The 288,358-nt window shown below is 37.5% G+C and overlaps 6 protein-coding genes and 4 pseudogenes across 12 annotated transcripts; 8 read left to right on the top strand and 2 right to left on the bottom strand.

Moving 5' to 3' along the window:
• The first annotated feature begins 19,845 nt into the window (after positions 1 to 19,845).
• LOC118841542 lies at positions 19,846 to 25,780 on the top strand (annotated as a pseudogene).
• Positions 25,781 to 58,628: 32,848 nt separating this feature from the next.
• LOC118842299 (minor allergen Can f 2-like) lies at positions 58,629 to 62,121 on the top strand. Its single transcript, XM_036749875.1, has 3 exons — positions 58,629 to 58,771; positions 60,168 to 60,301; positions 62,037 to 62,121. The coding sequence occupies exons 1-3, from the start codon at positions 58,688 to 58,690 to the stop codon at positions 62,119 to 62,121; spliced, it is 303 nt and encodes a 100-aa protein (XP_036605770.1). The 5' UTR covers positions 58,629 to 58,687.
• Positions 62,122 to 62,688: 567 nt separating this feature from the next.
• Positions 62,689 to 177,870, top strand: LOC118844008 (trichosurin-like). Of its 3 annotated transcripts, XM_036751817.1 has the most exons (6): positions 118,690 to 118,773; positions 120,170 to 120,303; positions 122,056 to 122,126; positions 122,716 to 122,823; positions 124,303 to 124,404; positions 124,610 to 124,632. In XM_036751817.1, exons 1-6 carry the CDS (start codon positions 118,690 to 118,692, stop codon positions 124,630 to 124,632), a joined length of 522 nt encoding a protein of 173 aa, XP_036607712.1. The 3 variants fall into 3 exon arrangements, 1 of the variants encoding a protein (XP_036607712.1); XR_005009948.1 differs by lacking the exons at positions 118,690 to 118,773; positions 120,170 to 120,303; positions 122,056 to 122,126; positions 122,716 to 122,823; positions 124,303 to 124,404 and adding exons at positions 62,689 to 62,793; positions 64,238 to 64,339; positions 177,816 to 177,870 and having other exon boundaries at positions 124,610 to 124,628; XR_005009947.1 differs by lacking the exons at positions 118,690 to 118,773; positions 120,170 to 120,303; positions 122,056 to 122,126; positions 122,716 to 122,823; positions 124,303 to 124,404 and adding exons at positions 62,689 to 62,793; positions 64,238 to 64,339; positions 125,491 to 125,576 and having other exon boundaries at positions 124,610 to 124,628.
• Positions 77,472 to 83,512, top strand: LOC118844011 (major urinary protein-like). The gene is made up of 6 exons (XM_036751819.1): positions 77,472 to 77,555; positions 78,883 to 79,016; positions 80,832 to 80,902; positions 81,489 to 81,596; positions 83,183 to 83,284; positions 83,490 to 83,512. The coding sequence occupies exons 1-6, from the start codon at positions 77,472 to 77,474 to the stop codon at positions 83,510 to 83,512; spliced, it is 522 nt and encodes a 173-aa protein (XP_036607714.1).
• LOC118844007 lies at positions 166,677 to 168,020 on the bottom strand (annotated as a pseudogene).
• On the top strand, positions 171,060 to 177,007 carry LOC118844010 (trichosurin-like). Its single transcript, XM_036751818.1, has 6 exons — positions 171,060 to 171,215; positions 172,614 to 172,747; positions 174,485 to 174,555; positions 175,145 to 175,252; positions 176,676 to 176,777; positions 176,985 to 177,007. Exons 1-6 carry the CDS (start codon positions 171,132 to 171,134, stop codon positions 177,005 to 177,007), a joined length of 522 nt encoding a protein of 173 aa, XP_036607713.1. The 5' UTR covers positions 171,060 to 171,131.
• A 14,350-nt stretch (positions 177,871 to 192,220) lies between the features above and the next one.
• On the bottom strand, positions 192,221 to 202,863 carry LOC118842298 (trichosurin-like). Its single transcript, XM_036749874.1, has 8 exons — positions 202,636 to 202,863; positions 202,472 to 202,529; positions 201,418 to 201,539; positions 198,753 to 198,823; positions 198,041 to 198,148; positions 195,938 to 196,039; positions 195,692 to 195,710; positions 192,221 to 194,839 (listed from the first exon to the last, which is right to left on the bottom strand). The coding sequence occupies exons 1-8, from the start codon at positions 202,779 to 202,781 to the stop codon at positions 194,830 to 194,832; spliced, it is 636 nt and encodes a 211-aa protein (XP_036605769.1). The 5' UTR covers positions 202,782 to 202,863; the 3' UTR covers positions 192,221 to 194,829.
• A 34,993-nt stretch (positions 202,864 to 237,856) lies between these two features.
• LOC118843263 (major urinary protein 5-like) lies at positions 237,857 to 244,669 on the top strand. 5 transcript variants are annotated; one of them, XR_005009905.1, is made up of 7 exons: positions 237,857 to 238,054; positions 239,202 to 239,335; positions 241,090 to 241,197; positions 242,156 to 242,226; positions 243,297 to 243,398; positions 243,626 to 243,644; positions 244,496 to 244,663. XR_005009905.1 is itself a non-coding variant. In XM_036750803.1 (6 exons), exons 2-6 carry the CDS (start codon positions 239,239 to 239,241, stop codon positions 244,503 to 244,505), a joined length of 336 nt encoding a protein of 111 aa, XP_036606698.1. In that variant the 5' UTR covers positions 237,860 to 238,054; positions 239,202 to 239,238; the 3' UTR covers positions 244,506 to 244,666. The 5 variants fall into 5 exon arrangements, 3 of the variants coding, with proteins under 3 accessions (XP_036606698.1, XP_036606697.1, XP_036606699.1); XM_036750803.1 differs by lacking the exon at positions 242,156 to 242,226 and having other exon boundaries at positions 237,860 to 238,054; positions 244,496 to 244,666; XM_036750804.1 differs by lacking the exons at positions 237,857 to 238,054; positions 239,202 to 239,335; positions 242,156 to 242,226 and adding an exon at positions 240,450 to 240,488 and having other exon boundaries at positions 244,496 to 244,669.
• Positions 244,670 to 265,073: 20,404 nt separating this feature from the next.
• LOC118842297 lies at positions 265,074 to 265,888 on the top strand (annotated as a pseudogene).
• Positions 265,889 to 271,544: 5,656 nt separating this feature from the next.
• On the top strand, positions 271,545 to 272,141 carry LOC118845059 (annotated as a pseudogene).
• The last annotated feature ends 16,217 nt before the right edge of the window (positions 272,142 to 288,358 follow it).

Genomic DNA, 288,358 nt, shown 5'->3' with positions numbered 1-288,358 from the left:
CTTTATCAAAAGTCTTCGTAAAATCCAGTAGAACTATATATCCACAGCATCCCTTCATCTACTAGTTTGGGAATCCTGTGAAAAATGGAAATGAGCTAAGTCTGACATGGCTTGTTCTTTAGGAAGCCATGCAGGCTTTGTGAAATCGCTGCTTCCCTTTCAAGATAGCCAACAACCATCTTTTTAATCATATGTCTTTCAGTCTTCCCAGGAATAAAAAGTCAAGCTAACAGGTCTACAATTTCACACTCTATTCTTCCCCATTTTAGAATTCAGGACATATACCCTTCTCCCGAAGTATCATGGTATCATGTGACATTGCTGGCATTTTCCATAGTTTTTCAAACACCACTCTCAGTGACTCACCAATCACAACTGCCTATTCTTTTCAGAACCTGAGGATGTAGTTAATTTAGGGTGGATGACTTGGGCACATCACAGATAGCTAAGTGTCTTCTTACTAAACTCACCCTTTATTATCTTCGGTACTAATTGCCTAGACAGTAGGTGGCACGGTAGATAGACTGAGCAAGCCTGGAGTCAGGAACTCTTGAGTCCAAATCCAGCCTCAGATACTTACTTGCTATGTGGCTCTGGGCCAGTCACTTACCCTTTGTCTGCCTCAGTTTCCACGCCAAATAAATAGGGATAATAATAACACGTGCCTTGCCGGGATGTTGGAATATAATAGGATCTACATAGGCTTATTACCTTCCCTGTTCATTATTTTTATACTATAACTTCAATTTTAATAGTCAGTTAAGAACTGCATTTCAGAAAGAAAAGAAGCATTGTGAGTTTTTGCTTTGTTTCTTTAACCAGTTTTGATTAACCCATCTATCCTAAATAAAAACCCTATCACTTCTTTGTTTTTCCTTTCGCTTTCCCTCCTCATGTTAGTTTTTAAAATACTATTTTATTTTCCAATTACAAGTTATCTCACGTAAAACAGGAATGAAAGAACTTTTACTGGGGAGTGACAATGGGGCAAATTGGTGGGGGGCAGGGCTCTTGAACCTCACTCTCATCCTAATTAGCTCAATGAAGGAATAACAAAGACAGTAGTTGTGTATTGAAATCTATCTTACCATACAAGAAAGTTGGAGGGGAGGGGGGAAACAGAGGAGGGAGGAAATGATTGAAGGAATGGTGGATTAAAGGAGGCAGTAGGCAGAAGCAATATACTTTTAAGGATGGACAGAGTGAAAGGAAGAGAGAGCAGGATAGAAAGGGAAAAACAGGATGGAGAGACACATACATTTGCTTATCCTCCTGATGAGCAGTTAATCTATTCCCAATTATTTGCATTTGTCACTATTTTATAAAGATTTATCTTTCACCGCTGGGTTTTGTTAGTAAGATACATATATGCTAATGATTTTATATAGGTCTCATTTCTTAAATATATAGAGAACAGAGCCAAAGGTGTAAGAAATCAACCCATTCTCCGATTGACAAGTAATCAAAGTATATGAACAGTCAGTTTTCAGATGAAGTAATCAAAGCAATCAATAATCATATGAAAAAAATGCTCTACATCAGTATTAATTAGAGAATGCAAACTAAAATAACTCTGAGACACTACCCATCATATATGTCTAATATGACATAAAAAGGAAATGAGAAATATTAGAGGGATGTGGGGAAATTGAAACACTAATGCACTGTTGGTAGAGTTGTGAACTGATTCCACGATTTTGGAGACCAATTGGATCTATGCCCAAAGGGTATAAAACTGTCCATACCGTTTGATCCAGCAATACCCCTACTAACTTGTATCCCAAAGAGATCAAAGAAAGGGAAAAGGATTTGTTTGTATGAAAATATCTTTTGTGGTGGCAAAGAATTGGAAATTGAGGGGATGCTCATTAGTTTGGGAATGGCTAAATAAGTTGTGGCATATGATTGTGATGGAATATTATTGTGCTACATAAATGCTTATCTTCTTCCCTGTTGGTCATTTTTATACTATAATTTCCATTTTAAAAGTCAGTGTAAAAAAAGCTTCCTTATAGGAACCAAACAAGAATTGTGTATTCGGTTTTGTCTCTATTGTCAGTCATGACCTGCCCATCTTTCCCAAGCTAAAACCTTATCTCTTCTTTGTTTCTCCTTTTTTCCCTATATAGTTTTTTGAGGGGGAAGGCAACACCACTAGGGTTAAGGGGCTTGCCCAAGGTCACACAGCTAGCAAGTGTCTCAGGTGTCTGAGGCCAGATTTGAACTCAGGTCCTTTTTGACTCCAGGGCTGGTGCTATACCCACTGTGCGACCTCAATGCCCCTGTCTCATACTTTTTAAAACAATTGTTTTTGTCATTAGGGAATGGGAGTCAAGGAAATATGTATTTATTAAGAGTCTCCTGTATGCCAGACACTGCAAAGTACTTTCATAAAATGCCATTTGATTCTCACAACAACCTTATAAAGCAGTTATCCTCATTTTATGGATAAGGAAGCTAAGGCATACAAAGTTTACATGACTTCTTCAAGATGACATAGCTAACAACGTCCCAGGCTTTATTTGAATTCAGGTATTCCTCACTCCAAGTCCAGAGATCTATCTTCTGCACAACCGATCTAGGTGAATTAGCTTACCTTTCTTCATCAGCCTCAGCTCATTCTAAACTCTACAATTCTTGAAAATATTTTGGAGGACTATACTACATTTTTGCATTTATCTAATGTTGCTGAGCTTTGTCTCCATCTTCTGTCCATTTATTTTTAAGTATAAATTACTTGATGAGTCTATGCATCCATACTAGTCACTTCAGACAAATCCTATTGTCCCCTCTCATTGGAAATGTTTCCCTCTGTGTGTTCAGAACTGTGCTTGCTGACTTTCCCTAAAGACTTTGTTCCATTAGATCCTTCTTGCCTTTTTTCTTAATAATTGGAAATCAACTTGTTTCGATTTAGAGTGCATATCAGACTACGCCCAGATTTTGTCTCCTCTGTTAAAACCTTTGGCATAGAGTGATCACTTCCCCCAAAAGGTTTGCATCATTTCCCCCAGCAAAAAGTTCCTCCCTGTTGTTGAGAAAAAAGATCCAGAATGGAATTAACCTTCTGAAATATCGCATTGGGAAAAACAACTGGTTTGAAAAATAGATTCAGGAGGGATCATTTAGGAATTATTGGATTATCTGAAAGCCATGATCACAAAAAAGAGATTAGACATCACCTTTCAAGAAACTTTCAAGATGAACTACCCTGATTTTTTGAAACCAGAGAATTCAGCTGAGGTAATCACATCTAGCTATAGTCAAATGAGAACATGTTCTAAGTCACTATTGATTATAGAAATTCAAATTAAAAAAACTCTAAAGTACTACAATACACTTATTAGAATGGCTAATATGACAAATAAGAAAAATGACAAGTATTGGAGGGGATTTGGGAAAATCAAAACACTGATGCCCTGTTGGTGATGTTCTAAAGCAATTCAACAGCTTCTGGAGAGAAATTTGGATTCATTCCCAAAAGGCTATAAATCTATAAATCCATACCATTGGATCTAGCAATACCACTACTATGTATGTATCACAAAGGGATCTTAGAGAAAAGGATAAAGGACCTATGTCCCCAGAAATATTTATAGCAGCTATTTTGTGGTGGCAAAGAATGCGAAATTGAGGGGATACCCATCATTTGGGGAATGGCTGAACAAGTTACAGTATACTGACTGTGAAGAATCACTATTGTGCTACAAGAAATAAGGAACAGGATACTTTCAGAAAAACCTGGAAATACTTACATGAACTGATATAAATTGAAATGAGCTGACCCTGGGGAGCATTGTACCTAGTAACAACAATATTGTTTGAGGATCAGGAATGAATGACTTAGGTAACCCCAGCAGCAGAAGAATCCAAGACGATTCTGAAGAACCTATGATGAAAAATGTTTATCCATATCTGGAGGAAAAAACTGATGGAGTCTAATGTAGACTGAAACACATTTTTGTAAAACTTCCTCTTTCTTTTTTTTGGTTCGTGCTTTTTTTCACATCCTGACTAATACGCAATTGTGTTTTGCATGACTACACATGTATCTCAAAAGGGTTAGAAAATGGGGAAAGGAGAGAATGTGGTATTTAAGCATTTTTAAAATGGATGTTAAAAGTTGCTTTTACATGTAATTATGGAAAATAAAAGGTCAAGAAAGATAAAGATTTAAAAAGGGCATTAGACTTTTGCCAGTCAATAGATTTTTGGCAACTTTGGAGAGAGCTGTTTCTGTTGAACAATGTGGGTGGAATTGGGAATGCAAATGGTTTAGAAGAGAGCAAGAGGAGAAGAAATGAAAACACTGAGTATAGATGACTTTCTCAAGGAGATTAGCCATGAGGGGGAGGAGAGCTACAGGAAAAGAAGATGATTAAAGCCAATGAAATTTGTTTAAAGATGACAGAGACATTAATATGTTTATATGTAGCAGGGTTGTAACCAGTAAGTCAGAAGAGGTTGAAGATAAGAAAGAGAATGGCAATGTTAGTGGAAGCAAACTGCTGGAGAAGTCTAGAGATGATGGGATCATAGATGCATGTTACATGACTGGCTTTGGCAAGGAGAAGAACTATTTTTTTATCTAACTCTAGATTAAATTAGCAGAAAATGAGGAAAGATGGGATGGTATGATACAGTATGGTGTGAGACGTGGAGGTGGGGAAGAGAAAGAGATAAGCTGAAATGAAGAAGTTGTGGAGAACCTCAAGAGCTGAACCAGAAAGAATGTGTGGCAGAAGGGTGATAGGCAAAAATCAAAAGTATCTATAGCAATCAAGAGAGATGGAGAAAGGCCAGGCAACTTGGAATAGAAGACCTGAGACAAAGGTGCTAGTTATACCTTGAGGAATGTGGGAGGTTCCAAGAAAAGAGCAGGCGAGGCTCTGCTCTTGCCTCAATTTCCCTTTCTAGTTTCTGTCCTTTAACAGACAATGAAACATACTTGGCTCATTTCTAAACCCCAACAGTTCCACTAAGCTGCATGTTTGCCTCAAATGGCTACCATTTGAAGTAAATGGCTAGCTTGAGGTCCTTTTGACCTTTTTGTGCTCTAAATCCCCTACAACAATGAAAACCACAAGATTGTATGCATAGTTTGCTGGCTCTGAGGCCTTTGCTACAAAATGGCTTATTAAAATGGTACACTAAAATGGTCAATTAATAGCATTACCAACTGCGCATTAATAAGCCTGTTTTCTTTTTGCTATTTTCCTTTTTTTGTCATTCTTGAGAATCTGATGGATAGAGATAACACGTCAAAGGATGCTATAATTTGGACTTCTACAATTATTTGTGATTTGGGATCTTTTTTCAACATATGCTTATTCAATACTTGGATTTCTTCAATTGAAAATTGTTTATTCATCTACTCAGACCATTTATTGATTGTAGATGTTTTGTCAGAGAAACTCGGTATTAATATTCTTTACCTGTTAACTGCTTCCCTTCTAATTTTAAGTATGTTGTTTTATTTATGAAAAAGCTTTGAGTAATAGTTAATGAGAACAGTCTATTTAATTTTGGGTGATCTTTATCCCTTGTTTGGCATAACAGTTAAACCCTTCCCTTATGCATACCCCTTGCCTTGTACAGCCTCCTCAATTCTCTAATTTGTTTATCATGTTACCTTCTATATCTAAGTTATGTATCTGTCTTAAACTTCTATTGATAAATAGTAGATGTTGGTCTATACCTAATTTCTGCCTGACTCCTTTCCAGTTTAGCTATTGGTTTTTATTGAATAATGAGGCCTTGCCTCCGTATTTGGGAAATTTTGATTTATTGAATAAAACGCTATGTTTATTCTATTCTGCAAGTTGAATAACAAAAGTGTTGCACTTCTTAACCTCTTTTTGCTTTCCCTATGAACAAACTTTCTTGATAGTTACTGATTTGTAATTTAGTTTTAGATTTTTTATCATTAGGTTTCTTCTATTTTCAAAATTTCCCTTGAGATTATTGTCATTTAATCCCCCCAAATGAATTCATTTTATAGATTTTTAAGGCAATTTTTTCTTCATTTATTGGAAGAACACTTTATACATAAATATACTTATATAGTACTTCATTTTTCTTAACTTTATTCAGCCTTCTGATGACAAGTTAAATCTTTTCCAATTATTTACATTTGTCTTTATTTTTATAAAAATGTTTGTCATTATTTTAATAAGATTTATCTTTCACTGCTGGGTTTTTTGGGAAAATACATATATGCTAATGATTTTTGAAAATTTCTTTTATTCCCTGGAACTTGGCTGAAGGTATAACATTTCATCATTTTCTTTAGTTGATGATCAAGTGTTCTCTGTGTAAGCCATCATATCAAGGGCAAAAAGTGATCATTTTGTTTCCTTTTTGGCTATTCTTATTCCTTCAATTTCTTTTCTTGCATTCTTGCTATAGCTGACACTTCTAGAATGATATAAAAAATTATGATGTTAAAGGATATCCTTGATTTATCTTTTATCTTATTTGGAAGGCCTCTAGTGTATATCCTCAGCACATATAAAGCTAGATTTAGTGTTAGATACCTACTACTTATTTTTTAAAGTGATTCACTATTTCATATGCTTTTAGTGAATTTTAAAATACAGATACAGAGAGTTCTGTTTTTAAAGATTTTCGCATCTATTGATATAAACTTATGATTTTCATTTTCTTGTTATTAATATGGCCTATTGTTTTCATAGTTTTCTTTTAATAAAACCAAACCTAAATTCCTAGTATAAATACATAATTGCCATATTGTACAATCCTTTTGATTTTAGGCAATAGCCTATTTCTTAATATTTTATTTTAAACTTTTAAAATACTTATATTCATTAAAGATATTGTTCTATAATTTTCTTTCTTTCTTTCTTTTTCTTTCTCTGTTTTAGAAATTAAATAAAGACTCTGAATACTACACTATTTGAGGTATGGAATATAAATAAATATATTCCCTGCTATCAAGAATAAGAGTGCTTCATGAACGCTGATGTTTATAAGTCATTTTAAGGTTTTGATCATTTAGACAATATGTGGAAACTTTCTTTGAGCCAGAGGACTAATTTTAACCAATTTATTTCATGTCAGTTCTGTATAACCTAGAGTTCACTGTTGTTTCATTGATCAACTTTTTTTATAAAAATTATCCAGTGCTTTAGTGACTACTGCTTCACAATATAATTTTGGAGCTGGAAGTAGTGTATCTCTTTCATTCCTTCCTTATTCATTTTTTTTTCTTTTGATGTTCAGTCTATTTTTGTTCCTCCAAACAAATTTTGTTAGCATTTTATCTACATCTGTAAAATGCTCCTTTGGCAATTTGATTGTTAGCACACTAACTCTCTATACTGAGAGAGTATGTTTACCTTTTTTACCTTGGGATAGCCTATCTTTGAATATTGAATATCCCTGCAGTTTTTTGAGTTTTCTAAATTTTTTTTAAGGGCAGCTTGGGGTCATGGTGGATAGAGTGCCAGACCTGGAATCAGAATGACTCATCTTCTTGAGGTCAAATCTGGCCTCAGACACGTAGGTTCAAATTTCACTTGCTTCCTAGCTGTTTGACCCTGGGCAAGTATAACCACAATGGGGCAAAGATCTGGAATTGAAAGAGTGTATATGAATACAAGGCTTTGCCCAATTGAACAATGGTCAAAGAGTATGAGTAGGCAATTTTCTGATGAAGAAACGAAGCCTTTTATAGTCACGTGAAAAAATGCTGTAAATGCTATTAATTAGAGAAATGCAAATTAAACAACACAGAGGTATCACTTCACACCTATAGTATTGGTTAATATGACAGAAAAGGAAAATGATGAGTGTTAGAGGATGTGGGGAAATTGGGACACTAATGCACTGTTGGTAGATTTGTGAATTGGTCCAGCCATTCTGGAGAATAATTTGGAACTACACCCATAGGGAAATCAAACTGTGCATACCTTTTTTAAAGTTATCTCACAGAATTTGTGAGAGAGCTCCTGTGAGACACTGTTTTTACATGGCCATCTGAGCAGTTTTGAGAGAGTTAGAAGACACTAGTAGACTGAATGTGGCCAATTCCCAATCCAGGAGAGTCCACAGGTCAACAGGATGGATCTGTAGGCTGGGAGAGTGCCCAGCATGCAGAGCTGCACCAGACCACACCAAAACTGAAAGCAGCTACAGAACTCAGCAAGTGATCTGGGCTGGGAGAACACTGGGTGAGCGATACTGGTGGTGATTCCCAGGCTTCCCAGCCAGGATACGAGTCTATTGGAGCTACAGGAGGAAGTGGGGCAACATCTAAAGCCATGACAGCAACTACTCCTGAGGCTTGCAGCCAACAACCTAATGGGTCAAACTAGCCTTCTTGAACTTCCATCAGCCATAATGTCCAGCTCTCATTCCTCCCTACCTACCCCAGAGAATACTCCCTCAGGAGAAATCTTGAAATAGAGGAGCCAGAAGTGGGGCTTCAGCAGGCTTTTAGCTTGTGATGTTGGGGAGAGGGCCCTTCTTGTGGTGGTGGAAGGAGACTAGTGCAAGAAGAGAGGTGTCATAGCAGGCCCTACCTCAGCAGAACAGCGGGAACTCCTGAGCCTCAGGGGGCAGAGCCAGCAATCATCAACAATAGGACTGCAGATGTCCCTTCTCACAGCCAGGGTGTACCACAGCACTAAGGGGAGAAGAGACTTCCAGCAGTCAGACTACCCCTCCCCCACACCTCACTAAACCGGAGGCCATAACACAAAAAGCCAGTAACTATGTCTATAGTTCCCAGAACAAGAAGCCTGGGACAGAGCTCCTGAGCCCCAGAAGTAGAAATCCACTTTAAAGCCAGGAAAAAGTTAACCCACTTGAAGAACTCTACAAAACCAAGGACTATTGATTCTTTTTATGGAAACAGGGAAGATCAAAATACCAATTCACAAGAGGACAGAATTGAAAATATACCCACATTTGAAACCTCAAAAGGAAATGTAAACTGGTCTCAAGCCCAAAAAGCATTCTTGCAAGAGTTCAATGAGGATTTTAAAAAGCAAATTAGAGAAGTAAAAGAAAAAAATTGAAAAAAAATACACTGATGAGAACAAATCTTTAAAAAGTAAAATTAGTGAAATGGCTAAGGAAAGATAGAATCTAGTTAGAGAAAATGACACTCAGAAAAGTAAAATTAGCCAAATGGAAAAGGAGGCTCAGAAGCAAAATGAAGACAACAATTTATTAACAATTAGAATTGAGCAAGTAGGAGCTAATGACTCTATGAGGCATCAAGAGTCAGTCAAATAAAATCTAAAGAATGAAAAAATAGAAGAAAACATGAAAAATCTGATTGGAAAAACAACTGACCTATGAAATAGATACCGGAGAGACAATCTAAGACTTATTGGTCTACCAGAAAGCCATGATGAAAAAAGAGCCTAGACGGTATCTTCCAAGAAATCAGGACGGATAACTGCCATGAGGCCCAAGAAGAAGAGGGTAAAATGGTCATCAAAACAAACCTTCCACCACCCCCTGAAAGAGACCCCAAATTAACTGCAAGAGATAGTATAGACAAATTCCAGAATTATCAGGTCAAGGAGAAAATACTGCAAGCAGCCAGAAAGAAATAATTTAAATAATGCAGAACTAGAGTAAGGATCACCCAAGATCTTGCAGCTTCTACCTTAAAGGAAAGGAGAAACTGGGATATGATATTCCAACACGCAAAGGAGCTTGAACTACAACCAAAGATGAGTTACCCAGCAAAATTAAGCATAATTTTTCAGGCAACAAGATGGACATTCAATGAAATAAGAGAATTCCAGAATTTCCTGAAGGAAAGGCCAGAACTCAATGGAAAATTTGATCTCCATATACAAAACTCAAGAGACACATAAAAAGGTAAACAGGGGAAAAACCCCCACAAACTTTGTTAATAAATATGGGAAAATTATTTACATCCCTATATAGGATTATATTGTTTTATATAGACATATATATATAATACATATGTAGATATGTCAATCATGAGAATAATACAGTTACTATGACATTTGAAAGGGATAAACAGAGACTGTGAATGTCTGTATAAAATAACTGATATCATGATAAAAACATAATTAAGAGATGTAAAGAGAGGTTTACGGGAGAAGAAGTAAGGAGGTAGTAGAAAAGGGTAAATTACATCACATGAAGAGGCACAAAAACATATTATAGTAGAGGGAAAGAAGGGAGGGAGGGAGAAGAGTAGTATATGAACTTTACTCTCATTGGATTTGGTTCAAGAAGACAATTATATACTCTGGTAAGTATAGGAATCGAACTTGTTCTACCGGCAGTAGGAGGGGAAATGGGAAAGAAAAGGGGGGTGGTGGTCAGAAGGGAGGGAAGAAGTAGAAAGGGGAAAATGGTAAGATGAGGGAGGGAAATCAAGAAGGAGGATAAATTGAGGAAGGCGATAGTCAAAAGCAAAACCGTTTTGAGGAGTGGAAGAGAGAGGGGAGAAATAAAAGCATAAAGAGGGGGAAAATAGGCTGGAGAAAAAAACACAGCTTGTAATCATAACTTTGACTGTGAATGGGATGACCTCTCTATAAAACAGAGGCTAATAGCAGAATGGATTAAAAATCATAATCATACAATATGTTGTTTACAAGAAACACATTTGAAACAGGGGGATACACACAGGGTAAAGGTAAAAGGATGGAGTAGAATATATTGCACTTCAGCTAAAACAACAAAAAAAGCAGTAGTAGCAATCCTCATCTCAAACAAAGCAAAAGCAAAGATAGATCTAATTAAAAGAGATAAGGAAGGACACTATATGCTGCTAAAAGGCTCCATAGACAATGAAACAATATCATTATTTAACATATATACACCAAGTGGTATACCATCCAAAATCTTAGAGGAGAAGTTAAGGGAGTTACAGGAAGCAATAGACAGCAAAATCATACTAGTGGGGGACCTCAACCTCTCCCTCTCTGAACTTGATAAATCTAACCTCAAAATAAACAAGAAAGAAGTTAAGGAGGTGAGCAGAATTTTAGAAGAGGCAGATATGATAGATCTCTGGAGAAAACTGAATGGGAACAAAAAGCAATATGCTTTTTTCTCAGAGGTACATGGTGCATATTCAAAAACTGACCATGTACTAGGGCATAAAAACTACACAATCCAGTGCAGAAATGTAGAAATAGTCAATGCATCCCTTTCAGATCATAATGTAATAAATATTATTTGTAATAAAGGATCAGGGAAAGACAAACTAAAAATTAATTGGAGACTAAATAATCTAATCGTAAAGAATGTGTAGGCTAAAAACAAACTGTGCATACCCTTTCATTCAGCAATACTATTATTAGGTCTATATGCCAAAGAGATCATTAAAAAGGGGAAAATAATCACATGCAGAAAAATATTTATTGTCACGCTTTTTTGTGGTGGCAAAGAACTGGACATCAAAGAGATGCCCAATAATTGGGGAATGGTTGAACATGTTGTAATATGAATGTAATGGAATACTATCGGGCTATAAACATGCTGAGCAGGCAGATTTCAGAAAAATAGTTTGGAAAGACTTACATGAACTGATGCAAAATGAAGTGAGAAGAGTTAGGAGAACATTGTAAACAGTGTCAGCAACATGTGTGATGTATTCTATGTAATACAATGATTTAGGACAATCACAAAGGACTCTTGATGGAAAATTGTGTCCACATCCAGAGAAAGGACTGATGGAGTCTGAATGCAGGTGAAGCATATTTCTTTTTTTTTCTAATTTTTTTCTTTTGGGCAGTAATTTGTTTTACAACATGACTAATAGGGAAATTTATTTTACATTATTGCACACCCATACTGAAGACCTTACTGTATTAAGGAGGGTATAGATGAAAGAGGGAGAGAGAATAGTTGGAACTCAATCATTTTTTAAAATGAATGTTAAAAATTGTCTTCATGTGTAATTGGAAAAGAATGAAATACAATTAAAAAAGCAAAAAGGAAGCAGGAGTTTGTGGGAAAATTGTATGAAATCTATGTATTAAATATTGTTGAAAATGATCTGATATCCAAGGAACTAAAAAAAACCTGTAGATATTATTCCCCAATACCTAAGCACTTAAATAACGTGAGTTAAATAGGATCCCAAGAGAAAAATTGTAAACATCAACAAACACGAAGCAATACTCCACATCACCAATATAACCAGCAGGTGTCATTGTAGAGGGCAAAGTTTAGTTGAAGATTGCTTTCCCTCTTCTGAACTGGAAAGAGAAAGTTGTAGTTTCTCCCCGAACCAGATCATGCCTTTTTCTTTCCCCTGGGTTGACTCAGGACTGTAACTTTGCCTTTAGTCACAGTTCTCTCCAAAACTCTTCTCTCTTTAGTGAAGGATGATGATCTTCCTAGTTCTCTTATATTCAAGGTGACCAGACTCTGACAAAGAGCCTACATGATTTTGCATCTTCTTGCAGTGGCACAGATCCACCTACTTTGGTGGATCTTTGGAACCACAAAAAGAGCTGTTACAAATATTTTTGTACATACAGGTCCCTTTCCCACTTGTGTGATCTCTTTGGGATATAGCCCTAGGAGTGGCATTGCTGGGTCAAAGGGTATGCACATTTTTGTAGCCCTTTGGGCATAGTTCCAAATTGCTCTCCAGAATATCTGGATTTGTTCACAATTCTCCCAACAATGTATTAATGTTCCAATTTTCCCACATCCCCTCCAGCATTAATCATTTTCTTGGTTTTTCATGTTAACCGATTTGACGGGAGAGATGTGGTACCTAAGAGTAGCTTTGATTTGCCTTTCTCTAATCAATAGTGATTTAGAGCATTTTTTCATATGCCTATAGATATCTTTAATTTCTTCCTCAGAAAACTGGCTGTTCATATCCTTTGACCATTTCTCAATTAGGGAATGGCTTTTATTCCTATAAATTTGACTCAGTTCCCTGTATATTTTAGAAATGAGGCCTTTATCAGAGACATTGGTTGTGAAGATTTTCTCCCAATTTTCTTCTTCCCTCCTAATCTTTGTTGCATTGGCTTTGTTTATACAAAAACTTTTCAGTTTAATATAATGAAAATTATCCATTTTGCATTTTTTAAGGCTCTCTGTCTCTTGTTGGGTCATGAATTCTTCCTTTTCCCATAGATCTGATAGTTAAACTATTCCGTGGTCTCCCAAACTGCTTCTAGTATCAGCCATTATTCCTAAATCATGAACCCATTTTGACTTTATTTGGTTATATGGTGTAAGATATTGGTCTATGTCCAGTTTCTGTCTACCATTTCCCAAGTTTCCAGCAGTTTTTGTGGAATATTAAATTCTTAGCACAGAAGCTGGATTATTTGGGTTTATCAAAGAGTAGATTGCTATAGTCATTGACTTCTGCGTCTTATGTACCTAACCTGTACCCCTAATCTACCCCTCTGTTTCTTAGCCAGTAGCAGGTAGGTTTGATGACTGCTGCTCTATAGTATAGTTTGATATCTGGTATGGTTAGGCCACTTTCCCTACCATTTCATTCCATTAATTCCCTTGATATTCTGGACTTTTTGTTCTTCCACATGAATATTGTTATTATTTTATCCAGCACTGTAAAATAATTTTTTGGTAGTTCGATTGGTATGGCAGTGAATAAGTAAATTAATTTGGGTAAAATTGTCATTTGCATTATATTAGCTCAGCCTAACCATGAGCAACTGATGTTATTCCATTTATTTAGATCTGACTTTATTTGTGTGAGAAGGGTTTCCTAATTGTGTTCGTATAGGCCCTGGGTTTGTCTTGGCAGGTAGACTCCCAAATATTTTATAGTGTCTACAGTAACTTTAAACGGAATTTTTCTTTCTATCTCTTGCTGTTGGGCTTTGTTAGTAATATATAGGAATGCCAAGGATTTATGTGGGTTTATTTTATATACTGCAACTTTGCAAAAGTTGTTTATTCTTTCAAGTAGTTTTTTACTTGAATCTCTAGAATTCTCTAAGCAAATCATCATATCATCTGCAAAAAGTGACAATTTACTTTCTTCTTTGCCTATTCTAATTCCTTTAATTTCTTTTTCTTCTCTTAATGCTAAAGCTAACATTTCTAGTACCAAACTGAATAACTGGGGTGATAATGGACATCTTTGTTTCACTCCTATCTTATTGGGAATGCATCTAGCTTATTCCTATTACATATGATGTTTGCTGATGGCTTGTTCAATTTCTTTTTTTTCAGATGAGGTTATTTAGGTAATTTCCTTCCTCTTTTGTTAACCTGGGCAATTTGTATTTTTGTAAACAATCATCCATTTCCCTAAGGTTATCAAATTTATGGGCATACAATTGTGCGCAATAATTCCTAATTATTGTTTTAATTTCCTCTTCATTGGAGGTGAATTCACGCTTTTAATATTTGATATTGGTAATTTGGTTTTCTTCTTTCTTTTTTTAATCAAATTGACCAAGAGTTTATCAATTTTATTGGTTTTTTCATAAAACCAGCTCTTAATTTTATTTATTAGTTCAAAAGTTTTCTTGATTTAAATTTTACTAATCTCTACTTTGATTTTCAGTATTTCTAATGCGGTATCTATTTGGGGATTTTCAATTTGTTCTTTTTCTAGCTTTTTCAGTTGCATGCCCATTTAATTGATCTCCTTTTTATGTATTTTACTCATGTAAGCATTTAGAGATATAAACTTTCCCCTCAGAACTGCTTTTGCTGCATCCCATAAGTTTTGGGATGTCTCATTATTGTTAATTGTTTCTATGATTTGTTCTTTGGCCAATTCATTGTTTAGGATTAGATCATTTAGTCTCCAATTAATTTTTAGTTTGTCTTTCCCTTGACCTTTATTACAAATAATTTTTATTGCATCATGATCTGAGAAGGATGTATTGACTATTTGTACATTTCTGCACTGGATTTTGAGTTTTTTAATGCCCTAGTACATGGTCAGTTTTTGAATATGTGCCATGTACCTTTGAGAAAAAAGCATATTGCTTTTTGTTCCCATTCAGTTTTCTCCAGAGCTCTATCATATCTGCCTCTTCTAAAATTCTGCTCACCTCCTTAACTTCTTTCATGTTTATTTTGAGGTTAGATTTATCAAGTTTAGAGAGGGAGAGGTTGAGGTCCCTCACTAGTATGGTTTTGCTGTCTATTGCTTCCTATAACTCCCTTAACTTCTCCTCTAAGAATCTGCATCCTATACCACTTGGTGTATATGTGTTAAATAATGATATTGCTTCATTGTCTAGGGTGCCTTTTAGCAGGATATACTGTCCTTCATTATCTCTTTTAACTAGATCTATCTTTGCTTTTGCTTTGTCTGAGATTAGGATTGCTACTACTTTTTTTAATTTGCTTTAGCTGAAGCACCATGTATTCTACTCCATCCTTTTACCTTTACCCTATGTGTATTCCCCTGTTTGAAATGTGTTTCTTGTAAACAACATATTTTAGGATTATGGTTTTTAATCCATTCTGCTATCCACCTCTGCTTTATGGGAAAGTTCATCCCATTCACAGTCACAGTTATGATTACAAGCTGTGGCTTTTTCTCCATCTTGTTGCCCTCCCACTATTTATGCTTTCATTTCACCCTCCTCCCTTCCACTCCTCAAAAGAGTTTTGTTTCTGACTACCACCTTCCTCTGTTTACCCTCCCTCTTGATTCCCCTCCTTTATCTTATCCTTTTCCTCTTGCTACTTCTTCCCTCCCTTCTGACCACCACCCCCATTTCCTTTCCCATTTCTCTACCTACTGCTTGTAGGACAAGTTTCATTTCTATACTTATCAGAGTATGTAATTCTCTTCTTGAACCAAATCCAATGAGAGTAAAGCTAATATACTACTCTTCTCCCTCCCTTCTTTCCCTCTACTATAATATGTTTTTGTGCCTCTTCATGTGATATAATTCACCCTTTTCTACTACCTCCTTACCTCTTCTCCTAGAACCTCTCTTTACATCTCAATTATATTTTTATCATTATAACAGTTATTTTATACCGACAACCACAGTCTCTGTGTATCCCTTTCATTGTCATAGTAACTGTATTATTCTCAAGATTGACATATATACATATGTATTATATATATGTATACATATATAACCATATAACCCTATATAAGGATGTAAACAATTTTCGCATATTGATTAATTACGTTTGTGGGGGGATTTTCCCCCTGTTTACCTTTCTCTGTGTCTCTTGAATTTTGCATATGGAGATCAAATTTTCCATTCAGTTCTGGCCTTTTCATCAGGAAGGTCTGGAATTCTCTTATTTCATTAAATGTCTATCTCCTTGCCTGAAAAATTATGCTTAATTTTGCTGGGTAGTTGATCCTTGGTTGTAGTCACATCTCCTTTGCCCTTTGGAATATCATATTCTTATTTCTCCTGTCATTTAATGTGGAAGCTGAAAGATCCTGTGTGATCCTGACTGTAGTCCCATGGTATTTGAAATGTTTCTTTTTTGGTTGCTTGCAGTATTTTCTCCTTGACTTGATAATTCTGAAATTTGGCTATAGTATTACTTGGAGTTTTCAATTTGGAATCTCTTTCAGGCAGTGATTGGCAGATTCTTTTGATGACTCATTTCCCTCTGGTTCCAGGACCTCCTGGCAGTTATCTTTGATAATTTCTTTGAAGATACTCTCCAGACTCTTTTATCACAGCTTCCAGGTAGACCGATAATTCTCAAATTGTCTCTCCTGGATCTATTTTCTAGGTCACTTGTTTTCCAGTAAGATATTTCACGTTTTCTTTGATTTTTTTTCATTCTTTACATTTGGTTTGACTACTTCTTGATGCCTCATAGAGTAATTAGTTTCCACTTGCTCAATTCTAATTTATAATGAATTACTGTCTTCAGTTTGCTTTTGAGTCTCCTTTCCGATTGGTTGATTTTACCTTTCAGAGTATCATTTTTTCTGTTTAGATTCTGAATCTCCTTAGCCATTTTGCCAGTTGTACTTTTTAAACATTTGCTTTCATCAGTGTTTTTTTTTTTTACATTTTTTATTTTATCTGCCTAACTTGGTTTTAAAAATGCTCATTTTTGGGTTTTGGAGCAGTTCACATTCCCTTTCGAGGTATCAGATGTGGGTATAGTGTCAATGCGGTCATCTTCCAAATTGGAATTTTGATCTTCCCTGTTGTCATAAAAAGTATCAATGATCCTCAGTTTTTTCATGTCCTTCTCCATGTTGGTTAGCTTTTTCCTGACTTTACAATGGATTTCTGCTTTCAGGGCTCAGGGAGCTCTGTCCCAGGTTTCTTCTGGGAATTGTTAGCCTAGTTACTGACTTTGTGTTGTAGCCTGTGGGTTCCTGAGGTGTGGGGTAGGGGTAGTCTGGCTGCCAGAAGTCTCCTCTTCCCCAGGGACTGCTCTCCAGCAGGAGTGGTCTCAGCCATTGTTTGTGCTGGTGTCTGCCACTTCCCCTGGCTGTGCAAAGGAGTGTCTGGGTTCCTGGTGTTGACCCTTGCTGGCTCCACCCTTTTGGGACTCAGAAACTCCAACTGTTTGGCTACTGAAGCCACACTTCTGGCTACACTATTCCAGGGTTTTTCCTGAGTTATTCTCTCTGGGTCAGGGAGGGAGGGGTGAGAGCTGTTTACCTGGCCATTATGTCTCCCAGAAATTCAAGAAGGCAGGATTCAAACCTTTGGGCTGCAAGCCTGAGGAGTAGATGTGCCGTGACGGCAGGCGCTGCCCTGCTGCTTTCCATCACTTCGATAGACTGCCGTCATGTGTTGGAAGACCTGAGGACCTCTGCCACTTTCTGACATCCAGTTTCCTTCAGGACTCATGACATAATCTTTTTAAAGAGATAATGTAGTCCATGTTTTATTTTCTTCTCTTCTTGGTTTCTCTGTCCCAGGAGAAAACTACTACTCTCTTCTACTACTGCTATTTCTCTGCTAATCTATAGTTACTGAACTAATATTAAATTCTTTTAGTAAAGCAGCCATGTGTAGTCTGTCACTCAAACAGAAGTCCTAAGCCTGGAGTTTGTAGCTTTTTAGGTCTAATCCCTTGGATGGGTGCTGAACCAATCTAAACCACTCCTGTGACAACCTTTCCAATAAGTCAGAGAAATTTGAAGTTCCTCAGATATCTTAATGTTCTGAAGCCTTTCCCCCCTTTAGTCATGGACAGACATAGAAGGCAATGCTTCAAGCCCCTGAGGGATTTCCCCTCTCAGGTTGTAGATAACACTAAAACCATTCTAGCCCATCACAACAGAAACAGGATTCTGATTGCCTTTAGATAGCTCCCTCAATACCTACAGGGTTTTACTTGCCTTATAGAATTCTCCAGGTCCAGATGGAAATAAAACACAGCAAGATTAGCTAACTCTTTACACAGTATAATGGTTCTGCATGCCTCAGTGGGCTCCCAGCCTCTAGAAAACTTTCTGAGCTTTAGTCTCTGGGCAGTGAGCAATTCCCTGGTCCCATGATGTCAGTGACTGGTAGGTTTTGGGAAAGTTTCTCCATGATGATCCTGAAGCAGTGATACAGTGACCCATTGTCCTCTGCAGCTGCTCTTTAGATCTCTCCACAACTTGTAGGGATATTTTAATTATAATATTCCTCTTCACACACTCTCCATTCTAGTCAAACTGGACTGCTAGTAATTCACTAGGTAGGCCACTCAGTGATTTTGACACCATGCCTTTGAGAAAGTGGTTTCTCTCCCTCCTCAACTCATCCTTGTGGTTCCTTCTAAGCATAAATCATCCTTCCTGAGGCATGATCTGTATTGTAATAACTAGTGGCACTCTTTCACTCTCTAGAAATTACTTCATATAAGTTTGTAAATATATGATTTATTTATGTTCTTATATACAAGTTGTAAACTTCACCCAGTGAAATGAATGTTCCCCGGAAGCAAGTATTGTTTTCTTGATGTCTTTGTTTTTCTACCATCTACTATAATGTATTGAACATAACTGAATGTTAATAAAAATATGTTAAATTGAATCAAATTTTATTTTAGGGCAAATTGAAATTAGGTTCCAGATTATGGCCTCTGAAAAATACTAGCACAGTGACCTTGGGCAAGTCTTTTAACCTCTCAGTACACACATATAACTCATTAAGATGATGAATTCTCAAGGAGATGATGAGGTATACTGGTAAAATGAGTTTCATCTTTGGGAGTACTCTAAATCCCTAAATTTAATGATGGATACCAGAAAAAGAATGTCTTTAGAGTATTTTATTGTCTACTAGATTGTAAGCACCACAAAGGAGATCAAGTCCAAAACTTTTCGGTTTGACCAATGACTAGAATATGCTTTGCAAACAGTAGGCACTTAACAAATGTTTATTGAATTTCGACAACTAGAAAGAAAGTTCCCAGATTGAGAGGAGAGATATTTCTTTATTTGGGCACTCTTCTCACATTACCTAAGAGAAGATTGCCTATACTTCAGGTGCTTTGCAGGCAAGTTTCAATACTTTTTAAAATGGTGACCTCAGTGTAATCCTTTCTGTGAAGTTTATCACAAGGACAAAAAAACCCAGGAACTGTATTTTCTGGATCTCCGGACAGACAGAGAGTTGATCTGAAGAAGCTGGCCAAACCTAACACTGGCTGTTGATCTTGGAAATTTCTATTTCAGAATTGTTAATTTTCTGTTGTCAAAAAGTACTTTACTAATCTGTCCTTGGGATCTTTGGCTAGCAGTTACTCACTGTCTAGTGACTTTGCATAAAGTATATTTTGAAGGAGTAGTATGCCTTTACTGCCACATCATCAGGGACCCTGCCCCAGAACGAGGTATAAAGGCAGCTGACCAGAGTGCTAGACAATTCAGCGGAATCCTCACACATTCAGGTGCTGCTGAAGCATCAAAGAGGAACCCTTCAGAAGATGAAGTTTCTAATGCTGACTGTGGGGCTGGCCCTGGTGTGTGGCCTTCAGGCTCTCAATAACAATGCAGAAGACTCACCAAAGTAAGTGAGCAAGAATGGGAACAGGTTGATAGAGTTGTCTGGCAAAGGTGTGAAGATAACTAGTAGGGAAAACAGAACATCTTTGGGTAAAACAAAGCAAAAACAGGACTCACAGCTGAAAAGAAAAGACATACATTTTGTTATTCTCACTCAAAACTGTCCTTCCCAACAGTTGTATTGTGTACCACCAATTAAAGTCAGCAGAAAATATGAAATTACACAAGAGCGTGTGCCTGTGCCCTATTTCTTTTAAATGACAAAACAAAAATCCATAGAACACATGCTGCACCTGTCAAATGAAGGGTTGCCCTAGATGATCTATAATTTTTTTTGTTCAAAGATGCTGAAACCCTGAGATTCCATTCTTTCAAAAAAAACTCATTTGTAATTGAAATCTATGCTCTCTGAGTCTGATTACAATAGCAAATGAAATGATAAATTCCAGCAAGTCTCCTTTTCTGTGACTTACCATTTAAACCAATTTTTCTGATCATATTCAGATGGTAGCTTGAGGGATTTTCTTCTGCACACCTGCTGGGATTACATGCCATATGAATTCTGTGTTGTGGTATTATCTCACATCTAAGTAGAATAGAGAGAAAGAACATCCCCCAGGACTATGAATGATTAGAGTCAGAGAATGAACACAAGTCTTTTCTGGGTAATCAAGGAGAACTATTTTTAAACCCCAGTAGAGATCTTCCATGTTCTTGTGACAAAATCACTCCTTAATTCTCAAAAAATTGAAGAAAGAACCATTCATATCTAAGTTCATGATACATAGTACGAGGAGTGGGAAATAATGTTATTAGTAAACTAATGCCATGAAACACACAGTGCAAACATAATTAGACCCATGGAGAGGGGGATTTGAGGAGAAGGAGTTGGGGGAACCTGAGGAATCAAGGCAACAGCTGGCCCTCTAGGCGCTCTAGGATAGCTCTTTGACTGAATCCAAACTTCATAGAACATATCCTCTTAATAAAAGGACTGTTTTGTAAAACTTGGACTCAATCAAAAGGTCACACCCAAGGACTTAGAAGGCCACAAGTGGTCTCAAGGCCTCAGGTTTGCCACCCTGGCATTGGACAAATTAGCAAACTAGGACAATGAAAGGTCAAATAACTTAACAAAAGTCACAGAGTGAGTTAGTATCAGAGCCAGGCCAGAACTCAAATTTACTAACTCCTGGTCTCTTGAGTTTATTGCTTTACTATGAAGATAATGTGTGAACCAGGTAGGATTGGGGTAAAGATAGACTTCATTTTTGAGGTTTCAGTTTCCTCACTTGTATATGTAGAGGGATTACGTCTATGGTCCTTCCCAGATTAAAAATACTATGCCTATGTGACCAGGGATGACTTTTTCAGTTCTCATCTAAACACATTTCCACAGCTTACTGGGAAGTGGTTCACAGTTGCATTGGCCTCAAATGTGACATCTAAGATTGAGGAAGGAGGTAGGTTGCAGATATTTCTCAAAAGTCTCTGGGAACATGACAGTCTTCTTAGTGCAGTCTTCTTTAAAAGGTAGGTGCTACCTGGGTTAATTGTTGGCTATGGAAGTGGGGACAAAAACCTGGGTAATAGTGCAGGCATCCTTTAAACCACAAAGGCTGAGCCAAGAGTCACATAATTGAAGCTTATATACAGTGGTGAAGGATAATGCTAATTAAAAGTGTTTTTATATGAAGTTAGGATATTTTGAATCATGCTCTGGGAAAACTACGATTTCCTTTCTGTTCTAAACCTCCCTGAGTCACCAGTCTCCATTTTGTAGTAGAGGTGGGATACTTGTGGCCCCTCTGCTAAGAAGGCAGGAAGCAGAATGAGAGAGGGAAGAAAGATACACACTTAACTCACACATTTGCAGTACCTTAATTTACCCATTCCTCAAATGAAGAGCATTAACTTTGCTTACAATTCTTCTACAATTCTAATCAAGTCATTTCACCTCTATTTGCCTCAGTTTCCTTATCTGTAAATGGGAATGATAAAAACACCTATTTCTCATGGTTGTTTTGGTGATCGAGCAAGGTGATATATGTAAAGTGCTCAGCACAGTATTTGGCACCTAATAAATGCTTTATAAATGTAATGATATTCTTCAACTATTTCTCTATCAGGAAAAGACTTTGAGTCATATATTATTAATAGTACCCTATATAGTTTGAGCATTTTATTTAAACTTAGATGTTTATGATTCAAAGGCTTTCTTTCTTCCCAGTAGAATGCTTCCTTTCTCATCCTAGTTATTTTATTTTGTTCAAACAAAATCTTTTCAATTTCATTTAGCATGAAATGTCTCCTAGGTGTGTTTGTGAAAGGTGCTTGATATGATTTTCTGCTTATTTTTATGACCATTAACATTGAACCATATATCCCTTTGAGGTAGGGTGTAAATTTACAATGTAACAGTGTCTTAAGCCTAATCTCTGCCAAACCACTTTCCTGTTATCTGAGAAATTCTTGTCAAATAAAAACTTGTTTTCTGGGTAAGTTATGTTTTCATGTGTAGTAAACTCTGATTCTTCCTTATCCTGTCTTTTTTTGATCTACTTTTCTATCTTTTTAAAAATTGAATATGAAATAGTTTATCTCATTTCAGTTACCTTGATCAAAATGGAACAATTTTTGTTTGCTTTTCTCTTGAGATATTGTGAGTATAAAATACAATAAAAAGTTCATTTTATATATCCTTCTTTAAGTTTAAGGAAGTTTTAAGTTTTCTCCACAATGAGCTTATGAGGAAAGGCAGAACATTAATATCCCTATTTGGAAATGAGAAATATAACTCTCTGAAAGGCAAAAAGTCTTGCGTGTCCATGGTCATGCAGTTGGAAAGTGGAAGAACTGGATTTGAATGTACTTCCAAATTCAGTTGATTTATGGAAGGGCCAGTAGTTATCCCAAAATATATTTTTCATGCAGCACTAATAAAGAGAGAGCTCTTCTATCTATTCAAGTATTTCCTTAATTTTCCTTCATTTAGGAAAAGAATTTTCCTAAATTTCCTTAACCACCATTATTCCCCACACCAAGGATTCCAGATTTTCAAACAATTAAATTGAATTAAAAATATGCAATAATTTCAAAATGGTGAACTCAATTTAATACTTTCTAAGATGTTAGAAGTCACCTTAGATTCAGCATTGTTTATAATATTCTTGCAAGAAATGAAAAAGTATACATTTTTGCAGATAATATTAAAATTAAACAATTCAATGCATCAGGGTATTTCTTAGTGAAATTTGCTTTGCCAGAATGAAGTACTCTTTTAATCCTAATCTTTATTTCTAGGCAAAATGGCAAATGCATTCAATTTTCTCTGACTGCTTCCCCAGGAGAAGGTGGTCAAATGCACGTACCATGTAAGTATAAATGAGACTTTCGATGCCTTTCAGTAGTATTCTGAAATGAATTTATGGACTCAGGTATTAACAAAGAAGTGGAAAATAATCAGGAACTACACCAAAAGCTGCCTTTTTGCAGATATCCCTCTACCACCCTGTCTTAATTCCATTATGACTGCACTGTGCAAAGCCTAGATGAGATCCTTTGATCTTCTCTTCTTCCTTACAGAGCTCTAGACATCTGATTAGCCCTTATGTGATTGAGATGGAAACTAACTCACTGTAGCCTTGCACAACTGTTTTGCCCTCCCTTGGTCTCAGTTTCCTCATCTATAAAGTGAGGTGTTTGGACTAGATCGTTTCCAAAGTTCCTTCCATTTCTTACATTTTGTGACTCTAGAGGCAGATAAGAAGAATGTTGAAAAAATAGAAGTCAACAAAATTACAGTTTGATCAGAATGGCAGAGCTTATGATGGAATTGAGTTTTCCAGAAAGCCCTGGAAAATGCCTTTGCCTGATGTTTAACGTCTAATAAGTCTCAAGTCTTCACTTTTGTTTCTGTAGTATCAAATTTCTGACCTGAGCTTTTGAATGCTTCACAGATGATGGAGAAAATGCTTTCTCCCTAGAAAGTGGAGACTCTGAACATTTGATATATATCATATATAATACCAAAGATGGGGAGGTGACCGTTTTGGGAGAACTCTTTGGTATGTATCCTATGATCCTGCACTAACACTCTTGCTCTTCTCTTCTCTTTTTCATGATAAGAGTACTAAAGAAAAACAAGTGGTAGCATTGTAGCTTTGGGGGTGGCCCAAACTGTGTCTGACTATAATTTACATGCCAGAGAGCACCGGGGAGCCAGACACAGAGACAGACACACACACACAGATAGATAGAGAAAGAGAGAGAGAGAGAGAGAGAGAGAGAGAGAGAGAGAGGGAGACAGACAGAGGGACAGAAAGACAGAAAGATAGAGAAAGGGACAAAAAGAGAGAAAGAGACAGAGACAGAAAGACAACCAGAGAGACAGAGACAGAGAGAAAGAGACAGAAAGAGACAAAGAACAAGAGACAGTGAGAGACAGAGAGAGACAAAGAATGAGAGACAGTGAGAGACAGAGAGAGGTTCCAGTGTAACTGTTTCTTCCTCTCTGCTCTGAAAAATGGTGAATTTGGGATGAATTATTATCCCTTGTTCACCCCAAGCCTCTAGCTAGTAAAGGAAATGTGAGTGCGGAGGCCTCTGGCCTAATATTGAGCCATTACACCTATTTCTCTTCCTGGGGTGCTCCATTCTTCTCATTTTAGGATGTACTCACTGAATGATGAATATAGGTGGACAATGGAATGGTTAATCACATTTACCCTAAAATCAGATTTTAAAGTCAGGTAAGCAAGAAAGAGCAAATCCCAAGAGACAGAAATACATTTTCGCAAGGATGCACTCCTCCTTGGGAGAGATTGAGGGAATGTGGAGAAGGCAGATGAGTAATCAGCAGTTCAAGTCCAGGAATCTTAATGGTTTCAGCAATGTGATGCTATCGTATATTTCTCTTCATTGTATCACATGACCTTGACACCCCAGATTTGCTCCTCATATCTTCCAATCTCTCAGTCACTGATATGACTGTTGGTAGCCCATGCGGGGTTCCCCTACATTCTCATCTCCACCCCCTGGAAATTGTAGTTCCCTTCTCCCCATAAAAATTTACTTTTTATTTACCTTTCATATTTCTTATGTAGTAGATGTTTAGATCTTATAAACCCATTGGGTCACACTTGCATTTTCTTTTTTCTAAACAGGTTTCTTTCCAGCAGATTATAAACCCCTTGAGAAAAAAGCTAGATCTCCATTGTCTTTGCATCACTAATGCCTCACATAGTACTTGGCACTTAGTAGGTGCTTAATAGATGCTTATGAATTGATTAGTGATAATCAACAGAGATTTCATTTTCCTCTGTTAGTAATAGGTGCAACAAGTCCTGGGTCATATTACAATTTCAATTTCCAAAGTGATTAGCTCAGTCACCCAGATCAAGGGTAGAGGCCCCTTCCCCTGTACACTGTACCCCACATTCATCTAGCTACACCTTTTCTATGTATTGTTGAAAGTGATCAGTGAGACAAACTCAGCAGCCATTCTCACTTTCACCCTAACTATAGGCCACACTCCAAATCTGTCTGATGAAATAAAGAAGAAATTTGAGGAAGTATGTGAAACATTTGGAATTAGGAAGGATCAAATTAGAGGCCTGTCCAAAGATGGTAAGCTCTACTCATCTCTGTCTCTAATTCCTTATTTTCTGGGTTAGACTGGGAGGAGAGAATTCCATAGAATGAAACATGCCCAGTCTGACTCCCCTTGCCCTCACCCAGACAATCTTATTGACTCTTCCTTTGGGATAGTGACAAAAAGCTCTGAAAAGGATTCATATGTGAGAATCATTTGTATCCTGTTTTGTCTCCACAGATCGATGTCAGGAGCTTAGGTAAGGAAGTTCACTCTGGTATGCAGGTTTGTTATCTTAGACTATGAGATTCTTGTCTGAGAGTCATATGTCTTTAGAAAACCAGAGAAGGTTCCTCTGGTGTTCAACTGCATAAATTTGGATAGATATGGACCCTACTTGACTTTGGGTGCTGTTAGTATCCTCAGCAGTACCTGACTTCTCCTTGGTCATCCTGACATTTTCTGGTAAAGTAAGTGCTTAAGGTGGGGGGAGTGAGGGTGATTCATATCTCTTTTTCCTAAAGATTATTTTAATTCTGTCCCTTCCCTCTTTCTCTGTCTTCCAAAAGTTGATGTATATGAGATTAATATGAGTATGTGGATTGGTCAGAGGGATGGGGCTTGGAGGTAAAATAAAGGAAGGGATCAAACCAAGGAATTGGGATAAGGATGTGGAGGCGTTCCAGTGGAAGGAAATAGGGTGAAGATGCAGGCATGGTGACTGGAGTGATAATCTGGATTTATAATCCATTCAATTTAATCCATTAAATTCATCCATCTAATTCAAGAAGGATTTTAGTTCTTTTCAACGTCCTAAAGAACCTCTTAAAGTTGTCTGTCTCTGTTTCCCAGCCTGAGGGTTATAGGAATAAAGATTTTTGTCTGGCTGCTTTTCATCCTCATCAAATTCCATTCTCAATGGGTTTCCCACAAACCTCAGATAATATTACTGAATATCTTGAAGTCTATGGTTCCCTAGCTACTCTTTTATGGGTCAAAATTACCTCCAGAATGTGAATTTTTCATCTTTGTTCCAAGCTCTACCTCTTACTTCCAATTCCTAAGTCACTTTGTGATATTATATAACCAGGATTCTTTCACTGTCTCACAGGAATTCCTAAGATGAAACATCCCTGTGATTCTGCAAACCAGCCCTACTTCCATGAAAGAATTGTTAATATGGATGATGAAAATTTCCACTTCCTTTCTGCTCTCTCCTCCAAACTCAAGGGGGATCCTATTCCCCTTCATGCTCTGCCTGCAAATAACTAATAAATGATTAATCCAGCACACCATGTCTCAAATATATTTGGGAATATGGGGGAGGTGGACTTGTAGGGGATTGTAGAGCAGTAGGAGGAGGAAGTATTGTCAGGTTTATGGGAATTCACCAAGGCACCTACACTGACAGAATTTTATCTGTACATGCTATTAATCCCTTTAGTTTTTACATGAGAGTTATTAATGTTTACACAGCAACAATTTATCCTGTGAGTCTTTTTAAATAACTTATACCCCTTCTAGGCTAGCCTCTCTCACCACATCCCCATACACCCATCACCAGCTTGGTTATTAAAGGAATTCAGATGGGATGCTCAGAGAGGTGATTAATCTTTTTTTAAAATTTATTTATTTCTAGTTTACAACATTCAGTTCCACAAGCATTGTGTTCCCAATTTTCTCACCCTCCATCCCTTCCTCTTGTCCCCTCCCCAAGATAGCATGCAATCCAATATATGCTCTATGTATACATTCACATAAAACATATTTTCTTTTTTTTGAGATTCTTTATTTTTAGTTTACAGCACTCAGTTCTCCATAATTTTGAGTTCCAGATTTTCTTCCCCCCCACCTCTCTCCCTATGACTGCATGGAATCTGATGTAACTTATCATTGAACTCATTTACACACTAGCCAAGTTGTGCACAATTATGACCAATGGAGTAAATCATGAGAAAGAGGAAACAGAACCAAAAAAAAAAAACCAGAAACAAAAAGAAAAGAGAAAAAAAGGGGAAAAAGGGGGAGCATAAAGTGTGCCTCAATCTGCATTCAGACTCCATAGTTCTTTCTCTGAATGTAGATAGTATTCTCCATCATGAGTCCTTTGGAGTTGTCTTTGTACCTTGTGTTGCTGAGAACAGCAAAGTCTATCAGGGTTAGTCATCACAGAATCCATATATCTGTGGTTGTGTATAATGTTTTCCTGGTTCTGCTCCGCTCACTCAGCATTATATTGTGTAGGTTTTTCCAGGTTGTTATGAAGTCCATATCATCCCCACTTCTTATAGCACTATAGTATTCCATTACCTTCATATAGCACAACTTGTTCAGCCATTCCCCAATTGATGGGTATCCCCTAGATTTCCAATTCTTAGCTACTACAAAAAGAGCTGCTATAAATATTTTTGCACATATGGGTCCTTTTCCCATTTGTGTGATCTCTTTGGGATACAACCCTAGAAGTGATATTGCTGCAACTGGGGCGGTGGCTGAACCTCGAACTCCTTTCACTCTGTCCCAGCAGCTTTTCTCACTAGTCTTTGGTGTTTGTGGGTTGAGAAGTCTGGTAACTGCCACAACTTGCTAATTCAGGGTTCTAGGGCCTGTTCCACCTGGCTCCCAGGTTGGTACAGGCATGGCTCACACTGGACTCTGCTCCTCTCTGCTCCCAGTTCCATGTGATAGACAATACTCTGAGACCATCCAGGCTGTCCTGCCCTGGAGCCCTATTTCCCTCTGCTATTTTGTGGATTCTGCAGTTCTAGAATTTGTTCAGAGCCATTTTTATAGGTGTTTGGAGGGACCTGGGTAGGGGAGGAGCTCACGCAAGTTCCTGCTTTCCAGCCACCATCTTGTCTCTGCCCACCTTTTTCCATTGTCATTCTCTTGAATGAAGTTATTAATTGTTTCTCTGATTTTTTCTTTGGCCCACTCATTTTTTAGAATTAGATTATTTAGTTTCCAATTAATTTTTAGCTTATTTTTCCATGGTTCTTTATTACAAATAATTTTATTGCATCATGATCTGAAAAGAATGCTTTGACTACTTCTGCCTTTCTGCACTGGATTGTGAGGTTTTTATGCTCTAGTACATGGTCAATTGTTGAGCATGTGCCATGTACAGCTGAGAGGAAAGTATATTCCTTTTTATCCCCATTCAGTTTTCTGCAGAGGTCTATCATTTCTGCCTTAACTTCTTTCTTATTTATTTTGAGCTTACATATATCAAGTTGAGAGTGGGGGACATTGAGGTCCCCCATTATTATAGTTTTGCTGTCTATTTCTTTCTGTAACTCCCTTAACCTCTCCTCTAAGAATTTGTATGCAATACCACCTGGTGAATATATGTTAAATGATGATATTGCTTCATTGTTTATGGTGCCTTTTAGCAGGATGTAGTGTCCTTACTTACCTTTTTCAGTTAAATTTATCTTTTGCTTTGTCTGAGATTAGGATTGCGTTTTTCACTTTAATTGAAGCACAATATATTTTAATCCAGCCTTTTACCTTTACCATTTGTGTATCCCCCTGTTTCAAATGTGTTTCTTGTGAACAGAATATCGTAGGATTATGGTGTTTAATCCATTCTGCTGTCTTCTTCTGTTTTATGGGAGAGTTCATCCCATTCAGATTCACAGTTATGATTTCTGTGTCTCTCTTTTTCTCCATCCTATTTCTCCCATTTATGCTTTTATTTCTCCCTTTCCCCTTCCACTCCCGAACAGTTTTGCCTTTGACTGCTGCCTTCCTCAGTTTACACTCCCTGTTGATTCCCCTCCCTTTTCTTCCTGTTTTCATTTACTACTTCTTCCCTCCCTTCTGAACACCACCCCCCCTTTTTGCCCTTTCCCCTCCTACTTCCTGTAGGTCAAGTTAGATTTCTATACATATCAGGGTTTGTTATTCCCTTCTTGAACCAGATCCGATGAGAGTAAAGCTCAAATACTGCTCTTCTCCCTCCCTTCTTTCCCTCTATTATTTTTTTCTTTTTTAAAATTTTTTAAAATTAAATTAAGTTTATTTATTTAACATATTTAGTTTTCAGCATTGGTTTTCACAAGAGTTTGAATTACAAATTTTCTCCCCATTTCTACCCTCCCCTCCCACTCCGAGGTGGCGTATATTCTGGTTGCCCTGTTCCCCAGTCAGCCCTCCCTTCTGTCACTCCACTCCCCTCCCATCCCCTTTTCCCTTCCCCTCTTGTAGGGCAAACTAAATTTCTACTCCCCATTGCCTGTGTATCTTATTTTCTAGTTGCATGCAAAAAACTTTTATTTTTGTTTTTGAACGTCTGTTTTTAAAAACTTTGAGTTCCAAATTCCCCCTCCTTCTCCCTTCCCACCCACCCTCCCCAAGATGTCAAGTCATTCAACATAGGCCACATGTGTATCATTATGTATAACCATTCCACAATACTCATGTTGTGAAAAACTAACTATATTTTGCTCCTTCCCAACCCATCCCCCTTTATTGAATTTTCTCACTTGCTCCTGTCCCCTTTTGAAAGTGTTTGTTTTTGATTACCTCCACCCGATCTGCCCTCCCCTCCATCATCACCCCCTTTTTTATCTTCTTCCCTCTTCTTTCCTGTGGGGTAAGATACCCAATTGGGTATGTATAGTATTCTCTCCTCAGGCCGAATCTGAAGAGAGCAAGATTCACTCATTCCCCTCTCACCTGCCCTCTCCCCTCCTCCCACAGAACTGCTTCCTCTTGACACCTTTATGCGAGATAATCCACCCAATTCTGTCTCTCTCTATCTCCCTCTCTCAATATGTTCCTTTCTCATTCCTTAATTTGATTTTATTTCTTTTAGATATCTTCCCTTCATCTTCAACTCACCCTGTGTCTGCTCTCCTCTCTCTCTCTCTCTCTCTCTCTCTCTCTCTCTCTCTCTCTCTCTTTCTCTCTCTCTCTCTCTCTCTCTCTCTCTCTCTCTCTCTCTCAATATATATATACATATATATGTATATATATATATATATATTTATGTGTATATATATACACACACATAGATATATACATACATACACATTCAGTTATATATATATATACATATATATATATATATATGCATATTCCCTTCAACTACCCTAAAACTGAGGTCTCATGAATCATACATATCATCTTTCCATGTAGGAATGTAAACAAAACAGTTCAATTTTAGTAAGTCCCTTGCAAATTCTTTTTCTTGTTCTTTTTCTTGATTACCTTTTCATGTTTCTCTTGATTCTTGTGTTTGAAAATCAAATTTTCTATTCAGTTCTGGTTTTTTCACTGAGAAATCTTGAAAGTCCTCCGTTTTATATGAAAATCCATATTTTGCCACGATATTCCAGAGGTCAATGGAGCTAGGATTAAAACCTAGAATCACCTACCCAGCAAAACTTAGTATCATGCTCCAAGGCAAAATATGGACTTTCAATAAAACAGAGGACTTTCAAGGTTTCTCAGTGAAAAGACCAGAGCTGAATAGAAAATTTCACTTTCAAACATAAGAATCAAGAGAAGCATGAAAAGGTAATCGAGAACAAGAAAAAGAAATTGCAAGGGACTTACTAAAGTTGAACTGTTTTGTTTACATTCCTACATGGAATGATGCCGTGTATGATTCATGAGACCTCAGTATTAGGGTAGCTGAAGGGAATATGCATATATATATATATATATATGTTTATGTATATATATATAAAAAGAGATTGTGTTTGTATGTATATATGTATGTGTGTGTATATATATATATATATATATATATATATATATATATATAGAGAGAGAGAGAGAGAGAGAGAGAGAGAGAGAGAGCAGACACCGGGTGAGTTGAAGATGAAGGGAAGATATCTAAAAGAAATAAAATCAAATTAAGGAATGAGAGAGGAATATATTGAGAGAGGGAGATAGGGAGAGATACAACAGAGTAAATTATCTCACATAAAAGTGGCAAGAGGAAGCAGTTCTGTGGGAGGAGGGGAGAGGAAGGTGAGGGGGCTATGAGTGAATCTTGCTCTCATCAGATTTGGCCTTAGGAGGGAATATCATACATACTCAATTGGGTATCTTACCCCACCGGACAGAAGAGGGAAGAAGATAAAAAGGGGGGGAATGATGGAGGGGAAGGCAGATGGGGGTGGAGGTAATCAAAATAAATCACTTTCAAAAGGGGACAGGGTGAAGTGAGAAAATTAAATAAAGGGGGATGGGTTGGGAAGGAGCAAAATATAGTTAGTCTTTCACAACATGAGTATTGTGGAAGGGTTATATATAATGATACACATGTGGCCTATGTTCAATTGCTTGACTTCTTAGGGAAAATCGGTGGGAAGGGAAGAGGGGAGAGAATTTGGAACTCAAAGTTTTAAAAACAGATGTTCAAAAACAAAAAAAAGTTTTTGCATGCAACTAGAAAATAAGATACACAGGCAATGGGGCGTAGAAATTTATCTTGCCCTACAAGAAAGGAAGGGAAAAGGGGATGGAAGGCGAGTGGGGTGACAGAAGGGAGGGCTGACTGGGGAACAGTGCAACCAGAATATATGCCATCTTGGAGTGGGGGGGGAGGGTAGAAATGGGGAGAAAATTTGTAATTCAAACTCTTGTGAAAATCAATGCTGAAAATTGAAGATGTTAAATAAATAAATTTATTAAAAAAATTAAAAAGACAAGTTATATTCCTATACTTATCAGGCTATGTTATTCCCTTCTTGAACCAGATATGATGAGAGTAAAGCTCAAATACTGCTCTTCTCCCTCCCTTCTTTCCCTCTACTATAATGTGTTTTTGTATCTCTTCATTTGATGTAATTTACCCTTTTCTACTACCTCCTTACCTCTTCTCCCATAACCCTCCCTTTACATCTTTTAATTATGTTTTTTATCATTATTTCAGTTATTTTATACTCACACCCACAGTCTCTGTGTATTGCTTTCAAGTATCATAGTAACTGTTATTCTCAAGATTGACATATATACATGTAAATATATATATATATATGTTACATATTATATATATGTATATATAACATACATATGATGATATAATCTTATATAAAGATGTAAATAATTTGTCCTTATTGATTAATAATGTTTGGGGATTGTTCCCCCCATTTACTGTTTTATTTCTCTCTTGCATTTTATATTAGAAGATAAAATTTTCCATTGAGTTCTGGCCTTTTCATTCAGGAAGGTCTGGAATCTCCTTATTTCGTTGAATGTCCATCTCCTTACCTGAAAAATTATGCTTAATTTGCTGGGTAGTTGATCCTTGGCTGTAGTCCCAGATCCTTTGCCCTTTGGAATATTATATTCTAATTTCTCCTGTCATTTAATGTAGAAGCTTAAAGATCTTGCGTGATCCTTACTATAGTTGCACAATATTTGAATTGTTTGTTTTTGGCTGCTTGCAGTATTTTCTCCTTGGCTTTGTAATTCTGAAATTTGGCTATAATATTTCTTGGTGTTTTCAATTTGGGATCTCTTTCAGGGGGTGATTGGTGGATTCTTTCAATGACTATTTTACCCTTTGGTTCTAGGACCTCTGGGCAGTTATCTTTGATAATTTCTTTGAAGATACTGTCAAGGCTCTTTTTTTCATCGTGCATTTCCTGTAGATCAATAATTCTTAAATTGTCTCTCCTAGATCTGTTTTCCAGGTCACTTGCTTTTCCAATCTAATATGTTATATTTTTTTCTATTTTTTTATTCTTTATATTTTGCCTGACTACTTCTTGATGCCTCATGGAGTCATTAGCAGACTCTCCTGGCTTGGAAATTTGCTCCACCTAGATGGATAACACTTTCTAACTCTCTCACATCTGCTCAGATTCACTTTTTTATAGGTATCTGACAGAGCTTGTGAGAGAGTTCCTGCAAGATGCTGTTTTTACGTGGCCATCTTGGCTCCGTCCCTGTGTTAAACATATTTTCACATTAGTCATGTTGCAAAGAAGAATTATAACTAATGAAATGAACCATGAGAAAGAAGAAACAACACAAAACAAAATAAAAAAGAGAGAGAACAAATAGTATGCTTCAGTCTGCATTCAGAATCTGTAATTCTTTCTCTCTATGTGGAATGCATTTTCCATCATGAGCCTTTAGGAGTTGTCTTAGAACCTTGCATGGCTGAGAAGAGCCAAGTCTATCAAAGTTAGTCATTGTACAATGTTTTACTGTTTACAGCTCGCCTCACTCACCATCAGTTCATATAAGTCTTTCCAGGTTTTTTTAAATCTGCTTCCTCATCATTTCTTACAACACAATAGTATTCCATTACATTCATCTACCACAATTTGTTCAGCCATTCCCCAGGGAATGGGCATTCTCTCAATTTCCAGTTCTTTGCCACTATAAAAAGAATTGCTATAAATATTTTTGTACCTTTGGGTTCTTTTCCCATTTGTATGATCTCTTTGGAATACAGTCCTAGAAGTGGTATTGCAGGGTCAAAGGGTGTGCACATTTTTATAGCTCTTGGGGCATAGTTCCTAATTTCTCTCCAAAGTGGATGGATTAGCTCAGAACTCTGAGGCGATTACTCTTAAGTTGTTAAAAGATGTTCTGTGGAACCATTCTCCTAAAATGAGCTCTCAAGTCTCAAAAAGTTTCCTTACCCTTAATACTTCGCCAGTAGATACAATGAACAGAATGAAAAGGCATATGTTAAGCTGGCCAGAGTAAGAACACCTAGAATAACACAGTAAGACACTTGAAGTAAGATGAAGAAATTCTTATTTATTTTTCTTTCCATCTTTAGGAGGCTAATTGCTGGTTAATCTATTAAGAATTTATATATATCTTATATTCAACTTTCTTCTTTCTTGATGTTTTGTTTTTTGTTTTTGAGCCTCTTCCATTCTCACCACCCATTCCTAATGATTTGTCTGAAATAGTCTTCTTCATAATTTCAAACCTACTAGTTCTATTGTCATGATGTTCATACACATCTTGAGACTGACCAATCTCATCCTTCTTGAATGGGCAACTGTGAAAGCCTCCTTACTTCCCTGCCTTCAATCAAAACTGACCACCACTTAATAGGGATTTCTATCAAGCATGGAATCCTCCTCTTCTTTAGCCAGATCTGCGCTGCACCAACTTATCTCCACCACTGAATTACACTCCCTTTTTTAATAATATGGTTGACTTGGAAGAGTGTTTTCTACCTGTTAGAGTTTGTGTTGTGAAAAGAACAGAGGTCAGTCTGAGATACTGTCATGCAATTACTAAGTGGAGGACATGACAGCCAGAGCTCGAAACCTGAATCAGTCAGATTATTTGTATTGGCTGTCCTTGCCACACAGGAGGAGGATAGAGATTGGATGGTTAGGATAAATGGCAGAAAACACAAGGTAATTTGACTGCCTGGTATTATTACCAAATGGTTTATAGTTTGGTGTATTGCTGTCTACCCCCATCTTGATGCAGATTTAGTTACTTTAGATTTGCTTATTTTTTGTTTTTAGAGTTATTTTATAACAGATAACTTTTCATCTTTTTTAGAAGATAGCATGACATCCTTTATCAAAAGTCTTCATAAAATCCAGTAGAACTATATATCCACAGCATTCCCTTCATCTACTAGTTTGGGAATCCTGTGAAAAAAGGAAATGAGCTAAGTCTGACATGGCTTGTTCTTTAGGAAGCCATGCAGGTTTTGTGCTATCGCTGCTTCCCTTTCTAGACAGCCAACAACCATCTTTTTAATCATATGTCTTTCAATATTCCCAGGAATAAAACTCAAGCTCACAGGTCTGCAATTTCACACTCTATTCTTTCCCCATTTTAGAAATTCAGGACATATACCCTTCCCCAAGGTATCATGGTATCATGTGATATTGCTGGCATTTTCCATAGTTTTTCAAACACCACTCTCAGTGGCTCAGCAATCACAACTGCCTATTCTTTCAGAACCTGAGGATGTAGTTAATTTAGGGTGGATGACTTGGGCACATCATGGATAGCTAGGTGTCTTCTTACTAAACTCACCTTTTATTTATCTTCGGTACTAATTCCATAGACAGTAGGTGGCACAGTAGATAGGCCGAGTAAGCCTGGAGTCAGGAAATCTTGAGTCCAAATCCAGCCTCAGATACTTACTTGCTATGTGGCTCTGGGCCAGTCACTTACCCTTTGTCTGCCTCAGTTTCCACACTGACTAAATAGGGATAATAATAACATGGGCCTTGCTGGGATGTTGGAATATAATAGGATCTACATAGACGCTTAATACCTTCCCTGTTCGTTATTTTTATACTATAACTTCAATTTTAATAGTCAGTTTAGAACTGCATTTCAGAAAGAAAAGAAGCATTGTGAGTTTTTGCTTTGTTTCTATTACCAGTTTTGATTAACCCATCTATCCTAAATAAAATCCCTATCACTTCTTTGTTTTTCGCTTTTCCCTCCTCATGTAGTTTTTTTAAAATACTATTTTATTTTTCCAATTACAAGTTATCTCACATAAAACAGGAATGAAAGAACTTTTACTGGCGAGTGAAAATGTGGCAAATTGGTGGGGGGCAGGGTTCTTGAACCTCACTCTCATCATAATTAGCTCAATGAAGGAATAACAAAAACAGTAGTTGTGTATTGAAATCTATCTTACCATACAGGAAAGTTGGAGGGGAGGGGGAAAAGAGAAGGGAGGAAATGATTGAAGGAATGGTGGATTAAAGGAGGCAGTAGGCAGAAGCAATATACTTTTAAGGATGGACAGAGTGAAAGGAAAGAGAGGGCAGGATAAAAAGGGAAAAACAGGATCGAGGGAATTATACATTTGCTTATCCTCCTGATGAGCAGTTAATCTATTCCCAATTATTTGCATTTGTCACTATTTTTATAAAGATTTATCTTTCACCGCTGGGTTTTGTTAGTAAGATACATATATGCTAATGATTTTATATAGGTCTCATTTCATAAATATATAGAGAACAGAGCCAAAGGTGTAAGAAATCAACCCATTCTCCGATTGACAAGTAATCAAAGTATATGAACAGTCAGTTTTCAGATGAAGTAATCAAAGCTATCAATAATCATATGAAAAAATGCTCTACATCAGTATTACTTAGAGAAATGCAAACTAAAATAACTCTGAGACACTACCCATCATATATGTCTAATATGACAGAAAAAGGAAATGAGAAATATTAGACGGATGTGGGGAAATTGAAACGCTAATGCATTGTTGATAGAGTTGTGAACTGATTTCACGATTTTGGAGAACAATTGGATCTATGCCCAAAGGGTACAAAACTGTGCATACCGTTTGATCCAGCAATACCCCTACTAACTTGTGTCCCAAAGAGATCAAAGAAAGGGAAAAGGATCTATTTGTATGAAATATCTTTTGTGGGGGCAAAGAATTGGAAATTGAGGGGATGCTCATTAATTTGGGAATGGCTAAATAAGTTGTGGCATATGATTGTGATGGAATATTATTGTGCTACATAAATGCTTATCTTCTTCCCTGTTGGTCATTTTTATACTATAATTTCCATTTTAAAAGTCAGTGTAAAAAAAGCTTCCTTATAGGAACCAAACAAGAATTGTGTATTTCGGTTTTGTCTCTATTGTCAGTCATGACCTGCCTATCTTTCCCAAGCAAAAACCTTATCTCTTCTTTGTTTCTCCTTTTTTCCCTATATACTATTTTTTGAGGGGGAAGGCAACACCACTAGGGTTAAGTGGCTTGCCTAAGATCACACAGCTAGCAAGTGTCTCAGGTGTCTGAGGCCAGATTTGAACTCAGGTCCTTTTTGACTCCAGGGCAGGTGTTGTACCCACTGTGCAACCTCAATGTCCCTGTCTCATACTTTTTAAAACAATTGTTTTTGTCATTAGGGAATGGGAGTCAAGGAAATATGTATTTATTAAGAGTCTCCTGTATGCCAGACACTGCAAAGTACTTTCATAAAATGCCATTTGATTCTCACAACAACCTTATAAAGCAATTATCCTCATTTTATGGATAAGGAAGCTAAGGCATACAAAGTTTACATGACTTCTTCAAGATGACATAGCTAACAATGTCTCAGGCATTATTTGAACTCAGGTATTCCTCACTCCAAATCCAGAGCTCTATCTTCTGCACAACCGATCTAGGTGAATTAGCTTACCTTTCTTCATCAGCCTCAGCTCATTCTAAACTCTACAATTCTTGAAAATATTTTGGAGGACTATACTACATTTTTGCATTTATCTAATGTTGCTGAGCTTTGTCTCCATCTTCTGTCCATTTATTTTTAAGTATAAATTACTTGATGAGCCTATGCATCCATACTAGTCACTTCAGACAAATCCTATTGTCCCCTCTCATTGGAAATGTTTCCCTCTGTGTGTTCAGAACTGTGCTTGCTGACTTTCCCTAAATATTTTGTTCCATTAGATCCTTCTTGCCTTTCTTCTTAATAATTTGAAATCAACTTGTTTCGATTTAGAGTGCATATCAGACTACGCCCAGATTTTGTCTCCTCTGTTAAAACCTTTAACATAGAGTGATCACTTCCCCCAAAAGATTTGCATCATTTCCCCCCAGCAAACAGTTCCTCCCTGTTGTTGAGAAAAAGATCCAGAATGGAATTAACCTTCTGAAATATCGCATTGGGAAAGCAACTGATTTGAAAAATAGATTCAGGAGGGATCATTTAGGAATTATTGGATTATCTGAAAGCCATGATCACAAAAAAGAGATTAGACATCACCTTTCAAGGAACTTTCAAGATGAACTACCCTGATTTTCCGAAACCAGAGAATTCAGCTGAGGTAATCACATCTAGCCATAGTCAAATGAGAACATGCTCTAAGTCACTATTGATTATAGAAATCCAAATTAAAAAAACTCTAAAGTACCACAATACACTTATTAGATTGGCTAAGATGACAAATAAGAAAAATGACAATTATTGGAGGAGATTTGGGAAAACTAAAACACTGATGCCCTGTTGGTGATGTTCTAAACCAATTCAACAGCTCCTGGAGAGAAATTTGGATTCATTCCCAAAAGGCTATAAATCTATAAATTCATACCAATTGGATCTAGCAATACCACTACTATGTATGTATCACAAAGGGATCTTAGAGAAAAGGATAAAGGAACTATGTCCCCAGAAATATTTATAGCAGCTATTTCGTGGTGGCAAAGAATGGGAAACTGAGGGGATACCCATCATTTCCGGAATGGCTGAACAAGTTATAGCATACTGACTGTGAAGAAATACTATTGTGCTACAAGAAATAATGAACAGGATACTTTCGGAAAAACCTGGAAATACTTACATGAACGGATATAAATTGAAATGAGCAGACCCTGGGGAACATTGTACCTAGTAACAAAAACAATATTGTTTGAGGATCAGGAATGAATGACTTAGGTAACCCCAGCAAAAGAAGAATCCAAGACAATTCTGAAGAACCTATAATGAAAAGTGGTATCCATATCTGGAGGAAAAAACTGATGGAGTCTAATGTAGACTGAAACATACTTTTTAAACTTCTTCTTTTTTATTTTTTGGTTTGTGCTTTGTTTCACAACCTGACTAATACGTAATTGTGTTTTGCATGACTACACATGTACAACCTATTTCAAACTCCATGCATTCTCAAAAGGGTTAGAAAATGGGGGAAGGAGAGAATTTGGTATTCAAGCATTTTAAAAATGGATGTTAAGGGGGCGGAGCCAAGATGGCGGCTGGTAAGCAGGGAATAGCGTGAGCTCCCTACTGAGTCCCTCCAAAAACTTATAAAAACTGGCTCTAAACCAATTCTAGAACGGCAGAACCCACAAAACAGCAGAGGGAAGCAGGGCTACAGCCCAGGACAGCCTGGATGGTCTCTGGGTGAGGTCTATCCCACATGGAGCTGTGAGCTGGGAGCTGGGAACGGAGTGGAGCAGAGCCCAGCCTGAGCAGCGTGGACCAACAAGACCAGCAACCGGGCAGAGCATGCCCTAGCGCCCTGAATCAGTAAGCTGTGGCAGTTAAGAGACTTCTCAACCCACAAACACCAAAGACTGCTGAGAAGTTTAGTGGGAAAAGCTGCCGGAGTGGAAGGAGTTCCGGTTCAGCTTCCAGCCCCGGGGGCAGCGGAGGCGGGGCAGCGAAGGCTGTTGCTGCTTCCAGCTCCAGGCCCACCTGGTGGGAGGAATTAAGTGGCGGATCAGAGCAGGGGTGCACAGCCTGCCAAAGTTCTAAGCCCAGTTCGGGTTGGGGGTTCTTGGGGAAGGAGCAGTGCTGGTGTGGCAGAGCTGGCACTTCCCCCCCAAACATGGAACATATAACTGTGTAGTCTACAAGCAGTCATACCCAACTGAAAAACTCAAAGGTCAAGTTAGTTGGCTGGGAATATGGCCAGGCAGTGAAAACGCACCGAGATTCAGTCTCAGACTTTGCATTCTTTCTTTGCTGACAAAGAAGACCAAAACATACAGACAGAAGAAATTAATAAAGTCAAAGAGCCTACAACAGAAACCTCCAAGAAAAACATGAACTGGTCCCAGGCCATGGAAGAGCTCAAAAAGGATTTGGAAAAGCAAGTTAGAGAAGTAGAGGAAAAATTGGGAAGAGAAATGAGAAGGATGCGAGAAAACCATGAAAAACAAGTCAATGACTTGCTAAAGGAGACTTAAAAAAAATACTGAAAAATACACTGAAGAAAACGACACCTTAAAAAACAGACTAACTCAAATGGCAAAAGAGCTCCAAAAAGCCAATGAGGAGAAGAATGCCTTGAAAGGCAGAATTAGCCAAATGGAAAAGGAGGTCCAAAAGACCACTGAAGAAAATACTACTTTAAAAATTAGATTGGAGCAAGTGGAAGCTAGTGACTTTATGAGAAATCAAGATATTATAAAGATATTATAAAGGAATTAAAAAATGGAAGACAATGTCAAATATCTCATTGGAAAAACCACTGACCTGGAAAATAGATTCAGGAGAGATAATTTAAAAATTATTGGACTGCCTGAAAGCCATGATCAAAACAAGAGCCTAGATATCATCTTTCAAGAAATTATCAAGGAGAACTGCCCTGATATTCTAGAGCCACAGGGCAAAATAGAAATTGAAAGAATCCATCGATCACCTCCTCAAACAGATCCCAAAAAGAAATCTCCCAGGAATATTGTCGCCAAATTCCAGATCTCCAAGATCAAGGAGAAAATACTGCAAGCAGCCAGAAAGAAACAATTTGAGTATTGTGGAAACCCAATAAGAATAACCCAAGATCTGGCAGCTTCTACATTAAGAGATTGAATGGCTTGGAATACGATATTCTGGAGGTCAATGGAGCTAGGATTAAAACCTAGAATCACCTACCCAGCAAAACTGAGTATCATGTTCCAAGGCAAAATATGGATTTTGAATAAAATAGAGGACTTTCAAGCTTTCTCAGTGAAAAGACCAGAACTGAATAGAAAATTTGATATTAAAACACAAGAATCAAGAGAAGCATGAAAAGGTAATCAAGAAAAAGAACAAGAAAAGAAATTTCAAGGGACTTACTAAAGTTGAACTGTTTTGTTTACATTCCTACATGGAAAGATGACGAGTATGATTCATGAGACCTCAGTATTAGGGTAGCTGAAGGGAATATGCATACATATATGTTTATGTATATATATGGGTGAATGTGTATGTATGTATATATCTATGAATATATATATATATATATATATATACAGAGAGAGAGAGAGAGAGAGAGAGAGAGAGAGAGAGAGAGAGAGGACACAAGGTGAGTTGAAGATGAAGGGAAGATATCTAAAAGAAAAAAAATCAATTTAAGGGATGAGAGAGGAACACACTTAGACAGGGAGATAGGGAGAGATAGAATGGGGTGAATTATCTTGCATAAAGGTGTGATATAAAAAATTATGATGTTAAAGGATATCCTTGATTTATCTTTTATCTTATTTGGAAGGCCTCTAGTGTATATCCTCAGTACATATAAAGCTAGATTTAGTTTTAGATACCTACTACTTATTTTTTAAAGTGATTCACTATATCCTATGCTTTTAATGAATTTTAAAATACAGATACAGAGAGTTCTGTTTTTAAAGATTTTCGCATCTATTGATATAAACTTATGATTTTCATTTTCTTGTTATTAATATGGCCTATTGTTTTCATAGTTTTCTTTTAATAAAACCAAACCTGAATTCCTAGTATAAATACATAATTGCCATATTGTACAATCCTTTTGATTTTAGGCAATAGCCTATTTCTTAATATTTCATTTTAAACTTTTAAAATACTTATATTCATTTAAGATATTGTTCTATAATTTTCTTTCTTTCTTTTTCTTTCTCTGTTTTAGAAATTAAATAAAGACTCTGAATACTACACTATGTGAGGTATAGAATATAAATAAATATATCCCCAGCTATCAAGAATAAGAGTGCTTCATGAACGCTGATGTTTATAATAGTGACTGCGAGTCATTTTAAGGTCTTGATCATGTAGACCATATGCAGAAACTTTCTTTGAGCCAGAGGATGAATTTTAACCCATTTATTTCATGTCAGTTCTGTATAACCTAGAGTTCACTGTTGTTTCATTGATCAACTTTTTTATAAAAATTGTCCAGTGCTTTAGTGACTATTGCTTTACAATATAATTTTGGGGCTGGAAGTACTGTATCTCTTTCATTCCTTCTTTATTCATTTTTTTTCTATTGATGTTCAATCTATTTTTGTTCCTCCAAACAAATTTTGTTAGCATTTTACTTACATCTGTAAAATGCTCCTTTGGGAATTTGATTGTTAGCACACTAACTCTCTAAACTGAGAGATTATGTTCATCTTTGTTATATTGGGATAGCCTATCTTTGAATATTGAATATCCCTGTAGTTTTTTGAGTTCTCTAAATTTTTTTAAGGGCAGCTTGGGGTCATGGTGGATAGAGTGCCAGACCTGGAATCAGAATGACTCATCTTCTTGAGGTCAAATCTGGCCTCAGACACATAGGTTCAAATTTCATATGCTTACTAGCTGTTTGACCCTGGACAAGTATAACCACAACGGGGCAAAGATCTGGAATTGAAAGAGTGTCCATCCATTGGGGAATGGTTGAATACGTTGTGGTATACGATAACGATGGAATACTACCATGCTATAAGAGATTATGAGATCAGTGATTTTAGAAAAAGTGGAAAGGCTGGTATGAAATAAAAAGAGCAAAATAAGCAGAATAAGAGAACATCATATACAGCAATAGAAATACTATTTCAAGAAAGATGTTCAGCAAAATAGTTATTTTGTCTATTATAAACACCCAAATTAACTATAAGGGTCATATGAAGAAAGATGCTCTCTGGAACCAGAGAAAGAACTGAAAATTAGAAGTATGTATAGAATTGTTTTGTGTTTGTATATATATATATATATATATATATATATATATATATATATATATATATATATATGTATATATGTATATATATATATATATATACACACACACACACACACACATATGTGTATATGTATGTATGTATACAGATACGTATATGTATATACACACATTATGCACTTTGTACTGCACATGCCTTCATGTCATGCTATGCAAGGACAATGAAAGCTACCTGAAACACCTCTGCTCAGATCCAAGACTATTTATTTTATGTTATGAATTGCTCTCTTTTATTTTACTGTACATACAAAGATGTCTGTTCTTATAGAAATATAATGGTTTAATTATGGAAATAAAGACTTTTTATATCTTCTCATCATCAATCATCAGTATGTAAGTATCGAATTAATGAATCTTTGGAATGTATTGTGTCAGAATGTTTGATTTTTAAAATTTCTATTATCTACTTGTTTTATTGAAACATTAGTGTTTAATTGCAGCAAATAAAGACAAAAGTCCTTTAGTAATACCTTTCTACCATCAACACTGTATGTGTATACAAGTGTGAATATGAAAATTTTAAATTACGCACAAATGTAATTTCATAAACTAAAGCTAGTATTAATTCGAGAAAATATTAGCAATATTTGTATTTTAGAACAAAAATATTTTTGGTTATGAATAAGCAGCTAAATTTAGACAGAAGAGGTAAAAATACCAATGACAACAGCGCAGAGTTTTCACTCCCAACGTGTGGTACATTTAAATTGACAAGAAGAAGAAAATATATCGAATCATTTTTGGAATATGGATTTAGTTCAATAATGATGATTTGTGGAAACACCTGTTTTCTTAATTTGTGATGGAAGACAATGTGAAATATCTCCTTGGAAAAACCACTGACCTGGAAAATAGATCCAGGAGAGATAATTTAAAAATTATTGGACTACCTGAAAGCCATGATCAAAAAAAGAGCCTAGATACCATCTTTCAAGAAATTATCAAGGGGAACTGCCCTGATATTCTAGAGCCACAGGGCAAAATAGAAATTGAAAGAATCCATCGATCACCTCCTCAAATAGATCCCAAAAAGAAATCTCCAAGGAATAGTGTTGCCAAATTCCAGAGCTCCCAAATCAAGGAGAAAATACTGCAAGCAGCCAGAAAGAAACAATTTGATTATTGTGGAAACCCAATCAGAATAACCCAAGATCTGGCAGCTTCTACATTAAGAGATCGAAGGGCTTGGAATGCGATATTCCGGAGGTCAATGGAGCTAGGATTAAAACCTAGAATCACCTACCCAGCAAAACTGAGTATCATGTTCCAAGGCAAAATATGGACTTTCAATAAAATAGAGGACTTTCAAGCTTTCTCAGTGAAAAGACCAGAACTGAATAGAAAATTTGACTTTCAAACACAAGAATCAAAGAAGCATGAAAAGGTAATCAAGAAACGGAAATTGCAAGGGATTTACTAAAGTTGAACTGTTCTGTTTACATTCCTACATGGAAAGATGATGTGTATGATTCATGAGACCTCAGTATTAGGGTAGTTGAAGGGAATATGCATATATATATATATATATATGTTTATGTATATTTGTAGGTGAATGTGTATGTATCTATGTGTATATGTATGCATGTGTATGTATTTATGTATATATATATATGTGTGTGTTTTATATATATGTGTGTATATATATATATGTAAAAGAGAGAGAGCAGACACAGGGTGAGTTGAAGATGAAGGGAAGATATCTAAAAGAAATAAAACGAAATTAAGGGATGAGAGAGCAACATACTGAGAGAGGGAGATAGGGAGAGATAGAATGGGGTGAATTATCTTGCATAAAGGTGGCAAGAGGAAGCAGTTCTGTGGGAGGAGGGGAGAGGGCAGGTGAGGGAGGAATGAGTGAACCTTGCTCTCATCAGATTTGGCCTGAGGAGGGAATACCATACATACTCATTTGGGTATCTTACCCCACAGGAAAGAAGAGGGAGGAAGATAAAAAAAAATAAAAGGGGGGGGATGATGGAGGGGAGGGCAGATGGGGGTGGAGGTAATCAAAACAAACACTTTGGAAAGCAGACAGGGTCAAGGCAGAAAATTCAATGAAGCTGGATGGGTTGGGAAGGAGCAAAATATAGTTAGCCTTTCACAACATGAGAATTGTGGAAGGGTTATACATAATGATACATGCGTGGCCTAGGTTGAAGTGCTCGACTTCTTAGGGAGGGTGGGTGGGAAGGGAAGAGGGGAGAGAATTTGGAACTCAAAGTTTTAAAAACAGATGTTCAAAAACAAAAAAAAATGTTTTTGCATGCAACTAAAAAATAAGATACACAGGCAATGGGGCGTAGAAATTTATCTTGCCCTACAAGAAAGGAAGGGAAAAGGGGATGAGAGGGGAGGGGGGTGATAGAGGGGAGGGCTGACTGGGTAACAGTGCAACCAGAATATATGCCATCTTGGAGTGGGGGGGAGGGCAGAAATGGGGAGAAAATTTGTAATTCAAACTCTTGTGAAAATCAATGCTGAAAACCAAATATGTTAAATAAATAAATTTAAATAAAAAAAATGAAAAAAAATCATTAATTCATTAAAAGTCATGCCCTTAACAGTCATTTTCCAACCTTTTGAAATACATGGACATCAATTATAAAAGCTTATTACTGCATGCAGAGGCAAAGTGGCTCTCAAGAGGGCACAGTTGAACCAGATTATTAAAATTGAATAGAACCAGAGGGCAAAATAGAAGTTGAAAGAATCCATTGATCCCCTCTTGAAAAAGATCCGAAAATGAAAACTCTTAAGAATACTTTAGTCAAATTCCAGAGTTCCCAGGTCAAGGAGAAGATATTGAAAGCAGCCAGAAAAAAAAATTGATTATTGTGGAAAGAGAACCAGGATAACAGAAAACCTAGCAGCTTCTACATTAAGGGATCAAAGAGTTTGGAATATGATATTCTGGAGGTCAAAGGAGCTATGATTAAAACCAAGAATCACCTACCCAGCAATAGACTTTCAATAAAATAGAGGACTTTCAAGCATTCTCGAAGAAAAGACCAGAGTTGAATAGAAAATTTGACTTTCACGTACAAGAATCAAGAGAAATCTGAAATGGTAAACATTAAGAGAAAACCTAAGGGACTTACTGAAGTTGAACCGTTTGGTTTACATTATTATATGGAAAGATAATATTTGTAACTCATAGATCTTTCTCAGTATTAGGGTAGTTGAAGAGAATATACTTATATAGAGATAGAGGGCACAGTGTGAGTTGAATATGAAGGGATGATATCTAAAAAAATAAGATTAACTGGTAAGAGAGGAATATATAGGGAGAAGGAGAAAGGCAGAGATAGAATGGGGTAAATTATCTCAAACAAAAGTGGCAAGAAAAAGCAATTATAATGGAAGGGAAGAGGGGGCAGGTGAACGGGAGTGAGTCAATCTTGCTCTCATCAGATTTGGCTTAAGTAGTGAATAACATACACACTCAATTGAGTATCTTACTTAGATCGGTAATTAAGGTGGGACTTTTTGCTGTTCTTCTCCATTGCCTTTAATGGGTTTGTCCTTTGTTTCAATGGGGCAGGTAAAATGAGATCTTTTTTTCTTGGAGCGTTTCTCAGCACTAAGACAATTAGGAATTATTGACTTGCATATGGTGGTACTAGGGATGAACTTTTCCACACTCTAAATGGGATTTTTCACTGTTCTTTGAGTGCTTCTCAGTACTGAGGTAATCAATTTCCCCGGGGCCCTGAGAAGGATATATAAGATCCGACCTTGGTGTTTGACTTTTGAGGCTCTCACTCACTGAAAGAGTGGTGTGTGACTCTGGGCAAGCCATTGTAACTGCCCCTGGCTTGTAAACCCAGATGTTGGAGCTTTGTTATACCCTGATAGCTATGAATTGAGATTTGAATCTGACAAGGTCTGTCTGTTGATGTTTGCAATTTATTTATATTTACTCTGAAGTTCAGGGTGCTGGCTTTTCCTCCTGAACTAAGTGAATGATACTTTATGTTGGATTAAAGTGAGATTGTTAACCCCTTAAAGTTACTTTCCTTAGTAAAGGAGATCAAATAACTTGTGCTGGCAGTTCTTGTTGCTGTTCTTGTTGGGTCTTACACCCCACAACAGCTGCTAGCCAAATTGTGGTTATATTACCCTACAGGAAAGTAGGGGGGAAGCAGATAAAAGGGGGAATGATAGAAGGGAGGGCCAATTGGAGGAGGAAGTAGTAAAAAGTAAACACTTTTGGAAAGGGACAGGGACAAGGGAGAAAAGTGAATAAAAGGGGACTGAATAGGATCTGGGGAAATATACTTAGTCTTTCACATCATTATTATTATGGGAGTGTTTTGCATAACAATACATGTGTGGCCTATGCTGAATTGCTTGCCTTCCCAAGGAGGGTGGGTGGGGAGGGAAGAAGGAAGAGAATTTGGAACTCAACGTTCTAAAAAAAATGTTTACAGAAAACGTTATTTTTATGTGCAACTGGGAAATAAGGTACAGAGGCAATGGGTATTGAAAGCTATCTTGCCCTACAAGAAAGTAAAGGGAAAAGGAGTGGGGTGATAGAAGGGAAGGCAGATTGGGGGAAGGGGCAAACAGAGTTTGTGCTATTTTAAGGTGGGGGGGAGAGTAGAAATGGAAAATTTGTAACTCAGAATCTTGTGGAAATCAATGTTGAAAACTAAAATATTAAATAAAAAAATACAATACTGTACTCAAAATTGTAGGTATAGCAATAAAAGAAGAAAAAGAATTTGAAGGAATTAGAATGAAGAAACAAAACTATCTTTCTTTGCAGATGATATGATGATATACATAAAGAATCTTAAAGAATTAACTAAAAATCTGTTTGAAATAATTAACATTTTTAACAAAGTTGCAGGATATAAAGTAAACCCGCATAACTCTTCAATATTTCTAAATATCATTAACAAATTCCAGCAGAAAGGGATAGGAAGAGAAATTCTATTTAAAATACCTGTAGGCAATATAAAATACTTGGGAGTCTACTTGCCAAGAAAAACCCAGGAACTATGAACACAATTGCAAAATGCTTTTAATGCAAAGTCTAACCAAAAGAACTGGAAAAATAACAATTGTGTATGGATAGGCTGACACAAAAATAATAAAAATGACAATTCTACCTAAATTAACGTACTTATTCAGTGCCATAGAAATCTAGCTACCCAATATTCATTTTATAAAATTGGAAAAAATAAGAAAATTATAAAATAAAGAAAATGATGGAAATTAATAACAATGCCATAACAGATCTGAAACTATATTATAAAGTGGAAATCTTCAAAACTATCTGTTCTTGGCTAAAAAATAGAGTGGTGGATCAGTGGAATAGATTAGGTAAACAAGACACAGTAGTAAATGATCATAATAACCTGGTGTTTTTTAAACCCAAAGCACTCTACTTCTGGGATAAGAATTTACTGTTTGACAAAACCTGCTGGGAAAACCAAAAAATAGTATGGCAGAAACAAGGTATAGACCAATATTTCACACAGTGTCCCAAGGTCAGATCAAAATGGGTACATGGTTTAGACATAAAGGGTGATAACCTAAACAAATCAGGAGATAAAGGAAAAGGTTACTTGTTACATCTATGGAGAAAGGAAGAATTCATTATCAAACAAGAGAGAGAGAGAGAGAGAGAGAGAGAGCATTATGAGATATGAAAAAGAAAATTTTGATTATATTAAGTTAAAAAAGTTTTTGCACAAGCAAAACCAATGCAACCAAATTTAGATAGTGTGCTCGGAAACAATGTTTATAACGAGGGTCTCTGATAAAGGTTCCATTTCTCAAATATATAGAGAACTGAATCAAATGTATATGAATACAAGGCTTTGCCCAATTGAACAATGGTCAAAGAGTATGAGTAGGCAATTTTCTGATGAAGAAACGAAGCCTTTTATAGTCACGTGAAAAAAATGCTGTAAATGCTATTAATTAGAAAAATGAAATTAAACAACACAGAGGTATCACTTCACACCTATAGTATTGGTTAATATGACAGAAAAGGAAAATGATGAGTGTTAGAGGATGTGGGTAAATTGGGACACTAATGCACTGTTGGTAGATTTGTGAATTGGTCCAACCATTCTGGAGAATAATTTGGAACTACACCCATAGGGAAATCAAACTGTGCGTACCTTTTTTAAAGTTATCTCACAGAATTTGTGAGAGAGCTCCTGTGAGACACTGTTTTTACATGGCCATCTGAGCAGTTTTGAGAGAGTTAGAAGACACTAGTAGACTGAACGTGGCCAATTCCCAATCCAGGAGAGTCCACAGGTCAACAGGATGGATCTGTAGGCTGGGAGAGTGCCCAGCATGCAGAGCTGCACCAGACCACACCAAAACTGAAAGCAGCTACAGAACTCAGCCAGTGATCCGAGCTGGGAGAACACCGGGTGAGCAATACTGGTGGTGATCGCCAGGCTTCCCAGCCAGGATACGAGTCTGTTGGAGCTACAGGAGGAAGTGGTGCATCATCTGAAGCCATGACAGCATCTACTCCTGAGGCTTGCAGCCAACAACCTAATGGTTTAAACTAGACTTCTTGAACTTCCATCAGCCATAATGTCCAGCTCTCATTCCTCCCTACCTACCCCAGAGAATACTCCCTCAGGAGAAATCTTGAAATAGAGGAACCAGAAGTGGGGCTTCAGCAGGCTTTTAGCTTGAGACGTTGGGGAGAGGGCCCTTCTTGTGGTGGTGGAAGGAGACTAGTGCAAGAAGAGAGGTGTCCCAGCAGGCCCTACCTCAGCAGAACAGCGGGAACTCCTGAGCCTCAGGGGGGCAGAGCCAGCAATCATCAACAATAGGACTGCAGATGTCCCTTCTCACAGGCAGGGTGTACCACATCACTAAGAGGAGAAGAGACTTCCAGCAGCCAGACTACCCCTCCCCCACACCTCACTAAACCAGACGCCATAACACAAAAAGCCAGTAACTATGTCTACAGTTCCCAGAACAAGAAGCCTGGTCCAGAGCCCCCTGAGCCCCAGAAGTAGAAAACCACTTTAAAGGAATTTGCTTTTTTCTCAGAGGTACATGGTGCATATTCAAAAATTGACCATGTACTAGGGCATAAAAACTACACAATCCAGTGCAGAAATGTAGAAATAGTCAATGCATCCCTTTCAGATCATAATGCAATAAATATTATTTGTAATAAAGGATCAGGGAAAGACAAACTAAAAATTAATTGGAGACTAAATAATCTAATCCTAAAGAATGTGTAGGCTAAAAAACAAACTGCGCATACCCTTTCATTCAGCAACACTATTATTAGGTCTATAAGCCAAAGAGATCATTACAAAGGGTAAAGGAATCACATGCAGAAAAATATTTATTGTCACTCTTTTTTGTGGTGGCAAAGAACTGGACATCAAAGAAATGCCCAATAATTGGGGAATGGTTGAACATGTTGTAATATGAATGCAATGGAATACTATTGGGCTATAAAAATGCTGAGCAGGCAGATTTCAGAAAAATGGTTTGGAAAGACTTACATGAACTGATGCAAAATGAACTGAGAAGAGTTAGAAGGACATTGTAAACAGTGTCAGCAACAAGTGTGATATATTCTATGTAATACAATGATCTAGGACAATCACAAAGGACTCTTGATGGAAAATTGTGTCCACATCTAGAGAAAGAACTGATGGAGTCTGGATCCAGGTCAAGCATATTTCTTTAAGTTTTTTTTCTAATTTTTTTCTTTTGGGCAGTAATTTGTTTTACAACATGACTAATAGGGAAATTTATTTTACATTATTGCACAACCATACTGAAGACCTTACTGTATTAAGGAGGGTATAGATGAAAGAGGGAGAGAGAATAGTTGGAACTCAATCATTTTTTAAAATGAATGTTAAAAATTGTCTTCATTTGTAATTGGAAAAGACTGAAATACAATTAAAAAAGCAAAAAGGAAGCAGGAGTTTGTGGGAAAATTGTATGAAATCTATGTATTAAATATTGTTGAAAATGATCTGATATCCAAGGAACTAAAAAAAAACCTGTAAAGTCGATATTATTCCCCAACACATAAGCACTTAAATAACGTGAGTTAAAAAGGTTCCCAAGAGAAAAATTGTAAACATCAACAAATATGAAGCAATGCTCCACATCACGAATGTAACCAGCAGGTGTCATTGTAGAGAGCAAAGTTTAGTTGAAGACTGCTTTCCCTCTTCTGAACTGGAAAGAGAAAGTTATAGTTTCTCCCCGAACCAGATCATGCCTTTTTCTTTCCCCTGGGTTGACTCAGGACTGTAACTTTGCCTTTAGTCACAGTTCTCTCCAAAACTCTTCTCTCTTTAGTGAAGGATGATGATCTTCCTAGTTCTCTTATATTCAAGGTGACCAGACTCTGACAAAGAGCCTACATGATTTTGCATCTTCTTGCAGTGGCACAGATCCACCTACATTGGTGGATCTTTGGTACCACAAAAAGAGCTGTTACAAATATTTTTGTACATACAGGTCCCTTTCCCACTTGTGTGATCTCTTTGGGATATAGCCCTAGGAGTGGCATTGCTGGGTCAAAGGGTATGCACATTTTTGTAGCCCTTTGGGCATAGTTCCAAATTGCTCTCCAGAATATCTGGATTTGTTCACAATTCTCCCAACAATGTATTAATGTTCCAATTTTCCACATCCCCTCCAGCATTAATCATTTTCTTGGTTTTTCATGTTAACCGATTTGACGGGAGAGATGTGGTACCTAAGAGTAGCTTTGATTTGCCTTTCTCTAATCAATATTGATTTAGAGCATTTTTTCATATGCCTATAGATATCTTTAATTTCTTCCTCAGAAAACTGCCTGTTCATATCCTTTGACCATTTCTCAATTAGGGAATGGCTTTTATTCCTATAAATTTTTTTTTTCCTTTATTTATTTTTAGTTTACCACACATGGTTCTACATAGTTTTGAGTTCCAGTTTTTCTCCCCTCCCTCTCCCCTCCCTCCCCAAGACGGCATGAAGTCTCATATAACTGTCATGTATAACTTCGCATTGAATTAATTTATGCTCTAGTCAAGTCGTGGAGAAGAATTTTGACCAATGGAATGAATCATGAGGAAGAAGAAACAGAACCAAAAAAAAAACAAAAAAAAAAACCCCAAAACCAAAAACAAAAGAGAAGCAGAAAAGGCGAGCATGTAGTGTGCCTCAGTCTGTATTCAAACTTCGCAGTTCTTTCTCTGAATGAAGATAGCATTCTCCATCGTGAGTCCCCTGGAGTTGTCCTTGCCCCTTTAGGTTGCTGAGAGAAGCGCAGTATGTCAGGGTTGGTCCTCACGGAATCCACATATCTGTGGCTGTGCACAACGTTCTCCTGGCTCTGCTCCGCTCACTCAGCATTATGTCGTGTAGGTTTTTCCAGGTTGTTATGAAGTCTGCATCATCTCCATTTCTTGAGCTTTACTATTCCTATAAATTTGACTCAGTTCCCTGTATATTTTAGAAATGAGGCCTTTATCAGAGACATTGGTTGTGAAGATTTTCTCCCAATTTTCTGCTTCCCTCCTAATCTTTGTTGCATTGGCTTTGTTTATACAAAAACTTTTCAGTTTCATATAATCAAAACTATCCATTTTGCATTTTTTAAGGCGCTCTGTCTCTTGTTGGGTCATGAATTCTTCCCTTTCCCATAGATCTGATAGGTAAACTATTCCTTGGTCTCCCAAACTGCTTCTAGTATCAGCCATTATTCCTAAATCATGAACCCATTTTGACTTTATTTGGTTATATGGTGTAAGATACTGGTCTATGTCCAGTTTATGCCTACCATTTTCCAATTTTCCCAGCAGTTTTTGTGGAATAGTAAATTCTTAGCACAGAAGCTGGATTATTTGGGTTTATCAAAGACTAGATAGCTATAGTTATTGACTTCTGCATCTTATGTACCTAAGCTATACCCCGTTCTACCCCTCTGTTTCTTAGCCAGTAGCAGGTAGGTTTGATGACTGCTGTTCTATAGTATAGTTTGATATCTGGTATGGTTAGGCCACTTTCCCTACCATTTCATTTCATTAATTCCCTTGATATTCTGGACTTTTTGTTCTTCCACATGAATATTGTTATTATTTTATCCAGAACTGTAAAATAATTTTTTGGTAGTTCGATGGGTATGGCAGTGAATAAGTAATTAAATTTGGGTAAAATTGTCATTTGCATTATATTAGCTGAGCCTAACCATGAGCAACTGATGTTATTCCATTTATTTAGATCTGACTTTATTTGCATGAGAAGGGTTTCCTAATTGTGTACGTATAGGCCCTGGGTTTGTCTTGGCACGTAGACTCCCAAATATTTTATAGTATCTACAGTAACTTTAAATGGAATTTCTCTTTCTAACTTTTGCTGTTGGGCTTTGTTAGTAATACATAGGAATGCCGAGGGTTTATATGCGTTTATTTTATATCCTGCAACTTTGCAAAAGTTGTTTATTATTTCAAGTAGTTTTTTACTTGAATCTCTAGAATTCTCTAAGCAAATCATCATATCATCTGCAAAAAGTGACAATTTACTTTCTTCTTTGCCTATTCTAATTCATTTAATTTCTTTTTCTTCTCTTAATTCTAAAGCTAACATTTCTAGTACCAAACTGAATAACTGGGGTGATAATGGACATCCTTGTTTCACCCCGATCTTATTGGGAATGCATCTAGCTTATTCCTATTACATATAATGCTTGCTGATGTCTTGTTCAATTTCTTTTTTTTCAGATGGGGTTATTTAGGTAATTTCCTTCCTCTTCTGTTAACCTGGGCAATTTGTATTTTTGTAAACAATCATCCATTTCCCTAAGGTTATCAAATTTATGGGCATACAATTGGGCACAATAATTCCTAATTATTGTTTTAATTTCCTCTTCGTTGGAGGTGAATTCATGCTTTTCATCCTTGATATTGGTAATTTGGTTTTCTTCTTTTTTTAATCAAATTGACCAAGAGTTTATTAATTTTATTGGTTTTTTCATAAAACCAGCTCTTAGTTTTATTTATTAGTTCAAAGGTTTTCTTGATTTAAATTTTACTAATCTCTACTTTGATTTTCAGTATTTCTAATTTGGTATCTATTTGGGGATTTTCAATTTGTTCTTTTTCTAGCTTTTTCAGTTGCATGCCCATTTAATTGATCTCCTTTTTCTCTATTTTACTCATGTAAACATTTAGAGATATAAACTTTCCCCTCAGAACTGCTTTTGCTGCATCACATAAGTTTTGGGATGTCTCATTATTGTTAATTGTTTCTATGATTTGTTCTTTGGACAACTCATTGTTTAGGATTAGATTATTTAGTCTCCAATTAATTTTTAGTTTGTCTTTCCCTTGACCTTTATTACAAATAATTTTTATTGCATCATGATCTGAGAAGAACGCATTGACTATTTCGACACTTCTGCACTGGATTTGGAGTTTTTTAATGTCCTAGTACATGGTCAATTTTTGAATATGTGCCATGTACCTCTGAAAAAAAGCATATTCCTTTTTATCCCCATTCAGTTTTCTCCAGAGGTCTGTTATATCTGCCTCATCTAAAATTCTATTCACCTCCTTAACTTCTTTCATGTTTATTTTCAGGTTAGATTTATCAAGTTCAGGGAGGAAGAGGTTGAGGTCCACCACTAGTATGGTTTTGCTGTCTATTGCTTCCTATAACTCCCTTAACTTCTCCTCTAAGAATCTGCATGCTATACCACTTGGTGTATATATGTCAAATAACAATATTGCTTCATTGTCTATGGTACCTTTTAGCAGGATATAGTGTCCTTCATTATCTCTTTTAACTAGATCTATCTTTGCTTTTGCTTTATCTGAGATTAGGATTGCTACTACTTTTTTTTTTGCTTTAGCTGAAGCACAACATATTCTACTCCATCCTTTTACCTTTACCCCGTGTGTATTCCCCTGTTTGAAATGTGTTTCTTGTAAACAACATATTTTAGGATTATGGTTTTTAATCCATTCTGCTATCCACCTCTGCTTTATTGGAAAGTTCATCCCATTCACAGTCACAGTTATGATTACAAGCTGTGGCTTTTTCTCCATCTTGTTGCCCTCCCACTTTTTATGCTTTCATTTCATCCTCCTCCCTTCCACTCCTCAAAAGAGTTTTGCTTCTGACTACCACCTTCCTCTGTTTACCCTCCCTCTTGATTCCCCTCCCTTATCTTACCCTTTTCCTCTTGCTACTTCTTCCCTCCCTTCTGACCACCACCCCCATTTCCTTTCCCATTTCTCTACCTATTGCTTGTAGGACATGTTTCGTTTCTATACTTATCAGAGTATGTAATTCTCTTATTGAACCAAATCCAATGAGAGTAAAGCTCATATACTACTCTTCTCCCTCCCTTCTTTCCCTCTACTACAATATGGTTTTGTGCCTCTTCATGTGATATAATTTACCCTTTTCTACTACCTCCTTACCTCTTCTCCCAGAACCTCTCTTTACATCTCTTAATTATATTTTTATCATTTTAACTGTTATTTTATACTGACACCCACAGTCTCTGTGTATCCCTTTCATTGTCATAGTAACTGTATTATTCTCAAGATTGGCATATATACATATGTATTACATATATGTATACATATATAACCATATAATCCTATATAAGGATGTAAACAATTTTCGCATATTGATTAATGAAGGTTGTGGGGGGATTTTCCCCCTGTTTACCTTTCTCTGTGTCTCTTGAGTTTTGCATATGGAGATCAAATTTTCCATTCAGTTCTGGACTTTTCATCAGGAAGGTCTGGAATTCTCTTATTTCATTGAATGTCTATCTCCTTGCCTGAAAAATTATGCTTAACTTTGCTGGGTAGTTGATCCTTGGTTGTAGTACCAACTCCTTTGCCCTTTGGAATATCATATTCTAATTTCTCCTGTCATTTAATGTGGAAGCTGAAAGATCCTGTGTTATCCTGACTGTAGTCCCATGATATTTGAATTGTTTCTTTGTTGGCTGCTTGCAGTATTTTCTCCTTGACTTGATAATTCTGAAATTTGGCTATAATATTACTTGGAGTTTTCAATTTGGAATCTCTTTCAGGCAGTGATTGGCAGATTCTTTTGATGACTCATTTCCCCTCTGGTTCTAGGACCTCCTGGCAGTTATCTTTGATAATTTCTTTGAAGATACTCTCTTTAATCACGGCTTCCAAGTAGACTGATAATTCTCAAATTGTCTTTCCTGGATCTATTTTCTAGGTCGCTTGTTTTTCCAGTCAGATATTTCACGTTTCCTTTGATTTTTTTCATTCTTTACATTTTGTTTGACTACTTCTTGATGCCTCAGAGAGTAATTAGTTTTGACTTGCTCAATTCTAATTTATAATGAATTACTGTCTTCATTTTGCTTTTGAGTCTCCTTCCCGATTGGTTGATTTTACCTTTCAGAGTATCATTTTTTCTGTTTAGATTCTGAATCACCTTAGCCATTTTGCCAGTTTTACATGAAGGGTGAGAGCTGTTTACCTGGCCATTATGTCTCCAAGAAATTCATGAAGGCAGGATTCAAACCTTTGGGCTGCAAGCCTGTGGAGTAGATGTCTCATGACTGCAGGCACTGCACTGCTGCTTTCCATCACTTCGATAGACTGCCGTCATGTGTTGGAAGGCCTGAGGACCTCTGCCGCTTTCTGACATCCAGTTTCCTTCAGGCATCATGACATAATCTTTTTAAAGAAATAGTGTAGTCCATGTTTTATTTTCTTCTCTTCTTGGTTTCTCTGTCCCAGGAGGAAACTACTAGTATCTTCTGCTACTGCTATTTCTCTGCTAATCTATAGTTACTGAACTAATGTTAAATTCTTTTAGTAAAGCAGCCATTTGTAGTCTGTCACTGAAACAGAAGTCCTAAGCCTGGAATCTGTAGCTTTTTAGGTCTAATCCCTTGGATGGGTGCTGAACCAGTCTAAACCACTCCTGTGACAACCTTTCCAATAAGTCAGAGAAATTTGACGTTCCTCAGCTATCTTGATGTTCTGAAGCCTTTCCCCCTCTTTAGTCATGGACAGACATAGAAAGCAATGCTTCAAGCCCCTGAGGGATTTCCCCTCTCTGGTTGTAGACAGCACTAAAATCATTCTAGCCCATCACAACAGCAACAGGATTCTGATTGCCTTCAAAAACTCCCCCAACACCTACAGGGCTTTACTTGCCTTATAGAATTCTCCAGGTCCAGATGGAAATAAAACACAGCAAGATTAGCTAACTCTTTACACAGTAGAAAGGGTCTACATGACTCATTGGGCTCCCAGCCTCTAGAAAACCTTCTGAGCTTTAGTCTCTGGGCAGTGAGCAATTTCCTGACACCCTGGTCCCATGATGTGACTGACTGGTAGGTTTTGGGAAAGTTTCTCCATGATGATCCTGAAGCAGTGATACAGGACAAAATACGCATTGTCCTCTGCAGCTGCTCTTTAGATCTCTCCACAACTTGTAGGGATATTTTAATTATAATATTCCTCTTCACACACTCTCCATTCTAGTCAAACTGGCCTGCTAGTGATTCACTAGGTAGGCCACTCAGTGATTTTGACACCATGCCTTTGAGAAAGTGGTTTCTCTCCCTCCTCAACTCATCCTTATGGTTCCTTCTAAGCATAAATCATCCTTCCTGTGGCATGATCTGTATTGTAATAACTAGTGGCACTCTTTCACTCTCTCTAGAAATTACTTCATATGTTTGTAAATATATAATTTATTTGCGTTCTTATACACAGGTTGTAAACTTCACCCAGTGAAATGAATGTTCCCTGGAAACAAGTACTGTTTTCTTGATGTCTTTATTTTTCTACCATCTACTACAATGTCTTGAACATAACTGAATGTTAATAAAAATATGTTAAATTGAATCAGATTTTGTTTTAGGGCAAATTGAAATTAGGTTCCAGATCACGGCCTCTGAAAAATACTAGCACAGTGACCTTGTGCAAGTCTTTTAAACTCTCAGTGCACTCATATAACTCATTAAGATGATGAATTCTCAAGGAGGTGATGAGCTATACTGGTACAATGAGTTTCATCTTTGGGAGTACTCTAAATCCCTAAATTTAAAGATGAACACCAGAAAAAGAATGCCTTTAGAGTATTTTATTGTCTACTAGATTGTAAGCACCACAAAGGAGATCAAGTCCAAAACATTTCAGTTTGAACAATGACTAGAATATGCTTTGCAAACAGTAGGCACTTAACAAATGTTTATTGAATTTCGACAACTAGAAAGAAAGTTCCCAGATTGAGAGGAGAGATAATTCTTTATTTGGGCACTCTTCTCACATTACCTAAGAGAAGATTGCCTGTACTTCAGGTGCTTTGCAGGCAAGTTTCAATACTTTTTAAAATGGTGACGTCAGTGTAATCCTTTCTGAGAAGTTAATGGCCTGACTGTCACAAGGACAAAAAAACACAGGAACTATATTTTCTGGATCTCCGGACAGACAGAGAGTTGATCTGAAGAAGCTGGCCAAACCTAACACTGTCTGTTGATCTTGGAAATTTCTATATCAGAATTGTTAATTTTCTGTTGTCAAAAAGTACTTTACTAATCTGTCCTTGGGATCTTTGGCTAGCAGTTACTCACTGGCTAGTGACTTTGCATAAAGCATACTTTGAAGGAGTAGTATGCCTTTAGTGCCACATCATCAGGGTCCCTGCCCCAGAACGAAGTATAAAGGCAGCTGATCAGAGAGCTAGACAATTCAGCAGAATCCTCACACATTCAGGTGCTGCTGAAGCATCAAAGAGGAACCCTTCAGAAGATGAAGCTTCTAATGCTGACCGTGGGGCTGGCCCTGGTGTGTGGCCTACAGGCTCTCAATAACAATGCAGAAGACTCACCAAAGGTAAGTGAGCAAGAATGGGAACAGGTTGATAGAGTTGTCTAGCAAAGGTGTGAAGATAACTAGTAGGGAAAACAGAACATCTTTGGGTAGAACAAAGCAAAAACAGGACTCGCAGCTGAAAAGAAAAGACATGCATTTTGTTATTCTCACTCAGAATTGTCCTTCCCAATAGTTGTATTGTGTACCAGCAATTAAAGTCAGCAGAAAATAAGAAATTACACAGGAGTGTGTGCCTGTGCCCTATTTCTTTTAAATGACAAAACAAAAATCCATAGAACACATGCTGCACCTGTCAAATGAAGGGTTGCCCTAGATGATCTATAATTTTTTTTTGTTCAAAGATGCTGAAACCCTGAGATTCCATTCTTTCAAAAGAAACTCATCTGTAATTGAAATCTATGCTCTCTGAGTCTGATTACAATAGCAAATGAAATGATAAATTCCAGCATGTCTCCTTTTCTGTGACTTACCATTTAAGCCAATTTTTCTGATTATATTCAGGTGGTAGCTTGAGGGATTTTGTTCTGCACACATGCTGGGATTAGATGCCATATGAATTCTGGGTTGGGGCATTATCTCACATCTAAGTAGAATAGAGAGAAAGAACATCCCCCAGGACTATGAACGATTAGAGTCAGAGAATGAACTCAAGTCTTTTGTAGGTAATCAAGGAGAACTATTTTTAAACCCCAGTAGAGATCTTCCATGTTCTTGTGGCAAAATCACTCCTTAATTCTCAAAAAATTAAAGAAAGAACCATTCATATCTAAGTTCATGATACATAGTACGAGGAGTGGGAAATAATGTTATCAGTAAAATAATGCCATGAAGCACACAGGGCAAACATAATTAGACCCATGGAGAGGGGGATTTGAGGAGAAGGAGTTGGGGGAACCTGAGGAATCAAGGCAACAGCTGGCCCTCTAGGTGCTCTAGGATAGCTCTTTGACTGAATCCAAACTTCATAGAACGTATCCTCTTAATAAAAGGACTGTTTTGTAAAACTTGGACTCAATCAAAAGGCCACACCCAAGGACTTAGAAGGCCACAGGTGGTCTCAAGGCCTCAGGTTTCCCACCTTGGCATTGGACAAATTAGCAAACTAAGACACTGAAAGGTTAAATAACTTACCAAAAGTCACAGAGTGATTTAGTATCAGAGGCAGGCCAGAACTCAAATTTACTAACTCCTGGTCTCTTGAGTTTATTGCTTTACTATGAAGATAACATGTGAACCAGGTAGGATTGGGGTAAAGATAGACTTCATTTTTGAGGTTTCAGTTTCCTCACTTGTATATGTAGAGGCATTAGGTCTATGGTCCTTCCCAGATTAAAAATACTATGCCTATGTGACCAGGGATGACTTTTTCAATTCTCATCTAAACACATTTCCACAGCTTACTGGGAAGTGGTTCACAGTTGCATTGGCCTCAAATGTGACATCTAAGATTGAGGAAGGAGGTAGCTTGCAGATATTTGTCAAAAGTCTCTGGGAACATGATGGTCTTCTTAGTGCAGTCTTCTTTAAAAGGTAGGTGCTACCTGTGTTAATTGTTGGCTATGGAAGAGGGGATAAAAACTTGGGTAATACTGCAGGGATCCTTTAAACCACAAAGGCTGAGCCAAGAGTCACATAATTGAAGCTTACACACAGTGGTGAAGGATAATGCTAATTAAAAGTATTTTTTTATGATGTTAGGATATTTTGAACCATGCTCTGTGTAAACTACGATTTCCTTTCTGTTCTAAACCTCCCTGAGTCACCAGTCTCCATTTTGTATTAGAGGTGGGATACTTGAGGCCCCTCTGCTAAGAAGGCAGAAAGCAGAAGTACAGAGGGAAGAAAGATACTCACTTAACTCACACATTTGCAGTACCTTAATTTACCCATTCCCCAAATGAAGAGCATTAACTTTGCTTACAATTCTTCTACAATTCTAATCAAGTCATTTCACCTCTATTTGCCACAGTTTCCTTATCTGTAAAATGGGAATGATAATAACACCTATTTCTCATGGTTGTTTTGGTGATCAAGCGAGGTGATATATGTAAAGTGCTCAGCACAGTATTTGGCACTTAAAAAATGCTTTATAAATGTTATGATATTCTTCAACTATTTCTCTATCCGGAAAAGGCTTTGAGTCATATATTACTATTAGTACCCTATATAGTTTGAACATTTTATTTAAACTTAGATGTTTATGATTCAAAGGTTTTCTTTCTTCCCAGTGGACTGCTTCCTTTCTCATCCTAGTTATTTTATTTTGTTGAAACAAAAGCTTTTCCATTTCATTTAGCATGAAATGTCTCCCAGGTGTGTTTGTGAAAGGTGCTTGATATAATTTTCTGCTTATTTTTATGACCAATAAAATTGAACCATATATCCCTTTGAGGTATGGTATGAATTTACAATGTAACAGTGTCTTAAGCCTAATCTCTGCCAAACCACTTTATTGTTAGCCAAGAAATTCTTTTCAAATAAAAAGTTGTTTTCTAGGTAAGTTATGTTTTCATGTGTAGTAAACTCTGATTCTTCTTCGTCCTGTCTTTTTTCCGATCTACTTTTCTATCCTTTTAAAAATTGAATGTGAAATAGTTTATCTCATTTCAGTTACCTTGATCATAATGAGACAATTTTTGTTTGCTTTTCTCTTGAAATATTGTGAGTATAAAATAAAATAAAAAGTTCATTTTATATATACTTCTTTAAGTTTAAGGAAGTTTTAAGTTTTCTCCACAATGAGCTTATGAGGAAAGGCAGAACATTAATATCCCTATTTGGAAATGAGAAATATAACACTCTGAAAGGTAAAAAGTCTTGTGTGCCCATGGTCACGCAGTTGGAAAGTGGAAGAACTAGATTTGAATGTACTTCCAAATTCAGTTGATTTATGGAAGGGCCAGTAGTTATCCCAAAATATATTTTATGCAGAACTACTAAAGAGAGAGCTCTTCTATTTGTTCAAGTATTTTCCTTAATTAAATATCACCATTATTCCCCACACCAAGGATTCCAGATTTTCAAACAATTAAATTGAATTAAAATATGCAATAATTTTTAAATGGTGAACTCAATTTAATACTTTCTAAGAAGTTAGAAGTCACCTTAGATTCAGCATTGTTTATAATATTCTTGTAAGAAATGAAAAAGTATACATTTTTGGAGATAATATTAAAATTAAACAAATCAATGCATCAGGGTATTTCTTAGTGAAATTTTCTTTGCCATAATGAGGTACTCTTTTAATCCTAATCTTTATTTCTAGGCAAAATGGCAAATGCATTCAATTTTCTGTGACTTCTTTCCCAGGAGAAGATGGTCAAATGCATGGATTATGTAAGTATAAATGAGACTTTCGATGTCTTTCAGCATTATTCTGAAATGAATTTATGGACTCAGTTATTAACAAAGAAGTGAAAAATAATCAGGAACTATACCAAAAGCTGCCTTTTTGCAGATGTCCCTCCACCACCCTGTGTTAAGTCCATTATGACTGCACTGTGCAAAGCCTAGATGAGATCCTTTGATCTTCTCTTCTTCCTTACAGAGCTCTAGACACCTGATTAGCCCTTATGTGATTGAGATGGAAACTAACTCACTGTAGCCTTGCACAACTGTTTTGCCCTCCCTTGGTCTCAGTTTCCTCATCTATAAAGTGAGGTGTTTGGACTAGATAGTTTCCAAAGTTCCTTCCATTTCTTACATTTTGTGACTCTAGAGGCAGAAAAGATGAATGTTGAAAAAATAGAAGTCTGTCAACAAAATTACAGTTTGATTGGAATGGCAGAGCTTATGATGGAATTGAGTTTTCCAGAAAGCCCTTTGCCTGATGTTTAACCTCTAATAAGTCTCAAGTCTTTACTTTTGTTTCTGTAGCTTCAAAATTCTGACCTGAGCTTTTGAATGCTTCACAGATGATGGACGAAATGCTTTCTCCCTTGAAAGTGGAGACTCTGAACATTTGATATTTATCGTGTATAATACCAAAGATGGGGAGGTGACCGTTTGGGCACATCTCTTTGGTATGTATCCTATGATCCTGCACTAACACTCTTGCTCTTCTCTTCTCTTTTTCATGATAAGAGTACTAAAGAAAAACAAGTGGTAGCATTGTAGCTTTGGGGGTGGCCCAAACTGTGCTTGACTATAATTTAAATGCTGGAGAGCACCACAGAGCCAGACACAGAGACAGACAGACAGAAAAATAGACAGATAGACACACACAGAGATAGATAGATAGAGAGAGAGAGAGAGAAAGAGAGAGAGAGAGAGAGAGAGAGAGAGAGAGAGAGAGAGAGAGAGAGAGAGCAGACAGAGAGACATAAAGACAGATAAAGGGACAAAAAGTGAGAAAGAGACAGAGACAGAGAGAAAGACACAGAGAGACACAAAGGAGACAAAGAATGAGAGACAGTGAGAGAGAGAGACAGAGAGAGGTTCCAGTGTAAATTTTTCTTTCTCTCTGCTCTGAAAAATGGTAAATTTGGGATGAATTATTATCCCTTGTTCACCCCAAGCCTCTAGCTAGTAAAGGAAATGTGAGTGGGGAGGCCTCTGGCCTAATATTGAGCCATTACACCTATTTCTCTTCCTGGGGTGCTCCATTCTTCTCATTTTAGGCTGTACTCACTGAATGATGAATATAGGTGGACAATTGAATGGTAAATCCAATTTACCCTAAATTGAGATTTTAAAGTCAGGTAAGCGAGAAAGAGCAAATCCTAAGATAGAAATACATTTTGGGAAGTATGCACTCCACCTTGGGAGAGATTGAGGGAATGTGTAGAAGGCAGATGAGTAATCAGCAGTTCAAGTCCAGGAATCTTAATGGTTTCAGCAATGTGATGCTATCCTATATTTCTCTTCATTGTTGTATCACATGACCTTGACACCCCAGATTTACTCCTCATTCCTTCCAATCTCACAGTCACTGATATGACTGTTGGTAGCCCATGCTGGGTTCCCCTACATTCTCATCTCCAACCCCTGGATCTTCTAGCTCCCTTCTCCCCATAGAAATTTACTTATTATTTATCTTTCATATTTCTTATGTAGTAGATGTTTAGATCTTATAAACCCATGGGGTCACACTTGCATTTTTTTTCTAAACAGGTTTCTTTCCAGCAGATTCTAAACTCCTTGAGAAAAAGTCTAGCTCTCCATTCTTTGCCTCACTAATGCCTCACATAGTACTTGGCACTTAGTAGGTGCTTAATGAATGCTTCTTAATTGATTAGTGATAATCAACTGGGAATCATCTTTCCTCCTCTATTAATAAGTGGAACAAACCCTGGATTATATAACAGTTCTGATTCCCAAAGTTATTAGCTCAGTCACCCAGATCAAAGCCCCCTTCTCCTGTCCCCTGCACCCCACATTCATCTAGCTACCTCCTTTTCTATTTACTATTGAATGTAATCAGTGAAAAAGACTCAGCAGCCATTCTCACTTTCACCCTAACTACAGGCCAGACTCCAGATGTGTCTGATGAAATAAAGAAGAAATTTGAGGAAATATGTGAGACATTTGGAATTAGGAAGGATCAAATTAGAGATCTGTCCAAAGATGGTAAGCTCTGCTCATCTCTGTCTCTAATTCTCTATTTTCTGGGTTAGACTGGGCGGAGAGAATTCCATAGAATGAAACATGCCCAGTCTGACTTCCCTTGCCCTCACCCAGACAATCTTATTTACTATTCCTCTGGGATAGTGAACAAACGCTCTGAAAAGAATTCATATTAGAGAATCATTTGTATCCTGTTTTGTCTCCACAGATCGATGTCAGGAGCTTAGGTAAGGAAGTTCACTCTGGTATGCAGGTTTGTTATCTTAGACTATGAGATTCTTGTCTGAGAGTCATATTTCTTTAGAAAACCAGAGAAGGTTGCTCTGGTGTTCAACTGCATAAATTTGGATAGATATGGACCCTACTGGACTTTGGGTGCTATTAGTATCCTCAACAGTACTTGACTTCTCCTTGGTCGTCCTGACATTTTCTGGTAAAGTAAGTGCTTAAGGTGGGGGAAGTGAGGGTGATTCGTATCTCTTTTTCCTAAAGATTATTTTAATTCTGTCCCTTCCCTCTTTCTCTATCTTCCAAAAGTTGATGTATATGAGATTAATATGAGTATATGGAATGGTCAAAGGGATGGGGCTTGGAGGTAAAATAAAGGAAGAGATCAAACCAAGGAATTGGGATAAGGATGTGGAGGTGTTTCAGTGGAAGGAAATAGGGTGAACTTGCAGGCAGGATTTTGGCATGGTGACTGGAGTGATAAACTGGATTTGTAATCCATTCAATTTAATCCATTAAATTCATCCATCTAATTCAAGAAGGATTTTAGTTCTTTTCAACCACCTTAAGAACCTCTTAAAGTTGTCTGTCTCTGTCTCCCAGCCTGCGGGTTATAGGCATAAAGATTTTTGTCTGGCTGCTTTTCATCCTCATCAAATTCCATTCTCAATGGGTTTCCTACTCACCTCAGATAATATTACTGAATCTCTTGAAGTTGACGCTTTCCTAGATACTTTTTTATGGGTCAAAATTACCTCCAGAATGTGAATTTTTCATCTTTGTTCCAAGCTCTACCTCTCACTTCCAATTCCTAAGTCACTTTGTGATATTATATAACCAGGATTCTTTCACTGTCTCACAGGAATTCCTAGGATGAAACATCCCTGTGATCCAGCCCTACTTCCTCCAAAGAATTGTTAATATGGATGATGAAAATTTCCACTGGCTTTCTGCTCTCTCCTCCAAACTCAAGGGGGATCCTATTCCCCTTCATGCTCTGCCTGCAAATATCTAATAAATGATTAATCCAGCATATCATGTCTCAAATATATTTGGGAATCTGGGGGTGGTGCACTTGTAGGGGATTGTAGAGCAGTAGCAGGAGGAGGTATTGTCAGGTTTATGGGAATTCACCAAGGCACGTACACTGACAGAATTTTATCTGTACATGCTATTAATCCCTTTAGTTTTTACATGAGAGCTATTAATGTTTACACAGCACCAATTTATCCTGTGAGTCTTTCCTTATAACTTAGTACCCCTTCTAGGCTAGCCTCTCTTACCACACCCCCATGCACACATCACCAGCTTGGTACTTAAAGGACTTCATATTGGAGGCTCAGAGAGGTGATTAGTCTTTTTAAAAATTTATTTAATTATTTTTAGTTTACAACATTCTGTTCCACAAGCTTTTGTGTTCCCAATTTTCTCACCCTCTGTCCCTTCCTCCTGTCACCTCCCCAAGATAGCATGCAATCCTATGTAGCCTCTACGTATACATTCACAATAAACATATTTTTTTGAGATTCTTTATTTTTAGTTTACAACACTTGGTTGTCCATAATTTTGAGTTCCAGATTTTCTCCCCTCTCAAAGACTGCATGGAATCCGATATAACTTCTCATTGAACTTATTTACACACTAGCCAACTTGTGCACAATTATGACCAATGGAGCGAATCATGAGAAAGAGGAAACAGAACAAAAAAAAAAACACAAAAACAAAAGAGTAAAAAAAAAAGAAAAAAAAAGGCAAGCATAAAGAGTGTCTCAATCTGCATTCAGACTCCATAGTTCTTTCTCTGCATGTAGATAGTATTCTCTATCATGAGTCCTTTGGAGTTGTCTTTGCACCTTGTGTTGCTGAGAAGAGCAAAGTCTATCAGGGTTAGTTATCACAGAATCCATACATCTGTGGTTGTGTATTATGTTCTCCTGGTTCTGCTCCGCTCACTCAGCATTATATCGTGTAGGTGTTTCCAGGTTGTTATGAAGTCCGTATCATCCCCACTTCTTATTGCAGTATAGTATTCCATTACCTTCATATACCACAGCTTGTCCAGCCATTCCCCAATGGATGGACATCCCATTGATTTCCAATTCTTAGATACTACAGAAAGAGCTGCTATACATATTTTTGTACATATGGGTCCTTTTCCCACTTGTGTAATCTCTTTAGGATACAACCCTAGAAGTGGTATTGCTGCACCTGGGGCAGTGGCCAAACCTCGAACTCCTTGTCTCTGTCCCAGCAAATTTTCCCACTAACCTTCTCTGTTGTCTTTGGTGTTTGTGGGTTGAGAAGTCTGGTAACTGCCACAGCTCACTAATTCAGGGCAGTAGGGCCTGGCTCTAAGTCTGGTTTGTCCAGGAACTGCTCAAACTGGACTCTGCTCCTCTCCGCTCCCAGTTCTATGCAATAGACCTTACCCCGCAACCATTCAGGCTGTCCTGGATTGGAGCGCTGCTTCCCTCTGCTACTTCGTGGGTTCTGCACTTCTAGAATTTGTCCAGAGACATTTTTTATAGGTGTTTGGAGGGGCCTGGGTGGGGAGGGGGGGTGAGCTCATGCAAGCCTGCTTTCCAGCCACCATCTTGGCTCTGCCCACCTTTTTCTATTGTCATTCTCTTGAATGAAGTTATTAATTGTTTCTCTGATTTGTTCTTTGGCCCACTCATTCTTTAGAATTAGATTATTTAGTATCCAATTAATTTTTAGCTTATTTTTCCAGACACAGAAAGCCAGGCAGAGAGAGAGACAGAAACAGAGATAGAAAGACAAGCAAAGACACAGATAGACAGAGACAGAGAAAGAGAAAGACAGAGACAGAGAGAGATAAAGAGATACAGCGAGAGACAGACAGAGGTCCCAGGGCAAACCTTTCTTTCTCTCTGCTCTGAAAAATGGTAAATTTGCAATTAATTATTATTTGTTGTTCATCCCAAGACTCTATCTAGTAAAGGGAATGTGAGTGGAGAGGTCTCTGGCCTAATATTGAGCCATTAAATCTATTTCTCTTCCTTCCTGGATGCCCCATTTTTGTCATTTTGGGCTGTACTCACTGAATGATGAATATAGGTTGACAATAGAATGGTTAACCATGTTTATCCTAAAATCAGATTTTAAAGTCAGGTAAGCAGAAAGAGCAAATCTCCTAAGATATAGAAATACATTTTGGGAAGGATGCACTCCTCCTCGGGAGAGATTGAGGGAATGTGGAGAAGGCAGATGAGTAATCAACAATTCAATCTCAGCAATATTAATGGTTTCAGCAATCTGATCCTATCCTATATTTCTCTTCATTCTTGTATCATATGGCCCTGACATCTCAGATTTGCTCCTCATAACTTTCCATCTCTCAGTCTCTGAGATGACTGTTGATAGCCCATGCTGGTTCCCCTACATTCTCATCTCCACCCCCTGGATTCTCTAGGTCCCTTCTCCACCTTAAATTTAATTTACATTTATTTTTCATATATCTTATGTAATGGATGTTTAGATCTTATAACTCCAGGGGTTCACACTTGCACTGTCTCATTTCTGAAGATGTTTCTTTCCAGTAGATTGTAAACTCATTGAGAAAATGGGCTAGTTCTCCTTTGTCTCTGCATCACTAATGCCTCACATAGTACTTGGTGCTTAGTAGGTGCTTAATAAATGCTTGTTAATTGATTAGGAATAAGCAACAGAGAATCCTCTTTCCTCCTCTATTAATAGGTGTAACAAATCCTGGGGCATAAGATTGTTCCAGTTCCCAATGTTATTATCTCAGTCACCTAGATCAAAGGTAGAGGCCCCTTCCCCTGTACCCTGCACCCCACATTCATCTAACTAACTCCTTTTCTAGGTAGTGTTGAAAGTGATCAGTAAGGGACATTCAGTAGCCATTCTCATATTCACCCTAAATACAGGCCGGACTCCAGATCTGCCAGATGAAATAAAGAAGAAATTTGAGGAAATATCTGAAAGATTTGGAATTAGGAAGAATCAAATTAGAGGCCCAATGATGGTAAGTTCTGCTCATCTCTGTCTCTAATTCCCCATTTTCCTTGTGAGACCCAGAGGAGAGAATTCCATAGAATGAAAACATGCCCAGTCTTATTCCCCTTGCCCTCACCAAGACAATCTTATTTCCCTTTCCTCTGGGATAGTGACAAAAAACCTCTGAGAAAGATTCATGTCCAAGAATCATTGGTATCCCGTTTTGTCTCCACAGATCAATGTGAGGAGCTTAGGTAAGGAAGTTCACCCTGGCATGCAGGTTTGTCAACTCTGACCACAGAATTGTTCCCTGAGGGTCATATTTCTTTAGAAAACCACATCAGGTTGTTCTAGTCTTCAACTGCATATACAGATAAATACATGTATGATATAGATCAGCTCATAATACCCTACTGGATTTTGGGTGCTCTTTGAGTTTTCAGCAGTGCTTGACCTCTCCTAGGTGACCCTGACATTTTCTGGTAAAGCACATGCTGAAGGTGGGGGAGCGAGGGTGATTCACATTCTTTTTCCTAAAGGCTATTTTAATTCTGTCCCGTTCCTCCTTTTCTATCTTCCAAAAGTTGATGTATATGAAATTAACATGAGGTTGTGGAATGGTCAGAAAATGGGGCTTGGAAGGAAGGTACGGAAAGGGATCAAACCAAGGAACTGGGATAACGATGTGGAGGGGTTTTAGTGTTGGGAAGTGGGGTAACTATCCAAATGAGGTTTTGGAATGATGATTGGAATGACCATCTGGATTTGTAATCCATTCAGTCTAATCCATCAAATGCATCCATCTAGTTTAAGAAAGATTGTTATTCTTCTCAATAGACTAAAGTTGTCTGTCTCTGTTTCCTAGCCAGACTATTACAGGAATAAGTATTTTTATCCAACTGCTTTTCATCTTCATCAAATTCCATTCACAATGGGTTTCCCACTCAGCTCAGAAAATATTACGGAGTCTCCCGAAGTCTATGCTTCCCTAGCTACCTTCTTACGGGTCAAAATTATCTTTAGGATGTGAATTTTTCATCTTTGTTCCAAGCTTTACCTCTTATTCCAGCTCCTAAGTCACTTTGTGATATTGTATAACCAGGATTCTTTCACTGTCTCACAGGAATTCCTAGTATGAAACATCCCTGTCCTTCTGGGAACCAGTCCTACTTCCTCCAAAGAATTGTTAATATGGATGGTGAAAATTTCTACTGCCTTTCCTTTCTCTCCTCCAAACTCAAGGGGGATGCTATTTCCCTCCTTGCTCTGCCTGCTCAGGACCTTGCCTGCAAATGTCTAGTAAATGATTAATCCAGTACATTACGTCTCAAATATGCTTGGGAATCTGGGAGAGGCGGGCAGGGATTGCAGAGCAGTATCAGGATGAGGTATTCTCAGGTATATGGGAATTCACCAAGGAACCTAAAATAACAGAATTTATCTCTACATGCTACTAATTATTTTATTTTTTGGGTTTTTTTTTGTTTTTACATTTTTTAATTTAATATATTTACTTTTCAGCATTGATTTTCACAAGAGTTTGAATTACAAATTTTCTCCCCATTTCTACTCTTCCCCCCACTCCAAGATGGCGTATATTCTGGTTGTCCTATTCCCCAGTCAGCCCTCCCTTCTGTCACCCCACTCCCCTCCCATCCCTTTTTCCCTTCCTTTCTTGTAGCTCAAGATAAATTTCTGTGCCCCATTGCTTGTGCATCTTATTTTCTAGTTGCATGGAAAAACTTTTTTTTTGTTTTTGAATATCTGTTTTTAAAACATTCAGTTCCAAATTCTCTCCCCTCTTCCCTTCCCACCCACACTCTCTAAGAAGTCAAACAATTCAACATAGGCCACATGCGTATCGTTATGTATAACCCTTCCACAATACTCATGTTGTGAAAGACTCACTATATTTTGCTCCTTCCTAACCTGTCCCCATTTATTGAATTGTCTCCCTTGACCCTGTCCCCTTTCAAAAGTGATTGTTTTTGATTACCTCCACCCCCATCTGCCGTCCCTTCTCTAATCCCCCCTTTTTATCTTCTTCCTCCTTTTTTCCTGTGGGGTAAGATACCCAATTGAGTATGTATGGTATTCCCTCCTCAGGTCAAACCTGATGAGAGCAAGATTCACTCATTCCACCTAACCTGCCTTCTCTTCTCTTCCTACAGAACTGCTTTTTCTTGCCACTTTTGTGCGAGATAATTTACCCCATTCTATCTCTCCCTATCTCCCTCTCTCAACATATTCCTCTCTCATCCCTTAATTTGATTTTATTTCTTTTAGATATCTTCCCTTCATCTTCAACTCACCCTGTGCACTCTCTCTCTCTCTCTCTCTCTCTCTCTCTCTCTCTATATATATATATATATATATATATATACATATATATACATATATATGCATATATATATACATACACACATACATATATACATACATACACACTCACATATACATATATATATATAAACATATATATATATATATATATATGTGCATATTCCCTTCAACTACCCTAATACTGAGGTCTCATGAATCATACACCTCATCTTTCCATGTAGGAATGTAAATAAAACAGTTGAACTTTAGTAAGTCCGTTGCAATTTCTTTTTCTTGTTCTTTATCTTGATTACCTTTTCGTGCTTCTCTCGATTCTTGTGTTTGAAAGTCAAATTTTCTATTCAGCTCTGGTCTTTTCACTGAGAAAACTTGAAAGTCCTTTATTTTATTGAAAATCCATATTTTGCCTTGGAACATGATGCTAAGTTTTGCTGGGTAGGTGATTCTTGGGTTTAATCCCAGCTCCATTGACCTCCAGAATATTGTATTCCACGCCCTTCACACTCTTAATGTAGAAGCTGCTAGATCTTGGATTATTCTGATTGTGTTTCCACAATATTCAAATTGTTTCTTTCTGGCTGCTTGCAGTATTTTCTCCTTGATCGGGGATATCTGGAATTTGGCAACAATATTCCTAGGAGATTTCTTTTTGGGATCTATTTGAGGAGGCGATCTGTGGATTCTTTCAACTTCTTCTTTGCCCTGTGGCTCTAGAGTATAAAGGCAGTTCTCCTTGACAGTTTCTTGAAAGATGATATCTATGCTCTTTTTTTGATCATGGCTTTCAGGTAGTCCATTAATTTTTACATTCTCTTTCCTGGATTTATTTTCCTGGTCAGTGGTTTTTCCAATGAGATATTTCACGTTGCGTTCCACTTTTTCCTTCCTTTCGTTCTGTTTTATAATATCTTGATTTCTCATCAAGTCACTAACTTCCACTTGCTCCAATCTAATTATTAAGGTAGTATTTTCTTCAGTGGTCCATTGGACCTCCTTTTCCATTTGGTTAATTCTGCCTTTCAAGGCCTTCTTCTCCTCATTTTCTTTTTGGAGCTCTTTTGCCATTTGAGTTAGTCTATTTTTTAAGGTGTTGTTTTCTTCAGTATCATTTTGGTTCCCCTTTAGCAAGTCATTGACTTGTTTTTCATGGTTTTCTCACATGTCTCACATTTTTTTTCCTAATTTTTCCTCTACTTCTCTAACTCGCTTTTCCAAATCCTTTTTGAGCTCTTCCATGGCCTGAGACCAGTTCATGTTTTTCTTGGAGGCTTTTGATGTTGGCTCTTTGATTTTGTTGACTTCTTCTGGCTGTATGTTTTGTTATTATTTGTCACCAAAGAAAGATTCCAAATTCTGGGACTGAATCCGAGTCTGTTTTTGCTGCCTGGGCATGTTCCCAGCCAACTACTTGACTCTTGAGTTTTTCATCAGAGTATTACTGCTTGTAGTAAAAAGTACTTTGTTCCAAGCTTGAGGGCATGCACTGTTATTTTCAGAGCTGTTTCTATACAGCCAGCTCTGCCACACCAGCACTCCTCTTCCCCCATGAACCACCAACCTGGACCTGACTCAGATCTTAAGCAGGCTCTGCACTCCTGCTCTGATCTGCCACTTAATTCCTGCTACTAGGTAGGCCTGGGGCCAGAAGCAACTGCAGCTGTAGTTCTATAGCTGCACCACCTCCACTGTCCCGGGGGCAGTGGCCGAACTGTGAACTCCTTTCATTCTGTCCCCCACTGCTTTTTCCACTAACCTTCTCTGTTGTCTTTGGTGTTTGTGGGTTGAGAAGTCTGGTATTTGCCACAGCTCACTGATTCAGGGCGCTAGGGCCATTGCCCACGCTGGACTCTGCTCCCCTTCACTCCCAGCTCTGTGCATGATAGACCTCACCCAGCGACCATCAAGGCTGTCCTGGGCTGGAGCCTGCTTCCTTCTGCTATTTAGTGGGTTCTGCAGCTCTAGAATTTGTTCAGAGACATTTTATAAGTTTTTGGAGGGAACTGGGGTGGGGGGGAGCTCACTCAAGTCCCTGCTTTCCAGCCACCATCTTGAGTCCGTCCCCTAAAATACAAATTCTTTAAGAAGGAATTAAGTGTGTTATAGGAGGAAATAGTAAAACTATACTTTAAACTATATTACACCTCAACTTTACATGACAGAGCTCTGGAGAAAATTGTATGAGGATAGAAAAAAAAATATGCTTTTTTGTCAGTGGTACTTAGCATCCAAACAAAAACTGACCATGTTTTATGGCATAAAACCTCAAAATAAAATTTAAAAATTAGAAGAAGGAAATTACAGCAATCTATAACAAGGATCATAAGCTATGATCAGGTGGGATTTATACCAGGAATGCAGTGCTGGTTCAATATTAGGAAAAATGTCAATAAAATTGATCATAAAAATAACAAAATCCACAGAAATCATAAGATTATCTTACTAGATGTAGAAAAAAGCTTTTGACAAAATACAACACCCATAGCTACTAAGAATACTAGACGATATATCTTTAAAGATGAGCGAGTAAAAGTAGGGACTTGCTTGGGCTCTTCCCCAAATAACTCCAAATACCTCCAAAAATGCCTCTAAACAAATTCTAGAGCTACAGAACCATGAAATGACAGAGTGAAACAAATCTCCAGGCCAAGAAGGCCTTGATGGTTACTGGGAAAGGTCTATTGCCCTGTGCTGGGAACAGAGCACAGTCCAGTGTGGGCCACACCGGCAGAGACCAGGCTGGAGCAGACCTGGCAGAACATGCCTTAGGGCACTTAATCACTGAGCTGTGTCAGTTCCTACACTTTTCATCCCACAAACTCCAAGACAACTTAGAAGTCAAGGTTTGTTGGACCTGGGTGAGGAAGGGTGCAGTCCTGGCCCAGCCCTGTGGGGGTGATGGTGGGTGGTGGTGGCAGGGGATTCTGCTGCAGCAGGAGCAGCTGCTTCCAGAGCTCCAAGCCCACAGACTGGAGAGGGGAGTCCAGCAGCTGATCAGAGCAGGAGTGCAGGGATCTCTTTGCTGGCCCTGAGGCAGGATTCTCTTGCTTAGCCCTGCTTTGATCTGGGTCTCAGTCCTTGTTGGTGGTTCTGAGGTGAGGAGGAGGGATGGTATGGCAGAGCTTATGATGATCATGGAGAGGAAGTCCTTCTAGAAGTTCCAAGGCAGAAAAGAGTGCTTGAGGTTACTCACAGATGAGAGCATAGGCCAGCAGATGAGCAAACACTTCTTGTTGAGTGGCATGAAGGCAGCCCTCCACTCTTGTTCCAAGGCTCCATTGCAAGCTCTTGCCTCTCTGGCCTGGCTTCCAAATACAAAATGCTTTCAGAGAATTCACCCTTCCCCCACAGTCATGAGCTGGGCTAATCCATTGGAGCCCTAGCTCTGGCCATCTCCACCTCTCCCATGACTCTGCTTGTTTTCCTTCCACAGTTGCTGCTCCAGTCTGTCTCTTCCAGAGTACTAGTGAGGTAGGGAGGGGGAAGGAGAGGTAATCTCCTAAGGCCCCTGGTCTAGGCACCTGGGAAACTGGCACTGCTACTTGCCTGTTTTCCCTCAGGCTGCTGCTGCTTCTGGGGCTCCAGAGAATCAAAGCCACCGCAAGTATAAAGAGCAATCCAATAACTTGGAAACATCTAACTACTATCCCAGTCCCCCAAAACCCCATACTTTCCTTTCAATGTGCAGATCCTGTCCAACTACACGATTTTATAACACCAATGTTACTAGTAGCTGCTGTGGACGTGTAAGACCAACAACACCAGCACACAGGAGGGCTGCTAGCACAGGTTCTTTGATCTGCTTTGCTAAGCAAAACAACTTTAAGGGATATACAATCTCAATTTAATTAAACATACATATATCATTCACTTAGTTCAAGGGAAAAAGTCAGCACCCCAAACTGCAGAGAAAGCACAAACAGAAATTACAAGCAGAAATTATATAAAAAGAGCAAATAACACAGATTAGCAGGCAGGGCTTCTAACTGTCTCTCCATAGCAACACATACATACTTATCAGAGAGAAAAGCACCAACATCTGGGTTTTCAAGCCAGGGAGATCCTTAATGGCTACCCAGAGTGTCATCCTTTCAAATCACATGAACACTCTTCCAGTGAGTGAGCCCCAAAGCAAAATGCTAACCTCAGAGTATATACACACTTCTTCAGGGTCGGAGGGCTTCACCACTGTGACTCAAACTCATGTGACTTAGGCTTTCTTTCATCAAAGACTCTTGATTTAATCAAAAGCAAGGTTCAATCAAAGGGACGTGATTGCCTTAGTACTGAGAAGCACTCTAAAAGAGAAAACACTTAAAAGTTCTACTTTGCTTGCCATTAGACCACCCATAAATCTGGTTGAAAGTCACCAGAACTCTTAATGTCCCTGGAGCAGAGTGAGCATACACTTACAGTAACCCAGTAGTTAAACACATGAATAAGAAAATCCTGGTACCCAAGGGACCTCATGGCTCTTTATTGCAGTCCTCAATGACATCATCTTTTTAAAGAAATAGTGTAGACCATGCTTTGTCTGCCTCTCTCTTTGACTCTCTGTTCCAGGATGAAACTACTACTCTCTTCCACTACTGCTATTTCTGTCCTACTCTATAGCTACTGAACTAATGTTAAATTCTTTAGTAAGGCAGCCATTTGTGGTCCCTCACTGATGCAGAAACCCTATGCCTGGGGTCTGTAGCTTTCTAGGCCTAATCCCTTGGATAGTTGTTGCACCAGTCCAAACCACTCCTGTGACAACCTTTCCAGTTAAGTCAGAGAACTTTGAGGTTCCTCAGCTCTCTTGGTGCTCTGAAGCCTTTCCCCCTCTTTAGTCAGGAAGTAAGCTAGAGGACAATGCTTCAAGTCCCTGAGATATTTCCCCTCTCAGGTTGTAGATAGCACTAAGACCATTCTAGCCCATTCACAACAGCAGTAAGATTCTGATTGGCTTCAAATATCTCCCTCAACACTTGCAGGGCTTTACTTACCTTAAAGAATTCTCCAGCCCTAGATGGACATAAAACACATCAAGAGCAGCTAACACTTTATACAGTAGAATGGCTCTGCCTTCCTCAGTGGGCTCCCAGCCTCTAGAGAACCTTCTGGGCTTCAATCTCTGGGCAGTGAGCAGTTCCTTGATACCCCAGTCCCATGATGTCAGTGACTGGTGGGTTTTGGGAAAGTGTCTCCATGATGATTCAGAAGCAGTGTTACAGGAGAAAACACACATTCACCTCTGCAGCTGCTCTTTAGATCTCTCCACAGCTTGTAAGGATTTTTTAATCATAATATTCCTCTTCCCACCCTCTCCATTGTAGTCAAACTGGACTGCTAGTTATTCACTAGGTGGGACACTAAGGTTTTTCAGACACCATGCCTTTGAGAAAGTGGTTTCTCTCCCTCAACTCTTCCTTATGGTTTCTTCTAAGCACAGGTCATCCTTCCTGAGGCGTGATCTCTATACTAATAACTAGAGGCACTCTCTCACTCTCTAGAAATTACTTCATCTAAGTTTGTAAATATATGATTTACTTACTTTCTTATATACAAGTTGTAAACTTCACCCAGTGAAATGAATGTTCCCTGGAAGCAAGTATTGTTTTCTTGATGTCTTTGTTTTGCTACCATCTACTACAGTGTCTTGAACATAACAGCGTGTTTAAAAATGCATGTAAAAGTGAATAAAATTTAATTTTAGAGCAAATTGAAATTAGGTACTAGATCAAGGCCTCTGATATATACTAGCACAGTGACGTTGGCCAAGTCTTTTAACCTCTCACTACCCTAGTATAACTCTATCAGATGATAAATTCTCAAGGAGTTGGTGAGTTATACTGGTAGAATGAGTTTCATCTCTGGGAGCACTCTATACCCTTAAATTCAAAGATAAAGACCAGAAAAAAGAATGTCCTTAGAATGTTTTATTGTGTACTAGACTGTAAGGACCACAAAGGAGATCAAGCACAAACATTTCAGTTTGGCTAATGCCTAGAATTGTGTGCTCTACAAACAGTAGCCAGTTAAGAAATGTTTATTGAAATTCTACAAATAGAGAGCTCCCAGACAGTGATGAAAAATGTTCCTTTATTTGGGCACTCTTCCCACATTACCTAAGACAAGACTGCGTGTACTTTAGGTGCCTTGTAGGCAAGTTTCAACACTTTTCTAAAATGGTGACCTCAGTGTAATCTTTTCTGAGAAGTTAATGGCATGACTGTCACAAGGGCAAAAAAACATAGAAACTGTATTTTCTGGTCTCAGGACAGACAGATAATTGATCTGAAGATGCTGGCCAAACCTAACACTAGCTGATGATCTTGAAAATTTCTATATCAGAATTGTTAATTTTCTGTTGTCAAAAAGTACTTTACTAATCTGTTCCTGGGACCTTTGGCTAGCAGTTACTCACTGGCCAGTGACTCTACATAAAGTGTATTTGAGGGATTAGTATCCCTTTAGTGCCACATCATCAGGGACCCTGCCCCAGAATGAGGTATAAAGGGAACTGATCAGAGAGCCAGAGAATTCAGCAGAATCCTCACGCATTCAGGTGCTGCTGAAGCATCAAAGAGAAATCCTTCAGAAGATGAAGATTCTACTGCTAGCAGTGGGACTGACCCTGGTCTGTGGCCTTCAGGCTGTCAATAACAATGCAGAAGACTCACCAAAGGTAAGTGAGCAAGAATGGAAACAGGTTGATAGAGTTGTCTGGCAAAGGTGTGAGGGTAACTAGTAGGGAAAACAGAACCTCTTTGGGCAGAACAAAGCAAAAACAGGACTCGAAGCTGAAAAGCAAAGACATGTCTTTTGGTATTCTCACCCAAAACTGTCCTTCCCAATAGTGGTGTCTTGTACCAACAATTAAAATCAGCCAAAAATATGAAATCACACATGAGTGTGTGCTCATGCCTTATTTCTTTTAAATAACAAAGTAAAAAGCCATAGAACAGATTCTGCATTCGACAAATGAAGAGTTGCACTGGATGATCTATACAAATGTTTTTGTTCAAAGATGCTGAAACCCTGAGATTCCATTCTTTCAAAAAAAAACTGAGTTGTAATAGAAATCTATGCTCTCTGAGTCTGATTACAATAGCAAATGAAATTGTAATTTCCAGCAAGTCTCCTTTTCTGTGATCTACCATTTAAACCAATTTTGCTGATAGTATTCAGATGGAGGCATGAGGGCTTTTGTTCTTCACATGTGCTGGGATTAAATGCCATGAGAATTCAGTAATGAGGAGCTATCTCATATCCAGGTAGAGTAGAGGGAAAGAGAATCCCCCAGGACCATGAGTGATTAGAGTCAGAGAATGAAGAAAAATCTTTTCTAAGTAATAAAGGAGAATTACTTTTAGGACCCCAGTAGAGATCTCCCTTGTTCTTGTGGCAAAATCTCTTCCTAATCCTCAAATAACTGAAGAAATTACATCATATCTAAGTCCAAGATACATAGTAAGAAGAGGGGCAAATAACGTTATCAGTGGAATAATGCCATGAAATGCACAGTACAAATATAATTAGAACCATCAAGGTGAGGGGGCTTGGGGGGAAGCAGGTGGGGCAACCTGCAGACCTCGAGGTCCTCAAGTGTGGCGCTGTGACTGAATCCAAACTTCACAGAACAAATCTTCTAAAATAAAAGGATTTGTTCTGCAAACCTTGGACTCAGTAAAGAGGTTACGCCCAAGCACTTAGAAGACTAGGGCACTGAAAGATTAAATAACTTGCCAAAAGTCACAGAATGAGTTAGTATCAGAGCCATTCCAGAACTCAAATTTCCTAACTCCTAGTCTCATGAGTATATTGCTTTACTATGAAGATAATGTGTGAACCAGGTAGGGCTGGGGTAAAGGTATACTTCATGTTTGAGGTTTCAGTTTCTCCACTTCTATCTAGAGGTATTAGGTCTACGGTCCTTCCCAGGTTAAAAATCCTATGTGCCTATGTGACCAGGGATGACTTTTTTCAATTCTTACCTACACACATTTCCACAGGTTACTGGGAAGTGGTTCACTGTTGCATTGGCATCAAATGTGACATCTAAGATTGAGGAAGGAGGCAGCTTACAGATATTTGTTGAAAGTATCAGTGAAAATGATGGTATTATTTATGGATACTTCTTTAAAAGGTAAGTTCTGCCTGTGTTAATTGTTGGATATGGAAGTGGGGACAAAAACCTGGGTAATAGTTCAGGTATCTTTAACCCACAAAGGCTAAGCCAAGAGTCAATTAGTGATGGAGTTCCAAGGATGTGGTTGGTTTTATGAGCATTAAGGGTAACCATTTAAGGAAAAAGAAATGAATATGCTACACACATACTTGAAGCTTGTGTGCAGTGGTGAAACACAATGCTACTTCAAAGTATTTTATTTGAAGTTTGGATCTTTTCAATCACCCCCTGGGGGAACTGCCATTTCCCTTCTGTTCCAAACCTCCCTGAGTCACCAGTCTCCATTTAGTAGTACAGATGGGATACCTGAGTCCCTCTGCTAAGAAGACAGAAAACAGAATGAGAGGGAAGAAAGACACTCACTTAACTCACATATTTGCAGAACCTTATTTAGCCATTCCCCAATTGAAGAGCATTAACTTTGCTTACAATTCTTCTACAATTCTAGTCAAGTCATTTCACCTCTATTTACCTCAGTTTCATTATCTGTCAAATGGGAATAATAGTAATACCTATTTCTCATGGTTGTTATGGCGCTCAAATGAGGTGATACATGTAAAGTGCTCAGCACAGTATTTGGAACCTAATAAAGGCTTTATAAATGTTATTATATCCTTCAACTATTTCTCTATTGGGAAAAGGCTTTGAGTTTTATATATTACTATTAGTTCCCTATATAGTTTGAGTATTTTAAACTTAGATGTATTTGCCTCAAATTTTTTTCTTCCCAGCTGACTGCTTCCTTTCTCCTCCTAGTTATTTTATTTCATTCAAACAAAAGCTTTTCAATTTCATTTAGTATGAAATGTCCTCCTAGGTGTATCTGTGAAAAGTGCTTAATATGATTTTCTGTTTACTTTTGTGATCATTAATATTCAACCATATATCTCTTTGAGGTATGGTATAAATTTACTGTATAACAGTGTCTTAAGCCTAATCTCCGCCAGAGCACTTTCCTGTTTTCCAAGAAATTTCTTGTCAAACACAAAGTTGTTTTCCAGGTAATGTCTGTTTTCATGTGGACCAAACTCTGATTCTTTCTTGTCCCATCTTATTTCCTAACCTACTTTTCTATCTTTCTTTAAAATGAGTGTGAAAATAGTTTAGGTCATTTCAGTTATGTTGACTAAATTGGGACAGTTTTTGTTTGCTCTTCTCCTGAGATGTTGTGAGTGTAAAATATGATAAAAAGTTCATATTTATATATGGTTCTTTCAGTTTAAAGAAGTGATAGGTTTTCTCCACTATAAGCTTATGAGGAAAGCCAAAACATTAATATCCCTATTGGGGAATGAGAAATATAACTCTCTGAAAGGTGAAAAGCCTTGCTTGTCCAAGGTCATACAGTTAGAATGGGGAAGAACAAGGATTTGAACTGAGATCTAACTTCAGTTGATTTATGGGAAGCCCAGTGGTTATCCCCAAATATTTTTTTTTTTTTGCGGAACAACCAAAGAGAGAGCTCTTCAGTCTATTCAAGTATTTTCCTTAATACAATATCATCATTATTCACCACACCAGGGATTCGAGATTTTTACAGAATTAAACTGAATTAAAAATATTTAAAATTTGTAAATGGTGAACTCAATCCTTTCTAAGAAGTTTGAAGTCACCTTAGACTCAGCATTGTTTATGAAATTATTGTAAGAAATGAAAAAAGCATACATTTTGCAGATAATATTAAAACTAAACAAATTAATGCATCAGAGTATTTCTTAGTAAATTCCCTTTGCCAAAATGAGGTGCCCTTGTAATTCTAATCTTTATTTCCAGGGGAAATGGCAAATGCACTCCATTTTCTGTGACTGTTTTCACAGTAGAAGGTGGTCAAATGTTCGTACAATGTAAGTATAAATGAACCTCTCGATGTCTTTCAGTATTATTCTGAAATGAATTAATAGACTCAGTGATTAACAAAGAAGTGGAAAATGATCAGGAACCATATCAAAAAAATGCCCTTTTGCATATGTCCCTCTGCTACCCTGTCTTAATCTCATCATGATTGCACTGTGCAAAACTAGATGAGACCCTTTGATCTTCTCTTCCCCTTACAGAGTTCTAGAGGTCTGATTAGCCCTTATGAGATTGAAATGGAAACTAACTCACAGTGCAGCCCTAACAAGGGTTTTGCCCTTCCTTGACCTCAGTTTCTCTCTATATAAAGTGAGATTGTTTGACTAGATGATATCCCAAGTTCCTTCCATTTCTAACATTTTGTGACTTTAGAGGCAGATAAGAAGAATGTTGAAGAAGGTATAGGTCTGTCAACAAAATTACGGTTTGAAATGGCAGAGCTGATGATGGCATTGCATTTTCCATAAAACCCTGGGAAAGGCCCTTGCATGGAGTTTAACTACTAATAAGTCTCAAGACTTTGCCATTGTTCCAGTAGTTTCAAAATTCTGACCTGATCTTTTGAATGTTTCACAGACGATGGAGACAATTATTTCACCATTCAAAGTATAGACTATGAACATTTGATACTTATTTTGTATAATACCAAAGATGGGGAGGTGACCGTTTGGGGAGAACTCTTCGGTATGTATCTTATGATCCTGCACTAACACTCTGGCTCTTCTTTTTTTCATGATAAGAGTACTAAAGAAAAATAAGTGGTAGCTTTGTAGCTTTGGAGGTGACCCAAACTGTGTTTGACTATAATTTAAATGCGAGAGATCAAGAGGAAAATAAAAGCTTTTCTGTCCATGTTGAGCTTCCTTCAGTAACTTCTGAAGGCAGTTCTGAGGTGTCAGTAGAATTTAAGTTTTTGAAGAGCCAGGTGAGGGAGAGAGAGAGAGAGAGAGAGAGAGAGAGAGAGAGAGAGAGAGAGAGAGAGAGAGGTGGGCATGGGGGAGAGGGAGGGAGGGAAGGGGAGAAGGAGGGAGAGAGGGAGGGAGAGAAATAGAGAAAGACAGACAGCCAGAGATAAAGACAGAGACAGAGAAAGACAGAGACAGAGACAGACAGAGACAGAGAGATATGGACAGAAAGAGACCGAGAAAGAGACAGACAGATAGAGAGAGACAGAGAGAGACAAAGAGAGAGACAGACAATGAGAGACAGAAAGAGTGAGAGAAGTCCTAGAGTAAAACTTTCTCCCTGCTCTGAAAAGCGGTAAATTTGGAATTAATTATTATCTGTTGTTCACCCCAAGACTCTAGCTAGAAAAGGAAACACGAATGGAGAGGTCACTGGCCTAATATTGAATCATTAAATCTATTTCTCTTCCCTCCTGGATGCTCCATTTTTGTCATTTTGGGCTGTACTCACTGAATGACAAACACAGGTTGACAATGGAATGGTTAATCATGTTTATCCTAAAATCAGATTTTAAAGTCAGGTAAGCAGAAAGAGCAAATCTCCCGAGACAGAAATACATTTTGGGAAGGATGCACTCCTCCTTGGGAGAGATTGAGGGAAAGTGGAGAAGGCAGACGACTAGTCAGCAGTCCAAGTCTCAGGAATCTTAATGGTTTCAACAATGCAATCCTGCCTATGTTTCTCTTCATTGTTGTATCATATGACACTGACATCCCAGATTTGCTCCTCATACTTCCCAGTCTCTCTGTCTCTGAGATGACTGTTGGTTCCCTGGGCTGATTCCCCTACATTCTCATCTCCACTCCCTGGATTCTCTCATTTCCTTCTCCCCATAAAAATTAACTTTTTATGTATCTTTTATATTATAGAATAGATGTTTAGAACTTACAACCCCAGGGGTTATTTATAAAGTTACACCTTATAACCCCAGGATATTTGTGAAGATGCTTCTTTCCAGTAGATTATAAACTCCTTGAGAGAAAGGGCTAGCTCTCCACTGTCTTTGCATCACTAATGCCTCACATAGTACTTGGCACTTAGTAGGTGCTTAACAAATGCTTGTTAATTGATTAGTGATAATTCAACTGGGAATCCTCTTTCCTCCTCTATCAATAGGTAGAACAAACCCTGGGGTATATAATAGTTCTGATTCCCAAAGTTATTAGCTCAGTCACCCAGATCAAAGTCCCCTTCCCCTGTCCCCTGCACCCCACATTCATCTAGCTACCTCCTTTTCTATTTACTATTGAATGTAATCAGTGAAAAAGACTCAGCAGCCATTCTCACTTTCACCCTAACTACAGGCCGGACTGCAGATCTGTCTGATGAAATAAAGAAAAAATTTGAGGAAATATGTGAAAGATTTGGAATTAGGAAGGATCAAATTAGAGACCTGTCCAAAGATGGTAAGCTCTGCTCATCTCTGTCTCTAATTCTCAATTTTCTGGGTTAGAATGGGAGGAGAGAATTCCATAGAATGAAACATGCTCAGTCTGACTCCCCTTGCCCTCACCCAGACAATCTTATTGACTCTTCCTCTGGGATAGTGACCAAAGGCTCTGAAAAGGATTCATATTTGAGAATCATTTGTATCTTGTTTTGTCTCCACAGATCGATGTCAGGAGCTTAGGTAAGGAAGTTCACTCTGGCATGCAGGTTTGTTATCTTAGACTATGAGATTCTTGTCTGAGAGTCATATTTCTTTAGAAAACCAGAGAAGGTTGCTCTGGTGTTCAACTGCATAAATTTGGATAGATATGGACCCTACTGGACTTTGGGTGCTATTAGTATCCTCAGCAGTACTTGACTTCTCCTTGGTCATCCTGACATTTTCTGGTAAAGTAAGTGCTTAAGATGGGTGGAGTGAGGGTGATTCGTATCTCTTTTTCCTAAAGATTATTTTAATTCTGTCCCTTCCCTCTTTCTCTGTCTTCCAAAAGTTGATGTATATGAGATTAATATGAGTATATGGAATGGTCAGAGGGATGGGGCTTGGAGGTAAAATAAAGGAAGGGATCAAACCAAGGAATTGGGATAAGGATGTGGAGGTGTTTCAGTGGTAGGAAATAGGGTGAACTTGCAGGCAGGATTTTGGCATGGTGACTGGAGTGATAATCTGGATTTGTAATCCATTCAATTTAATCCATTAAATTCATCCATCTAATTCAAGAAGGATTTTAGTTCTTTTCAACCACCTTAAGAACCTCTTAAAGTTGTCTGTCTCTGTCTCCCAGCCTGCGGGTTATAGGCATAAAGATTTTTGTCTGGCTGCTTTTCATCCTCATCAAATTCCATTCTCAATGGGTTTCCTACTCACCTCAGATAATATTACTGAATCTCTTGAAGTCTATGGTTCCCTAGCTACTCTTTTATGGGTCAAAATTACCTCCAGAATGTGAATTTTTCATCTTTGTTCCAAGCTCTACCTCTTACTTCCAATTCCTAAGTCACTTTGTGATACTATATAACCAGGATTCTTTCACTGTTTCACAGGAATTCCTAGGATGAAACATCCCTGTGATTCTGCAAACCAGTCCTTCTTCCTCCAAAGAATTGTTAATATGGATGATGAAAATTTCCACTTCCTTTCTGCTCTCTCCTCCAAACTCAAGGGGGATCCTATTCCCCTCCAGGCTCTTCCTGCAAATAACTAATAAATGATTAATCCAGCACACTATGTCTCAAACATATTTGGGAATATGGGGGAGGTGGACTTGTAGGGGATTGTAGAGTAGTAGTAGGAGGAAGTATTGTCAGGTTTATGGAAATCCACCAAGACATGTACACTGACAGAATTTTATCTATACCTGTAATTAATCCCTTTAGTTTTTACATGAGAGTTATAAATGTTTACACAGCACCAATTTATCCTGTGAGTCTTTCCTTATAACTTAGTAACCCTTCTAAGCTAGCCTCTCTCACCTCACCCCCATACGCCCATCACCAGCTTGGTACTTAAAGGACTTCATATTGGATGCTCAGAGAGGTGATTAATCTTTTTAAAAATTTATTTATTTATTTTTAGTTTACAACATTCAGTTCCACAAACTTTTGTGATCCCAATTTTCTCACCCTCCCTCCCTTCCTCCTGTACCCTCCCCAAGATAAGATGCAATCCAATACAGGTTCTAGGTATACATTCACATTAAACATATTTTCTTTTTTTTTGAGATTCTTTTTTGGTTTACAGCACTCGGTTCTCCATAATTTTGAGTTCCAGATTTTCTACCCCCTGCACCCGCAAGACTTCATGGAATCCGATATAACTTCTCATTGAAATTATTTACACATTAGCCAAGTTGTGAAGAATTATGACCACTGGAGTGAATCATGAGAAAGAGGGAACAGAACCAAAAAAAAAACCCCAAAAACAAAAAAGAGGAAAAAAAAGGGAAAAAAAAGGCGAGCATAAAGTGTGCCTCAATCTGCATTCAGACTCCACAGTTCGTTCTCTGGATGTAGATAGTATTCTCCATCATGAGTCCTTTGAAGTTGTCTTTGCACCTTCTGTTGCTGAGAAGAGCAAAGTCTATCAGGATTAGTCATCACAGAATCCATATATCTGTGGTTGTGTATAATGTTCCCCTGGTTCTGCTCCACTCACTCAGCATTATATCATGTAGGATTTTCCAGGTTGTTATGAAGTCCGTATCATCCCCACTTCTTATAGCACTATAGTATTCCATTACCTTCATATACCACAACTTGTTCAGCCATTCCCCAATGGATGGGCATCCCCTCGATTTCCAATTCTTAGCTACTACAAAAAGAGCTGGTATAAATATTTTTGTACATATGGGTCCTTTTCCCATTTGTGAGATCTCTTTGGGATACAACCCTAGAAGTGGTATTGCTGCACCTGGGGTGGTGGCCGAACCTCAAACTCATTTCACTCTGTCCCAGCAGCTTTTCCCACTAGTCTTTGGTGTTTGTGGGTTGAGAAGTCTAGTAACTGCCACAGCTCACTAATTCAGGGCACTAGGGCCTGTTCCGCCTGGCTCTTGGTCTGGTTGGTCTAGGCACAGCTCATGCTGGACTCTGCTCCTCTCTGCTCCCAGTTCCGTGTGATAGATCTTACCCCATGACAATCCAGGCTGTCCTGGACTGGAGCCCTGCTTCCCTCTGCTATTTTGTGGGTTCTGCAGTTCTAGAATTTGTTCAGAGCCATTTTTATAGGTGTTTGGAGGGACCTGGGAGGGGAGCTCACACAAGTCCCTGCTTTCCAGCCACCATCTTGGCTCTGCCCACCTTTTTCTATTGTCATTCTCTTGAATGAAGTTATTAATTGTTTCTCTGATTTTTTCTTTGGCCCACTCATTTTTTAGAATTAGATTATTTAGTTTCCAATTAATTTTTAGCTTATTTTTCCATGGTTCTTTATTTCAAATAATTTTATTGCATCGCGATCTGAAAAGAATGCTTTGACTACTTTTGCCTTTCTGCACTGGATTGTGAGGTTTTTATGCCCTAGTACATGGTCATTTTTTGAGTATATGCCATGTACCGCTGAGAAGAAAGTATATTCCTTTATATCCCCATTCAGTTTTATGCAGAGGTCTATCATTTCTGCCTTAATTTCTTTCTTATTTATTTTGAGGTTACATATATCAAGTTGAGAGTGGGGTCATTGACGTCTCCCATTATTATAGTTTTGCTGTCTATTTCTTCCTGTAACTCCCTTAACTTTTCCTCTAAGAATTTGCATGCAATACCACCTGGCGCATATATGTTAAACAATGATATTGCTTCATTGTTTATGGTGCCTTTTAGCAGGATGTAGTGTCCTTACTTATCTTTTTTAATTGAATCTATCTTTTGCTTTGTCTGAGATAAGGACTGCTTTTTTCACTTTAGCTGAAGCACAATATATTTTACTCCAGCCTTTTACCTTTACCCTGTGTGTATCCGCCTGTTTCAAATGTGTTTGTTGTAAACAGAATATCGTAGGATTATGGTTTTTAATCCATTCTGCTATCTGCTTCTGTTTTATGGGAGAGATCATCCCATTCACATTCACAGTTATGATTTCTGTCTGTCTCTTTTTCTCCATCCTATTTCCCCCATTTTATGCTTTTATTTCTCCCTTTCCCCTTCCACTCCTCAACAGTTTTGCTTTTGACTGCTGCCCTCTTGATTCCCCTCCCTTTTCTTACTGTTTTCCACTTTCTATTTCTTCCCTCCCTTCTGACCAACCCCCTCCCTTTTTTCCCCCTTTCCTTTCCTACTGCCTATAGGACAACTTATATTCTTTTTTTTTTTCTCATTTGCGGTTTCAGATTTAATTGGAGCCATTTTCAAACTTTACAGTAGCCTGTATAATTTCTTTAATTAACTAATTAATTAATTAATTTTTAAAAAATTTTTGGACCACTGAATGTACCACTGAAGAAAATACTACCTTAAAAATTAGATTGGAGCAAGTGGAAGCTAGTGACTTTATGAGAAATCAAGATATTATAAAACAGAACCAAAAGAATGAAAAAAATGGAAGCCAATGTGAAATACCTCATTGCAAAAACCACTGACCTGGAAAAAAGATCCAGGAGAGATTATGTAAAAATTATTGGACTACCAGAAAGCCATGATCAAAAAAGAGCCTATATATCATCTTTCAAGAAATTATCAAGGAGAATTGCCCTGATATTCTAGAGCCACAGGGAAAAGAAGAAATTGAAAGAATCCACAGATTGCCACCTCAAATAGATCCCAAAAACAAATCTCCTAGGAATATTGTCACCGTATTCCAGAGCTCCCAAATCAAGAAGAAAATACTGCAAACAGCCACAAAGAAAAAATTAGAGTTTTGTCAAAACACAATCAGGATAACACAAGATCAAGCAGCTTCTACATTAAGAGGTCAAAGGGCTTGGAATACGATATTCCAGAGGTCAATGGAGCTAGGATTAAAACCAAGAATCACCTACCCAGCAAAACTGAGTATCATGCTCCAAGGCAAAATATGGACTTTCAATAAAACAGAGGACTTTCAAGCTTTCTCATTGAAAAGACCAGAGCTGAATAGAAAATTTGACTTTCAAACATAAGAATCAAGAGAAGCATGAAAAGGTAATCAAGAACAAGAAAAAGAAATTGCAAAGGACTTACTAAAGTTGAACTGTTTTGTTTACATTTCTACATGGAATGATGCCATGTATAATTCATGAGACCTCAGAATTAGGGTAGCTGAAGGGAATATGCATATATATATATATATATATATATATATATATATATATATATATGTGTGTGTGTGTGTGTGTGTGTGTGTGTGTGTGTGTGTGTGTGTTTATGTATATACATATACATATAAGTGAATGTGTATGTATATATGTATGTGTGTGTGTGTATATATATATATATATATATATATATATATATATATACAGAGAGAGAGAGAGAGAGACAGAGACAGAGACAGAGAGCAGACACAGGGTGAGTTGAAGATGAAGGGAAGATATATAAAAGAAATAAAATCACATTAAGGAATGAGAGAGGAATATATTCAGAGAGGGAGATAGGGAGAGATAGAACGGGGTAAATTATCTTGCATAAAAGTGGCAAAAGGAAGCAGTTCTGTGGGAGGAGGGGAGAGGAAGGTGAGGGGGGAATGAGTGAATCTTGCTCTCATCAGATTTGGCCGGAGGAGGGAGTACCATACATACACAATTGGGTATCTTACCCCACGGACAGAACAGGGAAGAAGATAAAAAGGGGGGAAATGATGGAGGGGAAGGCAGATGGGGGTAGAGGCAATCAAAAACAAACACTTTCAAAAGGGGACAGTGTCAAGGGAGAAAATTCAATAAAGGGGGATGGGTTGGGAAGGAGCAAAATATAGTTAGTCTTTCACAACATGAGTATTGTTGAAGGGTTATACATAATGATACACATGTGGCCTATGTTCAATTGCTTGACTTCTTAGGGAAAATGGGTGGGAAGGGAAGAGGGGAGAGAATTTAGAGCTGAAAGTTTTAAAAACAGATGTTCAAAAAAAAAAAGTTTTTGCATGCAACTAGAAAATAAGATACACAGGCAATGGGGCGAAGAAATTTATCTTGCCCTACAAGAAAGGAAGGGAAAAGGGGATGGGAGGGGAGTGGGGTGACAGAAGGGAGGGCTGATGGGGGAACAGGGCAACCAGAATATATGCCATCTTGGAGTGGGGGGAGAGGGTAGAAATGGGGAGAAAATTTGTAATTCAAACTCTTGTGAAAATCAATGCTGAAAATTGAAGATGTTAAATAAATACATTTATTAAAAAATAAAAAAAATATTAAAAAGACAAGTTATATTCCTATACTTATCAGGCTATGTTATTCCCTTCTTGAACCAGATCTGATGAGAGTAAAGCTCAAATACTGCTCTTCTCTCTCCCTTCTTTCCCTCTACTATAATGTGTTTTTGTACCTCTTCATTTGATGTAATTTATCCTTTTCTACTACCTCCTTACCTCTTCTCCCATAACCCTCCCTTTACATCTTTTAATTATGTTTTTATCATTATCTCAGTTATTTTACACTCAAACCCACAGTCTCTGTGTATTGCTTTCAAGTATCATAGTAACTGTTATTCTCAAGATTTACATATATACATGGAAATTTATATAATATGTGTTACATATTATATATATGTATATATAACATACATATGATGATATAATCTTATATAAAGATGTAAATAATTTGCCCTTATTGATTAATAATGTTTGGGGATTGTTCCCCCCATTTACTTTTTTATTTCTGTCTTGCATTTTATACTAGAAGATAAAATTTTCCATTGAGTTCTGGCCTTTTCATTCAGGAAGGTCTGAAATCTCCTTATTTCGTTGAATGTCCATCTCCTTACCTGAAAAATTATGCTTAATTTGCTGGGTAGTTGATCCTTGGTTGTAGTCCCAGATCTTTTGCCCTTCAGAATATTATATTCTAATTTCTCCTGTCATTTAATGTAGAAGCTTAAAGATCTTGCATGATCCTTACTATAGTTGCACAATATTTGAATTGTTTGTTTTTGGCTGCTTGCAGTATTTTCTCCTTGACTTTGTAATTCTGAAATTTGGCTATAATATTTCTTGGTGTTTTCAATTGGGGATCTCTTTCAGGGGGTGATTGGTGGATTCTTTCAATGACTATTTTACCCTTTGATTCTAGGACCTCTGGGCAGTTATCTTTGATAATTTCTTTGAAGATACTGTCAAGGCTCTTTTTTTCATTGTGCATTTCCTGTAGATTAATAATTCTTAAATTGTCTCTCCTGGATCTATTTTCCGGGTCACTTGCTTTTCCAATCTAATATTTTATATTTTTTTCTATTTTTTCATTCTGTACATTTTGCTTAACTACTTCTTGATGCCTCATTGAGTCATTAGCTTCCACTTGCTCAATTCTAATTTTTAATGAGTTGCTGTCTTCATTTTGCTTTTGAGTCTCCTTTTCCAGTTGGTTGATTTTATGTCTTAGGGTGTCATTTTCTCAATTTAGATTCTGAATCTATGTAGCCATTTCACCAGTCATATTTTTAAGGACTTGATTTCCTTAGTGTTTATTTTTCCATTTTTTTCTTTTACCTCCCTGATTTGGTTTTTAAAAATTCTCCTTTAGCTCTTCCAGTAATGTTTTTTGGGTTTGAGACTAGTTCACATTCCCTTTTGAGGTATCAGATGTGGCTATAGCATCATTTCTACCCTCTTCCTAATTGGTATTTTGATCATGCCTGTCTCCATAAAAGGAATCAATGGTCCTTGGGTTTTTTGGTGTTCTTCTTCATATTGGTTAGCTTTTTCTTGGCTTTATAGTAAATTTCTGTTTTGGGGGCTCAGGGCTCTCTGTCCCAGGTTTTTTTGTTCTGGGGATTATGATTCTCATTACTGGCTTTGTGTATTATATTCTTCAGTTTCCTGAGGTATGGGGGAGGGTTCAGGCTGCCTGAAGTCTCTTTTTCCCATAAGGCTGCTCTCCAGCACTGTTGCTCTTCAGCAATGGTCTCAGGTGTTTGTTGTTTGTGCTGATGTCTCCCACTTCCCCTATGGGCTCTGTTGATGATGTTCTAAACCAATTCAACAACTCCTGGAGAGAAATTTGGATTCATTCCCAAAAGGCTATAAATCTATAAATCCATACCATTGCATCTAGCAATACCACTACTATGTATGTATCACAAAGGGATCTTAGAGAAAAGAATAAAGGACCTATGTCCCCAGAAATATTTATAGCAGCTATTTTGTGGTGCCAAAGAATGGGATATTGAGGGGATACCCATCATTTGGGGAATGGCTGAACAAGTTATAGTATACTGGCTGTGAAGAAATACTATTGTGCTACAAGAAATAATGAACAGGATACTTTCAGAAAAACCTGGAAATACCTACATGAACGGATATAAATTGAAATGAGCAGACCCTGGGGAACATTGTACCTAGTAACAACAATATTGTTTGAGGATCAGGAATGAATGACTTAGGTAACCCCAGCAACAGAAGAATCCAATACAATTCTGAAGAACCTATGATGAAAAGTGCTATCCATATCTGGAGGAAAAAACTGATGGAGTCTAATGTAGACTGAAACATACTTTTTAAAACTTTCTCTTTTTTATTTTTTGGTTTGTGCTTTGTCTCACAACCAGACTAATATGCAATTGTGTTTTGCATGACTACACATGTATAACCTATTTCAAACTCCATGCATTCTCAAAAGGGTTAGAAAATGGGGAAAGGAGAGAATTTGGTATACAACCATTTTAAAAATGGATATTAAAAGTTGCTTTTCCATGTAATTGTGGAAAATAAAAGGTCAAGAAAGATAAAGATTTAAAAGGAACGTTAGACTTTTGCCAGTCAAAAGATTTTTGGCAACTTTGGAGAGGGCTGTTTCAGTTGAACAATGTGGGTGGAATTCAGACTGCAAATGGTTTAGAAGAGAGCAAGAGGAGAAGAAATGAAAACACTGAGTATAGATGACTTTCTCAAAGAGATTTGCCATGAGGGGGAGGAGAGCTACAGGAAAAGAAGATGATTAAAGCCAATGAAATTTGTTTAAGGATGACAGAGACATGTATATGTTTATATGTAGCAGGGTTGTAACCAGTAAGTCAGAAGAGGTTGAAGATAAGAAACAGAATGGCAATGTTAGTGGAAGCAAACTGCTGGAGAAGTCTAGAGATGATTGGATCATAGATGCATGTTACATGACTGGCTTTGGCAAGGAGAAGAACTATTTTTTATCTAACACTAGATTAAAGTAACAGAAAATGAGGAAAGATGGGATGGTATGATACAGTATGGGATGAGATGTGGAGGTGGGGAAGACAAAGAGAAAAACTGCCGTGAAGAAGTTGTGGAGAACCTCAAGAGCTGAAGCAGAAAGAATGTGTGGCAGAAGGGTGATAGGCAAAAATCAAAAGTATCTACAGCAATACAGAGAGATGGAGAAAGGCCAGGCAACTTGGAATAGAAGACCTGTGACAAAGGTGCTAGTTATACCTGGAGGAATGAGGGAGGTTCCAAGAAAAGAGTAGGGGAGGCTCTGCTCTTGCCTCAATTTCCCTTTCTAGTTTCTGTCCTTTAACAGACAATGAAACATACTTGGCTCATTTCTAAACCCCAACAGTTCCACTAAGCTGCATGTTTGCCTCAAATGGCTACCATTTGAAGTAAATGGCTAACTTGAGGTCCTTTTGACCTTTTTGTGCTCTAAATCCCCTACAACAATGAAAAGCACAGGATTCTATGCATAGTTTGCTGGCTCTGATGCCTTTGCTACAAAACGGCTTATTAAAATGGTACACGAAAATGGCCAATTAATAGCATTACCAACTGTACATTAATAAGCCTGTTTTCCTTTTGCTATTTTCCTTTTTTTGTCATTTTTGAGAATCTGATGGACAGAGATAACACTTCAGAGGATGCTATAATTTGGACTTCTACAATTATTTGTGATTTTGGATCTTTTTTCCCATATGCCTATTCAATACTTGGATTTCTTCAATTGAAAATTGTCTATCCATCTCCTCGGACCATTTATTGATTGTATAGTGTTTCTTGTTCTTATAAATTCTCATCAGTTCCAAATATATTTTTGAAATGATACTTTGTCAGAGAAACTTGCTATTAAGATTCTTTACCTGTTAACTGCTTCTCTTCTAATTTTATGTATGTTCTTTTATTTATGCAAAAGCTTTGAGTAATAGTTAATTAAGACAGTCAATTTAATTTTGGGTGATCTTTATCCCTTGTTTGGTATAACAGTTAAACTCTTCCCTTATGTATACACCTTGCCTTGTAAAGCCTCCTCAATTCTCTAATTTGTTTATCATGTTACCTTCTATATCTAAGTTACGTATCTATCTTAAACTTCTATTGATAAATAGTAGATGTTGGTCTATACCTAATTTCTGCCTGACTCCTTTCCAGTTTAGCTATTGGTTTTTATTGAATAATGAGGCCTTGCCTCTGTATTTGAGAAATTTTGATTTATTGAACAAAATGCTATGTTTATTCTATTCTGCAAGTTGAATAACAAAAGTGTTGCACTTCTTAACCTCTTTTGGCTTTCCCTATGAACAAACTTTCTTGATAGTTACTGATTTGTAATTTAGTTTTAGATTTATTATTATTAGATTTCTTCTATTTTCAAAATTTCCCTTGAGATTATTGTCATTGAATTCCCTCAAATGAATTCTTTTTTATAATTTTTTAAGGTAATTCTTTCTTCATTTATTGGAAGAACACTTTATACATAAATATACTTAGATAGTGCTTCATTTTTCTTAAATTTGTTCAGCCTTCTGATGACAAGTTAAATCTTTTTCCAATTATTTACATTTGTCTTTATTTTTATAAAAATATCTGTCATTATTTTTAATAAGGTTTATCTTTCACTGCTGGGTTTTGTTGGGAAAATGCATATATGCTAATGATTTTTGAAAATTTCTTTTATACCCTGCAACTTGGCTGAAGGTATAACATTTCATTATTTTCTTTTAGTTGATGATCAAGTGTTCTCTGCAGAAACCATCATATCAAATGCAAAAAGTGATCATTTTGTTTCCTTTTTGGCTATTCTTATTCCTTCAATTTATTTTCTTGTATTCTTGCTATAGCTGACACTTCTAGAGTGATATAAAAAATTATTATGTTAAAGAATATCCTTGATTTATCTTTTATCTTATTTGGAAGGCCTCTAGTGTATATCCTCAGTACATATAAAGTTAGATTTAGTTTTAGATACCTACTACTTATTTTTTAAAGTGATTCACTATTTCATATGCTTTTAGTGAATTTTAAAATACAGATACAGAGAGTTCTGTTTGTAAAGATTTTCGCATCTATTGATGTAAACTTATGATTTTCATTTTCTTGTTATTAATATGGCCTATTGTTTTCATAGTTTTCTTTTAATAAAATCAAACCTAAATTCCTAGTATAAATACATAATTGCCATATTGTACAATCCTTTTGATTTTAGGCAATAGCCTATTTCTTAATATTTTATTTTAAACTTTTAAAATACTTATATTCATTAAAAATATTGTTCTATAATTTTTTTCTTTCTCTGTTTTAGAAATTAAATAAAGACTCTGAATACTACACTATGTGAGGTATAGAATATAAATAAATATATTCCCTGCTATCAAGAATAAGAGTGGTTCATGAACACTGATGTTTATAATAGTGACTGCGAGTCATTTTAAGGTCTTGATCATGTAGACCATATGCAGAAACTTTCTTTGAGCCAGAGGATGAATTTTAACCCATTTATTTCATGTCAGTTCTGTATAACCTAGAGTTCATTGTTGTTTCACTGATCAACTTTTTTATAAAAATTGTCCAGTGCTTTAGTGACTATTGCTTCACAATATAATTTTGGGGCTGGAAGTACTGTATCTCTTTCATTCCTTCTTTATTCATTTTTTTTCTATTGATGTTCAATCTATTTTTGTTCCTCCAAACAAATTTTGTTAGTATTTTACTTACATCTGTAAAATGTTCCTTTGGGAATTTGATTGTTAGCACACTAACTCTCTAAACTGAGAGATTATGTTCACCTTTGTTATATTGGGATAGCCTATGTTTGAATATTGAATATCCCTGCAGTTTTTTGAGTTTTCTAAATTTTTTTTGAGGGCAGCTTGGGGTCATGGTGGATAGAGTGCCAGACTTGGAATCAGAATGACTCATCTTCTTGAGGTCAAATCTGGCCTCAGACACATAGGTTCAAATTTCACATGTTTACTAGCTGCTTGACCCTGGACAAGTATAACCACAATGGGTCAAAGATCTGGAATCAAAAGTGTCCATCAATTGGGGGATGGTTGAATACGTTGTGGTATACGATAACGATGGAATACTACCATGAAAAGTGGAAAGGCTGGTATGAAATAACAAAGAGCAAAATAAGCAGAATAATAGAACATCATATACAGCAATAGAAATATTATTTTAAGAAAGACTTTGAGCAAAATAGTTATTTTGTCTATTATAAACACCCAAATTAACTATAAGGGGCATGTGAAGAAAGATGCTCTCTGGATCCAGAGAAAGAACTGAGAAATAGAGGTATGTATAGAATTGTTTTGTGTTTGTGTGTGTGTGTATATACACACATATGTGTATATATGTGTGTATGTATACAGATACGTATATGTATATACACACATTATGCACTTTGTACTGCACATGCCTTCATGTCATGCTATGCAAGGCCAATGAAAGCTGCCAGAAACGCCTCTGCTCAGATCCAAGACTATTTATTTTATGTTATTAATTGCTCTCTTTTATTTTACTGTACACACAAAGATTTCTGCTCTTATAGAATTATAATGGTTTAATTATGGAAATATAGACTTTTTATATCTTCTCATCATCAATCATCAGCATGTAAGTATCAAATTAATGAATCTTTGGAATGTATTGTGTCAGAATGTTCGATTTTTAAAATTTCTGTTATCTACTTGTTTTATTGAAACATAAGTGTTTAATTGCAGCAAATAAAGACAAAAGCCCTATAGTAATACCTTTCTACCATCAACACTGTATGTGTATACAAGTGTGAATATGAAAATTTTAAATTACACACAAATGTAATTTCATAAACTAAAGCTAGTATTTATTTGAGAAATTATTAGCAATATTTATATTTTAGAACAAAAATATTTTTGGTTATGGATAAGCAGCTAAATTTAGACAGAAGAGATAAAAATACCAATGACAACAGCACAGAGTTTTCACTCCCATCGTGTGGTACATTTAAATTGACAAAAAGAAGAAAATATGTTGAATCATTTTTTGAATATGGATTTAGTTCAATAATGATGATCTGTGGAAGCACCTGTTTTCTTAATTTGTGATGACGTTTTCATTGCAGAGAGCATGAAAGCAGCCAAACTACAATGACGTTTTAACACCAGGCATACAGCAGACTGCAATAAATCAAAAGACTATGTTGAATGACTTTTAAAATCTTGAAATAACGAAAAACAATGTTTTGAGAAATTTGTTACTGTCAACAAAAAGAATTTTCTTGCATCTTATGAAACTTCTTTAATTATAAAAACCTAAAAGTTCTACATTATAGGAGATCTGTGTTACTGTTATTAAAATGTCAGAAACAGTTCATGGAGAAAAGTATTGGGATGAAATTCATAAACTTTCTTTATCAAAGCATAGCTTCCAAAAGAGTTTCTGAAATTAGTAATGTCCAATTCTAGCAGCTAATTACCAGGTTTAAGGGCAGCCCAAAGTTTGAAATTCTGTTAGTTGAATCACCTGATGCCATGGCACAGTAGTTACTGTATTTAAGATATGTTTATGAAGGAAGCACAAATGAAGAATTATTGTGTTGTCACTCTTTGGTAGGGCACTCAATCAGGGCACACATATCCTAAAGTCGATGAATTTTTCACAAACCAAGATTTACAGTGGAAAATTTGCATTGGAGTCTGAACAGTTGGAGCTAGAGCAATGATGGGCAAGGACATTGGATTTGCAGCAAAAGTTAAAGCTGGTGGTAATGAACAGAGCAATTTTAGACATTGCATGATCCGTTGGGAGGCACTCATTGCAAAAGAAAAAAATCACCAGAGTAAGATGTTTTGCTTTGTGTTGCTATTAAAATCATTAATTCATTAAAAGTTATGCCCTTAACAGTCATTTTCAAACCTTTTGAAATACATGGACACCAATTACAAAAGCTTATTACTGCATGCAGAGGCAAAGTGGCTCTCAAGAGGGCAAAGTTTAACCAGATTATTAAAATTGAAAGATGAAGTTATGTTTTTGAATGAGCAGAAATCTGATTTTGTTAATTTTTGTCATAATTACTTGGGATTTTAAAAACTGTGTTAAACATGTTGCTTTGAGGAAAAAATTGTAACATTTATGTTGAAAGATAAAATTGAAAATTTTGCTAAAAATTAACATATGGAAGAACAGGGTGGAAAAGTGGTTCTTTAGAAGTTTTTACAGCTACAGGTGACTGTATAATTGAAAATGACTTTATCCAAATATTTAATTTTAGGAGTTAGAACTGACCATCTGAAGTGCCTAGAGACACAGTTTCAGAAATAATTCCCTTCAAATTTTGACTCTTAAAAACAAAGTTGGATTCATAAACCATATTCAATTAAAAATTTAAAAAATCATCATTTAACTGCCATTGAAAATTCAAGAAGAATTTTCCAAGTTATCAAGCAATGCCAGTTTAAAACTGGAGATTCCTAAAAAATTATTAAATGAATTTTGGCTTGGGATTGGCACAGAATTCCCAACAATTTCTGAAATGGCCCTAAACATACTTCTGCCATTTTGTACTACATATTTATGTGAACTGGTGTTCTCAACATTGATGATTATAAAATCAAAATATCAATCAAATCTGAAAAACCTTGAAGATGGATTACATCCATCAGTCTCAAATATTGAGCCAATATTTAATTCTTTATGTAAAAATAAATAAGCACATCCATCTCACTAACATGCAAATTTACCTTTGTCTTTAATAAATGGTAAAATTACACATATGTGTGCATATATATAATAAAGAATTATTGTAAAATAAATTTCTCTGTGATTTATCATCAGTAAATGTTTGATTTGTATACCTGTGGACTGTGCCAGGACAGACCAGACTGGCCTGAGTAGACCAGGTGGAGGGTGGAGCAGGTGGAGCAGGCCTCAGGATGCTGAATGAATGAATTGTGGCAGTTACCAGACTTCTAAACCCATAAACACCAAAGACAATGGAGCAGTTCAGTGGGAAAACTGCTGGATCTGGATGAGGGCCTTGTACAGTCCAGCTGCAGCCCAGGGGCCACATAGTAGGGGGAATCAAGTGCCTGATAAGAACAGAAGTGCAGAGATCACTTTGTTGGTGCTGAGGCAAGGTTCTCTTGCTTTGCCCTGCTTGGATCTAGGTCACAGTCCTGCTCAGTGGTTCTTGAGGTAGGAGGAGCACTGGTATGGCAGAGCTTTGTGGTGGCTGTTGAGAGGGAGCCCCTCTGGTGATTGTAAGCAGAAAGGAGTGGCTGTACTCATAGATCAGAGCACAGGCCAGGAGAGGAGCATCATACCACCTCAGAAAAGAAATAGCTCTAAGAACAGCAGTGCAAAACCCCTGAAACTTGGGACAAAGCACTCTCCAATCTGAATGCAAACATTTACTGACAAAAGCTCAAAAGTCAGGTAATTGGCTAGGAAAATGAGCAAGCAGCATAAAAGGACTCAGACTATAGAATCTTTCTTTGGTGAAAAAGAAGATCAAAACACACAGCCAGAAGAAGTCAACAAAGTCAAAGAGCCTACATCCAAAGCCTCCAAGATAAATAGGAATTGGTCTCAGGCCATGGAAGGGCTCAAAAAGTATTTGGAAAAGCAAGTAAAAGAAATAGAGGAAAAATTGGGAAGAGAAATGAGAGTAGTGCAAGAAAATCATGAAAAACAAGTCAACAACTTCCTAAAGGAGACCCCCCAAATAGTGAAGAAAATAACACCTTAAAAATAGACTAACCCAAATGGTAAAAGAGCTCCAAAAGGACAATGAGTAAAAGAAAGCCTTAAAAGGCAGAATGCCAAGTGGAAAAGGAGGTCAAAAAGACCACTGAAGAAAATACCACCTTAAATATTAGAATGGAGCAAATGGAAGCTAGTGACTTTATGAGAATTCAAGAAATTTTTAAAAAGAACCAAAAGAATGAAAAAATGGAATGCAATGTGAAACTACTCATTGGAAAAACCACTGATCTGGAGAATTGAGGAGAGATAATTTAAAAATGATTGGACTACCTGAAAGCCATCATCAAAAAGAGAGCCCAGACATCATCTTTCAAGAAATTATCAAGCAAAACTGCCCTGATATTCTAGAACCAGACGGCAAAATGGAAGTTGAAAGAATCCACTGATCCACTCTTGAAAAAGATCCGAAAATGAAAGCTCTTAAGAATACTTTAGCCAAATTCCAGAGTTCCCAGGTCAAGGAGAAGATATTGAAAGCAGCCAGAAAAAAAATTGAGTATTGTGGAAAGAGAACCAGGATAACAGAAAACCTAGCAGCTTCTACATTAAGGGATCAAAGAGTTTGGAATATAATATTCTGGAGGTCAAAGGAGCTATGATTAAAACCAAGAATCACCTACCCAGCAATAGACTTTCAATAAAATAGAGGACTTTCAAGCATTCTAGAAGAAAAGACCAGAGTTGAATAGAAAATTTGACTTTCACTTACAAGAATCAAGAGAAACCTGAAATGGTAAACAGAAAGAGAAAACCTAAGGGACTTACTGAAGTTGAACCGTTTGGTTTATATTATTATATGGAAAGATAATATTTGTAACTCATAGATCTTTCTCAGTATTAGGGTAGTTGAAGAGAATATACATATATAGAGATAGAGGGCACAGTGTGAGTTGAATATGAAGGGATGATATCTAAAAAAATAAGATTAACTGGTAAGAGAGGAATATATAGGGAGAAGGAGAAAGGCAGAGATAGAATGGGGTAAATTATCTCAAACAAAAGTGGCAAGAAAAAGCAATTATAATGGAAGGGAAGAGGGGGCAGGTGAACAGGAGTGAGTCAATCTTGCTCTCATCAGATTTGGCTTAAGTAGTGAATAACATACACACTCAATTGAGTATCTTACTTAGATCGGTAATTAAGGTGGGACTTTTTGCTGTTCTTCTCCATTGCCTTTAATGGTTTTGTCCTTTGTTTCAATGGGGCAGGTAAAATGAGATCTTTTTTTCTTGGAGCGTTTCTCAGCACTAAGACAATTAGGAATTATTGACTTGCATATGGTGGTACTAGGGATGAACTTTTCCACACTCTAAATGGGATTTTTCACTGTTCTTTGAGTGCTTCTCAGTACTGAGGTAATCAATTTCCCCGGGGCCCTGAGAAGGATATATAAGATCCGACCTTGGTGTTTGACTTTTGAGGCTCTCACTCACTGAAAGAGTGGTGTGTGACTCTGGGCAAGCCATTGTAACTGCCCCTGGCTTGTAAACCCAGATGTTGGAGCTTTGTTATACCCTGATAGCTATGAATTGAGATTTGAATCTGACAAGGTCTGTCTGTTGATGTTTGCAATTTATTTATATTTACTCTGAAGTTCAGGGTGCTGGCTTTTCCTCCTGAACTAAGTGAATGATACTTTATGTTGGATTAAAGTGAGATTGTTAACCCCTTAAAGTTACTTTCCTTAGTAAAGGAGATCAAATAACTTGTGCTGGCAGTTCTTGTTGCTGTTCTTGTTGGGTCTTACACCCCACAACAGCTGCTAGCCAAATTGTGGTTATATTACCCTACAGGAAAGTAGGGGGGAAGCAGATAAAAGGGGGAATGATAGAAGGGAGGGCCAATTGGAGGAGGAAGTAGTAAAAAGTAAATACTTTTGGAAAGGGACAGGGACAAGGGAGAAAAGTGAATAAAGGATCTAGGGAAATATACTTAGTCTTTCACATCATTATTATTATGGGAGTGTTTTGCATAACAATGCATGTGTGGCCTATGCTGAATTGCTTGCCTTCCCAAGGAGGGTGGGTGGGGAGGGAAGAAGGAAGAGAATTTGGAACTCAAAGTTCTAAAAAAAATGTTTACAAAAAAAGTTATTTTTACGTGCAACTGGGAAATAAGGTACAGAGGCAATGGGTATGGAAAGCTATCTTGCCCTACAAGAAAGTAAAGGGAAAAGGAGTGGGGTGATAGAAGGGAAGGCAGATTGGGGGAAGGGGCAAACAGAGTTTATGCTATTTTAAGGTGGGGGGGAGAGTAGAAATGGAAAATTTGTAACTCAGAATCTTGCGGAAATCAATGTTGAAAACTAAAGTATTAAATAAAAAAAATACAATACTGTACTCAAAATTGTAGGTATAGCAATAAAAGAAGAAAAAGAATTTGAAGGAATTAGAATGAGGAAACAAAACTATCATACTTTGAAGATGATATGATGATATACATAAAGAATCTTAAAGAATCAACTAAAATCTACTTGAAATAATTAACATTTTTAACAAAGTTGCAGGATATAAAATAAACACGCATAACTCTTCAATATTTCTAAATATCATTAACAAATTCCAGCAGAAAGGGATAGGAAGAGAAATTCTATTCAAAATACCTGTAGGCAATATAAAATACTTGGGAGTTTACTTGCCAAGAAAAACCCAGGAACTATGAACACAATAGCAAAATGCTTTTAACGCAAAGTCTAACCAAAAGAACTGGAAAAATATCAATTGTGTGTGGATAGGCTGACACAAAATAATAAAAATGAGAATTCTACCTAAATTAACTTACTTATTCAGTGCCAGAGAAATCTAGCTACCCAAAATTCATTTTATAAAATTGGAAAAAATAAGAAAATTCACGTGGAAGAATATAAAATAAAGAAAATTAAGGAAATTAATAACAATGCCATAACAGATCTGAAACTATATTATAAAGTGGAAATCTTCAAAACTATCTGTTCTTGGCTAAAAAATAGAGTGGTGGATCAGTGGAATAGATTAGGTAAACAAGACACAGTAGTAAATGATCATAATAACCTGGTGTTTGATAAACCCAAAGGACTCTACTTCTGGGATAAGAATTTACTGTTTGACAAAACCTGCTGGGAAAACCAAAAAACAGTATGGCAAAAACAAGGTAAAGACCAATATTTCACACAGTGTCCCAAGGTCAGATCAAAATGGGTACATGGTTTAGACATAAAGGGTGATAACATAAACAAATCAGGAGATAAAGGAAAAGGTTACTTGTTACATCTATGGAGAAAGGAAGAATTCATTACCAAACAAGAGAGAGAGAGAGAGAGTGAGAGAGAGAGAGAGAGAGAGAGAGCATTATGAGATATGAAAAAGAAAATTTTGATTATATTAAGTTAAAAAAGTTTTTTTGCACAAGCAAAACCAATGCAACCAAATTTAGATAGTGTGCTCAGAAAGAATGTTTATAACAAGGGTCTCTGATAAAGGTCCCATTTCTCAAATATATAGAGAACTGAATCAAATGTATATGAATACAAGGCATTGCCCAATTGAACAAAGGTCAAAGAGTATGAGTAGGCAATTTTCTGATGAAGAAGCAAAGCCTTTTATACTCACATGAAAAAAATGCTGTAAATGCTATTAATTAGAGAAATGCAAATTAAACAACACAGAGGTATCACTTCAGACCTATAGTATTGGTTAATATGACAGAAAAGGAAAATGATAAGTGTTAGAGGATGTGGGTAAATTGGGACACTAATGCACTGTTGGTAGATTTGTGAATTGGTCCAACCATTCTGGAGAATAATTTGGAACTATACCCATAGGGAAATCAAACTGTGCATACCTTTTTTAAAGTTATCTGACAGAATTTGTGAGAGAGCTCCTGTGAGACACTGTTTTTACATGGCCATCTAAGCAGTTTTGAGAGAGTTAGAAGACACTAGTAGACTGAATGTGGCCAATTCCCAATCCAGGCCAACAGAATGGATCTGTAGGCTGGGAGAGTGCCCAGCATGCAGAGCTGCACCAGACCACACCAAAACTGAAAGCAGCCACAGAACTCAGCCAGTGATCCAGGCTGGGAGAACACTGGGTGAGTGATACTGGTGGTGATCCCCAGGCTTCCCAGCCAGGATACGAGTCTGTTGGAGCTATAGGAGGAAGTGGTGCAGCATCTGAAGCCATGACAGCAACTACTCCTGAGGCTTGCAGCCAACAACCTAATGGTTTAAACTAGCCTTCTTGAACTTCCATCAACCATAATGTCCAGCTCTCATTCCTCCCTACCTACCCCAGAGAATACTCCCTCAGGAGAAACCCTGAAATAGAGGAGCCAGGAGTGGGGCTTCAGCAGGCTTTTAGCTTAAGACGTTGCGGAGAGGGCCCTTCTTGTGGTGGTGGAAGGAGACTAGTGCAAGAAGAGAGGTGTCCCAGCAGGCCCTACCTCAGCAGAACAGCGGGAACTCCTGAGCCTCGGGGGGCAGAGCCAGCAATCATCAACAATAGGATTGCAGATGTCCCTTCTCACAGCCAGGGTGTACCACAACACTAAGGGGAGAAGAGACTTCCAGCAGCCAGACTACCCCGCCCCCATACCTCACTAAACCAGAGGCCATAGCACAAAAAGCCAGTAACTATGTCTACAATTCCCAGAACAGGAAGCCTGGTTCAGAGCCCCCTGAGCCCCAGCAGTAGAAATCCACTTTAAAGCCAGAAAAAAGTTAACCCACTTGAAAAACTCTACAAAACCAAGGACTATTGATTCTTTTTATGGAAACAGGGAAGATCAAAATGCCAATTCACAAGAGGACAGAATTGAAAATATACCCACATCTGAAACCTCAAAAGGGAATGTAAACTGGTCTCAAGCCCAAAAAGCATTCCTGGAAGAGTTCAAAGAGGATTTTAAAAAGCAAATTAGAGAGGTAAAAGAAAAAAAAATTGAAAAAAAAATTCACTGATGAAAACAAATCTTTAAAAAGTAAAATTAGTGAAATGGCTAAGGAAAGTTAGAATCTAGTTAGAGAAAATGACACTCAGAAAAGTAAAATTAACCAAATGGAAAAGGAGGCTCAGAAGCAAAATGAAGACAACAATTCATTAAAAATTAGGATTGAGCAAGTAGGAGCTAATGACTCTATGAGGCATCAAGAGTCAGTCAAATAAAACCTAAAAAATGAAAAAAATAGAAGAAAACATGAAAAATCTGATTGGAAAAACAACTGACCTATGAAATAGATACAGGAGAGACAATCTAAGAATTATTGGTCTACCAGAAAGCCATGATGAAAAAAGAGCCTAGATGGTATCTTCCAAGAAATCAGGAAGGATAACTGCCATCAGGCCCAAGAAGCAGAGGGTGAAATGGTCATCAAAACAATCCTTCCACCACCCCCTGAAAGAGACCCCAAATTAACTGCAAGAGATTTTATAGACAAATTCCAGAATTATCAGGTCAAGGAGAAAATACTGCAAGCAGCCAGAAAGAAACAATTTAAATAATGCAGAACTAGAGTAAGGATCACCCAAGATCTTGCAGCTTCTACCTTAAAGTAAAGGAGAAATTGGAATATGATATTCCAACAAGCAAAGGAGCTTGGACTACAACCAAAGATCAGTTACCCAGCAAAATTAAGCATAATTTTTCAGGCAACAAGATGGACATTCAATGAAATAAGAGAATTCCAGACCTTCCTGATGAAAAGGCCAGAACTCAATGGAAAATTTGACCTCCATATACAAATCTCAAGAGACACATTAAAAGGTAAACAGGGCAAAAACCCCCACAAACCTTGTCAATCAATATGGGAAAATTATTTACATCCCTATATAGGATTATATTGTTTTATATATACACGTATATAATACATATGTATATGTCAATCATGAGAATAATGCAGTTACTATGACATTTGAAAGGGATAAATAGAGACTGTGAATGTCTGTATAAAATAACTGATATCATGATAAAAACATAATTAAGAGATGTAAAGGGAGGGTTATGGGAGAAGAGGTAAGGAGGTAGTAGAAAAGGGTAAATTACATCACATGAAGAGGCACAAAAACATATTATACTAGAGGGAAAGAAGGGAGGGAGGGAGAAGAGTAATATATGAGCTTTACTCTCATTGGATTTGGTTCAAGAAGAGAATTATATACTCTGGTAAGTATAGAAATCAAACTTGTCCTACCGGCAGTAGGAGGGGAAATGGGAAAGGAAAGTGGGGTGGTGGTCAGAAGGGAGGGAAGAAGTAGCAAGGGGAAAAGGGTAAGATGAGGGAGGGAAGTCAAGAAGGAGGATAAATTGAGGAAGGTGGTAGTCAAAAGCAAAACTGTTTTGAGGAGTGGAAGGGAGAGGGGAGAAATAAAAGCATAAAGAGGGGGAAAATAGGCTGGAGAAAAAGACACAGCTTGTAATCATAACTGTGACTGTGAATGGGATGAACTCTCCATAAAACAGAGGCTAATAGCAGAATGGATTAAAAACAATAATCATACAATATGTTGTTTACAAGAAACACATTTGAAACAGGGGGATACACACAGGTAAAGGGAAAAGGATGGAGTAGAATATATTGCACTTCAGCTAAAGCAAAAAAAAAAGCAGTAGTAGAAATCCTCATCTCAAACAAAGCAAAAACAAAGATAGACCTAATTAAAAGAGATAAGGAAGGACACTATATCCTGCTAAAAGGCTCCATAGACAATGAAACAATATCATTATTTAACATATATACACCAAGTGGTATAGCATCCAGATTCTTAGAGGAGAAGTTAAGGGAGTTATAGGAAGCAATAGACAGCAAAACCATACTAGTGGGGGACCTCAATCTCTCCCTCTCTGAACTTGATAAATCTAACCTCAAAATAAACAAGAAAGAAGTTAAGGAGGTGAATAGAATTTTAGAAGAGGCAGATATGATAGATCTCTGGAGAAAACTGAATGGTGACAAAAAGGAATATGCTTTTTTCTCAGAGGTACATGGTGCATATTCAAAAATTGACAATGTACTAGGGCATAAAAACCACACAATCCAGTGCAGAAATGTAGAAATAGTCAATGCATCCCTTTCAGATCATAATGTAATAAATATTATTTGTAATAAAGGATCAGGGAAAGACAAATTAAAAATTAATTGGAGACCAAATAATCTAATCCTAAAGAATGTGTAGGCTAAAAAACAAACTGTGCATACCCTTTCATTCAGCAATACTATTATTAGTCTATATGCCAAAGAGATCATTACAAAGGGTAAAGTCACATGCAGAAAAATATTTATTGTCACTCTTTTTTGTGGTGGCAAAGAATTGGACATCAAAGAGATGCCCAATAATTGGGGAATGGTTGAACATGTTGTAATATGAATGCAATGGAATACTATTGGGCTATAAAAATGCTGAGCAGGCAGATTTCAGAAAAATGGTTTGGAAAGACTTACATGAACTGTTGCAAAATGAAGTGAGAAGAGTTAGGAGAACATTGTAAACAGTGTCAGCAACATGTGTGATGTATTCTATGTAATACAATGATCTAGGACAATCACAAAGGACTCTTGATGGAAAATTGTGTCCACATCCAGAGAAATAACTGATGGAGTCTGAATCCAGGTCAACCATATTTCTTTAAGTTTTTTTTTCTATTTTTTTGGGGGGGCAGTAATTCTTTTTAACATTTTAATTTTTTTTAATTCTTATGATAAACAATAGATGGGAAAAATATGCTCCTTTTTCTTTTTTTTTCTTTTTTTTTTATAAATTTCTTTATTTATTTTTAGTTTACCACACACGGTTCTACATAGTTTTGAGTTCCAGTTTTTCTCCCCTCCCTCCTCCATCCTTCCCCAAGATGGCATGGAATCTCATATAACTGTCATGTATAACTTCGCATTGAATTAATTTATGCACAAGTCAAGTTGTGGAGAAGAATTTTGACCAATGGAATGAATAATGAGAAAGAAGAAACAGAACCAAAAAAAAAACCCAAAAACAAAAACAAGAGAAGAAAAAAAGGCGAGCATGTAGTGTGCCTCAATCCGTATTCAAACTTCACAGTTCTTTGTCTCGATGAAGATAGCATTCTCCATCGTGAGTCCCCTGGAGTTGTCCTTACCCCTTAGGTTGCTGAGAAAAGCGCAGTATGTCAGGGTTGGTCCTCACGGAATCCATATATCTGTGGCTGTGCACAACGTTCTCCTGGCTCTGCTCCGCTCACTCAGCATTATGTCGTGTAGGTTTTTCCAGGTTGTTATGAAGTCTGCATCATCCCCATTTCTTATGGCACAATAGTATTCCATCACCTTCATATACCACAGCTTGTTCAGCCATTCCCCAATTGATGGGCATCCCTTGGATTTCCAATTCTTGGCTACCACAAAGAGAGCTGCTATAAATATTTTTGTACATATGGGTCCTTTTCCCGCTTGTGTGATTTCTTTGGGATACAACCCTAGAAGTGGTATTGCTGGGTCAACGGGTATGAACATTTCTATAGCCCTTTGGGCATAGTTCCAAACTGCTCTCCAAAATGGCTGGATCAGCTCACAACTCCACCAGCAATGCAACAATGTTCCAATTTCCCCACATCCTTTCCAGCATTTATCATTTTCCTGTTTTGTTATTTTAGCCAATCTGACAGGAGAGATGTGGTACCTAAGAGTTGTTTTGATTTGCATTTCTCTAATCAGTAGTGATCTTGAGCATTTTTTCATATGCCTATTGATAGCTTTAATTTCTTCCTCTGAAAACTGCCTGTTCATATCCTTTGACCATTTCTCAATTGGGGAATGGCTTGTATTCCTATATATTTGGCTCAGCTCCCTATATATTTTAGAGATGAGGCCTCGGGCAGTAATTTTTTTTACGACATGACTATAGGGAAATTTATTTTACATTATTGCACACCCATACTGAAGACCTTACTGTATTAAGGAGGTTATAGATGAAAGAGGGAGAGAGAATAATTGGAACTCAATCATTTTTTAAAATGAATGTTAAAAATTGTCTTCATGTGTAATTGGAAAAGAATGAAATACAATTAAAAAAGCAAAAAGGAAGCAGGAGTTGGTGGGAAAATTGTATTAAATCTATGTATTAAATATTGTTGAAAATGATCTGATATCCAAGGAACTAAAAAAAAACCTGTAAAGTCGATATTATTCCCCAACACATAAGCACTTAAATAATGTGAGTTAAAAAGGTTCCCAAGAGAAAAATTGTAAACATCAACAAACATGAAGCAATGCTCCACATCACGAATGTAACCAGCAGGTGTCATTGTAGAGAGCAAAGTTTAGTTGAAGACTGCTTTCCCTCTTCTGAACTGGAAAGAGAAAGTTGTAGTTTCTCCCCAAACCAGATCATGCCTTTTTCTTTCCCCTGGTTGACTCAGGACTGTAACTTTGCCTTTAGCCACAGTTCTCTCCAAAACTCTTCTCTCTTTAGTGAAGGATGATGATCTTCCTAGTTCTCTTATATTCAAGGTGACCAGACTCTGACAAAGAGCCTACATGATTTTGCATCTTCTTGCAGTGGCACAGATCCACCTACTATTTTATAAAAGTTATTAATGTAGGCTATTAATAACAATAACCACCACAAGATCCTCTGAAACCCATGTGGCTAAGCATCCCCTTAGTTTAGGGATACCTCTAACATTAGGCAAGAAGTAGAGATATCAATTTGTTTTTAATTCTTTGGTTTTAAGCTAGCCACTGGAATCCAACGTTGCTCCTTTTCAACATGGAAGAAACATATGTGAAACAAGTCCTCACATCTTCAGATCTATCCATTTCCTGTCCAGGACAGCAACACTTCCTGGTCACAAAGGCTCACAATCTAGGTGTTATCCTTGACTCTTTCACAGTCTCCATACTCTGCCCATGTCCTAAGGCCTGTTAATGTTACCTTTGTCACATTGCTCATACATTCCTCCTTTTGTCCTCTGGTACTTGGTTACAGTCTTGGTCACTTCACACCTGGATTATTTCAATAACCTGCTGATTGACTTGCCTCCCATGAATCCCGCATTGCTTCAGTCCATTCTCTACTCATCTGTTAAACTAAAGTGCAGTTCTGACCATGTCATCCCACTACTCAATTAACTCCAGCAGTTTCCTATCACTTTCAGAATGAAATATAAAATCCAATATTTGATGTTTGATGATATTTATTTCTAGAACCTGCCCTACCTCTTTACATTCTTTTACATTTTACTCAGTGCTATGTATTCCTTAATCCAGTAAAGCTGACTGTTTTGCCTATGCTCAAAAGAGATATTCTATATCCTGACATTTCATTTTCACAGGCTCTTCCACACACCTGGAATATTCTCTCTCTTCTTCTATGCCTCCTGATTTCCTTCAAGTTCCAGCTAAAATCCTATCTTCAATGGGAAACTTTTTCTGATTTCCCTAAACTGTAGTACTTACAATCATTTGATTATTTCAAATTTATCATGTATGAATCTACTTTGTATATAGTTATTCACATTCCATCATTAGACTGTGATGTTCTTTAGGGCAAGTTCATTTTTTTTCTGTATGTGTATTGTCAGAATGGTTGGCACACAGTAGGTGCTCAATAAATACTTAATACTGACTGATTAAAAACTTGGAGGAATAGTATAAAATACAGTTTGAGTATCACTTAAAAATTTGGGGATGGGAGGGAGCTATTAGAATTAGCTTTAGATAATAAACTCTTTCCATATCTTTCCTCAACTTTTAAAGGGATGATTATCTAGCAGATATAGCCTATTTCTTTGTTCCATTAAGGGGGCACTGGGTAGCCAAAGATGTACACTGAGTACCTAGTAAAGAAATTCTTACCACACAAAATGCTTGTGGGAACCCAATAGTCCATTGAGATGGCTCCCTTGACTTCAAAATTTTCCCCTCAGATTCAACTAATTATTCCAATACTGGAGCTGTTGTCCCAAATTGCCAAACCAGTATTCTCAATAGTCCTCTTATTTTCTGTGATAGGGAAAAACAACAGCATCTCTTGGACAAACACTATTTCCTTGTTCATGGTAAAAAAATCTCTTAGTGTCCAAACCAAACTATGAACTTCCTTTAGCCATGTCATTGCATTGTGTCATCGAGAGCAATTTCTCTTTGGCAGAGATATCTTGGCTGTTAATGATAACAAGAGAGATTCAAATAACAAATGTTGCTCACCTTATATGCAGCAAGTTGCCAGAGAAGACAGAAAATGGGAATAGTTCATGTTTTATGGATTGCGGGAAGACATGTACATTGTTGGTGGAGTAATGAACCATTTTAATGGCAATTCATAATTATATGCAGAGATTGATAAATATATTCATACAAACTTGATGAAGATATGTCATTGCTAGATACAAACCACTGGCGGGTTAATGACAAAAATAAATGTCCCAAATAGTGGAAAATATTCCTAATATGTATTTTTAAAAATAATATCAAAGAACGGGAAAGAAAGTAGTTGCCACTAGATTTAAGAATAACTAAACAAGTTATGTCTCATCAATGTAATGGGATGCTTTAATAAGTGATGGATATAATAAAAACAGACAAGTAGGGGTAGACTTAGAAATTGATTAAAAATAAAGCATTAATGGAGGAAGAGACAAAATGGCTGAGAGGAAAACTTTTTGCCAAGCTCTCTTTATACAACTCCTTCACAACAACATAAGAAACTAAGCTGAATTCAATTCGGGTTGAAAAAAAGGAAGAAAATTTCACAATGAAACACTGTTCCAGCCTAGGGCAGCCTAAGACAGACAGAGAATTGTGTGGACATTGGGGTGGGGCTAACTATGAACACAGTATGGTGTCAGTGGCAGCCATGGCAGGACATAGAGTGGCAAGAGAATTGAGATGGAACACCAGGGAAGAAAGCATTGGACCAAATAGAGAAGCTGGGGCACTTCTACGCTGGTGCTGGGAGCAAAAATATGTGACATCTGGCAGGCCTTTCCCTAGTTACCTGGTTCTAGGTCACAGTTCTAAGGCAGAGAGTAATGAACAAATCTTTAAAAAGCATAGGGCTCTAGCTGACTACTGAAAATAAAACAAATTCCTTAAACATTCTTACATAACTCTGAGCCCAGGAATGGAATGGTAGCTCAGTTATAACTGCATGTAAGACTGCAGTAAAATGACTAGAGTAAGGGATGAAGATTAAAGGGAAACCAGCAGTTTAATCTCTCTGAGACTGCAGAACGTCCCAGTAGGCCAGTAATGACTGAGTTCAGTAGAATCTTTTGAAACCCAGCTATACACAAGCCAATAGAACCTGAATGAGATACTTACACAGCTCAGACCAGGAGGTCACTGAAGAGACCTCTCCCTGGATAATACCAATTTCGCAACACTAGAAACTTGTAGATCTCCAGACTGAGATACAAAAGCAGCAGAAGGACAGAAAATGACAGAAGCTAAGAACAGACATCCTCTACCCCAGATGTATATACAAGCCAATATAAAGATAGAATTAAAGTCAAGAAATAGGCTGGGAAAATGAGCAAACAACGAAAAGGAATCTCTTCATAAAGTGCTCCTTTGTGGCAATGAAGATGAAGACACAAATTCAGAAGACAATGACTTGAAAACATCCACAAAGGCAAAAAAAAATGCAGAGTGGACACAATCAACAAAAAATGTCTAGAAGAGTTAAAGAAAGAAATTTTAAAAAACCAAAACATTACTTCAAAAACTAAAAGACAGTAAAGAAGGAGTGGAAAGAAGATAAGAAAAGAAATGAGAACTATGCAATGAAGTAACGAAAAGAGAATTAATTATTTAGTTTAATAAAAGAACTTAAAAACCTTGCTTCTTAAAAATATTCTATAATTACTTAAATTTTAGAATTGGACAAAGGAAGCTAATAACTTGATAAGATATTAGAAGTAATTAAACAAAGCGAATGACTGAACAATTGAAGAAAGTATGAAATATCTGAGAGGAAAAACCACTGACCTAACATATAGAGGAGAGATAATTTAAGCATCATTGGAATATCTTAATGTCAAGAACACAAAGTGAAGCAATCAGAACGTAGAAATATGATTTACCTAATGAGTAAAACTATATAAAGAGAAGGAATGATAAGGACAACAAGAGGAAAGTAAACAATTCAAAATTATAATAATCCAATTTGACTGTAAAGAAGAGATAGGACATATGTGCTGATTTACTTGTAAGAGTGGGCTTCTATGAGTGTGGAATATCATATGCATTTGTCCTTAATATGAGTGGTGGATCCCTATATGGTGATGCAGTCTGGAGACAGGGGACAAGAGTACTTTGAAAAGTGGTGACATTTTTGTAATACAAATCCAAAGTATATTAATATAATTTTGTTTTAAAAAATTGAAAATTGCAATAATACATTTCACCATAAATTCCACATTTACTTTTCCCCAATGATGTAAACAGCTGTTAGAGTGAAACAATTTTAGCACTTACATTAAGAAGACCAGATATATTGGAAATATGATGCATTTAGGTCATACACTAGAGTGTTGGATGCACAGTCAGAAAGACCTGAATTCAAAACTGGCCTCAGATATTTCTTAGCTATATGGCTTTTGGCAAGTTTCTTAAACTCTCACACCTTCAGTTTCTTCAAATCTAAAATGAAGATATTGCTAGTAGGGTTGTAGTAAGGGTCAATAACATATATAGTGCTTTGAGAACCCTAAGCCTGTATATTATTTTGTTGTTCAGTTTTTCAGTCATGTCAAACTCTGTATGATCCCAAGGATGACCTATCTGTGGGATAGTTTTGGCAAAGATATTTCAGTGACTTGTCATTTCATTCTTCCAAAGGACCATTTTTTTCAGTAGTGATCCATGAGGCAAATAGAGGTTATGTGATTTGACCAGGGTCACACAAGTGACCATACACTTACAGAAACCTAGCAGTTAAACACATGAATAAGAAATTCCATGTACCCAAGGCTCTTCATGTTTCTTTATAGCAGTCCTTAATGACAAACTTTTTAAATTAGATTTATTATTTTTAGTTTACAACACTTAGTTCTATAAGTTCTTGAGTTGCAAATTTTTCCCTTTGCTCCCCTCCCCCTTCCCCCTTAAAACAGGATGCAGTCTGGCATAGATTCTACATAAAACTTCGCATTAAACTTATTTACACAATAGTCAAATTGCAAAGAAGAATTATGACCAATGCAATGAATCATGAGAGAGAAAAAACAAAACCAAAAAAGAAGAGAAAAGAAGAGAGCAAATAGTTTGCCTAAATCTGCATACAGACTCCACAATTCTTTCTCTGGATTTAGCCAGCTCTCTCCATCATTAGTCTTTTGATGCTATCTTTGAGACTTGTATTGCTGAGCAGAGCCAAGTCTATCAAAGTTAGTCACCACAGAATCTTTCTATACACAGAATCATTGTATACAACCACAGAATATATCTGTGGTTGTATACACTGTTCTCCTGGTTCTGCTCCTCTCATTCACCATCATATCATGTAGGTCTTTCTAGGTTATTATGAAGTCCATATATTCCCCATTTCTTATAGCACAATAGTATTCCATTACATTCATATACCACAACGTGTTCAGCCATTCTCCAATTGATGGTCATCCCCTTTATTTCCAATTTTTTGGTACCACAAAAAGAGCTGTTATAAATATTTTTGTACATACAGGTCCCTTTCCCACTTGTGTGATCTCTTTGGGATATAGCCCTAGAAGTGGCATTGCTGGATCAAAGGGTATGCACATTTTTGTAGCCCTTTGAGCATAGTTCCAAATTGCTCTCCAGAATGTCTGGATTTGTTCACAACTCTACGAACAAGGTATTAACATTCCAATTTTCCCACATCCCCTCCAGCATTAATCATTTTCTTGGTTTTTCATGTCAACCGATTTGATGGGAGAGATGTGGTACCTAAGAGTAGCTTTGATTTGCCTTTCTCTAATCAATAGTGATTTAGAGCATTTTTTCATATGCCTATAGGTATCTTTAATTTCTTCCTCAGAAAACTGCCTGTTCATATCCTTTGACCATTTCTCAATTCGGGAATGGCTTTTATTCCTATAAATTTGACTCAGTTCCCTGTATATTTTAGAAATGAGGCCTGTATCAGAGACATTGGTTGTAAAGATTTTCTCCCAATTTTCTGCTTCCCTCCTAATTTTTGTTGCATTGCCTTTGTTTACACAAAAACTTTTCAGTTTCACATAATCAAAACTATCCATTTTGCATTTTTTAAGGCTCTCTGTCTCTTGTTGGGTCATGAATTCTTCCCTTTCCCATAGATCTGATAGGTAAACTATTCCATGGTCTCCCAAATTGCTTATAGTATCAGGCATTATTCCTAAATCATGAACCCATTTTGACTTTATTTGGTTATACGGTGTAAGATACTGGTCTATGTCCAGTTTCTGCCTACCATTTTCCAATTTTCCCAGCAGTTTTTGTGGAATAGTAAATTCTTAGCACAGAAGCTGGATTATTTGGGTTTATCAAAGACTAGATTGCTATAGTCATTGACTTCTGCGTCTTATGTACCTAACCTATACCCCTGATCTACCCCTCTGTTTCTCAGCCAGTAGCAGGTAGGTTTGATGACTGCTGTTCTATAGTATAGTTTGATATCTGGTATGGTTAGACCACTTTCCCTACCATTTCTTTTCATTAATTCCCTTGATATTCTGGACTTTTTATTCTTCCACATGAATATTGTTATTATTTTATCCAGCACTATAAAATAATTTTTTGGTAGTTCGATTGGTATGGCAGTGAATAAGTAAATTAATTTGGGTAAAATTGTCATTTGCATTTGCATCCAAATCCAATGAGAGTAAAGCTCATATACTACTCTTCTCCCTCCCTTCTTTCCCTCTACTATAATATAGTTTTGTGCCTCTTCATGTGATATAATTTACCCTTTTCTACTACCTCCTTATCTCTTCCCCCAGAACCTCTCTTTACATCTCTTAATTATATTTTTATCATTATAACTGTTATTTTATACTGACACCCACAGTCTCTGTGTATCCCTTTCATTGTCATAGTAACTGTATTATTCTCAAGATTGACGTATATACATATGTATTATATATGTATACATATATAACAATATAATCCTATATAAGGATGTAAACAATTTCGCATATTGATTAATGAAGTTTGTGGGGGATTTTCCCCCTGTTAACCTTTCTGTGTGTCTCTTGAGTTTTGTATATGGAGATCAAATTTTCCATTCAGTTCTGGCCTTTTCATCAGGAAGGTCTGGAATTCTCTTATTTCATTGAATATCTATCTGCTTGCCTGAAAAAGTATGCTTAATTTTGCTGGGTAGTTGATCCTTGGTTGTAGTCCCAACTTCTTTGCCCTTTGGAATATCATATTCTCATTTCTCCTGTCACTTAATGTAGAAGCTGAAAGATCCTGTGCAATCCTGACTGTAGTCCCATGATATTTGAATTGTTTCTTTTTTGGCTGCTTGCAGTATTTGCTCCTTGACTTGATAATTCTGAAATTTGGCTATAATATTACTTGGAGTTTTCAATTTGGAATCTCTTTCAGGCAGTGATTGGCAGATTCTTTTGATGACTCATTTCCCCTCTGGTTCTAGGACCTCCTGGCAGTTATCTTTGATAATTTCTTTGAAGATACTCTCCAGACTCTTTTTTATCCTGGCTTTCAGGTAGACCGATAATTCTCAAATTGTCTCTCCAGGATCTATTTTCTAGGTCACTTGTTTTTCCAGTCAGATATTTCACGTTTTCTTTGATTTTTTTTCATTCTTTACATTTTGTTTGACTACTTCTTGATGCCTCATAGAGTAATTAGTTTCCACTTGCTCAATTCTAATTTATAATGAATTACTGTCTTCATTTTGCTTTTGAGTCTCCTTTCCAATTGGTTGATTTTACCTTTCAGAGTATCATTTTTTTTCTGTTTAGATTCTGAATCTCCTTAGCCATTTTGCCACCTTTACTTTTTAAACATTTGATTTCATCAGCGTTTGTTTTTTTTTTTTTTTACATTTTTTCTTTTATTTGCCTAATTTGGTTTTTAAAATGCTCCTTTTTGGATTTTGGAGCAGTTCACATTCCCTTTTGAAGTATCAGATGTGGGTATAGTGTCAATGCTGTACTCTTTCAAATTGGAATTTTGGTCTTCCCAATTGTCATAAAAAGTATCAATGATCCTGTTTTTCCATGTGCTTCTGCATGTTGGTTAGCTTTTTCCTGACTTTACAATGGATTTCTGCTTTCGGGGCTCAGGGAGCTCTGTCCCAGGTTTCTTCTGGGAATTTTTAGCCTAGTTACTGACTTAATGTGTTGTAGCCTGTGGTTTCCTGAGGTGTGGGGTAGGGGTAGTCTGGCTGCCAGAAGTCTCCTCTTCCCCTGGTCTGTGCAAAGGAGTGTCTGGGTTCTTAGTGTTGACCCTTGCTGGCTCCACCCTTTTGGGACTCAGGAATTCCCACTGTTTGGCTACTGAAGCCACACTTCTGGCTGCTCTATTCCAGGGTTGTTCCTGAGTTATTCTCTCTGGGTCAGGGAGGGAGGGGTGATAGCTGTTTACCTGGTCATTATGTCTCCCAGAAGTTCAAGAAGGTGGGTTTCTAACCTTTGGGCTTCAAGCCTGAGGAGTAGATGCCTCATGACTGCAGGCGCTGCACTGCTGCTTTCTATCAGTTGGATAGACAGCTGTGGTTTGTTGCATGGCCTGAGGACCTCTGCCGCTTTCTGACATCCAGTTTCCTTCAGGCCTCATGACAGAATCTTTTTAAAGAGATAGTGTAGTCCATGTTTTATTTTCTTCTCTTCTTTGTTTCTCTGTCCCAGGAGAAAACTACTACTCTCTTCTACTACTGCTATTTCTCTGCTAATCTATAGTTACTGAACTAATGTTAAATTCTTTTAGTAAAGCAGCCATTTGTAGTCTGTCACTGAAACAGAAGTCCTAAGCCTGGAGTCTGTAGCTTTTTAGGTCTAATCTCTTGGATGGGTGCTGAACCAGTCTAAACCACTCCTGTGACAACCTTTCCAATAAGTCAGAGAAATTTGAAGTTCCTCAGCTATCTTGATGTTCTGAAGCCTTTCGCCCTCTTTAGTCATGGACAGACATAGAAGGCAATGCTTCAAGCCCCTGAGAGATTTCCCCTCTCAGGTTATAGACAGCACTAAAATCATTCTAGCCCATCACAACAGCAACAGTTTTCTGATTGCCTTCAAACAGCTCCCTCAATAACTACAGGGCTTTACTTGCCTTATAGAATTCTCCAGGTCCAGATGGAAATAAAACACAGCAAGATTAGCTAACTCTTTACACAGTAGAAGGGTTCTGCATGCCTCAGTGGGCTCTCAGCCTCTAGAAAACCTTCTGAGCTTTAGTCTCTGGGAAGTGAGCAATTTCCTGACACCCTGGTCCCATGATGTCACTGACTGGTAGGTTGTGGGAAAGTTTCTCCATGATGATCCTGAAGCAGTGATACAGGACAAAATACACATTGTCCTCTGCAGCTGCTCTTTAGATCTCTCCACAACTTGTACGGATTTTTCAATTATAATATTCCTCTTCACACACTCTCCATTCTAGTCAAACTGGACTGCTAGTAATTCACTAGGTAGGCCACTCAGTGTTTTTGACACCATGCCTTTGAGAAAGTGGTTTCTCTCCCTCCTCAACTCATCCTTATGGTTCCTTCTAAGCATAAATCATCCTTCCTGAGGCATGATCTGTATTGTAATAACTAGTGGCACTCTTTAACTCTCTAGAAATTACTTCATATAAGTTTGTAAATATATGATTTATTTACGTTCTTATATACAAGTTGTAAACTTCACCCAGTGAAATGAATGTTCCCTGGAAGCAAGTATTGTTTTCTTGATGTCTTTGTTTTTCTACCATCTACTACAATGTCTTGAACATAACTGAATGTTAATAAAAATATGTTAAATTGAATCAGATTTTATTTTACAGCAAATTGAAATTAGGTTCCAGATCATGGCCTCTAAAAATACTAGCACAGTGACCTTGGGCAAGTCTTTTAACCTCTCAGTGCACTCATATAACTCATTAAGATGATGAATTCTCAAGGAGTTGATGAGCTATACTGGTACAATGAGTTTCATCTTTGGGAGTACTCTAAATCCCTAAATTTAAAGATGAACACTAGAAAAAGAATGCCTTTAGAGTATTTTATTGTCTACTAGATTGTAAGCACCACAAAGGAGATCAAGTCCAAAACATTTCAGTTTGACCAATGACTAGAATATGCTTTGCAAGCAGTAGGCACTTAAAAAATGTTTATTGAGTTGCGACAACTAGAAAGAAAGTTACCAGATTGAGAGGAGAGATATTTCTTTATTTGGGCACTCTTCTCACATTACCTAAGACTGCCTGTACTTCAGGTGCTTTGCAGGCAAGTTTCAATACTTTTTAAAATGGTGACCTCAGTGTAATCCTTTCTGTGAAGTTAATGGCCTCACTGTCACAAGGAAAAAAAAACACAGGAACTGTATTTTCTGGAATCTCCGGACAGACAGAGTTGATCTGAAGAAGCTGGCCAAACCTAACACTGTCTGTTGATCTTGGAAATTTCTATTTCAGAATTGTAAATTTTCTGTTGTCAGAAAGTACTTTACTAATCTGTCCTTGGGATCTTTGGCTAGCAATCACTCACTGTCTAGTGACTTTGCATAAAGTATACTTTGAAGGAGTAGTATGCCTTTAGTGCCACATCATCAGGGACCCTGCCCCAGAACGAGGTATAAAGGTAGCTGATCAGAGTGCTAGACAATTCAGCAGAATCCTCACATATTCAGGTGCTCCTGAAGCATCAAAGTGGAACCCTTCAGAAGATGAAGCTTCTAATGCTGACCGTGGGGCTGGCTCTGGTGTGTGGCCTTCAGGCTCTCAATAACAATGCAGAAGACTCACCAGAGGTAAGTGAGCAAGAATGGGAACAGGTTGATAGAGTTGTCTGGCAAATGTGTGAAGATAACTAGTAGGGAAAACAGAACTTCTTTGGGTAGAACAAAGCAAAAACAGGACTCACAGCTGAAAAGAAAAGACATACATTTTGCTATTCACTCTCATAATTGTCCTTCCCAATAGGTGTATTGTGTACCAGCAATTAAAGTCAGCAGAAAATATGAAATTACACAAGAGTTTGTGCCCGTGTCCTATTTCTTTTAAGTGACAAAATAAAAATCCATAGAATAAATTCTGCACCTGTCAAATGAAGGGTTGCCCTAGATGATCTATAATTTTTTTTTTCTTCAAAGATGCTGAAACCCTGAGATTACATTCTTTCAAAAGAAACTCAGCTGTAATTGAAATCTGTGCTCTCTGAGCCTGATTACAATAACAAATGAAATGATAAATTCCAGCAAGTCTCCTTTTCTGTGACTTACCATTTAAACCAATTTTTCTGATCATATTCAGATGGTAGCTGGAGGGATTTTGTTCTGCACACATGCTGGGATTAGATGCCATATGAATTCTGTGTTGGGGTATTATCTCACATCTAAGTAGAATAGAGAGAAAGAACATCCCCCAGGACTATGAACGATTAGAGTCAGAGAATGAACTCAAGTCTTTTCTAGGTAATCAAGGAGAACTATTTTTAAACCCCAGTAGAGATCTTCCATGTTCTTGTGGCAAAATCTCTCCTTAATTCTCAAAAAATTGAAGAAAGAACCATTCATATCTAAGTTCATGATACATAGTACGAGGAGTGGGAAATAATGTTGTCAGTAAAATAATGCCATGAAACACACAGTGCAAACATAATTAGACCCATGGAGAGGGGGATTTGAGGAGAAGGAGTTGGGGGAACCTGAGGAATCAAGGCAACAGCTGGCCCTCTAGGTGCTCTAGGATAGCTCTTTGACTGAATCCAAACTTCATAGAACATATCCTCTTAATAAAAGGACTGTTTTGTAAAACTTGGACTCAATCAAAAGGCCACACCCAAGGACTTAGAAGGCCACAAGTGGTCTCAAGGTCTTAGGTTTGCACCCTGGCATTGGACAAATTAGCAAACTAGGACAATGAAAGGATAAATAACTTACCAAAAGTCACAGAGTGAGTTAGTATCAGAGCCAGGCCAGAACTCAAATTTACTAACTCCTAGAATCATGAGTTTATTGCTTTCCTATGAAGATAACGTGTGAACCAGGTAGGATTGGGGTAAAGATAGACTTCATTTTTGAGGTTTCAGTTTCCTCACTTGTATATGTAGAGGGATTAAGTTTATGGTCCTTCCCAGATTAAAAATACTATGCCTATGTGACCAGGGATGACTTTTTCAATTCTCATCTAAACACATTTCCACAGGTTACTGGGAAGTGGTTCACAGTTGCATTGGCCTCAAATGTGACATCTAAGATTGAGGAAGGAGGTAGCTTGCAGATATTTGTCAAAAGTCTCTGGGAACATGATGGTCTTCTTAGTGCAGTCTTCTTTAAAAGGTAGGTGCTACCTGTGTTAATTGTTGGCTATGGAAGTGGGGACAAAAACCTGGGTAATAATGCAGGCATCCTTTAAACCACAAAGGCTGAGCCAAGAGTCACATAATTGAAGGTTGTATACAGTGGTGAAGGATAATGCTAATTAAAAGTATTTTTATATGAAGTTAGGATATTTAGAACCATGCTCTGCGTAAACTACGATTTCCTTTCTGTTCTAAACCTCCCTGAGTCACCAGTCTCCATTTTGTAGTAGAGGTGGGATACTTGAGGCCCCTCTGCTAAGAAGGCAGAAAGCAGAAGGACAGAGGGAAGAAAGATACTCACTTAACTCACACATTTGCAGTACCTTAATTTCGCCATTCCCCAAATGAAGAGCATTAACTTTGCTTACAATTCTTCTACAATTCTAATCAAGTCATTTCACCTCTATTTGCCTTGGTTTCCTTATCTGTAAAATGGGAATGATAAAAACACCTATTTCTCATGGTTGTTTTGGTGATCGAGCAAGGTGATATATGTAAAGTGCTCAGCACAGTATTTGGCACTTAATAAATGCTTTATAAATGTTATGATATTCTTCAACTTTTTCTCTATCAGGAAAAGGCTTTGAGTCATATATTACTATTAGTACCCTATATAGTTTGAGCATTTTATTTAAACTTAGATGTTTATGATTCAAAGGCTTTCTTTCTTCCCAGTGAACTGCTTCCTTTCTAATCCTAGTTATTTTATTTTGTTCAAACAAAAGCTTTTCAATTTCATTTAGCATGAAATGTCTCCTAGATGTGTTTGTGAATTTCTGCTTATTTTTATGACCATTAACATTGAACCATATATCCCTTTGAGGTATGGTATAAAATTACAGTGTAACAGTGTCTTAAGCCTAATCTCTGCCAAACCATGTTCCTGTTATCTGAGAAATTCTTGTCAAATAAAAAAGTTGTTTTCTATGTAAGTTATGTTATCATGTGTAGTAAACTCTGATTCTTCTTCGTCCTGTCTTTTTTTCGATCTACTTTTCTATCCTTTTAAAAATTGAATGCGAAATAGTTTATCTCATTTCAGTTACCTTGATCAAAATGGGACAATTTTTGTTTGCTTTTCTCTTGAGATATTGTGAGTATAAAATACAATAAAAAGTTCATTTTATATATACTTCTTTAAGTTTAAGGAAGTTTAAGTTTTCTCCACAATGAGCTTATGAGGAAAGGCAGAACATTAATATCCCTATTTGGAAATGAGAAATATAACTCTCTGAAAGGTAAAAAGTCTTGCGTGTCCGTGGTCATGCAGTTGGAGAGTGGAAGAACTGGATTTGAATGTACTTCCAAATTCAGTTGATTTATGGAAAGTCCAGTAGTTATCCCAAAATATATTTTTTATGCAGTACTACTAAAGAGAGAGTTCTTCTATCTATTCAAGTATTTCTTTATTTTTCCTTCATTTAGGAAAAGAATTTTCCTAAATTTCCTTAATCATCCTTATTCCCCACACCAAGGATTCCAAATTTTTAAACAATTAAATTGAATTAAAAATATACAATAATTTTTAAATGGTGAACTCTAATACTTTCTAAGAAGTTAGAAGTCACCTTAGATTCAGCATTGTTTATAACATTCTTGTAAGAAATGAAAAAGTATACATTTTTGCAGATAATATTAAAATTAAACAAATCAATGCATCAGGGTATTTCTTAGTGAAATTTCCTTTGCCAGAATGAGGTACTCTTTTAATCCTAATCTTTATTTCTAGGCAAAATGGCAAATGCATTCAATTTTCTGTGACTGCTTCCCCAGGAGAAGATGGTCAAATGCACGTACCATGTAAGTATAAATGAGACTTTCGATGTCTTTCATTAGTATTCTGAAATGAATTTATGGACTCAGTTATTAACAAAGAAGTGGAAAATAATCAGGAACTATATGAAAAGCTGCCTTTTTGCAGATGTCCCTCCACCACCCTGTCTTAAGTCCATTATGACTGCACTGTGCAAAGCCTAGATGAGATCCTTTGATCTTCTCTTCTTCCTTACAGAGCTCTAGACATCTGATTAGCCCTTATGTGATTGAGATGGAAACTAACTCACTGTGGCCTTGCACAACTGTTTTGCCCTCCCTTGGTCTCAGATTCCTCATCTATAAAGTGAGGTGTTTGGACTAGATGGTTTCCAAAGTTCCTTCCATTTCTAACATTTTGTGACTCTAGAGGCAGATAAGAAGAATGTTGAAAAAATAGAAGTCTGTCAACAAAATTACAATTTGATCAGAATGGCAGAGCTTATGATGGAATTGAGTTTTCCAGAAAGCCCTGGAAAATGCCTTTGCCTGATGTTTAACGTCTAATAAGTCTCAAGTCTTTACTTTTATTTCTGTAGTTTCAAAATTCTGACCTGAGCTTTTGAATGCTTCACAGATGATGGAGAAAATGCTTTATCCCTTGAAAGCAGAGACTCTGAACATTTGATACTTATCGTGTATAATACCAAAGATGGGGAGGTGACTGTTTGGGGAGAACTCTTTGGTATGTATCCTATGATCCTGCACTAACACTCTTGCTCTTCTCTTCTCTTTTTCATGATAAGAGTACTAAAGAAAAACAAGTGGTAGCATTGTAGCTTTGGGGGTGGCCCAAACTGTGTTTGACTATAATTTAAATGCCAGAGAGCACCAGGGAGCCAGACACAGAGCCAGACAGACACACACATAGATAGATAGATAGAGAGAGAGAGAGAGAGAGAGAGAGAGAGAGAGAGAGAAAGACAGACAGATAGAGAAAGGGACAAAAAGAGAGAAAGAGACAGAGACAGAAAGACAACCAGAGAGACAGGGACAGAGAGAAAGAGACAGAAAGAGACAAAGAACAAGAGACAGTGAGAGACAGAGAGAGACAAAGAACGAGAGACAGTGAGAGACAGAGAGAGACAAAGAATGAGAGACAGTGAGAGACAGAGAGAAAGGGAGAGGTTCCAGTGTTAATCTTTCTTCCTCTCTGCTCTGAAAAATGGTAAATTTGGGATGAATTATTATCCCTTGTTCACCCCAAGCCTCTAGCTAGTAAAGGAAATGTGAGTTGGGATGCCTCTGGCCTAATATTGAGCCATTACTCCTATTTCTCCTCCTGGGGTGCTCCATTCTTCTCATTTTAGGCTGTACTCACTGAATGATGAATATAGGTGGACAATGGAATGGTTAATCACATTTACCCTAAAATCAGATTTTAAAGTCAGGTAAGCAAGAAAGAGCAAATCCCAAGAGACAGAAATACATTTTCGCAAGGAAGCACTCCTCCTTGGGAGAGATTGAGGGAATGTGGAGAAGGCAGATGAGTAATCAGCAGTTCAAGTCCAGGAATCTTAATGGTTTCAGCAATGTGATGCTGTCCTATATTTCTTTTCATTGTTGTATCACATGACCTTGACACCCTAGATTTGCTCCTCATAACTTCCAAACACTCAGTCACTGACTGTTGGCAGCCCATGCTGGGTTCCCCTACATTCTCATCTCCACCCCCTGGAACTTCTAGTTCCCTTCTCCCCATAAAAATTTAATTTTTATTTATCTTTCATATTTCTTACGTAGTAGATGTTTAGATCTTATAACCCCATGGGGTCACACTTGCATTTTCTTTTTTCTAAACAGGTTTCTTTCCAGCAGATTCTAAACTCCTTGAGAAAAAAGCTAGATCTCCATTGTCTTTGCATCACTAATGCCTCACATAGTACTTGGCACTTAGTAGGTGCTTAATAGATGCTTATGAATTGATTAGTGATAATCAAAAGAGATTTCATTTTCCTCTGTTATTAATAGGTGCAACAAGTCCTGGGTCATATTACAATTTCAATTTCCAAAGTGATTAGCTCAGTCACCCAGATCAAGGGTAGAGGCACCTTCCCCTGTACACTGTAACCCACATTCATCTAGCTACTCCTTTTCTATGTGTTGTTGAAAGTGATCAGTGAGACAAACTCAGCAGCCATTCTCACTTTCACCCTAACTACAGGCCAGACTCCAAATCTGTCTGACGAAATAAAGAAGAAATTTGAGGAAGTATGCAAAACATTTGGAATTAGGAAGGATCAAATTAGAGACCTGTCCAAAGATGGTAAGCTCTACTCATCTCTGTCTCTAATTCCTTATTTTCTGGGTTAGACTGGGAGGAGAGAATTCCATAGAATGAAACATGCCCAGTCTGACTCCCCTTGCCCTCACCCAGACAATTTTATTGACTCTTCCTTTGGGATAGTGACAAAAAGCTCTGAAAAGGATTCATATGTGAGAATCATTTGTATCCTGTTTTGTCTCCACAGATCGATGTCAAGAACTTAGGTAAGGAAGTTCACTCTGGTATGCAGGTTTGTTATCTTAGACTATGAGATTCTTGTCTGAGAGTCATATGTCTTTAGAAAACCAGAGAAGGTTGCTCTGGTGTTCAACTGCATAAATTTGGATAGATATGGACCCTACTGGACTTTGGGTGCTATTAGCATCCTCAGCAGTACTTGACTTCTCATTGGTCATTCTGACATTTTCTGGTAAAGTAAGTGCTTAAGGTGGGGGGAGTGAGGGTGATTCATATCTTTTTTTCCTAAAGATTATTTTAATTCTGTCCCTTCCCTCTTTCTCTATCTTCCAAAAGTTGATGTATATGAGATTAATATGAGTATGTGGATTGGTCAGAGGGATGGGGCTTGGAGGTAAAATAAAGGAAGGGATCAAACCAAGGAATTGGGATAAGGATGTGGAGGTGTTTCAGTGGTAGGAAATAGGGTGAACTTGTAGGCAGGATTTTGGCATGGTGACTGGAGTGATAATCTGGATTTATAATCCATTCAATTTAATCCATTAAATTCATCCATCTAATTCAAGAAGGATTTTAGTTCTTTTCAACCTCCTAAAGAACTTCCTAAAGTTGTCTGTCTCTGTTTCTCAGCCTGAGGGTTATAGGAATAAAGATTTTTGTCTGGCTGCTTTTCATCCTCATCAAATTCCATTCTCAATGGATTTCTCACTCACCTCAGATAATATTACTGAATGTCTTGAAGTCTATGGTTCCCTAGCTACATTTTATGGGTCAAAATTACCTCCAGAATGTGAATTTTTCATCTTTGTTCCAAGCTCTACCTCTTACTTCCAATTCCTAAGTCACTTTGTGATATTATATAACCAGGATTCTTTCACTGTCTCACAGGAATTCCTAGGATGAAACATCCCTGTGATTCTGCAAACCAGTCCTACTTCCATGAAAGAATTGTTAATATGGATGATGAAAATTTCTACTTCCTTTCTGCTCTCTCCTCCAAATTCAAGGGGATTCCTATTCCCCTTCATGCTCTGCCTGCAAATAAGTAATAAATGATTAATCCAGCACACCATGTCTCAAATATATTTAGGAATCTGGGGGAGGTGGACTTGTAGGGTATTTTAGAGCAATAGCAGGAGGAAGTATTATCAGGTTTATGGGAATTCACCAAGGCACCTACACTGACAGAATTTTATCTGTACATGCTATTAATCCCTTTAGTTTTTACATGAGAGTTATTAATGTTTACACAGCACCAATTTATCCTGTGACTCCTTCCTTATATCTTAGTACTTCTTCTAGGCTAGCCTCTCTCACCACACCCCCATGCACCCATCACCAGCTTGGTACTTAAAGGACTTCATATTGGATGCTCAGAGAGGTGATTAATCTTTTTTAAAATTTATTTATTTATTTTTAGTTTACAACATTCAGTTCCACAAGCTTTTGTGATCCCAATTTTCTCACCCTACATCCCTTCCTCCTGTCCCCTCCCCAAGATAGCATGCAATCCTATGTAGGCTCTACGTATACATTCACATTAAACATATTTTTTTGAGATTCTTTATTTTTAGTTTACAACACTCAGTTGTCCATAATTTTGAGTTCCAGATTTTCTCCTCCCCCCACCGCACCCACAAGACTTCATGGAATCCAATATAACTTCTCATTGAAATTATTTACACACTAGCCAAGTTGTGAAGAATTATGAGCAATGGAGTAAATCATGAGAAAGAGGAAACAGAACCAAAAAAAAACCACAAGAACAGAAACAAAAGAGAAAAAAAAAGGAAAAAAAAGGCAAGCATAAAGTGTGCCTCAATCTGCATTCAGACTCCATAGTTCTTTCTCCATCATGAGTCCTTTGGAGTTGTCTTTGCACCTTGTGTTGCTGAGAAGAGCAAAGTCTATCAGGATTAGTCATCACAGAATCCATATATCTGTGGTTGTGTATAATGTTCCCCTGGTTCTGCTCCACTCACTCAGCATTATATCATGTAGTTTTTTCCAGGTTTTTATGAAGTCAGTATCATCCCCACTTCTTACAGCACTATAGTATTCCATTACCTTCATATACCACAACTTGTTCAGTCATTCCCCAATGGATGGGCATGCCCTCGATTTCCAATTTTTACCTACTACAAAAAGAGCTGCTATAAATATTTTTGTACATATGGCTCCTTTTCCCATTTGTGTGATCTCTTTGGGATACAACCCTAGAAGTGGTATTGCTGCACCTGGGGCGGTGGTCAAACCTCAAACTCCTTCCACTCTGTCCCAGCAGCTTTTCCCACTAGTCTTTGGTGTTTGTGGGTTGAGAAGTCTAGTAACTGCCACAGCTCACTTATTCAGGGCACTAGGGCCTGTTCTGCCTGGTTCTCGGTCTGTTTGTTCTAGGCATGGCTCATGCTGGACTCTGCTCCTCTCCGCTCCCAGTTCCGTGTGATAAATCTTACCCCATGACAATCCAGGCTGTCCTGGACTGGAGCCCTGCTTCCCTCTGCTATTTCGTGGGTTCTGCAGTTCTAGAATTTGTTCAGAGCCATTTTTTATAGGTGTTTGGAGGTACCTGGGAGGGGAGCTCACACAAGTCCCTGCTTTCCAGCCACCATCTTGGCTCTGCCCACCTTTTTCTATTGTCATTCTCTTGAATGAAGTTATTAATTGTTTCTCTGATTTTTTCTTTGGCCCACTCATTTTTTAGAATTAGATTATTTAGTTTCCAATTAATTTTTAGCTTATTTTTCCATGGTTCTTTATTTCAAATAATTTTATTGCATTGTGATCTGAAAAGAATGCTTTGACTACTTCTGCCTGTCTCCACTGGATTGTGAGGGTTTTATGCCCTAGTACATGGTCATTTTTTGAGTATGTGCCATGTACCACTGAGAAGAAAGTATATTCCTTTATATCCCCATTCAGTTTTATGCAGAGGTCTATCATTTCTGCCTTAATTTCTTTCTTATTTATTTTGAGGTTACATATATCAAGTTGAGAGTGGGGTCATTGAGGTCTCCCATTATTATAGTTTTGCTGTCTATTTCTTCCTGTAACTCCCTTAACTTTTCCTCTAAGAATTTGCATGCAATACCACCTGGTGCATATATGTTAAACAATGATATTGCTTCATTGTTTATGGTGGCTTTTAGCAGGATGTAGTGTCCTTACTTATCTTCTTTAATTGTATCTATCTTTTGCTTTGTCTGAGATTAGGACTGCTTTTTTCACTTTAGCTGAAGCACAATATATTTTACTCCAGTCTTTTACCTTTACCCTTTGTGTATCCCCCTGTTTTAAATGTGTTTGTTGTAAACAGAATATCCTAGGATTATGGTTTTTAATCCATTCTGCTATCTGCTTCTGTTTTATGGGAGAGTTCATCCCATTCAAATTCACAGTTATGATTTCTGTCTGTCTCTTTTTCTCCATCCTATTTCTCCCATTTATGCTTTTATTTCTCCCTTTCCCCTTCCACTCCTGAACAGTTTTGCTTTTGACAGCTGCTTTCCTCATTTTACCCTCCCTCTTGATTCCCCTCCCTTGTCTTACTGTTTTCCACTTTCTACTTCTTCCCTCCCTTCTGACCACCCCCCTCCCTTTTTCCCCCTTTCCTCTCCTACTGCCTATAGGACAACTTATATTCCTTTTTTTTCTCATTTGGGGTTTCAGATTTAATTGGAGCCATTTTCAAACTTTACAGTAGCCTGTATAATTTCTTTAATTAATTTATTAATTTTTTTATGTTCAGACCACTGAATGGACCACTGAAGAAAATACTACCTTAAAAATTAAATTGGAGCAAGTGGAAGCTAGTGACTTTATGAGAAATCAAGATATTATAAAACAGAAACAAAGGAATGAAAAAATGGAAGCCAATGTGAAATATCTCATTGCTAAAACCACTGACCTGGAAAATAGATCCAGGAGAGATAATTTAAAAATTATTGGACTACCTGAAAGCCATGATCAAAAAAAGAGCCTAGATATTATCTTTCAAGAAATTATCAAGGAAAACTGCCCTGATATTCTAGAGCCACAGGGCAAAATACAAATTGAAAGAATCCATTGATCACCTCCTCAAATACATCCCAAAAAGAAATCTCCTAGGAATATTGTCACCAAATTCCAGAGCTCCCAGATCAAGGAGAAAATACTGCAAGCAGCCAGAAAGAAATAATTTGAGTATTGTGGGAACCCAGTCAGAATAACCCAAGACTTGGCAGCTTCTACATTAAGAGATCCAAGGGCTTGGAATACGATATTCCGGAGGTCAATGGAGCTAGGATTAAAACCAAAAATCACCTACCCATCAAAACTTAGCATCATGCTCCAAGGCAAAATATGGATTTTCAATAAATTAGAGGACTTTCAAGCTTTCTCAGTGAAATGACCAGAACTGAATAGAAAATTTGACTTTGAAACACAAGAATCAAGAGAAGCATGAAAAGGTAATCAAGAAACAGAAATTGCAAGGGACTTACTAAAGTTGAACTGTTTTGTTTACATTCCTACATGGAAAGATGACGTGTATGATTCATGAGACCTCAGTATTAGGGTAGCTGAAGGGAATATGCATATATATATATATATATGTGTGTGTGTATATATATATATATGTATATATATATATATATATGTGAATGTGTATGTATGTATATATGTATGTGTGTGTGTATATATATATATATATACGTTTATGTATATATAATTGAATGTGTATGTATGTGAGTTGCAGATGAAGGGAAGATATCTAAAAGAAATAAAATCAAATTAAGGGATGAGAGAGGAACATACTGAGAGAGGGATATAGGGAGAGATAGAATGGGGTGGATTATCTCACATAAAGGTGGCAAGAGGAAGCAGTTCTGTGGGAGGAGGGGAGAGGGCAGGTGAGGGGGGAATGAGTGAACCTTGCTCCCATTGGATTTGGCCTGAGGAGGGAATACCATACATACACAATTGGGGATCTTACCCCACAGGAAAGAAGAGGGAGGAAGATAAAAAAAGGGGGGGGATGATGGAGGGGAGAGCAGATGGGGGTGGAGGTAATCAAAAACAAACACTTTGGAAAGGGGACAGGGTCAAGGGAGAAAATTCAATAAAGGGGGATGGGTTGGGAAGGAGCAACATATAGTTAGTCTTTCACAACATGTGTATTTTGGAAGGGTTATACATAATGATACACATGTGGCATATGTTGAATTGCTTGACTTCTTAGGGAAAATGGGTGGAAAGGGAAGAGGGGAGAGAATTTGGAACTCAAAGTTTTAAAAACAGATGTTCAAAAACAAAAAAAAATTTTGCATGCAACTAGGAAATAAGATACACAGGCAATGGGGTGTAGAAATTTATCTTGCCCTACAAGAAAGGAAGGGAAAAGGGGATGGGAGGGGAGTGGGGTGATGGAAAGTAGGGCTGACTGGGGAACAGGGCAACCAGAATATACACCATCTTGGAGTGGTGGAAGGGTAGAAATGGGGAGAAAATTTGTAATTCAAACTCTTGTGAAAATCAATGCTGAAAATTGAAGATTTTAAATAAATAAATTTATTAAAAAATTAAAAAAGACAAGTTATATTCCTATACTTATCAGGGTATGTAATTCCCTTCTTGAACCAAATCTGATGAGAGTAAAGCTCAAATACTGTTCTTCTCCCTCCTTTCTTTCCCTCTATTATAATGTGTTTTTGTACCTCTTCATTTGATGTAATTTAACCTTTTCTACTACCTCCTTACCCCTTCTCCCATAACCTTCCCTTTACATCTTTTATTTATGTTTTTTATCATTATCTCAGTTATTTTATACTCACACCCACAGTCTCTGTATTGCTTTCAAGTGTCATAGTAACTGTTATTCTCAAGATTGACATATATACATGTACATATATATAATATGTGTTACATAATATATACATATATATAACATACATATGATGATATAATCTTATATAAAGATGTAAATAATTTGCCCTTATTGATTAATAATGTTTGGGAGTTTTTCCCCCCATTTAGTTTTTTATTTCTCTCTTGCATTTTATACTAGAAGATAAAATTTTCCATTGAGTTCTGGCCTTTTCATTCAGGAAGTTCTGGAATCTCCTTATTTCGTTGAATGTCCATCTCCTTACCTGAAAAATTATGCTTAATTTGCTGGGTAGTTGATCCTTTGTTGTAGTCCCAGATCCTTCGCCCTTCGGAATATTATATTCTAATTTCTCCTGTCATTTAATGTAGAAGCTTAAAGATCTTGCGTGATCCTTACTATAGTTGCAGTTTGTTTTTGGCTGCTTGCAGTATTTTCTCCTTGACTTTGTAATTCTGAAATTTGGCTATAATATTTCTTGGTGTTTTCAATTGGGCATCTCTTTCAGGGGGTGATTGGTGGATTCTTTCAATGACTATTTTACCCTTTGGTTCTAGGACCTCTGGGCAGTTATCTTTGATAATTTCTTTGAAGATACTGTCAAGGTTCTTTTTTTCATTGTGCATTTCCTGTAGATCAATAATTCTTAAATTGTCTCTCCTGGATCTATTTTTCCAGGTCACTTGCTTTTCCAATCTAATATTTTATATTTTTTCTATTTTTTCATTCTTTACATTTTGCTTGACTACTTCTTGATGCCTCATGGAGTCATTAGCTTCCACTTGCTCAATTCTAATTTTTAATGAGTTGCTGTCTTCATTTTGCTTTTGAGTCTCCTTTTCCAGTTGGTTGATTTTATGTCTTAGGGTGTCATTTTCTCAATTTAGATTCTGAATCTATGTAGCCATTTCACCAGTCATATTTTTAAGGAATTAATTTCCTTAGTGTTTATTTTTCCAGTTTTTTTTTCCATTTTTTTTCTTTTACCTCCCTGATTTGGTTTTTAAAAATTCTCCTTTAGCTCTTCCAGTAATGTTTTTTTTGTTTGAGACTAGTTCACATTCCCTTTTGAGGTATCAGATGTGGCTATAGTGTCATTGCTACCTTCTTCCTAATTGGTATTTTGATCATGCCTGTCTCCATAAAAAGAATCAATGGTCCTTGGCTTTTTTGTGTTCTTCTTCATATTGGTTAGCTTTTTCTTGGCTTTACAGTAAATTCTCCTTTTGGGGCTCAGGGCTCTCTGTCCCAGGTTTTTTTGTTCTGGGGATTATGATTCTCGTTACTGGCTTTGTGTATTACATTCTTCAGTTTTCTGAGGTGTGGGGGAGGGTTCTGTCTGCCTGAAGTCTCTTTTTCCCCTGAGGCTGCTCTCCAGCACTGTTGCTCTTCAGCAATGGTCTCAGGTGTTTGTTGTTTGTGCTGATGTCTACCACTTCCCCTGTAGGTGCAAGGGTACTTCTGGGCTCCTGGTGTTGACCCCTGCTGGCTCTGCCCCTCTGGGACTCAGGAACTCCCACTGCTCAGCCACTGAAGCCCCACTTCTGTCTCCTCTATTCTACCATTTTTCCCTAGGAATTATCTGGGTGAGAGGGGGAAGGATTAGAGCCATTTACCTGGCCTTTATTTCTCCTGCAAGTTCAAGAAGACCCGTTTCATACCTTTGGCCTGCAAGCCTCAGGAGTTGACAACTCACAGCCAGTGGCATTGCACTGCTGCCTCTCGTTGCTTCCACAAACTACCATCCTGTGTTGGGAGGCCTGGAGATCTCTGCCAGTTTAGGGTTCCCAGCTTTCTCCCAGCCTGTCTCACTGGTTGGTTTCTGCAGCTGCTTTTGCTTTGGTGCTGCCTGGAGCAGCTCCACATGCCGAGAGCATTTCCAGTCTACTGATCTGTTCTGTCTACCTTTCAGACTCTCCTGGCTTGGAAATTTGCCCCACTCAGACTGCTAACATTTTCTAACTCTCTCACATCTGCTCAAATTCACTTTTTTATGGTATCTGACAGAGTTTGTGAGAGAGTTACAGTAAAATGTTGTTTTTACATGGCCATCTTGGCTCCATCCCCACGTTAAACATATTTTCACATTAGTCATGTTGCAAAGAAGAATTATAACCAATGAAATGAACCATGAGAAAGAAGAAACAACATAAAACAAAATGAAAAAGAGAGAGCACAAATAGTACGCTTCAGTCTGCATTCAGAATATGTAACTCTTTCTCTATATGTGGAATGCATTTTCCCTCATGAGGTTTTAGGAGTTGTCTTAGAACCTTGCATGGCTGAGAAGAGCCAAGTCTATCAAAGTTAGTCATTGTACAATGTTTTACTGTTTACAGCTTGCCTCACTCACCATCAGTTCATATAAGTCTTTCCAGGTTTTTTTGAAGTCTGCTTCCTCACCATTTCTTATAACACAACAGTATTCCATTACATTCATCTACCACAATTTGTTCAGCCATTCCCCAGGGGATGGGCATTCTCTCAATTTCCAGTTCTTTGCCACTATAAAAAGAATTGCTATAAATATTTTTGTACCTTTGGGTTCTTTTCCCATTTGTATCATCTCTTGGTATTGCAGGGTCAAAGGGTGTGCACATTTTTATAGCTCCTGGGGCATAGTTCCTAATTTCTCTCCAAAATGGTTGGATTAGCTCAGAACTCTGAGGCGATTACTCTTAAGTTGTTAAAAGGTGTTCTGTGGAACCATTCTCATAAAATGAGCTCTCAAGTCTCGAAAGGTGTCCTTACCCTTAATACTTCGCCAGTAGATACAATGAACAGAATGAAAAGGCATATGTTAAGCTGGCCAGAGTAAGAACACCTGGAATAACACAGTAAGACACTTGAAGTAAGATGAAGAAATTCTTATTTATTTTTCCTTCCATCCAGCTAATTGCTGGTTAATCTATTAGGAATTTGTCTTATATTCAGCCTTCTTCTTTCGTGATGTTTTGTTTTTTGTTTATGAGCCTCTTCCATTCTCACCACCCATTCCTAATGATTTGTCTGAAATAGTCCTCTTCGTAATTTCAAACCTACTATTTCTATTGTCATGATGTTCATACATATCTTGAGACTGACCAATCTCATCCTTCTTGAATGGGGGACTGTGAAAGCCTCCTTACTTCCCTGCCTTCAATCAAAACTGACCACCACTTAATAGGGATTTCTATCAAGCATGGAATCCTCCTCTTCTTTAGCCAGATCTGCGCTGCACCAACTTATCTCCACCACTGAATTACACTTCCTTTTTTAATAATATGGTTGACTTGGAAGAGTGTTTTCTACGTGTTATAGTTTGTGTTGTGAAAAGTTTGAGATACTGTCAGGCAATTACTAAGTGGAGGATATGACAGCCAGAGCTTGAAACCTGAATCAGTCAGATTATTTGTATTAGCTGTCCTTGCCACACAGGAGGAGGATAGAGATTGGGTGGTTAGGATAAATGGCAGAAAACACAAGGTAATTTGACTGCCTGGTATTATTACCAAATGGTTTATAGTTTGGTGTATTGCTGTGTATTGCTGTCTACCCCCATCTTGATGCAGATTTAGTTACTTTAGATTTGCTTATTTTTTTAAAATATTTATTTATTTTTAGTTTACCACACACAGTTCTACATAGTTTTGAGTTCCAGATTTTTTCCCCTCCCTCCCCCCTGCCTCCCCAAGACGGCATGGAATCTCATATAACTACCATGTGTAACTTCGCATTGAATTAATTTATACACTAGTCAAGTTGTAGAGAAGAATTATGACCAATGGAATGAATCATGAAAAAGAAGAAACAGAACCAAAAAAAAAAAACCCCAAAACCAAAAACAAAAGAGAAGAAAAAAAGGTGAGCATGCAGTATGCCTCAATCTGCATTCAAACTTCACAGTTCTTTCTCTGGATGTAGATAACATTCTCCATCATGAGTCCCCTGGAGTTGTCCATTCCCCTTAGGTTGCTGAGAAGAGCGCAGTATGTCAGGGTTGGTCCTCACGGAATCCATATATCTGTGGCTGTGCACAACGTTCTCCTGGCTCTGCTCCGCTCACTCAGCATTATGTCGTGTAGGTTTTTCCAGGTTGTTACGAAGTCTGCATCATCCCCATTTCTTCTGGCACAATAGTATTCCATCACCTTCATATACCACAGCTTGTTCAGCCATTCCCCAATTGGTGGGAATCCCTTTGATTTCCAATTCTTGGCTACCACAAAAAGAGCTGCTATAAATATTTTTGTACATATGGGTCCTTTTCCCGCTTGTGTGATTTCTTTGGGATACAACCCTAGAAGTGATATTTCTGGGTCAAAGGTTATGAACATTTCTATAGCCCTTTGGGCATAGTTCCAAACTGCTCTCCAAAATGTCTGGATCAACTCATAACTCCACCAGCAATGCAACAATGTTCCAATTTCCCCACATCCTTTCCAGCACTTATCATTTTCCTGTTTTGTTATTTTAGCCAATCTGACAGGAGAGATGTGGTATCTAAGAGTTGTTTTGATTTGCATTTCTCTAATCAGTAGTGATCCAGAGCATTTTTTCATATGCCTATAGATAGCATTAATTTCTTCCTCTGAAAACTGCCTGTTCATATCCTTTGACCATTTCTCAATTGGGGAATGGCTTGTATTCCTATATATTTGCCTCAGTTCCCTGTATATTTTAGAAATGAGGCCTTTATCAGAGATACTAGTTGCAAAGATTTTCTCCCAGTCTTCTGCTTCCCTCCTAATTCTTGTTGCATTGGCTTTTTTTGTACAAAAACATTTCAATTTGCCATAATCAAAATTATCCATTTTGCATTTTGTAATACTCTCTACCTCTTGTTGGGTCATGAATTCTTTACTTTTCCATAAATCTGATAAGTAAACTATTCCTTGCTTTCCCAAATTACTTATAGTATCACCATTTATTCCTAAATCATGAACCCATTTTAACTTTATTTTGGTATATGGTGTAAGATATTGGTCTATGCCCAGTTTTTGCCCTACCATTTTCCAATTTTCCCAACACTTTTTGTGAAATAGTGAATTATTAGCCCAGAAGCTGGCCTCTTTGGGTTTATCAAAGAGTAGATTGCTAAACTTGTTGATTTCACCTTCTTGTGTACCTATCCTATTCCACTGATCCACATCCCTGTTTCTTAACCAGTACCAGGCAGTTTTGATGACTGCTGCGGTGTAGTGCAGTTTAATATCTGGTGTGGCTAAGCCACCTTCTCTAGCATGTCTTTTCATTAATATCCTAGATACTCTAGACCTCTTGTTTTTCCAAATGAATTTTGTTATTATTTTGTCCAGCTCAGTAAAATAATTTTTGGTGGTTTGATTGGTATGGTACTGAATATAGATTAATTTAGGTAAAATTATCATTTTATATCTCTAAATGCCTATATGAATAAAATAGGGAAAGAGGAGATCAATGATCTGGGCATACAGCTGAAAAAGCTAGAAAAAGAGCAAATTGAAAACCTCCAATTAAATACCAAATTAGAAATACTGAAAATACTGAAATACTGAAAATCAAAAGAGAGATTAATAAAATTGAAACCAAGAAAACTATTGAATTAATACATAAAACAAAGAGCTGGTTTTATGAAAAAACCAATAAAATTGATAAACCTTTGGCCAATTTCATTAAAAAAAAGAAAGAAGAAAATCAAATTACCAGTATCAAAAATGAAAAGGGTGAGCTCACCTCTAATGAAGAGGAAATCAAAACAATAATTAGGAATTATTTTGCCCAACTGTATGCCCATAAATTTGACAACTTTAGAGATATGGATGAATATCTACAAAAACATAAACTGCCCAGGCTAACAGAGAAGGAAGTGAAATTTCTTAATAACCCCATATCAGAAAAAGAAATTGAGCATGCCATCAACAAACTCCCTAGGAAAAAATCTCCAGGGCCAGATGGTTTTACATGTGAATTCTATCAAACATTTAAAGAACAACTAATTCCAATACTTTGTAGACTATTTGGGAAAGTAGGTGAAGAAGGAGTCCTACCAAATTCTTTTTATGACACAAATATGGTACTAATACCCAAACCAGGTAGAGTTAAAACAGAGAAAGAAAATTATAGACTAATTTCTCTAGTGAATATTAATGCAAAAATTCTAAATAAAATATTAGCAAAAAGATTGCAGCAACTCATTACGAGAATAATACACTATGACCAGGTAGGATTTATTCCAGGAATGCAAGGCTGGTTCAATATTAGGAAAACTATTAGCATAATTGACCATATCAACAACAAAACTAGCAGAAACCATATGATCATCTCAATAGACGCAGAAAAAGCCTTTGACAAAGTACAACACCCATTCCTATTAAAAACACTAGAAAGCACAGGAATAAGTGGAACCTTCCTCAAAATTATAAATAGCATCTACCTAAAACCATCAACAAGCATTATTTGTAATGGGGATAAACTAGATGCATTCCCAATAAGATCAGGGGTGAAACAAGGATGTCCATTATCACCTCTATTATTCAATTTGGTACTAGAAACATTAGCTGCAGCAATAAGAGAAGAAAAAGAAATTGAAGGAATTAGAATAGGAAAAGAAGAAACTAAATTATCACTTTTTGCAGATGATATGATGATTTATCTAGAGAATCCTAGAGAATCAAGTAAAAAACTACTTGCAATAATAAACAACTTTAGCAAAGTTGCAGGATATAAAATAAACCCACATAAATCCTCAGCATTCCTATACATTACTGACAAAGCCCAACAGCAAGAGATAGAAAGAGAAATTCCATTCAAAGTTACTGAAGGCACTATAAAATATTTGGGAGTCTATTTGCCAAGACAAACCCAGGGCCTATATGAACGTAACTATGAAACACTTTTCACGCGAATAAAATCAGATTTAAATAAATGGAAAAATATCAGTTGCTCATGGTTAGGCCAAGCTAATATAATAAAAATGACAATTTTACCTAAATTAATCTATCTATTCAGTGCCATACCTATCAAACTACCAAATTAGTTTTTGTTTTTAGAGTTATTTTACAATAGAAAACTTTCTTCTTTTTTAGAAGATAGCAAGACATCCTTTATCAAAGTCTTTGTAAAATCCAGTAGAACTATATATCCACAGCATTACCTTCATCTACTAGTTTGGGAATCCTGTGAAAAAAGGAAATGAGCTAAGTCTGACATGGCTTGTTCTTTAGCAAGCCATGCAAGCTTTGTGCAATCGCTGCTTCTCTTTCTAGATAGCCACCAACTACCTTTTTAATCATATGTCTTTCAATCTTCCCAGGAATAAAAGTCAAGCTCACAGGTCTACAATTTCACACTCTATTCTTTCCCCATTTTAGAAATTCAGGACATATACCCTTCTCCAAGGAATCATGGTATCATGTGATATTGCTGGCATTTTCCATAGTTTTTCAAACACCACTCTCAGTGGCTCAGCAATCACAACTGCCTATTCTTTCAGAACCTGAGGATGTAGTTAATTTAGGGTGGATGACTTGGGCACAAAATGGATAGCTAGGTGTCTTCTTACTAAACTCACCCTTTATTTATCTTCGGTACTAATTCCCTAGACTGTAGGTGGCACAGTAGATAGACTGAGTGAGCCTGGAGTCAGGACATCTTGAGTTCAAATCCAGCCTCAGATACTTACTTGCTATGTGGCTCTGGGCCAGTCACTTACCCTTTGTCTGCCTCAGTTTCCACACCGACTAAATAGGGATAATGATAACACGTGCCTTGCCGGGATGTTGGAATATAATAGGATCTACATAGAGGCTTATTACCTTCCCTGTTCATTATTTTTATACTATAACTTCAATTTTAATAGTCAGTTAAGAACTGCAGTTCAGAAAGAAAAGAAGCATTGTGAGTTTTTGCCTTGTTTCTATTACCAGTTTTGATTAACCCAGCTATCCTAAATAAAAACCCTATCACTTCTTTGTTTTTTGCTTTTCCCTCCTCATGTAGTTTTTTAAAATACTATTTTATTTTTCCAATTACAAGTTATCTCAAATAAAACAGGAATGAAAGAACTTTTACTGGGGAGTGAAAATGGGGCAAATTGGTGGGGGGCAGGGTTCTTGAACCTCACTCTTATCCTAATTAGCTAAATGAAGGAATAACAAAGACAGTAGTTGTGTATTGAAATCTATCTTACCATACAGGAAAGTTGGAGGGGAGGGGGAAAAGAGAAGGGAAGAAATGATTGAAGGAATAGTGGATTAAAGGAGGCGGTAGGCAGAAGGAATATACTTTTAAGAATGGACAGAGTGAAAGGAAAGAGAGAGCAGGATAAAAAGGGAAAAACAGGATGGAGAGACACATACATTTGCTTATCCTCCTGATGAGCAGTTAATCTATTCCCAATTATTTGCATTTGTCACTATTTTTATAAAGATTTATCTTTCACCGTTGGGTTTTGTTAGTAAGATATATATATGCTAATGATTTTATATAGGTCTCATTTCTTAAATATATAGAGAACAGAGCCAAAGGTGTAAGAAATAAACCCTTTCTCCGATTGACAAATAATTAAAGTATATGAACAGTCAGTTTTCAGATGAAGTAATCAAAGCTATCAATAATCATATGAAAAAATGCTCTACATCAGTATTACTTAGAGAAATGCAAACTAAAATAACTCTGAGACACTACCCATCATATATGTCTAACATGACAGAAAAAGGAAATGAGAAATATTAGACGGATGTGGGGAAATTGAAACGCTAATGCACTGTTGGTAGAGTTGTGAACTGATTCCATGATTTTGGTGAACGATTGGATCTATGCCCAAAGGGTATAAAACTGTGCATACTGTTTGATCCAGCAATACCCCTACTAATTTGTGTCCCAAAGAGATCAAAGAAAGGGGAAAAGATCTGTTTGTATGAAAATATCTTTTGTGGTGGCAAAGAATTGGAAATTAAGGGGGTGCTCATTAATTTGGGAATGGCTAAATAATTTGTGGCATATGATTGTGATGGAATATTATTGTGCTACATAAATGCTTATCTTCTTCCCTGTTGGTCATTTTTATACTATAATTTCCATTTTAAAAGTCAGTGTAAAAAAAGCTTCCTTATAGGAACCAAACAAGAATTGTGTATTTCGGTTTTGTCTCTATTGCCAGTCATGACCTGCCCATCTTTCCCAAGCAAAAACCTTATCTCTTCTTTTTTTTCTCCTTTTTTCCCTGTATACTTTTTTTTGAGGGGGAAGGCAACACCACTAGGGTTAAGTGGCTTGCCCAATATCACACAGCTAGCAAGTGTCTCAGGTGTCTGAGGCCACATTTGAACTCAGGTCCTTTTTGACTCCAGGGCAGGTGCTGTACCCACTGTGCGACCTCAATGCCCCTGTCTCATACTTTTTAAAACAATTGTTTTTGTCATTAGGGAATGGGAGTGAAGGAAATATGTATTTATTAAGAGTCTCCTGTATGCCAGATACTGCAAAGTACTTTCATAAAATGCCATTTGATTCTCACAACAACCTTATAAAGCAATTATCCTCATTTTATGGATAAGGAAGGTAAGGCATACAAAGTTTACATGACTTCTTCAAGATGACATAGCTAACAACGTCTCAGGCTTTTTTTAAACTCAGGTATTCCTCACTCCAAGTCCAGAGCTCTATCTTCTGCACAACCTAACTAGGTGAATTAGCTTACCTTTCTTCATCAGCCTCAGCTCATTCTAAACTCTAGAATTCTTGAAAATATTTTGGAGGACTATACTACATTTTTGCATTTATCTAATGTTGTTGAGCTTTGTCTCCATTTTCTGTCCATTTATTTTTAAGTATAAATTACTTGATGAGTCTATGCATCCATACTAGTCACTTCAGACAAATCCTATTGTCCCCTCTCATTGGAAATGTTTCCCTCTGTGTGTTCAGAACTGTGCTTGCTGACTTTCCTTAAATATTTTGTTCCATTAGATCCTTCTCGCCTTTCTTCTTAATAATTGGAAATCAACTTGTTTTGATCTAGAGTGCATATCAGAATACACCCAGATATTGTCTCCTCTGTTAAAACCTTTGGCATAGAGTGATCACTTCCTCTAAAAGGTTTGCATCATTTCCCCCCCAGCAAACAGTTCCTCTCTGTTGTTGAGAAAAACTTTCAGAATGGAATTAACCTTCTGAAATATCGCATTGGGAAAAACAACTGATTTGAAAAATAGGTTCAGGAGGGATCATTTAGGAATTATTGGATTATCTGAAAGCCATGATCACAAAAAAGAGATTAGACATCATCTTTCAAGAAACTATGCAGAGAAACTACTCTAATATTCTGAAACCAGAGCATTCAGCTGAGGTAATCACATCTAGCTATAGTCAAATGAAAACATGCCCTAAATCGCTATTGATTATAGAAATCCAAATTAAAAAAACTCTAAGGTCCCACTTATCAGATTGGCTAATTTGACAAATAAGAAAAATGACAAGTATTGGAGAGGATTTGGGAAAATTAAAACACTAATGCACTGTTGGTGATGTTCTAAACCAATTCAACAGCTCCTGGAGAGAAAATTGGATTCATTCCCAAAAGGCTATAAATCTATAAATCCATACCATTGGATCTAGCAATACCACTACTATGTATGTATCACAAAGGCATCTTAGAGAAAAGGATAAAGGACCTATGTCCCCAGAGATATCTATAGCAGCTATTTTGTGGTGGCAAAGAATGGGAAATTGAGGGGATACCCATCATTTGGGGAATGGCTGAACAAGTTATAGTATACTGGCTGTGAAGAAATACTATTGTGCTACAAGAAATAATGAACAGGATACTTTCAGAAAAACCTGGTAATACTTACATGAACTGATATAAATTGAAATGAGCAGACCCTGGGGAACATTGTACCCAGTAACAACAATATTGTTTGAGGATCAGGAATGAATGACTTAGGTAACCCCAGCAACAGAAGAATCCAAGACAATTCTGAAGAACCTATGATGAAAAATGTTATCCGTATCTGGAGAAAAAACTGATAGAGTCTAATGTAGATTGAAACATACTTTTTAAAACTTCCTCTTTTTTATTTTTTGGTTTGTGCTTTGTTTAACAACCTGACTATTATGCAATTGTGTTTTGCATGACTACACATGTACAACCTATTTCAAACTCCATGCATTCTCAAAAGGGTTAGAAAATGGGGAAAGGAGAGAATTTGGTATTCAAGAAGTTTTGAAATGGATGTTAAAAGTTGCTTTTACATGTAATTATGGAAAATAAAAGATCAAGAAAGATAAAGATTTAAAAATTATGTTAGACTTTTGCCAGTCAAAAGATTTTTGGCAACTTTGGAGAGAGCTGTTTCAGTTGAACAATGTGGGTGGAATTCAGACTGCAAATGGTTTACAAGAGAGCAAGAGGAGAAGAAATGAAAACACTGAGTATAGATGACTTTCTCAAGGAGATTTGCCATGAGGGGGAGGAGAGCTACAGGAAAAGAAGAAGATTAAAGCCAATGAAATTTGTTTAAGGATGACAGAGACATTAATATGTTTATATGTAGCAGGGTTGTAACCAGTAAGTCAGAAGAGGATAAGAAAGAGAATGGCAATGTTAGTGGAAGCAAACTGCTGGAGAAGTCTAGAGATGATGGGATCATAGATGCATGTTACATGACTGGCTTTGGCAAGGAGAAGAACTATTTTTTAATCTAAGACTAGATTAAAGTAGCAGAAAATGAGGAAAGATGGGATGGTATGATACAGTATGGTATGAGACGTGGAGGTGGGGAAGAGAAAGAGATAAACTGCAATGAAGAAGTTGTGGAGAACCTCAAGAGCTGAAGCAGAAAGAATGTGTGGCAGAAGGGTGATAGGCAAAAAGCAAAAGTATCTACAGCAATCAAGAGAGATGGAGAAAGGCCAGGCAACTTGGAATAGAAGACCTGAGACAAAGGTGCTAGTTATACCTGGAGGAATGAGGGAGGTTCCAAGAAAAGAGCAGGGGAGGCTCTGCCCTTCCCTCAATTTCCCTTCCTAGTTTCTGTCCTTTAACAGACAATGAAACATACTTAGCTCATTTCTAAACTCCAACAGTTCCACTAAGCTGCATGTTTGCCTCAAATGGCTACCGTTTGAAGTAAATAGCTAGCTTGAGGTCCTTTTGAACTTTTTGTGCTCTAAATCCCCTACAACAATGAAAACCACAAGATTGTATGCATAGTTTGATGGCTCTGAGGCCTTTGCTACAAAATGGCTTATTAAAATGGTACACTAAAATGGCCAGTTAATAGCATAACTAACTGAACATTAATATGCCCGTTTTCCTTTTGCTATTTTCCTTTTTTTGTCATTTTTGAGAATCTGATGGATAGAGATAACACTTCAAAGGATGGTATAATTTGGACTTCTACAATTATTTGTGATTTTAGATCTTTTTTCCCCATATGCCTATTCAATACTTGGATTTCTTCAATTGAAAATTGTCTATCCATCTCCTCGGACCATTTATTGATTGTATAGTGTTTCTTGTTCTTATAAATTCTCATCAGTTCCTAATATACTTTAGAAATGATGTTTTGTCAGAGAAACTCAGTATTAAGATTCTTTACCTGTTAACTGCTTCCCTTCTAATTTTAAGTATGTTGTTTTATTTATGCAAAAGCTTTGAGTAATAGTTAATGAGAACAGTCTATTTAATTTTGGGTGATCTTTATCCCTTGTTTGGTATAACAGTTAAACTCTTCCCTTATGCATATCCCTTGCCTCATACAGCCTCTTCAATTCTCTAATTTGTTTATCATGTTACCTTCTATATCTAAGTTACGTATCTATCTTAAACTTCTCTTGGTAATAGTAGATGTTGGTCTATACCTAATGTCTGCCTGACTCCTTTCCAGTTTAGCTATTGGTTTTTATTGAATAATGAGGCCTTGCCTCTGTATTTGGGAAATTTTGATTTATTGAACAAAATGCTATGTTTATTCTATTCTGCAAGTTGAATAACAAAAGTGTTGCACTTCTTAACCTCTTTTTGTTTTTCCTATGAACAAACTTACTTGATAGTTACTGATTTGTAATTTAGTTTTAGATTTTTTATTATTAGATTTCTTCTATTTTCAAAATTTCCCTTGAGATTACTGTCATTTAATTCCCCCAAATGAATTCTTTTTTATAGATTTTTGAGGCAATTCTTTCTTCATTTATTGGAAAAACACTTTATACATAAATATACTTAGATAGTACTTCATTTTTCTTAAATTTGTTCAGCCTTCTGGTGACAAGTTAATCTTTTTCCAATTATTTACATTTGTCCTTATTTTTATAAAAATATTTGTCATTATTTTTAATAAGGTTTATCTTTCACTGCTGGGTTTTGTTGGGAAAATATATATATGCTAATGATTTTTGAAAACTTTTTATACCCTGCAACTTGGCTGAAGGTATAACATTTCATTATTTTCTTTTAGTTGATGATCAAGTGTTCTCTGTATAAACCATCATATCAAATGCAAAAAGTAATAATTTTGTTTCCTTTTTGGCTATTCTTATTGCCTCTATTTATTTTCTTGTATTCTTGCTCTAGCTGACACTTCTAGAATTATATAAAAAATTATGATGTTAAAGGATATCCTTGATTTATCTTTTATCTTATTTGGAAGGCCTCTAGTGTATATCCTCAGTATATATAAAACTAGATTTAGTTTTAGATGTCTACTACTTATTTTTAAAAGTGATTCACTATTTCCTATGCTTTTAGTGAATTTTAAAATATAGATAGAGAGAGTTCTGTTTTTAAAGATTTTCGCATGTATTGATATAACCTTATGATTTTCATTTTCTTGTTACTAATATGGCCTATTATTTTCATAGTTTTCTTTTAATAAAACCAAACCTGAATTCCTAGTATAAATATATAATTGCCATACTGTACAATCCTTTTGATTTTAGGCAATAGCCTGTTCATTAATATTTTATTTTAAACTTTTATAATACTTACATTCATTAAAGATATTGTTCTATAATTTTCTTTCTTTTTTTTTCTTTCTCTGTTTTAGAAATTAAATAAAGACTCTGAATACTATACTATGTGAGGTATAGAAAGTAAATAAATATATTCCCTGCTATCAAGAATAAGAGTGCTTCATGAACGCTGATGCTTATAATAATGACTGTGAGTAATTTTAAGCTCTTGATCATGTAGACCATAGGTGGAAACTTTCTTTGAGCCAGAGGACTAATTTTAACCCATTTATTTCATGTCAGTTCTGTATAACCTAGAGTTCACTGTTGTTCCATTGATCTAATTTTTCATAAAAATTATTCAGTGCTTTAGTGATTACTGCTTTACAATATAATTTTGGAGCTGGAAGTACTGTATCTCTTTCATTCCTTCTTTATTCATTTTTTTCTATTGGTCTTCAATCTATTTTTGCTCCTCCAAATGAGTTTTGTTAGCATTTTATCTACATCTGTAAAATGCTCCTTTGGTAATTTGATTGTTAGCACACTAACTCTCTAAACTGAGAGAGTATGTTCACCTTTATTATCTTGGGATAGCCTAGCTTTGAGTATTGAATATCCTTGCAGTTTTTTGAGTTTTCTAAATTTTTTTAAGGGCAGCTTGGTGTCATGGTTGATAGAGTGCCAGGCCTGGAGTCAGAATGACTCATCTTCTTGAGTTCAAATCTGGCCTCAGACACGTATGTTCAAATCTCACATGCTTACTAGCTGTTTGACCCTGGGCAAGTGTCACCACAATGGGGCTGGAAGCTACTGTGGGGGTGAAAGGCCAACAACAACCAGAACACAGAAGGGCTGCTAACACAGGTTCTTTGATCTGCTTTTCTAAAGAAAGCAATTTTAATGGGGTAACAATCTCAGTTTAATCAAACATACATATATCATTCACTTAGTTCAGGGGGAAAAGATCATACTCCTGAATTTTGGGGGAAATACAAACAGAAATTAAAAATGTCAACAGACTTTGTCTGATTTAAATCACAATTTATAGTTAACAGAGAAGCACCAGCATCTATCTGCCCGGGTTACAAAGCCGGAGGCGGGTTCAATGGCTTGCCCAGAGTCTTGTCACCCACATTCTTCACCAGTACCACATCATATACAATTCAATGACTCTCCATTGTCTTAGTGCTGAGAAACATTCCAAGACAAAAAAGATCCCACTTTACCTTTCCCATTCAAACAAAGAACAGTGAAAAGTCCCATTTTGCATAGCATTATAGCAAGTCACTTAATTTTGCCTCAGTTTCATCATTTGTAAAATGATCTGGAGGAGGAAATGTCAAACCATCAAAGTTTCTCTGCCAAAAAAAACCCAAGTGTGGTCACAAAGTGTTGGATAGGACTGAAAGAAAACTGAACAACAACAAAGAGAATTTCTTAATAAACATTTTCTGACTGCATCACTATAGATCTTGAGGATGCTTTGATCAACTGGCTGCCAGGTGTGCTATGCATTTTGGAGTCATTTGTAACAATACTTACCTTTTTAAAATCCTCATAAATCTTGACTATTGTCACTTTCTTTGTTTTTCAAATCAACCAGGATACCTATTTACTTAAAAAACACATACAATATAATAATGTAGTTTAAGTGGATACTCTCAATTAAAAGAAATTGAAAACTTTTTACACAAATAAAATTGCAAATTGCAATGCAAAAAGTAAGCAGGAGGACTTCCAGGAGCCAAGATGGTTGAGTAAGCATGAAATCCCCTGAACTCTCTCATGTTCATTTCCTAACAAGTATAAAACAGAGCCTCAAAATGAATTCTGGAATGACAGAACAAGCAAGTGATGCAGTGAAACAATTTTCTAGCCCAAGAGAAATTGGAAATTTGGCAGGAAAAGCCTGTCTCACTCAAATAAAGAGGGAGTGAAGTCCAGGGCAGGCTGTATCCCAGCAAGCTATCAGCAAAATCTGCCTCAGCATGCCAGAAAGCAGCCCTGAGGCCCAGCACTGGACAGGGACTGAGGTTCCACAGCCCAGTCCAGTAGTAACAGGAAGCAAACAGCCAGCCCTGACCTGTATCCCCACTGCCTCAATGCAGCATCAAGGTTTTCCGCTCTGCTCAGTGCAGTACCCAGGTGATCATCCACATGCCTGAGGCCCCATCAGAGTATCAGTCCCTCCTCAGATTTTAGTCCAGTACCAGAAGAATGGCCACAATCCCCTTGGTTCCAATGTATCACAGTTCCAGAGAAGCAGCCAGGGCTTGCAGTCCCTGGCACAATAGGCTTGTGGCAGTACTCCTTCTACCCCAGAAGCACAGCTCAGCTTAAAAAGTAACAAAAGGCTAGAAAAGATGAGTAAAAAAACAAATGAAAAAGAACCTGCTCATAGAAAGTTATTGTAATGACAGGAAAGATCCAGGCACAAACACAGAGGAGGACAACAATGGCAAAATGCTTACATGGAAGCCTCAAAAAAAAATGAGAACTGGTATTAGGTCCAAAAAGAGATCCTGGAAGAGCACAAAACAAATTTAAAAAATCAAATAAGAGTGGTAGAAAAAAATTGAGAAATACAATAAGAGCCATGCAAGAGAATCATGAAAAAAGAGTTAATGGCTTGATGAGGGAAGCAAAGAAATGGAAAAGGATGTACAAAAATTTACTCAAGAAAACAACTCCCTCAAAGGTAGAATTGGCCAAATGGAAAATGAGGTAGAAGAAGGTAACTGAATAAATAATACCTTAAAAATAAGAATTAGATAAGTAGAAATTAAAGATTCTATGAGACATGAAGAATCAGTCAAACAAAATAAAAAGAAGAAAAAAGGAGAAGAAAATGTAAAATATGTCATTGGAAAAGCAATGGACCTAGGAAATACATCCAGGAGTATTAATTTAAGGATTATTAGACTACTTGAAAGTCAAGATCAAAAAATAGCCTGGACAGCATCTCTCAAGTAATTCTCAAAAAAACTGCCCTGACACCCTAGAATCAGAGGGTAAGATAGACATTGACATAATCCATTTAAAAATGAGAGATAAACATGGAGTTAAAATGGAGGGTTGGAGTAGAATTTATTATGCTTCAGCTGATGCAAAAAAGGCAGAAAGTGTAACTTATCTCAGAGAAAATTATGGATAGAATAGAAATAATTAAAAGAGATAAACAGGATAATTACATCTTGATAAAAAGTACCATAGAGAATGATGTGTACACACACACACACACACACACACACACACACACAATTCAAATATATAAGAATGTGAATAATTCCTCAACTGATAAATGGTCAAAGGATATGAACAGGCCATTTCCTAATGAAGAAATATCAATAATTTTTAGTCATATAAATGTGTGTTAAATCATTATTGACTAGAGAAATGTACATTAAAACAATCTTGAGATATCATCTTACATCTACTATATGGCAAAAAAGATAGAAGGAGAAGGTGACAAATGTTGAAGAGAATGTGGAAAAATTGGGACACTAATTCATTGTCAGTGGAATTATAAAATGACTCAACCATTTTGGAGAGCAATGTGGAATTATGCCCAAAGAGTTATTAAACTACCAATACCTTTTGAACAAGCAATACTACTACTTGATCTATTTCCAAAGATGATTAGGGGAAAAAGAAAAAGAACCTATATGGTCTAGAAGGTTTATAGCAACAATAATTGTGTTGGCAAAGATCTGGAATTGCAAGAGTGTATGTCAATTGGTGAATGGCTGAATAAGTCACAGTATATGATAATGATGGAATACTACCATGCTATAAGAGATAATGAGCTCAGTGATTTTAGAAAAAGTGGAAAGGCTTGTATGAAATAACAAAGAGCAAAATAAGCAGAATAATAGAACATCATATACAGCAATAGAAATACTATTTTAAGAAAGATGTTGAGCAAAATAGTTATTTTGTCTATTATAAACACCCAAATTAACTATAAGGGGCATATGAAGAAAGATGCTCTCTACATCCAGAGAAAGAACTGAGAAATAGAAGTATGTCTAGAATTGTTTTGTGTTTGTATATGTGTGTATATATATTATATGTATATGTATATATATACATATATAATATATATACACACATATGTGTGCATATATGTATGTATATTGATACATATATGTATATACACACATTATGCACTTTCTACTGCACATGCCTTCTTGTCATGCTATGCAAGGCCAATGAAAGCTACCAGAAACACCTCTGCTCAGATCCAAGACTATTTATTTTATGTTATGAATTGCTGTCTTGTTTTTTTACTGTACATGCAAAGATTTCTGCTCTTACAAAAATATAATAGTTTAATCATGGAAATAAAGACTTTTTATATCTTCTCATCATCAATCATCAGCATGAAAGTATCAAATTAATAAATCTTTGGAATGTATTGTGTTAGAATGTTTGATTTTTAAAATTTCTGTTATCAACTTGTTTTATAAAAACATAAGTGTTTAATTGAAGCAAATAAAGACAAAAGCCCTTTAGTAATACTATTCTACCATCAACAATGCATGTGTATGCAAGTGTAATCCAACTTTTAAATTAAGCACAAATGTAATTTCATAAACTAAAGCCAGTACTTGTTTGAGAAATTATTAGCAATATTTATATTTTAGACTAAAAATATTTTTGGTTATTGATAGGTGGCTAAATTTAGACAGAAGAGGTAAAAATACTGATGACAATGGAGTGGAGTCTTCACTCCCAAGGTGTGGTACATTTAAATTGGCAATAAGAAGAAAATATGTTGAATCGTTTTTGGAATATGGACTTAGTTCAATAATGACGATTGTGTGGAAACACCTGCTCACTTAATTTGTAACGAAGTTTTGGTTGCAGAGAGCATGAAACCAGCCAAACAACCAGGCATACAGCAGACTGCAATAAATCAAAAGACTATTTTGAATGACTTTTAAGATCTTGAAATAATGAAAAACAATGTTTTGAGAAATTTGTTACTGTCAACAAAAAGAATTTACTTGCATCTTATAAAACTTCTTTAATTATAAAAACCAAAAAGTCTTACATTATAGGAGAAGATCCATGTTACTGTTATTAAAATGTCAGAAACAGATCATGGAGAAAAGTATTGGGATGAAATTCATAAACTTCCTTAAAAATTATTGGACTACCTGTAAGCCATGATCAAAAAAGAGCCTAGATATCATCTTTCAAGAAATTATCAAGGAGAACTACCCTGATATTCTAGAGCCAAAAGGCAAAATAGAAAATGAAAGAATCCACCGATTGCCTCCTCAATTAGATCCCCAAAAGAAAACTCCTAGGAACATTGTCACCAAATTCCAGAGCTCCCAGATCAAGGAGAAAATATTGCAAGCAGCCAGAAAAAAACAATTTGAGTATTGTGGAAACATAATCAGAATAACCCAAAATCTGGCAGCTTCTACATTAAGAGATCGAAGTGCTTGGAATACGATATTCCGGAGGTCAATAGAGCTAGTATTAAAACCAAGAATCACCTACCCAGCAAAACTGAGTATCATGCTCCAAGGCAAAATATGGATTTTCAATAAAATAGAGGACTTTCAAGCTTTCTCAGTGAAAAGACCAGAGCTGAATAAAAAATTTGACTTTCAAACACAAGAATCAAGAGAAGCATGAAAAGGTAAACAAGAAAGAGAAATCATAAGGGACTTACTAAAGTTGAACAAAGTCCAGCAGAAAGGGATAAGAAGAGAAATTCTATTTAAAATACCTGAAGACAATATAAAATACTTGGGAGGCTACCTGCCAAGAAAAACCCAGGAACTATGAACACAATCGCAAAATGCTTTTCACGCAAAGTCTAACCAAAAGAACTGGAAAAATATCAGTTGTTTATGGATAGGCTGACACAAAATAATAAAAATGACAATTCTACCTAAATTAACTTACTTATTCAGTGCCATACAAATCAAGCTACCCAAAATTCATTTTATAAAATTGGAAAAAATAAGAAAATTCACGTGGAAGAATATAAGATAAAGAAAATGAAGGAAATTAATAAAAATGCCATACCAGATCTGAAAATATATTATAAAGTGGAAGTCTTCAAAACTATCTGTTCTTGGCTGAAAAATAAAGTGGTGGATCAGTGGAATAGATTAGGTAAACAAGTCACAGTAGTAAATGATCATAATAACCTAGTGTTTGATAAACCCAAAGCACTCTACTTCTGCGATAAGAATTTACTGTTTGACAAAACCTGCTGGGAAAACCAAAAAACAGCATGGTGAAACAAGGTATAGACCAACATTTCACACACTGTCCCAAGGTCAGATTAAAATGGGTACATGGTTTAGACATAAAGGGTGATAACATAAGCAAATCAGGAGTGCAAGGAAAAGGTTTCTTGTTAAATCTCTGGAGAAAGGAAGAATTCTTTACCAAACAAGAGAGAGAGAGCATTATGAGACAAGAAAAAGAAAATTTTGATTATATTAACTTAAAAAAGGTTTTTTTTTGCACAAGCAAAACCAATGTAACCAAATTTAGATAGAGTGCTCCTAAAGAATTTTAATAGCAAGGGTCTCTGATAAAGGTCACATTTCACAAATATATAGAGAACTGAATCAAATGTATAAGAACACAAGTCTTTGCCCAATTGAACAATGGTCAAAGAGTATGAGTAGGCAATTTTCTGATGAAGAAATAAAGCCTTCTATACTCACATGAAAAAAATGCTGTAAATGCTATTAATTAGAGAAATGCAAATTAAACAACACAGAGGTATCACTTCACACCTATAATATTGGTTAATATGACAGAAAAGGAAAATGATAAATGTTAGAGGATGTGGGAAAATTGGGACACTAATGCATTGTTGATAGATTTGTAAATTGATCCAACCATTGTGGAGAATAATTTGGAACTACACCCATAGGGAAATCAAACTGTGCATACCTTTTTTAGAGTTATCTGACATAATTTGTAAGAGAGCTCCTGTGAGACACTGTTTTTACATGGCCATCTGAACAGTTTTGAGAGAGTTAGAATGCAATAGTAGACTGAATGTAGCCAATTCCCAATCCAGGAGAGTCCACAGGTCAACAGGATGAATCTGCAGGCTGGGAGAATGCCCAGCATGCAGAGATGCACCAGACCACACCAAAACTGAAAGCAGCCACAGAACTCAGCCAGTGATCCAGGCTGGGAGAACACTGGGTGAGCGATACTGGTGGTGATTCCTAGGCTTACCAGTCAGGATACGAGTCTGTTGGAGCTATGGGAGGAAGTGGTGCAGCATCTGAAGCCATGACAGCAACTACTCCTGAGGCTTGCAGCCAATGACCTAATGGTTTAAACTAGCCTTCTTGAACTTCCATGAGCCATAATGTCCAGCTACAATGGCTCTCATGACTCCCTACCTATCCCAGAGAATACTCCCTCAGGAGAAATCCTGAAACAGAGGAGCCAGAAGTGGGGCTTCAGCAGGCTTTTAGCTTGAGAAGTTGGGGAGAGGGCCCTTCTTGTGGTGATGGAAGGAGACTAGTGCAAGAAGAGAAGTGTTCCAGCAGGCCCTACCTCAGCAGAATGGCGGTAATTCCTGAGCCTCAGGGGGGCAGAGCCAGCAATCATCAACAATAGGACTTCAGATGTTCCTTCTCACAGCCAGGGTGCACCACAACACTAAGGGGAGAAGAGACTTCAAGCAGCCAGACTACCCCTCCCCCATACCTCACTAAACCAGAGGACATAACACAAAAAGCCAGTAACTATGCCTACAATTCCCAGAACAAGAAGCCTGGGACAGAGCCCCTTGAGCCCCAGAAGTAGAAATCCACTTTAAAGCCAGGAAAAAGTTAACCCACTTGAGGAACTCTACAAACCAGGGACCATTGATTGTTTTCATGGAAACAGGGGAGATCAAAATACCAATCCAGAAGAGGACAGAATTGAAAATATACCCACATCTGAAACCTCAAAAGGAAAGGTAAACTGGTCTCAAGCCCAAAAAGCATTCCTGGAAGAGTTCAAGGAGGATTTTAAAAAGCAAATTAGAGAAGTAAAAGGAAAAAATGAAAAAAAAATTCACTGATGAGAACAAAGCTTTAAAAAGTAAAATTGGTGAAATGGCTGAGGAAAGTCAGAATCTAGTTAGAGAAAATGACACACAGAAAAGTAAAATTAACCAAATGGAAAAGGAGGCTCAGAAGCAAAATGAAGACAACAATTCATTAAAAATTAGAATTGAGCAAGTAGGAGCTAATGACTCTATGAGGCATCACGAGTCAGTCAAATAAAATTTAAAGAATGAAAAAATAGAAGAAAACATGAAAAATCTGATTGGAAAAACAACTGACCTATGAAATAGATACAGGAGAGACAATCTAAGAATTATTGATCAGAAAGCTATGATGAAAAAAGAGCTTAGACAGTATCTTCCAAGAAATCAGGAAGCATAACTGCCATGAGGCACAAGATACAGAGGATAAAATGGTCATCAAAACAATCCTTCCACCACCCCCTTTAAGAGACCCCAAATTAACTGCAAGAGATATTATAGACAAATTCCAGAATTATCAGGTCAAGGAGAAAATACTGCAAGCAGCCAGAAAGAAACAATTTAAATAATGCAGAACTAGAGTAAGGATCACCCAAAATCTTGCAGCTTCTACATTAAAGGACAGGAGAAATTGGAATATGATATTCCAAAAGACAAAGGAGCTTGGACTACAACCAAAGATCAGTTACCCAGCACAACTGAGCATAATTTTTCAGGCAACAAGATGAACATTCAATGAAATAAGATAATTCCACATCTTCTGATGAAAAGGCCGGAACTCAATGGAAAATTTGACCTCCATATACAAAACTCAAGAGACTCATAAAAAGGTAAACAGGGAAAAAACCCCCACAAACCTTGTTAATTGATAAGGGCAAATTGTTTATCTTCATATGTAAGATTACATTATTTTATATATGTATTTTATATATATATATATATATATATATATATATATATATATATATATATATATATGTCAATCTTGAGAATAGTGCAGTAATTATGACAATTGAAAGGGATATACATAGACTGAGGGCGTCAGTTAAAAATAACTGATATAAAGATAAAAAACATAATTAAGGGATGTAAAGTGATGGATCTGCGAGAAGAGGGAAGGACGTAGTAGAAAAGGCAAAATTACATCTCATGAAGAGGCACAAAAACATATTATAGTAGAGGGAAAGAAGGGAGGGAGAAGAGTAGTATATGAGCTTTACTCTCATTGGATTTGGTTCAAGAAGAGAATTATATACTCTGATAAGTATAGAAATCAAACTTGTCCTACCGGCAGTGGGAGGGGAAATGGGAAAGGAAAGGGGGGTAGTGGTCAGAAGGGAGGGAAAAAGTAGCAAGGGGAAAAGGGTAAGTTGAGGGAGGGAAATCAAGAAGGAGGATAAATTGAGGAAGGTGGCAGTCAAAAGCAAAACTGTTTTGAGGAGTGGAAGGGAGAGGGGAGAAATAAAAGCATAAAGAGAGGGAAAATAGGCTGGAGAAAAAGACACAGCTTGTAATCATACCTGTGACTGTGAATGGGATGAACTCTCCATAAAACAGAGGCTACTAGAAGAATGGATTAAAAACCATAATCATACAATATGTTGTTTACAAGAAACACATTTGAAATGGGGGATACACAGGGTAAAGGTAAAAGGATGGAGTAGAATATATTGTGCTTCAGCTAAAGCAAAAAAAAAAAAGCAGTAGTAGCAATCCTAATCTCAAACAAAGCAAAAGCAAAGATAGATCTAATTAAAAGAGATAAGGAAGGACACTATATCCTGCTAAAAGGCTCCATAGACAATGAAACAATGTCATTATTTAACATATGTACACCAAGTGGTATAGCGTCCAGATTCTTAGAGGAGAAGTTAAGGGAGTTATATGGAAGCAATAGACAGCAAAACTATACTAGTGGGGAAACTCAACCTCTCCCTCTCTGAACTTGATAAATCTAACCTCAAAATGAACAAGAAAGAAGTTAAGGGGGTGAATAGAATTTTAGAAGAGGCAGATATGATAGACCTCTGGAGAAAACTGAATGGGGACAAAAAGGAATATGCTTTTTTCTCAGAGGTACATGGTGCATATTCAAAAATTGACCAGTGCAGAAATGTAGAAATAGTCAATGCATCCTTTTCAGATCATAATGCAATAAATATTATTTGTAATAACAGACCAGGGAAAGAAAAACTAAAAATTAGTTGGAGACTAAATAATATAATCCTGAAGAATGTGTAGGCCAAAAAACAAAATGTGCATACCCTTTCAGTCAGCAATACAATTATTAGGTCTATATGCCAAAGAGATCAATAAAAAGGGGAAAGGAATCACATGCAGAAAAATATTCATAGTCACTCTTTTTTGTGGTGGCAAAGAACTGGACGTCAAAGAGATGCTCAATAATTGGGGAATGGTTGAACATGTTGTAATATGAATGCAATGGAATACTATTAGGTTATAAAAATGGTGAGCAGGCAGATTTCAGAAAAATAGTTTGGAAAGACTTACATGAACTCATGCAAAATGAAGTGAGAAGAGCTAGGAGAACATTGTAAACAATGTCAGCAACATGTGTGATGTATTCTATGTAATACAATGATCCAAGAGAATCTCAAAGGACTCTGGATAGAAAATTCTGTCCACATCCAGAGAAAGAACTGATGGAGTCTGAATCCAGGTCAAGCATACTTCTTTAAGTTTTTTTCTCATTTATTTTCTTTTGGGCAGTTATTTTTTATTTACAACATCACTAATAGGGAAATATATTTTACATGATTGCACACTCATACTGAAGAGCTTATTGTATTAAGGAGGGTATAGATGAAGGAGGGAGAGAGAATAATTGGAACTAAAACATTTTTTAAAATGAATGTTAAAAATTGTCTTCATGTGTAATTGGAAAAGAATGAAATACAATTTAAAAAGCAAAAAGGAAGCAGGAGTTGGTGGGAAATTGTATTAAATCTATGTACTAAATATTGTTGAAAATGATCTGATATCCAAGGAACTAAAACAACCCTGTAAAGTCGATATTATTCCCCAATACATAAGCACTTAAATAACATGAGTTAAAAAGGTTCCCAAAAGAAAAATTGTAAACATCAACAAACACGAAGGAATGCTCCAAATCACTAATATAACCAGCAGGTGTCATTGTAGAGAGCAAAGTTTAGTTGAAGACTGCATTCCCTCTTCTGAACAGGAAAGAGAAAGTTGTAGTTTCTCCCCGAACAAGATCATGCCTTTTTCTTTCCCCTAGGTTGAATGAGGACTGTAACTTTGCCTTTAGCCACAGTTCTCTCCAAAACTCTTCTCTCTTTAGCGAAGGATGATGATCTTCCTAGTTCTCTTATATTCAAGGTGACCAGACTCTGACAAAGAGCCTACATGATTTTGCATCTTCTTGCAGTGGCACAGATCCACCTACTATTTTATAAAAGTTATTAATGTGGGCTATTAATAACAATCACCACCACAAGATCCTCTCAAACCCATGTAGCTAAGTATCCCCTTAGTTTAGGGATACCTCTAACATTAGGCCAGAAATAGAGATATCAAATTTTTTAATTCTTTGCTTTTAAGCTAGCCCCTGGAATCCAGCATTGCTTCTTTTCAACGTGGAAGAAACATATGTGAAACAAGTCCTCACGTCTTCAGATCTATCCATTTCCTGTCCAGGACAGCAACACTTCCTGGTCACAAAGGCTCACAATCTAGGTATTATTCTTGACTCTTTCACAGTCCCCATACTCTGCCCATGTCCTAAGGTCCGTTAATGTTACCTTTGTCACATTGCTCATACATGCCTCCTTTTGTCCTCTGATACTTGGTTACAGCCTTGGTCACTTCACACCTGGATTTTTCAAGAGCCTTCTGATTGTCTGGCCTCCCATGAATCTCCCGTTGCTTCAGTCCATTCTCTACTCATCTGTTAAACTAAAGTGCAGTTCTGACCATGTCAACCCACTACTCAATTAACTCCAGCAGTTTCCTATCACTTTCAGAATGAAATATAAAATCCAATATTTGATGTTTGAAGCTATTTATATCCAGAAACTACCCTACCTCTTTACATTCTTTTACATTTTACTCAGTGCTATGTATTCCTTAATCCAGTAAAGCTGACTGTTTTGCCTATGCTCAAAAGAGATATTCTATATCCTGACATTTCATTTTCACAGGCTCTTCCACACACCTGGAATATTCTCTCTCTTCTTCTATGCCTCCTGATTTCCTTCAAGTTCCAGCTAAAATCCTATCTTCAATGGGAAACTTTTTCTGATTTCCCTAAACTGTAGTACTTACAATCATTTGATTATTTCAAATTTATCATGTATGAATCTACTTTGTATATAGTTATTCACATTCCATCATTAGACTGTGATGTTCTTTAGGGCAAGTTCATTTTTTTTCTGTATGTGTATTGTCAGAATGGTTGGCACACAGTAGGTGCTCAATAAATACTTAATACTGACTGATTAAAAACTTGGAGGAATAGTATAAAATACAGTTTGAGTATCACTTAAAAATTTGGGGATGGGAGGGAGCTATTAGAATTAGCTTTAGATAATAAACTCTTTCCATACCTTTCCTCAACTTTTAAAGGGATGATTATCTAGCAGATATAGCCTATTTCTTTGTTCCATTAAGGGGGCACTGGGTAGCCAAAGATGTACACTGAGTACCTAGTAAAGAAATTCTTACCACACAAAATGCTTGTGGGAACCCAATAGTCCATTGAGATGGCTCCCTTGACTTCAAAATTTTCCCCTCAGATTCAACTAATTATTCCAATACTGGAGCTGTTGTCCCAAATTGCCAAACCAGTATTCTCAATAGTCCTCTTATTTTCTGTGATAGGGAAAAACAACAGCATCTCTTGGACAAACACTATTTCCTTGTTCATGGTAAAAAAATCTCTTAGTGTCCAAACCAAACTACGAACTTCCTTTAGCCATGTCATTGCATTGTGTCATCGAGAGCAATTTCTCTTTGGCAGAGATATCTTGGTTGTTAATGATAACAAGAGTGATTCAAATAAAAACAAATGTTGCTCACCTTATATGCAGCAAGTTGCCAAAGAAGACAAAAAATGGGAATAGTTCAACTTGTATGGATTGTGGGAAGACATGTACATTGTTGGTGGAGCAATGAACCATTTTGATGGCAATTCATAATTATATGCAAAGATTGATAAATGTATTCATACAAACTTGATGAAGATATATCACTTCTAGATACAAACCACTGGAAGGTTAACAACAAAAATAATGACCCAAATAGTGGAAAATATTTCTAATAGGTATTTTTTAAAAATAAAATCAAAGAACAGGAAAGAAAGTAGTTGCCACTAGATTTAAGAATAACTAAACAAGTTATCATCAATGTAATGGCATGCTTTAATAACTGATGGATGTAATAAAAACAGAGAAATACGGGTACACTTAGAAATTGATTAAAAATAAAGCATTAATGGAGGAAGAGACAAAATGGCTGAGAGGAAAACTTTTTGCCAAGTTCTCTTTATACAACTCCTTCACAACAACGTAAGAAACTAAGCCAAATTCAATTCGGGTTGAAAAAATGGAAGAAAATTTCACAATGAAACACTGTTCCAGCCTAGGGAAGCCTAAAACAGACAGAGAATTGTGTAGACATTGGGGTGGGGCTAACTATGAACACAGTATGGTGTCAGTGGCAGCCATGGCAGGACATGGAGTGGCAAGAGAATTGAGATGGAACACCAGGGAAGAAAGCATTGGACCTAATAGAGAAGCCGGGGCACTTCTAAGCTAGTACTGGGAGCAAAAATATATGACATCTGGCAAGTCTTTCCCTAGTTCCCTGGTTCTAGGTCACAGTTCTAAGGCAGAGAGTAATGAACAAATCTTTAAAAAGCATGGGGCTCTAGCTGACTACTGAAAATAAAACAAATTCCTTAAACATTCTTATATAACTCTGAGCCCAGGAATGGAATGACAGCTCAGTTATAACTGCATGTAAGACTGCAGTAAAATGTATATACTGCACGTAAGACTGTAGTAAAATGACTAGAGTAAGGGATGAAGATTAAAGGGGAACCAGCAGTTTAATCTCTCTGAGATTGCAGAACCTCCCAGTAGGCCAGTAATGACTGAGTTCAGTAGAATCTTTTGAAACCCAGCTACACACAAGCCAATAGAACCTGGATCAGATACTTACACAGCTCAGACCAGGAGGTCACTGAAGAGACCTCTCTCTGGATAATACCAATTTCGCAGCACTAGAAACTTATAGATCTCCAGACTGAGATATGAAAGCAGCAGAAGGACAGAAAATGACAGAAGCTAAGAACAGACATCCTCTACCCCAGACGTATACACAACCCAATATAAAGATAGAATTAAAGTCAAGAAATAGGCTGGAAAAATGAGCAGACAACAACAAAAAGGAATCTCTTCATAAAGTGCTCCTTTGTGGCAATGAAGATGAAGACATAAATTCAGAAGACAATGACTTGAAAACATCCACAAAGGCTAGAAAAAATGCAGAGTGGACACAATCAACAAAAAATGTCTATAAGTGTTAAAGAAAGAAATTTAATAAAACCAAAATATTACTTCAAAAACTAAAAGACAGTCAAACTAAAGTCAACTAAAGTCTTTAGTCAACTAAAGACAGAGAAGGACTGGAAAGAAGATGAGAAAGGAAATGAGAACTATGCAATGAAGTAATGAAAAGAGAATTAATTATTTAGTTTAATAAAAGAGCTTAAAAATCTTACTTCTTGAAAAATATTCCATAATTACTTAAATTTTAAAATTGGACTAAGGAAGCTAATAACTTGATAAGACATTAGAAGTAGTTAAAGCAAAAGACTGAACAATTGAAGAAAGTATGAAATATCTGATAGGAAAAACCACTGACCTAACATATAGAGGAGAGATAATTTAAGAATCATTGGAATATCTAAATGTCAAGAACACAAAGTAAAGCAATCAGAACCTAGAAATATGATTTACCTAATGAGTAAAACTATATAAGTAGAAGAAATGATAAGGACAACAAGAGAAAAGTAAACGATTCAAAATTATAATAATCCAATTTTACTGCAAAGAAGAGATAGGACATATGAGCTGATTTACTTGTAGGAGTGGGCTTCTATGAGTGTGGAATATCATATGCATTTGTCCTTAATATAAGTGATGGCTCCCAATATGGTGATGCGGTCTGGAGACAGGGGACAAGAGTACATTGAAAAGTGGTGATATTTTTGTAATACAAATCCAAAGTATATTAATATAATTTTGTTTTAAAAAATTGAAAATTGCAATAATACATTGCACCATAAATTCCACATTTACTTTTCCCCAATGATGTAAACAGCTGTTAGAAAGAGTGAAACAATTTTAGCACTTACATTAAGAAGACCAGATATATTGGAAATATGATACATTTAGGTCATACAGTGGAGTGCTGGATGTAGAGTCAGGAAGACCTGAATTCAAAACTGGCTTCAGATATTTCTTAGCTTTATGACCTTTGGCAAGTTTCTTAACCTCTCACACCTTCAGTTTCTTCAAATCTAAAATGAAGATATTGCTAGTAGGGTTGTAGTAAGGGTCAATAACATATATAGTGGTTTGAAAACCTTAAGCCTGTATATTTTTTTTGTTGTTCAGTTTTTCAGTCATGTCAAACTCTGTATGATCCCAAGGATGACTTATCTGTAGTTTTGGCAAAGATACTTCAGTGACTTGTCATTTCATTCTTCCGAAGGACCATTTTTTTCAGTAGTGATCCATGAGGCAAATAGAGGTTAAGTGATTTGACCAGGGTCACACAAGTGAGCATACACTTACAGAAACCTAGTAGTTAAACACATGAATAAGAAAATCAATGTACCCAAGGCTCTTCATGTTTCTTTATAGCAGTCCTTAATGACAAACTTTTTAAATTAGGTTTATTATTTTTAGTTTACAACACTTAGTTCTATAAGTTCTTGAGTTTCAAATTTTTCCCTTCTCTCCCCTCCCCCTTCCCCACTTAAAACAGGATGCAGTCTGACATAGATTCTACATAAACCTTCACATTAAACTTATTTACACAATAGTCAAATTGCAAAGAAGAATTATGACCAATGGAATAAATCATGAGAGAGAAGAAACAAAACCAAAAAAGAAGAGAAAAAAAGAGAGCAAATAGTTTGCCTAAATCTGCATACAGACTCCACAGTTCTTTCTCTGGATTTAGCCAGCTCTCTCCATCATTATAGTCTTTTGATGCTCTCTTTGAGCCTTGTATTGCTGAGGAGAGCCAAGTCTATCAAAGTTAGTCACCACAGAATCAATATGTCTGTGGTTGTATAAAATGTTCTCCTGGTTCTGCTCCTCTCACTCACCATCATATCATGTAGGTCTTTCTAGGTTATTATGAAGTCCATATCTTCCCCATTTCTTATAGCACAATAGTATTCCATTACATTCATATACCACAACTTGTTCAGCCATTCTCCAATTGATGGCCATCCCCTTGATTTCCAATTCTTTACCAAGAGCTGCTATAAATATTTTTGTACATAGAGTTACCTTCCCCACTTGTGTAATCTCTTTGGGATATAGCCCTAGGAGGGTCATTGCTGTGTCTAAGGGTATGCACATTTTTGTAGCCCTTTGGGCGTAGTTCCAAATTGCTCTCCAAAATGTCTGGATTTGTTCACAACTCTACCAACAATGTATTAATGTTCCGATTTTCCCACATCCTCTCCAGCATTAATCATTTTCTTACTTTTTCATGTTAGCCAATCTGACAGGAGAGATGTGGTACCTAAGAGTTGCTTTGATTTGCCTTTCTCTAATCAATAGTGATTTAGAGCATTTTTTCATATGCCTATAGATATCTTTAATTTCTTCCTCAGAAAACTGCCTGTTCATATCCTTTAACCATTTCTCAATTAGGGAATGGCTTTTATTCCTATAACTTTGACTCAGTTCCCTGTATATTTTAGAAATCAGGCCCTTATCAGAGACATTGGTTGTAAAGATTTTCGCCCAATTTTCTGCTTCCCTCCTAATCTTTGTTGCATTGGCTTTGTTTATACAAAAACTTTTCCATTTAATATAATCAAAATTATCCATTTTGCATTTTTTGAGGCTCTCTCTCTTGTTGGGTCATGAATTCTTCCCTTTTCCATAGATCTGATAGGTAAACTATTTCATGGTCTCCCAAATTGCTTATAGTATCAGCCATTATTCCTAAATCATGAACCCATTTTGACTTTATTTGGTTATATGGTGTAGGATATTGGTCAATGTCCAGTTTCTGCCTACCATTTCCCAATTTTCCCAGCAGTTTTTGTGGAATAGTAAATTCTTAGCACAGAAGCTGAATTATTTGGGTTTATCAAAGACTAGATTGCTATAGTCATTGACTTCTGTGTCTTGTGTACCCAACCTATACCCCTGATCTACCCCTCTGTTTCTCAGCCAGTAGCAGGTAGGTTTGATGACTACTGCTCTATAGTACAGTTTGATATCTGGTATGGTTAGGCCTCTTTCCCTAGCATTTCTTTTCACTAATTCCCTTGATATTCTGGACTTTTTGTTCTTCCACATGAATATTGTTATTATTTTATCCAGCACTGTAAAATAATTTTTTGGTAGTTCGATTGGTATGGCAGTGAATAAGTAAATTAATTTGGGTAAAATTGTCATTTGCATTATATTAGCTGAGCCTAACCATGAGCAACTGATGTTATTCCATTTATTTAGATCTGACTTTATTTGTGTGAGAAGTGTTTCATAATTGTGTTCATATAGGCCCTGAGCTTGTCTTGGCAGGTAGACTTCCAAATTTTTATAGTGTCTACAGTAACTTTAAATGGAATTTCTCTTTCTATCTCTTGCTGTTGGGCTTTGTTAGTAATATATAGGAATGCTGAGGATTTATGTGGGTTTACTTTATATCCTTCAACTTTGCAAAAGTTATTTATTCTTTCAAGTAGTTTTTTACTTGAATCTCTAGAATTCTCTAAGCAAATCATCTTATTATCTACAAAAAGTGACAATTTAGTTTCTTCTTTGCCTATTCTCATTCGTTTAATTATTTTTTCTTCTCTTAATGCTAAAGCTCACATTTCTAGTACGAAATTGAATAACTGGGGTGATAATGGACATCCTTGTTTCACTCCAATCTTATTGGGAATGCATCTAGCTTATTCCTATTACATATAATGCTTGCTGATGGCTTGTTCAACTTCTTTTTTTTTCAGATGGGGTTATTTAGGTAATTTCCTTCCTCTTCTGTTAACCTGGGCAATTTGTACTTTTTGAACAATCATCCATTTCCCTAAGGTTATCAAATTTATGGGCATACAATTGGGCACAATAATTCCTAATTATTGTTTTAATTTCCTCTGCAGTGGAGGTGAATTCACCCGTTTCATTTTTGATACTGGTAATTTGGTTTTCTTCTTTCTTTTTTTAATCAAATTGACCAAGAGTTTATCAATTTTATTGGTTTTTTCATAAAATTAGCTCTTAGTTTTATTTATTAGTTCAAAAGTTTTCTTGATTTAAATTTTATTAATCTCTCCTTTGATTTTCAGTATTTCTAATTTGGAATCTATTTGGGGATTTTCAATTTGTTCCTTTTCTAGCTTTTTCAGTTGCATGCTCATTTAATTGATCTCCTTTTTATCTATTGTATGCATGTAAGCATTTAGAGATATAAACCTTCCACCCTCAGAACTGCTTTTCCTGCATCCCATAACTTTTGGGATATTGTCTCATTATTGTTAATCGTTTCTATGATTTGTTCTTTGGCCAACTCATTGTTTAGGATTAGATTATTTAGTCTCCAATTAATTTTTAGTTTGTCTTTCCCTTGACCTTTATTACAAATAATTTTTATTGCATCATGATCTGAGAAGGATGCATTGACTATTTTTACATTTCTGCACTGGATTTTGAGTTTTTTTGCCCTAGTACATGGTCAATTTTTGAATATGCGCCATATATCTCTGAGAAAAAAAGTATATTCCTTTTTATCTCCATTCAGTTTTCTCCAGAGGTCTGTCATATCTGCCTGCTCTAAAATTTTATTCACCTCCTTAACTTCTTTCTTGTTTATTTCAAGGTTAGATTTATCAAGTTAAGAGAGGGGGTTGTTGAGGTCCCCCACTAGTATGGTTTTGCTCTCTATTGCTTCCTATAACTCCCTTAACTTCTCCTGTAAGAATTTGCATGCTATACCACTTGGTGTATATATGTTAAATAATGATATTGCTTCATTGCCTATGGTGCCTTTTAGCAGGATATAGTGTCCTTCATTATCTCTTTTAACTAGATCTATCTTTGCTTTTGCTTTGTCTGAGATTAGGATTGCTACTCCTTTTTCTTTTTTGCTTTATCTGAAGCACAATGTATTCTACTCCATCCTTTTACCTTTACCCTGCGTGTATCCCCCTGTTTCAAATGTGTTTCTTGTAAACAACATATTTTAGGATATGGTTTTTAATCCATTCTGCTATCCACCTCTGCTTTATGGGAAAGTTCATCCCATTCACAGTCACAGTTATGATTACAAGCTGTGGCTTTTTCTCCATCCTGTTTCCCTCCCCTTTTTATGCTTTTATTTCTCCCTCCTCCCCTCCACTCCTCAAAACAGTTTTGCTTTTGACTACCTCCATCCTCAATTTATCCTCCTTCTTGATTTCCCTCCCTTATCTTACCCTTTTCCTCTTGCTACTTCTTCCCTCCTTTCTGACCACCACCCCCATTTCCTTTCCCTTTTCTCTGCCTACTGCTTGCAGGACAAGTTTGATTTCTATACTTATCAGAGTATGTAATTCTCTTCTTGAACCAAATCCTATGAGAGTAAAGTTCTTATGCTACTCTTCTCCCTCCCTTCTTTCTCTCTACTGTAATGTTTTTGTGCCTCTTCATGTGATGTAATTTACCCTTTTCTACTACCTCCTTACCTCTTCTCCCACAACCTCTCTTTTACATCTCTTAATTATATTTTTATCATTATAACAGTTATTTTATACTGACACCCACAGTCTCTGTGTATCCTTTTCATTGTCGTAGTAACTGTATTATTCTCAAGATTGACATATATACATATGTATTATATATGTATACATATATAACAATATAATCCTATATAAGGATGTAAACAATTTTCCCATATTGATTAACGAGGTTTGTGGGGGAATTTTCCACCTGTTTACCTTTTTTATGTGTCTCTTGAGTTTTGTATATGGAGATCAAGTTGTCCATTCAGTTCTGGCCTTTTCATCAGGAAGATCTGGAATTCTCTTATTTCATTGAATGTCTATCTTGTTGCCTGAAAAATTATGCTTAATTTTGCTGTGTAGTTGATCCTTAGTTGTAGTCCCAGGTCTTTTGCCCTTTGGAATATCATATTCCAATTTCTCCTGTCACTTAATGTAGAAGCTGAAAGATCCTGTGCGATCCTGACTGTAGTCCCATGATATTTGAATTGTTTCTTTTTTGGCTGCTTGCAGTATTTTCTCCTTGACTTGATAATTCTGAAATTTGGCTATAATATTTCTTGGAGTTTTCAATTTGGGATCTCTTTCAGGCAGTGATTGGCAGATTCTTTTGATGACTCATTTCCCCTCTGGTTCTAGGACCTCCTGGCAGTTATCTTTGATAATTTCCTTGAAGATACTGTCCAGACTCTTTTTTATCATGGCTTTCAGGTAGACCGATAATTATTAAATTGTCTCCCTTCAATCTATTTTCTAGGTCACTTGTTTCTCCTGTCAGATATTTCACGCTTTCTTCTATTTTTTCATTCTTCACATTTTGTTTGACTACTTCTTGATGCCTCATAGAGTAATTAGCTTCCACTTGTTCAATTCTAATTTTTAATAAATTGTGGTCTTCATTTTGCTTTGAGTCTCCTTTCTGATTGGTTGATTTTACCTTTCAGATCATCATTTTCTCTCTTTAGATTCTTTTTTTTGAACAATAATTTTTTAATAAAATAAAATTTTGTATACAAAAGAACATTACAGATCTAGACCTATTTACAAGGTTTGCTTTGCTTTCTGATTTAAGGTCTAATTATTCTTCCAACACTGCATAAGAACCGTGACTGAATGCTACATGTACAGGAAAGTACAAGGTACCTCAGAGTACAGTAATGTCCTGTCTCCCAATTTAATTTAATACTAACAGCCAAACATGGATGTTATTCCCCAGACTAGGATCAGAAAGTACTCTGGATGTAACCATTTAATTTCTTCCATCTTCAAGAAGGCACTTTCCAGTTTGCAATGGAGAATGTAAAATCTAAAGTCAACCCTGTGCATGGCCTGTTATTTTCTTCAGTCAAGCAGAAATGCTAAGCACTGTAGGCTATTGCTTTTGCCAACTTTCCATACAATATGGTCTAAGAGATATTTTGAAATACCCTACATAGGAGCTGCATAAAACACAGGAGAGAAAAAGCCGATATGCTGAAGTCTAACACCAAGAATTTTAAGCTTAGTCCAGTTTTCAGCTGCAAGATTATTGGGGAAGAGAGGAGGGGAAACCATCAGGCACACATAATACTTAAGGTCTTAAATACTTTTTGGTTGCTGTGATTTTTTTTAAAAAAATGCTTATTCAAGTATGTAACTGTGTGTAGCACATGAAATTTTATACCACAAAGGTAATCATGAGCCCATGCATGCACATTTTAAATCTTATGATGTACGAAAAAGTTTATAAGCAAGTAATTCCCATGACAACAGAAACCCTGATATTTAAGCACAGGCTCTGTGTGCTCAGCAAATTTTATAACACCACACTCTGTCCTCCGTACCTATCATGTCATTTTCTATACTGTTTCTAAGTACTGAGTCTATCTACCTCTTCCCAGAATCCTCAACAGATGTGAAGTATTATATTAGGAGGGTTAGCTACCTAAGAATACTTAATCAGGCATTTCCAAGTGTTTTCTTATATTGCTAGGTTCCAGGGCTTTATACTCAATCATGAACTGTTCCCCCTTCCTCCCCACTAAGACTAAAGGGTCAGTGATAGTGGGTGAGGAGGAAACCATAAAAACTACAATGCAACCTTAAAGTTACATTACTTGTGCTTCCAAAATGGATTTTAATCTTATCTTAATTTGACCCGCTATTAAAAAATACTGATTATCAAGACTGAAATGTGAAGTTGTTTAACCATCAACTACCCAAGATTAATTGAAGTTTAACAAGGAGATTGGAGAAAGGAAACAGTGCCAGTGAATCCTTCATCAATTTTCAGCCTCCATTTCAAATTCCCACTTCAGACTTTTCAAATAAGCGTGCACATTTCCACAACCATAGTACTTGGCCAAATACACCAACACACCAGTTGCACATCGTGCATCTTGCTGCCTACAAAAGCTACAGTTGCAGATTCCACGACAAGGCAGGCAATGCCAATTTGGGTCCAGCAATGCTATTTTGACCTCTTCACTGTATGGATTTTGAAGACAGGGGCCACAGAACTGTCCTCGAACTCCAAAACATTTTGGGTTTCTGCAGTTTGTCTTGGTGTCAATAGTCTTCTGGCGACACTGGTGACAGGTGGAACGTAACGAACGGTTGTAGATCTTATCCTGGGAGGAGATGCAGATATTTTCCAGGTCTTCCTCTGTAATCTCTTCCACTGGAGGAACAATATGAGGAAGGGTCATGGTACCTGGGCGACAACTTCTGGGTGTGGCATCATCATCCATATATCCATTGACGCTCTTCCGTTTTCTCACCAACATGTACTTGTCCTCAAAATCTATTTCATCTTCTAAGTGCAGATCTGGGGGTTCTTCAACAAGGGATCTTGACCTGGTATGTGGACGAGCTCTTTGTTCAGGGTTTCTCCTTGGGAAAGAGCGCCTTCAATTTGGTTTCGCCTGTGGACTACTACCTGGAAGTGATCTCCTTTCAGTAAATAATCCCAGGAAACTGTAATTCTGACATTAGTTTTGCAAGCATTGCCTTGTTTTCCTTTATATTTAATGCCCTCTTTTCCAAAAAAACTGGAGTCTTTCTCATCTTCAGAGTCAGAATCAGAATTGGAAGTGGGAACCTCTGGGGCTTTGGGCGGGGCTGCTTTCTGCTTCCTCCCCTCTTTGAGGTCTCTGGTTGGAAACTTTAGAATTACTTGCAAAGGACCCAAATGTTTCATTTGACTCCAAGTCTTCCTGCCTTCATCATCAGAATCCAATTGCATTCCATCTTGTATCTCACTTTCTGAGAAGCTGCAGAATGATTCATCACCAGAGTCGGCATAAAAAACAGAGGCCAGATCTTTAATGATATCTGGCCTGAGTTTGGGTTTGCGTAAAATTCCACAATCCCGTCTTAGGTCTTGTGCCTCACTTTCTGGAAAGTCACAGAAAGATTCATTAACAGAGGGCTCATAAAAAATATTTGCCAGGTCTTCACTGATATCTGACCTGAATTTAGGCTTTCTGTTTGCATAATTATCAGAAGCAAAACTGTCACAACAATCATCAGAGGATGACAAGGTTTCCATGGAAATCAATTTCACGTATCTGAAATTTTTTGAAGTTCTTCTTTATAGAAGGGTCCTGCATGCGTAAAGGATCCATGAATGGCAGTGGGAGTCCACGAGAAGGGAGCTTTAAAAGGAAGGGACTGCTCCTGGGGAAGCAGAGGCACGCGGCAGCAGAGAATACCGATAGCGGCTCCTCGGAAGCCAGAGGAGCGCGAGTGAGGGAGCTAGCAGAGACTCTCTATTTAGATTCTGAATCTCCTTAGCCATTTTGCCAATTTTACTTTTTAAACATTTGATTTCATCAGGGTTTTTTTTTTACATTTTTTCTTTTAACTGCCTAATTTGGTTTTTAAAATCCTCCTTTTTGGAGCAGTTCACATTCCCTTTTGAGGTATCAGATGTGGGTATAGTGTCAATGCTGTCCTCTTCCAAATTGGAATTTTGATCTTCCTTGTTGTCATAAAAAGAATCAGCGATCCTCACTTTTTCATATCCTTCATCATGTTGGTTAGTTTTTTCCTGGCTTTGCAGTGGATTTCTGCTTTTGGGGCTCAGGGAGCTCTGTCCCAGGTTTCTACTGGGAATTGTTAGCCAAGTTACTGGCTTTATGTGTTGTAGCCTGTGGTTTCCTGAGGTGTGGGGGAGGGGTAATCTGGCTGCCAAAAGTCTCCTCTTCTCCTGGGACTGCTCTCCAGCAGGGGTGGTCTCAGCCATTGTCTGTGCTGGTGTCTGCCACTTCCCCTGGCTGTGCAAAGGAGTGTCTGGGTTCCTGGTGTTGACCCTTGCTGGCTCCACCCTTTTGGGACTCAGGAATTCCCACTGTTTGGCTACTGAAGCCATACTTCTGGCTACTCTATTCCAGGGTTTTTCCTGAGTTTTCTCTTTGGGTCAGGAAGGGAGGGGTGAGAGCTGTTTACCTGGCCATTATGTCTCCCAGAAGTTCAAGAAGGCAGGTTTCTAACTTTTGGGCTGCAAGCCTGAGGAGTAGAGGTCTTGCGACTGCAGGCGCTGCCCTGCTGCTTTTCATCACTTCGATAGACTTCCGTCATGTGTTGGAAGGCCTGAGGACCTCTGCCGCTTTCTGACATTCAGTTTCCTCCAGGCCTCATGACATAATCTTTTTAAAGAAATAGTGCAGACCATGTTTTATTTTCTTCTCTTCTTGGTTTCTCTGTCCCAGGAGGAAACTACTACTCTCTTCTACTACTGCTATTTCTCTGCTAATCTATAGTTACCGAACTAATGTTAAATTCTTTTAGTAAAGCAGCCATTTGTAGTCTGTCACTGAAACAGAAGTCCTAAGCCTGGAGTCTGTAGGTTTTTAGGTCTAATCTCTTGGATGGGTGCTTAACCAGTCTAAACCACTCCTGTGACAACCTTTCCAATAAGTCAGAGAAATTTGAAGTTCCTCAGCTATCTTGATGTTCTGAAGCCTTTCCCCGTCTTTAGTCATGGACAGACATAGAAGGCAATGCTTCAAGCCCCTGAGGGATTTACCCTCTCAGGTTGTAGATAGCACTAAAACCATTCTAGCCCATCACAACAGCAACAGGATTCTGATTGCCTTCAAATAGCTCCCTCAACACCTACAGGGCTTTACTTGCCTTAAAGAATTTTCCAGGTCTAGATGGAAATAAAACACAGCAAGATTAGCTAACTCTTTACACAGTAGAAGGGTTCTGCATGCCTCAGTTGGCTCCCAGCCTCTAGAAAACCTTCTGAGCTTTAGTCTCTGGGCAGTGAGCAATTCCCTGACACCCTGGTCCCATGATGTCACTGACTGGTAGGTTTTGGGAAAGTTTCTCCATGATGATCCTGAAGCAGTGATACAGGACAAAATACACATTGTCTTCTGCGGCTGCTCTTTAGATCTCTCCACAACTTGCAGGGATTTTTTAATTATAATATTCCTCTTCACACACTCTCCATTCTAGTCAAACTGGACTGCTAGTAATTCACTAGGTAGGCCACTCAGTGATTTTGACACCATGCCTTTGAGAAAGTGGTTTCTCTCCCTCCTCAACTCATCCTTATGGTTCCTTCTAAGCATAAATCATCCTTCCTGAGGCATGATCTGCATTGTAATAACTAGTGGCACTCTTTCACTCTCTAGAAATTACTTCATATAACTTTGTAAATATATGATTTCTTTACTTTCTTATATACAAGTTGTAAACTTCACCCAGTGAAATGAATGTTCCCTGGAAGCAAGTATTGTTTTCTTGATGTCTTTGTTTTTCTACCATCTACTACAATGTCTTGAACATAATTGAATGTTAATAAAAATATGTTAAATTGAATCAGATTTTATTTTAGGGCAAATTGAAATTAGGTTCCAGATCACGGCCTCTAAAAAATACTAGCACAGTGACCTCGTGCAAGTCTTTTAACCTCTCAGTGCACTCATATAACTCATTAAGATGATGAATTCTCAAGGAGTTGATGGGCTGTACTGGTACAATGAGTTTCATCTCTGGGAGTACTCTAAATCCCTAAATTTAAAGATGAACACCAGAGAAAGAATATCTTTAGAGTATTTTATTGTCTACTAGATTGTAAGCACCACAAAGGAGATCAAGTCCAAAACATTTCAGTTTGACCAATGACTAGAATATGCTTTGCAAGCAGTAGGCACTTAACAAATGTCTATTGAATTTCGACAACTAGAAAGAAAGTTCCCAGATTGAAAGAAGAGATATTTCTTTATTTGGGCACTCTTCCCACATTACCTAAGACAAGACTGCCTGTACTTCAGGTACTTTGCAGGCAAGTTTCAACACTTTTTAAAATGGTGACATCAGTGTAATCCTTTCTGAGAAGTTAATTGCCTGACTGACACAAGGACAAAAAACATAGAAACCGTATTTTCTGTACTGCCAGACAGACAGAGAGTTGATCTGAAGAAGCTGGCCAAACCTAACACTAGCTGTTGATCTCGGAAATTTTCATTTCAAAATTGTTAAGTTTTTGTTGTCAAAAAGTGCTTTACTAATCTGTCCTTGTGATCCTTGGCTAGCAATTCCTCACTGTCTAATGACTTTGCATAAAGTATACTTTGAAGGAGTAGTATGCCTTTAGTGCCACATCATCAGGGACCCTGCCCCAGAATGAGGTATAAAGGCAGCTGATCAGAGAGCTAGACAATTCAGCAGAATCCTCACACATTCAGGTGCTGCTGAAGCATCAAAGTAGAACCCTTCAGAAGATGAAGTTTCTAATGCTGACCGTGGGGCTGGCCCCGGTATGTGGCCTTCAGGCTCTCAATAACAATGCAGAAGACTCACCAAAGGTAAGTGAGCAAGAATGGGAACAGGTTGATAGAGTTGTCTGGCAAATGTGTGAAGATAACTAGTACGGAAAACAGAACCTCTTTGGGTAGAACAAAGCAAAAATAGGACTCACAGCTGAAAAGAAAAGACGTACATTTTGTTATTCTCACTCAAAACTGTCCTTCTCAATAGTTGTATTGTGTACCAACAATTAAAGTCAGCAGAAAATAAGAAATTACACAAGAGTGTGTGCCTGTGCCCTATTTCTTTTAAATGACAAAATAAAAATCCATAGAACACATTCTGCACCTGTCAAATGAAGGGTTGCCCTCGATGATCTATAATTTTTTTTTTTGTTCAAAGATGCTGAAACCCTGAGATTCCATTCTTTCAAAAGAAACTCAGCTGTAATTGAAATCTATGCTCTCTGAGTCTGATTACAATAGCAAATGAAATGATAAATTCCAGCATGTCTCCTTTTCTGTGACTTACCATTTAAACCAATTTTTCTGATCATATTCAGATGGTAGCTTGAGGGATTTTGTTCTGCACAAATGCTGGGATTAGATGCCATATGAATTCTGGGTTGGAGCATTATCTCACATCTAAGTAGAATAGAGAGAAAGAACATCCCCCAGGACTATGAACGATTACAGTCAGAGAATGAACTCAAGTCTTTTCTAGGTAATCAAGGAGAACTATTTTTAAACCCCAGTAGAGATCTTCCATGTTCTTGTGGCAAAATCTCTCCTTAATTCTCAAAAAATTGAAGAAAGAACCATTCATATCTAAGTTCATGATACATAGTACGAGGAGTGGGAAATAATGTTTTCAGTAAAATAATGCCATGAAACACACAGTGCAAACATAATTAGACCCATGGAGAGGGGGATTTGAGGAGAAGGAGTTGGGGGAACCTGAGGAATCAAGGCAACAGCTGGCCCTCTAGGTGCTCTAGGATAGCTCTTTGACTGAATCCAAACTTCATAGAACGTATCCTCTTAATAAAAGGGATGTTTTGTAAAACTTGGACTCAATCAAAAGGCCACACCCAAGGACTTAGAAGGCCACAAGTCGTCTCAAGGCCTTAGGTTTGCCACCCTGGCACTGGACAAATTAGCAAACTAGGACACTGAAAGGTCAAATAACTTACCAAAAGTCACAGAGTGAGTTAGTATCAGAGCCAGGCCAGAACTCAAATATCCTAACTCCTGGTCTCTTGAGTTTATTGCTTTACTATGAAGATAACGTGTGAACCAGGTAGGATTGGGGTAAAGATAGACTTCATTTTTGAGGTTTCAGTTTCCTCACTTGTATATGTAGAGGCATTAGGTCTATGGTCCTTCCCAGATTAAAAATACTATGCCTATGTGACCAGGGATGACTTTTTCAGTTCTCATCTAAACACGTTTCCACAGGTTACTGGGAAGTGGTTCACAGTTGCATTGGCCTCAAATGTGACATCTAAGATTGAGGAAGGAGGTAGCTTGCAGATATTTGTCAAAAGTCTCTGGGAACATGATGGTCTTCTTAGTGCAGTCTTCTTTAAAAGGTAGGTGCTACCTGTGTTAATTGTTGGCTATGGAAGTGGGGACAAAAATCTGGGTAATAGTGCAGGCATCCTTTAAACCACAAAGGCTGAGCCAAGAGTCACATAATTGAAGGTTGTATACAGTGGTGAAGGATAATGCTAATTAAAAGTATTTTTATATGAAGTTAGGATATTTTGAACCATGCTCTGTGTAAACTACCATTTCCTTTCTGTTCTAAACCTCCCTGAGTCACCAGTCTCCATTTCGTAGTAGAGGTGGGATACTTGAGGCCCCTCTGCTAAGAAGGCAGAAAGCAGAAGGACAGAGGGAAGAAAGATACTCACTTAACTCACACATTTGCAGTACCTTAATTTACCCATTCCCCAAATGAAGAGCATTAACTTTGCTTACAATTCTTCTACAATTCTAATCAAGTCATTTCACCTCTATTTGCCTTGGTTTCCTTATCTGTAAAATGGGAATGATAAAAACACCTATTTCTCATGGTTGTTTTGGTGATCGAGCAAGGTGATATATGTAAAGTGCTCAGCACAGTATTTGGCACTTAATAAATGCTTTATAAATGTTATGATATTCTTCAACTATTTCTCTATCAGGAAAAGGCTTTGAGTCGTATATTACTATTAGTACCTTATATAGTTTGAGCATTTTATTTAAACTTAGATGTTTATGATTCAAAAGTTTTTTTTCTTCCCAGTGAACTGCTTCCTTTCTCATCTAGTTATTGTATTTTGATCACACAAAAGCTTTTTGATTTTGTTTATCATGAAATGTCTCCCAGGTGTGTTTGTGAAAGGTGCTTGATATGATTTTCTGCTTATTTTTATGACCATAAACATTGAACCATATATCCCTTTGATGTATGGTATAAATTTGCAATGTAACAGTGTCTTAAAGCCTAATCTCTGCCAAACCACGTTCCTGTTATCCAAGAAATTCTTGTCAAATAAAAAGTTGTTTTCCAGGTAAGTTATGTTTTCATGTGTAGTAAACTCTGATTCTTCCTTGTCCTGTCTTTTTCCCGATCTACTTTTCTATCTTTTTAAAAATTGAATATGAAATAGTTTATCTCATTTCAGTTACCTTGATCAAAATGGGACAATTTTTGTTTGCTTTTCTCTTGAGATATTGTGAGTATAAAATACAATAAAAAGTTCATTTTGTATATCCTTCTTTAAGTTTAAGGAAGTTTTAAGTTTTCTCCACAATGAACTTATGAGGAAAAGCAGAACATTAATATCCATATTTGGAAATGAGAAATATAACTCTCTGAAAGGTAAAAAGTCTTGCGTGCCCATGGTCACGCAGTTGGAAAGTGGAAGAACTGGATTTGAATGTACTTCCAAATTCAGGTGATTTATAGAAAGGCCAGTAGTTATCCCAAAATATTTTTTTTATGCAGAACTACTAAAGAGAGAGCTCTTCTGTCTATTCAAGTATTTTCCTTAATTGAATATCACCATCATTCCCCACACCAAGTTTTCCAGATTTTCAAACAATTAAATTGAATTAAAAATATACAATAATTTTTAAATGGTGAACTCAATTTAATACTTTCTAAGAAGTTAGAAGTCACCTTAGATTCAGCATTGTTTATAATATTCTTGTAAGAAATGAAAAAGTAATCATTTTTGCAGATAATATTAAAATTAAACAAATCAATACATCAGGGATTTCTTAGTAAAATTTCCTTTGCCAGAATGAGGTACTCTTTTAATCCTAATCTTTATTTCTAGGCAAAATGGCAAATGCATTCAATTTTCTGTGACTGCTTCCCCAGGAGAAGATGGTCAAATGCACGTACCATGTAAGTATAAATGAGACTTTCGATGTCTTTCAGCATTATTCTGAAATGAATTTATGGACTCAGTTATTAACAAAGAAGTAGAAAATAATCAGGAACTATACCAAAAACTGCCTTTTTGCAGATGTCCCTCCACCACCCTGTCTTAATTCCATTATGACTGCACTGTGCAAAGCGTAGATGAGATCCTTTGATCTTCTCTTCTTCCTTACAGAGCTCTAGACATCTGATTAGCCCTTATGTGATTGAGATGGAAACTAACTCACTGTGGCCTTGCACAACTGTTTTGCCCTCCCTTGGTCTCAGTTTCCTCATCTATAAAGTGAGGTGTTTGGACTAGATGGTTTCCAAAGTTCCTTCCATTTCTAACATTTTGTGACTCTAGAGGCAGATAAGAAGAATGTTGAAAAAATAGAAGTCTGTCAACAAAATTACAGTTTGATTGGAATGGCAGAGCTTATGATGGAATTGAGTTTTCCAGAAAGCCCTGGAAAATGCCTTTGCCTGATGTTTAACCTCTAATAAGTCTCAAATCTTCACTTTTGTTTCTGTAGTTTCAAAATTCTGACCTGAGCTTTTGAATGCTTCACAGATGATGGAGAAAATGCTTTCTCCCTTGAAAGCAGAGACTCTGAACATTTGATATTTATCGTGTATAATACCAAAGATGGGGAGGTGACTGTTTGGGGAGAACTCTATGGTATGTATCCTATGATCCTGCACTAACACTCTTGCTCTTCTCTTTTTCATGATAAGAGTACTAAAGAAAAACAAGTGGTAGCATTGTAGCTTTGGGGGTGGCCCAAACTGTGTTTGGCTATAATTTAAATGCCAGAGACCACCAGAGAGCAGACACAGAGACAGATAGAAAGAAAAACAGACAGACACACACACACATACACACACACACACACAGATAGATAGATAGATAGAGAGATAGAGACAGACAGACGGACAGACAGAGAAACAGACAAAGGGACTAAAAGAGAGAAAGAGACAGAAAGAGAATCAGAGAGACAGAGACAGAGAGAAAAAGACAGAGAGAGACAAAGAACAAGAGACAGCGAGAGACAGAGAGAGGTTCCAGTGTAAATATTTCTTCCTCTCTGCTCTGAAAAGTGGTAAATTTGGGATCAATTATTATCCCTTGTTCACCCCAAACCTCTAGCTAGTAAAGGAAATGTGAGTTGGGATGCCTCTGGCCTAATATTGAGCCATTACACCTATTTCTCTTCCTGGGGTGCTCCATTCTTCTCATTTTAGGCTGTACTCACTGAATGATGAATATAGGTGGACAATGGAATGGTTAATCACATTTACCCTAAAATCAGATTTTAAAGTCAGGTAAGCAAGAAAGAGCAAATCCTAAGAGATAGAAATACATTTTGGGAAGGATGCACTCCTCCTTGAGAGAGATTGAAGGAATGTGAAGAAGGCAGATGAGTAATCAGCAGTTCAAGTCCAGGAATCTTAATGGTTTCAGCAATGTGATGCTATCCTATATTTCTCTTCATTGTTGTATCACATGACCTTGACACCCTAGATTTGCTCCTCATAACTTCCAATCTCTCAGTCACTGATATGACTCTTGGTAGCCCATGCTGGGTTCCCTTACATTCTCATCTCCACCCCCTGGATCTTCTACTTCCCTTCTCCCCATAGAAATTTACTTTTTATTTATCTTTCATATTTCTTACATAGTAGATGTTTAGATCTTATAACCCCATGGGGTCACACTTGCATTTTCTTTTTTTCAAACAGGTTTCTTTCCAGCAGATTCTAAACTCCTTGAGAAAAAAGGCTAGCTCTCCATTGCCTTTGCATCACTAGTGCCTCACATAGTACTTGGCACTTAGTAGGTGTTTAACAGATGCTTATGAATTGATTAGTGATAATCAACAGAGATTTCATTTTCCTCTGTTATTAATAGGTGCAACAAGTCCTGGGTCATATTACAATTTCAATTTCCAAAGCGATTAACTCAGTCACCCAGATCAAGGGTAGGGGCCCCTTCCCCTGTACACCGTACCCCACATTCATCTAGCTACTCCTTTTCTATGTATTGTTGAAAGTGATCAGTGAGACAGACTCAGCAGTCATTCTCACTTTCACCCTAACTACAGGCCAGACTCCAAATCTGTCTGATGAAATAAAGAAGAAATTTGAGGAAGTATGTGAAAGATTTGGAATTAGGAAGGATCAAATTAGAGACCTGTCCAATGATGGTAAGTTCCGCTGAACTCTGTCTCTAATTCCCCATCTTCCCTGTGAGACCTAGAGGAGAGATTTCCATAGAATGGGAACATGCCCAGTTTGACACCCCTTACCCTCATCCAGAAAATTTTATTTACCTTTCCTCTGGGATACTGACAAAAAAGCTCTGAGAAGGATACATGTCTGAAAATCATTGGTATCCTGTTTTGTCCCCACAGATCGATGTGAAGAGCTTAGGTAAGGAAATTCATGCTGGCTTGCAGGTTAGTAAACTTTGACCACAGGACTGTTGCCCAAGAGTCATATTTCTTTAGAAAACCATAGCGGGTTGTTCTGGAATTCAACTGCATATATAGATATATGCATGTATGATATAGATCAGCTGTGAGATCCTATATTGGGTGCTGTTGGAGTCTTCAGCAGTGCTTGACCTCTTCTTGGTCATCCTGACATTTTCCAGTAAAACATGTGTTTAAGGTCTGTCCCTTCCCTATTTTTCTGTCTCCCAAAAGTTGAGGTGTATGAAATTAATATGAGGATGTGTAATGGTCAGAGTGATGGGGCTTGGAAAGAAGTTGTGGAATGGGATCAAACCAAGCAATTGGGAAAAGGATGTGGAGGGGTTTCAGTGTTAGGAAGTGGGGTGACTATCCAGGTGAGGTTTCATGATGTTGATTGAAATGACAATCTGGATTTGCAATCCATTCAATGTAATCCATTAAATGCACAGATATAATTCAAGATGGATTCTTGTTTTTCTCAATAGCCAAAAGTTGTCTGTCTTTGTTTTCTAGCCTGTGGGTTATTTGAATAAAGATTTTTATCTAGCTGCTTTTCATCCTCATCAAATTCCATTCACAATGGGTTTCCTACTCAGCTCAAACAATGTGACTGAATCTTCTGAATTCTATGCTTCCCTAACTTTTTATGGGTGAAAATTACCTCCAGGATGTGAATCATTCATCTTTGTTCCAAGCTCTACTTCTTATTTTCAATTCCTAGGTCACTTTGTGATATTATATAAGCAGGATTCTTTCACTGTCTCACAGGAATTCCTAGGATGAAACATCCCTGTGATTCTGCAAACCAGTCCTACTTCCTCCAAACAATTTTTAAACTATTGGATGGTGAAAATTTCTACTGGCTTTCCCTTCTCTCCTCCAAACTCAAGGGGGATGCTATTCCCTGCCCTGCTCTGCCTGCTCAGGACTCTTACCTGCAAATGTCTAATAAATGATTAATCCAGTACACTGTGTCTCATATATATTTGAGAATCTGGGAGATGTGGGAAGGGATTGCAGAGCAGTAGCAGGAGGAGGTATTGTCAGGTATATGGGAATTCACCAAGGCACTTAAACTGACAGAATTTGATCTGGACATGCTATTAATTCATTTAGTTTTTACATGACTGTTATTAATGTTTACACACCACTCATTTATCCTGTGAGTCTTTCCTTACATCTTAGTACCTCTTCAAGGCTACCATTTCTCTCCCCATCCCCACTGGGCACCAGCATGTTACTTACAGAATTTCAGATTTGATGCTCAAGGATATGATCACTTTTAAAATTCCTAAGAGATATTCTGTGGAACTATTCTTCCAATGGTGTTCTTACCTTCAATAGTTAGAAGTAGAAACCATTAACACAAAGAAAAAGCAGATGTTAAGTTGCCCAGAGTAAGAATACCTAGAGTAACACAGTAAGAAACTAGAAGTAAGATGAACCAATTCTTATTCATTTTTTGTCTTTAGGTGGCTGATTCCTGGTTAACCTACTTGAAAGTTGTCTTATACCTAGCCTTCTTCTTTCTTGATGTTTTTTGTTTGTTTTTGAGCCCATTCCATTCTCACCACCCATTCTTGACAATTTGTCTGAAATGGTCCTCCTTATAGTTTGAAACTTTCTATTTTTATTATCATGGTGTTCATCATCTTGAGACTGACCAGCCTCATGCTTCTTAGATTGGGAACTGTGGAAGCCTGGCTAGTTCCCTGCTTTCTATCAAAACTTCTAGGAAAGCTGATTGACCACAATTAATAGGAGCCTTTCCATCAAGCATGGAAAACTCTTCTTTAGCTACATCTGCCCTGCACTATATTCACCTCTCCCACTGAATCACCCATTCATTTTGTCATATGGCTTAATAGACATAGTGTTTTCTATCTGTTGTCATTTATATATGCTGTGGAGAGAAGGGAGGTCAATCTGAGATACTGGCATGAAATTACTTAGTGGAGGACATGACAGCCAGAGCTTAAAACATGAATCAATGAGATTATTTGTGTTGCCTATCCTTGTCACACAGGAGGAGTATAAAGACTGGGTAATTAAGATAAATAGGAGAAAGCACAAGGTAATTTGACTCCCTGTATTACCAAATGGTTTATAGTTTGGTGTATTGCTGTCCACCTCCATCTTGATGAGATTTATTTACTTTAGATTTGCTTGTTTCCCTTTTTAGAGTTATTTTCCAATACATAACTTTCTTTCTTCTCTAGAAGATAGCAGGACATCCTTTATTAAACTTTTTCCTAAAATCCAGTAGAACTATATATTCACAGCATTGCCTTCATGTACTAGTTTGGGAATCCTGTGAAAAAAGGAAATGAACTTATTCTCACACAGCTTGTTCTTTAGGAAGCCATGCAGGCTTTGTGCAATTACTGCTTCCCTTTCTAGATAGCCACCAACCATCTTTTTAATGATACGTCCTTCAATTTTCCCAGGAATAAAAGTCAAGGTCACAGGTCCATAATTTCACACTCTATTCTTTCCCCTTTTTAGATATTTAGAAGATAATGCCCTTCTCCAATCATGCGATATTGCTGCCATTTTCCATAGTCTTTCAAACACCACTCTCAGTGGCTCAGCAATCACAACTGCCTATTCTTTCAGAACCTGAGGATGTAGTTAATTTAGAGTGGATGACTTGGGCACATCATGGATAGCTAGGTGTCTTCTTACTAAACTCACCCTTTATTTATCTTCGGTACTAATTCCCTAGACAGTAGGTGGCACAGTAGATAGACTGAGTAAGCCTGGAGTCAGGAAATCTTGAGTTCAAATCCAGCCTCAGATATTTACTTGCTGTGTGGCCCTGAGCCAGTCACTTACCCTTTGTCTGCCTCAGATTCCACACCTACTAAACAAGGATAATAATAACACATGCCTTGCTGAGATGTTGGAATATAGTTGGACCTATATACGTGCTTATTACATTCCCTGTTGGTCATTTTTAAACCATATCTTCCATTTTAAAAATCAGTTAAGAACTGCTTTTCAGAAAGAAAAGAAGCATTGTGAGTTTTTGCTTTCTTTCTATTGTCAGTTATGATTAGCCCATCTATCCTAAGTAAAAAACCCATCACTCCTTTATTCCTCTTTTTTGCCTCCTCAAGCAGTTTTTAAAAATACCATTTTATTTTTTTCCCAATTGCAAGTTATCTCACATAAAGCTGGAATGAAAGAGCTTTTACTGGGAACTGAAAATGGGGCAAATTGGTGGGGGCAGTTCTTGAACCTCACTCTCATCATAATGAGCTCAATGACAGAATAACTAACACACACAGTTATGTATAGAAATCTATGTTACCCTACAGGAAAATTGGAGGCAGGGGGAAGAGAGAAGGGAGGAAATGATCAAAGGGATGGTGGATTAAAGGAGGCAGTAGGCAGAAACACAACTTGTTTAAGGACAGAGTGAAAGGAGAGAAAGAGGGGAAAACAGGACAGAGGGAAATATACATTTGTTCATCCTTCTGATGAGTAGTTTATCTTTTCCCAATTATTTACATTTGTCATTATTTTTATTAATATTTATCTTTCACTGCTGGGCTTTGTTAGTAAGACACACATATGCTAATTATTTTTATATAGGCCTCATTTCTCAAACATAGAGAACAGAGTGAAATGTTTAAGAAAACAACCCATTCCTCAATTGATATTTAATCAAAGCATATGAACAGTCAGTTTTCAGATGAAGTAATCAAAGCTGTCAATAATTATATCAAAAAAATGCTCTGTATCACTATCAATTAGAGAAATGCAAACCAAAATAACTCTGAGATACTATCCATCATGTATCATGTTGCATCATGTATCATATTGTCTAATATGACAGAAAAGGAAAATGACAAATAGAGGGATGTGGGGAAATTGAAACACTAATGCACTGTTGGTAGAGTAGTGAACTTACTCTACCATTCTGGAAAACACTTTGGATCTGTGCCCAAAGGGCTATAAAACTGTGCATACCATTTGATCCAGCAATACTCTTACTAATTTGTATCCCAAGAAGGTCAAAGGAAAAGGAAAAGGATATATTTGTATGAAAATATCTTTTGTGGTGGCAAAAAATTGGAAATTGAGGGGATGCTCGTTAATTTGGGGAATGGCTAAATGAGTTGTGGCATATGATTATGATGGAATACTATTGTGTTAACGTAAATGCTTATCACCTTCCCTGTTATGCTATAATTTCCATTTTAAAAGTTGATATAAAAATGCTCCCAAGAACCAAACAAGAATTGTGCATTTTGGCTTTGTCTCTATTGTCAGTCATGATCAACTGATCTTTCCTGAACAAAAACCTTATCGCTTCTTTGTTCCTCTTTCTTCCCCCATATACTTTTTAAAACAATTATTCTTGGCCTTAAGGAAGGGGAGTGAATGAAATATGTATTTATTAAGATTCTCTTGTGTGCCAGACACTGTGCAAAGAACTTTTATAAAAATACAATTTGATTCTCACAACAAACTTGTAAAGCAATTATCCTCATTTTATGAATCCGGAAGCTAAGGCATGGAAAGTTTACATGACTTCTTCAGGATCACATAGCTTACAAAGTCTCAGGCTTCATTTGAACTCAGGTATTCCTCACTCCAAGCTCAGAGCTCTATGTACTGTACCACCCAGCTAGGTGAATTGGTTTACCTTCCTTCATCAGCCTCAGCTCATTCTAAACTCTAGAATTCTTGAAAATACTTTTAGAGGACAATAGTACATCCTCCTTTTTATCTAATGATACCAAGGTTTGTCTCCATCTTCTGTCCATTTATTTTTAAACATAAATTACATAATGAGTCTATGCATCCATATTAATCACTTCAGACAATTCCTATTCTCCCTCCTCAGTGGAATTGCTTGCCCCTGGGTGTTCAGAACCACACTTGGCTGACTTCCCCTAAATACTTTGCTCCATGAGATCCTTCCTGCCTTTCTTCTGAATAATTCAAAATCAACTTGTTTCAATCTAGAGTGCATACCAGACTATGCCCTGATTTTTTCTCTTCTATTAAAACCTTTGGAATAGTGTGATCAGCCCCTAAAAGGTTTACATCATTTGGACCCATCAAATTGTTCCTCCCTGTTATTGAGAAAAAGATTCAGAATGGAATTAACTTTGTGAAATATCACATTGGGAAAAACAACTTATTTGAAAAAAAGATTCAGGAGAGATAATTTAGGAATTGTCAGATTATCTGAAAGTCATGATCACAAAAAGAGCTTAGACATCATCTTTCAAGAAATTATCAAGATAAACTGCCCTGATAGTCTAAAACCAGAGCTTTCAAATGATGTAATCAACTCTAGCTATAGTTAAAAGAAAACATGCTTTAAATCACTACTGATTAGAGAAACTCAAGTTAAAAAAAACTCTAAGGTACCAAAATACACTTATCAGACTGGCTAATATGATACCAAAGAAAAACTTAAAACACTAATGTGCTGTTGGTCATGTTGTAAACCAATTCAACACTCCTGAAAAGAAAATTTGGATTCATTCCTGAAAGGTTATACATCTGTGCATACTATTTGATGTAGCAATACCACTACTAGGTGTGTAACCCAAAAGGATCCTAAAGAAAAAGGACCTATGTCTACAGAAATACTCATAGTAGCTTTTTTTGTGGTGGCAAAGAATGGGAAATTGAAGATAATCATCATTTGGGGAATAGCTGAACAAGTTATAATACACTGGTTGTGAAGAAATACTATTGTGTTGTAAGAAATACTGGGAAAAATGCTCCCAGAAAAACCTGGAAAGACTTACATGAACTGATACAAAGTGAAATGAGCAGAACCTAGGGAAATTGTACCCAGTAACAACAATATGGTATGATGTTTGGGGAGATGACTTAGCTAACTTCAGCAATACAAGGATCCAAGACAATTCTGAAGAACTTATGATGAAAAATGTTATCCATCTCTGGAGAAATTACTGATGATGTCTAATGCATAAAAAAACTCACATTTTTAAACTTTCTCATTTTTGTTTTTTGGCTTGTGCATTGTTTCATGACCTGACTAATATGCAATTATGTTTTGCATGATTACATATGTAAAACCTATTTCGAACTACGTGCCTTCTCAAAAAAGGGTTAGAAAATGGGGAAAGGAAAGAATTTGGTATTCAAACATTTTTAAAATGGATGTTAAAAATTGTTTTTACATGTAATTGTGGAAAATAAAATATCAATTTTTTTTTAAAAAGGCTGCATTGAGGTCAATGAAGATAAGGCTTAAAAATGTCCATTAGACATTTGCCAGTCAAGCCATTTTTGGCAACTTTGGAGAGGGCTGTTTCAGTTGAAAAATGTGGGTGGAATTCAGACTGCAGATGGTTTGGAAGAGAGCAAGAGGAGAAGAAATGAAAGCACTGAGTGTAGATGACTTTCTCAAAGAAATTAGCCATGAGGGGGAGGAGAGCTACAGGAAAAGAGGATGATTAAAGCCAATGAAATTTGTTTAAGGATGACAGAGACATGGATATGTTTATATGTAGCAGGGATATAACCAGTAAGTCGGAAGAGGTTGAAGATAAGAAAGAGAGTGTGAATGTTAGCGGACACAAATTGCTGGAGAAGTCTAGAGATAATGGGATCATAGATGCACGTTGCATGACTGATTTTGGCAAGGTGAAAAAGTATTTCTTACTCTATGACTATATTAAAGTAGCAGAAAATGAGGAAAGTGGGATGGTATGATACAGTATGGTATGAGACATGGAGGTGGGGAAGACAAAGAGATAAACTGAAACAAAGAAATTGTGGAGAACCTCAAGAGCTGAACCAGAAAAAATGTGTGGCAGAAGGGCAATATGCAAAAATATAAAGTATCTACAGCAATCAAGAGAGACAGAGAAGGGCCAGGCATCTTGGAATAGAAAACCTGAGACAAAGGTGCTGGTTATACCTTGAGGAATGAGGGAGGTTCCAAGAAAAGAGCAGGGGAGGCTCTGCTCTTGCTTCAATTTCCCTTCCTATTTTCTATCCTTTAACAAACATTGTAACATACTTTGCTCATTTCTGTACCCCAACAGTTCTACTAAGATGCATATTTGCCTCCAATGGCTACCATTTAAAGTAAATGGCGAACTGAAAGTCCTTTTGACCTTTGTGCACTCTAAATCCCCTACAACAATGAAAACCACAAGACTGTATGCATAGTTTACTGGCTCTGAGGCCTTAGTTACAAATGGCTCATTAAAATGAGTAATAGTTAATGAAAACAGTCTATTTAATTTTGTGTGATCTTTATCCCTCGTTTGGTATAACAATTAAACTCTTCTCTTATGCATAGCTCTTGCCTTGTACAGCCCCCTCAATTCTCTAATTTGTTTATCATGTTACCTTTTATATCTAAGTGATGTATCTATCTGAAACTTCTCTTGATAAATGGTGGGAGATGTTGGTCTATACCTAATTTCTTCCTGACTCCCTTGCAGTTTAGCTATTAGTTTTTATTGAATAATGAGGCCTTGCCTCTGTATTTGGGAAATTTTGATTACTGAACACAGTGCCATGTTTATTTTATTCTATAAGTTGCATAACAAAAGAGTTGCATTTCTCAACCTCTTTTTGTTTTTACTAAGACCAAATTTCTTGATAGTTACTGATTTGTAATTTCATTTTAGATTTATTATTATTAGGTCTCTTCTACTTTTAAAATTTCCCTTGATTAACCCACAGGAAAGAAGGAGGAAGAAGATAAAAAGGGGGGATGATAGAAGGGAGGGCAGATAGAGGGAGGAGGTAATCAAAAACAAACACTTTTGAAAAGGGAAAGGGTCAAGGTAGAAAATTCAATAAAGGGGGATAGGTTAAGAAGGAGCAAAATATAATTAGTCTTTCACAACATGAGTATTGTGGAAGAGTTTTACATAATGATACACATGTGGCCTATGTTGAATTGCTTGCCTTCTTAGGGATGGTGGGTGGGGAGGGAAGAGGGGAGAGAATTTGGAACTCAAAGTTTTAAAAACAGATGTTCAAAAACAAAAAACAAAAATGTTTTTGCATGAAACTAGGAAATAAGATACACAGGCAATGGGGCATAGGAATTTATCTTGCCCCACAAGAAAGTAAGGGAAGAGGGGATGGGAGAGGAGTGGAGTGACAGAAGGGAGGGCTGACTGGGGAATGGGGCAACCAGAATATATACCATCTTGGAGTCAGTGGGAGGGTAGAAATGGGGAGAAAATTTGTAATTCAAACTCTTGTGAAAATCAATGCTGAAAACTAAATATATTAAATAAATTAAATAAATAAATTGAAAATAAATAAAATTCCCTTTCTTTTAGTTTTTACTGCTGCTACTTGTTGAGTATCATCTGGTTTAGACTGAGACAAGTTCCAGCCTCTTGGAAGTATCTTAGATCTTGATTTTTAAAAATATCATCTAGAGTCGAAGAAATGTTACTAGCAATCATAATTCATATTTCAGGCATTCCAAATTATATATGGATCCCCCGAAACATAATATTGCAGATTCAAGTTACGTTACTGTGGGCCTACAGCTACTAAAAATCCTCACAAATCTTGGCTATTGTTACTTTCTTTGTTTTTCAAATCAACCAGAACACCTACTTACTTAAAAAAGATATATAATAAAGTAGTGTAGTTTAAGTGGCTGCTCTCAATTAAAAGAATTTGAAAATTTTTTACACAGATAGAATTGCATATTGGAATGCAAAAAGTAAGCAGAGGACTTCCAGGAGCCAAGATGGTTGAGTAAGCATGAAATTCCTTGAACTCTCTCATGTTCTTCTCCTAACAAGTATAAAATAGAGCCTCAAAATGAATTCTGGAATGGCAGAACAAAGTGATGCAGTGAAACAATTTTCTAACCCAAGAGACCTTGGAAAGTTGGCAGGAAAAGTCTGTCTCACTCAAGTAAAAGGGGAGTGGAGTCCAGGGCATGCTGTATTCTAGCAAGCTAGCAGTGAACTCTGCCTCAGCAAGCCAGAAGGAGGGCCTGAGCCCCAGCACAGGTCAGGGACTAAGGATCTACAACCCAGTGCGGCAGCAACAAGAAGCAAACAGCCAGCCCCAATCTGTACCCACCCAGCCCCAGTGCAGCACCAAGGTTTTTCACTCTGCTCAGTGCAGTACCAGGTGATCATCCACATGCCTGGGGCCCTGTAACAGCATCAGTACCTCCTCTGATTTTAGTCCAGTGCTAGGAGGATGACCACAATCCCCTTAGTTCCAATGTAGCACAGTGCCAGACAAGCAGCCAGGGCTTGCAATCCCTGGAACAATAGGCTTGGGCAGTACTCCTTCCACCCCAGAAACACAGTTCAGCTTAAAAAGTAACAAAAAGGCTAGAAAAGATGAGCAAAAGAACAAACAAAAAAGAACCTGCTTATAGAAAGTTATTATAATGACAGGAAAGATCCAGGCACAAACACAGAGGAGGACAACAATGGCAAAATGCCTACATGTCAAACCTCAAAAAAAAATCCTGACACTTGGTGTCAGGTCCGAAAAGAAGTCCTGGTAGAACTCAAAACAAATTTCAAAAATCAAATAAGAGAGGTTGAAGAAAAACTGAGAAATGAAATGAGAGCCACGCAAGAGAATCATGAAAAAAGAGTTATAACCAAAAAAATGGAAAAATATGTACAAAAATTTACTGAAGAAAACAATTCCCTCAGAAGTAGAATTGGCCAAATGGAAAATGAGGTAAAAATGTAGAAGAAAAGAATACCTTAAAAATAAGAATTGGATAAGTAGAAATTAATGATTCTATGAGACATCAAGAATCAGTCAAACAAAATGAAAAGAAGAAAAAAAGTAGAAGAAAACATAAAATATCTCATCTGAAAAACAATGAACCTAGAAAATAGGTCCAGGAGTGCTAATATAAGAATTATTAGACTACTTGAAAGTCATGATCAAAAAAATAGCCTAGACAGCACCTCTCAAGTAATTATCAAAAAAAAAAAACTGCCCTGACACCCTAGAATCCTGAGGCTGCTTCCAGAGGTCCAAGAAAGAGCTCAAGAAAAATAGACATTGAAATAATCTATTTAAAAATCAGAGACAAATATAGAGTTAAATGGAGGGTTGAAGTAGAATTTATTATGCTTCAGCTGATGCAAAAAGGTAGAAGCTGTAACTATGATCTCAGAGAAAAGTATGGATAAAATAGAAATAATTAAAAGAGATAAACAGGATAATTGCACCTTAATAAAAATACCATAGAGAATGAAGTATATACACACAAACACACACACACACACACACACACACACACACACACACGAAGAAATTTCAACAATTTGTAGTCATATAAATGTGCACTAACTCATTATTGATTAGAGAAATGTACATTAAAATAACCTTGAGATAGCATCCAACATCTATCATATGGACAAAAAAGATAGAAGTTGACAAATGTTGGCGAGAATGTGTAAAAATTGGGACACTAATTGATTGGCAGTGGAATTGTACAATGTTCCAACCATTTTGGAGAGCAATCTGGAATTATTCCCAAAGAGTTATTAAACTACTTATAATCATGCAATACTACTACTTGACCTATTTCTGAAGATGATTAGGGGAAAAATGAAAAAGAACCTAAATGGTCTAGAATAGTTATAGCAGCAATTGTGTTGGTAAAGATCTGGAAACTGCAGGAATGTCCATCAATTGAGGAATGGCTGAACAAGTTGTGGTATATGATTATGATGGAATACTACTATGCTATAAGAAATTATGAGTTCAATGATTTTAGAAAAAAATGGAAAGACTTGCATGAAATAATGAAGAGCAAAATGGGTAGAACGCGAGACCATCATATACAGTAATAGCAATGTTATTTTACAAAAGACTTTGAGCAAATTAGTTATATTGTCTGTTATGAACACCCAAATTAACTATAAAAGGCATATGAAGAAAGATGCTATCTGTATCTAGAGAAAGAACTGATAAAAAGAAGTATGTATAGAATTGTTTTGTGTGCGTACATATATATATATATATATATTTATATATGCATATATGTGTATACACACACATAAATTGTGCTTCAGTTGAAGTAAAATAGAAACAGGGGTAGCAATCATGACCTCAGACAAAGCAAAAGGAAAAATAGATCAAAATAAAAGATATAAGTAAGGAAACTATGTCTTGCCCAAAGGGACCATAGACTAGCATTTCTCAAACTTTGGGTTGTGACCCCATATGGGGTGGTGTAACTGAATGTTCAGGTTGTAAAAAGCTTGGCAACAGTAAAAGGTTTCTAAATGTGTAACAAAAAAAAAAACAATTAAAATCAAATGTGTAATGAATCCGGGGTTTTTCTGGCTGTGTTTGCCCATGTTCCATCTTGCAACTTCACTGCAGTCTTAGTTCTAAACAAAAAAACATACGTACTTTGTACCGCATATGCTGTCATGCTATGCAAGGCCATTGAATGCTGCCAGAAATGCCTCTGCTTAAATCCAAGACTATTTATTATGTGTTATGAACGGCACTGTTTTTTTTCTGTACGTACAAACTTTTCTGCTCTTACAGAAACATAATTGTTTAATTATGGAAAATAAATACATTTTATATTTTCCCATCATCCATCATCAGCATGTAAGTATCAAATTAGAATATCTTTGTATTGTATTGAGTTAGAGTGTTTCATTTTTAAAATTGCTGTTATCTCCTTGTTTTACAGAACACTAAGAGTTTGATTGCAGCAAGTGAAGACAACAGCGATTTAGTAACATTTCTCTACCATCTCCACTGTGTGTGTTCTTAAGTGTGAGTATCAAAATTTTAAATTAAGCACAAACAAATGTAATTTCAAAAACTAAAGCTGGTATTTATTAGATAAATTATTAGCAATATTTATATTTTAGAACAAAAAATATTTTGGTTATGTATAAGTGGGTGAATTTAGACAGAAGAGGTAAAAATACTGATGACAGTGCAGGAGAGTCTTCGCTACCAGGTAGTGGTACACCTAAATTGACAAGAAAAAGAAAATATGTTGAATGATCATTGCAATATAGAATTACTTCAGTAATGATAATTGTGTGGAAACATATCTTTGCTTAATTTGTAATGAACTTTTGGCTTCAGGGAGCATGAAACCAGCCAAACTAAAATGACATCTTAACACCAAGCGTGCAGCACACTGCAAAAAATCAAAGGAATATTTTGAATGACTTTTAAAATCTGCCAATAAAGAAAAAATGATGTTTTAAGAAATTTGTTACTGTCAACAAAGAGCATTTACTTGCATCTTATTTTTTTTAAATTATTTTTAGGGGGGCAGAGCCAAGATGGCAGCTGGAAGGCAGGGACTGGCTTAAGCTGTCCCCCAAATCCCTCCAAACACCTGTAAAAAATGTCTCTGAACAGATTCTAGAGCTGTGGAGCCCACAAAATAGCAGAGGGAAACAGGTCTCCAGCCCAGGAGAGCCTGGATGGTCGCTGGGAGGTTCTATCGCATGGTGCTGGGAGCGAAGCACCTAACATGGGCCCTGCCAGGACAGACCAGACCAGGAGTCAGCCAGCTGGAACTGGCCTTAGGGCCATGAATCACTGAGCTGTAGCAGTTACCAGACTCCTCAAACCATAAACACCAAAGAGCAGGTTAGTGGGAAACGGTGGGATTGAGTTCAGAGCAGTTTGGCCACCAGCCCAGGGGGTGACAGAGATGGAGCAGGTACAGTGGTGGCGGGAGCAGGTACAGTGGTGGCGGCAGCAGGAAGGTCCTGAGGCTGCTTCCAGAGGTCCAGCATCAGCTGCTTCCCGAGTCCCTGGCTCACACAGTGGGAGGAATCTAGCAGCGGATCAGAACAGGAGTGCCAGGAGTGCTTTGTGGGCACAAAGGCAGGTGCTCTTGCTGTGCCCTGCTTGGATGTGGTTTGCAGTCCTAGTTGGCAGTTCTTGGGGAGAGGAGGAGCACTGCTGTGACAGAGGGGGGTGAAGGTGGAGTAGAAGTAGCTCTGAAAGCAGCAGTGCTTAGACCCCAAAGTTTGGGACAAAGTAATCTCTACTCTACAAGCAGTCATACCCTGAAAAAAAACTCAAGGGCCAAGTAGTTGGCTGGGAATATAAACAAGCAGCAAAAATGAACTCATGCTCAAACTCAGACTCAAACTCAAACTCTAGCTTCCTTTTCTGGTGACAAAGAAGACCAAAACATACAGCCAGAAGTAAACAAAGTCAAAAAGCCTACGTCAAAAGCCTCCAAGGAAAATATTAATTAGGCTCAGGCCATGGAAGAGCTCAAAAAGGATTTGGAAAAGCAAGTAAGAGAAGTAGAGGAAAAATTGGAATGAGAAATGAGAGTGATGCAAAAAATGCATGAAAAACAAGTCTATTGCTAAAGGAGACCCAAAAAAATACTGAAGAAAATAACACCTTAAAGAATAGACTAACTCAAATGGCAAAAGAGAACCAAAAACCCAATGAGGAGAGGAATGGCTTGAAAGGCAGAATTATCCAAATGGAAAAGGAGGTCCAAAAGACCACTGAAGAAAATATAAAAAATATTCATATAAGGATGGGCTTACCAATTACTGAGACTGGCTGGCTTCTCACCTTGTACTGTCTTGACCCATTGCACTTTCTTCTCTCTCCACAGCTACTGAGGAGTGGGGGACAGTGAGCATGATGTCCTGAAGCTGAGTGATAATTCCAGGCTTTCAGGGTGGGCTACTGGGTGCCAGGGCCCAAAGCCATTGCTGGTGAGGCCCCACTATAGCAACTGCCCCTCCCTGCTCCTTCCTTTCCCCAAGGGGGGAGGGTAAATTTGAAGGTGGGGGAGGGTGACACAAATTCCTTACCATTCTCCAGCACTCTCTGCCCTTAATCTGATCAGGAATAAGAGGGGTTGACAGGAAAACATTGGGCTGTTCCTGATCCCTTGACTCAAGGGAAGGGAGTGGGGGAAAGGAAAGACAGAGTTGTAAGGAGGTGTTTCAAAACTCCTTAATGATCAAATACAAAACCTCCAGAATTTGCTAAGATATTTTTAGCTGTTCTAACTTTTCACTGTAGCTTTAGTCTTGTCAGAGCTGGGACTACAGGAAGAAGAATCTTCAGAATTTCTTTTGAACTTTTAGAATTTGTCTTAGTCCTCTAGATCACATGGTGGGCAGACACAAGAATTTCTTTGATCCTTTAGATTGCATTGATGCCAGGAATAAAGTTTTCGTATTCAAGGTCTTAGAGACCAAGTTATTCCCAGTTCTAACCTAGGGCAAATCTCAGAGAAAGCCCACTAAATCCAACTGTGAGGATCTAGGGCCATGAGGCCAGAAGAGAAGGGGATCTTTCAGGCAAAGACATGGGAACGGGGAGTCCCTCCATGAAGGGTCCCAGGGTGTACAGGGAGGGAGTAAGCCTGAGGAAACCAAAAAGCACCTGCAGTTTTCCAAAATCCCTCGCATCTAAGAGAATTGGGCATACTCTTCTGGGTAGAGTGTCCATCCTCAATTTGCAGAAGTTGTGCCTGGATCCAAGATGACTTTGAAACTGTCTGACCCAAATGGAAACTGAGAGCCTCAGGCCCGAAAAACACCTCCAAGCTTTCCCAGGTGCTTGAAGAGTGATGCCAGCTGCAGAAGGAGAAAGGATAAAGAGGATACCTTCTGTTCTTGGCTGGAGAAGGCCTTGAGGGGGTCAGGCCATCTCCACTAACAGAAAATGAAAATATATTGTGGTCTAGAAGTGTTAGGAACTCCAAGAGCCAAGGGTGCAGAGTAGGTGGTCTGGCTTCAGAGAACCCACCACCTAAGTCTTTTGTCAGGCCAAGTAGTGGGTTTGTTGATATCAGTAGAAGCAGGCCAGATTTTAAGAATCTGAGCAATTTAAGGAGGGTAAGATTGATACTTTATACAGAAAAGCTTTGGGAAGACGTGAATGGAATTAAGGAGTGGCAGGTAGCCTGGAGTGGTCAGGGGCAGACAATGGGAGGAGTTAAGTGGCCGGAGAGCCACAGTGAAAGGGCAGTTAAAAGGATTATTAACTGGGATGGACTGGGGGTCCCAGGTGAATTCTGGCATCTAGGTTCAGAGCCTAGATTCCTGAAATTTGTGGGAATATGCAGGGCCATTTAGGGTGAATCATTCCCCATCAAAAGGATGTCACGTTATTCTTGTGGAGAAGAAGGGCAATAACAGAATCAGAGCAATTCACAAACAGATGGCTGGATTCAAAGAGAAGGTTTTAAGGGTTTAATGGCAACATGGCAGGAGGTTTCCAGTGGAAGACTCCAGTGGTCTGTGTTTGGTTCTGTATTATCCAACATTTTCCTCAATGACCACGAGAGAGGTATTGATGGTACGCTCATCAAATTTGTAGATGACCCAAAGCTAAGAGGGAGAATTAATGCAATGAATGACAACCAGTTTCCAAAATTCTAAGGATAAATCCACAGCCCTACACTTGGGTATAAAAGTCAACTTCAAAAGTATAAGATGAAGATGTAGAGATGTACAACAGGTGATCTGAAAAAGATCTGGTTGTTTAAATGGGCTACAAGCTCAATAAGAGTCAGCCCCAAGTTGTAGCAGATGAAAAACCAAATGCAATTTTGATCTACATTAAGAGAGGTAAGTTTTTTAGGAACAGGGATGTCATATTCCCATTGAACTCCGCCATAATTAACCTCATCTGGTGTACTGTGTTCAGCTTGAGATACTATAGTGTAAGTAAGAGATAACCTGGAGAATGTATAGAGGAGGACAACTAGGATTGTCAAAAGACTTGGGTCAGTGACATATGAGTATCATTGGGAGGTAATGATGATGCATAGCCTGGAGAAGAAAAGATTCGGGGAGAAATAATAGTTGTATTTAAGTATTTGAAGGGTTCTCATATGGGGAAGGGATTATACTTACTCCATTTGGTCATGGAGGTAAGAACCAGGAACAAAAAGTAGATGTCACAAAGAGGAAAATTTAGGCTTGATGTCTGGAAATGCTTGCTAACACTTACAGGCATCCAAAAGTAAATGAGCTGCCTCAAGAAATGGTGGATCCCCCTTCCTAGGAGGTCATGAAATAAAGCTTGGGTGGCTAATTTTCAAGCATATTTTAGTGGGGATTAATTTCACGTATAGATTAGACATTATGGCCACCAAAGTCCCCTCTAACTCTCAGATTTTGTGACTCACTGATTTCCATGGTTCTAGACCATGTGATACGAGAATTTAGACTTCTTTGCAGATAAAAGAGATTTCTTAGACAATGCCAACCCTGAGTGTCCCCTCCAAAAGGACTAGGACCTAATTAATAAGGAGGAGACTTGATTTTTAATGAATGGGTAAAAGATCACTTTTTAAGTACTATATGCCAAGCACAAGGGATAGAAAAATAAAAATGAAACCAATATCTGCCCTCAAAGAGCTTTGAGTACCCTCACTCATGGTCTCTACCACCATAACTACAAGAGAAAACAACCCAAATCTAATGTATTTAAACCCTCATCAAGATAGGGTAGATGCCAATACCCCAAACTATGAACCATTTGGTGATAACTTCAGAGAGTCCAATTGTGCTTTCTTCATTGATCCTAATTACCCAGTCTCTATCCTCTTCCTGTGTGCCAAGGACAATCACTACAAATAATCTAACTGATTCATAGTTCAAGCTCTGGCTGTTGTGTCGTCCACTTAGTCCTTTCGTTACCATATCTCAGACTGACCTCGCTCCTCTCTCCAACACACATAAACTATAACAGGTAAAAAACCACTATTCCTAATCATCCATGTGACAAAAAAGGGAGTGTAATTCTGTGGGGAAGGCGAAGATGGTGCAGTGTAGATCTGGCTGAATAGGAAGAGGTTTCCGTGTCTGAGGGAAAGGTCACTATTAACTGATGGTTAGTTTTCTCCTAGAAGTTTTGATAGAAGGCAGGAATGACAGAGGCTTTCACAGTCCCCAATTCAAGAAGGATGAGGCTGGTCAGTCTCAAGATGTGTATGACCACCATGACAATAGAAAAAGGAGGTTTCAAACTGTGAAGAGGACCGTTTGAGACAAATTATCAGGACTGGGCTCAAAAACTTCAAGAAAGAAGAAGACTGGGTGTAAGACAGCTTCCATGTAGAATAACCAACCATTAGCCTCCTAAAGATAGAAAGAAAAATGAAGAAGAATTGCTTCATCATGCTGCTAGATTTTCTTACTGTATTTCTCTAGGTGTTCTTACTCTGGGCAACTTAATATATGCCTTCATTTTGTGTTAATTGTGTCTAGTGGTTAAATATTGAGGGTAAGGACATCATTGGGTGAATAGTTCCACAGAATAACTTTTAGCCCCTTTGAGAGTAATCACCTCCTTGAGCATTAAACCTGAAGTCTGTAAGTACCAAGGTGGTGATGGGTGGGGGCAGGGAGAGAGATAGTAGCCTAGAAGGGGTACTAAGTTATAAGGAAAGACTGACAGGATAAATGGGTGCTGTGTAAACATTAATAACTATCATGTCAAAAACAAATGGTATTAATAGCATGTCCAGATAAAATTCTGTCAGTTTAGGTGGCCTGGTGAGTTCCCATGTACCTGACAATACCTCCTTCTGCTATTGCTCTGCAATCGCTGCCAACGTCTCCTTGATTACCCAAAATACTTCAGACACAGTGTACTGGATTAATCATTTATTAAGCATTTGCAGGCAAAGGTTCTAAGCAGGGAGAGTGGGGAGGGGAATAGCATCCACCTTAAGTTTGGAGGAGAGAAGAGAAAGCCAGTAGAAATTTTCACCATCCATATTAACGATTCCTGGGAGGAAGCAGGACAGGTTCCCAGAAATACAGGAATGTTTCATCTAGGAAGTCCTGTGAGACAGTGAAAGAATGCTGGTCATATAATATCATAACATGACCTAGGAATTGGAAATAAGAGGTAGAGCTTGGAACAAAGATGAAAAATTCACATCCTAGAGGGAATTTTGACCCATAAGAAGGTAGCTAGGGAAGCATAGACTTCAGGAGATTCAGTAATATTGTCTGAGGTAAGTGGGGAGCCCACTGAGGATAGTATTTGATAAAAATGAAAAAGCAACCAGATAAAAGTCCTTATTCCCATAACCCTCTGGCTAGGAAACAGAGACAGATAACTTTAGGCTCTTGAGAAGCACAAAAATCCTTCTTGAATCATATGAATACATTTAATGGATTGGATTGAATAGATTACAAATCTAGATTATCACTCCAGTCACCATGCCAAAATCCTATTTGTATGCTCACCCATTCATACTACTGAAACCCCTCCACATCCTTATCCCAGTTCTTTGGTTTGATCCCTTTCCATGTCTTCCCTCCAAGCCCTATCCCTCTGACCATTCCACATCCTCATATTAATCTCATATACATCAACTTTTGGAAGATAGAAAAAAAAATGGAAGGGACAGAATTAAAATAGCCCTTAGGAAAAGGAGAGTGTGAATCACTTTAAGTCCCCCACCTTAAGCACATGCTTTACCAGAAAATGTCAAGATGACCAAGGAAAAGTCAAGCACTGCTGAAGACTCCAACTGCATCCAAAATCCAGTTAGGTCTCTATCTATCCCACTTTATGCAGTTGGAAACCAAAGCAAACTTCTCTAGTTCTCTAAAGAAATGTAACTCTTAGGCAATAATCCCATTGTCAAAGATAACAAACCTCCATGCCAGGATGAAGTTGCTTACCTAAGCTGCTCACAGCGATCTGTGGAGACAAAGCAGGATACCAATGATTCTCAGACATGAATCTTTCTCAGAACTTTATGTCACTATCCCAGGGGAACACTCAATGAGATTGTCTGGGTGACAGTAAAGGCAGTCAACAGGGGGTCTTTCCATTCTATAGAATTCTTTCCTCCCATTCTCCCCCCCCCAAACCCCAGTTCTACCCAAGAAAAGGAGGAATACAAAACAGAGATGAGCAGAACTTACCATCATTGGACAAGTCTCTAATTTGATCCTTCCTAATTCCAAAATTTTCACATATTTCCTCAAATTTCTTCTTTATTTCATCAGAAAGATCTGGAGTCCGGCCTGTAGTTAGGGTGAAAGTGAGAATAGCTGCTGAGTCTCCCTCACTGATCACTTTCAGCAATACAGAGAAAAGAAGGCAGCTAGATGAATGTGGGGTGCAGGGTACAGGGGAAGGGGCCTTTGATCTGGGTGACTAAGCCGATAACTTTAGGAACTCGAACTATCATATGCCCCAGGATATGTTGCACCTCTTAATAAAGAAGGAAAGAGAATTCCCTGTCATCAGTATATCAATCAACAAGCATTTATTAAGCACCTACTAAGTGCCAAGTACTGTGTGAGGCATTAGTGATGCAAAGACAAAGGAGGACTAGCCATTTCTCTCAAGGAGTTTAGAATCCACTGGAAAGAAATACCTTCACAAATAGTACAAGCAGGTGTGACCCCTGGGGTTACAAGGTCCAAATATCTGTTACATGAGAAATAAGAAAGATAAATAAGACATAAATTGTTTATGGGGAGAAAGGAACTAGAGAATTTGAGGGGTGGAGATGAGAATGTAAGACAATCCAGCTGGGGCTACCAACCAACATCTCAGAGAATGAGAGATGGGCAGGTATGAGGAGCAAATCTGGGATGTCAGGGTCATGTGATACAACAATGAAGAGAAACATGGGCAGGGTTGCATTGCAGAAACCACTAGAATTCCTCAGATTTGGACTGGTGATTATTATCTTCCTTCTCAACATTTCTTCCATGTCTCCCAAAGAGAGACACACAGGGTATCAAACCCTTACCTGCTGGTGCTCTGCCCAAAGTGAATGTAAAATTTAACTTCTGAAACTTTTTGTTTATCTTTTTTCTCTTCATGACTAACCTTTACCCCAAATCACTGAGGCTGTCACTGATTGGCCAACAATAGGTCCCAGACCAAGCCCAACTTGGTCACTGTTTATGCCCTGATTGGTTCAGAATGAATGTTTTGGGCAGAAATACTGAATGTCTTGCCCTCCCAGGGGTTTTTTTTAAAGGCGTTTCTTTGCCCCATTTCTTATTAGCCTTAATAATTAGTCTAATTAGCTTTAATCACTGGATGTTGCCTCAATCAAAAGGAGATCTGTTAAAGATCTTAGTCTGCAAAAGCCAAGGCCATCTCCAGTTTTTCTCATCCATATCTGGCCATTGGATGCAGATCGATCCTAGGAGAAAGTGAGGCTGGTGAGTTTGCACAGCCCTCTGTTACGTAAATCCAATTCACTTGCATGTCATGTCATCCCCTGACTGATATCATGGTTCTCTTCCAGAATCATGGACAAACAGCTGCTGCAGCAGCAATCCAAGGAGGACTGTATCCTTCCCAAAGTTTATTTCTATCTCTTAGGAGAGTTTACCTTTTTGATTATATGACTTTAAAATACTATTTGAGGATAAATGTGATTAACCATTGTATTACCATCCTATATTCATCATTCAGTGAATACAGTCCAGGAAATGGAGCAGCCAGGAAAAGAGAGAGAGAGAGATTAAATGGTTCAACATTAAGCCAGTGGCCTCCATTCCTAACATTTTGTTTATTACTTAGATGCTTGGGTGAACAACAGAGAATAATTAATTCATATTTATCATTTTTCAGAGCAGAGAGAGAGAGAAAGATTTACATGTGGGATCTCTCTGACTCTATGTTCTCTGTCTCTCTGCATTATCTCTCTGTCTCTCTGTCTATCTCTCTCTCTCACTTTCTCTCTCACACCATTTCTTTGTGCTAAATATTATTGTAGGTATTGATATAAAGACAAAAACAAATGGAACTGGGTCTTACAAAGCCTATATTCTACTGTAGGCTCAGAGCTGCCTTTGGAGATTACTGAAGGAAGCTCAACATGGACAGTTTGCTGTACTGAGAAGCTTTTATTTCCCCCCTGATCTCAGGCATGGTAAATTGTAGTCAAACATAGTTTGGGTCCCACCAATGCTACAATGCTACAATTTATTTTCCTGTATTACCCTTTTCATAAAAAAGAGAATAGGAAGTGTATTAGTGCAGGATTATAGGATACATACCATAGAGTTCTCCCCAAACAGTCACCTCTTCACCTTTGGTATTATACGTAATAAATATCACATGTTGAGAGTCCGTACTTTGAACAGAGAAATTATTATCTCCATCATCTGTGAAGCCATCGAAAGGTTAAGTCAGAATTTTGCAACTACAGGAACAAAGGCAAAGACTTAAAACTTATTACTAGTTAAACTTCATGTATAAGCCTTTCCTAGGTTTTCTGGAAACCTCAATTCCATCATAAGCTCTGCCATTCCAAACAAACTGCAATTTTTTGACAGACCTATACTTTTTAGATCTTTTATTTTTTCAACATTCCTCTTATCTGCCTCTAGAGCCACAAAATGTTAGAAATGGAAGGAACTTGGGAAACCATCTAGTCCAACCACGTTACTTTATAGATGAGGAACTGAGGCCAAGGGAGGGCAAAAGACTTCTGCAAGGCTACACAGTGAGTTAGTTTCTATGTCAATCACATAACGGTTAACCAGACCTCTAGAGCTCTGTAAGGGGGAAGAGAAGATCAAAGCATCTGATCTAGGCTTTGCACAGTGCAGTCATGATGGAAGTAACACAGGGTAGTAAAGGGACATCTGCACAAAGGCATGTTTTAATATAGTTTCTGACCATTATCCACTTCTCTGTTAGTCCCTGAGTCCATTAATGCATTTCAGAATAATATTGGAAAATACTGAGATGTTCATTTATACTTACAGAACACATGCATTTCATCATCTTCTCCTTTGTAAGTAGTCAAAGAAAATTGAATGCATTTACCATTTTCCCTGGAAACGAATATTAGGATTACAAGAACAACTCATTTTGGCAAAGGAAATTTTACTAAGAAATACCTTGATTCATTGATTTTAACATTTTCTGCAAAAATGTATACTTTTCTTTTCTTACAATAATGTTACAAATAATGCCAAAACTAAGGTGACTTCTTACTTCTTAGAAAGGAATAAATTGAGTTCACTATTTAAAATTGTTGAATATTTTTAATTAAATTTGAATTATTTGACAATCTGGAATCTCTGCTATGGTGAATAATGGTGGTGATAATCAATTAAGGAAAATACTCGACTAGAGAGAAGAGCTCTCTCTTTAGTAGTTCTGCATAAAAATACTTTGGGATAATTATTGGGCTGTCCCTAAATCAACTGAAGTTGGATCTGGGTTCAAATCCTGATTCTTTCCCATATTAACTGTATGACCTTCGTCAAGCAAGTCTTTTCACCTTTCAGAGGGTTAGAGTTCTTATCTCCAAATAGATATATTAATGTTCTGCTTTTCCTCATAAGCTCATTGTGGATAAAACCTATAACTTCTTTAAACTGAAAGAACCATATAGAAAAATGAACTTTTTATTGTATTTTATGCTCACAACATATTAGGAGAAGAACAAACAAAAATTGTCCCAATTTAATCAATAGAACTGAAATAGTCTAAACTATTTCATACCCAATTTAAAATCAGATGGAAAACTAGATTAGGAAATGTAACAGGATAAGGAAGAATCACAGCTTGCTATGCCTAAAAGTATAAATTACCTAGAAAAGAACTTTGTATTTGATAAGAATTTCTGGGAGGAAAAGGTAATCTGGCAGAAATTTGATATAAGACAATGGTATACTGTAAATTTATACCTTACCTCAAAGGTATATATAGTTGAAAATTAATGGTCATAAAAACAAGTAGAAAGTCATAATAAGCACCTTTCATGAATATATCTAGGAGGGCATCTTCTACTAAAGGAAACTAAAAAGCCTTTGTTTGAACAAAATAGAATAACTAAGTTGAGAAGGGAAGCAGTCAGCTTGGAAGGAAAAAAGACCTTTGAATCAAATAAATCTAAGTTTAAGATACTCAAAATGTATAGGAGACTAATAGTAACATATAAGACCCAAAGCCTTTTCCCAATAGTAAAATGGTTGAAAGATATAATAATAAATTTATAAAGTGCTTATTATTCACCAAGTATTTTGGTGAACACTTTACAAGTATTACCTCATTTGATTACCATAACAACCATGAGAAGGAGGTGCTATTATTATTCCCATTTTACAGATAAAGAAACTGAAGCAAACAGAGGTGAAATGACTTGACTTAGGATCACACAGCTAGTAAGTGTCTGAGGCCAAATTTGCACTCAGGTCTTCCTGATTCCAGGCCCAGTGCTCTCTCCCCGGAATGTAAATAACAAAATTTATCAGAAAAATTACAAACTGTTAACAATCTGAGGAAAGAATGTTCCAAACCGCTAATAATATGAGAAAAGCAAATTTAAAAAGATTCACCTCTTACCCATCAAATGGATGTAGATGACAAAAAAAAAGGAATAGTATTATAGTAGATGGACAAAGATAGAACAAATGCATTATTGTTGGAGATGCAAACTGGTCCAATTGGTTTGGAAACCCATTTGAAATTATGTTAAGAAAAGGACTAAACTATCCACACCCTTTGACCCAGAAATCCCAAGGCTAACCATGTATTTCAAGGAGGCCTGGTTGGTTGGTTTGTTGTCCTTCATTCTTGACCAGGAACAAATGATATCACAATGCTAGAGTCAAGTTTCAATGTGGCCAACGGTGGCTAATTAGACTAATAAAAACTTGAAAAGCTCCACCACAGATTGGAGAACAAATAATCTATGTGAATATTTGGGGTACATTTTGTGAATTTGTACATCTTGTGTTTCTTTTGAGCTATTTCAATTCTTTGGGCTATAGAGCACAGCACCTTCTCTGATATGGGTACACCAATGTTGATCACTCCTGGTTCCAGTGTCCTCCCATGTCGCACCATCAGTTTCCAGACCACATATCTCAAGGAGGCCAATTAGCCAAAGAAAGGTCCCTTTATTAAGACAAATATTGATAGTACTTTTGGAGTAGGAAAGAATAGTAAGCAAGTTGATGCCCATCAATTGAAAACGGATAAATAAGGTACTGCAAATGTGTGAGTTCATTTACTAACCTTTCTTCCCTCTCTCTCACTCTGCTTTCTATTGTCTTAGCAGAATAGACCTCAGTTATCCCGTCTCTACTGCAAAAAGGAAGACTGGTGACTCAGGGAGGTTTGGAACAGAAAGGAAATGGTCGTTCCCCAGGGAGTGACTCAAAAGATCCAAACTCCACATAAAAATACTTTTAAGCAACACTGCCCCACACCACTGCACACAAGCTTCAGGTGTGTGTGTAGCCATTATTTTTGTTTCCTTAAATATTTGCCCTTAATGTTCATACAACCAACCACATCCTGAGAACTTCACTAATTGACTCCTGGATCAGCCTTTGTGGGTTAAAGGATCCCAAAACTATTCCCCAGGTCTTTGTTCCCACTTGTAAATTCACCAACTAACACAGGTAGCACTTACCTTTTGAAGAAGTCTCCAATAAGAACACCATCACGTTCCCCGAGACTTTTGACAAACAACTGCAAACCACCTCCTTCCTCAATCTTAGATGACACATTTGAGGCCAATGCAACAGTGAACCACTCTCAGTGAACTGTGGAAAGAGTTTGAATGAGAATGAAAAAAGACACCCTCCGGTCACATAGGCCCATAGTCTTTTAAGCCAGGAAAGACCCTCATTTCACAAGTGAGGAAACTGAGGCCTCAGAGGTGAAGTATATCTTTACCCCAATCCTACCTGGTACACACATTATCTTCATAGTATAGGAAGAAGCTCATGAGACTAGGAGTTAGGAAATTTGAGTTCTGGTCTGGCTATGATACTAACTCACTCTGTGACTTTTAGCAAGTTATTAAACTTTCAGTGTCCTAGTTTGCTCATTTGTCTAATGGGTCTAATTATATTAGCTGTGTGTGGTTCATGACATTATTCTACTGATAACATTATTTTCCCTTCCTCTTACTATGGAGCTTGGACTTAGATATGGCTGGTAATTTCAAGTACTTGGACAGCATCCTAAAAGTAATTCTTCTTTATTACTTATGGAAGACTTGTGTTCATTCTGTGACTCTAATCACTCATGGTCCTGAAGGATTCTCTTCTCCTCTATTCTACCTGAATATGAGATAACAATCTACCACAGAATTCATGTGGCACCTAATCCCAGTACAGGTACGGAACAAAAAGCCACCATCTGAATCCTGATGGCAAAGTTGGTTTAAATGGCAGAGTGCAGAAAAGGACACTTGGGGAAATTCATCATCTCATTTACTGTTGCCATGAGAAGCAAAGATTATAGATTTCAATTACAACGATTTTTTTTTGTTTTTTTGAAGCAATGGTATCTCAGGATTTCAGCAACATGAAGCGATAAAACTCTTACAAATCACCCAGTGCAACCCTTCATTTGTAAGATGCAGAATTTGTTCTATGGGTTTATGCTGTGATGGATGAGAGTTTGGGGCTGTTTTTTTTTTATTCTAGATACATACAAGAAATAGGGCATTTGCTCACACTCATCTGTAATTTTATAGTTTCTGCTGACTTTAAGTGGCAGTAGACAACAGAACTACTGGGAAGGACAGTTTTGAGTGAGAACACCAACATACATACTTTTCTTTTCAGCTGTCAGTTCTGCTTTTGCTTTGTTCTCCACAAAGAAGTTCTGTTTTCTCTACTAGTGATCCTCACACCTTTTCCAGACAACTCTATCAACCTGTTCCCATTGTTGCTCACTTACCATTTGGGGGTCTTCCATATTGTCACTGAGAGCCTGAAGGCCACAGATCAGGGCCAGCCCCACGGACAGCATTAGAATCTTCATCTTCTGAAGGGTTCCACTTTGATGCTTCAGCAGCACCTGAATGTGTGAGGATTCTGATGAATTCTCTGGCTCTCTGGTCTGCTGCCTTTATACCTCATTCTGTGGCAGGGGTCCTGATGATGTGGCACTAAAGGGACACTAATCCTTCAAAGTATGCTTTATGCAAAGTCACTAGCCAGTGAGTAACTGCCAGCCAAAGATCCCAAGGACAGATTAGTAAAGTACTTTTTGACACCAAACATTTGACAATTCTGAAATACAAATTTCCTAGATCAACAGCCCGTGTTAGATTTGGCCAGCTTCTTCAGATCAATTATCTGTCTGTCCTGAGACCAGAAGATACAGTTCCTATGTTTTTCGTCCTTGTGGCAGTCAGGCCATTAACTTCTCAGAAAGGATTACACTGAGGTCACCATTTTAAACAGTGTTGAAACTTGCCTACAAAGCACCTAGAGTACAGGCAGTCTTCTCTTAGGTGATGTGGGAAGAGTGCCCAAATGGAACATTTCTCATGGGAACTTGCTGTCTTGTAGAAATTCAATAAACATTTGTTAAGTGGCTGCTGTTTGCAAAGCATATTCTAGTCACTGGTCAAACTGAAATATTTCAACTTGATCTCCTTTGTGGTGCTCATAGTCCGGTACACAATAAATATTCTAAGGACATTCTTTTTTTTTTGTCTTCAAATTTAGGGGTTTAGAGTGCTCCCAGAGATGAAAACTCACTCTACCAGTATAGCTCACCAACTCCTAAAGAATTTGTTATCGTAATAAGTTATCTGAGGGAACTAAGAGGTTAAAGGACTTGGCCAAGGTCACTGTGCTAGTATATATCAGAGGCCTTAGTCTAGTACCCGAATTTCAATTTGCCCTAAAATAAAATCTTATTCAATCTAACATATATTCATTAACACTGTGTTACATTCAAGTCAAAGTAATGTCTTGATGGTAGCAATACAGGACATCAAGAAAACAATCTTTGCTCCCAAGGAACATTCATTTGACTGGGTGAAGTTTACAACTTGCATCTTAAAAATAAAAAATCATCTGTTTACCAACTTATACGAAGTAATTTCTAGAGAGTGAGAGAGAATGCCTCTAATTATCAGTAGAGAGATCATGCCTCAGGAGGGAGGATCTGTGCTTAAAAGGAACTACAAGAAGGAGTTGAGGAGGGGGAGAAACCACTTTCTCAAAGGCATGGTGTCAGAAAAACTGAGTGTCCCATGTAGTGAATAACTAGTCCAGTTTGACTAGAATGGGGAGTATGTGAAGAGGAGTATTGTTATTAAAAACTCCCTCCCACCTGTGGAGAGATCTAAAGGGCAGCAGCAGAGGAGAATGTATGTTTTGTCCTGTAACAAAATGCTTCAGAATCATCATGGAGACACACTTTCCCAAACCCACCAGTCACTGACATCATGGGACTGGGGTATCAGGGAGCTGCTTCTCACTGGCCAGAGACTAAAGCCCAGAAGGTTCTCTATAGGTTCAGAGCCCATCAAGGCATGCAGAGCCCTCCTACTGTGTAAAGAGTTAGCTGCTCTTACTGTGGTTTATCTCCATCTAGAGCTGGAGAATTCTTTAAGGCCAGGAAAGCTCTGCAGGTTTTGAGGGACCTGTTTGAAGGTAATCAGAATCCTACTGCTGTTGTGATGAGATGGAATGGTCTTAGTGCTATCTGCAACCTGAGAGGGGAAATCCCCAAAAATGACCCTATGAAGAAGGAAATGAGAAATCACTGAAATACCTTTGCCAAGACTCCCCCACAGACAGTTGGTCAATGGCATCATGAAGAATTGGACATGACTGAAAAACAGAACAACAAAAATAGAGAGGTTGAAAGTTTGCAAAGCACTGTACATGTTATTGATCCTTACTACAACCATAGGAATAAGTACTGGCATTACCCTCATTTTATATATGAGGAAACCACGGCTGAGATGTGATACCTGATGCAGCCAGCTATTGCTAGAAAAACCCTGCCCCTAGCCCCTAATTCCAAACCCCATTCTGCACAAGAAAAAAACAGACTGAGTTCCTGCTGTTTGGCGAGTGTCCTGGGCCCCTAAGACTTTTCCAAGGAATGTAAGCTAATTACCCGGAAAAGCCTAACTACTTCCTTTGTCTAACTGAGTGGGCTGAGAGACGACTCTATCTCTTTCAACAAACCCAGCTGGAGCATCCCTCAGTCTGCCTATGGCCTTGAAGGATGAAAGCTTCAGCCCCAGATATTCTTTTGAATTATATGACTTCTGCCTTATCTTGAGCCTTCCTTGTTGTGGGAGTTATGGCAAGATGCACACAGGGATCCTGGGTTGTAATTTCAGTTGACACTTTGTTAGCTATCTGATATGTTGTATTTACAATCTATTTAGGAGGTTCCTCTTATTGTATCATGGTCATAAAAAGTGAAGTAACACAGGCTTGCTGAGTCTGCAAAACGACAATTCAAGAGATAATTAAGCACTGAATCCTGTATTCTCTATGTAAACTACCCTTTTGCTTCAAACGTTGCCATTGATTTGGGAAGACCCCAATGGCCGCTGGCTAAATAAATTCTCCACTTACAACTTATACTCTGTGGCGTGTCTCACTCGCTTCTGGTATAACAGAGAAACTAAAGAACTTGCCAAAGGCCATATAGCTAAGAAACATCTGAGGCCAGATTTGAACTCAGGTCTTCCTGACTCTACATCCAGCACTCTACTGTACCACCTAACTGCATCACATTTCTAATTTATCTGCTCTTCTAAATGTAAGTGCTGGAATTGTTTCTCTCTTTCCATCAATTGTTTATATCATTAGGGAAAAGGAAATGCTAAGTTTATGGTAAAATATATTATCGCAATTTTAAATTTTTTAAACAAAATTATATTAAAATACTTTGGATTTGCATTACAAAACTGTCACCATTTTTCAATGTACCCCTGTCCTCTGTCTCCAGACCCCATCACCATATTGGGAGCCATCACTCATATTAAGGACCAATGGATATGATATTCCACACTCATAGAAGCCCACTTCTACAAGCAAAACAGCTCATATCTCAAATCTCTTCTTTGCAGCCAAATTTGATTATTTTAATTTTGGAACATTTACTTTCCTTTTGTTGTTCTTATCATTGTTTGTTTTTACATAGTTTTACTCATTAGGTAAGTCCTTTTTTAGGTTCTGATTGCTTCACTTTCTGTTCTTGACTTTTAGATATTCCAATGATTCTTAAATTATCTCTCCTGGATCTATATGCTAGATCTATGTTTTTCCTATCACATATTTCATGCTCTCTAGAAATGTTTAGTCTTTTCCTTTGTTTTATTATTTCTTAACTTCTTATGAAGTTACTAGCTTCCTTTGTCCAATTCTAAGATTTAAGGAATTATAGATGAAGTTAGTTCAGTAAGTTTGTTTAAGCTCTTTTATTAAGCTAAATAATTAATTCTGTTATCATTAATTTATTGCATATTTTGATCCTGCCTGTCTCCATAAAAAGAATCTATTGTCCTCGGTGTTTTTGTATTCTTCTTCATGTTTGTTATTTTCCCTTTTCCTGGCATTACAACGAATTTCTATCTTTGGGCTCTCTGTCCCAGCTTTCTTATTCTGGGGGTTGTGAGTCTAGAATTATAACCTTCAGTTTCCTGAGGTGTGGGGGAGGGGTCTGGCTCCCTGGCATCTCACTCCCTGTGGGTGCTCTCCAGCACTTGCTTTTCAGCAATGGTCTCAGCTGTTTGTTGTTTGAGCTGATGTCTGGCACTTCCCCTGGGGGAGCAAGGTTACGTCTGGGCTCCCGGTGTTGTCCCCTGCCTACTCTGCTGCTCTGGGACTAATGAGCTTCTAGTATTTGTCCTGTGAAGCCCCTCTACTTTCTCCTCTGTTTCAGTTCTCTTTTTTTTTTCCCCGAGGAATTCTCTGGGTGAGGGGGGGAGGGATTAGAGCCTTTTACCTGGCCATTGAGTCTTCCGGAAGTTCAAGAAGCCGAGTTCCTGGGTTTTGCAAGCGTCAGGAGTGGGTGTTTTCACGGCCGGTGGCGTTGCGCTGCCTCTCGTCTTTCCCACAGACTGCCGTCCCGCGTTGGGAGTCCTGGGGATCTCCGCTGGTTTCGGGCGCCCAGCCCTCTCCCCGTCCGTCTCCCACATGGATCCCCCGGCCAGGCCGGAGGAACGAACCTGCAGGCTCGGAGAGTGCTCGGTGCGGAGCTGCTCCAGACCAAGGGGGAAACGGCTGGCTGGGAAATCCACGTGGGAGACGGGCTGGGAGAAATAGATTCTTTCTATGGAGACAGGCAGGATCAAAATATCGATATAGAGGACGGCAATGACACGGTAGATACATCAGATACCTCAAAAGCTAATATGAACTGGTCTCCAGGCCAAAAAGCACTGCTGGAAGAGCTAAAGGAGGATTTTAAAAACCAAATTAGGGAGCTAAAAGAAAATATGGAAAAAAGGGAGAAAAAATCCACTGATGAAATCAAGTCCCTAAAGAATAAGATTGGCGAAATGGCTACGGAGATTCAGAATCTAGAGAGAGAAAAGGACACCCTGAGAGGTGAAATCAACCAATTGAAAATGGAGGCTCAAAAGCAAAATGTAAACACTAACTCATTTAAAATTAGACTTGAGCAAGTGGAAGCTAATGAATCTATGAGGCATCAAGAAGTAATAAAACAAAACGTAAAGAATGAAAAAATAGAAAAAAATGTGAATATCTGATTGGCAAAACAACTGACCTGGAAAATAGATCCAGGAGAGAAAATTTGAGAGTTATTGGTCTACCGGAAATCCACGATGAAAAAAGGAGCCTTGACAGTATCTTCGAAGAAATATTAGAGCCAATTTCAGAGCTATAAACTCAAGGAGAAATACTGCAAGCAGCCAAAAAGAAGCAATTCAAATATCGTGGAACTACAGTCAGGATCACGCAGGATCTCTCAGCTTCCACATTAAAGACAGGAGAAATTGGAATATGATATTCCGAGGGCAAAGGAGCTGGGACTACAACCAAGGATCAACTACCCAGCAAAACTAAGCATAATTTTTCCGGCAAGGAGATGGACACTCAAGAAATAAGGGAATTCCTGACCTTCCTGATGAAAAGGCCAGAACTCAATGGAAAAGTTGATCTCCAAATACAAAACTCAAGAGAGACATAAAAAGGTAACCATGGGGGAAAAACCCCACAAACCTCATTAACCAATAAGCTTACGTTGTTTACATCTTTATGTGGGGCTATATCATCTTATGTATGTTTTTATGATATATATTATATATATATAATATATATATACTATAATCTATATACATATACATATACATATACATATATAAGTCATTCTTGTGAATGGTCAACTATTAGACAAATGAAAGGGATATACTAGGTTGTGATGCCTGTATAAATTAACTGATGTAAAGATATAAAATATAAATAAGAGATATAAGGGGAGGGTTATGAGGGAAGTGTAAGGAGGTAGTAGAAAAGGGGTAATTTACACCAAAGGAAGCGGCAAAAAACCATATATAGGTAGAGGGAAAGAAGGGAGGGAGAAGAGCAGTATTTGAGATTTACTGTCATTTGATCTAGTTCAAGAAGGGAATAACATACTCTGATAAGTTTAGAAATCTAACTCACGATGCAGAATGCTATCTTCATTCGAGAAAGAACTGCAAGTTTGGAATACAGACTGAGGCACACTAACTGCTCGCCTTTTCTGCTTCTCTTTTGTTTTTGTTTTTGGGGTTTTTTTTTGTTTGTTTGTTTGTTTTTTTTTTGGTTCTGTTTCTTCTTTCTCATGATTCATTCCATTGGTCAAATTCTTCTCCACGACTTGACTAGAGCATAAATTAATTCAATGCGAAGTTATACATGACAGTTATATGAGACTTCATGCCGTCTTGGGGAGGGAGGGGGGAGGGAGGGGAGAAAAACTGGAACTCAAAACTATGTAGAACCGTGTGTGGTAAACTAAAAATAAATAAAGGAAAAAAAAAATAAAAAAAAATAAAAAAAAATAAAAAAAAAGAAATCTAACTTGTCCTACGGGAAGTGGGAGGGAAAGGGGGAAAAAAGGGAGGGGGGAGGGCAGAAGGAAGAGGAGAAGTAGCAAGTGGGTAACGGTAAGATAAGGGAGGGGAATAGAGAGGGAGGGTTAACTGAGGAAAGCGGCGGTCAAAAGCAAAACTTTGTTGAGGAGGAGAAGGGGAAAGGGAGAATAAAAGCATAAACAGGGGGAATTAGGATGGAGAAAAAGACACAGATAGAAATCATAACCCTGAAAATTCAGGGGATGAACATTCTCACAAAACAGAAGCAGATAGCAGAATGGATTAAAAACCAAAATCCTACAATATGCTGTTTACAAGAAACACATCTGAAACAGGGGGATACACATAGGGTTAAGGTAAAAGGCTGGAGTAAATATATTGTGCCTCAGCTAAAGTAAAAAAGCAGGTGTAGCAATCCTAATCTCAGACAAAGCAAAAGTAAAGATAGATCTAATTAAAAGAGATAAGGAAGGAAATTATATCCTGCTAAAAGGCACCATAAACAATGAAGCAATATCATTGCTTAACATATATGCACCAAGTGGTAAGGCATACAAATTCTTAGAGGAGAGGTTAAGGGAGTTACAGGAAGAAATACACAGAAAAACTATAATATTGGGAGACCTCAACTTCCCCCTTTCTGAACTTGATAAATCTAACCTCAAAATAAATAAGAAAAAAGTTAAGGAGGTAAACAGAATTTTAGAAAAGACACATATGATAGACCTCTGGAGAAAACTGAATGGGGATAAAAGGAATATACTTTCTTCTCAAAGTACATGGCACATACTCAAAAATTGACCATGTACTAGGGCATAAAACCTCACAATCCAGTGCAGAAAAGCAGAAGTAGTCAATGCATCCTTTTCAGATCATGATGCAATAAGAATCATTCTTAATAAAGTACCATGGAAAAATAAGCTAAAAACTAATTGGAAACTAAATAATTTAATTCTAAAGAGTGAGTGGGCCAAAGATCAAATCAGAGAAACAATTAATAATTTCATTCAAGAGAATGACAATAATGAAACAACATACCAAAACTTATGGATGCAGCAAAGCAGTTCTTAGGGGAAGTTTTATATCTCTAAATGCCTACATGGAAATAGGGAAAGAGGAGATCAATGATCTGGGCATACAGCTGAAAAAGCTAGAAAAAGAGCAAATTGAAAACCTCCAATTAAATACCAAATTAGAAATACTGAAAATCAAAGGAGAGATTAATAAAATTGAAACCAAGAAAACTATTGAATTAATAAATAAAACAAAGAGCTGGTTTTATGAAAAAACCAATAAAATTGACAAACCTTTGGCCAATTTGATTTAAAAAAAGAAAGAAGAAAATCAAATTACCAGTATAAAAAATGAAAAGGTTGAGGTCACCTCTAATGAAGAGGAAATCAAAACAATAATTAGGAATTATTTCGCCCAACTGTATGCCCATAACTTTGACAACCTTAGAGATATGGAGGAATATCTACAAAAACATAAACTACCCAGACTAACAGAGAAGGAAGTGAAATTTCTTAATGACCCCATATCAGAAAAAGAAATTGAGCAGGCCATCAACGAACTCCCTAGGAAAAAATCTCCAGGGCCAGATGGTTTTACATGTGAATTCTATCAAACATTTAAAGAACAACTAATTCCAATGCTTTGTAGACTATTTGGGAAAATAGGTGAAGAAGGAGTCATACCAAATTCTTTTTATGACACAAATATGGTACTAATACCCAAACCAGGTAGAGTTAAAACAGAGAAAGAAAATTATAGACCAATTTCTCTAATGAATATTGATGCAAAAATTTTAAATAAAATATTAGCAAAAAGATTGCAGCAACTCATTACGAGAATAATACACTATGACCAGGTAGGATTTATTCCAGGAATGCAAGGCTGGTTCAATATTAGGAAAACTATTAGCATAATTGACCATATCAACAACAAAACTAGCAGAAACCATATGATCATCTCAATAGACGCAGAAAAAGCCTTTGACAAAGTACAACACCCATTCCTATTAAAAACACTAGAAAAGCATAGCATAAGTGGAACCTTCCTCAAAAGTATAAATAGCATCTACCTAAAACCATCAACAAGCATTATTTGTAATGGGGATAAACTAGATGCATTCCCAATAAGATCAGGGGTGAAACAAGGATGTCCATTATCACCCCTATTATTCAATTTGGTACTAGAAACACTAGCTGTAGCAATAAGAGAAGAAAAGAAATTGAAGGAATTAGAATAGGAAAAGAAGAAGCTAAATTATCACTTTTGCAGATGATATGATGATTTATCTAGAGAATCCTAGAGAATCAAGTAAAAAACTACTTGAAATAATAACAACTTTAGGCAAAGTTGCAGGATATAAAATAAACCCACATAAATCCTCAGCATTCCTATACATTACTGACAAAGCCCAACAGCAAGAGATAGAAAGAGAAATTCCATTCAAGTTACTGAAGGCACTATAAATATTTGGGAGTCTATTTGCCAAGACAAACCCAGGGCCTATATGAACATAACTATGAAACACTTTTCACGCGAATAAAATCAGATCTAAATGAATGGAGAAATATCAGTTGCTCATGGTTAGGCCGAGCTAATATAATAAAAATGACAATTCTACCTAAATTAGTCTATCTATTCAGTGCCATACCAATCGAACTACCAAAAAATTTTTTACTGAACTGGACAAAATAATAACAAAATTCATTTGGAAAAACAAGAGGTCTAGAGTATCTAGGATATTAATGAAAAGACATGCTAGAGATGGTGGCTTAGCCACACCAGATATTAAACTGTACTATACAGCAGCAGTCATCAAAACTGCCTGGTACTGGTTAAGAAACAGGGGTGTGGATCAGTGGAATAGGATAGGTACACAAGTAGGTGAAATCAACAAGTTTAGCAATCTACTCTTTGATAACCCAAAGAGGCCAGTTTCTGGGCTAATAATTCACTATTTCGCAAAAACTGTTGGGAAAATTGGAAAATGGTAGGGCAAAAACTGGGCATAGACCAATATCTTACACCATATACCAAAATAAAGTCAAAATGGGTTCATGATTTAGGAGTAAAAGTTGATACTCTAAGTAATTTGGGAAAGCAAGGAATAGTTTACTTATCAGATTTGTGGAAAAGTAAAGAATTCATGACCAACAAGAGATAGAGAGCATTACAAAATGCAAAATGGATAATTTTGATTATGTCAAATTGAAATGTTTTTGTACAAAAAAAGCCAATGCAACAAGAATTAGGAGGGAAGCAGAAAATTGGGAGAAAATCTTTGCAACTAGTATCTCTGATAAAGGCCTCATTTCTAAAATATACAGGGAGCTAAGCCAAATATATAGGAATACAAGCCATTCCCCAATTGAGAAATGGTCAAAGGATATGAACAGGCAGTTTTCAGAGGAAGAAATTAAAGCTATCTACAGGCATATGGAAAAATGCTCTGGAACACTGCTGATTAGAGAAGTGCAAATCAAAACAACTCTTAGATACCACATCTCTCCTGTCAGATTGGCTAAAATAACAAATCAGGAGAATGATAAATGCTGGAAAGGATGTGGGGAAATTGGAACATTGTTGCATTGCTGGTGGAGTTGTGAGCTGATCCAGCCATTTTGGAGGGCGGTTTTGGAACTATGCCCAAAGGGCTATAGAAATGTTCATACCCTTTGACCCAGCAATACCACTTCTAGGGTTGTATCCCAAAGAAATCACAGAAGCGGGAAAAGGACCCATATGTACAAGAATATTTATAGCAGCTCTCTTTGTGGTAGCCAAGAATTGGAAATCAAAGGGATGCCCATCAATTGGGGAATGGCTGAAAAAGCTGCGGTATGTGAAGGTGATGGAATACTATTGTGCCGTAAGAAATGCGGATGATGCAGACTTCATAACAACCTGGAAAAACCTACACGACATAATGCTGAGTGAGCGGAGCAGAGCCAGGAGAACGTTGTGCACAGCCACAGATATATGGATTCCGTGAGGACCAACCCTGACATACTGCGCTTTTCTCAGCAACCTAAGGGGCAAGGACAACTCCAGGGGACTCACGATGGAGAATGCTATCTTCATCGAGACAAAGAACTGCGAAGGTTGAATACAGACTGAGGCACACTACATGCTCGCCTTTCTGCTTCTCTTTTGTTTTTGTTTTTGTGTTTTGTTTTTTTTGGTTCTGTTTCTTCTTTCTCATTATTCATTCCATGGTCAAAATTCTTCTCCACGACTTGACTAGTGCATAAATTAATTCAACGCGAAGTTATACATGACAGTTATATGATACTTCATGCCGTCTTGGGGAGGGAGGGGGAGGGAGGGGAGAAAAACTGGAACTCAAACAGTAGAACCGTGTGTGGTAAACTAAAAATAAATAAAGAAATTATAAAAAAATTTATTGCATAGGCCTCATTTCTTTTCTCATCTTTTTCCATTCCTCTGCTGTCTTTAGTTTTTGAAGTTATGTTTTGGTTTTTCTTTACTTTCTTTTTTTTAAGTCTCTTAGCATTTCTTTTGGGGGTTATGTCCAGTCTGCATTCTTCTTCCAGCCTTTGCTTGTAGATGTTTTCAAGTCAATGTTTTCTGCATATATGTCTTCAGCTTTATTGTCACCAAAGGAGTACTTTATAATCAGTTTCCTTTTTGGTTGTTGTTGTCTGCCTGTTTGTCCAGCTTATTTCCTGACTTTACTCTATATGTATATTGGTTGTAAGTACATCTGAGGTGGGGGATGTCTGTCTTGGCTTCTGTCCCTTTTCTGTTCTTCTGCTGCTTTTATAGCTCAGTCAGAGATCTACAAGTTACTAGTGCTGCCAAATTGATATTACCCAGGAAGAGGTCTCTTCAGTGACATCTTGGTCTGATTTCTGCAACTACCTGATCCTTATATTGAATTATATTGTTTTATATATGTTTTATATATATATATATATATGTATATATATATATATATATACATATATATATATATATAATATGTCTGTCTTGAGTATAGTACAGTTAGTATGACAATTGAAAGGGATACAGAGAGACTGTGGGTGTCAGTATAAAATAACTGATATAATGATAAAAATATAATTATGAGATGTAAGAAGAAGGTTCTGGGAGAAGAGGTAAGGAGGTAGTAGAAAAGGATAGATTATATCACACAAAGTGGCACAAAAATATGGTATAGTAGAAGGAAAGAAGGGAGAGAGTAGTATATGACTTTTATTCTCACCGGATTTGGCGCAAAAAGAGAATCACATACTCTAATAAGTACAGAAATCAAACTTGTCCTACAGGTAGTAGGAGAGGAAATGTGAAAGAAAAGATGGGGTGGTCAGAAGGGAGGGAAGAAGTAGCAAGGGGAAAAGGGTAAGATAAGGGAGGGGAATCAAGTGGGAGGGCAAATTGAGGAAGGCATTGGTCAAAAGCAAAACTCTTTTGAAGAGTGAAAGGAAGAAGGGAGAAATAAAAGCATAAACAGGAGGGGGAAATAGGATGGAGCAAAAGACACCGATAGTAATCATAACTGTGAATGTGAATGGGATGAACACTCCCATAAAAGAGAGGTGGATAGCAAAATGGATTAAAAACCATGATTCTAAAATATATTGTTTACAAGAAACACATTTGAAACAGGTGGATACACATAGTGTAAAAGTAAAAGGCTAGAGTAGAATATATTGGGTTTCAGCTAAAGTAAAAAAAAGCAGGAATGGCAATCCTAATCTCAGACAAAGCAAAAGCAAAGCTAGATCTAATTAAAAGAGATAAGGAAGGACACCATGTCTTGCTAAAATGCACCATAAACAATGAAGCAGGACTGGGGGTGAAGCCAAGAAGGCCACGTGAAAACAGCATCTTACTGGAACTCTCTCACAAGTTCTTTCAGATTCCTATAAAAATGTGAATCTGAGCAGATTTGAGAGAGTTGTAAACCACTAGCAGTCTGAGTAAGGTAAATTTCCAAGCCAGGAGAGTCTGAAAGGCAGCAGGGACGAATCTGTAAGCAGGGAGAGTGCTCGGCGTGCAGAGCTGCTCCAGACAGCACCAAAGCAGAACCAGCCATGGAAACCAACATGTGAGACAAGCTGGGAGAAAGCTGGGCACCCAAAACCAGCAGAGATCCCCTGACCTTACAACACAAGATGGCAGTCTGTGGAAGCCATGAGAGGCAGCAGCACAACACCACCGCAAGACATCAACTTCTGAGGCTTGCAGCCCAAAGGTATGAAACACCTCTTCTTGAACTTCCAGGAGACATAATGGCCAGGTAAACAGCTCTAATCCCTCCCCCTCTGACCCAGAGAATTCCTTGGGAAAAAATGCTGAATGGAGGAGATAGAAGTGGAGCTTCAGTGGCCAAGCATCGGGAGTTCCTGAGTCCCAGAGGGGCAGAGCTAGCAGGGATCAACACCAGGAGCCCAGACGTACCCTTACTCCCCCAGGGGAAGTGCCAGACCCCAGCTCAAACAGCAAAGATGTGAGACCATTGCTGAAGAGCAACATTGCTGGAGAGCAACCCCAGGGGAAGAGGAGACGTCAGGCAGCCAGACCCCTCCCCCACACCTCAGAAAACTGAAGGTGATAATTCACAAAACCAGTAACTAGACTCACAACTCCCCTAATAAGAAACCTGGGACAGAGAGCTCTGGGCCCCAAAAGCAGATATTTATTGTAAAGCCAGGAAAAGGCTAACCAACATGAAGAAGAACACAAAAAAAACCGAGGACCATTGATTCTTTTTACAGAGACAGGCATGATCAAAATACCAATTTGGAAGAGGATAAAAATGGCACTACACCCACATCTGATACCTCAAAAGGGTATGTGAACTGGTCTCCAGCCCAAAAAGCATTACTGGAAGAGCTAAAGGAGGATTTTAGAAACCAAATTAGGGAAGTAAAAGAAAAAAAATGGAAAAAATGAAAAAAAAACACTGTCTAAATCAAGTCATTAAAAAATAAGATTGGCAAAATTACTATGGAGATTCAGAATCTAGAGAAAATGACACCCTGAGCGGTAAAATCAACCAATTGGAAAAGGAGACTCAAAAGCAAAATGAAGACAGTAACTCATTAAAAATTAGAATTGAGCAAGTGAAAGCTAATGATTCTATGAGGCATCAAGAAGTAGTCAAACAAAATGTAAAGAATGAAAAAAATAGAAAAAAATATGAAATATCCAATTGGGAAAAACAACTGACCTGGAAAATAGATCCAGAAGAGACAATTTAAGAATTATTGGTCTACCAGAAATCCATGATAATAAAAGAGCCTTGACAGTATCTTCGAAGAAATTATCAAAGACTACTGCCCAGAGGTCCTAGAACCAGAGGGCAAAATAGTCATTGAAAGAATCCACCAATCACCCCCTGAAAGAGATCCCAAATTGAAAACACCAGGAAATATCATAGCCATATTTAAGAATTACAAAGTCAAGGAGAAAATAATGCAAGCAGCCAAAAAGAAACAATTCAAATATTGTGGAACTACAGTCAGGATCACGTAGGATCTTTCAGCTTCTACATTAAATGACAGGAGAAATTGGAATATGATATTCCAAAGGGCAAAGGTGCTGCAACTACATCCAAGGATCAACTACCCAGCAAAATTAAAAATAATTTTCCAGGCAAGGAGTTGGACATTCAATGAAATAAGGGAATTCCAGACCTTCTTGATGAAAAGGCCAGAACTCAATGGAAAATTTGATCTTCAAATACAAAACTCATGAGAGACATGAAAAGGTAAAAAGTGGCAAAAAAACCCCGCAAACCTTATTCATTAATAAGGGCAAATTATTTACATCTTTATAAAGGATTATATCATCTTATGCATGTTACACACACACACACATATATATGTCAGTCTTGAGAATTTTACAGCTATTATGACAATTGAAATGGATACACATAGACTGTGAATGTCTCTATGATATTACTGATATAAGGATAAAAACATAATTAAGACATGTAAAGGGAGGGTTAAAGGAGAAGAGGTAAGGAGGTAGTAGAAAAATGTAAATTACCTCAAATGAAGAGGCATAAAAACACATTATAGTAGAGGGAAAGAAGGGAGGGAGAAGAGTAGTATTTGAGCTTTACTGTCATCTGATCAAGTTCATGAAGGGAATAACATACCCTGATAAGTATAGAAAACTAACTTGTCCTACAGGTAGTAGGAGGGGAAACGGAAAAAAATGGAGGGAGGTTGGGCAGGAGGGAGGGAGGTACTAGCAAGTGGAAAACTAAGAAAAGGGAGGGAATCAAGAGGGAGGGTAAACTGAGGAAGGCAGCAATCAAAAGCAAAACTTTGTTCAGGAATGGAAGGGGAAAGGGAGAAATAAAAGCATAAATAGGGGGAAATAGGATGGAGAAAAAGACACAGATTGAAATCATAACTGTGAATGTGAATGGGATAAACTCTCCCATAAAACGGAAGCAGATAGCAGAATGAATTAAAAACCATAATCCTATGATATACTGTTTACAGGAAACACATTTGAAACAGAGGGGTACACACAGTGTAAAGGTAAAAGGCTGGAGTAAAATATATTGCACTTCAGCTAAAGTAAAAAAAAGCAGGTGTTGCAATCCTAATCTCAGACAAAGAAAAAGTAAAGAGATAAGGAAGGACACTACATCCTGCTAAAAGGCACAATAAAAAAATGAAACAATATCATTGTTTAACATATATGCACCAAGTGGTATGGCATGCAGATTCTTAGAGGAGAGGTTTAGGGAGTTACAAGAAGAAATAGACAGAGAAAACATCATTATTGGGAGACCTCAACCTCCCCGTCTCTGAACTTGGTAAATCTAACCTCAAAATAAATAAGAAAGAAGTTAAGGAGGTGAACAGAATTTTAGAAAAGGCAGATATGGACCCTAAATCAGTGAGCTGCAGCAGTTACCAGACTTCTCAACCCACAAACACCAAAGACAACAGAGAAGGTTAGTGGGAAAAGCTGCAGGAGTGGAAGGAGTTCGCGGTTTGGCTACTGCCCTGGGCGCAGCGGAGGTGGGGCAGCTACAAAACTAAAACTGCAGTTGCTTCCGGCCCCAGGCCCACCTGGTGGGAGGAATTAAGTGGCGGATCAGACCAGGAGTGCAGACCCTGCTGAAGATCTACGTCCAGTCCACGTTGGGGGTTGTTGGAGAAGGAGGAGTGCTGGTGTGGCAGTGCATCCGCCCAAGCTTGGAGCATAGTTCTCTAAACTCTACAAGCACTCGTACCCCACCGAAAAACTAAAGGGTCAAGTTAGTTGGCTGGGAATTTGGCCAGGCAGCAAAAACTCACCCAGATTCAGTCTCAGACTTTGGATTCTTTCTTTGGTGACAAAGAAGACCAAAACATACACACAGAAGAAGTTAACAGAGTCAAAGAGCCTACAATAAAAGCCTCCAAGAAAAACATGAACTGGTCTCAGGCCATGGAAGAACTCAAAAAGGATTTGGAAAAGCAAGTTAGAGAAGTAGAGGAAAAATTGGGAAGAGAAATGAGAAGGATGAGAGAAAACCATGAAAAACAAGTCAATGACTTGCTAAAGGAGACCCAAAAAAATACTGGAAAATATACTGAAGAAAACAACACCTTAAAAATAGACTAACTTAAATGGCAAAAGAGCTCCAAAAAGCCAATGAGGAGAAGAATGCCTTGAAAGGCAGAATTAGCCAAATGGAAAAGGAAGTCCAAAAGACCACTGAAGAAAATACTACCTTAAAAATTAGATTGGAGCAAGTGGAAGCTAGTGACTTGATGAGAAATCAAGATATTAAAAACAGAACCAAAGGAATGAAAAAATGGAAGACAATGTGAAATATCTCATTGGAAAAACCACTGACCTGGAAAATAGATCCAGGAGAGATAACTTAAAAATTATTGGACTACCTGAAAGCCATGATCAAAAAAAGAGCCTAGATATCATCTTTCAGGAAGTTATCAAGGAGAACTGCCCTGATATCATAGAGCCAGAGGGCAAAATAGAAATTGAAAGAATCCACCGATCGCCTCCTCGAATAGATCCCCAAAAGAAATCTCCTAGGAATATTGTCACCAAATTCCAGAGCTCCCAGATCAAGGAGAAAATACTGTAAGCAGCCAGAAAAAAACAGTTTGAGTATTGTGGAAACACAATCAGAATAATCCCAGATCTGGCAGCTTCTACATTAAGAGATCGAAGGGCTTAGAATACGATATTCTGGAGGTCAATGGAGCTAGGATTAAAACCAAGAATCACCTACCCAGCAAAACTGAGTATCATGCTCCAAGACAAAATATGGATTTTCAATAAAATAGAGGACTTTCAAGCTTTTTCAGTGAAAAGACCACAGCTGAATAGAAAATTTGACTTTCAAACACAAGAATCAAGATAAGCATGACAAGGTAATCAAGAAAAAGAACAAGAAAAAGAAATTGCAAGGGACTTACTAAAGTTGAACTGTTTTGTTTACATTCCTACATGGAAAGATGATGTTTATGATTTGTGAGACCTCAGTAGTAGGGTAGCTGAAGAGAATAGGCATATATGTATATATATACATATATATATGTATGTATGTATGTATGTATGTTTATATATATGTATAAGTGAATGTGTAGTTATGTATACATGTATGTGTATATATATAGAGAGAGAGACAGAGAGCGGGCACAGGGTGAGTTGAAAATGAAGGGAAGATATCTAAAAGAAATAAAATCAAATTAAGGGATGAGAGAGGAATACATTGAGGAAGATAGGGAGAGATAGAATGGAGCAAACTACATGACCTGAGGAGGGAATACCATACATACTAAATTGGGTATCTTACCCCACAGGAAAGAAGAAGAAAGAAGATAAAAAAGGGGAGGATGATAGAAGGGAGGGCAGATGAGGGTGGAGGTAATCAAAAACAAACACTTTTGAAAAGGGACAGGGTCAAGGGAGAAAATTCAATAAAGGGGGATAGGTTAGGAAGGAGCAAAATATAGTTAGTCTTTCACAACATGAGTATTGTGGAAGGGTTATACATAATGATACACATGTGGCCTATGTTGAATTGCTTGACTTATTAGGGAGGGTGGGTGGGAAGGGAAGAGGGGAGAGAATTTGGAACTCAAAGTTTTAAAAACAGATGTTCAAAAACAAAAAAAAAAAGGTTTTGCATGCAACTAGAAAATAAGATACACAGGCAGTGGGGTGTAGAGATTTATCTTGCCCTACAAGAAAGGAAGAGAAAAGGGGATGGTAGGGGAGTTGGGTGACAGAAGGGAGGGGTGACTGGGGAACAGGGAAACCAGAATATATGCCATCTAGGTGTGGGGGGGAGGGTAGAAATGGGGAGAAAATTTGTAATTCAAACTCTTGTGAAAATCAATGCTGAAAATTAATATATTACATAAATAAAAAATATTCGTTGAAAAGAAAAGAAAAGGGAGATATGATAGACCTCTGGAGAAAACTGAATGGGGATAAAAAGGAATATACTCTCTTCTTAGCATTACATGGCACATACTCAAAAATTGACCATATACTAGGGCATAAAAACCTCACAATCTAGTGCAGAAAGGCAGAAGAGGTCAAAGTATACATTTCAGATCATGATGCAATAAAATTATCTGTAATAAAGAACCATGGAAAAATAAGCAAAAAATTAATTGGCAACTAAATAATCTAATTCTAAAGAATGAGTGGCCCAAAGAACAAATCAGAGAAACAATTAATAACTTCATTCAAGAGAATGACAATAATGAGACAACATACCAGAACTTATGGGATGCAGCAAAAGCAGTTCTTAGGGGAAGTTTTATATCTATAAATGCTTACATGAATAAAACAGAGAAAAAGGAGATTAATGAATTGGGCACACAACTGAAAAGGCTAGAAAAAGAACAAATTGAAAATCCCCAATTAAATACCAAATTAGAAATACTGAAAATCAAAGGAGACATTAATAAAATTTTGGGTTTTTTTTGTTTGTTTGTTTTTTAATTTAAATTTATTTAACATATTTAGTTTTCAGCATTGATTTTCACAAGAGTTTGAATTACTAATTTTCTCCCCATTTCTACCCTCCCCCCCCACACCTAGATGGCGTATATTCTGGTTGCCCTGTTCCCCAGTCAGCCCTCCCCTCTGTCACCCCACTCCCCTCCCATCCCCTTTTCCCTTCCTTTCTTGTAGGACAAGATAAATTTCTACGCCCCATTGGCTGTGTATCTTATTTTCTACTTGCATGCAAAAACTTTTTTTTGGTGTTTTTGAACATCTGTTTTTAAAACTTTGAGTTCCAAATTCTCTCCCCTCTTCCCTTCCCGCCCACTCTCCTTAAGAAGTCAAGAAATTCAACATAGGCCACATGTGTACCATTATGTATAACCCTTCCACAATACTCATGTTGTGAAAGACTAACTATATTTTGCTCCTTCCCAACCCATCCCCCTTTATTGAATTTTCTCCCTTGACCCTGTCCCCTTTCCAAAGTGTTTGTTTTTGATTAACTCCACCCCCATCTGCCCTCCTCTCCATCATCCCCCCCTTTTTTTATCTTCTTCCCTCTTCTTTCCTGTGGGGTAAGATACCCAATTGTGTATGTATGGTATTCTCTCCTCAGGTCAAATCTGATGACAGCAAGGTTCACTCATTCCCCCCTCACCTGCCCTCTCCCCTCCTCCCACAGAACTGCTTCCTCTTGCCACCTTTATGCAAGATAATCCACCCCATTCTATCTCTCCCTATCTCCCTCTCTTAGTATGTTCCTCCCTCATCCCTTAATTTGATTTTGATTTTATTTCTTTTAGATATCTTCCCTTCATCTTCAACTCACCCTGTGTCCTCTCTCTCTCTCTCTCTCTCTCTCTCTCTCTCTCCATATATATATATATATATATATATATATATATATATATACACACATATATATGTATATATATACATACACACATAGATATACACATAGATATATACATACATACATATTCACTTATATAAATACATAAACATATATGTGTATATACATACATATATATATATATATATATATATATATATATATATATATATATATATATACATATTCCCTTCAGCTACCCTAATACTGAGGTCTTATGAATCATACATGTCATCTTTCCATGTAGGAATGTAAACAAAACAGTTCAACTTTAGTAAGTCCCTTGCAATTTCTTTTTCTTGTTCTTTTTCTTGATTACCTTTTCATGCTTCTCTTGATTCTTGTGTTTGAAAGTCAAATTTTCTATTCAGCTCTGGTCTTTTCACTGAGAAAGCTTGAAAGTCCTCTATTTTATTGAAAGTCTATATGTTATCCTGGAGCATGATACTCAGTTTTGCTGGGTAGGTGATTCTAGGTTTTAATCCCAGCTCCATTGACCTCCAGCAGAGGGGGCAGAGCCAAGATGGTGGCTGGAAAGCAGGGACTAGTGTGAGCTTCCTGCCGAGTCCCTCCAAAAACCTATAAAAAATGGCTCTGAACCAAGTCTAGAATGGCAGAACCCACAAAACCGCAGAGGAAAGCAGGGATCCAGCCCAGGACAGCCAGGATGGTCTCTGGGTGAGGTCTATCTCACTGGGAGCTGGGAGTTGGGAGCGGAGCAGTGCAGAGCCCGGCCTGAATGGCATGGACCAACCAGACCAGGAGCCGGGCGGAGCGGGCCCTACCCCCCTGAATCAGTGACCTGCGGCAGTTACCAGACTTCTCAACCCATGAACACCAAAGACAGTGGAGAAGTTAGTGGGAAAAGCTGTGGGAGTGTAAGGAGTTCACAGTTCGGCTACCAGCCCCGGAGGCAGCGGAGGTGGGACAGCTACAGCTGCTGTTGCTTCTGGCCCCAGGCCCACCTGGTGGGAGGAATTAAGTGGCGAATCAGAGCAGGAGTGCACAGCCTGCTGAAGATTTAAGCCCAGTCTCGGTTGGGGGTTCTTGGGGAAGGAGCAGTGCTGGTGTGGCAGAGCTGGCACATCCCCCCCAAACGTGGAACATAGAATTTGTTAGTCTACAAGCAGTCATACCCCACAGAAAAACTCAAGGGTCAAGTTAGTTGGTTGGGAATATGGCCAGGCAGCGAAATGCACCCAGATTCAGTCTCAGACTTTGGATTTTTTCTTTGGTGACAAAGAAGACCAAAACATACAGCCAGAAGAAGTTAACAAAGTCAAAGAGCCTACAACTGAACCCTCCAAGAAAAACATGAACTGGTCCCAAGCCATGGAAGAGCTCAAAAAGGATTTGGAAGTGCAAGTTAGAGAAGTAGAGGGAACATTAATAAAATTTAAAGCAAGAAAACTATTGAATTAATAAATAAAACAAAGAGCTGGTTTTATGAAAAAACCAATAAAATTGATAAACCTTTGATCAATTTCATTTAAAAAAAAGAAAGAAGAAAATCAAATTACCAGTACCAAAAATGAAAAGGGTGAAATCACCTTTAATGAAGAGGAAATCAAAACAATAATTAGGAATTATTTTGCCCAATTGTATGCCCATAAATTTGACAGTCTTAGGGATATGGATGAATATCTACAAAAACATAGATTGCCCAGATTAACAGAAGAGGAAGTATAATTTCCAAATAACTCCATCTCAGAAAACGAAATTGAGTAAGTCATCAATGAACTCCCTAGGAAAAAGCCTCCAGGGCCAGGTGGTTTTACATGTGAATTATATCAAAAATTTAAAGGACAATTAATTTCTATACTTTGTAGACTATTTGGGAAAACAGCTGAAGGAAGAGTCCTACCAAATTCTTTTTATGACACAAATATGGTACTAATACCCAAACCAGGTAGAGTCAAAACAGAGAAAGTAAATTATAGACCAATTTCCCTAATGAATATTGATGCAAAAATTTTAAATAAAATATTAGCAAAAAGATTGCAGCAATGTATCACCAGAATAATACACTATGATTAGGTAGGATTTATTCCAGGAATGCAAGGCTGGTTCAATATTAAGAAAACTATTAGTATAATTGACCATATCAACAACAAAACTAGCAGAAACCGTATGATCATCTCAATAGATGCAGAAAAAGCCTTTGACATAATACAACACCCATTTCTACTAAAAACACTAGAAAGCATAGGAATAAATGGAGCCTTCCTTAAAATTATAAATAGCATCTACCTAAAACCATCAAGAAGCATTATGTGTAATGGAGATAAGCTAGATGCATTCCCAGTAAGATCCAGGGTGAAACAAGGATGTCCATTATCGCCCCTACTATTCAATTTGGTACTAGAAACGTTAGATGTAGCAATAAGAGAAGAAAAAGAAATTGAAGGAATTAGAATAGGCAAAGAAGAAACTAAATTATCACTTTTTGCAGATGATATGATGATTTACTTAGAGAATCCTAGAGAATCAAGTAAAAAACTACTTGAAATAATAAACAACTTTAGCCAAGTTGCAGGGTATAATATAAACCCACATAAATCTTCAGCATTCTTATACATTACTACCAAAGCCCAACAGCAAGAGATAGAAAGAGAAATTCCATTTGAAGTTACTGTAAACACTATAAAATATTTGGGAGTCTATTTGCCAAGACAAATTCAGGGCCTATATGAACATAATTATGAAAAACTTTTCACATAAATAAAATCAGATGTAAATAAATGGAAAAATATCAGTTGCTCATGGTTAGGCCTAGCTAATGTAATAAAAATGACAATTTTACCTAAATTAATCTATATTCAGTGCCATATCAATCAAACCACCAAAAATTATTTTACAGAGCTGGATAAAATAATAACAAAATTCATCTGGAACAACAAGAGGTCTAGAATATCTAGGGTATTAATAAAAAGAAATGCTAGGGAAGGTGGCATAGCCACACCAGATATTAAAATGTACTATAAAGCAGCAGTCATCAAAACTACCTGGTACTGGCTAAGAAACAGAGTCATGGATCAGTGGAATAGGATTGGTACATAAGATGGAGAAGTCAACGACTATAGCAATATATTCTTTGATAAACCCAAAGAAGTCAGGTTCTGGGCTAAGAATTCACTATTTCACAAAAACTGCTGGGAAAATTGGAAAACGGTAGTTCAGAAACTGGGGTAGACCAATATCTGATACTATATACCAAAATAAAGGCAAAATGGGTTCATGATTTAGGAATAAAGGCTGATACTATAAGAAATTCAGGAGAGCAAGGAATAGTTTAACTCTCAGATTTATGGAAAAGAAAAGAATTCATGACACAACAAGAGATAGAGAGCATTACCAAATGCAAAATGGATAATTTTGATTGTGTTAAATTGAAATGTTTTGTATAAAAAAAAGCTAATGCAACAAAGATTAGGAAGGACCCAGCAAATTGGGACAAAATCCTTGCAACTAGTATCTCTGATACAGGCCTCATTTCTAAAATATACAGGGAACTGAGGCAAATATATAGGGATACAAGTCATTCCCCAATTGAGAAAAGGTCAAAGGATATGAACAGACAGCTTTCAGAGGAAGAAATTAAAGATATTTGTAGGCATATGAAAAAGTGCTCTAAACCACTATTAATTAGAGAAATGCAAATCAAAACAACTCTTAGGTACCACATCTCTCCTGTCAGATTGGCTAAAATGACAAAACAGGAAAATGATAAATGCTGGAGAGGATGTGGGAAAATTGGAACATTGTTGCATTGCTGGTGGAGTTGTGAACTGATCTAGTCATTCTGGAGAGCAATTTGGAACTATGCCCAAAGGGCTATAAAAATGTTCATACCTTTTGACTCAGCAATACCACTTCTAGGGTTGTATCCCAAAGAGGTCACACAAGTGGGAAAGGGACCCATATGTACAAAAATGTTTATAGCAGCTCTTTTTGTAGTAGCTAAGAATTGGAAATCAAGGGGATGCCCATCAATTGGGGAATGGCTGAATAAGCTGTGGTATATGAAGGCAATGGAATACTATTATGCTATAAGAAGTGGGGATGATACGGACTTCATAACAACATGGAAAAACCTACATGATATAATGCTGAGTGAGTGGAGTAGAGCCAGGAGAACATTATACACAACCACAGATATATGGATTCTGTGAGGACTAACCCTGATAGACTTTGCTCTTCTCAGCAACAGAAGGTGCAAAGACAACTTCAAAGGACTTATGATGGAGAATACTATCTCCATCCAGAGAAAGAACTATGAAGTATGAATGCAGACTGAGGCACACCTTATGCTCACCTTTTTTTCCAGGTTTTTTTCTCTCTTTTGTTTTTGTTTTTGGGGTTTTCTTTGGTTCTGTTTCTTCTTTCTCATGATTCATTCCATTGGTCATAATTCTTCTCCACAACTAGACTAGTGTGTGTATGAGTTCACTGCAAAGTTATGCATAGAAGGTATATCAGATTCCATGCTGTCTTGGGGAGGGAGGTGGGGGAAGGAGGGAAGAAAATCTGGAACTCAAAATTATGTAGAACCGAGTGTTATAAACTAAAAATAAAAAAAAAACAATGAAGCAATATCATTATTTAACATATATTCACCGAGTGGTATAGCATGCAAATTCTTAGAGGTGAACTTAAGGGAGTTGGAAGAAAAAATAGACAGGAAAACCATACTAGTGGTAGACCTCAGCCTCACCCTCTCTGACCTTGATAAATGTAACCTCAAATAAATAAGAAAGAAGTTAAGGGGGTGAATAGAATTTTGGAAAAGGCAGATATGATAGACCCCTGGAGAACGCTGAATGTGGATAAAAAGGAATATACTTTTTTCTCAGTGGTACATGGCCCATACTAAAAAATTGACCATGTATTATGGTATAAAAACCTTGCAATCCAGTGCAGAAAGGCAGAAATAGTCATTACATCCTTCTCAGATCATGATGCAATACAAATCATTTGTAATAAAGGACAATGGAAAAATAAACTAAGAATTAATTGGAAACTAAATAATCTAATCCTAAAGACTGAGTGGTCCAAAGAACAAATTTTACTTTGGTGAAAAGATCAAAATATACAACAACTCTTGTATGGCAGAAACAAGGTATAGACTGATATCTCACGCAGTACCCCAACCTCAGATCAAAATGAGTACATGATTTAGACATAAAGGGTGATACCATAAGCAAATTAGGAGTGTTAAAAAAGGTTATTTGTCAGAACAATGGAGAAAGGAAGAATTCATTACCAAACAAGAGAGAAAGAGCATGAGATATAAAAAAGAAAATTTTGATTATAATTATTTAAACAAAGTTTTTTTGCACAAACAAAAGCAATGCAACCAAATCTAAAAAGAAATCTTGGAAATAATTTTATAGCAAGAGTCTCTGATAAATGTCTTAGTTCTCAAATATTTAGAGAACTGAGACAAATGTACAAGAACACAAGTCTTTGCCCAATTGAACAATGGTCAACAAATACGAATCCGCAATTTTCTGATGAAGAAATAAAGTTTTTTATAGTCACATGAAAAAATGCTATAAGTTACCATTAATTAGAGAAATGCAAATTAAAACAACACTGAGGTATCACCTCACACCTACCAGATTGGCTATTATGACAGAAAAGGAAAATGATAAATGTTAGAAGATGTGGGAAAATTGGGACACTAATGCACTGTTGGTAGACTTGTGAAAATGATAAATTTTAGAAGATGTGGGAAAATTGGGACACTAATGAGTTGTTGGTAGACTTCCGGAGAATGATTTGGAACTATATCCATAGGGAAATCAAACTGTGAGTACCCTTTGATTCAGCAATAGTAATGAATAGGTCTCTATACCAAAGAGATCATAAAAAAGGAAAAAGGAATTAAATGTAGAAAAACATTTATAGTCTCTCTTTTTGTGGTGACAAAAAATTGGACATCAAAGAAATGCCCATCAATTGGGGAATGCTTGAACATGTTATGATATATGAATGCAATGGAATTCTATTGGGATATAAAAAATGATGAGCAGACAGATTTCACAAAAAGAGTTTGGAAAGACATGAACTGATGCAAAATGAAGTGAGAAGAGCTAGGAGAACATTGTACACAGTGTCAGCAACATGTGTGATGATGAACTATGAATGACTTGGCTCTTCTAAGAAATGCAATGAGGGGGCAGAGCCAAGATGGGGGCTGGAAAGCAGGGACCTTCATAAACTCTCCCCCAAATCCCTCCAAACATCTGTAAAAATGGATCTGAACAAATTCTAGAGCTGCAGAACCCACAAAACAGCAGAGGGAAACAGGTCTCCAGCCCAGGAGAGCCTGGGTGGTTGCCGGGAAGGGGTCTATCACAAGGTGCTGAGAGCAGAGGGCAGCCCAGTGTGGGCTGGAACAGACCTTGGGGCCATGAAACAGTGAGTTGTGGCAGTTACCAGACTTCTCAACACAGAAAGGCCAAAGAGCAGATTAGTGGGAAACTGCTGGATTGAGTTCAGTGTGGTCTGGTCGCCAACTCTGGGAGTGGAGGAGGTGGTATGGTGGTGGCATAGCAGTAGCAGGAAGTTCCTGAGACTGCTTCCAGAACTCCAGCATCAGCCTCTTCCCGAATCCCTGGCTCACACCATGGGAGGAATCTAGCACCAGATCAGAGCAGGAGTGCAAGGAGTGCTTTGTGGGCACAAAGGCAGATTCTCTTGCATGGATCTGTATTGTGGTCCTGGTTGGAGGTTCTTGGGGGAGGAGGAGCACTGCTGGGACAGAGCCTGGGGGGACAGTGGAGTAGAAATACCTCTGAAAACAGCAGTACTTGTACCTTAAAGCTTGGGGAAAAGTACTCTCTACTCTACAAGCAGACATATCCTGACAAAAAGCTCAAGGGTCAAGTAGTTGGCTGGGAACATGAACAGGGAGCAAAAATGAACTCAGACTCAAACTCAAACTCTAGATTCCTTTTTTGGTGACAAAGAAGGCCAAAACATACAGCCAGCAGAAGTCAACAAAGTCAAAGAGCCTACACCAAAGGCCTCCAAGAAAAATATGAAATGGTCTCAGGCCATGGAAGAGCTCAAAAAGGATTTGGAAAAGCAAGTTAGAGAAGTAGAGGAAAAATTGGAATGAGAAATGAGAGTGATGCAAGAAAACCATGAAAAACAAGTCAATGACTTCCTAAAGGAGACCCAAAAAATACTGAAGAAGATAACAACTTAAAGAGTAGCCTAACTCAAATGGCAAAAGAGCTCCAAAAAGCCAATGAGCAGAAGAATGCCTTAAAAGGTAGAATTATCCAAATGGAAAAGTAAGTCCAAAAGACCACTGAAGAAAATACTACCTTAAAAATTAGATTGGAGCAAGTGGAAGCTAGTGACTTTATGAGAAACCAAGATATTATAAAACAGAGTCAAAGGAATGAAAAAGTGGAAGACAATGTGAATTATCTCATTGGTAAAATCACTGGCCTGGAAAACAGATCCAGAAGAGATAATCTCTAAAAATTGTTGGACTACCTGAAAGCCATGACCAAAAAAAGAGCCTAGACATCAACTTTCAAAAAATCGTCAAGGAAAACTGCCCTGATATTCTAGAACCAGCAGCTAAAAAAGAAATTGAAAGAATCCACCAATTACCTCTTGAAAAAGATCCCCCAAAAAACTCCTCGGAATATTGTTGTCAAGGTCCAGAGCTTCCAGGTCAAGGAGAAAATAATGCAAGCAGCTAGAAAGAAACAAATTGAATATTGTGGAAACACAATCAGGATAACACAAGGTCTAGCAGCTTCTACATTTAGGGATTGAAGGGCTTGGAATATGATATTCCAGAGGTCAAAGGAGCTAGGATTAAAACCAAGAATCACCTATCCAGCAAGGATAGGTGCTCCAAGGCAAAATACGGACTTTCAGGCTTTCTCAATGAAAAGACCAGAGCTGAATAGAAAATTTGATTTTCAAATACAAGAATCAAGAGAAGCATGAAAAGGTAAAAATGAAAGAGAATTCATAAGGGACTTACTAAATTTGAACTGTTATGTTTACATTCCTACGTGGAAAGATAATGTGTGTAATTCATGAGACCTTTTTCAGTGTTAGGGGAGTTGAAGGGAATATAGACAGAGGGCATAGGATGAGTTGAATATAAAGGGATGATATCTAAAATAAATGAAATAAATTTAAGGGGTGAGAGAGGAATATATTGAGAGACAGAGAAAGGGAGAGATAGAAGGGGGTAAATTATCTCACAAAAAAGTGGCAAGAAAAATCAGTTCTGTTGGAAGGGAAGAGGGGGCAGGTGAGAGGGAATGAGCGAATCTTGCTCTCATTGGATCCAACTTGAAGAGGGAATAACATGAATACTCAATTGGGTATCTTACTCCACAGGAAAGTAAGGGGAAAGTGATAAAAAAGTAGAGGGGATGATAGAAGGGAGGGCAGATAGGGGGAAGAGGTAATCAAAAGCAAACACCTTTGAAAAGGGACAGGGTCAAGGGAGAAAACTGAATAAAGGGGGACAGGAAAGGATGGAAGGAAATATAGTTAGCCTTTCACAACATGAGCATTATGGAAGTGTTTTACATAATGATGCATGTGTAGTCTATGCTGAATTGCTTGCCTTCCTAGAAGGGTGGGTTGGAAGGGAAGAGGGGAGAGAATTTGGAACTCAAAGTTTTAAAAGCAGATGCTTAAAAATTTTTTAAAAATTTAAAAAAAGTTGTTTTTTGCATGCAGCTGGGAAACAGGGGAAAATAGGGAACAGGGCATAGAAATCTATACTGCCCTTCAAGAAAGTAAGGGGAAAGGGGATTGCGGGGAGTGGGGTGAAAGAGGGGAGGGCTGACTGGGGAATGAGGCAAGCAGAATATATACCATCTTGGAATGGGGGGGAGGGTAGAAATGGGGAGAAAATTTGCAACTCAAAATCTTGTGGAAATCAGTGTTGAAAACTAAAATATTAAATACATTTAAATAAATTGAAAAAAACTAAAAAAAAAAAAAGAAATGCAATGATCCAAGACAATCCCAAAGGACTCTTGATGGATAATGCTATCCACATCCAGAGAAAGAACTGATGGAGTCTAAATCCAAGCCAACCATATTTTAAGTTTATTTTTTTTCTTATTTTTTCTTTTGCCAGTTATTTATTTTTTTCCAATTTATTTATTTATTTTTAGTTTACCACACACGGTTCTACATAGTTTTGAGTTCCAGATTTTCTCCCCTCCCTCCCCCCTCCCTCCCCAAGACGGCATGGAATCTCATATAACTGTCATGTATAACTTTGCATTGAATTAATTTATGCACTAGTCAAGTTGTGGAGAAGAATTTTGACCAATGGACTGAATCATGAGAAAGAAGAAACAGAACCAAAAAAAACAACCCAAAAACAAAAACGAAGCAAAAAAGGCAAGCATGTAGTGCGCCTCAATCTGTATTCAAACTTCACATTTCTTTCTCTGGATGAAGATAGCATTCTCCATCGTGAGTCCACCAGTTATTTATTTTTTTACAACATGAGTAATAGAGAAATATACTTTATAGGATTGCACACCCATATTGAATACCTTACCGTGTTAAGGAGGGTATAGATGAAGGAGGGAGAGAGAATATTTGGAACTCAAACATTTTTTAATATCAATGTTAAAAATTGCCTTCACATGTACTTGGAAAAGAATAAAATAATATTAAATAAACAAATAGAAAGCAGGAGCTGGTGGGAAAATTATGTTAAATCTATATATCAAATATTTTAGAAAATGATTGATATCCAAGACACTAAAAAAAACTATATAATCAATATCATTCCCCAATAGATAAGCACTTAAAGAACATGTGTTAAAAAGGTTCTCAAAAGAAAAATTGTAAACATCAACAACCATGTGAAGGAATGCTCTAAATCACTAATCGCCAGCAAGTGTCATTGCAGAGAGCAAAGTTTAGCTTTCCCAAAGACTGCTTTCCCTCTTCTGAACTGGAAAGAGAAAGTTGTAGTTTCTCCCAGAACCAGATCATGCCTTTTTCTTTCCCCTGATTGACTCAGGACTGTAACCGTACCTTTAGTCACAGTTCTCTCTAAAACTCTCCTCTCTTTAGTGAAGGATGATGATCTTCCTGGTTCTCCTATATTCAAGGTGACCAGACTCTGACAAAGAGCTTGCCTGGTTTTGCATCCTCCTGCAATGACATAGATCCACCTGCATTCCTTTCCCTAAAATTTTATAGAAATTATTAATGTGGGCTATTAATAACAATCCCCACCATAAGATTGTCTCAAACCCATATAGTTAATTAGGCCTCCAGTTAGGCCAGAGATAGAGATATCCATCTGTTTTAAATTGTATGCATTTAAGCCAGACACTGGAATCTAGCATTGCTCCTTTTCAACACGGAAGTGATACATGGGAAACGAGTCCTCATCTCTTCAGATCTATCCTTTCACTGTCAGGGACAGCAACACTTCCTGGTCACCAATGCTCACAATCTAGGTGTCATCCTTGACTCCTTCACAGTCTCCATACTCTGCTCATGTACTAACACCTGTTAATATTGCCTTTGTCATGTTTCTCATACATGCCTCCTTTTCTCCTCTGATACTTGCTTACAAATGTGGTCACTTCATACCTGGACTCTTGCCATAGCTTGCTGATTGATTTGACTGTCTTCACTCACTTCAGTCTATTCTCTACCCAGCTATATAATCTATGTAATTAATTTATTATTATTAACTGTATTTGTGTAATACTGTAATTATGTAATTAATATAAAGAGCAATTCTGACCATGTACTTCCCCTACTCATTTACCTATAGCAGTTCCCTATCATTCTCAGGATGAAATATAAAATCCAATGTTTGATGCTTGAAGCTATTCATATCCAGACCCCACCCCACATCTTCATGTTCTTTTAAATTTTACTCACTGCTATGTACTCCCTAATCTAGTAAAACTGGATGTCTTGACCTTCCTCACACAAGATATTCTATATCCTGACATTGTGTCTTCACTGGATCTTCCACACACCTGTAGTTATTCTCCTTCTTCATCTATGCCTCCTGACTTCCTTCAAGGTCCAGCTAAAATCCTACCTTCTATAGGAAACTTTTCTCTGATTCCCCTTTAATAGTAGTACTAACCTTCTTTTGATTATTTCTAATTTATCCTGTATGAATCTTCTTTGTATATAGTCATTCACATTCCCTTATTAGACTGTGAGGTCCTTTAGGGCAAGTTAACTTTTTTCTACCTTTGTATTCTCGGAATGTTTGGCACATAATAGGTGCTTAATAAATACGTATTACTGACTGATTAAAATCTTGGAGAAATAGTATAAAATACAGTTTGAGTATCAGTTAAAAATTAGAGATGGGAGGGAGCTGTTAGAATTAGCTGTAGATAATAAGCCCTTTCCATACCTTTTCTCAACTTTTAAAGGGATGATCATCTAGCAGCTATAGCCCATTTCTTTGTTCCAGTGAGGATAGACTGAGTAGCCTGATAGACTGAGTAGATGTGCATTGAGTCCTTAGTAAAGAAATTCTTATCCCCAAGATGCTTATGGGAACCCAATAATCCATTGAGCTGGCTCCCTTGACTTTACCATTTTTCCCTCAAATTCAACTAATTAATCCCCTACTGGAGCTGCTGTCCCAAATTGCCAAACCAGCATTCTCAAGAGTCTTCTTATTTTCTATGATAGGGAAAACAAGAGCATCTCTTGGAGAAAAAGTTGTTCCCTGTTGATGGTAAAAATCTCTAGAGTCCAAACGAAACTATAAACTTCCCTTTAGCCAGATGTCATGGCAATGTGACATCTGGAGTAATTTCTCTTTGGCAGAGATCATTGCCACGTGATATCTTGGTTGTTAATGATAATAAGAGAGATGGAAATCAAAATATATTTCATTCACTTCATACAAACAAGTTGCCAAGGAAGACAAAAATTGGGAATAGATCATGTTGGATGTATTGTGGAAAGACATGTACATTGTTGGTGGAGCTGTGAACCATTTTGAAGGGCAATTTGAAATTATGTGCAGAAAATGGCAAATATATTCATATAATCTTCATCAAGACATATCAGTGCTAGATATATTCTGCAGGGAGGTTAATGACAAAAATAAATGCCTTAAATAGTGGAAAATATTTATAATAGCTATTTTTCATAATATCAAAGAATAGGACAGTAGGTACCACTAGACATATAAATAAGTAAACAAGTTATGGCTCATCAATGATATGGGAAGCTTTAATAAATGATGGTTGTGATAAATACAGAGAAGTATGGGTAAACTTAGAAACTGATTAAAAATAAAGCATTCAAGGAGGAAGAGACAAAAGGGAAGAGAGAAAACCTTTTTGCCAAGCTCTCTTTATACAACTCCTCCACAACAACATGAGAAAATAGCCCAAAGTGAATTCTGATGGAAAAAAAAAATAAGAAAATGTCACCATGAATCATTTCTCAAGCCCAGGGTAGTCTAAGGCAGACAGAGAGTTCTTTGGACATTGAGGTGGGGGTTAACTATGAACACAGCATGGAGTCAGTGGGCAGCCATGGTTGGACATGGAATGGTGAGGGAACTGAGATGGAAAGCCAGGGAAGAAAGCATTGGAGTATATAGAGAGCCCAGAGCACCTCTAAGCTAGAGCTGGGAGGAAGAACCCATGCCATCTGGCCGTCCTGTCCTTACCCAGTTCCAGGGCACAGTTTTAAGGCAGAGAGGAAGGAGTGAATCTTTTAAAAGCATGGGATTCCAGCTGATTAATGAAAATAAAACAAATTCCTTAAACTTTGTTATATAACTGAGACCAGTAACAGAGTGGCAGCTCAGTTATAACCCTTATCAGAGCATGTAAGACTGCAGTAAAATAACTAGAGCAAGAGATGAAAATTAAAGGGGAATTTGAAGTTCAGTCTCATTGAGATTGCAGAACTTCCCAGTATGCTAGTAATGATGGAGTTTAATAGAATCTTTTGAAATACAACTACACAGAAACCAAGAGAACCAAACCTGGATCAGGTGCTTACAGAAATCAGACCAAGATGTCACTGAAGAGACCTCTTTCTGGGTAATATCAATTTGGCAGCACTAGAAACTTGTGGAGCTCAGACTGAGCTATGAAAGCAGCAGAAGAACAGAAAAGGACAGGAGCCAAGAACAGACATCCCCCACCTCAGATGTACTTACAACCTAACATACACATACAGTAAAGTCAAGAAATAAGCTGGACAAACAGGCAGACAACAACAGCCAAAAAGGAACCTGATCATAAGGTGCTCCTTTGGTGACAATAAAGCTGAAGACATATATGCAGAAAACATTGACTTGAAAACATCTACAAGCAAAGGCTGGAAGAAGAATGCAGACTGGACATAACCCCCAAAAGAAATGCTAAGAGACTTTAAAAAAAGAAAGTAAAGAAAAACCAAAACATGACTTGAAAAACTAAAAGACAGTAGAGGAGTGAAAAAAGATGAGAAAAGAAATGAGACCTATGCAATATATTAATGATAAGAGAATTATTTAGCTTAATAAAAGAGCTTAAAAAACCTTAGTGAAATAACTTCTTCTATAATTCCTTAAATCTTAGAATTGGACAAAGGAAGCTAGTAACTTCATAAGATGTTAAGAAATAATAAAGCAAAGCAGAAGACTAAACATTTCAAGAGAGCATGAAATATCTGATAGGAAAAACATAGATCTAGCATATAGATCCAGGAGAGATAGTTTAAGAATCATTGGAATATCTAAAAGTCAAGAACAGAAAGTGAAGCAATCAGAACCTGAAAAAGGACTTACCTAATGAGTAAAACTATGTAAAAACAAACAATGATAAGAACAACAAAAGGAAAGTAAATGTTCCAAAATTAAAATAATCAAATTTGGCTGCAAAGAAGAGATTTGAGATATGAGCTGATTTGCTTGTAGAAGTGGGCTTCTATGAGTGTGGAATATCATATGCATTGGTCCTTAATATAAGTGATGGCTCCCAAAATGGTGATGGGGTCTGGAGACAGAGGACAGGGGTACATTGAAAAATGGTGACAGTTTTGTAATGCAAATCCAAAGTATTTTAATATAATTTTGTTTAAAAAATTTAAAATTGTGATAATATATTTTACCATAAACTTAGCATTTGCTTTTCCCTAATGATATAAACAATTGATGGAAAGAGAGAAACAATTCCAGCACTTACATTTAGAAGAGCAGATAAATTAGAAATGTGATGCAGTTAGGTGGTACAGTAGAGTGCTGGATGTAGAGTCAGGAAGACCTGAGTTCAAATCTGGCCTCAGATATTTCTTAGCTATATGGCCTTTGGCAAGTTCTTTAGTTTCTCAGCCGTGGTTTCCTCATATACAAAATGAGGGTAATGCCAGTACTTATTCCTATGGTTGTAGTAAGGATCAATAACATGTACAGTGCTTTGCAAACTTTCAACCTCTCTATTTTTTGTTGTTCTGTTTTTCAGTCATGTCCAATTCTTCATGATGCCATTGACCAGCTGTCTGTGGGGGAGTCTTGGCAAAGATATTTCAGTGATTTCTCATTTCCTTCTTCATAGGGTCATTTTTGGGGATTTCCCCTCTCAGGTTGCAGATAGCACTAAGACCATTCCATCTCATCACAACAGCAGTAGGATTCTGATTACCTTCAAACAGGTCCCTCAAAACCTGCAGAGCTTTCCTGGCCTTAAAGAATTCTCCAGCTCTAGATGGAGATAAACCACAGTAAGAGCAGCTAACTCTTTACACAGTAGGAGGGCTCTGCATGCCTTGATGGGCTCTGAACCTATAGAGAACCTTCTGGGCTTTAGTCTCTGGCCAGTGAGAAGCAGCTCCCTGATACCCCAGTCCCATGATGTCAGTGACTGGTGGGTTTTGGGAAAGTGTGTCTCCATGATGATTCTGAAGCATTTTGTTACAGGACAAAACATACATTCTCCTCTGCTGCTGCCCTTTAGATCTCTCCACAGGTGGGAGGGAGTTTTTAATAACAATACTCCTCTTCACATACTCCCCATTCTAGTCAAACTGGACTAGTTATTCACTACATGGGACACTCAGTTTTTCTGACACCATGCCTTTGAGAAAGTGGTTTCTCCCCCTCCTCAACTCCTTCTTGTAGTTCCTTTTAAGCACAGATCCTCCCTCCTGAGGCATGATCTCTCTACTGATAATTAGAGGCATTCTCTCTCACTCTCTAGAAATTACTTCGTATAAGTTGGTAAACAGATGATTTTTTTATTTTTAAAGATGCAAGTTGTAAACTTCACCCAGTCAAATGAATGTTCCTTGGGAGCAAAGATTGTTTTCTTGATGTCCTGTATTGCTACCATCAAGACATTACTTTGACTTGAATGTAACACAGTGTTAATAAATATATGTTAGATTGAATAAGATTTTATTTTAGGGCAAATTGAAATTCAGGTACTAGACTAAGGCCTCTGATATATACTAGCACAGTGACCTTGGCCAAGTCCTTTAACCTCTTAGTTCCCTCAGATAACTTATTACGATAACAAATTCTTTAGGAGTTGGTGAGCTATACTGGTAGAGTGAGTTTCATCTCTGGGAGCACTCTAAACCCCTAAATTTGAAGACAAGAAAAAAAGAATGTCCTTAGAATATTTATTGTGTACCGGACTATGAGCACCACAAAGGAGATCAAGTTGAAATATTTCAGTTTGACCAGTGACTAGAATATGCTTTGCAAACAGCAGCCACTTAACAAATGTTTATTGAATTTCTACAAGACAGCAAGTTCCCATGAGAAATGTTCCATTTGGGCACTCTTCCCACATCACCTAAGAGAAGACTGCCTGTACTCTAGGTGCTTTGTAGGCAAGTTTCAACACTGTTTAAAATGGTGACCTCAGTGTAATCCTTTCTGAGAAGTTAATGGCCTGACTGCCACAGGGACAAAAAACATAGGAACTGTATCTTCTGGTCTCAGGACAGACAGATAATTGATCTGAAGAAGCTGGCCAAATCTAACACGGGCTGTTGATCTAGGAAATTTGTATTTCAGAATTGTCAAATGTTTGGTGTCAAAAAGTACTTTACTAATCTGTCCTTGGGATCTTTGGCTAGCAGTTACTCACTGGCTAGTGACTTTGCATAAAGCATACTTTGAAGGATTAGTGTCCCTTTAGTGCCACATCATCAGGACCCCTGCCACAGAATGAGGTATAAAGGCAGCAGACCAGAGAGCCAGAGAATTCATCAGAATCCTCACACATTCAGGTGCTGCTGAAGCATCAAAGTGGAACCCTTCAGAAGATGAAGATTCTAATGCTGTCCGTGGGGCTGGCCCTGATCTGTGGCCTTCAGGCTCTCAGTGACAATATGGAAGACCCCCAAATGGTAAGTGAGCAACAATGGGAACAGGTTGATAGAGTTGTTTAGAAAAGGTGTGAGGATCACTAGTAGGGAAAACAGAATTTTTTTATGCAGAACAAAGCAAAAGCAGAACTGACAGCTGAAAAGAAAAGTTATGTATGTTGGTGTTCTCACTCAAAACTGTCCTTCCCAGTAGTTCTGTTGTCTACTGCCACTTAAAGTCAGCAGAAACTATAAAATTACAGATGAGTGTGAGCAAATGCCCTATTTCTTGTACGTATCTAGAATAAAAAAAAAACAGCCCCAAACTCTCATCCATCACAGCATAAACCCATAGAACAAATTCTGCATCTTACAAATGAAGGGTTGCACTGGGTGATTTGTAAGAGTTTTATCGCTTCATGTTGCTGAAATCCTGAGATACCATTGCTTCAAAAAACAAAAAAAAATCGTTGTAATTGAAATCTATAATCTTTGCTTCTCATGGCAACAGTAAATGAGATGATGAATTTCCCCAAGTGTCCTTTTCTGCACTCTGCCATTTAAACCAACTTTGCCATCAGGATTCAGATGGTGGCTTTTTGTTCCGTACCTGTACTGGGATTAGGTGCCACATGAATTCTGTGGTAGATTGTTATCTCATATTCAGGTAGAATAGAGGAGAAGAGAATTCTTCTGACCATGAGTGATTAGAGTCACAGAATGAACACAAGTCTTCCATAAGTAATAAAGAAGAATTACTTTTAGGATGCTGTCCAAGTACTTGAAATTACCAGCCATATCTAAGTCCAAGCTCCATAGTAAGAGGAAGGGAAAATAATGTTATCAGTAGAATAATGTCATGAACCACACACAGCTAATATAATTAGACCCATTAGACAAATGAGCAAACTAGGACACTGAAAGTTTAATAACTTGCGAAAAGTCACAGAGTGAGTTAGTATCATAGCCAGATCAGAACTCAAATTTCCTAACTCCTAGTCTCATGAGCTTCTTCCTATACTATGAAGATAATGTGTGTACCAGGTAGGATTGGGGTAAAGATATACTTCACCTCTGAGGCCTCAGTTTCCTCACTTGTGAAATGAGGGTCTTTCCTGGCTTAAAAAGACTATGGGCCTATGTGACCGGAGGTGTCTTTTTTCAATTCTCATCCAAACTCTTTCCACAGTTCACTGGAGAGTGGTTCACTGTTGCATTGGCCTCAAATGTGTCATCTAAGATTGAGGAAGGAGGTGGTTTGCAGTTGTTTGTCAAAAGTCTCGGGGAACGTGATGGTGTTCTTATTGGAGACTTCTTCAAAAGGTAAGTGCTACCTGTGTTAGTTGGTGAATTTACAAGTGGGAACAAAGACCTGGGGAATAGTTTTGGGATCCTTTAACCCACAGAGGCTGATCCAGGAGTCAATTAGTGAAGTTCTCAGGATGTGGTTGGTTTGTATGAACATTAAGGGCAAATATTTAAGGAAACAAAAATTAATGGCTACACACACACCTGAAGCTTGTGTGCAGTGGTGTGGGGCAGTGTTGCTTAAAAGTATTTTTATGTGGAGTTTGGATCTTTTGAGTCACTCCCTGGGGGAACGACCATTTCCTTTCTGTTCCAAACCTCCCTGAGTCACCAGTCTTCCTTTTTGCAGTAGAGACGGGATAACTGAGGTCTATTCTGCTAAGACAATAGAAAGCAGAGTGAGAGAGAGGGAAGAAAGGTAGTAACTGAACTCACACATTTGCAGTACCTTATTTATCTGTTTTCCAATTGATGGGCATCAACTTTGCTTACTATTCTTTCCTACTCCAAAAAGTACTATCAATATTTGTCTTAATAAAGGACCTTTCTTTGGCTAATTGGCCTCCTTGAGATATGTGGTCTGGAACTGATGGTGCGACATGGGAGACACTGGACCAGGAGTGATCAACATGGTGTACCCATATCAGAGAAGGTGCTGTGCTCTATAGCCAAAGAATTGAAATAGCTCAAAAGAAACACAAGATGTACAAATTCACAAAATGTACCCCAAATATTCACATAGATTATTTGTATCCAATCTGTGGTGGAGCTTTTCAAGTTTTTATTGGTCTAATTAGCCACAGTTGGCCACATTAAACTTGACTCTAGCATTGTGATATCATTTTGTTCCTGGTCAAGAATGAAGGACAACAACCAACCAAACAGGCCTTCTTGAAATACATAGTTAGCCTTGGGATTTCTGGGTCAAAGGGTGTGAATATTTTAGTCCCTTTTTAACATAATTTTAAATGGGTTTCCAAACCAATTGGTCCAGTTTGCATCTCCAACAATAATGCATTTGTTCTATCTTTGTCCAGCTATTATAATACTATTCCTTTTTTTGTCATCTACATCCATTTGCTGGGTAACAGGTAAATCCTTTTAAATTTGCATTTCTCATATTATTAGTGGTTTGGAACATTTGGAAATGATGAAATGCATGTGTTCTATAAGTATAAATGAGCATCTCAGTATTTTTCAATATTCTTCTGAAATGAATTAATGGACCCAGGGACTAACAGAGAAGTGGGTAATGGTCAGAAACTATATTAAAACATGACTTTGTGCAGATGTCCCTTTACTACCCTGTGTTACTTCCATCATGACTGAACTGTGCAAAGCCTAGATCAGATGCTTTGATCTTCTCTTCCCCTTTGCAGAGCTCTAGAGGTCTGGTTAACCCTTATGTGATTGATATAGAAACTAACTCACTGTGTAGCCTTGCAGAAGTCTTTTGCCCTCCCTTGGCCTCAGTTCCTCGTCTATAAAGTAACGTGGTTGGACTAGATGGTTTCCCAAGTTCCTTCCATTTCATTTTATGATTCTAGAGGCAGATAAGAGGAATGTTGAAAAAACAGAGGATCTAAAAAGTATAGGTCTGTCAAAAAATTGCAGTTTGTTTGGAATGGCAGAGCTTATGATGGAATTGAGGTTTCCAGAAAACCCTAGGAAAGGCTTATACATGAAGTTTAACTAGTAATAAGTTTTAAGTCTTTGCCTTTGTTCCTGTAGTTGCAAAATTCTGACTTAACCTTTCGATGGCTTCACAGATGATGGAGATAATGATTTCTCTGTTCAAAGTATGGACTCTCAACATGTGATATTTATTACGTATAATACCAAAGGTGAAGAGGTGACTGTTTGGGGAGAACTCTATGGTATGTATCCTATAATCCTGCACTAATACACTTCCTATTCTCTTTTTTATGAAAAGAGTGATACAGGAAAATAAATTGTAGCATTGTAGCATTGGTGGGACCCAAACTATGTTTGACTACAATTTACCATGCCTGAGATCAGGGGGGAAATAAAAGCTTCTCAGTACAGCAAACTGTCCATGTTGAGCTTCCTTCATTAATCTCCAATGGCAGCTCTGAGCCTACAGTAGAATATAGGCTTTGTAAGACCCAGTTCCATTCATTTTTGTCTTCATATCAATACCTACAGTAGTATCTAGCACAAAGAAATGGTGTGAGAGAGAGAGAGTGAGAGAGAGAGAGATAGAAAGAGAAAGAGACAGAGAGATAATACAGAGAGACAGAGAACACAGAGTCAGAGAGATCCCAAATGTAAATCTTTCTCTCTCTCTCTGCTCTGAAAAATGATAAATATCAATTAATTATTCTCTGTTGTTCACCCAAGCATCTAAGTAATAAACAAAATGTTAGGAAGGGAGGCCACTGGCTTAATGTTGAACCATTTAATCTCTCTCTCTCTCTCTCTCTCTCTGTCTCTCTCTCTCTGTCTCTCTCTCTCTCTCTCTCTCTCTCTCTCTCTCTCTCTCTCTCTCTCTCTCTCTCTCTCGTTTATCCTGGCTGCTCCAATTCCTGGGCTGTATTCACTGAATGATGAATTTAGGATGGCAATACAATGGTTAATCACATTTATCCTCAAATAGTATTTTAAAATCATATAATCAAAAAGGTAAACTCTCCTAAGAGATAGAAATAAACTTTGGGAAGGATACAGTCCTCCTTGGATTGCTGCTGCAGCAGCTGTTTGTCCATGATTCTGGAAGAGAACCATGATATCAGTCAGGGGATGACATGACATGCAAGTGAATTGGATTTACGTGATAGAGGGCAGTGCAAACTCACCAGCCTCACTTTCTCCTAGGATCCATCTGCATCCAGCGGCCAGATATGGATGAGAAAAACTGGAGATGACCTTGGCTTTTGCAGACTAAGGTCTTTAACAGATCTCCTTTTGATTGAGGCAACATCCAGTGATTAAAGCTAATTAGACTAATTATTAAGGCTAATAAGAAATGGGGCAAAGAAACGCCTTTAAAAAAAACCCCTGGGAGGGCAAGACATTCAGTATTTCTTCCCAAAACATTCATTCTGAACCAATCAGGGCATAAACAGTGACCAAGTTGGGCTTGGTCTGGGACCTATTGTTGGCCAATCAGTGACAGCCTTAGTGATTTGGGGTAAGGATTAGTTGTGAAGAGAAAAAAGATAAACAAAAAGTTTCAGAAGTTAAAATTTACGTTCCCTATGGGCAGAGCACCAGCAGGTAAGGGTTTGATACCCTGTGTGTCTCTCTTTGGGAGACATGGAAGAAATGTTGAGAAGGAAGATAATAATCACCAGTCCAAATCTGAGGAATTCTAGTTGTTTCTGCAATGCAACCCTGCCCATGTTTCTCTTCATTGTTGTATCACGTGACCCTGACATCCCAGATTTGCTCCTCATACCTGCCCATCTCTCATTCTCTGAGATGTTGGTTGGTAGCCCCAGCTGGATTGTCTTACATTCTCATCTCCACCCCTCAAATTCTCTAGTTCCCTTCTCCCCATAAACAATTTGCGTCTTATTTATCTTTCTTATTTTTTTATGTAACAGATATTTGGACCTTGTAACCCCAGGGGTCACACTTGCTTTTATTTATTTGTGAAGGTATTTCTTTCCAGTGGATTCTAAACTCCTTGAGAGAAATGGCTAGTCCTCCTTTGTCTTTGCATCACTAATGCCTCACACAGTACTTGGCACTTAGTAGGTGCTTAATAAATGCTTGTTGATTGATATACTGATGACAGGGAATTCTCTTTCCTTCTTTATTAAGAGGTGCAACATATCCTGGGGCATATGATAGTTCGAGTTCCTAAAGTTATCGGCTTAGTCACCCAGATCAAAGGCCCCTTCCCCTGTACCCTGCACCCCACATTCATCTAGCTGCCTTCTTTTCTCTGTATTGCTGAAAGTGATCAGTGAGGGAGACTCAGCAGCTATTCTCACTTTCACCCTAACTACAGGCCGTACTCCAGATCTTTCTGATGAAATAAAGAAGAAATTTGAGGAAATATGTGAAAATTTTGGAATTAGGAAGGATCAAATTAGAGACTTATCCAATGATGGTAAGTTCTGCTCATCTCTGTTTTGTATTCCTCCTTTTCTTGGGTAGAACTGGGGTTTGGAGGGGGGAAGAATGGGAGGAAAGAATTCTATAGAATGGAAAGACCCCCTGTTGACTGCCTTTACCATCACCCAGACAATCTCATTGAGTGTTCTCCTGGGATAGTGACATAAAGTTCTGAGAAAGATTCATGTCTGAGAATCATTGGTATCCTGCTTTTCTCCACAGATCCCTGTGAGAAGCTTAGGTAAGCAACTTCATCCTGGCATGGAGGTTTGTTATCTTTGACAATGGGATTATTGCCTGAGAGTTACATTTCTTTAGAAAACCAGAGAAGTTTGCTTTGGTTTCCAACTGCATAAAGTGGGATAGATATAGACCTAACTGGATTTTGGATGCAGTTGGAGTCTTCAGCAGTGCTTGACTTTTCCTTGGTCATCTTGACATTTTCTGGTAAAGCATGTGCTTAAGGTGGGGGACTTAAAGTGATTCACACTCTCCTTTTCCTAAGGGCTATTTTAATTCTGTCCCTTCCTTCTTTCTCTATCTTCCAAAAGTTGATGTATATGAGATTAATATGAGGATGTGGAATGGTCAGAGGGATGGGGCTTGGAGGGAAGACACGGAAAGGGATCAAACCAAGGAACTGGGATAGGGATGTGGAGGGGTTTCAGTGGTACGAAATGGGTGAGCGTACAGATAGGATTTTGGCATGGTGACTGGAGTGACAATCTAGATTTGTAATCTATTCAATCTAATCCATTAAACGTATCCATATGATTCAAGAAGGATTTTTGTGCTTCTCAAGAGCCTAAAGTTGTCTGTCTCTGTTTCCTAGCCAGAGGGTTATAGGAATGAGGATTTTTATCTGCTTGCTTTTTCATTTTTATCAAATACTATCCTCAGTGGGCTCCCCACGTACCTCAGACAATATTACTGAATCTCCTGAAGTCTATGCTTCCTTAGCTACCTTCTTATGGGTCAAAATTCCCTCTAGGATGTGAATTTTTCATCTTTGTTCCAAGCTCTACCTCTTATTTCCAATTCCTAGGTCATGTTATGATATTATATAACCAGCATTCTTTCACTGTCTCACAGGACTTCCTAGATGAAACATCCCTGTATTTCTGGGAACCTGTCCTGCTTCCTCCCAGGAATCGTTAATATGGATGGTGAAAATTTCTACTGGCTTTCTCTTCTCTCCTCCAAACTCAAGGGGGATGCTATTCCCCTCCCCACTCTCCCTGCTTAGAACCTTTGCCTGCAAATGCTTAATAAATGATTAATCCAGTATACCGTGTCTGAAATATTTTGGGGAATCTAGGGGACATGGGCAGCGATTGTAGAGAAGTAGCAGAAGGAGGTATTGTCAGGTATATGGGAACTCACCAAGCCACCTAAACTGACAGAATTTTATCTGGGCACGCTATTAATGCCATTTGTTTTGACATGATAGCTATTAATGTTTACACAGCACCCATTTATCCTGTCAGTCTTTCCTTACAACTTAATACCCCTTCTAGGCTACTATCTCTCTCCCTGCCCCCATCCATCACCACACTGGTATTTACAGACTTCAGGTTTTGTTTTTTGTTTTTTTATTATTTATTTTTATTTTTAGTTTACAACAGATGGTTCCACATAATTTTGAGTTCCAGATTTTCTCCCCTCCCTCCCCCCTCCCTCCCCAAGATGGCATGGAATCTCATATAACTACCATGTATAACTTTGCATTGAATTAATTTATACACTAGTCAAGTTGTAGAGAAGAAGTATGACCAATGGAATGAATCATGAAAAAGAAGAAACAGAACCAAAAAAAAAACCCCAAAAACAAAAACAAAAGAGAAGAAAAAAAGGCGAGCATGTAGTGTGCCTCAATCTGCATTCAAACTTCACAGTTCTTTCTCTGGATGTAGATAGCATTCTCCATCGTGAGTCCCTTGGAGTTGTCCTTGCACCTTGTGTTGCTGAGAAGAGCGCAGTCTGCCAGGGTTGGTCCTCACGGAATTCGTATATATGTGGTTGTGTACAATGTTCTCCTGGCTCTGTTCCGCTCACTCAGCATTATGTCGTGTAGGTTTTTCCAGGTTGTTATGAAGTCCATATCATCCCCATTTCTTACGGCACAATAGTATTCCATTACCTTCATATACCACAGCTTGTTCAGCCATTCCCCAATTGATGGGCATCCTTTAATTTCCAATTCTTGGCTACCACAAAAACAGCAGCTATAAATATTTTTCTACATATGGGTCCCTTTCCCTCTTGTGTGATTTCTTTGGGATACAACCCTAGAAGTGGTATTGCTGGGTCAAAGGGTATGAACATTCTTATGGCCCTTTGGGCGTAGTTCCAAACTGCTCTCGAAAATGGCTGGATCATCTCACAACTCCACCAGCAATGTAACAATGTTCCAATTTTCCCACATCCTCTCCAGCATTTATCATCCTCCTGCTTTATTATTTTAGCCAATCTGACAGGAGAGATGTGGTATCTAAGAGTTGTTTTGATTTGCATTTCTCTAATCAGTAGTGATCCAGAACATTTTTTTGTATGCCTATAGATAGCTTTAATTTCTTCCTCTGAAAACTGCCTGTTCATATCCTTTGACCATTTCTCAATTGAGGAATGGCTTGTATTCCTTTATATTTGGCTCAGTTCCCTGTATATTTTGGAAATGAGGCCTTTATCAGAGATACTAGTTGTTAAAGATTTTCTCCCAATTTTCCTCTTCCCTCCTAATTTTTGTTGCATTGGCTTTTTTTGTGCAAAAACATTTCAATTTAACATAATCAAAATTATCCATTTTGCATTTTGTAATGCTCTCTATCTCTTGTTGGGTCATGAATTCTTTACTTTTCTATAAATCTGATAAGTAAACTATTCCTTGCTCTCCCAAATTACTTATAGTATCAGCTTTTACTCCTAAATCATGAACCCATTTTGACTTTATTCTGGTATATGGTGTAAGGTATTGGTCTATGCCCAGTTTCTGCCCTACCATTTTACAATTTTCCCAACAGTTTTTGTGAAATAGTGAATTATTAGCCCAGATGCTGGCCTCTCTGGGTTTATCAGAGTAGATTGCTATAGTTGTTGACTTCTCTATCTTGTATTCCTATCCTATTCCACTGATCCACACCTATGTTTCTTAGCCAGTACCAGGTAGTTTTGATGAATGCTGCTCTGTAGTACAGTTTAATATCTGGTATGGCTAGGCCACCTTCTCTAGTATTTCTTTTCATTAATACCCTAGATATTCTAGACCTCTTGTTTTTGCAGATGAATTTTGTTATAATTTTGTACAGTTCAGTAAAATAATTTTTTGGTAGTTCGATTGGTATGGCACTGAATAGATAGATTAATTTAGGTAAAATTGGCATTTTTATTATATTAGCTCGACCTACCCATGAGCAACTGGTATTTTTCCATTTATTCAGATCTGACTTTACTCGCGTGAAAAGTGTTTCATAGTTATGTTCATATAGACCCTGGGTTTGTCTTGGCAAATAGACTCCCAAATATTTTATAGTGTCTACAGTAACTTTGAATGGAATTTCTCTTTCTATCTCTTGCTGTTGGGCTTTGTCAGTAATGTATAGGAATGCTGAGGATTTATGTGGGTTTATTTTATATCCTGCAACTTTGCTAAAGTTGTTTATTATTTCAAGTAGTTTTTTACTTGACTCTCTAGGATTCTCTAAATAAATCATCATATCATCTGCAAAAAGTGATAATTTAGTTTCTTCTTTGCCTATTCTAATTCCTTCAATTTCTTTTTCTTCTCTTATTGCTACTGGTAACGTTTCTAGTACCAAATCGAATAGTAGGGGTGATAATGGACATCCTTGTTTCACCCCTGATCTTATTGGGAATGCATCTAGCTTATATCCATTACACATAATGCTTGTTGATGGTTTTAGGTAGATGCTATTTATAATTTTAAGGAAGGCTCCATTTATTCCTATGCTTTCTAATATTTTAATAGGAATAGGTGTTGTATTTTGTCAAAGGCTTTTTCTGTGTCTATTGAGATGATCATATGGTTTCTGCTAGTTTTGCTGTTGATATGGTCAATTATGCTAATAGTTTTCCTAATATTGAACCAGCCTTGCATTCCTGGAATAAATCCTACCTGGTCTTAGTGTACTACTCTCGTGATGAGTTTCTGCAATCTTTTTGCTAATATTTTATTTAAAATTTTTGCATCAATATTCGTTAGGGAAATTGGTCTATAATTTTCTTTCTATGTTTTGACACTATCTGGTTTGGGTATTAGTACCATATTTGTGTCATAAAAAGAATTTGGTAGGACTCCTTCTTCACCTATTTTCCCAAATAGTCTACAAAGTATTGGACTTAGTTGTTCTTTAAATGTTTGATAGAATTCACATGTAAAACCCAGACTTCAGGTTTAATGCGCAAGGAGGTGATTACTCTCAAAGGGGCTAAAAGATATTCTGTGGAACTATTCACCCAATGATGTCCTTACCCTCAATATTTAGCCACTAGACACAATTAACACAAAATGAAGGCATATATTAAGTTGCCCAGAGTAAGAACACCTAGAGGAATACAGTAAGAAAATCTAGCAGCAAGATGAAGCAATTCTTATTCATTCTTCTTTCTATCTTTAGATAGAACTATGGTTGGTTATTGTACTTGGAAGCTATCTTACACCCAGCCTTCTTCTTTCTTGAAGTTTTTGAGCCCAGTCCTGATAATTTGTCTCAAAAGGTCCTCTTCATAGTGTGAAACCTCCTCCTTCTATTGTCATGGTGGTCATACACTTCTTGAGACTGACTAGCCTCATCCTCCTTGAATTGGGGACTGTGAAAGCCTCTGTCATTCCCTGCCTTCTATCAAAACTTCTAGGAAAAAGTTAACCATCAGTTAATAGTGACCTTTCCCTCAGACACGGAAACCTCTTCCTATTTAGCCAGATCTACACTGCACCATCTTCGCCTTCCCCACAGAATTACACTCCCTTTTTAGTCACATGGATGATTAGGAATAGTGGTTTTTTTTTTTTTTTCCTTTATTTATTTTTAGTTTACCATACACGGTTCTACATAGTTTTGAGTTCCAGTTTTTCTCCCCTCCCTCCCCCCTCCCTCCCCAAGACGGCATGAAGTCTCATATAACTGTCATGTATAACTTCGCATTGAATTAATTTATGCTCTATTCAAGTCGTGGAGAAGAATTTTGACCAATGGAATGAATCATAAGAAAGAAGAAACAGAACCAAAAAAAAAAAAAAACAACAAAAAAAAAAAACCCAAAACCAAAAACAAAAGAGAAGCAGAAAAGGCGAGCATGTAGTGTGCCTCAGTCTGTATTCAAACTTCGCAGTTCTTTCTCTGAATGAAGATAGCATTCTCCATCGTGAGTCCCCTGGATTTGTCCTTGCCCCTTTAGGTTGCTGAGAGAAGCGCAGTATGTCAGGGTTGGTCCTCACGGAATCCACATATCTGTGGCTGTGCACAACGTTCTCCTGGCTCTGCTCCGCTCACTCAGCATTATGTCGTGTAGGTTTTTCCAGGTTGTTATGAAGTCTGCATCATCCCCATTTCTTATGGCACAATAGTATTCCATCACCTTCATATACCACAGCTTGTTCAGCCATTCCCCAATTGATGGGCATCCCTTTGCTTTCCAATTCTTGGCTACCACAAAGAGAGCTGCTACAAATATTCTTGTACATATGGGTCCTTTTCCCGCTTGCGTGATTTCTTTGGGATACAGCCCTAGAAGTGGTATTACTGGGTCAAAGGGTATGAACATTTCTATAGCCCTTTGGGCATAGTTCCACACCGCCCTCCAAAATGGCTGGATCAGCTCGCAACTCCACCAGCAATGCAACAATGTTCCAATTTCCCCACATCCTTTCCAGCATTTATCATTCTCCTGATTTGTTATTTTAGCCAATCTGACAGGAGAGATGTGGTATCTAAGAGTTGTTTTGATTTGCATTTCTCTAATCAGCAGTGATCCAGAGCATTTTTCCATATGCCTGTAGATAGCTTTAATTTCTTCCTCTGAAAACTGCCTGTTCATATCCTTTGACCATTTCTCAATTGGGGAATGGCTTGTATTCCTATATATTTGGCTTAGCTCCCTGTATATTTTAGAAATGAGGCCTTTATCAGAGATACTAGTTGCAAAGATTTTCTCCCAATTTTCTGCTTCCCTCCTAATTCTTGTTGCATTGGCTTTTTTTGTACAAAAACATTTCAATTTGACATAATCAAAATTATCCATTTTGCATTTTGTAATGCTCTCTATCTCTTGTTGGGTCATGAATTCTTTACTTTTCCACAAATCTGATAAGTAAACTATTCCTTGCTTTCCCAAATTACTTAGAGTATCAACTTTTACTCCTAAATCATGAACCCATTTTGACTTTATTTTGGTATATGGTGTAAGATATTGGTCTATGCCCAGTTTTTTGCCCTACCATTTTCCAATTTTCCCAACAGTTTTTGTGAAATAGTGAATTATTAGCCCAGAAACTGGCTTCTTTGGGTTTATCAAAGAGTAGATTGCTAAACTTGTTGATTTCACCTACTTGTGTACCTATCCTATACCACTGATCCACACCCCTGTTTCTTAACCAGTACCAGGCAGTTTTGATGACTGCTGCTGTGTAGTACAGTTTTATATCTGGTGTGGCTAAACCACCATCCCTAGCATGTCTTTTCATTAATATCCTAGATACTCTAGACCTCTTGTTTTTCCAAATGAATTTTGTTATTATTTTGTCCAGCTCAGCAAAAAAAAATTTTGGTAGTTCGATTGGTATGGCACTGAATAGATAGATTAATTTAGGTAGAATTGTCATTTTTATTATATTAGCTCGACCTAACCATGAGCAACTGATATTTCTCCATTTATTTAGATCTGATTTTATTCGCGTGAAAAGTGTTTCATAGTTATGTTCATATAGGCCCTGGGTTTGTCTTGGCAAATAGACTCCCAAATATTTTATAGTGCCTTCAGTAACTTTGAATGGAATTTCTCTTTCTATCTCTTGCTGTTGGGCTTTGTCAGTAATGTATAGGAATGCTGAGGATTTATGTGGGTTTATTTTATATCCTGCAACTTTGCTAAAGTTGTTTATTATTTCAAGTAGTTTTTTACTTGATTCTCTAGGATTCTCTAGATAAATCATCATATCATCTGCAAAAAGTGATAATTTAGTTTCTTCTTTTCCTATTCTAATTCCTTCAATTTCTTTTTCTTCTCTTATTGCTACAGCTAATGTTTCTAGAACCAAATTGAATAATAGGGGTGATAATGGACATCCTTGTTTCACCCCTGATCTTATTGGGAATGCATCTAGTTTATCCCCATTACAAATAATGCTTGTTGATGGTTTTAGGTAGATGCTATTTATAATTTTGAGGAAGGTTCCCCTTATTCCTATGCTTTCTAGTGTTTTTAATAGGAATGGGTGTTGTACTTTGTCAAAGGCTTTTTCTGCGTCTATTGAGATGATCATATGGTTTTTGCTAGTTTTGTTGTTGATATGGTCAATTATGCTAATAGTTTTCCTAATATTGAACCAGCCTTGCATTCCTGGAATAAATCCTACCTGGTCATGGTGTATTATTCTCGTAATGAGTTGCTGCAATCTTTTTGCTAATATTTTATTTAAAATTTTTGCATCAATATTCATTAGAGAAATTGGTCTATAATTTTCTTTCTCTGTTTTAACTCTACCTGGTTTAGGTATTAGTACCATATTTGTGTCATAAAAAGAATTTGGTAGGACTCCTTCTTCTCCTATTTTCCCAAATAGTCTGCAAAGTATTGGAATTAGTTGTTCTTTAAATGTTTGATAGAATTCACATGTAAAACCATCTGGCCCTGGAGATTTTTTCCTAGGGAGTTCGTTGATGGCCTGCTCAATTTCTTTTTCTGATATGGGGTCATTAAGAAATTTCACTTCCTTCTCTGTTAGTCTGGGCAGTTTATGTTTTTGTAGATATTCATCCATATCTCTAAGGTTGTCAAATTTATGGGCATAGTGGTTTTTTACCTGTTATAGTTTATGTGTGTTGGAGAGAGGAGCGAGGTCAGTCTGAGATATGGTAACGAAAGGACTAGGTGGACGACACAACAGCCAGAGCTTGAACTATGAATCAGTTAGATTATTTGTAGTGATTGTCCTTGGCACACAGGAAGAGGATAGAGACTGGGTTATTAGGATAAATGAAGAAAGCACAATTTGACTCTCTGATGTTATCATCAAATGGTTCATAGTTTGGGGTATTGGCATCTACCCTATCTTGATGAGGGTTTAAATACTTTAGATTTGCGTTGTTTTCTCTTGTAGTTATGGTGGTAGAGACCATGAGTGAGGTTACTCAAAGCTCTTTGAGGGCAGATATTGGTTTCATTTTTATTTTTCTATCCCTTGTGCTTGGCATATAATACTTAAAATGTGATCTTTGACCCATTCATTAAAAAACAAGTCTCCTCCTTATTAATTAGTTCCTATTTTTTTTCCACTGAGAGATCTTTTGGAGGGGACACTCAGGGTTGGCATTGTCTAAGAAATCTTTATCTGCAAAGAAGTCTAAATTCTCAGATCACATGCCCTAGAATCATAGAAATCAGTGAGTCACAAAATCTGAGAGTTAGAAGGGACTTCAGTGGCCATAATGTCTAATCAATATGTGAAATTAATCCCCACTAAAATATGCTTGAAAATTAGCCACCCAAGCTTTATTTCATGACCTTCAAGGAAGGGGAATCCACCATTTCTTGAGGAAGCTTATTATACTTTTGGATGCCTCTAAGTGTTAGCAAGCATTTCCAGACATCAAGCCTAAATTTTCCTCTTTGTGACATCTACTTTTTGTTCCTAGTTCTTACCTCTGTGACCAAACGGAGTAAGTATAATCCCTTCTCCATATGACAGCCCTTGAAATACTTAAATACAGCTATTATTTCTCCCCGAATCTTTTCTTCTCCAGGCTAAGCATCATCATTACCTCCCAATGATACTCATATGTCACTGACCCAAGTCTTTTGACAATCCTAGTTGTCCTCCTCTATACATTCTCCAGGTTATCTCCTACTTACACTATGGTACCTCAAACTGAACATAGTACACCAGATGAGGTTTAATTATGGCAGAGTTCAATGGGAATATGACATCCCTGTTCCTAGAAAACTTACCTCTCTTAATGTAGATCAAAATTGCATTTGGTTTTTCATCTGCTACAACTTGGGGCTGACTCTTATTGAGCTTGTAGCCCATTTAAACAACCAGATCTTTTTCAGATCACCTGTTGTACATCTCTATGTCTTCATCTTATACTTTTGAAGTTGACTTTTATACCCAAGTGTAAGGCTGTGGATTTATCCTTAGAATTTTGGAACCTGGTTGTCATTCATTACATTAATTCTCCCACTTAGCTTTGGGTCATCTACAAATTTGATCAGCGTACCATCAATACCTCTCTCATGGTCATTGAGGAAAATGTTAAATAACACGGAACCAAACACAGACCACTGGGGTCTTCCACTGGAAACCTCCTGCCATATTGCCATTAAACCCTTAAAACCTTCTCTTTGAATCCAGCCATCTACTTGTGAATCGCTCTGATTATGTTATTTCCCTTCTTCTCTACAAGAATAACATGACATCCTTTTGATGGGGAATGATTCACCCTAAAAGGCCCTGGATGTTCCCACAAATTTCAGGAACCTAGGCTCTGAACCTAGGTGGTGGAATTTACCTGAGACCCCCAGTCCATCCCAGTTAATAATCCTTTTAACTGCCCTTTCACTGTAGCTCTCCGGCCACTTAACTCCTCCCATTGTCTGCCCCTGACCACTCCAGGCTACTTGCCACTCCTCAATTCCATCCAGATCTTCCCAAAGCCTTTCCATATAAAGTATCAATCTTACCCTCCTTAAATTGCTCAGATTCTTAAAATCTGGCCTGCTTCTATTGGTATCAACAAACCCACTAGTTGGCCTGAAAGAAGTTTTAGGTGGTGGGTTCTCTCAAGCCAGACCACCCTCCCTGCACCCTTGGATGTTCCTAACACTTCTAGACCACAACATATCTTCATTTTTTGTTACTGGAGATGGCCTGACCCCCTCAAGCCCTTTTCCAGCCAAGAACAGAAGGTATTTAAGCTTCCCCTCTCTCTTTATCCTTTCTCCTTCTGCAGCTGGCATCACTCTTCAAGCACCTGGGAAAGCTTGGAGGTGTTTTTCGGGCCTGAGGCTCTCAGTTTCCATTTGGGTCAGACAGTTTCAAAGCCATCTTGGATCCAGGCACACCTTCTGCAAATCAAGGATGGACACCCTATTCAGAAGAGTATGCCCAATTCTCTGAATTCTCTCAATTCTCTTGGATATGAGGGATTTGAAAAAACTGCAGGTGCTTTTTGGTTTCCCCAGGCTTACTCCCTCCCTGTACACCCTAGGACCCTTCATGGTGGGACTCCCAGTCCCCTTGTCTTTGCCTACAAGATCTCCTTCTCTTCTGACTTCATGACCCTAGATCCTCACAGCTGTATTTAGTGGGCCTTCCCTGAGATTTGCCCTAGGTTAGAACTGGGAAAAACTTGGTCTCCAAGACTTGAATAGGAAAGCTTTATTCCTGGCATCAGTGCAATCTGAAGGATCAAAGAAATTCTGTGCCTGACCACAATGTGATTTGGAGGACCAAGAAAAATTCTAAAAGTTCAAAAAATTCTTAAAATTCTTCTTCCTGTAGTCCCAGCTCTGACAAGACTAAAGCTACAGTGAAAAGTTAGAATAGCTAAAAATACCTTAGTAGATTCTGTAGGTTTTGTAATTGATAATTAAGGAGTTCTGAAACACCTCCTTACAACTCTGTCTTTCCTTTCCCCCACCCCCTTCCCTTGAGTCAAGAGAGTATCTCACTGTGGGGATTGCAAACAGCCCAATGTTTTCCTATCAACCCCTCTTATTCCTGATCAGATTAAGAGCAGAGAGTGCTGGAGAATGGTAAGGAATTTGTGTCACCCTCCCCCACCTTCAAATTTACCCTCCCCCCCTTGGGAAAAGGAAGGCGCAGGGAGGGGCAGTAGCTATACTGGGGCCCCACCAACAATGGCTTTGGGCCCTGGCACCCAGTAGCCCACCCTGAAAGCTTGGAAGTATCACTCAGCTTCAGCATGTCCTGCTCACCATCCCCCACCCCCCAGCAGCTGTGGAAAGAGAGGAAAGTGTAATGGGTCAAGGCGGTACAAGGTGAGAAGCCAGCCAGCCTCAGCAATTGGTAAGCCATCCTTACAGGAATAATTTTTATACGATTTGGAAATGTTATTGATGTCATCTGAAGTTTATTGTCTGTGTTACAGCTAAAACAATTTTGCTATCACTTATGAAAATTGTAACATTGTTTGTTATTGTTTTAGTGCTAGAACCTAAAGCTAGTAATTGATTACTGTCTCTCTCTCTCTGTCTCTGTCTCTGTCTGTCTCTGTCTCTCTCTCTCTATCTATCTATCTCTCTGCTCTCTCCCCCCCGCCCCCCCTCGTGTGTGTGTGTGTGTGTGTGTGTGTGTGTGTGTGTGTGTGTGTGTATGTATCAAGCAAGGAGGAGATGAGGTGAAAGCCTCATCCAGATTGGTTCAGCCCATTAAGAGCAGTCCTCAATGTTAGTCAAATGGCACAGCCCACAGCACATCTAAAGGTAGATAGGGTGAATAGGAAGCCCCTTCTCTCGAGTCCCTATCAATCCCCCTTTACTTTGTAAACTTGACAGAAAACTACTTTGAGTTATGGAGTTCCTAAACAACGAACTTGTCTTTCTGAGCACTGGCAAGTATATAGAAATGATCTCTAACAATTGGCTTTTACACCAGGGAAAATTTAAATTTGAGATGTAAAACATTGGAAATGTCTCCCCTAGCTGTGATTAGTGAAACTTGGTGTTTGAGGTAAAAGGTCACGGAATGGTAACTGATTTTATTTTGAGTTGTCTGGTGGATCATAATAATATCTCCATAATCAATAGTCAATAATCCACCATCTGAGAGAAATGCCACAAGCTACTCAGAGAGAATGTGATTCAGGTGGAGATGTGCATCTGGAAAAGCTGAGAGGACAATTTTAGCCTCAGTCTAAGATGGGATTCTCTTGGCTCAGTTTCCCCATTGTATTCCTTCAAAGAGGAAGGTTAGCCACCTGGCTATTCCTTAGTCTGGCTATGAGGTTGAATTGATACCGCATGGTTGGAAAACTCTGAATTATCTGAATTCTAAGGATGTTTTATCCTGTCATACTTGGTATAAATCTTGTCCCACTTTATCCTTTTATAGCAAATTTGTATAATCAGAGTAAGGGGTCAGTAAAAGATATAAGAATATGCAAATTTGTGAGAGCTTGCTGTTTTGACTAGAATGTGTACTCATTCCATATCCCAAATTACTAAAATTAAATCAGAAACATCTTCGGTTTAGTTTAGGGAAGTGCAACCAATTTTCTGAGAGGGAGGTAACTTATTTGGCCTAATCATTACTTAGATGTCCTCCCAAGTCTTTTGTTATAATTGAGTAAAAGTCAGTCTCAGGTAAATTCATTATTGTAACTATTGAATCCAGGTGTATAATACTTCTACCTTCAAAATAGCATCTGATCCTCCTAAAGGAAATGGAATCAGAGTGAAAGCCTGGGGAAGTAACAAGATCAGATAATCTTGTATGTCATATGTAAAAGATTCTAATGGGGCTCTTGCTTTCTTTCTTTGTTTTTCCCCATCCTGACAGCATGTTTACTTCTCACTATATTTGGGCCCTACATATTGAAGTAACTTGTCAGACTTACTTGTCAGATTTGCATCTTCTAGACCACAGGCCATTCACCCACAGTTGGTAACAAATAATGAGTACCAGCAAATGTTCCCCCATAATCTCCGGGATGCAGCCTGTGCTTGGGTTCCAGTCAACCTCCCCTCTGGGACCCCCTTAAGGCAGAAATAGCTCCCTGCCCCTTGCCATCAGGAAGCAGTTTCAGCCACCAAGACCTTCACCTTTTACCCCAAAAGATTTGCCCTTCCATTTGTTTAAGGAGATTGAATGGGGTACTAATGATGGACGCCTAAAAGGCCCTGAACTTTCCCACAAATTTCGGGAACCTAACCCCTGAACTCAGATCCCTGGCATTCACCTGAGGCACCCAGCCCATCCCAATTAATAATCCTTTTAATTCCTTTCACTGTGGTTTTCTGGTCACTTAACTCATCACATTGTTAACCAATAACCCAGGCACCCCAAGCTACTTGGCACTTCTTAATCCCATCCACATCTTCCCAAAGTCTTTCTGTATAAAATATCAATCTTGCCCTTATTAAATAACTCAAATTCTTAAAATCTGCCCTGCTTGTATTGGCATCACAACAAACTTACTGCTGAAGGCTTGAACAGCTGAATTCTTTTGAGGCAGATCCCTACCAGGTACCCTTGGATCTCAGAGTCCCTACCACCTCTAAACTGCCACACTTTATCAAAAGTTTTCCTAAAATCCAGTTGAATTATATATCCATGGCATTCCCTTCATCTACTAGTTTGAAAATCCTGTGAAAAAAGAAATTGAGGTTTATCTGGCATGTTCTTCAGAAAGCATGCAGGCCCTATGCAATTACTGCTTCCCTTTCTAGATAGCCACCAACCATCTTTTTAATGATATGTCCTTCAATTTTTCCAGGAATAAAAGTTAAGCTCACTGGTCTATAATTTCACACTCTATTCTTTCTCCTTTTTAGAAAATCAGGACTTATGCCCTGCTCCAATCATGTGATATTGCTGCCATTTTCCATAATCTTTTAAATGCCACTCTCAGTGGCAGAGTAATCACATCTACTCATTCTTTCAGAACCTGAAATTAATTTAGGATGGAGGACTTGGGTTCATAACGGATAGCTAGGTGCCTTCTTACTAAAGTAACCCTGTATTTGTCTTCAATAGCAGTTCCCTAGAGGTAGTTGGTGGCACAGTAGATAGACTGGGTGAGTCTGGAATCAGGAAGACTTAAGTTCTAATACAGCCTCAGATACTTACAAGCTCTGTAGACTTGAATCAGTCACTTAACATTTTTCTGCCTCAGTTTGCATACCTACTAAAGAACAAAAATGGTAACATATGCCTTGCAGGGATGTTAGAACATCACAGGCATTATATACATGCTTATTACTTCCCCTCTTGGTTGCTTTTTATATTATAATTTCTATTTTAAAAGTGAGTTTAAAAACTGCTTTGCAGAAACAAAAGAATTGTCTGTTTCTAAAACTTTGAGTTCCAAATTCCCTCCCCTCTACCCTCCCCACCCACCCTCGCTAAGAAGGCAAGCAATTCAACATAGGCCACATGTGTATCATTATGTAAAACCCTTCCACAATACTCATGTTGTGAAAGACTAACTATATTTTGCTCCTTCCTAACCTATCCCCATTTATTGAATTTTCTCCCTTGACCCTGTCCCTTTTCGAAAGCATTTGTTTTTGATTACCTCCTCCCCCTATCTGCCCTCTCTTCTCTCATCCTCCCTTTTTATCTTCTTCCTCTTTCTTTCCTGTGGGGTAAGATACGCAATTGAGGGTGTATGTTATCCCCTCTTCAGGTCAAATCCGATGAGAGCAAGATTCACTCATTCCCCCTCACCTGCCCCCTCTTCCTTTCCTACAGAACTGCTTTTTCTTGCCACTTTTATGTGAGATAATTTACCCCATTCTGTCCCTCCCTTTCTCCCTCTGTCAATATATTCCTCTCTCATCCCTTAATTTGATTTTATTTTTTTAGATATCATCCCTTCATCTTCAACTAACCCTGTGCCCTCTGTCTATATATATACATATATATATACACACATACAAATATATACATATATAGATACATATATATACATATATATGTATATATATGCATATTCCCTTCAACTACTCTAATACTGAGGTATCATGAATTATACACATCATCTTTCCATGTAGGAATGTAAACAAAACTGTTCAACTTTAGTAAGTCCCTTGTGATTTCTCTTTCTTGTTTACCTTTTCATGCTTCTCTGGATTCCTCTGTTTGAAAGTCAAATTTTCTATTCAGCTCTGGTCTTTTCACTGAGAAAGCTTGAAAGTCCTCTATTTTATTGAAAATCCGTGTTTGCCTTGGAGCATGATACTCAGTTTTGCTGGGTAGGTGATTCTTGGTTTTAATCCTAGCTCCATTGACCTCTGGAATATCATATTCCAAGCCCTTTGACCCCTTAATGTAGAAGCTGCTGGATCTTGTGTTATCCTGATTGTGTTTCCACAATACTCAAATTGTTTCTTTTTGGCTATTTGCAGTATTTTCTCTTTGATCTGGGAGCTCTGGAATTTGTTGACAATATTCCTAGGAGTTTTCTTTTGGGGATCTTTTTCAGGAGGTGATTGGTAGATTCTTTCAATTTCTATTTTACCCTCTGGCTCTAGAATATCAGGGCAGTTCTCTTTGATAATTGCTTGAAAGATGATATCTAGGCTCCTTTTTTGATCATGGCTATCAGGTAGTCCAATAATTTTTAAATTATCTCTTCTGTATCTACTTTCCAGGTCAGTGGTTTTTCCAATGAGTTATTTCAATGAGTTATTGTCTTCCACTTTTTTATTCCTTTGATTCTGTTTGATAATATCTTGATTTCTCATAAAGTCACTAGCTTCCACTTCCTCCAATCTAATTTTTAAGGTAGTGTTTTCTTCAGTGGTCTTTTGGACCTCCTTCTCCATTTGGCTAATTCTGCCTTTCTCAAGGCATTCTTCTCCTCATTGGCTTTTTGGAGCTCTTTTGCCATTTGAGTTAGTCTATTTTTTAAGGTGTTGTTTTCTTCAGTGTATTTTTCAGTAATTTTTTGGGTCTCCTTTAGCAAGTCATTGATTTGTTTTTCATGGTTTTCTCACATCATTCTCATTGCTCTTCCCAATTTTCCCCCTACTTCTCTAACTTGCTTTTCCAAATCCTTTTTGAGCTCTTCCATGGCCTGAGACCAGTTCATGTTTTTCTTGGAGGCTTTTGATGTAGGCTCTTTGACTTTGTTGACTTCTTCTGGCTGTATCTTTTGGTCTTCTTTGTCACCAAAAAATATTCCAAAGTCTGAGACTGAATCTCAGTGTGTTTTGCCTGGCCATGTTCCCAGCCAACTTACTTGACCCTTGAGTTTTTCGTCGGGATATGACTGTCTTCTCTATTGTCTTTGGTGTTTGTGGGTTGAGAAGTCTGGCAACTGCCGCAGCTCACTGATTCAGGGTGCTAGGGCCTGTTCTGCCTGGCTCCTGGTCTGGTTGGTCCTGCTGCCACCCAAGCTGGGCGCCACTCCCCTCCACTCCCAGCTCCGTGAGCAATAGACTTCACCCTTTGACCATCCCAGCTGTCCTGGGCTGGAGCCCTGCTTCCCTCTACTATTTTGTGGGTTCTACAGTTCTAGAATTTGTTCAGAGCAATTTTGATAGGTTTTTGAAGGGACCTGGCAGGGAGCTCATGAAAGTCCCTGCTTTCCAGCTGCCATCTTGGCTCAGTCCCCTGCTCCAATCTAATTTTTAAGGTGGTATTTCCTTCAGGTTTTGGACCTCCTTTCCCATTTGGCCAATTCTTCTTTTCAAGGCATTCTTCTTCTCATTGGGTTCTTGGACCTCTTTTGCCATTTGTGTTAGTCTATTTTTAAGGTGTTCTTTTCTTCAGTATTTTTTTCTTCAGTATTTTAACAAGACGCTGACTCATTTTTCATGACCATCTTTTATCATTCTCATTTCACTTCCCATTTTTTCTTCTACTTCTCTTATTTGATTTTCAAACTCCTTTTTGAGCTCTTTCATGGCCTGCAACCAATTCATATTTTCTTGGAGGCTTTGGGTGTAGGAGTTTTGACTTTGCTGTCTTCTTCTTCTTGTATATTTTGATCTTCTTTGTCACCAAAGTAAAATTCTATAGTCTGAGTTTGTACACTGTTTGCTCATTTCCCCAGGCAATTACTTGACTTTTGAGCTCTTTGTCAATCTTGTACTCTGGTTCCAGAGTGGCGAGTGCTCAGTTCCAGTTTTCAGGGGTTTTGCACAGCTGTTGTCAGAGATACTTCTAGGCCCTTGTAAATTTTCAGTTCTTCTAAGGTGTGATCAAAGAAGATGTGTTTACTCCTCTCCTGGCCTGTGCTCTAGTCTGTGAGTTACTACAAACATTCTTTTCTGCCTTGGGACTGTGAGGAGGATTTCTTCTCTACAGCAGCCACAAGCTCTGCCAGGCCAACACTTCTCCTCACCCCAAGACTGCCACCAAGGACTGTGACCCAGATCCAAGCAGGACAAAGCAAGAGAATCCTCCCTCAGTGTGAGTGAAGAAATCCTTGCAACCCCACTCTGATCAGCTGCTCCACCCCCACACCAGCTGTGGACCCCCACCATCCCAAAGCAGCTGCTGCTGCCACCAACACAACCTCCACCACTCCAGGGCTAGGAGTGGACTGTGCTCTTCTCTCACCCAGGACTGAACAGAGTTTCCCCACTGGCCTACTTGTCTTTGTTGTTTGTGGTTTGAGATGTTTGTTAACCTCCACATCTGCTAGAGATTCAATGTGGTGAGGCCTGCTCCAACCCTGTCTGTGCCAGCACAGCATGGCACAGACCACACTGGACTCAGCTCTGCTCCCTTCCTGTTGGCCTTCAAGGTTTTCTTGGGCTGGAGATTTACTTCTCTCTGTCATTTTGTGAGTTCTGTAGCTCTAAAAAATGTTTAGAGTCATTTTGTACAGGTATTTGGAGTGGTTTGGGGGAGAGCTAAAGCAAGTCTCTATTTTTATTCTACCATCTTGGCTCTGCTCCCCAAGATAAGATTTAAAAAGTCCACTAGATTTATTTGTCAAAAAGATTTTTGGCAACTTCGGATGGGGTTGTTTCAGTTGAACAATGTGGTTGGAATTCAGACTGCAAATGGTTTAGAAGAGAGTGAGAGGAGAAGAAATGAAAGCACTGAGTGTGGATGACTTTCTCAAGGAGATTAGCTATTAGGGGTAGGAGAGCTGTAGGAAAAGAAGATGATTAAAGCAAGTGAAAAAAAATTTAATATAAGTTAATTTATTTTTAGTTTTCATCATTCACTTCCTTAAGTTTTAAATTTTCTCCCCTCCCTCCCTTCCTAATCCCAAGACAGCATGCAATCTAAAATAGGCTTTACATATATATTCCTATTAAATATATTTTCACATTAGTCATGTTATATAGAAGAATTAGAACAAATGGGAGTAACCATGTGAAAGAAAAGCATAAAACAAAGCAGAACAAGAAAAGAAAATTGTTTGCTTCATTCTGCATTCTGACTCCACATTTATTTTTCTGGATGTGGAGATATTTTAAGGACAAGGGAGACATGGATATGTTTATATGTAGCAGGGATGTAACCAGTAAACAGAGAGAGGTTGAAGATAAGAGAGTGGAAATGTTAGTGGAAGCAATCTGCAGGAGATGTGTAGAGATATTAGGATCACGGATGCACATTGCATGATTGGTTTTGACAATGAGAAAAACTATTTCTTTAGGTAATACTGAATTAATGTAGCAGAAAATGAAGAAAGATGCTATGGCATGGCATGGTATGAGATGGGGAGGTGGGGAAGACAAAGAGATAAACTGAAAGGAAGAAGTGGTGGAGAACCCCAAGAGCTGAACTGGAAAGAAGGTGTGGAAGAAGGGCGATAGGCAAAAAGAGAAAGTAGCTACAGCAAACAAGAGAGAGATGGAGAAGGGCCAGGCATCTTGGAATAGAAGGCCTGAGGTATAAGGTGATGGTTACACCTTGAGGAACGAGGGAAGTCCCAAGAAAAGAGCAGGGGAGCCTCTGCTCTTGCCTCAATTTCCCTTCCTATTTTCTGTCCTTTAACAGACATTGTAACATACTTTGCTCATTTCTACATCCCAACATTTACACTAAGCTGAATGTTCTCCTCATATGGCTACCATTTGAAGTAAATGGCCAGCTGAAGAACCTTTTGACTTTTTTGCGCTCTACTCACCAGAAAATCCTCTACACCAGTGAAAACCACATGACTGTATGTGTAATTTAGTGGGCCTGAGGCCTTAACTACAAATTGGTTCTTAAAATTTCCAGACCAGTTAATACTACTACCAACTGTATTTTAATGAGACTATTTTCCTTTAGCTATTTTCCTTTTTTGTCATTTTTGAAAATCTTATGGACAGGAGATAAAACCTCAGAGGATGCTGTAATTTGCATTTCTATAATTATTTGAGATTTTTGAGAATTTCTTTTTCATATGCCTATCCAAGGCTTGGATTTCTTCAACTGAAAACTGGCTGTTCATGTAAGTGGAACATTTATTGATTGTGTAATGTTTCTTTTTCTTAAAAAATCTCATCAGTTCTTAATATATTTTAGAAATGAGATTCTATCAGAAAAACTTACTGTGAAGATTCTTTACCTGTTAACTGTTTCTGTTCTAATTTTAAATATGTTGCATTTACTTATTCAAAAGCTTTTTGTTATAGTTCATGAAAATAGCATCTTTTCTTTTTTATTTTTAATCTCTGTCCCTTGTTTGGTCACAAGCCCTTTCCTTATCTCCTCTAACTTATTTATGATGCTACCTTTTATATATGAGTCATGTATCTGTCTGAAACTTTGCTTGCTATATGGTGGGAAATGTTGGTCTGTTCCTAATTTCTACCTAACTTCTTTTCAATTCGCCTATCAGTTTTTATTGAATAATGAGGCCTCACCCCAGTATTTGGGGAATTTTGAGTTACTGAACAATATGCTATGTTCAATTTATTCTGTAAGTTGCATACCAAGAGTGTTGCACTGCTCAGTCTCTGTTTTTCTGAGACCAAACTTTCTTGATAGTTACTGATTTGTAGTTTAGTTTTACATTTTTTATTATTAGGTCTCTTCCTTTCTATTTTTAAAATTTCCCCTGAGATTTTCATTATTTAATTCCCTTGAATGCATTTCATTATTTTTTCTAGTTGTATAAAGTAATTATTTCTTCATTTATTGGAAAAGCACTTCATACATAATTCTATTTAGGTAGTACTTTCATTTTTCTTAAATTTGTTCAGCCTTCTGATGAGCAGTTAATCTTTTCACAGTTATTTACATTTGTCTTTAATTCTATAAAAAATGTTTTGTCATTTTTAAATAACATTTATCTTTTACTACTGGGTTTTGTTGTTAAGATACATATATGCTAATGATTTTTGCAAATTTCTTTTATATATTACAACTTCTCTGAAGTTATAATTTATTTCATTATTTTCTTTTAGTTAACAATCAAAGGTTCTTTGTGTAAACCATCATATCACATGCAAAAAGTGATCATTTTGTCTCCTTTTTAGCTATTCTTATTCCAACAATTTATTTTCTTATATTCTTGCTATAGCTAACATTTCTAGAACTCTATAAAAATGGTAGTGATAATGGATATCTTTGCTTACCCGCTTAACATATTCAAAAGGCCTCTAGTGTATCCTCAGTACGTATAATGCTAGATTTTGGTTTCAGATAGCCACTGCTTATATTTTTAAAAAAAAGGTTCAATATTTCCTATGTTTTTTTTTAATTTCTTTATTTATTTTTAGTTTACCACACACGGTTCTACATAGGTTTTGAGTTCCAGATTTTCTCCCCTCCCTCCCTCCTCCCTCCCCAAGATGGCATGAAGTCTCATATAACTGTCATGTATAACTTCGCATTGAATTAATTTATGCACTAGTCAAGTCGTGGAGAAGAATTTTGACCAATGGAATGAATCATGAGAAGGAAGAAACAGAACCAAAAAAAAAAAAACCAACCCAAAAAAACAAAAGAGAAGCAAAAAAAAGGCGATCATGTAGTGCGCCTCGATCTGTATTCAAACTTCACATTTCTTTCTCTGGATGAAGATAGCATTCTCCATCGTGAGTCCCCTGGAGTTGTCCTTGCCCCTTAGGTTGCTGAGAAGAGCGCAGTCTGTCAGGGTTGGTCCTCACAGAATCCATATATCTGTGGCTGTGCACAACGTTCTCCTGGCTCTGCTCCGCTCACTCAGCATTATGTCGTGTAGGTTTCCTATGCTTTTTAATGATTTTTTAAAATACAGACATGGGATTTTAGTTCAAAGGTTTTTATGCATCTATTGATGTAGCCTTACGATTTTTATTTTCTGGTTACTAATATGGCTTATTATTATCACAGCTTTCCTCATATTAAAACTGAACCTGAATTCCTGGTATAAGAATATTTTGTCATAGCATATAATCTTTTTGATTTTATGCTGTCACATATACGATAGTGTTTTATTTTAAAATTTATACTTGTATTCATTAAGGATATTTTTCTATTGTTTTCTTTCTTTTTTTTCCCCTCTTCATGATTTAGAAATTAGCTAACAACTCATTAAAAAGTACTATGCCATTCGAGGTATAGAAGGTAAAAAATGCATTCCCAGCTGCATAATTTATAGTGCTTAGGGAAATCTGATGCGTATAGTAATGACCACGAGTCATTTTAAGGTCCTGATCATGTAGGATATATGTGGAAACTTTCATTGAGCCAGAGGACTAATTTTAGTCCATTTATTCCATGTCAGTTCTGTATAAACAAGAGTTTACTGTTGTTATTCCATTGATCTAATTTTTTATTTAAAAAAAAAAGTACCCAATAGACCCCGTCATGGAAGTGATAACGACGGTGGCAGTGGCAGCGGAGGCGGACGTGATGGCGGCGTTGGCACGATGACAGAGAGCATGAGCACAGCGACCCATCTCTCCCCTACCCCCTAGATACTGTGCGTCCCTTGACACTCCCCTGACCCCGACCCCCGCCGGGAGTATAGTGAAGTATTTCCTGGGGCAGATCGTGCCCCGCACCTCCTGGGACCAAGCTGCCTTCTGGCAGCGTTACCCCAACCCCTACAGCAAGCATGTGCTGACAGAGGACCTTATGCACCTGAAGGTAACTCCTGATCAGAAGCTGCTGTCCAGGTGGCTTCTAAGGAAGACCAACAGGATACCCCACTGGGCGGAGCGCTTTTTTCCTGCTAATGTAGCCCACTCAGTGTACATCCTTGAGGACTCTATCGTGGACCTACAGAACCAGACCATGACAACTTTCACCTGGAACATCAACCATGCCCAGCTGATGGTGGTGGAGGAAAGATGTGTTTACTGTGTAAACCCTGAAAACAGTGGCTGGACTGAAATCCGATGAGAGGCCTGGGTCTCCTCCAGTTTTATTGGGTCTCCAGAGCTGTATAGGAGTTTGGCCTAGCTAGATTCAAAAGTAATGTGATCAAGACCATCAAAGGCTTTGCGTACATCTTGGCCAAACTGCAAGGTGAAGCTCCTTCTAAGACATTTGTTGAAACAGCTAAGGAAGCAACTGAGAAGGCAAAGGAAACTGCTCTGGCAGCTGCTCTGGCAGCTATGGAGAAGGGCAAGGACCTGGCCAGCAAGGCTACCACCAAGAAGCAGCAGCAGCAACAGTAACACTATGTTTAAAGGAGTCACCCTACTGCTTCCCCTGCAATGAAAGGCCCTGCTGCCATCTCAGATTGCCAATATCCAAGACTGAGAGCCTCTTGGCAAGACCAGGCCCTGAGCAAACCATCAACATAATGCAAGCCCACAGAAAATCTAGCTCTTGTCCCATTGCCTGCCCTATGTCTGAGTTGTAATTTATCATTAAAAATCTATTTTTAGTGCTGAAAAAAATACTACCCAATAATTTGTTACCTACTGCTTTACAATATAGTTTGGGATCTGGAAGTCCTATATCTCTTTCATTCCTTCTTTCTTCCATATTTTCCATTTATATTGAAGATATTTTTGTCCCTCCAAGTGAATTTTGTTAGAGCTTTATCTAGATCCATAAAATGTCCCTTTGGCATTTTGATTGGTAGAAAACTAACTCTCTAAACTTAGAAAGTATTTGCATTTTTATTATGTTGGTGTGGCCTAGCCACAAATACTGAATATCCCTCCAGTTTTTTGAGTTTTCTTAATGTCTTTAAGGGCTGCTTCATGGTATGGTGGATTGAGTGCTGGGCCTGGAGTGAGAATGACTAATCTTCCTGAGTTCAAATCTGGCCTCAGATGCTTGCTTGCTAGCAGTGTGACCTAGGGAAGTCACTTAACTTTGTTTGCCTTGTTTTTCTCATCTGTAAAAGGAGCTAGAGAAGGAAATGTCAAAGTATTAAACTATCTCTGCCAAGAAAATCCCGTGTTGGGTCAGTGAGAGTTGGACATGACTGAAAGACAACTGAATAACAACAAAAACAATTTCTTTAATAAACACTTTAGAATTGTATCGCTACAGATCTTGAGATGCTTCGGTAAATTGGCTGCCAGATGTTTTATGCATTTTAGAGTCATTTGTAATGACACTTATGAAGGTTGGCAGGAAAGATCTGTTTCACTCAAGTAAAAGGGGAATGGAGTCCAGGGCAGGCATTATCCTGGCAATCAATGAGCAAACCCTACCTCAGCAAGCCAGAAGGAGACCCTAAGCCTCAGCACAGGTCAGTGACTAAAGCCTTACAGCCACATGAAGTGAGCTGCCAGCCCCAACCCTCATGCCTGAAGTCCCAGCACAGAAACAAGATTTTCACCCTGCTCAGTGCAGTACAAGGTGATTGGCCACATGCCTGGGGGCCCCAGCACAGCAACAGCCCTTCACCAGGTTTCAGCTCTGTGCCAGGAGAATGATAACAACCCCCTTGGATCCGGTATACAATTTCCCACCCCTCCTCATTGCCCCCCCCATCAGCTTCAGCACAGCACCAAGCAAGGCTTTAGGACCCTGCCCACATCCCCAGTGCAGCACAAGCCTTCCCCCCTCCACACCCAGTATGCCTCAGCATAACACCAAATGAGCAGCCAGGGCTTACAGCTCCTGACACAAGAAGCTTGGAACAGTGCCCCTTCCACCCCAGAAGCAAGGAAGAACAACTTTAAAATTAATTTAAAAAGGCTAGAATAGATGAGGAAAAAGCAAACCACAAAAAGGACCCTGACCATAGAAAATTGTTATGGTGACAGAAAAGATCAAGTCATAAACACAGAAGAGGACAAGAGTGTCAAAATGCCTACACATCCTCAAAGAAAAACAAGACTTGGGGGTTGAGCCAAGATGGCAGCTGGAAAGCAGGGACTTGCTTAAGCTGTCCCCCAAATCCCTCCAAACACCTGTAAAAAATGGCTCTGAACAAATTCTAGAGCTGCGAAACCCATGAAATAGCAGAAGCAAACAGGTCTCCAGCCCAGGAGAGCCTGGATGGTTACTGGGAAGGGTCTATCGCATGGTGCTGAGAGCAGAGAGCAGCCCAGTGGAGGCCATGCCAAGACAGAGCAGACCAGGAGTCAGCCAGCCAGGACAGGTCTTGGGGCCATGAATTAGTGAGCTGTGGCAGTTACCAGACCTCTCAACCCACAAATGCCAAAGAGCAGGTTAGTGGGAAACTGCAGGATTGAGTGCAGAGCAGTCTGATAACCAGCCCTGGGGGTGGCAGAGGTGGTTCGGCAGTTGCAGTGGCAGCAGCAGGAAACTCCTAAGGCTGCTTCCAGATCTACAGTGTCAGCTGCTTCCCAAGTCCCTGGCTCACACAATGGGAAGAATCTAGTAGCTGATCAGAGTGGGAGTGCAAGGAATGCTTTGTGGGCACAGAGGCAGATTCTCTTGCTGTGCCCTGCTTGGATCTCTATTGTGGTCCTGGTTGACAGTTCTTGGGGGAGGAGGAGCACTGCTGTGACAGAGCCTGGGGTGACTGTGGAGTAGAAGTAGCTCTGAAAACAGCAGTGCTTGACCCTAAAGCTTGGGACAAAGTACTCTCTACCCTACAAGTAGTCATATCCTGACTGGAAGCTGAAGGGTCAAATAGTTGGCTGGGAACACGAACAGGCAGCAAAAATGAACTCAGACTCAAACTCAGATGCAAACTCAAACTCTATATTCCTTTTTTGGTGACAAAGAAGATCTAAACATACAGCTAGAAGAAGTCAGCAAAGTCAAAGAGCCTACATCAAAAGCCTCCACGAAAAATATAAATTGGACTCAGGCCATGGAAGAGCTCAAAAGGATTTGGAAAAGCAAGTAAGAGAAGTAGAGGAAAAATTGGGAAGACAAATGAGAGTGATGTGAAAAAACCATGAAAAACAAGTAAATGACTTGCTAAAGGGGAACCAAAAAATTCTGAAGAAAATAACACCTTAAAAATAGACTAACCCAAATGGCAAAAGAGCTCCAAAAAGCCAATGAGCAGAAGAATGCCTTAAAAGGCAGAATTAGCCAAATGGAAAAAGAGGTCCAAAAGACCACTGAAGACAATACCACCTTAAAAATTAGATTGGAGCAAGTAGAAGCTAGTGACTTTATGAGAAATCAAGATATTGTAAAACAGAACCAAAGGAATGAAAAAAATTGGAAGACAATGTGAAATATCTCATTAGAAAAACCACTGACCTGGAAAATAGATCCAGGAGAGATAATTTAAAAATTATTGGACTACCTGAAAGCCATGATCAAAAAAAAGAGCCCAGACATCATCTTTCAAAAAATTATCAAGGAAAACTGCCCTGATATTCTGGAACCAGAGGGTAAAATAGAAATTGAAAGAATCCACCAACGAACTTTTGAAAAAGATCCCAAAGAAAACCTCCTAGGAATATTGCTGTCAAATTCTAGGGTTTCCAGGTCAAAGAGAAAATAATGCAAGCAGTCAGAAAGAAACAATTTGAATATTGTGGAAACACAATCAGGATAACACAAGATCTAGCAGCTCCTACATTAAGGGATGAAAGGGCTTGGAATATGATATTCCAGAGGTCAAAGGAGCTAGGATTAAAACCAAGAATCATCTAACCAGCAAAACTGAGGATAATGCTCCAAGAAAAAATATGGATTTTCAACAAAATAGAGGACTTTCAAGTTTTCTCAATGAAAAGCCTAGAGCTGAATAGAATATTTGACTTTCAAACACAAGAATCAAGAGAAGCATGAAAAGGTAAATAAGAAAGTGAATTCATAAGGGACTTACTAAAGTTGAACTGATTTGTTTACATTCCTACATGGAAAGATGATGTATGTAATTCATGAGATCTTTCTCAGTGTTAGGGGAGCTGAAGGGAATATAGACAAATGGCACAGGATGAGTTAAATATGAAGGGATGATATCTAAAAAAATGAAATAAATTTAAGGGGTGAGAGAGGAATATATTGAGAGGAGAAAGGGAGAGATAAAATGGGTAAATTATCTCACATAAAAGTGGTAAGAAAAAGCAGTTCTGTTGGAAGGGAAGAGGGGGCAGGTGAGGGGGGAATGAGTGAATCATATTCTCATTGGATCCAACTTGAGGAGGGAATAACATACACACCCAATTGGGTATCTTACTCCAGAGAACAGTAAAGGGAAGGGGATAAAAAAAGGATGGATGATAGAAGGGAGGGCCAATAGGGAGAGGAGGTAATCAAAAGCAAACACTTTTGAAAAGGGACATGGTCAGGGGAGAAAATTGAATAAAAGGGAACAGGATAGGATAGAAGGAAATATAGTTAGCCTTTCACAACACGAGCATTGTGGAAGTGTTTTACATAATGATACACCTGTGATCTATGTTGAATTGCTTGCCTTCCTAGGGAGGGTGGGTGGGAAGGGAAGAAGGGAGAGAATTTGGAACTCAAAGTTTTAAAAGCTGATGCTTAAAAAAGTAAAGTTGTTTTTTGCATACAGCTGGGAAAGAAGATATATAGGGAATGGGCCATAGAAATCTATCCTGCCCTACAAGAAAGTAAGAGGAAAGGGGATGGGAGGGGAGTGGGGTGACAGAAGGGAGGGCTGACTGGGGAATGGGGCAACCAGAATATATGCCATCTTGGAGTGGGGAGGAGAGTAGATATGAGGAGAAAATTTGTAATTCAAAATCTTGTGGAAATAAATGAAAATTATAAAAGAAAAAAAGATTTTGAATTACAAAATTTTCTCTGTCTATCCCCTCCCTTCTTTTGAAAGTGGTAGGCTGTTTTATATAGTTTATACATCTGATATTATTTAAACATATTTCACATTTATCACAGTTGTGGAAGAAGAAACAGATCAAAAGGGGGAAACCACAAGAAAGAATAAAGTGAAAAAAAATGCAAAAAAAGAAAAAGACTTGTTCTCCAATTCAAAAAGAACTCCTTGAAGAGCTCAAAACAACTTTTAAAAGTCAAATACGAGAGGTAGAAGAAAATTTGGAAAGAGAAATGAGAGAAATGTAAGAAAAACATGAAAAAGGGTATATAGCTAGAAAAAGCAAGCAAAAAAATGTAAAAGGATGCAAAAAATTTAAAGAAAACAACTCCCTCAAAAGTAGAATTGGCCAAATGGAAAATAAAGTAAAAAGGGTAACTAAAGAAAATAAATCCCTAAAAATTAGAATTGGACAAGTAGAAATTAATGACTCTATGAAACATCAAGAATCAAACAAATAAAATCAAAAGAGGAAAAAAATAGAAGAAAATGTAAAATATCTCGTTGGAAAAATAACAGACCTATAAAATAGATCCAGGAGCATTAATTTAAGAATTATTGAACTGAAAGCCATGATCAAAAATAGGAGCTGGACATCATACTTCAAGAAATTATCAAAGGAAACTGCCCTGACACCCTAGAATCAGAGAGTAAAATACACATCGAAAGAATCCATTTAAAAATGAGATATAAACACAGAGTTAAAATGGAAGGTTAGAGTAGAATGTATTATGCTTCAGATGATGCAAAAAGGCAGAAGCTGCAATTATGATCTCAGACAAAGTCATGGATAAAATAGATATAATTAAAAGAGATGAATAGGATAAATACATTTTGATAAGAGGTACCATAGACAATTAACATATATGTGTATGTGTGTTTAATATTCAAATATTTACAAATTCAAGTAATTCCCCATTTGACAAATGGTCAAAGGATATGAACAGGCAGTTTTCTAATGAACTTTAAACAATTTATAGTAATGTGAAATGTACTAAATCATTATTGATAATAGCAATGCAGATTAAAACAACATTGAGGAGGGCTGTGGGACCTCAGACTAAGGGGGCTGGTTGGGAGCCACTCCCAGCGTCCAGGCTGGGAAAGCAGAGGGTGTGGGGCCTGTTCTCAGGGGCATGCACAAAGACAGGCTGCCTCTAATAGGGTCTGTCATAGACCTACCAAGTTGCCAGCAATTCAACAGAAAGGGAGTATTGCATTTCCAAACCAGTTTGTGGTACATACTGTATGGTTCCTCAACCAATTTTCTACAGTTTGTGAGGAGAAGCTGTCAGCTCTTTCTCTTCAGATCCATCAAGTTGAAACAATTCTCAATATTTTGGATGCAAAACTATCATCTATTCTATGTCTAGAAGATGTTAAATTTGAAATATTTACTGCAAATATTAATGGTGTTACAAATGGTTCTGAAGCCCCCTCAGGTCAACAGTCATCTCTGTCTCCTCAACCTGAGCAGAAGAGTATGCAAGACATTGGATCACAGAAATGTGAAGCAGCTGCAGAATATATCTCAATTGTAGCCAAAGATACAAGATATGCCAGATATCTCAAAATGGTTCAAGTGGGTGTTCCTGTGATGGCAATAAGAAACAAAATGATATCTGAAGGACTGGGCCCAGAACTTCTTGAGAGGCCAGATGCTCTAGTGCCTGATGGAGAAGGTGAAGCAAATGCCAAAGAGTTCGGATAGGAAATCTTCTTTTAGTGACTAAACTTCATGCTGACCACATAGAATTTTTATATCTACATAATATATACGTAAATAGGAGGGATGTTTTGACAGCTCATATGCTTTAGATCTAAGGTGAAATCCATTTCTATTCTATTGGAGGGTGACAATTTTCAGAGATGACTTCTCTTACAAAATATTTACTAGCCTAAGATTTTTCAGCTCTTCATAATGGCTTCTAATCACAAGTTGAAAAATACTATCTAGGAATTATCTTAATTTGTTAAAATTTTCTATAATGACTAACTTGAATTTTGCCTGACCCACAGAGGAATTAATAACCAACCACACAATCAGCCAAAAATTATTTCTGTGTTAAATATGCCAAGGATTTTTTATTATCATGGTAGATGAGTAACTTGACAGTGTGCATCATTACCACATGGAAGAATCTATAACCCCAGTGTACCTGAAAAGGAAAAATTGAATAGCCTAATCAAAATAAAGCGTAATAGTATTACAAGCACTAAGCTGTGATACCTGAGTGACGCAATGGAAGTTGAAAGACAAAAATCATTTACTTTAAGTTTAATAGCGGGTAATATACTTCCTAATTAGCTCTGCCGAAACACTGAACTTGGTTAAATTGTGGAGGCTATTTGTACTAATCATTTCAGCATGAAAATGTTCATGTTGAGTTCACTTCCATAACATTTACTAAATAATTTTCTGTCCAAACAACAACACGGTTCAATATCACTGACTTACCTACGAAGACTTCAAGGTGTGATTGTGAAGATGGTTCTCTTCCTGTTTATTAGAGAACAACACCTTCCAGCACTTGGTCATCATGTATTACCAAGGTTGGAGGGAACAATCAATATTGGCTGTCAATGCAATGTCCTCTTGAAAGAGTTAGCTAAGCAACTGCTGCGTTACTCCTTGTGACTCACTGCTCAAAAAAGAGCAATTAATTTGCACATATTGTAGGATCCTCTCACCCATAGAGACAATCCTCTATAAACAATGATGCTCAACAGGGAATAGTTCAAGAAGTCTCTAAAACATTTGTTACATGGAGAAATTAAGAAACTTAGTGGATAGTGCTATTTCTCAGTCACCTAATTAACCTAAATTTACTGTTTTACTCCAGAAGTACAGAATGGTTCTATTTCTCCTTTGATCTGAGGCTAGATTTGATGCTAAGCCATGCTTAAGACTTCCAGAATTGTTCTATTTAAAAATGTATTTTAAAAAATCTACCAATAATGAGCCAAGGATTAACAATAATTAAATCTATACCTTTATAGTCCACTGTAATTATGATATAAATTTTAAATGCTTCCCTTGACATACAACCCACAAAGTCTCCTTGTATCTTTAAGCGAAACATGGCTTCTCTTAAAGGATGAACATTCTCTTATGAAGCATTGCCTAGGCAACACTATTTAGTGAAACTGCTTTGACTCTGAACAGGTTGCTCTAAATAACAAGCTCCATCTCCAGAGTTCACAAAATCTGGAAATTCCCACACTTTAATATTGTAATGTAGCAATGTTACAGTGTTACCAGTGTGGCAATCATTTAAAAAATTTGCCTTATTTTTCCTAAAATGTTAATAAGCTAAGGGATGAAAATGGGTGTCACCATGGTGGCTGCCTCAGTCTATCTGGGTTGAATGGGCCATCATTTTTTTCCATTGAAGTCTTGGTACTGATTCTACAGATGTCAGCAACTCATAAATGTTGATGAAATTAGATTGATCTTGTATTGCCTTTCTCTGTCCTCCCACAGGTCATGGTATTTTCCTAGATCTTGTTAAACACCTGAGTGAATGGCTAAGAAGGCTAAAATGTAGGTTAACCTCATATTTTACAATTTACTGTGAAATAGGTTCAGAATCTCAGCTCTTTGTGATCTTGGGCAAGTCAGCCTACCTATTTGAGACTCAGTTTCCTCTTTTTAACAAAAAAGACTTGAACCAGATGATTTCTGAGGTACCTTCAGCTCTAAATCATAGGTGTTAGATATAATACACAGTTTTGGTACATAGTTAATCTTGTTAGTACATTTTCAGCAATAAACAATTTCACAAATATGAATAAAAATATTTTCAGCACATGGACATCACCTTGTCCAGTTTCCTTATCTTATAGGTGAAGCAGTGAATGGCAAGAAAGGTTAAAGTGACTTGCTTAAGAAATTAAAAATATGGAGGCAGCTAGGTGGTGCAGTGAGTAGAGCACTGGCCCTGGAGTCAGGAGGACCTGAGTTCAAATCCAGCCTCAGACACTGGACACACTTACTAGCTGTGTGACCTTGGGCAAGTCATTTAACCCCAATTGCCCTGCCCTCCCCCCTCCAAAAAAAAGAAATTAAAAATAATTTCATTTATGTAGATGAGAAATGTTTACTTTGGCCATTATATTCCTATGAGTAGGGACTTAAAAAAAACATTTAGTTATCATTTTACACCTACCAGATTGGCTAAAATGATAGAAGGATAAAGTGACAAATATTGGAGGGTATGTGGAATAATTGGAGCACTAATTCATTGTTAGCTGAACTGTGAAATGATCCAGCCATTTTGGAGAGCAATCTGGAATTATGGCCAAAGAGTTATTAAGGAATACTACTACTTGGCCTATTTCCAAAGATAATTAGGGGAAAAGGAAAAGAACTTATATGTTCTAGAATGTTTATAGCAGCAATCCTCGTGGTGGCAAAGATCTAGAAACTGCAGGGATGCCCATCAATTAGAAAATGGCTGAACAAGTTGTGGTCTATGATTATGATGGAATACTACTGCGCTATAAGAAATGATGATCTCAGTGATTTTAGAAAAACATGTCAATACTTGCATAAAATAATTTAGAGAAAAATGAGCAGAACCAAGAGAATATTATATATAGTAAGAGCAATACTATTTTAAGAATGACTTTGAGCAAATAATATATTTTGTCTATTATAAATACCCAAATTAATTATAAAGGACATATGAAGAAAGATCCTATCCACATCTGGAGAAAGAATTGATAAATAGGAGTATGTATAGAATAATTTTACATATATAAATACCTATTTGTGTCAAATGGTAGTCATCTCTAGCTTGAGAGGGGAAGTAAAAAAGTACATGATAATTTTGTTGCATATTTGAAAGGAATAGAAAGTTATGCATAGGAGATTTGCAGTTTCATTTACAATCATCTTTTTTTAAAATTGTACTGTTATTGAAATGCTTTTATTCTATGAATTAAAAAGAATATAACACAGACAGAATCCACCAACAACCTCCTGAAAGCAATCCCTAAATTAAAATTCCCAAGAACATTATAGCCGAATTCCAGAACTCCCAGGTCTAAGAGAAAACATTGAAATTGGTCAGAAAGAAACAATTCAAATGTCATGGAACCACAGTCTACATTACAAAGGATTTATTAGCCTCTAGATCAAAAGATTAGAAGATTTGGAATATGATGTTCTGGAAGGCAAAGGAGCTAGGATTGCAAGCAATAATCACTTACCCATTGAAACCGAGCATAATCCTTCAGTGGGGAAAAATGGTCATTCAATGAAATAGAGAACTTTCCGGCTTTTCTGAAGAAAAGACCAAAGCTGAACAAAAAATCTGACAGAAAGGAGAGCAGACTGGGGGGGGGGAGGGATCAGAAGCAAAATACTGGTGAAGAGGGAAAGGGAGAGAGGGAGAGAGGGAGAGAGGAGAGAGAGAGAGAGAGAGAGAGAGAGAGAGAGAGAGAGAGAGAGAGAGAGAGAGAGAAAGGATAAAGAGGAGTAAAAGCAGGGTAGAGGGAAATACATGGTAATCGTAACTGTGAATGTGAATTGGATGAACTCTCCCATAAAACAGAAGTATATAGCAAAGTATATTAAAAACCAGAATCCTAGAATAAGTTCTTTACAAGAGACACACCTCAAACAGACAGAAAAATAGAAAGTAAAAGTAATGGTGTGGAGTAGGATATATTATGCTTCAGCTGAAGTTAAATAAAAGCAGGAGTAGCAATCATGATCTCAGCCAAAGCAAAAGCAAAACTAGATCTAATTAAAAGATGTAAGTAAGGAAAACACATCTTGCTAAAAAGATTCTATAGACTATGAAGTAATAGCAGTACTGAAGATGTGTGCAACAAGTTTGTAGCATCCAAATTCTTTTTTTATTTAATATTTTTAGTTTTCAGCATTGATTTCCACAAGAGTCTGAATTACCAATTTTCTCCCCATTTCTACCCTCCCCCTACCCCAAGATGGCATATATTCTGATTGCCTCATTCCCCAGCCAGCGCTCCCTTCTGTCACCCCACTCCCCTCATCCCCTTTTCCCTTATTTTATTGTAGGGCATGATAGATTTCTATGTGCCTTTGCCTGTATATCTTATTCCCCAGTTGCATGTAAAAACAATTTTTTTAACATGTACTTTCAAAACTTTGAGTTCCAAATTCTCTCTGCTCTTCCCTCAACACTCACCCTCCCTAAGAAGGCAAGTAATTCAACATAGGCCACATGGGTATCATTACGCAATACCCTTCCACAATACTCATGTTGTGAAAGGCTAACTATATTTTGCTCCCTCCCATCATGTTCCCTTTATTCAGTTTTCTCCCTTGATCCTCTGCCTTTTTGAAAGTGTTTGCTTTTGATTACCTCCTCCCCTATCTGCCCTCCCTTCTATCGTCCTCCCTTTTTTATCTCCTTCCTCCTTCTTTCCTGTGGGCTAACATACCCATTTGAGTGTGTATGTTATTCCCTCCTCAAGTCAAATCTGATGAGAAGAAGATTCACTCATTCCCCCTCACCTGCACCCTCTTCCCTTCCTACAGAACTGCTTTTTCTTGCCACTTTTAGGTGAGATAATTTACCACATTCTATTTCTCCCTTTCTCCCTCTCTCAATATATTCCTCTCTCATCCCTTAGTTTGATTTTATTTTTTAGATATAATCCCTTCAAATTCAACTGACCCTGTGCCCTCTGTATATATATATATATATATATATATATATATATATATATATATATATATAGGCTTTTTGGAGTTCTTTTGCCATTTGAGTTAGTCTATTTTTAAGATCCCCAAAATAAAACTCCTAGGAATATTGTCACCAACTTCCAGAGCCCCCAGATCAAGGAGAAAATACTGCAAGCAGCCAGAAAGAAACAATTTGAGTATTGTGGAAATATTCCAGGGGTCAATGGAGCTAGGATTAAAACCAAGAATCACCTACCCAGCAAAACTGAGTATCATGCTCCAAGGAAAAATATGGATTTTCAATAAAATAGAGGATTTTCAAACTTTCTCAGTGAAAAGACCAGAGTTGAATAGAAAATTTGACTTTCAAACACAAGAATAAAGAGAAGCATGAAAAGGTAAACAAGAAAGAGAAATCACAAGGGACTTACTAAAGTTGAACTGTTTTGTTTACATTCCTATATGGAAAGATGACGTGTGTAATTCATGAGACCCCAGTATTAGGGTAGCTGACGGGAACATATATATATATATATATATATATATATATATATATATATATATATATATATATATATATATATATATATATGTATGTATGTGTGTGTGTGTGTGTGTGTGTGTGCAGACAGAGGGCACAGGGTGAGTTGAATATGAAGGGATGATATCTAAAAAAATAAAATCAAGTTAAGGGATGAGAGAGGAATATATTGAGAGAAGGAGAAAGGGAGAGACAGAATGGGGTAAATTATCTCGCATAAAAGTGGTAAGAAAAAGCAATTCTGTAGGAAGGGAAGAGGGGGCAGGTGAGGGGGAATGAGTGAATATTCTTCTCATCAGATTTGACCTGAGGAGGGAATAACATACACACTCAATTAGGTATCTTACCCCACAGGAAAGAAGGAAGAAGAAGATAAAAAAGGGGGGATGATAGAAGGGAGGGCAGAGAGGGGGAGGAGGTAATCAAAAATAAATGCCTTTCAAAAGGGACAGGGTCAAGGGAGAAAATTCAATAAAGGGGGATAGGTTAGGAAGGAGCCAAATATAGTTAGTCTTTCACAACGTGAGTATTGTGGAAGGGTTTTACATAGTTACACGCATTTGGCCTATGTTGAGTTGCTTGCCTTCTTAGGGAGGGTGGGTGAGGAGAGAAGAGGACAGAGAATTTGGAACTCTAATTTTTAAAAACAGATGTTCAAAAACAACAAAAAATGTTTTTGCATGCAACTAGGAAATAAGATACACAGGCAATGGGGCATAGAAATCCATCTTGCCCTACAAGAAAGTAAGGGAAAAGGGGATGGGGTGGGGAGTGGGGTGACAGAAGGGAGCACTGACTGGGAATGGAGCAATCAGAACATATGCCATCTTGGAGTAAGCGGGAGGGTAGAAATGAGGAGAAAATTTGTAATTCAAACTCTTGTGAGCATCATTGCTAAAAACTAAATATATTATATTAAATAAATAAATAAATAGATAGATTAATTGATAAAAGAAAGGAGAGTCCACATAGAAATAAGCCAAATAATTTGAAATAAAGCCTGGATATAGCTACCACCTGGTATAGTTGAATAACTTTCAATAAAAGACTACAAAAAAAGAAAAGAAAATTATTTCACCTCATCCTTTTGTGGGTTCTGATGCTCCAGGAATTGTTTTATGGAATCACTTAAAGGTGTTCATAGGGGTTTTGGAAGAGTTCACATGAGTCACTGCCTTTTCTCTGCCATCCTGACTCTACCTCAACTTTGAACTTTATGTTAAGTTTGACCTTTATTCACCTGGTGCTAAGTAGGCATTGTCCCAAGCATCAGCCTATTTCATGCTGTTGTTTTCAGAACTAGTTCTGGAGGTCTGCACATTTTTGGTGCTTCCAAGCTGTTGTGCTCCTGAGAGAGGTATGGTCAATGATCTCTTTTTCTGCAATCTGATCATTACCCAAGAAAGGCCCCCGCCCCACTGAAGCCACAAGTACTGGTATTCCTTTTTGACTTGGAACCGAGGCCAGGGCCTCAACTCCCTTTTGAGCAAACACCAGCATTCTTCTTTACCCTGAAACTGAGACCTAGAACTGCATATGGATTGCCAGTTAGTGCCAGATATAGCCAATGCTAGCAAAGGGTCAACTGTAATCTCTTTCTGACCAGTTGTCCAATCTCCTCATCACCTCTAGACTGAGAGATCCAGAAGCTGCCACTGCTGCCATAGTGGCCACTGTTCCTGCAGCTGCATGAGTGGCCTCTGACAGGCCCCAATCCCAGTGTCACAGATCTTTACTGCAAACCTCCTAATTTTTCTAGGGCCAGAAAAATGCTTTACCCTGACCTTTTGTTGTCCCTGCACTCCAAAATTTTACTTGAGACATTATTTTAAAGTTGGGTGGGGGGACTGTTGAGGGAGTTCAGCTGAATTACTGCCTCTAATCTGCCATCTTGGCTCTGAGGTCAATTAGTGGTTCTTTAAAAGTTTGATATAATTTATTTGTAAATCCATCTGGTCCTGGTTTATTTGTTTGTTTTAAGTGACGGAATGAATTTCTGGCTTCTTTTCCTAGCTTAAAAGAGCTTATATTTTACAAGCAACTGTGTTTTGTTAAACTGGTTAACCATGAGGTTAAGACCATAGAGGGCAGAAAGTAAGGCCAGAAAAAAGCCAAAGTATGAGAACTGAATGAAATTGTGATAAGAAGAAGCCTATAAGAAATTATGAAGATTGGTCTACAGGTCAGTATGCTTCAGCACCATGGACTTCATCCATATGACACAGATGGATGAAATAAATCTCAGGATGGGGCCATCTCTTCCTTTGTTTTTTTAAGATCCTTCTTAATTTTTCTACTTTTTGGTCATTTTCTCTCACAAAAAGTCATCTTCTTTTCTCTTATCATGGAATATAAGTGACTATAGATTCTCGAAGTCTATTCCCACTGATTCTGCAAACCTTGAAATGCTTGAATTGCAATGTCAGTGATTGGTTGAGTGCCTATTATGAAAGGCTCATTAGGTGCATCATGAATGCAGACTAGCTAAGTTCAGAGAGGCTGCTCACCTGAAAGATGTTTTTTTGTTTTTGTTTTATTTTTTCCCAGCATAGCAACTCATGACTATCTACTACTGCATATTTGAAATCCACATGAGTGGAGGGAGTATCATTTCACTACGATCATAAGCCCTTTATAGTTTCAAAGTTTCTTGTTTTAAAAGTGCCATGTAATCATAGAATCCAAAGGCAGATTGTAGGCCTATGCCAGAGAGAGCAGTTGGAAAAATGTACCACTTTCAGCAGTGAGATCTAGGATCACAAAAAGAATGACATTATAGAGAACACTTAGTTTCATAGAAACAAGTAATTAATAAAAGATGTTTCAATGTGCCTAGAATTCAGGTTATAAAAACTTAAATTGGGTTTTTATAGCTACTTTGTACTTTATAATCTTTACTATAAACGTAATGCCAAATTTCATTTCTCCATGTTTATTAGAGTTAGTGTGGTACAGTGGAAAGCACACTGATGCAGGTATGAGCAGACCAGGGTTCAAATTCCTGGGTTCAACTTGCTTATTATTTATGTGAACTTGGACAAATCACTTAGTATCCTTAGACCTCAGTTTCTCCACTATTCAAGGGCTGTAAAAGACCTCACAGGCCAGCTATTACAACTCTCTCATTGTAGAAATGAAGAACTAAGGCACACTGAGGTTAAGTGACTTGGCTGTGATCATACAGATAGTAAGTAGAAAAACCAGGATTTGAACTGATGTCATATATATGTGTGTATATATACACATACATACATGCATATATGTGTATATACATACATATGTGTTTGTACATAATCTTATTTATTTTTGATATTTACTTTTTTGAAATTTTAAATTACAAATTTTTTCCCTCCTTCAAACCTCTCCCCCATCCATTGAGAAGGTAAGTGATACAATATCAATTATACTTGTGAAATCATGCAAAATCTATTTCCATATTAGCCATGTTGCAAAAAAAGGGCAAGGAAAGGAAAGTGAATTTTCACTCAGATTTCATTGTGAACTGATGTCTTCTGAATTCAAATCCACTATTCCTTCTAGAACATCATGCTGACAGTACAAAGAAAAAGGATGGAGGTAGTGAAATTAAAGGAGGAGACAGGCCAAAACCTTAGGCTCCTAAGCAGAAGCAAATAGTTTAAATAATAAGTCTGTTAAACTTTGAATCAGCCTTTCAGGTGAAGGGTTCAGAGCTTCTTTGTAGATATTAGTCACTCCATATTCCTTTAGTTTACAGGGGCTTTGGTGGACAGAAGTGGTAATCAGTCTTTCCTGTCCAATTTCATCACCAGTTAGCTAGTGGCAGCAATCTTTGAAAAGTTGATTTGGATAGTAATCCAGGCACCACATGAGATGAATGGAAATCAGCCCATATGCAAAATTCGAAGTGGGAAGGGACTATAGCGATTTACTGAAGAATATTTTTACAGCCAGCCTCTGTTATATGAACAAAGATCAAAAATGCAGTCAGTTATCCAACAAGCATTTATTAAGCTTCTGCTATGTGCCAACTACTATGCTAATCACTAGACATACCAAAAAAGGCAAAAATATCATCAATGAGTTCACAATCTATTGAGGAATTTTTTTTCACATAAATGTAGATAGCCTTGATTTTTTTCCCTTGAGAAATAACTCTTCAAATCTTTAGATCGTTTATCAGTTGGGGAATGATTCTTATTCTGATACATTTGAATCCACTTCTAATATATCTTCATGTGAGACAGACATAAAGGAGTAAATCATGACAGGAAGCACCTGAGTAATGTGAAATGAGGAGGGAAGAAGTGAGATCTCTTAGCAAATGGCCTCAATTATTTTCATTAAAATATGAAGCAAAATTATTAGCTGAGAGGGTAATGGGAGGTTTGAGAAGGAATGAAAAGGTTTAGAATAATCTCTGTGATGAATGGGATAGCAACTTGATTAGGAAGGTATAAAAGGATTGCCTTGCTGCAGGGAGGCTCCATTTGAGATTAATAACACATTTTAGATCAAGTCAACACAGTTTCATGTTTTTCTCCAGTTTCATTCAGCAGCAAGTGAACAACAGCAAAGACAGCAGATGATGGGTATAACCCAAAATTAGGGCTTGGCAGGCCCAGAGGGGTAACAGGATGAGGCGATAAGGTACTCAAGAGAAGTCTCTATGGATTTTGTTTTCTTGGCACTTTAGAAAGAACGTGTTTGTCTCAGATTTGTAGATTGAGTCTTAGCCCAACAATCTGTGCCCCTGATCAGTCTGTGAGCTATAATAGCAGAAAAAAAGGCTTCTCAATTTCCCCTTTATAGATAGGAAAGATCTTATATCTGAGGGATGTTTCTTCATTTTATTTGCCTCTCACGTGTTCTGAGGAGATGAGATGCTATCTATTGCCTTTGCATTCAAATCCAGAATTTTAAATCTTAGAGTATTATCATTGGCTGCTAGGGAAAAGGAGAAAGCAAAGAAAACATGTTTGTGTTGGAGTGTTGTGAGTCTGTCATACTCAATGGTTGACTTTTCAGTTTTATTGAACATGCTCTCAAGGCTTTGATCAAAATCCATGAAACTTTCTTATCAATAAATTTCCCAGAGTACAGAGTTCATCCTTCTACACAGATTGCCACTATCTACATAGCTACAGGTCATTGGAAGTTTGGATAGGAGACCCCATGGTTCAGGGAGTATAAGATTATCAAATGGCAAACAGAACAAAAAAAAAACAATATGTGACATAAGTTTGTTTATGGCCTCAATTTCTATTTTAACTCTTACTAATTTCTAAAGCAAGCCATCTATAGAGATGTGTTAAATAGGTTAACAATACACACTCAGGGCTTTTGAGTCATACTCTTCTCTACCTTTCAATCTCCATACATATGTATAAATACATATAGGATAGATGGAAAGAAATATAGAAAAAAAGACAGATGATAGATGGGTAGGTAGATAGCATTCATGTTATATACAGGAGTATTGGAAATTTTTTTTTTACTGTAAGTACCTATAACCTCTATCTTCCTAAAAACATAGGCAAGAAGGCATTTATCATAAGGGTATGAATTGAGACCCCCAGTTCACTGCTTGAAATAATTTGTCAGTACTCTGAACAGATAGGACTTGGTCACAATTTATGTTGACACTCTAGAACAGTGTTGTGAAATTCAGATAGAAATAGGGGTCACTAAATCATACATGAGGATTTCTGTAGACCACACATTTATTTAGAAAACTATATATTAATATCATCTATATTTTATTGTATTTTCATTTATTCTATGAAATATTTCCCGATTACATTTTATACTTTTTCAGGCCACACTGAAGAGTGTTTTGGGAAGCATGCAGGACCCAGGCCACATGTTTGAAACTGCTGTTCTAGAGCAGGGGTTCTTAACCTGGCTTCCATGAACTTTTTTCACATTTAAATTACTATATTTTAGCTTAGTTGGTTTTCTTTGGAATCATATGTATTTTATGTTATACATTTAATAACATTACTCTGAGAAGTAGCTGGTAGGTTTTAAAAGACTGCCAAAGCAATCCATCATGACACACAAAAGGTTAAGAACTCCTACCCTAGAAGTACTTGGTAGATCTGAATATACCAAAGCCACAGTGTCTACCTTCTTGTTTATACCTGGGATATTCCTAGGGAACTCTAAGCTCACACATAGATAAATCACGTACAGGTACTCCTTGATCATTCAGCATAGGCCTAGCCCCTGAATTGGTTGTAGAGACATATGTTGAAAGTATCCTTCATACAGTGACTATAGTACAGTTATCATTTGATATTCAAAATCTAGTATAACAGGACTCTCAATATATCATTGCTGCATCAGTGTTGTGAGTAGGAGTTGAGAGTGCTGGCAATATAAAGGTGATACGTCTGTATACCTCCTCTCCCCCGAATCAGAACATTAAGTATTAAGGGTTATGGTTAAACTACTAAAAATGAAGATGCATACCAACTCACAACTCATATATCCGAAAGAACTTTCATTCATAGCTGTAGTTCAGACAGCCATAGATTGATTCTAATCTTTACAAATTCATATCAAAATTTCTGCGTCTGCAAAATCATTCTTTAAAATAATTAATAACAAAGATATGGAAAAATACAAATTATAGAGGCAGCTCCTGCTATAAGGAAAACAGCTGATTAAGAAATCATTATCTGGATCTCATGTCTTAGGGTGGACAAAGCATTTAATAATCACAATTGCCTCACTTAGTTCTCATCACAATGCTGTGAAACAGACAATCAATGGGAAAACTGAATTCCAAGAAAACAATGACCTATTTTTGCTCATAAAGCCTCAAGAATTAAAGCAGACTTGAAATCAGGTCTCTCCTGAATCTAGGCTTCTTCTACTATAGCACACTGCCTTATTAATTTTTCATTCTAATTCTTCTGGCATGTTTTTCTCCCTCATTAAGTATAAAAGCCAATGCTGCAAGATTCCAAGATCATATTCTGTGAAAATTAGGGAAGGTGACCTCTTTAAGTCCCCTTTTTGCCATATTCACAAGACTGTCTTAGAGACTGGAATTTCTGCAGTTTATTCTACAGCCCTGGGTTGTTGAGACTTAGAAGACTTCATAGAGATTTTGAAGAACCTTTGCTAGAGGACAGAGACTCCTTGGCCCAGGCTTCATAGGCTTTGAGGAGAGTTCATTTTGTGGCGGGGGTGGGGATTAGGGGGGTGGGGGAGTTGCAATGGCCTTGTGGAAGAAATATATGCCCAACTTTTTTGGCTTCAGACAAGGGAGATAGGACAGAGTGAGATGCGAGCAAATGAGTGCACAGACCAGAAAGAGAAAAGAGGGATGACAAGTGGTTGACAATTGTTAACTGGTACTGATATCAGACCAAACCAGTAGTTCTGACAGTTGCTGAGAATGAAATCCAGTCAGCAATTTCTTTTTCCCTCCTGTTTTTCCAAAGAGTTTTGTTGTTGTTCAGTTGTTTCAGACTCTTCATAACTCCATTTGGAGTTTTCTTGGCAAAGATAATGGAATAGTTTGCCATTTTCTTTCCTCCAGCTCATTTTACAGATGAGGAAACTGAAGTAAACAGTGGTAAGTGACTTGCCTAGGGTCACACAGCTAATAAGTGACTGAAGCTAGAATTGAACTCAGGAAGGTGAATATTCCTGACTTCAGGCCCAATGCTTTATCTACTGAGCTACTTAGCTGCCTTTCCAAATCAGAGTAATGGGGAATTTTCCATCAAGAAGTTAAACATTTCAATCCCTTTCTTCAGCATCTCCCACTCTGGTGGGGAGTAGGAGTGAGGGTGGGAGAAAGAAGTAACTATAGCTGCAAGTCCCATGAGAGCCTTCTCTCTTATTTATGATTTTATGATATACTTATCACACAATATGTAACATTATGTGATTTATGTACTTTTATGTTACTTGATACTGTTAAAAATTACATGGTCATCAACAGTGATTTTGCATTGAGAGAAGAGAAATTAACTCCTGGGAAACAGAAATTTCCCTGATTTTCTCCTAGCCTGCCATTGAAGCCAGAGAGGAAAAATCAATTAGGAGAGAAGTGGAGATTGTTGTAGCTGTGTTTGCATGGACCTGAAAAATGTTGCTTACACTTTGCACTACACAATCTTAACTCCACAAAACTATATGGGAGATCTGGTCTGGGATTTTGGAATTTTTTTTTCTTCTCTATGGGTATTCCCTCTCTCATGATCAATTGATTCTATTTCATAAGACTATAAATGCAATGTGCCTGACACTGTTGCTGTTGATTAATGCATCTAAAGCTTTATATTTAATAATATATTTCTAGGCATGTGGTACTGATTTAGTGGACATTGTTTGCCCATTCCTATGCTAAATGTTGCTATATGTCTGCAGTCATGATAGCCGCCATGACGTAACTCTTTGCATGCTGTTTTCTTATGTCATTAATTTGGATACCTGCATTGCTGTATTTGTTTCATATTAATTGCATGCAACTTTTCCTTCATTAAAAAAATCAGCAAGCATTTATTAAGCAATTACTATGATCCAGGCACATTGCTAAGCACCAGGAAGACAGAGTCAAAAATATAAGCATCTTTGAGTTAAAAACATGGAGTTTCCTTCTGTTGTTCTCATGTTTTATTTTATTTTCCCTTAATTTCTTAAAGATGATGAAACTGATACCCACAGAGATTAAGTGATTTGCCCAGGATCTAACAGCAAGTGACAAAACCAAGATTCAGACCCAGATGCTCTGATTTCAAGTTGAGTGATATTTCCTCTCTACCATATTGCCTTTCAAATGGTAAAATAAATTACAGGATGTTACAAGAACTTACTACCAAGCTTATTCCCACTTTAATTTAATTATAGCAGATAATAGAAGTAGAAAAAATGCAATAAAATATAATTTTATTTTATTGGGAATGAGTTATAAATACAATAGTCCTTGGTGCCTTGAATGTAGTAAATGTTTAATAAATGTTAAATTTTCTGGTAACTAAAATGGACAGCATCATTTAAAGTTTCATGACTAAAGGTGTGTATGGAGGGTTGTGGGATGGTGGGAATGAAAAAGAAAGAGGGAGAGAAGTTTAGATTAAAGGGGCACTCTTTCTCAAGATTTCCACCCATGGAAAAGGCAATAGCATATGTTGTTACCTTGTCACGGCTGCATTTGTGTCAGTTTTCTGGATAATTTTTTAAAAATAAAATAGCCACTTTTCAAGAGATGTTTCCTTATATGAGAAATTATTTTGTTCATTTCTTCGAAGGACTCACTTCTTTTTCAGTGAGGTCAGTGATCGAAAACAAAAACTCCAAAAATATGTTGAGATAAGACTCTTCAGGATGGTTAATCACCTTTTGTATCAGTCTGATTCGTGTGTTTTAGTATTCCCTGACTAGAGTGTAAGCTCTTCAAGCAAAGGGCTTGAGCTGCTTTCTGTCTACTCCAGGATGACTGGTATACGTCACATTAGGTGACTCACTAAAGACTTGATCTGAAGTGCCACATATCTGTTTAAGGAACACAAAGCCAAAATGGTAAAAGGAAGAAAACTATGAGATCCATATTTAGTCAGGAGTGTGGAATGGGGAGGTAATGAGCATGGTAGAATTTAGAAATGCACTTAAAGAAAAGAGGACTAATCTGGGGGAGAGGTGAATAATCTGGGAAGGATTCAAAAGTTTTGATAACTCACTGATCATTGTTCTTTACAGAAACTAGTTCTTCTGGTTCTCACTCCCTGAATAAACAAGTGGAAGGAAACCAAGAATACAAAGCTTGCAGCTGAAAAGTGTCTTTGCTGGGTTCTTGCTTTCTATCATCCTTACCCTGCTTTCTTCTTATCCAGATGTTGGTATTTGGGTTGATTTTCCTGATTGGAAAGAGGAGCTTATACTGGATGTATAACATGGACGGTCATGCCTTTGGGCCAAGCATGCCAGAGAAAGTAATTGTTTGTTGTTCAGTCATGTCTGACTCTTCATGACCCCATTTGGAGTTTTCTTGGCAGAGACACTGGAGTGGTTTGCCATTTGTTTCTCCAGATCAGAGGAGAAGACCGAGGGAAAGAGGGTTAAGTGACTTTCCCAGGGTCACACATTAATAAGCGTCTGAGGCCCGATTTGAATTCATGAAGGTGAGTCTTCCTGACTCCTGGCTGGGTATTTTGTCTAATGAGCCACTTAGCTACCGTTCCAAATCATAGCAATGGGAAATTTCCATCAAGTTAAATATTCTGTATCTACTATGCCACCTAGCTGCAAGATAGATCACAACTTTCCATTTTTATATAAAAGAGTATCCTTCTCTACCATACCTTAGAGTTACAGTTTTCCTAGTTCCTGGGCTTACTAGAGCAGGAATTGGCTGAATGACGTGGTAAGAGTCAGAACCTTCTTAGCTCCTCTAAGATTTTCAATTTTACCTGTAAGAATTAAGACATTAAAAAAACAACTATGATAACTTCCCTAGGCCTTGGAGATCTCCCTCTTACCAATGCACACTGACAACTGTTTGTGTTAAGAGATACTTGCACACTGTGAGGTTAAGTTACTCACTTAAGGTCATATGACTAGAGTTAGTATGTGTTAGAAGAGCCACATTTTCTGGACTCTGAGGCAAGGCTGGTTCTTCATCTCTTATGCTGCAAAAAAAAAGGATACAAAAGATGTAATTTTTTCAGTGTTTCTGAGAAGTCAAAAGGAAATCATGGCTCTTTTTAGTATCCTCTAGTCCTTCCTCTAGGGGCAAC

This window comes from Trichosurus vulpecula, chromosome 3, assembly GCF_011100635.1.
Source record: "Trichosurus vulpecula isolate mTriVul1 chromosome 3, mTriVul1.pri, whole genome shotgun sequence".
NCBI lineage: Eukaryota > Metazoa > Chordata > Mammalia > Diprotodontia > Phalangeridae > Trichosurus > Trichosurus vulpecula.
Note: the sequence above shows the minus strand (reverse complement) of the source record. Positions and strands in the feature narration are given on the sequence as shown.

Coding starts and splice junctions, on each gene's coding strand:
- LOC118844008 (XM_036751817.1), top strand. CDS start 118,690: ATGAAGCTTCTAATGCTGACCGTGGGGCTGGCTCTGGTGTGTGGCCTT. Junction 122,127..122,715: donor TGGTCAAATGCACGTACCAT/GTAAGTATAAAT, acceptor AATGCTTCACAG/ATGATGGAGAAAATGCTTTA. Junction 124,405..124,609: donor TAGAGACCTGTCCAAAGATG/GTAAGCTCTACT, acceptor TTGTCTCCACAG/ATCGATGTCAAGAACTTAGG.
- LOC118842299 (XM_036749875.1), top strand. CDS start 58,688: ATGAAGCTTCTAATGCTGACCGTGGGGCTGGCCCTGGTGTGTGGCCTA. Junction 58,772..60,167: donor ATGCAGAAGACTCACCAAAG/GTAAGTGAGCAA, acceptor ACATTTCCACAG/CTTACTGGGAAGTGGTTCAC. Junction 60,302..62,036: donor AGTGCAGTCTTCTTTAAAAG/GTAGGTGCTACC, acceptor CTTTATTTCTAG/GCAAAATGGCAAATGCATTC.
- LOC118844011 (XM_036751819.1), top strand. CDS start 77,472: ATGAAGATTCTACTGCTAGCAGTGGGACTGACCCTGGTCTGTGGCCTT. Junction 77,556..78,882: donor ATGCAGAAGACTCACCAAAG/GTAAGTGAGCAA, acceptor ACATTTCCACAG/GTTACTGGGAAGTGGTTCAC. Junction 80,903..81,488: donor TGGTCAAATGTTCGTACAAT/GTAAGTATAAAT, acceptor AATGTTTCACAG/ACGATGGAGACAATTATTTC.
- LOC118844010 (XM_036751818.1), top strand. CDS start 171,132: ATGAAGTTTCTAATGCTGACCGTGGGGCTGGCCCCGGTATGTGGCCTT. Junction 172,748..174,484: donor AGTGCAGTCTTCTTTAAAAG/GTAGGTGCTACC, acceptor CTTTATTTCTAG/GCAAAATGGCAAATGCATTC. Junction 176,778..176,984: donor TAGAGACCTGTCCAATGATG/GTAAGTTCCGCT, acceptor TTGTCCCCACAG/ATCGATGTGAAGAGCTTAGG.
- LOC118843263 (XM_036750802.1), top strand. CDS start 237,971: ATGAAGATTCTAATGCTGTCCGTGGGGCTGGCCCTGATCTGTGGCCTT. Junction 238,055..239,201: donor ATATGGAAGACCCCCAAATG/GTAAGTGAGCAA, acceptor CTCTTTCCACAG/TTCACTGGAGAGTGGTTCAC. Junction 239,336..239,860: donor ATTGGAGACTTCTTCAAAAG/GTAAGTGCTACC, acceptor GTCTTAATAAAG/GACCTTTCTTTGGCTAATTG.
- LOC118842298 (XM_036749874.1), bottom strand. CDS start 202,781: ATGAAGATTCTAATGCTGTCCGTGGGGCTGGCCCTGATCTGTGGCCTT. Junction 201,540..202,471: donor CTATAAAATTACAGATGAGT/GTGAGCAAATGC, acceptor GTTCACTGAGAG/TGGTTCACTGTTGCATTGGC. Junction 198,824..201,417: donor ATTGGAGACTTCTTCAAAAG/GTAAGTGCTACC, acceptor ATTCGTTTCCAG/GGAAAATGGTAAATGCATTC.